Here is a 288,358-nt window from a genome sequence, read left to right as displayed (position 1 = left end):
GACGTGGCGGCCACAAGGTCTAGAAAGCTTCTGGTACGCCGGTTAGAGCCAGGGAGACGAAGCCTCATGTCCACCTAATCCCGTGTTCGATTCCAGACCATTGCTTCCAAATGTTCGGCGTCCAACCAGAGTCTTACGCCTAACTGAGGGGTTACGTGAATAAAAGGTGTGGCAGCCACAAGGTCTAGAAAACTCCTGGTACGCTTGTTAGAGACAGGTAAACGAAGCCTCACGTCCACCTGATCCCGTGTTCGATTCCAAACTTCTGCTTCCGAATGCTCGGCGTCCAACCAGTGTCGTACGCCTAACTGAAGAGTCGCGTGAGTAAAAGACGTGGCTTGCACAAGATCCAAAAATCTCCTGGTATGCCTATTAGAGACAGAGAAACGAAGCCTCAGGTCCACCTGATCCGGTTTTCGATTCCAAACCATTGATTCCAAATGTTCGGCGTCCAACCACTGCATTACGGCTAACTGAGGAGTCACCTGAATAAAATACGTAACGGCCACAAGGTATAGAAAGGTCCTGGTACGCCTGTTTCAGACAGGGAGACGAAGCCTCAAGTCCACCAGATCCCGTGTTCGATTCCACACCATTGCTTCCAAATCTTCGGCGTCCAACCAACGTCGTACGCCTAACTGGGGAGTCACGTGAATAACAGCCGTGTGCGGCCACAAGGTCTAGAAAACTTCTGCTACGCCTGTTAGAGACAGGGAGACGAATCCTCACGTCTACCTGATCCCGTGTTCGATTCCAGACCATTGCTTCCAAATGTTCGGGGTCCAACCAATGTCGTACGCCTAACAGAGTGGTCACGTGAGTAAAAGACGTGGCAGCCAGAAGGTCTAGAAAGCTTCTGCTACGCCTGTTAGAGACAGGGAGACGAAGCATCACGTATACCTGATCCCGTGTTCGATTCCAGACCATTGCTTCCAAATGTTCGGGGTCCAACCAGTTTCGTACGCCTTACTAAGCGGTCACGTTAATAAATGACGTGGCGGCCAGAAGGTCTAGAAAACTTCTGGTACACCTCTTAGGGAGACGAAGCCTCACGTCCAACTGATCCCGTGTTCGAATTCACACCATTGCTTCCAAATGTTCGGCGTCCAACCAGTGTCTTAGGAATAACTGAGGAGTTCCGTGAATAAAAGACGTGGCGGCCACAAGGTCTTGAAAGCTTCTGGTACGCCTCTTAGAGACAGAGAGACGAAGTTTCACGTGCACCTGATCCCGTGCTCGATTCCAGACCATTGCTTCCAAATGTTCGGGGTCCAACCAGTTTCGTACGCCTTACTGAGCGGTCACGTTAATAAATGACGTGGCGGCCAGAAGGTCTAGAAAACTTCTGGTACGCCTCTTAGGGAGACGAAGCCTCACGTCCAACTGATCCCGTGTTCGATTTCACACCATTGCTTCCAAATGTTCGGCGTCCAACCAGTGTCGTACGCCTAACTGGGGAGTCACGTGAATAAAAGCCTTGGCGGCCACAAGGTCTAGAAATCTTCTGGTACGCCTCTTAGAAAGAGACAGACGAATCCTCACGTCCACCTGATTTCGTGTTCGGTTCCAGACCATTGCTTCCAAATGTTCGGCCTCCAACCAGTGTCTTAGGAATAACTGAGGAGTTCCGTGAATAAAAGACGTGGCGGCCACAAGGTCTTGAAAGCTTCTGGTACGCTTCTTAGAGACAGAGAGACGAAGTTTCACGTGCACCTGATCCCGTGTTCGATTCCAGACCATTCCTTCCAAAAGTTCGGCCTCCAACCAGTGTCGTACGTCTAACTGGGAATTCAGGTGAATAAAAGACGTGGCGGCCACTAGGTCTAGAAACCTTCTGCTACGCCTGTTAGAGACAGGGAGACGAAGCTTCGCGTCCGCCTGATTGCGAGTTAGATTCCAGACCGTTGCTTCCAAATGTTCAGCGCCCAGCCAGTTTCGTACGCCTAACTGAGAAGTCACGTGAATAAAAAACGTGGCGGCCACAAGGTCTAGAAAGCTTCTGGTACGCCGGTTAGAGACAGAGAGACGAAGCCTCACGTCCAACTGATCCCATGTTCGATTCCAGACCATTGCTTCCAAATTTTCGACGTCCATCCAATGTCGTGCGCTTAACTGGGGAGTCAAGTGAATAAAAGACGTGGCGGCCATAAGGTCTAGAAAGCTTCTGGTACGCCTGTTAGAGACAGGGAGACGAAGTTTCACCTCCACCTGATCCCGTGTTCGATTCCCAACCATTGCATCCAAATGTTCCTCGTCCAACCAGTGTCTTACGCCTAACTGAGCGGTCACGTGAATAAAAGATGTGGCGGCCACAAGGTCTAGAAAGCTTCTGCTACGCCTGTTAGAGACAGGGAGACAAAGCCTCACGTCCACCTGATTGCGAGTTCGATTCCAGACCGTTGCCTCCAAACGTTAGCGCCCAGCCAATTTCGTACTCATAACTGAGGAGTCACGTGAATAAAAGACGTGGCGGCCACAAGGTCTAGAAAGCTTCTGGTACGCCGGTTAGAGTCAAAGAGACGAAGCTTCGCGTCCGCCTGATTGCGAGTTCAATTCCAGACCATTGCTTCCAAATGTTCAGCGTCCAACCAGTGTCGCACGCCTAACTGAGCGGTCACGTGAATAAAAGATGTGGCGGCCACAAGGTCTAGAAAGCTTCCGGTACGCCTGTTGGGGAGTCGAAGCTTCACGTGCAACTGATCTCGTGTTCGATTCCAGCCCATTTCTTGCAAATGTTCGGCCTGCAACCAGTGTCGTACGCCTAACTGAGGAGTCACGTGAATAAAAGACGTGTCGGCCACAAGGTCTACAAAGCTTGTGGTACGCCTGTTGGGGGGACGAAGCTTCACGTTTTACTGATCACGTGTTCGATTGCAGACCATTTCTTCCAAATGTTCGGCGTCCAACCAGTGTCGTACACCTAACTGAGGAGTTACGTGGCCCAAAGGCGTGGCGGGCCCAAGGTCAAAAAAGCTTTTGGTGCGCTTGTTACAGACAGGGAGACGAATCCTCACGTCCGCCTGATTCCGAGTTCGATTCCAGACCATTGCTTCCGAATATTCGGCGTCCAATCAGAGTAGTACGCCTAACTGAGGAGCCACCTGAATAAAGGACGGGGCGGCCACAAGGTCTAGAAAAATTCTTGTACGCCGGTTTGAGACAGGGAGACGAAGCCTCACGTCTGCCTGATTCCGAGTTTGTTTCAAGACCATTGCTTCCAAATGTTTGGCGCTTAATGAGTGTCGTACGCACTACTGAAGAGTCACGTGAATAAAAGACGTGGCGCCCACAAGGACTAGAAAGCTTCTGGTACGCCTGTTAGAGACAGGGAGACGAATCCTCACGTCCACCTTGTACTGCTACTCTTTAAGAAGTGTAGACTGCAGATACGTTGCACCACGCAGGAAAGCCACACCAGGAGAAGAAGCATTGTAACATATCAGGAATATTTGTGGTTGCAGTTATATTAAAGATGGAAAATAAAATAGTTAAAGCAACTTACGATACAAATAGATCACTCTCTATTAGCCCCATTAGGTTCAGGTCGATAACAGTTTCTGATTCTACATACGATTAAATACAGGTAAGACGCTAAAGATATATTTAAGGGATGCGTGACGTACAACTCATATTTACATTCGTCATCAGCAATCAAGTGCCTAAGGAGAATCATCATTTTACGTATACAATACACTTAATTATCATAGCTTGTTTCATATTTTTATTCATTGGTCCACTTCATCAAATATTTATATATATTATAATTAATCATCATCATCGCAGGATATATCATAAATGATCTCCTCTAACAACATGAAGCCCATCAAACATGAAATTACATTAATGGATCAAGTCAACGCATTATACAGAAGAATTAGCACCTGAGAATCGATATTACAACTGTGACTGCTATCGCTATAGGTTTGACCTAATACAAAATTAAACAGCAATTCCTGATATGATATACACCAAATGTAAGATTAAGAGAAAGGAATATACTCCATTCACGGAATTCTTATGGATTCCGGACGTTTAGATTTAGCTGGACATTATTTATATTACTACAGTACGTCCAGAAACAAAATACATATATCAAAACCCATTTTACACATATCAAAACTCTATATGCCAAAACTATTCTTCCTAACATACAAAGATCAAACTTCAATTGTCATGTAAAGAAAAAGAATAAAAATAGGCATTAATTTCAATATCAATTTTGCCAACATTACGATGGTGCAGATATATTTCATGTCATCTTTTCCTTTAGAGATTAGATTGATATCGTTGATCAAATTCAACATTAACAATAATTCATAACATTTAAAGTTCGTTAATATGAGTAATAAGGGCGCACATAGATAAAATCACATAAAATGCTGTAATGGATCAAACAGGTCCATTACAGTTTGCCCCGTCTTCAAATAAAAAAAAAATATATAATATTTTTTTAAAGCAATAAAATTGAACGAACTACCTATAGATCGATTCAACAATTTAACACAAAAAATGTATTTGCAACGTTCTTCAGTACTATGTAAACTCATTCAACCGATTCTCAACTATTCAACACTAATGTACCCTTTTTCCTACATACCCGTCGCATAGATATCATTAACAAAGAACAAACAAACTGAATTGTATTATCACAACACATTGAACACATGATTAGCAAAATGGATAGCAAGTTGAACACATTATTCAACTGCTCTCTTAGCTACCAAGTTGATCACCTCTATTCAAAAAAATAACATCACAAAATTTCTTCCGAAATTTCCAGTTCATCAGTTCTTTCATGTCAGTCCAGTTTTTCATCCATCTGAATTCACGTGCTTCTTTCTTTCTCTCTCTTTTGTATACATCTTGACGCACGTAACGAACTTTCTTGCAGGTATTCACCCAACGTACTTTCTTCTTTATTTTCTCTTTCATTCTACCTCGTTTACACCACAAAATTATCCTCTTTTTTTCTTCTTCTCTTAGGATTCATAATCATCATCATCAATTTGTTCCGTCCAGGCTTCTTCAGATACATGCAACTATATTTTGCTTGCTCAAGTCCACAAAATTTCACTTTCTTCTTCTTTCGATGCTCTACTAGTTTCATTTCTTTTCTCCTTTCCTTTGCTTTCTTATATATCTGTTTTACTTCTTTTGGTGATGCTCTTACAAGTATTTCATTTGTTTCTTTGCTGTCCAATTCTTCCACAAGTTTAGGAGCTTCATATATTTGTTTCAAAATAACATTACTATCTTCTGGTAATTTTTGAGGTAACAATTTACTGTGTTTCTGAATATCATCGAGTTCATCATCAGCAACACTATTGCCTATGCTTTCATGTTCATTCCTAGTAGCGTGTACACTTTCCGGCGACAGAATCAATCTATCTTTTTGCACTACTTCATATGATCCTCTTCGTACTTTGTGACACTGTAATAAATCCAATTGACTTGGTGCGGATTCATCTGCAATTCCTTCCATATCCAATTCTCTTCCACTTCCTTTAACTTCTTCCTGTCGCTCATATGTACAACTAGCTTCATCACAATAATCCGTAGTGATTGGCTCATCGTAACGGATGTAATCAGTCGCTGGATGTTCTTTATCTAAAGAAGGATTAAATTTTATTCCTGACTCACTGTTTTCATCTCCAGTTGAGTCCTCTTGCTCTGAAGAGAGGGTTAAACAAATTGGTTCCTCATGAGCTTTTCTTCGAGTGCATTTGGTTGGTTCTGAAGGGTTAGTTTTTGTATTAGCCAACGCAATTATCTCTCCACTTTCACTGGTATTTTCGTCCGTCCTATTAGGCATTTTATAACATTTATCTGATGATATTTCATCTTTCAAATTGACAACACTACCACGATTACTTTCAGAAATTATTTTCACTTTTTTAGGAAGATTTCTTTTACATTTCTGACAATGATTCAAATATGCTGAAGTATAACCACAAAAACAGCAAACAGCTAGTTTCCCAGGTATTACCTTAGGTTCTTCTTGAGAAACCTCCATTTGTATAATGTGCGAGGTGTCTGCAGCATTCTTCACCTGTTCCATATTTTCAGAATATTGTTTGCTGCTTACTTGATTCTTTGGAATGTTTTCACACAACTTCTTATTTTCATTTTGGGTCTGATCCTTCGAATCACAAACCTCATTTAGATTATTATTTGACTGTTGGATTAGAATCCCTAACAGCCTCTTAATAGTTTCAAAAGTTACATTAATGTCATCTAGGTCAGTGTACTTTTCTTCTTGTGGTACTTCTTTCAAAACTAATTGCGGAACACTTTCTTTTTCGCAATCGGCATTCATTTTCCCATTCTTACAACGATCACATACCCAAGCTTCTTCTTTTAAAATCAATTGTTCCAATGTTTCGTACGACATGTTTATACATTTACAGTGATAAATGCAATCACACGTGGCACATATTACAGACGCCACTATTTTGCGTCCTTCCTTAGCTGATACCGTCTTATTCATACAGCAGGCATGCGTTCTGACTTTACTCTGCTCCTTTGTGTTATCCATTATGTACATATTTTGTCCATAATCACATAATTCATCCGCTCCTGGATATCTCCTTTCTCTCAGATAATAGGTCTTGTACTCTACTGGGTCACTTCTCACTACGCCGTGCACGAAACTTCTCCACACAAGTTTCTGGATCCTAGATCAACGGTCGCCAATTTTGTACTGCTACTCTTTAAGAAGTGTAGACTGCAGATACGTTGCACCACGCAGGAAAGCCACACCAGGAGAAGAAGCATTGTAACATATCAGGAATATTTGTGGTTGCAGTTATATTAAAGATGGAAAATAAAATAGTTAAAGCAACTTACGATACAAATAGATCACTCTCTATTAGCCCCATTAGGTTCAGGTCGATAACAGTTTCTGATTCTACATACGATTAAATACAGGTAAGACGCTAAAGATATATTTAAGGGATGCGTGACGTACAACTCATATTTACATTCGTCATCAGCAATCAAGTGCCTAAGGAGAATCATCATTTTACGTATACAATACACTTAATTATCATAGCTTGTTTCATATTTTTATTCATTGGTCCACTTCATCAAATATTTATATATATTATAATTAATCATCATCATCGCAGGATATATCATAAATGATCTCCTCTAACAACATGAAGCCCATCAAACATGAAATTACATTAATGGATCAAGTCAACGCATTATACAGAAGAATTAGCACCTGAGAATCGATATTACAACTGTGACTGCTATCGCTATAGGTTTGACCTAATACAAAATTAAACAGCAATTCCTGATATGATATACACCAAATGTAAGATTAAGAGAAAGGAATATACTCCATTCACGGAATTCTTATGGATTCCGGACGTTTAGATTTAGCTGGACATTATTTATATTACTACAGTACGTCCAGAAACAAAATACATATATCAAAACCCATTTTACACATATCAAAACTCTATATGCCAAAACTATTCTTCCTAACATACAAAGATCAAACTTCAATTGTCATGTAAAGAAAAAGAATAAAAATAGGCATTAATTTCAATATCAATTTTGCCAACATTACGATGGTGCAGATATATTTCATGTCATCTTTTCCTTTAGAGATTAGATTGATATCGTTGATCAAATTCAACATTAACAATAATTCCTAACATTTAAAGTTCGTTAATATGAGTAATAAGGGCGCACATAGATAAAATCACATAAAATGCTGTAATGGATCAAACAGGTCCATTACAACCTCATCCCGTGTTCGATTCCAGATCATTGCTTCCAAATGTTCGGCGTCCAACCATTGCCGTACGCCTAACTGAGGAGTTACTTGAATAAAACACGTGGCGACCACAACGTCTAGAAAGCTTCTGGTACGCCGGTTAGATACAGGGAGACGAAGCCTCATGTCCACCTAATCCCGTGTTCGATTCCAGACCATTGCTTCCAAATGTTCGGCGTCCAACCAGAGTCTTACGCCTAACTGAGGGGTTACGTGAATAAAGGACGTGGCGGCCACAAGGTCTAGAAAGCTTCTGGTACGCCGGTTAGAGCCAGGGAGACGAAGCCTCATGTCCACCTAATCCCGTGTTCGATTCCAGACTATTGCTTCCAAATGTTCGGCGTCCAACCAGAGTCTTACGCCTAACTGAGGGGTTACGTGAATAAAGGACGTGGCGGCCACAAGGTCTAGAAAGCTTCTGGTGCCCATGTTAGGGAGACGAAGCCTCACGTAAAACTGATCCCGGGTTCGACTGCAGACCATTGCTTCCAAATGTTCGGAGTCCAACCAGTGTCGTACTCCTAACTGGGGAGTCACGTGAATAAAAGGCGTGGCAGCCACAAGGTCTAGAAAACTCCTGGTACGCTTGTTAGAGACAGGGAAACGAAGCCTCACGTCTACCTGATCCCTTGTTCGATTCCAAACTTCTGCTTCCGAATGCTCGGCGTCCAACCAGTGTCGTACGCCTAACTGAGGAGTCGCGTGAGTAAAAGACGTGGCTTGCACAAGATCTAAAAATCTCCTGGTATGCCTGTTACAGACAGAGAAACGAAGCCTCAGGTCCACCTGATCCGGTGTTCGATTCCAAACCATTGATTCCAAATGTTCGGCGTCCAACCACTGCATTACGGCTAACTGAGGAGTCACCTGAATAAAATACGTAACGGCCACAAGGTATAGAAAGCTCCTGGTACGCCTCTTTCAGACAGGGAGACGAAGCCTCAAGTCCACCAGATCCCGTGTTCGATTCCACACCATTGCTTCCAAATCTTCGGCGTCCAACCAACGTCGTACGCCTAACTGGGGAGTCACGTGAATAACAGCCGTGGCGGCAACAAGGTCTAGAAATCTTCTGGTACGCCTCTTAGAAAGAGACAGACGAATCCTCACGTCCACCTGATTTCGTGTTCGATTCCAGACCATTGCTTCCAAATGTTCGGCGTCCAACCAATGTCGTACGCCTAACAGAGTGGTCACGTGAGTAAAAGACGTGGCAGCCAGAAGGTCTAGAAAGCTTCTGCTACGCCTGTTAGAGACAGGGAGACGAAGCATCACGTCTACCTGATCCCGTGTTCGATTCCAGACCATTGCTTCCAAATGTTCGGGGTCCAACCAGTTTCGTACACCTTACTGAGCGGTCACGTTAATAAATGACGTGGCGGCCAGAAGGTCTAGAAAACTTCTGGTACGCCTCTTAGGGAGACGAAGCCTCACGTCCAACTGATCCCGTGTTCGATTTCACACCATTGCTTCGAAATGTTCGGCGTCCAACCAGTGTCGTGCGCCTAACTGGGGAGTCACGTGAATAAAAGCCGTGGCGGCCACAAGGTCTAGAAATCTTCTGGTACGCCTCTTAGAAAGAGACAGACGAATCCTCACGTCCACCTGATTTCGTGTTCGATTCCAGACCATTGCTTCCAAATGTTCGGCGTCCAACCAGTGTCTTAGGAATAACTGAGGAGTTCCGTGAATAAAAGACGTGGCGGCCACAAGGTCTTGAAAGCTTCTGGTACGCCTCTTAGAGACAGAGAGACGAAGTTTCACGTGCACCTGATCCCGTGTTCGATTCCAGACCATTGCTTCCAAATGTTCGGGGTCCAACCAGTTTCGTACGCCTTACTGAGCGGTCACGTTAATAAATGACGTGGCGGCCAGAAGGTCTAGAAAACTTCTGGTACGCCTCTTAGGGAGACGAAGCCTCACGTCCAACTGATCCCGTGTTCGATTTCACACCATTGCTTCCAAATGTTCGGCGTCCAACCAGTGTCGTACGCGTAACTGGGGAGTCACGTGAATAAAAGCTGTGGCGGCCACAGGGTCTAGAAATCTTCTAGTACGCCTCTTAGAAAGAGACAGACGAATCCTCACGTCCACCTGATTTCGTGTTCGATTCCAGACCATTGCTTCCAAATGTTCGGCGTCCAACCAGTGTCTTAGGAATAGCTGAGGAGTTCCGTGAATAAAAGACGTGGCGGCCACAAGGTCTTGAAAGCTTCTGGTACGCCTCTTAGAGACAGAGAGACGAAGTTCCACGTGCACCAGATCCCGTGTTCGATTCCAGACCATTCCTTCCAAAAGTTCGGCCTCCAACCAGTGTCGTACGTCTAACTGGGAATTCAGGTGAATAAAAGACGTGGCGCCCACAAGGTCTAGAAACCTTCTGCTACGCCTGTTAGAGACAGGGAGACGAAGCTTCGCGTCCGCCTGATTGCGAGTTAGATTCCAGACCGTTGCTTCCAAATGTTCAGCGCCCAGCCAGTTTCGTACGCCTAACTGAGAAGTCACGTGAATAAAAGACGTGGCGACCACAAGGTCTAGAAAGCTTCCGGTACGCCTGTTGGGGAGTCGAAGCTTCACGTGCAACTGATCTCGTGTTCGATTCCAGCCCTTTTCTTGCAAATGTTCGGCCTGCAACCAGTGTCGTACGCCTAACTGAGGAGTCACGTGAATAAAAGACGTGTCGGCCACAAGGTCTACAAAGCTTGTGGTACGCCTGTTGGGGAGACGAAGCTTCACGTCCTACTGATCCCGTGTTCGATTGCAGACCATTTCTTCCAAATGTTCGGCCTCCAACCAGTGTCGTACGCCTAACTGAGGAGTCACGTGAATAAAAGACGTGGCGGCCACAAGGTGTAGAAAGCATATGGTACGGCTCTTAGGGAGACGAAGCCTCACGTCCAACTGATCCCATGTTCGATTCCAGACCATTGCTTCCAAATTTTCGGCGTCCAACCAATGTCGTGCACCTAACTGAGGAGTTACGTGGCCCAAAGGCGTGGCGGGCCCAAGGTCAAGAGAGCTTTTGGTGCGCTTGTTAGAGACAGGGAGACGAATCCTCACGTCCGCCTGATTCCGAGTTTGATTCCAGACCATTGCTTCCGAATATTCGGCGTCCAATCAGAGTAGTACGCCTAACTGATGAGCCACCTGAATAAAAGACGTGACGGCCACAAGGTCTAGAAAGCTTCTTGTACGCCGGTTTGAGACAGGGAGACGAAGCCTCACGTCTGCCTGATTCCGATTTCGATTCCAGACCATTGCTTCCAATTGTTCGGCCTCTAACCAGTGTCGTTCGCCTAACTGAGGAGTCACGTGAATAAAAGATGTGGCGGCCACAGATCTAGAAAGCTTCTGGTACGCCTGTTAGAGACAGGGGGACGAAGCCTCACGTCCACCAGATTCCGTGTTCGATTCCAGAACATTGCTTCCAAATGTTCTGCGTCCAACCAGTGTAGTGCGCCTAACTAAGGGGTCTCGTGAATAAAGGACGGGGCGGCCACAAGGTCTAAAAAGCTTCTGGTACGCCTGTTAGAGACAGGGGGACGAAGCCTCACGTCCACCTGATCCCGTGTTCGATTCCAGACCATTGCTTCCAAATGTTCGGCGTCCAACCAGTGTCGTACGCCTAACTGAGCAGTCACGTGAATAAAAGACGTGGCGGCCACAAGGTCTAGAAACCTTTTGGTACGCCTGTTAGGGATAGGAAGACGCAGCCTCACGTCCGCCTGATTCTGAGTTCTATTCCAGACCATTGCTTCCAAATGTTCGGCGTCCAACCAGTGTCGTGCGCCTAACTGAGGAGTCTAGTGAATAAAAGACGGGGCGGCCACAAGGTCTAGAAAGCTTATGGTACGCCTGTTAGAGACAGGGCGACGCAGCGCGCTGATCACACGATAGCCGCTGGGCTAGACTTAGTTCAACCGGTCACGAACAGATGACATTGGAGAGGCTCAGTTCTACAAAGGACTGTTACGCCAAGTGATTCAGTTTGATATATACCGACTTGCACATCTGCAACTAAAGCGAATCCTCACACTGGACACTTTCTCAGGAAAGAATATGTAGATATCATAGGAATAAACCCTCTTTTCAACATTAGGAGTGGAATTAGGAATTTCAACATTACGAGTTTGTCCACCAAAAAGTGTACACGGCGCGCGCTGGGATCGAACCAGGAACCCCAAGCACTGGAGGTGAACGCTCTACCACTGTGCCACCGCGCCCCTTCCAACACTATCGAAATAGTCTTGTTGTCCCTGAGGTGCAGAATGTTCAGAAACTCTGAAACATGTGTTTCCTTGTTCTCGATTAAACGTATATAACGAATTTCAGATCTCCAACGTTAGGAAATCCTCATATTTAGGGATGCGCACGAGTCGAGTCGAGTTGAGATTTAAGTTTGTGTCGACCCGTCTCGAGAAAATGTCCCGAATCGTGTCGAGACTCGAAAATATGTTTATGTCTCGACTCGACTCGAATTCGAGGCAAGACGTCTCGAAATTCGAGTCGAGACAAAATATACGAGTTAAAATATACGCAAACTCTGTCAGACCATTATGACTACCTACCTAATTGTCAGTATGTCGACCTTTGGCACGGATAACAACGGAGACACGTCTTGGCATGCACGCAATGATCCTTGGTAGATCGCTTGAGAGAGTTTACACTACATATTAAGACATTCCTCATTTTGAGATTTTAAAATAGTAATAATAATAATAATAATAATAATAATAATAATAATAATAATAATAATAATAATAATAATAATAATAATAATAATAATAATAATATTAATAATAAATAGAAGTATATAGTTAACGGATCATCTCCAAGTTTCAAGAACAATATAGGAGAGTGAGAACGTTTTAAAATAGAACTGACAACATGTTTTGTTTGTAACACGGATGGTTTTAGAAAAGTGAAAACGAAAACAATCCTAGTACCAACTTTCAGTTCCGTGAAAGGTAGAAATGAAAGTGCAATGAAAGTACTATAAAAACCTTAGACAATTTAGTCAAGGTGTTCAAAAGGATCTGTCAACCATACGCCTCCTTGTGTCTAGTCGTGCTTACTCGAGACAGGATCAGTGACTTTGGAAAAGTGTTGGGTAGCTTCTGGTTGCAATGGACGCTAAAATATTGTAAGTACGCCCTCAAGAACTCTGTTAGTAACTTTAGTGAAAATCACATAAGACAGTCCTTACGTGTAAACGAGAATGTGAACCTCTCAAGATATCATGATACTATTATTCATTTTTTTAAGAACCTTGGTGATGGTTATGTTTATATACACTTTGTTATACACAATTATAATAAATTAGTTTTCTATATATCATGCCTATGAATCTAACTCTATACTACCTGCCCTATGGCAATCAATCTTAGCCAATCTCATTCAATCATATTTTTTTATTATTTCTTAATATGCACACACAGGTCACCTAATTTCCGTAAATTCCGCAGAGGGGGCGATGCGCCCTGACGTCACGTTCAATCGCATCCCAGGTGTGTTCGATTGGGTTCAGATCCGGCGAGTTGGGGGCCAGAACATCACTTGGAACTCGCTTGTGCACTCCTCGAACCACCCCATCACACTCCTGGCCTTGTGACATGGTGCATTATCTTGTCGAAAACTCCTATTACCGTTGGGAAACATTGTCGTCATGAAGGGGTGTGCGTAGTCTGCAAGCAGTGTGCGATACGCATTGGCCGTCATGGTGCCTTACTCGAGTTTCACTAGACACATGGATGCTCACGCGAATGTTCCCCTGATAATAATTAAGACGCAGTCAGCTTGTCTCCATCCCGCAGTACAGGTGCCAAGGAGCTGTTCCCTGGGAATATGACGGATTCGCACCCTCTCATCGTCATGATGAAGAAGTTATCAGGATTCATCAGACAATGCAACGCTCTGGCACTATACCAAGGTCCAGTGCCGATGGTCACGTTTTCATTTCAGTCGTATTTGCCGATATCGTGGTGTTAACATTCGCACATGAATGGGTCGTCGGCTGCGGAGGCCCATTGTTAGGAGTGTTCGGTGCACTGTGTGTTCAGACTAGTGTTGTGAAGGCCTGGGAAAAAACTGAAATTTTCGGTTAAAAAAACAGTTCTTTACAGTTTTCCCGAACTTGAAAGAAACGGAAAAATTTGGGTAAAATTGAAATTTTCGAATATTTTATTATATTACACTTTCAAAATTAAATCTATTTTTGTATTTACTACTTTAGAGTTAAGATAATTGAGTACTTATGCTTCTTGTATTAGAATTAGGAAATTTTGTGCACAACTCATCCAAACACTTCAAAGTTAGCACCGTGATAGAACGGAATTATGGCTACAAAAGAAACTAAAATATAATCCTAGTTAGCTTAATTAGTATAGGCGCATTAAAATGATCTTGAGCAATCTTATGAAGTTTCCCCTTGATGGCAGGGAAGTGTTAAAATAACAGGGCCAGAATCATTTTAGTTAATATGTTAAGTCAAACATGTATTTTATAGGGATGTCTTCCTTGTTCTATGTAAAATTTCCGGAAATTTTGAATCCATTAGAAAAAATCATTTCTCCGGAAATATTAGCAAATGCAGGAAAATATAATTTAAAAACTCTTTCTTGGCCTGATGCTAATCATCTTACTTGCTGTAACATGTCTGCAGCATATACAGTAGGAAGTCGAAAATCCGAAATAATTGGGACCACAGGTAGTTCGGATTTTCGAAAATGACCAAGAAAATGCCATTTAGGCTTACATATACTGTACGGTATGTTCTTCTATCAATACAGTGGTTATTCAGTACATACAGTAATTACAATACCGTACGAAAGGCTACTTACATTTAATGTTTCTGAAGAACTTGCTCGTATACTGAATTACACTGATCTTGTAAGTCACACTTAAAACTTATAGGCCTAAGAGAAAATAAAAAATAAAAATATGTATGACAAACAATTATGTATGAATGAACTTTTGTAAAAACACTGACTTCACACAACGTCGACGGACACACTATTGTTTGTTTATCGCTAGCGTTATATTAAGAAAAAAAAGTAAAAAGCTTCTACGGACCGTGTTCGGATTTGTGACGTTCGGATTATCGACGTCCTACTGTATACACAATGTATTTCCCTAACGGAAAAATACTTAAACAACAAGATTTAATTCTACTTTTTAGTTTTCTGATTTCTGGTAAAATTCCTCTTTATTCTTTGTATATTTTTCGGATAACTCAAAAAGAGAGATGATTTTCTTTACATATGCACACATATACTGCACAAGTGAGTAAATTTGAGCAGCGAGAAATATATTAAAGGGTTGAGTATGTTAAACTTCCGTTCGTTACTATTGCAGACTAGCAGAATACCCATTTTTCGCACGGGGAGAATACGTTTCATTTTGGACACAAAGGGCACTAAAACTGTCACCAATGAACTTATGAAGCCCCAAAACTATGAATTCGACATTAATATCCGTAATTTTCAATTATCTTTACATGTCACCATTCCCCCTCAGAGTACTAATGGGACTGAATTTGGATTTAAACGGCCGGAAGTGTCACTATTCATCTCAGCGACCCCGAAAACTAACGATTCGACACTAATATCTGTCATTTTACGCTCTCCCCTTCCTTCAAGTTGCACCTTCAAAGTGAAATAATAAAAACCATCCCGAACCTCATCTATGTTGAAAATTTTATCGAGATCGGTAAAATTTCCAAAAATTTTGAAGCCATTAATAAAAAATAATTTGTTCGGAAATATTAGCAAAATCCGGAAAATATAATTTTTAAACTATTTCTTCGTCTGATGCTAGTAATCTTACTTGCTGTAACACGTTTGCAGCATTATACAATGTATTTTGCTAACAGGAAAAATATTTAAAGCAACAGGATTTAATTTTATTTTTTTAGTTTTCGGATTTCTGGCAAAATCCTCCCTCCCTCTTTATTATTTGTATGTTTTTCGAATAACTCAAAAAGAGGTATGATCTTATTTGCACATACACATATATACCGCAAAAGTGAATAAATTTGAGCAGCGAAAAATATATTAAAGGGTTGAATATGTGAAACTTCCGTTCGTTATTATTACAGACTAGCCGAATAGCTTGCATGGGGAGAATACCTTTCATTTCGGACATAAAGGGCACCAATAAACTTATCAAGCCCCAAAACTATTAACTCGACACTAATGTTGGTAACTTTCAATTTACCTTAACCTGTTCCCGTCCCCTCTTAGGAGTACTAATAGGACAATTTGTGGATTTAAACGGCATCTTATGTTCATCTCAGGAACCCCGAAAAGTATGGAATCGACAGCCATTTTCGATCATATATATATCTATATCTATCTTCATTCTCTCTCTCTTTCTCTCTCTCTAAATATATATAAATATATATAGTATTTTTAATAATAAAGGTGCCGGTACGCTGGACCTCACGTTCACAATGGTTAAAAAGTTGGAAAGTTGGGTTGCATACCTTTCAGGGTAATAATAATAATAATAATAATAATAATAATAATAATAATAATAATAATAATAATAATAATAATAATAATAATAGTAATAATAATAATAATAATAATAATAATAATAATAATAATAATAATAATAATAATAATAATAATAATAATATAGCACAATTAGCTCCCAATGTTCAGACTTCAAACCCTACACTTTTGAGTAGAACAGCATTTTCATAAAAGATAATTGAAATATAAGCACGTACGCTACAATTTCTTCGGAAGAAAAATGAAATAATGAAATCTAAGTTTTACGTCCCATGGTTATGCTGCTTAGGCTAAAGGAGGCGGTGATAGTGGGAAATGAATGAAATGGTGGAATGAAGAAAGTGGAAGAAAACGGGAGAATCCCGAGAAAACCCACGATGTTTGTCCACCACAAAGTCCACAATGCGCTAGCTGGGATCGAACCAGGGACCCCAAGCACCGGAGGTGAACGCTCTACCACTGAGACACCACGCCCCCTATTTTTTTCAGAAGGGTCAAAGATATTCGGGGGGGTTAAAGTTCAATTTGAGAATAAATTATATTAAAATTTGTAAACTTTCTATTATCACCACTTAGTAATAACAGAATTTTATCCATAAATGTAAGGAAAATGTAATAAATGCGAAAATTTGTGAGTTACAGTATACGAGCAATTTTTATTTGAGCATGGGGGTACATCGGCTCCCTGAAGTCATTATTTTCAACTTTCTGAATTAGAATTTGCTATTTATTAATGAAATTTACTTATTATGGTGGGATTACCTCAGTAAAATCTCAGAAATTACGGAGATTATAAGCTGGGAAAATGCGCACCAAAGCTCATATGAAATACAGTAGATCATTGTTTCAAGTTGCTTCATTGAATGACGAATCATATTGATGTATTTCAAATAACAATAACGATTTGTTTAAAACCATTATTATTATGAATAATAATAATAATAATAATAATAATAATAATAATAATAATAATAATAATAATAATAATAATAATAATAATAATAATAATAATATATGGATTTTTGAACTTATTAAAACATTCGTCCACACGTGAAGCACAGTTGCACTATAGTGTATGGCTAATCAAGGATGCGTTTCCGATGCGTTACCCACCGCAGCGAACGCGACCTAGGTGGCTACTCCGTAATTTTACTTTCGCGAGAGTTATAAATCATACTGTAAGCCAGTCATACTTACTGCCACATCCTTATTCTCGTTCATGCGAATCACGAGAAATAACCCTATTGTGTTACATAGACTTTCTATGATTAGCTAATTTTTCGGAATTTTCCTGTATTTTTGTGAATTTTCTTTTGTTATACACGCACATGCTTGATAATATGAGAGTTACAATACTCTGCACAAAGCATCTTCCAAGCAGGCGTTTCTTGCTAAAATCCCTTTGCCTGGCAACACGTCTTTCCTTTTTCCCCTTCCTTTAGACATCTTTTACTGATTCCAAAACAGCAGGCAGTCTATTGTTCCGAAGCGCACCAAATACGCTCGAGTCAACATTTTCTGCGTGTTTTTATTGATTTCGCGTTTGAAGAGCATTGTGGTTAGCCATCCAGATATAAATACATAGTCAGCGTATTTCATGCGTACGCACGAGCCATAAAAACGGGTTGCAAACAAATCGAACAGCGAAGCACTTAATGTGAATCGTTCCACTCAGAAGCATCATTTCAGTTTTTTTTTTCCGGTGGGGGTGCAGAGATTCTCCACTCCATAAGAGTTTCATACATTGTATTAGTACACAATTTATTTTTTAAAAAGTTTGTGAATCTTAAACTAATGAAGGACATTGCCCCTGTTCTCCCGAAATGGCGCCCCTATTTACACACCATCCTGCCTCAAATTCCAAGTGATTTTCCAGCCTGGTACCACATAATGAAACCTATTTTGAAACATGAACATAAAAGCATGTTAGACACATTGACCACTCACAACATCTTGTATGGCTGCGCCTCCGCGATTTATGGATTTCACGCTAGGAAAACTTGGCAATATTTTATCATTATCAGTAAGAAGTGTATCAGAAACTTCGAAATATTTTATAATTTGTTCTAATTGCTTGTTTATTATTAGACTAAAATTATTACTATTATAATGAAGATCTAAATTTTCCATTTATCTAAACTTAAATCAAAAAACACCAGATGAAATATTATTACAGTCGTGTATTCAATGTTTAGTGAGAATTTCAGTTTTTGCTACTTTAGAGAATTAATATATTTCTTATAAAGAAAGATTAAAAGCAAAGGAACTAAGAAAACTCATTATTATATATATAGAAAACGGTTTTACAAACTGTTAAAACGAATACAATGAATAGATTTCGTCCTATCTAGAAATCATAACACGCTGCCACCTGTTGAACAACGGGAGAGAAATGGAAGTTAGTGTAACAAATATTTATTTTTTCTTACTAAGTGCTGTGTAAATATTTGTTGAACCAAACCAGATCAGGTTGTTGTTTCCAATTGCACACAATTTTATTCTTGTCGTAGAAAATAGAATATATATCAATCTTGAATGCGTGCAGATTAAGAATAGGAGCACAGCAAGATGTTCAAGTTCTTACAAATTTCACAAAATTCGGTCAATTTCGAAAGTACTAAATGTTTAAGTCAAACGCAATTTATATTTTTACGTCCCATGATTATGCCCTTTGGGCTAAAGAAAACGAATGACTAATGAGCGTAAATTATTTAAAAGAATTGTGGCATGAGGATAAAAAAGAAATTGGGAGAACTCCATACACACGATGCCTTTCACCACAAACTAGCATGTAGAAGGGGTTAGAACCAGGTACCTCTCGCACCAGAATGACAGTTTTACCACTGAGTTTCCGTGCCCCTACTTCAGAATAACTCTTTACTAGTAGTAACTATAATATTTTAGACCTTACTATGTTTACTTCATTTTTTTTTTTTTTTTTTTTTTTTTTAGCTTGCGAGCAACAGGAGGGAAGAAATATGGTGATCGTGAGAAGGTCGAATTCGAGATTTCAACGGATTTACACGTTTCATGGTCAATGCAAAAAAAAAAATGGTTTTTCGTTATCTTCTGTCTGTCCTTCCGGCAGTTCGTCACGATGTAAATCTGTCCACTTGGCTAGAGACCTTACCGTTCAAACGTATCCGCACCAAACTTAATGCTTTTATAAGACTCTGTAGGGTACGAATTTTCTTCGTACGCCTAAAAATAAGGGTAGTTTACTGAAGAATAAGAATTAAACTTTGCAATTTTCTCAAAAATTTCTGACGATTTCGTTCATATTTCACAAACCTGTTCCACTAACTATTCTATAATATGCCATAAGTCGTTTTTCTAGGATAAATCCAGAAGGGTTAGTTTATTCTTAGGGCTGGGTTTTGAGGATTATTTTGTCAAAAAAGAGACAGAGGCGATTTAGTTCGTATTTCGTAAATAAATATTTCATTAATAACGTAACAATATGGCATAACTCATTTGCCCTGGAGAAATTGAAAGGGGTAGCTTGTTCTTGGAGACAAGTTTTTTCTAAATAAATAAATAAATAAATAAATTTTAATAAAACACGATTTTGTTGGCATATCATCAATAACTACACAATGTGTTTATAATGTTGAGCAAGTTATTTATCACAAAAGTGTTTACAAGGGTAGTTTATTATTATTATTATTATTATTATTATTATTATTATTATTATTATTATTATTATTATTATTACTTCAAATACGACTCATGTAATTTTCTTGAAAATGAACAATTGTTTCGTAAACAACCCTGATAATGATAGTCACTGTCTTTAAGATGTCCACAAATGGAAGTTTACTTTTGGGACCAAGTTTTCATTTGAGCTGAGTTTTCCTAACAGATAATTTTGTTCGTATTTCATAAATAAATTTTTCAGTAACAACTCCATTATAACACGAATTAGTTTAAGAAACTACAGCGAGGAAGTTCAGTGCGGTGATTCGTACATGTTATTTACATACATAAAAGCGAAGTGAGAGAAATGGACTTGATAACATAATTTTTCTTTCCCTACGAATAGTTTATTGACACATGTCCCACGATTATCCATTGGAAGTTAAGGAAAACGACGATATTAATGAATTAAATGGTTTAAGTGATTAAATGAGGTAAAAGCGTTGAAAATAAAAGTGTTTATATTAAATAACATGGAATTGTCATCTTCCCTAGCGGAATTTCGGCCGGTATGGGAAGTAGCAAAATAATTTGCAGGCTTGCTGGATTCCATGTTCTTCAATATCAGATGTCGGAAACTAGTAATGTAATCACACACGTATTATTTGATAAACAAAGGTGGCAGACAATTTATGGGTAAATCCACATAGGAAAGAAAGTCCAAAAGGGGATACAGGACTTTAAATAAGGAACTCACACTTACAGGAATGTAATATGGAAATTATGCAAAAATTCTATTTTTGACTCTACCGACTTTTATCTAAATTTTACTAATTCCTATAATTTTATTTGGCATCATATTATATTTTCAGTAAATCAGTATAACAACCTTCCTGTAGGTAAAGGGGTAATAAGAGAGAAGTTTGCATATGATTTTCATAAAGAGATTTCTTTTTTCCTCCTCTGCATTCCACAGCACCCGTTGAGAAATTTAAAATTCGGCACCTATGGCTCTACGTGTGTATATTTCTCGCTGCCTGATGGAGACAAAACCCTCGCAAGAGAGCTAGTTAACCTTCTACCAGCATTTGGAAGAAGGAGGGAAAATATAAAGCATTCACAATCCAATGACAAGAATCATCACTCGTGGAAGACATGGACTCTAGTCCAAAACTGTAGGAAACTGCCAACAGACACACGCACAAATTCATCATATGACAAACTTTAAGAAAGAGCACACTTATATATTTCACACACATAGGAGAGAAGAAAGTATGGTGACCGCGAAAAACAAACTGAATTTGAGATTTCAACGAATTTAGAAGTTTTATGGCCCCTATATACCGAAAAACGGAATTTTGGATGTCCGTTCGTCCCTAGTAAAGGTGTTCACGCGTATAGAGACCAAATTTAAAACTTAAGATTATATAATATTCCCTATGAACTTTTCTCCAGTATTTCCTCTAGCCCTCAAACAGTAAAAGTAGTTTACTGATTGGTGAAAATCAAAATTTGCGATTTTCTCGAAAACGAATCTAACGATTTTGTTGATATTTCATAAATTAATATTTCATTAATAATCTTATAATATGGTCTAAGTTGTTTCTCTAGGAAAAATCCAGAAAGGGTAGTGTATTCTTGAGGCTGAGTTTTTTTTTCTGAGTCTTTTGTCAAAAATTACTCGGAAGATTTTGTTCATATGTGAACGTTTTATTCTGTTGTATCTTTCTGACTGCACAAATGCACGATTTTCATATAGTGTTGTATATTGGCTGATCGCTGTTCCTAGCACTACAAATAAAAGATTATTATTATTATTATTATTATTATTATTATTATTATTATTATTATTATTATTATTATTATTATTATTATTATTATTATTACATGGATCTTTCAAATTTTTAAAACTCTGACTTCGCGCGTGAAGCACAGTTTCGCATTAATGCGGATTTTTCTACTGACAAGGAAAGTACATGAACGTGTCATCCGGACATCTGAATCAAATCTAGTCCATTCGATAAACGTAAGGAAGATATGATCATGCACGAAAAAGTAGGTGCTATGGGCAAGTCCGTGGGGCACATTAACTCTGTTAGAATAAAGAAAATCGTAGACTCGTACTGAAATATCTATTGTATCAATACTGTTCATTGGAAAGTCATGGTTTATAGTTCATTCTCTTCAACATCAAACAAGCTTTTTAGAGGTGCTATGTATTGGGGCTCAGAACGTATTTGAACAGGGAAATTGGGGAAATGTCGGGAAAATTCCCTCCAACCCCCCCCCCTATCTACTTTGGCCCCCTATTCAGTGGCCCCGGGAAAAAGCACACAATCCAAATGTATCTTAAAAATACTATATGGGATAAGAAATGTATGTACCAAGTTTTGTTCTGATAGACGGAATAGATATGAAGGAAAAGGCTGTATACCAATACGCTATGTATATACAAAACCGAATCTATGACCTAACCTAACCTATAAAGGGAACATAGTATAAAAAATATAAATGCAGTATTATTTAAACTGATATCAAGATTTGTACCACATTTTCTGTAGACTGAAGCAAACGTTTCAATAATTATCACGCATCTTGTTGCATGATATGTGAAAAGGGAAACTGGGAATTGGTCGCAAAAATGTCTTCCAAAATTTCCCTATTGCGCAGGTGTGCGTTCTCTGAGGCGGCACTGGAGCCGGTAGGAATCAGTGTGCGAATTAGTGTATATTATAACGGGGTAGTATAATGCACATGCAGGAAATTTAACATGTGGAAGTTCAAAACTTACAGGGGATATCCGATTCTTCAGAGGGGATTTCCCCCTCATCCCTTGTGGTAAGTCGCATACTGGTAGGAGTACACAATTAAAATGAATCTTGAAAAATACTAGGAGGAATACGGATAGGAAGTATATTCTTAAAACACGGGAGAAGATATAGTGTGATACCGTAAAAACGGAATAGAGAATAAAAGAATATGAGTGGGGGCGTTAGTGAATAACGTAGGTTTATCCCAATATAACTAGCACAGTTGCTGTTTAGAACGCTTGCATCATTCTACAGAGACTGTGGTACAAATCTTGATATCAGGATAAATAGTACTTCGTTTATATTTTTTTATATTATGTTCTCTTTATAGGTCAGGTCATACGTCATAGGTGATAATCGGACGGTACAATGTCCAGGGAGTATGGAGATGCAATAGTGTTTCCATCCAAGGCGTAGAATGGTGTCCAGGGCCATCCTAGCCACTTGGGGCTTAGCGTTGTCCTGTAAAAGGAGGATTCCTTTCCGATTCAGAAGTGTTGGCTCCAGAGTTTTGAGTTTTTCTTGCACACGGCTCAACTGGTGACAGTACACAGTTGCATTGATGCTCTTACCAGCTGTAGCAGTTCCAAATTCAAGATGTTGCAAGCAGTCCACTAAACAGAGTAGGACCTTCTTCTGGTGCAGTGCTGGTTTCGGCTGTTTTGGAGCCGGTTCATGGGATGCTAACCAATGATGACGGCACCGTGGAGCTTCGTACAGGACCCACATCTCATCACATGTCAACACCCTGTCCAGAAATGGCTCCTTCCTCAGACGAGATAGTAAAGAAACACGGGTGTCTGCTCGCATTGCCTTCTGGCCCGGAGTCAAATAATGTGGGACCCATCGACCCAACTTACAGTGCTTTCCAAGTTGATGGAGGTGCTGCCGAATGGTTTCTCCACTCACACTGAATTGTAGTCCCGTTCCTCACATGTCTGGCCACTGTTCGCCTCAATTGCTTCCTGAAGATCTTCATTTTGTACATATGTTGGTCTTCCGCTACGTGGCGCGTCTTCGAGTGTTTCGTCACCGTCCTTAAACTCGTTAAACCACGGCTGCACTGTCCGCGTAGTCACGACACCCTCGTCAAAAACCTGGCATATCTTCCGCCACGCTGCAAGGGCGCTTGACCCCAGTTTGAACTCCTACAGCATGCACGCCCTTATGACGCTCTGTGGAGGTCCCATGCTCACTCTGTCCTTACTTAAATTCACGGTGTAACTGAACTGCCACAACCAGGTAGTATGTTGGATATACCCACACCAACAACTAACCTTCGCCTTATCTCCATTTGCATTCAAGTCACGGTGTGAGGGCCAATTGAACACAAACCTCCACAAAAAGCGACAGAACTTTCCTGGTTACCTTTACGCATCTTCACATATCGACAATGATGAAATGTGCTTTCTTAGTCCTGTCTGTGAAACTCTGCGTTTCAATATTTCTTTAAGTTTAGCGTCTTGTTTCCGCAGCGAGACTATATGAGACGGTCCTATAATTTTAAAGTGGAATCCAAATCACCATTATAGTTCAAATTTCAATGCTTCACCTACTGCGGACCCAAGCCCTTTACACCAAGGCACATGCAAAAGCCTCCAAACCAGGCTAAAATAGTCTAGAAAAACCTTGGGTTTAATTTTTCCATTATAAATTTAGACAAAATAACAACAAAAAATGCATTACATTCAGAGATAAATGAAATAGTTTAACCGTTCATGGAGTTCTAACACGCGTAATACTGCAAGCGAACGGCCTGACAGAGGAGTTGAGTTGATTTTGAGTTTTACGTCCCGTTCAGCAGCGAGGCTATATGAGACGTGGACCTACTGATTAACGTGGAATCCGAACCACATGAGCTCCCGCCGGGAATCGGACCCAGGCCTCCCACGCCAGGCCTGACAGAGGAATAAGCACTGTTAACTCTAACCCTCTTGCCAAATGGTAGAAAAGTTGTCAAACTATAGGAAATTAGTATTGCCTGTTCTCTCTCTTCTTCAACCTAAGTTATGAAATCGGGTACATCCTTACTTTTAAATTAAACAATTTTAAATAAGTTAGCAAGAAAAAGAAAAACTCAAAACGCATGCTTTGTACAAATAGAGTTCCTCTTTTGGGTTATTCTCTTCTTGGTATCCTGCCTTTCTTACTGCCGTTATACGATGCAAGCCCATATAATAATAATAATAATAATAATAATAATAATAATAATAATAATAATAATAAAGTATATTTGCTGTCTTTAGCTATTAAAATGCAGTTTTCTCTCAGAAAAAAAATAAAAATAAGGAAATCGGTCTTGTCCACCTCACACACCCGAGCAGTAAGGTTGAATGTGATATTATGCTAGCAGAAGGTGGGCTACGAATATTATGCTGGTGCGGACACGATATTATGCATTTGTCTTGCAGCACCACCTCTAGGACCTCACTGCGGGTGTGTGATTTAGGTATGGCATTCTCGGAATACCATACCACGGTGAACAATCCACGATTCCCGGCCTCCAAGATAGTTGGATTACAGGAGCACGCCACGACTCCCAGCCAACAAGCACTGTAATTTTTCTCGTCCATACAGTACGTGCTGGTGATTCATGAACACAGCTTTTTCAGTAGAATGTTTCCTTTTACTTCCGTTGCTAGAAGTTGAATTCCATGCCATCTAGTAGCTTCTTACTGAGCTTCTTACTGAATTAAAAAAAAAGAAATAGCGTTGTTGTTGATCGTCGCTAAGAGATGGCATCCTGTTCTTCAACAAGCGACACATTTCCTTCAGCGTGTGCATACATAAGCGTCTCGAGCGAACATAATGATAAGCGCCATTTCCGGTTAAATTGAGTTATTAAGGGGATGTCTACCCACTTGCAAGTGTTTCAGGATCCCTATAAGATAACACGTAGATATTTCTATGTGAATATTTAACAAGATATTGCACTTACCGTCTCAAAATTTTCCATGATATTTTCCAACAGCAATACCTATATGTTCATGGTTTCTGTTTTTGATTTAATGCCCCAGATCAATTTAGATTAATTATAATGTATACTTCCGTTTACACTTGGCAACGTAGAGGATAGAATTTCTCCAGGAATTGAGAGCTCTCTGCTGAACCTCCAGCCCTAATAGTCTTCACGTCACGTGGTAGTGATTTATGAGCGCTTCTGGCTAAAAACAAATGTTGTCTCTGTTTCTTCCTTTTTTTTTTTTGTCAAAAACTTGTTTTGGGCAGCTTTGTCTTCAGTTTTGTCCACTGCCTCTATCGAGATAGCAGTTATACAATGGAGATCGTTTGCAGATCTCATAGCAGATAATGTAACATTCTTTGAAGAAACTCGAAGACTGACATACGAACCGCGTGACAATTTGGGTAGGGAATCTGGAGCGTTGCAATTTTGTGTTCTGAAGTCCGCCTTATCACACAAGACGAAATGACCATAAACAAGAGACTTGTAAAGGAAGAAGGAAAATGTTCTTAGTAATTGTATCCAATTGTTTCCACATTTTTCACCTTTCCCTCCGATAGATCCCTTCGAAAAGGGAAAGAGGGGAGGGTGATTTTGTGACCCTTGAGTTTTAGAATAGTCTTGAAACGAACTGCAAAGTGCACTTATTGGAAATTCTACTGTCGTTGTGCTATAATATCTGTGTTGCAAGAAGTGTGACAAAATGAAGGAATCAAAGAGGAAAAGAATTTGGTACTCTCTCCTTCCAAAAAAGAAGTCTCGCCAAGCTAATTCATATGTGTGGTCGATCTCAGAGTATGGAGTTCAGAGACTGGATAGTTAATATTTACCATTCAGGATTACCTTACAACCAATTAAATTCCATTTTCACCTAGCTTGGGCTGGGTCAGTCGCCTGGACCCAGATCAGGCTCGTATTTATGGACATGTGTCTATTTCCGGATCACTTCGGAATTGATCCTTCGTTAATAACCATTCAAGTTCATTACTATATTTCCTGAATTATCCAGTAATCCTTTCTCCTCCAATCCTTTATCTTTCTTCATTCTTTCTCTTTTTCTTTTCTTCTCTGCCTCCCTCTGCTACTCTTCTTTCTCACTCTTCTTTTTCCTAACACTAACAAAACTGAAAAACGGTGTCTTGAAAAATTGAACTTCTCTTACAATAATAAGCAAATATACGAGGAACAAATTTACCATTATTGACGATGCGGAGGGGAGGAGATTTTCTGGACTAGGAAGGAATATGTGCGGGTGCAGAGCAGAGGTCTGCACGGGCCGGAATTTTCAGCCCGGGCCCGGCCTGTGAATTTACAATGTGAGGCCCGACCCGAGTCCAAAATATGTCTTAGCATTTAGGCCCTAGCCCGGACTGAGCTCTGTGATAATCAAATGAGCCCGAAATAAGCCCGAATTGCAGAAACTTAATTATTAATGCAAAATTGTATTTTTATTTACAGCAATTCGAGGTTTGATTTTGCAGTTGTGTTTTAAAAGTCCTCCAGAAAGAACGGTGCAATTTGTATCGTTTTACACTATATTTACAAAGTTAGGCCCGAAAAAGTCCGAGAAATATGGTTGTATGTTTAAAAATTCACAGCCCGAACCCAGGGGCGTCATTTAGGAGGACAGGGAGAGGCATTTGCCCCCTCCCGAGTTTGAGATTTATATAATTTTATCAATAGCATAGTAGTAAATCAGTAAAAAACGCGAAATTTTACATATATCAAGGGGTCTTGGCCCCCCAAGCCAAATCTGAAATGACGCTACTGCCCGAACCCCTCCCGGGCCCGAAGTGATACATTCTTTGTAGGCCCGAGCATGTGCAGACCTCTAGTGCAGAGGCGTTTCAAGTGGTTGGCGACTGCCCACGGCCTTGCATCTTGAGGGACCTCGCAAAGACCAACGAGCCTAAATCGATTTAGCACTCACTTTTGTCGATGCAACAATAGAAACAAATATGAATTCGGACTTAATTACAGAAAAACAATACGCTTCAAACTAACTTTTCATCTATTCGTATATATTAGATCGCTAGCATACGCGACAGGCGGCGAGTTTATTTCAAAATTACAATAATGAATGTGTATAAGTCTTTATCGTTGAGATGAATTGTTTTCGATAAATTTTATTATAATTAGCAATTTTTAAAAAAGGGGACAGGAAGGACTCGTAAACCTTATTCGACTTCTGTGCAGATGGTATGGTAAAAATCAATACTGGATAATGAAAGTGTAAGTGTAAAGGCTAATATGGAACAGAGAAACAAAAGAGAACTTCTTCAGAAGGGAATTGGGAGGGGAGGGGATGAGAGTACAATGCTGTGACACTTAAAATGCGTCTTGATTTGTATACTTCAACAAACTTTTCTTATTAGATTACGCAATTTCTAGTTTCTTACTCCGATTATTCAAAGTATTCAAATGTTCTCGGAGAGAGTGACCGCCCCTCCCTTTAATCCGTCCGTGGTGTCATTCAGTTTGGCTTTTCGCTACTAATTCAAAGTGCTTTCCGAAACAAGTTGTCTTGTGACAGCAGGGGGTGAAAGAAACAAACAAACCGTGAAAGGAAGAAAGAAGAGGTTTTGGGCTCTTCCAGTCCAGACCATTCTAACCACTGAGAAGTGAGAATCACAACGTGATTTTTCTGGTAAGAGTGTCCTTTTAAAAGCAGCTAACAAGCAAACAGATGGTCAGCCCTCTCCCCTCTGCAGCATACTTTTTATTCTCTGTTGCCAAACTTACTGAAGAATATATTGCAATTAATCTAACGCATGTAACGTAAATTGGAGACCGTGGTTGGATTTATATGGTTCTTGTGTATTTGTATTAAAAATTTCAAGTTATTACCTGCAATACTTTGTTAGAAATTACCATATTAAATTTTACATGTTATCAAATGGAGAGTTAGAAACCTAAGCGGAGATGGTAGAAGATCCCCTTAAGTTGAATGGATTGAGCTTGAACCATAAAACAGTATGTGGATAGTTTAATTTCAGAAATGTACCTACAGATGGCAGAGGAAGCTTGTTTAGTATGTGTAATTGTAAGTAAATTGCATGTGAGTGTTGAATCTTCTTTCCCAATCTACTGAAAAGTTACAGAATGTGACATACCATTATGTCTCCCCGAGCCGCTCGAGCGTGTGTTCTGTTCGTTTATATTGAGACACTGAGATGGAACAATTGTCTGTTATTTAGTGCTAGGATTTTGATGATCTATAAAATATTTTTAAAAGAAAGTATGCAGAAAATTATGCATTTATGGCCTAATCATTTTCGAATAAAGAGTATAGGTCAGCACATTAGACTTTCTCGCTCCCATGTCTTATATTGAATTATGCCAAGCCAACCCTGTGGATTCTTTCATGAAAAATGATCAGGGCGCTGATTTCAGTATAATTTTGGGGTAAGAGGGGGGATGGATTCAGACAAAGGGCCTACCCAAAAGTGTAAACATACCCCTTGCGTACGTTTTCATGATAAACTGATTACACTGTGTCGTTGTTAATAAAACATTTATTTATGAAATGTAAATTAAAACGCCTGAGTTGCTTATAATTGTCTAGCAAAAGCCTACCCTCAAGTATGAACTATCCCTTCTGGATTTATTTTTCAGAAAAAATGGCTTGTACCATGTTATAGGGTTTAGATTTCTGAGCTTTCGGCATCTGTGGCCATATTAGCCCATCAAGCATGATGACGTCATTCGGCCATCATACTCTCCGGAAAAAGGGAGGGAAGAAAGGAAGCGGCCTGAGGACGGTGTTTGCCTTCTGTGAATGAGGAAAACCCAGGAAAACCTCATAGCCCAGAAAAGATATGCTTTGATATCATACTAATTAAATGAAAGCTGAATTTTTCAGTATTGGTATTTCGAACTAAACCTTAAAACATACTATTCTCTTTCCAGCCTTAGAAAAAAGTAGATGTAAACAAGTCCACCTGACTACCAGTGGGTCGATGACCAGTGACTGGTTGTTGGTCTCATTGCACTAGTATCCTACCGAAATATATAACCCCTATTAAAATAATAATTTCAAATAAAGATATCTGAATTTATCCTGCATTTTGTGATAATAAACGCAATAAATATAATATTTAACAACAGATATAGCTTTATTTCAACCTCAACCTTATTTGGACATACAGTATTTACTGCGCATGCGCATGCTTTCACGCGCCTACACCAATCACTTAAAATTATTGTAGAACAGAGTTTCATGGCGACGACGTGCGACAGTAATCCATTTTCGTCTCGTGTTATAAAACACACACACCAACAAACAAAAAAAGAAAAGGAACAGGGGCAATCTCGTTTATATAAGGATTTAAGAAAATACATATTTCCAACATAGCAGTAGTCAGTGCGTTAATTATTTACCAACCAACTGTAGCCTTACACTTTGAAAATTATGTGACCACAGTAAGTAAGCAGACGATCTTGCTGTTCGTCTCTCGCTACCGAAGCACGTGTGAGCCGCGGAGTAATACATTTCGCTTTCTTTACGTCAACTTTGTCCTAAGGCTGGAAAGAGAGTAAAAATCCCCATCGAGCCCACGCCGGCTTCTCTCAAAATGGCGTCTAAAGATGGCGGCACAAAAAGTCGTTACTCTCTCACATTTGTTCCTATATCTTGAACAAATATACATGGATTTTCATCGTCTAAACGTTTTTTCGCTTTCATTTTGTTTTTCCTAATTTAAAAGTCTACGTTATAACTATAAATAAAGATCTCACGCCAAGGGAGGATAAGATTTATTGAAGTTTACGATTAACCGTTTCGAGACAGGGTACTCAAAGTGTCACTAACGGTAGTAACACTTAATTAATCCTCTCCTGTGTGAACACTAATGAAGATACTGGAATGCTTTTTTCTATCCAAAATGTTGTTAAACCACAGTTTATCCTGATGGTATTTTTTATCTGAATGTTGAATTTTCCTCTGAAATTTGAGCCCAAAGTAAAAATATTGAGATTTTTCGAGCTTCGAATTTACCTTTTAGTTTTTTTTTTTCAGTATAACTTCCTACGTTTTAGAGAGATCTACTTAGGACTTGTCAGCTATATACCTCATATAGATACCTAATTTTTTAGATCAATAGGACCAACTCACAATCAGTGTTGCGAACTAGGGAAAATAAAATTTACCTACATTTCGGTCAAAAATAGAAATTTTTGAAATTTATGTTTATAAATCTGTACCTATGTGGACGAACGTAAGTCAACTTACATAAGTCGAACATCAGTCCTTACTGAACATAAGCAAGTACAGGTCGTTACAATTGGGTAGTTAGGGGGCGTACGAAAAATTCGAATTTAGGTTCTAAACCTTCAGTTTTTCTTACTTTCCTCTTTAGCATAATCTATTTTTTTTTTTAATTACAAGCTTCGTTTCTTGGATATCGACATGATACTTGTAGGATATAGTATACGGTATTAGTTGTGTACCAAAGATTATTTTAAAATAGTTTGTGTCTGTTTAGTGGCAGTATTTACAGCCATAGAAAATTTTAATTCCCTATTATAGGGGGAAAATTCGGAAAATATTCCACTTTCCCCTCTATAGACCTAATTTCCCTCTTGTTGGCTGCATAGGAACAAAGGAACCAGTAGTTAAAAGCTTCGTCTTACGCAACATACAAAGATTCACTTGGATAATTAGGAGAAGTACAGTTGAAGTTTACAGGAGACTTTGTTCTCTAAGTGGAAAGAAAATTGTGATTTTTTAAAGGTAGAATTTTCTTTAATGACATGCTTAGTTTATTTGATATCGTCATGTTACTTCTAGGATGTATTAGAGGGATACCGACGTTTAAGATAGTTTGCGTCTGTCTAGTAGCAGTATTTTCAGCCACAGAAAATTTTAATTCCCGAACACTCGAGTTTCAGAAAACTTTTATTGCGGGCGAAAAACTGGAGAGTCAGTGAAGGACAAAAGGTAATCGAAAGAATCGAAAGTGTCGTTGATTTTGCAGCAGCATATGCCAAATATAATCATAACTGTTACAATAGCTTCTTTATTGGCGAGAAAATCAGCAAAGTTGGGAGATCTGTGGATGAAATTAGACTCCAAGCCTTCAGTACACTCATTGAACATATTGATAATAATGACGCATGTCTAGTTACTCTGACAAGCAGTTGAAGAAAAAGCTTATTCATCACTATGGAGACGGATTGGTTATAACAGAATGTCAGACTTCACATGGTAGAGAAGTAATATTCCCATTTAGAGGCTATGCCAATAAGTTGTTGCATGAAGCATGGTATCGATACACAAATAAAAAAAATAAATAAATTGGAAGAACTTCTTCAAATCGTGCAAAAAGCAGTAGAAATTATTAGAGAAAACATCCAAATTCAACCGCACAATACTGAATACTATACACCTTTGGATGAACAAACAGTAAGTTGTGATGAACTGGTTCCTAAACCTCTGAAACTTTGAACAATGTTGACAGTTCAGCAGCTAACCGTAAGCCTTCGGTGATAGCTCAGCTTATCATTTCAGGTTGTCTGCCTAGATAATTTATTTCTCTCCTGAAACTAACGATAGGTGTACACTGCCTGCGTCACTACGCATCTAGACTACTAATAGATATTTTGACTTGCCTTGGAACAAGTATCCCATACCAAGAGGTAAGACGATACGAATATTCAAGAACAAATACAGAGGAATAAACGAAAATAAGTTCATTTATTCAGTTCGCATTTGACAATGTAGATTTTAATAAAAATATACACACCTCATGAAGTAGTTGAGAAAACTAAAATTTCCAGTCACTGAAGTTCCCAAATCTGATCATGTTGCTAGTCTTTGTAAATATATATATACAAAAGGAAATTGAAATAATGTGGGAATCAAGAGTTTGATGATGAAGGATGTGTTATTACTGACATATGACAAACTTGATGTTAAAAAACCTAGTTTCTAGACAATATATGGTTAAGCACTGAATTCTTAATTGTCTCCAGCCCCTCTATAGAGTGGCTTTATGCACATCTTGATAGCAAACTCTCAGCAATTCACTGAATAAGGCACGTCTCATTGTAAAACTTACTCCACTGTTGCTGTTACAGAACATTAACGTTTTGCAAGCGGAAGGAGATGCTGATGAAATGATCTTGTCGACAGCTATTGATGTGTGTGTTACACAGCAGTCAGTTGCTATTGTTGGTACAGATACTGATTTCTTTGTATCACAAAGGCTCAAAACCAGAAAATCACCTGTACTTCGTAAAATCAAAATCTACCACAAAGGAAATTAAGTGTTACAATTTGAGATGCTTAGTAAGAAAATGGAGCCTCTTTCTGCTTCGATACATGCATTACATGCATTGACAGGCTGTGGCTCAGCATAAGTTCTTTTCAAAAAGGGCAAAAAGTCCGCTCTTAAATTGATTAAAATAGATAACGAATTGGCTCACTCTCTAACTCATTTAGTGGTAAAAATCAAGACACTGGACTTATAATGGCTACATGAGAAAAATTATTAGTGAGCCTGTACGACGATAAGAACGATGAGGATTTCCATTCGCTTCGATATTGATTAAAAAAAACTCTTGGGTGAGTGTCGTTGTTATCCACCTTTGATCTTGCGAACCTACCTCCAACGTCTGCAGCTGACAGACAACACTCACTAAGAGCATACCTTCAAGTCCAGTTTTGGTTTGGAAATAAGATCGAACTCAGAGAATGGAGTTGGTACGTAAATATGAAAAATTGGTTCCAGTATTAACAACTTTGATGAGCTTTTGAATCAAATTAGTTGTCAATGTAAAATATCTCTTCATATAGTGATTGTTCCAGAGGATGTGAATGTCGAAAAAATGGAGCGTCCTGTACTAAATTCTGCAAAAACTGCAGTAGAATGACCTGCAATAATGCTCAAGAAGTTATTGCTGATGAACCAGATGAAGTTGTCGACGATGGCTTATAATAAACTACACTTGTAGTTCCATGTAATTATGAACTATTATCTTAAATCATTTCTAATGCATCCTGCGTTATTGTAAGTACATCTATTCATAATAAGTAAATCAAATTTTCTAAATATTTGAAAAAAATGCACTTGAAATGACAATTTATTTTCTACAAGTTTGAGGTGACATTTATATTTATAAACAAAAAAGGAAAAAATACTCCATAAAAGTTCCTTTTGAAAATCTGTCTTAATTTAATAATCAACATCAAATAACCCATTTTACTTTGCGTAATTAGGCGTTTAGAAGATGGAAATTCATGTATATTTGTTCAAGTTATAGGTAGAGCTCTGCGCAAATGCGGGTATCCGCGGATATCCGCATCAGAATGGGTATTTGCGGATATATATCTCTTTTCTGTGCGGATAGCAGATAATGCGCGAATAAGTTGCGGATAATGTTCCCTACATTTTTTCCTACTTAAAAAATGCTATGAATTTTCTGATGGTGGAAAGAGCACTAAGATATGTTTGATTTGAATTAAAAGTTTTAAAACCGGTTGAAAAATAACTAAAATCAAAATACAAGTATATTTAAAGCTTTTGGCTCAGTGACAGCAAAAGGACAAAAAATGACACGAGAGAATTGTACTTTTATTGCTGTTTTCAATATTTTTAGCAGCCGATTTGTACGTGAATGACATCTCTGACCTAAACAGAGCAAAACGACAGGCCCCTTCGCTACTTTTCAAGTACCGCTATTTAGTGTATAATAATAATAATAATAATAATAATAATAATAATAATAATAATAATAATAATAATAATAATAATAATAATATAAAATGCTGCCAAAGCCCCTCTGATAAAGTTAAAAATTTTCAGACCATTGGCCTTGAAGATGAACAAATGTCTTCAAATAAAGTTTTTCTAGCCTGAGAAGTCAGGAACCAAAACCCTAATTTAAAACACCGCATCCCCCTTCACAAACTGAAAACTGGTCAGCAGAATTACCTTTGCCTTTTGTGATAAACTGGAGAAGCTCGTAGGTCACCGAAATAGTAAACAAATCACATCACGCTCATCTTTCTCTCTCTCTCTCTCACTCAAAAAAATCAATGTTTCCTTTACTGAATGCACATTTGCGACCCCACATATTTCTCTCTTCGGAGAGGTACCACGGACCTCAATGAACATTCCGAGGGATTGTAGTTTTATAACAGTATTTTTTTTCTCTCTCTCTCTCTCTTTTTTGTGTGTATGTGTATATGTATATATGTTCTGGGTCTCTGGAAAAGAAAGAGAACAACTAATGCGTTGTTTCTCCTACCCTAAATCTATCCAACAAAGCCTGGAGGCTGTAAAGAAAAGCAGTAAATTCTAAACTTCCTCCATTGCCTCTTCCCGAAATTAAAGGCATAGACTTCCTATTTGTATTCGAAGTTATTTTCACTTCTAGTTTCAGTGAAAGCATGCATTGTATTGCGTTGTTCGTCACTTTTTTGCGCCACTATTTTTTTTTATTATTAATTTATTTATTTTATTTATTTATTTAACGGCAGAGTTAAGGCTATGTTTGCCTTTTCTTACACTCAACCAACTCAAATGTATACAAGACATACATACTACAATTGATGTCAAATCCATAAAAAATACAATTACTACATTAATGCATATATACCTACACACACACATATACCCCTACACACGGATCTGCTCCCTTACATACCCCCTCCCCCATACCCTCATACTATTTATCATAAAAACAAGAAAACTATACACACAGCATAAACAGAACGATATATTTATTCTTAAAAGTATACTACCTTACATTCCCCCCTCCCCCATACCTCCCCACTAACCTAGTATTATAGATACATACCTCAAGTTTCTGTTTACAATTGGTTGCTACTGCTCAGCTTTATGAAAAAAAAGAAAAAAAAACATCATTCCCGAGATTGGTGTACATTGGCTAAGGCTATCAGATATTGCTTCAAATTTCTTTTGAATGTCGCAATTGAAGGTGAATTCCTTACATCTGGTGGAAGTATGTTCCATTCTCTAATACCAGAGATTGTGAATGAATTAGCCATTTGATTCGTATTATGACGAGGTATCGACAGCAGTGTTGATCTGCTAGAGCGAGTATCACGATTGTGGCTATCTCTAACATACTGTAGTTTATTGTGAAGATATATAGGCACACCAAATGTCAAAACTTTAAATAAAATTGTCATTGATTGATATATGTAGCGAGCTTGGATATCTAGCCAGCCCAATTCATTAAAAAATGGCGTCAAGTGATCTGAACGTTTAAGATTAAAAACATACCGAACGCATGCATTCTGGACCCTCTGTAACTTTCTTAGCGCTTCTTTATTTACGTTGCCATAAGCTCCAATGCAATAATCAACATGTGATAGTACAAGGCTTTGTACTATAGATGCCTTAATTGGATAAGGCAACGTATTTTTCAAACGGTATAGAGAGTGCAGTGCACCAAACGCCTTTTTGCATACATGATTTATATGATCCGCCCATAGAAGATTCTGATCAAATATGAGGCCCAGATTTTTCACTTTTTCATCAAAAGCTATATGTGTGCCATTTAATGTAATTTTAGGAAGTGCGGTGCTCTGCAGTCTGGAGAGGATATTTCTCGAACCTATTATGATACATTTAGATTTATTGGGATTTAGATATAAATTATTAGATTGGGCCCAGGCACTTATGCGCTCAAGGTCTAAATTTATGAGTGAGATAGTGTCGTTTATGTCTCCAAGATCTGTCGAAGTATATACTTGAACATCATCTGCATATAAGTGATATTTAAGGTGGCGAATTTGTTGAGACAAGTCATTTATGTACATAGAGAACAGAATCGGTGCTAAGACCGTTCCTTGACTAACTCCACAGTGCACAGTTGTCCATGAACTTTGATTGTCCAGAACAGAAACACGCTGATATCTGTTCTGAATGTACGAACGAAACCATTTAACCGACGTATCTGTGAAATGAAAGAGTGACTTAAGTTTTGTTAGAAGAATTTCGTGATCGACCGACTGGAATGCTTTAGTGAGATCTAAAAGTAACAGTATTGTGAGTTGTTTCTTATCTATGCTTTCTCTAATGTCATCTGTAATTTTTATAAGAGCCGTATGTGTGGAGTGTCCTTTTTTAAAGCCAGATTGATATGGACATAAGAGATCATGGGAAGTTATAAAATCAGACATTTGATTTAATACAATATGCTCCAAAACTTTCGAAATACATGGCGTCACGTTTATTGGTCTATAATCGTTCGCCGTTAGTGGTTGTGCTATTTTCTTGAGGGGATGAATGAGAAAATTTCCACTGACTAGGAAAACAACCCGAAAGTAGAGAGGAATTACATATGTCCATTAAAGGGAACAGAAAATTAATGTAGTGCAATTACTGGTGCTAGTGTCAGTTCGGGATATGTGGATGTGTTTGCGGTGCTGTGATTAATTTTTATTTCCTAGTAACGATTATTTCTATTTCACCTTTGTGTTTTGAACAAATGCTCCTTTTTTTATGGGTAGTGATAAAGTTTAAAAACTTGGTGCCGTGCTCTAAAATTACTTGATTGAGGGAATATTACCTACGTGGCATCATTTTGGTCCGATATCTGCATTTGAAGACCTTGGGTAAGTACATAGATCGTTCATTAATTTCTAATTTGTATCTGCACAGTTTATATTGCATTTTATTTATCGTAGCTGGTATTTGATCACGAGGATACTGATATAATGTATTGTTTCGTTTGATTCAGAAAACTACAAGAGATATAGCTATTTAAAATGTATTTAAGAATATTTTCGAAATCATGACTATTATAGAATATGTAAGCTGTATATATTTGATACCTCATTATCTGAGGATGCGGAGGCGAGTGCGGACAGACATGTTGCGGATACGGATAGAGATGCTGCGGGTGCGGTACGGATGCGGATGCCATATTTTGTATCCGCGCAGTCCTCTACTTATAGGAACAAATGTGAGAGAGTAACGAATTCTTGTACCGCCAGCTTTAGACGCCAGTTTGAAAGTGAAGCCGGCGTGGGATCGATGGGGACTTTTAGTATGTCTTAAGGTTTAGTTTGAAATATCGATACTAAGTAATTCAGCTTTCATTTAATTAGTCCGATACGACCCCTATATTTTGCTTATCTTTCCTGGAGCATCACTCAGGATGGTAGGATTGAAAAATATTTTACATATTTTCGACCAAGTATTACCATCAGGAATCAAACCCGGGACCGCTCACACCAAAGACGAAAACATTAGCGACTACACTACGCGAGACCGCACCATGTTATAGGGTTGCTAAATAAATGTTGATTTATAAACCATAAAGAGAAAAACGATAAAGCCGCTTTGGAGAAAGACCAATATTTGATTCTTACTCTTCAGTAAACTATCCTTGTTTTCGGAGCTAGAAAGAAAATTCAAGAAACGTTTTCTATAGAATCTTATAGAAACCTTAAATTTAAAATTTGTTTAGGATACATTGAACATTATGGCTTCTAGGTGAGTGTACGTTCAGCGGAATGACATCCAAACGAACAGACATAAAAATAGGAATCTTTAAATATTTTTGGTACGAAAATGTAAATCCATTGGAATCTCAAAATTTTACTTTCTTTTTAGCGATTATTACCGTGCTTTCTTTGTTATCATCGCTCAAAAGTAAAATTGTCCTCTAAAACGTTAAAAAAAACACCGCACAAGCTTTGTCTTGTTACATAATATGTAGTTCATTTATTAGGATTACGCCAGTAACTTGTATAACATAGTAACGTATATTAAGTCCGGTAGAGATGGACCACTTTTTAGCCTCCAATAAGTTGAATATTTGTGCATGTAGAATATGTTTTTCTGAACGAAATCCAAGAAAGGACTTTCTGTAAACATAACTAAAGTTTTTTTAGGATCAAAAAAGAGATATTTCTACCAGAAATTTGAGCTTGAAAAAATGGCTGACTGGACCATCTATTCCGTAGTACTATGGGTTACATGGACCATGCACAGTCGGACAAACCCTAAACAATAAAGAAAGAAAGAAAGAATTTGGTTCAGTTTTGTCTTTAAATGTGTTATAATAATAAAGTAGATATTAAACAGCTACCAAGTTTTTACTAAAATCTAATATTGGTCTCATATAATTTAATATTGACTAAAATAAGATAGAAAATCTAAAAATGAACATTTTTTTAACATGGAATCAAAAAAGAAACACTTGTAAATGGCAAGAATACATAAGTTTCATGATCTAAGAAGAACAATGGGTGCCCGTAGTTACATTGTACCGTAGATTGCATCTTCATTTGTATATTTGAAAGCTTTGTCACACAAATCACAAACATTCTCATATTTTCTATGTGGTCCATCTTTTCCACAATTGCAGTGGTTCAGGTGTAGAAAATTACACACATTATGGAACAGTCTGTATAAGCATTTTGGGAAGTAAGCCCCCTTCGTATGGCATAAATGGCCTTTGTCCTTTTGCCCCCACAAGCTAGGGCATTATAAAAAGTTCATATACTGGTATTTCATCTTCCATTATTATTAAACTGTCTGGAATTATGGATGCCGGTAACGTATTTAAAGAAGGTGTGTATAGTATAGTGTGAAGAGGGTAATTACACGTGAAATATGTTAGTTTCTTATGAATTACTCTTCTTAATTTGCAAATTTCTGATAAAGTATTACTTTATTCACCAACGCTCCAGTAACTTATTAGTGGCGGAATTTCATTCCAAAAGTATTCAGCTGGGGAAATTTCCCTTCAGCCCCTCCAGAATTTTTGTCGCAAACTCTCTAGCAGGCAACGAAGATGCAGTGTTTCTTGTTAAGTATACAAAACAAATACATAATACTCAGATGTATATTTCACCAGTTCACCCGAACCCGTTATTTAAAATTCTGTTTCTCGGAATATTTTCTTAAAAGCGTCCTCCGTACCTTAAATATACCACTTACGAAAAATAATTCTGTAGTACTAGTTTCGAGAATCTAGTATATTTCAGCTTTTAAACACACAATTAAGGCATCCTGCAGTTCAAAGGTCCACTCGGGAAGTGCACCGGACCCAGATACCACAAAATCTAAATAATATAATCGTGTTTCGTCTGCACCAAAGACGCACTAACGTGATTCGAAGTACCACCATATTTTCTATTTTGTCGGAAACAAAAGAAAATCTGGATACATGCCTGCTGCAGTTGAGACATATCACTTTAATCTTCTACAGCATTTGTCAATAATACAAGCATTCTGCGTGACTTAAGGCTAGTCACTGTTACTAATATTATTGAAATAAAAAATAATATTAATAATACACAAATATATAATGAAATAATTTTATATTAATATTGTTATCACTAAGTCAAAAAACTATAGTAATTACTACGTATATTACCGGTTGTTAATAGTTAGAATGACACCACTGCTTTGAGTCAACTACGATAAACAGAATACAATAAAAATCCTTGCAGATGCAAAGTACGAAACTAATCGGAAAAATACATAGTGGGTTATTCCGTACCAGTATTCACAAAAATTCTGCATACAGCAACACAACGCATAAAAATCACCAGTATGTCGATTATCACAAAATAAATCGCAAATTTTGCATAGTGCTGACGCAAAACGTTACAGAATGCGCCCACTAGTTACAATGGTATTCTCATGGAAAGAAGAGCTCCTCCGTGGCTAAGCGATTACCGTACGCGCCCGTGGCGCGGGAGACCCGGGTTCGATTCCCGGCGAGAGCTCATGTGGTTCAGATTCCACGTTAATCAGTAGGTCCACGTCTCATATAGCCTCGCTGCTGAAAAGGGACGTTAAATCCAAAATCAACTCTCATAGAAAGAAAATTATTTCCAGCTTTGTAATATTGCACGGGTCAAACAATTTCAGAATAAATAGCTTAACTTTTTGTATCATTACTCATAAGACATTGACGGCTTTGTTTAAAAAAAAAAAAGCAAAGGTGAAATAGAATTTCTAAAATACTGTTTAACGAAAAAGACAATATCCAAAGATGAAATATATAGAAAAATCGGTAGATGGTATTGAGCCGAACAAATTATGAGTGTACATTTTCATGCATAGTTTTCGAGAAAATGAGAAAAAAAATGTAAACCTAAAAATCGTTGCTATACTGTACAGCTCACAGATGAAGAGAAGAACCCTAGCAGAAGTAGTATAACGTAGGTATGGGCTCGCCAACTTTTGGCACGGGAATTTCAAATCACACCACGGAATAGCACACAGATAACTCCCCGGAGTAGCAGACGACATCTAAGTATAGACCACATCTCAGAAACCGAAAATGGACTTGACCATGTCGTTGATCTTTCCCCGCTTCCCCTGTTCTAGGGTTCTTCTCGTCATCTGTGAGCTGTACCAGATCCATGGCAGTTACTGAGGTGAAACTGATCCTAAAATGTGCCCTGATTAAGCACTTAACTGTGACACTAGCAATATAACTCTACATTATATAGTTAAGACCTTCAACATTGTTACCTGAATAGTGTGCGCGTCTTAGACGTGACAGACCCGAGTTAAATTCCTAGATGAAATAATGAGTGAAATGGTGGAGTGAAGAAAGTGTGAGGAAACGAGAGAACCCCGAGAAAACCCACGCACACTGTGTTTGTCCACCACAAAATTCGCTTGCCGCGAGCTAGGATCGAACCGGGAACCCCAAGCACCAGAGGTAAAAGCTCTACCACTGAGCCACCAAGATTTTACAAATACACCATTTTAAGCCAATATATATCAAATTTTACAGTTTTTTCATATCTCCCGAAAGGTTTAAAATATAATCTTGCTGTAAATGACATTACTATCTTTGTCTACTGAAAATTGTATACGTAATTTGATGTGATACTTATCTAAACATTTTTCCTTATTCAATTTCCTTTAACTTTGTTTCGATTTGTCCGAAATGCATCATATGATAACTGTAGTAAGCAGTGGCGAAGGTCACTATGAGGCTCTGAGGCCGGGCCTACCCTGTTTTCTACCGTATATTTTCTTTATCTTTGGTTTCTTATAAAATAAAGTAAATGCTTCAACATTTAGCTTTTTTCGCTAACAAAGTAGTAGGTTGGAAACACTCGGAGTCCCTTTCGTCTGAGCCTCACCAGCTCGCTAGACAGGTTTACGGGCAATGCTGCTCAGGGATCGAAGCTATTATCGCTTAGGATTGCACGCATTGTTGGGAAGTTGCGGAAGCTCGCCTATGGGAGTTTAGTTTTAGCGTTGAAGGCATCTTTCAACGCTAATATGTTATAAACTGATTTCCTTAATAGAGAGTAAGAAGTTTCTGTATAGAATTATGTATTTCTATTAGTGATAACTTGTTTAATTTAGGTATATACTCTCAGGAGTTATTGAGAATAGCTGTTTTTTCCCCTACATGGGGCCTGGTCCATAGTAGCTTTAGAATTTAAGTCTGATACATACAAAATATGTATAAATTTACCAAACGCTACTGTACAGGATAAAATAATTATATTTGTGTGTAATTTTAGTTGAGTTTTCCATTTCATAGAATCAGATGGATATTTACGATTTTGTTCGGGGGGTTTTGTCTGTTTCACGAGGAGCTTTGCTGACTTTATTGCTGGAAATGTGAAAATTCTGTAATATACGTATATAAAACAATAAAAAATTGTGATAAAATTTCGGTGAGTGCTTAAGCCCGGAAATCACCTCCTTAAATATGCCACTCCATAGAATACTATATTAAATATCTTGCGTTGATTCAAATAAAGTTCCTTCTGAGAATTAACATTTCTAGTTAAGTCATTATCACGCAATTTATTAATTAAATACAGTATTGTACTTACTTGAAAGTGAGACGTGCAAGTAACAAACGTTTATCCAAGAAATTTGACAGCTAACTGTTAAGAGTGTACTTTCTTTTTTCTCATTCCCTTTTCAAATATGCTGCAAATGAAAATAGTAACTGAGGAAGAAATTCTCCTCATCCTCCCTGAAAATCCCCGACAGAAGAAAATATGAACTGCATTTCAAAATCTTTATAGTCGAGCTAAATGGGAATATTAAATTAATACATATTGCGTGTTTTCCTCATGTAAATATTTGTTGAATAATAATAATAATATGAGACTACTTTCCGTCTACTTTTGCTTATATATTCATTCTTTCTTGTTAAACAAACAAAAAACTCATATGTATACATGCACATAAATTCAACTCTAACCAGTGTTGCAAATACATCTATGAGCATTCTTTAAAATGAATAGATTTGGTAGTTTTTTTTTAACTCAATAAGGAAAATAGGATTCTGGCTGTAATTTTAAACATTTTGTGATACATTATATGTTATTCGTGTTATTAGTTTGTCGGGCTTACCTACTTGTAGGATTAGGCTTCAACAGTGGTAGTAAGTGACATTAGAGATTTTAAATATGCATTACATCGTCTTACTCACTTGCGTAATTAGTGTTGTACAGCCCTAAAAATTTGTTTTTCGATGTTTGTGGTATTGTACCGCCCGTAGTTTGCAACACTGTCCGACTAGTGTAGTATTCAATTTCATGGTATTCGGACAAATTCCCCCGGACGAAATCTCCCCAAAAGAAACCGGTTAGGACAAAATCCCCCCGGACAAATTTCTCAGCGGAAGTAACTTTTAGTTAAGCCTTTGTCACTTTCTCAAGCCCTTCTGTTCAATGGGTTTATATATACTTTTAAAAAATCTCGCAGACGATAATATTTGCCGAATTTGTATCCGGAAGAAAATGGAAAATTGTTTAGGAGCAATAACATCGGACAACGCGGTGACTAAGGTTTCAAAATCCAGTAGGCATAACCATCTGCCGGATTGTACGAAGATTGAAGTAAGTCCATTTATATTTATATGTTGTTTCTTTGTAAACAGCGAATCTCTGAATAAAAGCACCCCTTCCACATTAGTGCCTATTCTTGAAACTGTATTTACACATTACCAATGATTGTGATTTTATGGTTAGTAATTCATTTCTGGCTGAGAAATTTGACTATTCATTAGTTAAGATTGTCAAAATTCAGTCGATTGAAAAGCAGCAGAAGGGTACCAATCATGTTTTTTCTTTTTATTTACCATTTGTATAATCATTTAATTGAATATGGTAATCTGATTGAAGACGATCTGTAATTTCTGTTTACTTAACTACAAGTAAATATTTTCTTTTCATTTCAAGGAACAGCACAGGATGAAAAAACGTGCCGGTTCGTCTCGTCAAGACACTGATGTATGAATGAATGAGTAGGGGGTTAATGGGGACGTCTACATCGAGGCGTACTCGAGATACTGGTGTAATATTTGAAGAAAGTGTAAGAAGGATATCTGAAGAATCCGTGGCATTGTTGCCTAAAGAGGAAAGCGTGAAACGGTTATTTAGGCGACAACGTTCTGTCGAAAACCCCCATGCACCTGATTCTTATACGAATTAGTAATTGACCCAAAGTGGACCACAACGGGGACGAAAGATTCAGAAGAATTTCCCATTTATAAATGATAATGGCCCAGAAAGTGCGAGCAAACTGTTAATTTTTTCGGAAGATATGTTTCTGCAGCTATTGCAGGAACAAGACAGATGGTGTATGGAAGGGACATTTCAAGTTGCTACCAGGGATTTCCGTTAACTTTATATTATACATGTGAACATTCGTGGAAAGTCAATTCCAACTGTATATGAATTGCTTGAAAGGAAGAATCACATGTATAATATACTTACGTCGAGCTATTTCAAAAATTATACTATTATTCTTCTTCAATAAACATCTATCTTGCACCGAAGAGAGTGATAGGGGATTTTGAGATACCGTCTTGATGAAAAGTGCGTGCTCGTAGATTAACCAAGGTAAGGTGATGGTAGGAATGCGGACGGGGAAGCAATCTGTTGTTTTTATTAATTAAGAATTTACAAGTGTAAGAAAGAAATGACAGACAGCAAGAAGACTTCCTAGTAGGAAAGGCAAATGAACTTTAAAAAATTGAAAAGTGATTTAACTTGAATGATTATGCTTTTCACTGTAATGAGTTTTAAAATAAAATGTCCCATAGTTCGAAATAAAATGTTTTGTTATGTATCTAAATACACATATCTTCACATCCCCCCCTGAGATCAAAGTCCCGAATGAAAACATTTCGGAAACAAAAAATTCACTTTTAGGTTTTTCTATTTAAAAAAAACCTAGCATCTTTGTAGTTCCAATCAGTCTTCATAATAAAAGACACAGCAGCAATTATAGTCTGGAAAGAAATCATATGGTGAAAAATGATGAGAACAGCATAAATGTTCACAACACTAACGAAGTTGATAGCAGAACAGTCAAGGCCAAATGACGTAAACACAGCAACGTTGATGTTATAAACACAGCACCACTAAGCACAAAATGTAGGTCTGGAAATCACAGGTACAATGTCCTTACACATCACATAACTGCAAAGTTCATTCAGTACAAGTAGATCATAGGAGTAGGGTAGACAGATTTATAATAGTAACATCACAAAATTTAAGGGATGCAGTCAATGACTGCCTAAAACACGTAAGATATTAGAGTAGGGACAATAATTGGATAAAATAATGGAATGAATAAAAATTGACGAAAAATCAGGGGAAAAAGCAAAAGTAATAACTAAACCGTAATCCATACGTATGTATCTATATATAGTAAATAAAACTCCAATTCCAAAAAAAATTAAGTCCATAATCAAAAGAATCATTACGCGGTAGAAGAAAAATTAATCTAGCTACCCATAGAAAGAACAGATAAAACAACACAAAAGAATGTTGATATCAGGTTTTAGAAAAACGAATTGTAGAGAATTTAGTTCCACAATGACCGACGTATTGGCAGAGCTATAGCCCTCTGCACTGGCTATTAAAACTTTAAAGAAATCAACATGACAGACTATCACCAAACACATTCCTAAATCTCTAACTAAATATGCGATAAAAGAGAAAAATATCTTTCTTCTTGTATGAAAGTAAAAGTGCGTATACCCACAGAAAAATGTGGAATCAAGTCAATTCTTCAAATATACAGAAATATATATCATATAAGCACAAAATACTAACTATTCAGTTTATAAGCTGTTAATAAAATAACCAAGAAAAAGAGTGTGTTCTACAAAGTTAATCAACAGTTCAGAGTGACTGCAAAAACAATGATATCTATATGAGTACTCCTTTTTCTCCTTCTCTTCGTTGTGATTGTTATTGCCGGCAAGACTCGGAAACACAAACAAACCAAAACGAATTCCATAATGACATGGCCAGTGTCAAAACAAAATTCGTCACCAACTTCACAGATGTTCTTAATCCATCAAATCTTCCTTTCAGAACCGTCTTCTTTTTCCTTTCTTTTAAAAAACACTTCATTGCAGAGAAACAGCTATCGCTTCTTTTCCTTCTTCCAAGGGAAAATACACAGGTAAAACATCCTGATAGAGATCCCAATTTTCCTTGTCAAAAATACACAATACAATACGGTCTACGTTGTCCAAATGATCCTCTAAAAATTTTCGTGTATGTAACAATGCAATTCTCGCAGCAGGTTCCTTAGGGAAATGAAATGCACCAGCAGCGATGCAAGGAAAAGCCACAGTTGAAAACTGACTTTTCAACACAAAATCAAATCAATTGTTGTAACAATTCTCCAGTTTTCTTGTTCGCATCTCTGGGACCACACGTCAATAATACATGATCAGCGGGGAGATTATAGCCTGGAGCAATCTTTACTTGTTCTGGTTTGAAAGAACGTATTTTCTCACAATCTTTACGAAATTCTTCTCCTGTAGCTTCTTGGATACTTCTATCTGCTCCTCCTAATGGAATAAGTAATTCATTTGTGCGGGTGACAACAGCGTCAGCTTTAATCAGGCCAATAGTTGCGGGGGGGCTAGGGCGGGCTTAGCCCCCCTAAATTTTTTGCAGCCCCCCTAACTAAAATCATAGTTCGAATTAACGGGGGATGCCGGGGAAATTCCCCTTCGGTAAAAATTTATGTCCGGCTCGTATCACATAAGTAACATAAGAAACAACATACTTTTACTTCTTCCTGTTCTTTTTGGAATTTGCAACTGAAAACATCCTTTTGCTGTGAGTCATTGGCTTTCGGTTAATATGCGAGAGATTGAAAAGACAGCATCCCTCAACAGGGGGTCGCAACTAATCACACAGGTGTATGGGTTTGTTTTGTGTATATTAGACATGGAGAGAGAGAGGAGTGGGGGATTTTGACTACGTTTTATGTCACGTGATAACGGAGTAAGAAAAGTTTCCTTTTCTGAATTGTATTTACTCTTGTTGTGTTGTTAGTTGAACATGGTTGTAATTGAAAGTTGGTCGATGCTGGTTTCTGAAGATGCACCGAAGTTCACTTGAAGAATGAGAATTGTAGTGTAGCAGCAACTTGACTATTTGTTAAATAACATAGAATAATATATCTTTAAACTAAAGATAAGTTCGATTCACTTAATCTTTCTCGGGGATAAATTATTAGATACTTTATTAAAATAATTTAATAATTGTTGCCAATCTTTGGTGCCAGAATCAAATGTTCAAGCAGATCATTAGACGTAAGCCTAATCATGCAAAGTTACTATTTTGTAAATGAATACCTTGCAATCTTCTGGTACGTAAACAAAAAATGCAGCGGACTAAACGGAGGTAGTGCAGGTTGCACTTATAGGAAAAACAGAATGTTCAATTAAAAATTGAACCTTATTAGATGATATGTATAATGCTTCATAAATTTGAAATTTCACCTTTGACTTAAAACAGGGTGCGTTGGGGAGTTTAGCGTCTCTCTTCAGCAGGGAGGCTATAAAGAAACGGGACTTATAGCTTAAAGTAACATCCAAATCACTATCGGTTTGAATCCGAGGACTCCCAGTACGGTTTGAACCCGAAACCAGACGCGCCGAAGGCGAGCGCTGTACCCATGAGGCTACGGGGTAGCCCACAAAAGTAACAATTTGTTAATGTAGTTTCATTTTGACGAAGAGATATCTTCAATAGAAATAAGTAAATAGCTCTTTAAATAATTAGTTCTTAACTTAAACATTTTAGTACCTACGGGAGCAACAGATCTCGAATTCTTATTTGTACAATGTAAAGAAGAATTTCATGTATACTTTGATATGAATTGTACTATACAAAGAAAATTTAATGAACTGTTACTCCTCTTATTAATTTCGTTTCGAGAAAGATAACTGCGCTAGAACAGGGAACTTTTTTGGAGTTATTTCTTATTTGAATGCTCGAGTACCAGATCATAACAGATTATTTTTACTTAAACATGACTTTAGTAGCAATCATCCTAAATGATTGTTGATAGTATGTTCCAAAGAGTCTAGAACAGTGGTTCTCAAACTGGAGTCCGCGGACCCCAGGGGTCCGCGTGACCTGGCTACGGGGTCCACGACGTCTAAAAATTGAAATGTGTTGTGATAAAATGGAACTCACAGCTGTTATGCAAAAAGTATTTTTTCAGTTACTAAAAAGAAAGCAATTAGAAATTATACGTTTGTAAATTTGAATATTTTCTTTACTAAATTTCTGCCCTGAAGCCGGTCAACCTTTATATAGAACTACTTCAGGTGAGAGGAATTCCTTCTTTGTTAGGGCATTTTTTCAAAAGGAGTTGTACATTAACTGCACCGTGCCGATCTTGTTTTGCTGAGTTACAAGGACATCACCAGAAACCTCGATCTGGACACAATTGTTTTAAGATTGGCAGCATCCAAAACAAGGAGACTTATACTGTGATAGTGTTGTTAGTGATTGTTCAAATGTACTACTTGTTTCTATTATAGTGTGCCAACATGAGGAGTGTACATATGCGTGTTGTGTTTGTATTTCCTAATCTTATGAAATTTTTAAATTTGTACATAGCAAAAACCCATAAACATATCATTATTTCTTTCGAACATCACCATAAAAAAAAGATCAAAATATAATTAGAAGTATAAGTGTAAAATAAAGCGCCTGATATTTAAAGAAATATGAAGTTACATATCTAAGGAGATGTAAATAATAATACAGGTAAAATGTTAATTTCACTTTTCCAATATGCATATATTTGTTTAGGCCACATGTATTTCAAAATATTGATTAAAGATTCTGAGACCCTTCTCTGTAGAATCTCTTTGAAGATAGTATTAAATCTCATTACTCTCTAGATGTTTTCAAGTTTCACAAATATTTTTTCAGTCATCAAAAATTAAAAAACGTATTTCCTGTACTAATTCTTTGGAAATTTTAATGATTGGTTCGTTCGGCCAACTATTTTTTTAACAAATATATTTTTTTATTTCCTTGAAGATGAGAAAACGGAAGAAATATTTTGTTGCATAACAAATAAAATAAAAAGGAGACACATAGTATTCTAGCTTTCAGGTACAGTTGTACTAACGCTATAGGGGAAAATTTTAATAATAATTCCTTCACGCTGTAGTTTTAGTTTTAGGAGCATAAGAAATTATTCATCATCACACACAGAGACAGACATTACATATATATATATATATATATATATATATATATATATATATATATATATATATATATATATTGTATAATGGCTGTGTCTCTCTGTGTGTGCCCACCCTAATTTACATTTAGCCCCCCCTAAATTTGGAGGCTGGCTACGGGCCTGGCTTTAATCATAGCGATATCTCCTCGAAAAACACTAATTTTCTTGTTAATTGCAGAATTGGCACCAAACTTCGGTTTCAAACCGGAACAATTCTTCCCTGTCTCAGCGCAAGTGGGTAATTGGTTGGCAACCACAACCTCAAGAAATTTCACAGACAGAATGTCTTCTTTTTTTCTATCATGTTCACCGCAGGATTAAAAGCAATTTCATAATGTTCTTATTTTTCTTTCTCTCTCTTCTGTTTCTCTTCCTGTGCTTCGGCACGGCAGGCATTCGCAGTAGCATTCTCAACAACGTCTAGTATATCCAAGTCAACGTCATCTTCTTCTCCCTCTTCCTCGTTTTCCTTCCCCTGTTTCTAGTAGTACTTCTTCAATCTTTGTACTGCAATCGAATCAACCTTGAATCTTCCTCGCACAGTCCTGAATTTAACAAAATAGGAATTTGGGTGGTCAATATCCTGAATGATTCATGGACCAAAATAACGTCCACTAAAAGCTCTGGTGGATCCTTTCTTCATGGTACTGTCCAAAACCCACACCTTGTCTCCGACTTTGAAATTGGGTTTTGAATGACGTTTGTCATAAAATTTCATTGCCGTCTTGTGTCACTGGAACCATTTATCATGGGCTTTGCCTCCTATTTCTCCAAGTTGCTGTAAACGTTCAGCATTGTCCTGGAATTGACAGGGGGTGTAAAAAATTGCTTCGTGTAGCCTTCTACCTCGGAATCCAAACAAAAGTTCAAAAGAGCTGTATCCAGAGGATAAATTGACAGTTAAATTGTGGGCTAACACAACAGATGACAGCAGTTCGACCCATTTTCCTTGATCCTTATTACACAACGCAGATTTCAGTCTCTGTTTAATGTTTCGGATGGCTATGTCAGCAGTCCCGCTAGTGTAATGACCTTGAACATTTAAAATCGAAACTTAGCTCCAATCATTGAACACAACTCCTTGAATAGGTTACTTGTAAAGCATGGACCTTTGTCTGTGACTATTTCTTTAAAAATACCGTATTTCAAAATTACATTTTCATAAAGAAAACTACTTACAGAAGACGATGTTATATCTGCTAATGAACCACAAATAGTATAACGAGTAGAAGCATCGACAACGACAATCAAATATTTGTGTCTCAAAATATAACTCGGGGAGTACACCCCTCCAATGTATACGAAAATGCGATAGAAGGGCGGCACTTGGGGATACGTTTGCAATGTACCATAAGCAGAACCAGGTTTATTTTTGCTTGTCTGACAAATTAAACATTCCTTACATTTCTGGTAGATATATTGTTTCATATTAGGGAAATACACAATTTCAATAAAAGGTCATATGTCTTAGAAAAGCCTCCGTGACTTGAACCAATGGCAGAAATATGAGCGGCTTCAAAAACTTTATAGCGTAATGAAACAGGTACAGCAACTAAAAATTTCATACCGATAGATGTGTTTTTGTTTTCTATACAAAATTTCTTCTTTAACCGTGAAATAAAATGCTTGACTTTCAATTTTAGGATTTTTCTTTTCCTTGTTTTCTAACCAATCAAAAATATCCTTATAAAACTGATCCTTCATTTGTTCATCTCTGAGAGAAGGCTCGTCACTTAGCATATTGTTACACTCAGTAACATTGGAGGAAAATACTCGAGGATCTTCTTCATTTTGTTGCTCGTCAGAAACGTCCCTGTGGACACGAGAAAAACGTGAAAGAGCATCAGCCTCTATGTTAGACAATCCAGATATATGTGTCACAGTAAAGTTATATTGTTCAATAAAACTAAGCCACCTTGCAAATTTAATTACATTTTTGTCTGTTTCAGAAACAATAAACTCTTACAATCGGCTTTCAAGAAAAAGTGACGTCCTAGTAAAAAATAACGAAAAGATCGAAAGGCATATATAATGCTCAAAAGTTCAAGTTCATAAGGATGTCTAGATTTTTCACTTTTACTTAAGCTACGGCTACAATAAGCAATAGGTGGTAACTCTGGGTCATCTGGAGAACATATAGGTTGTTTGAGCACGGCAGCGAGACCGCGCATTGATGCATCACAGAACAAGTACACAGGATGTTTCGGATTATAATGCATTAAATATGGCGATTTTATTATAAGGTCTTTAATTTTCTCAAAAGCATCTTGTTTTTGTGTCCACTTAAACGGTACGTCTTTTCTGAGAAGAGGGTTTAAAGGCTCCGCGATTTCAGAAAAATTAGGTAAGATTCGTCTTACGAAGCTACCTAATCCTAGAAAACTTTTCATATGTTTTTTCGTTTTCGGACGTTTATAATTATTAATGGAGTGTTATTTTTTCGGAAATTAGGAAGTCATCGTACGAAATATCGTGTCCCAAAATCGTTAATGAAAAATATGCCAATTTCGTTTTTTTCTGGTGCAAGTTTAAGACCACGTTCTCTAATTCGTTGAAACAACTTCTTGATGAGATTGATAACATCCTCAAAAGTGTTTCCACCCCAGAAAAAATCATCAAGGTACCCAAACATTTGTTCAGATTCTAATCCTTCCAGTGTCATTTTCACTAATCTGTTTAAACCAGCGGAACTAGTGATAAGACCCTGTGGGAGGGCTGTAAAACAAAAAGAGCCAATTCCTGGAATTGAAAAGGCAGTGACATGTTGATATTCCTCAGCGATTTTCACCTTTAAGAAACCGCTGAGTAAATCAGAGCAGCACAGGTAGCGACACTTACTAAGACGCAAAATAATGTCTTCTATTGACGGTACAGGAAAACTGTCTGGTGCAATATGGAGGTTAAGGCCCCTGGCATCCAAAATAAATCTGAAAGATCCAGACTTCTTTTTCACGAGAAGAATGAGTGGATTATAATTCGATATACACTTCCTAATGACCTTTTGTTTGAGCAAAGTATCAACCTGTTTTTTAACTTCTCCTCTTAAGTGGAAGGGAATTGGAAACTGATTGGTGTGAACTCGGACGTCATCTAGCATTTTAATTTCATGTACGTAACCGTTGGCCACTCCAAAATCATCTTCTGGCCAAGAAAAACAATCCTTTTACTCCTCTATAACAGAATAAAACATTTGCTTCTGATCGTCAGAAAGTTGAGGGTTAATGTCCACACGCTTGACGTCAAAACCAGCAGGAAAGTTTGTGTTGTCTTGTTTACTGGCTAAACCATGATTTTGAACACTATCTGAATCATTTCGGTAATGTGCATCCGGCCTAATATCAATAGCTGCACCTAAATGAAGATTTTTCTCTTTTTGTTGGTTGGGTTGACTACTCTAATTACAGGATTAACAGAATCTACTCTAGACTCATTGACAAAAATTTCAGCTTTAGAACAGATTTTCTCATTGGGTTGCAAAATATTCTTAACTCCCACTAAATCATTAATTTCACGAACAGGTACTGAAACACTAGAATTTGGTGGTAAAGTAACAGATTTCGCTGTTATGAAATACGCTTGCATTAAGTTCGCTGTTTTTTCAGAAACTGCCTATAGCATGACTCTCAGATAGCGCGTAATCAGTGGGTTTCCCAAACCTAACTATGTGAACTACGTGAATGTCCTGGTTAATAGTAACATATTGAGGAAGTAACCAATCATTCCCCAACAAAACAGAAGATGCAAATTTGTCTACAACTCTAAAATTATGTGTAAAGGAATAGCAGTCAATTTTGAACTTCAGCACAGCTAACGTGTTAGTTTCACGTCCTTTACCCGAGTTGCCACGGATGATAGTACGTCTTTTAACAAGTCTAGTGTTAGGAGGAAGAAGCTCCCTAATGCAAATTAGAAATTTGGCTACCAGAATCCAACGACGCTTTATACTCTTTATTTTCATTAGTGATTTTGATACAAGCCAGAATCCTATCCCTAACAATATTCGTAGTTATCGTGTGGGTCTTAAAAGCAGGTCTTCCACTATTCCCTGAATTATTTTCGCTATTTAAAACATTGCAATTATCACTTCCCTTGAGTTGTGCCATATTGCACACTAATGTTTTAGGTGAACAGTGTATATTATTATTCGCGTAAGACGTACTATGATTTTCTTTGCGCCTGTTCTGTTTGTTCTTAGCAATAACAGAAGTATTCGTTGCAGAGCTCATTCTATTATGCATGTTATTATTATTGTTGGCTCTCTTACATTCAGAGGAACAAAAAGAAGAAAAAGAGTTACATTTCTGTTGATGAAGCGGGATAGAATCTACAGACTGTTGATTACCGCATTCTTTCCCAGCGGATAAGATATCATGTTGCAAACCTGCAAGCATTTCTTTTCTCTCCTGTTGTTCTTCGAGAGGAAATGAAACATGAGAATTATCCCGCAATGAAACATCAGCTATCTTAGCGATAAATTCCGGTGTACTGTACTACAAGATTAGTTCTTTCGACTTAGCTTTAATAAGCGTCTTATAATTCACGATTAACTCAGATGACTGTTCTTGTAATAGAAATTCACAACGCATCAACGGATGAAAACGATTTATTGCATGTGAGCCTTAAGTACTAAGGCAATAATCCTTCAACTAGGAAATTGATTTGTTGCTGTATAGGCATAGCTTTATCGAAACTAAGTATAAAGTCTAGCTTCTCATAAATATATGTCAATAGGTTCTCCTTCTTTTTGATCTCTAGAACGAATGGTGTGTTCCGTAACCTTCTTAACTACAAAACTTCCAAATAATGTAATCATGCGTCTCTTTATGTCTACATACGACAAATTCACAAATTCGTCTGTCCCAGCTAAAGCTAAAAACCACGCCAAGGCCCCTTTCCGTAATAGATATGGAAGCAACTGTCGCTTCTTCACTGCATTGAACTCATAAATGACGCAGTAAGATTCAAAATACTAAAAAAAACGAATAACGCCTTCCCCATACTTGCCGTGAAAAAAGTGGGGCGCACAATCGAATCTAGAGACGTAAGTCGAGCTTGTGCCATAATGCTAGAATTCACCATTTTCTCTAAATGTCTAAATAGTATGGCTAAAAAGCACAGAAAACAAAATAAAAACAAATTGAGAGGGTGGAGAGAGGGTGGTAAAACAAATAGAATTTCATCAAATTCTAACGGTGGGCGGCGAACAAACTAAAACAAAATATTTGAAAATATGAGAATCTTAAAGCATCTACCACAATGTGCAGTCGCCCCTTGTCGGTCTGAGAGCTCAGATAATGCGCTTATAGACAACGTAATTGGGGATGTCAGAACCGACAAGTTGCGCCCAGGATTTTGTATGCATTGAATTTAGCAGAACGTAAGGTACGGGATCTGACCTGCGTTACGTGTAAATAAAATCAAACATATGCAAAAAGAGACAGATTGTGATGTTAGAGGGGTTGAAAGGGGTGAGAAAGGAGCAACTTTCAGGACAGGTTAACCCACTTGCACTTACTTGTAGATCTTAATGTTTCCTTCTCTATTATTCTTCCAGTGGCCTGACGTCCGTCCATCTTTCTATCTGGTTGGCTGGTCGTTCAAGTAGTTGAGAGTTAAGGGTTGGCGAAACCCGGACAGGAAAACCAACTTTACGAATACCGCAAATTCAATCAAGGTCGAAACTTATTTTTAGTAAACAATTCATCGTGGTCAACAGCTATGTAACGTTAGCTGAAATAAGATGCTCTTTAGGACAGAGCAAAGCTTAATTTATCGTAAGCTTGAAAATGAATTTTGCGTTCTATATCTTAACTCGTCTCCAATTCAATATCGACTCCCTCTTCCAAAAGTCTCGCGATCGTTTTGTTTAGCGTCCCTTCCGGGTTCATAACCTCGGTCATTAACTATATTTTCCGTCTTGATGAAAAGTGCATGCTCGTAGATTAACCAAGGTAAGGTGATGGTAGGAATGCGGACGGGGAAGGAATCTCTTGTTTTTATTAATTAAGAAATTACAAGTGTAAGAAATAAATGACAGACAGCAAGAAGACTTCCTAGTAGGAAAGGCAAATCAACTTACAAAAAATCGAAAAGTGATTTAACATTAAATGAATGATTATGCTGTAATGAGATTTAAAATAAAATGTCCCATAGTTCGAAATAAGATGTTTTGTTATGTGTCTAAATACACACATCTTCACAGTACAGGGATCGAGAGAAGGAATTCGCACAGTTCTTCAATGTGTGTGTGTGCCAATGTAAATTGACTGTTCCATACACTTGGAATTGAACATAACCCAATGCAATGGCGTCTGTTTACTGATGCCTCTAAGTTGAGTTTAAAGGCAGCGCTACTGGATAACGGCAATTAGGGGCCGTCCATACCCATTGCCCACGCAGTAGGCATGAAAGAGTCGTATCAAACTATGGATGAAGTGCTGTCTGCCATAAAATACAACTCTTTTAAGTGAAAAGTCTTACTTCCCCCACTGCACATTAAACTTGGTTTAATTTGTACATTTGTGATGGCTCTGGACAAGGAGAGTGTAACTTTCAAGTACTTAAGGGAAAAATTTTCCAACTTAAGTGAAGCAAAGGTTGCAGCAGGGATTTTTACCGGCCCTCAGATAAGGAAATTACTTCATGACTCAGGTTTTGAAAACAAAATGAACCATTATGAAGTCGCTGCATGGAATGCATTTACTGCGTTATGTGACGGTTTCCTAGGGAAATACAGGAGTCCTCTGTATGTACAGTTGGTCGATGATTTGATAGCAACCTATCAAGTTCTAGACTGTCGCATGTCATTGAAGCTACATATCCTTGATTCTCACTTGGGCTTTTTCCCTCCAAACTTGTGTGACGTGAGTGATGAACACGGAGAGCGATTCCACCAAGAAATTTCCCAAATGGAACGCCGGTACCAAGGCAGATGGGATGCTTCCATGATGGGCGACTACTGTTGGTTTCTGTGCAGGTATTCCGACACTAAATCACACAAAAGATCATCATCAGGGGTTTATTTCCAGCAGTAACAAGTAAGTGCCTCGTAAAAATAATTTCTCTAGTGTGTCTTCGCAGTTTCGGTCCAGAAAAGAATGATTTACTACTTTACTATCCCAATACATGATTCGCTGTATATAGTGAGCCTATATGGGATATGGAAATTGGCCATATTCCGTAACTCAGAAATGTGACGTGATAAAAAATTTCTATATACACCACTGAATTCAGCAACCCCAAATTAGTAAAGAACAGAAAATTTCATTCCAGTTACAAAAAAGAAGTTTCAATTTGTTGCCTAGTGTTCTATATATATATATATATATATATATATATATATATATATATATATATATATATATATATATATATATGTGTGTGTGTGTGTGTGTGTGTGTGTGTGTGTGTGTGTATGTGTTACATTTTCGTTTGGTTCTTGTAAGATAGTTTGTTTGGAAGCAGCTTCAAACTTCACAATATTATTGAGAAGTCATGCTCACCGAGAAGATCTCGTTTACAAAATTCTATGTGTGCGCCTCAGGGGCGGATCCAGAGGGGCGGTCGCCTCCCCCCCCCAGAAGAGGCACCTTTCTTATTTTATATATAAACAAAACCCATCCCAGAGTTTTGAACTCTTAAAAGTAGCTCTAAGTAACAGTATTGCAACCCACCGCCCCCTCAGAAGTCCGTCCTGGATTCGCCTCTGGTGCGCGTTAGAATCATTGGAATTGTTAGAAATTCATGTTATGGTCTGCACACGCTTCGAACAGAGAATGGAGCCAGTTGGGTATCATGTTGTGGTGCTTGTGATCAGTTTTCTAGCATCCATTTTGATATCTTGCTGTGGTCCATTGATGTCGAACTTTTCCAGGCTGGTTTGGGAGTTTGTTAAACCATTCATCTATTTTTTTTCTTGTCAGTTTATTGTTTAATTTGTAACTGGACATTACCACCAATGAATATTTATACAAATCTTTTAACTTACATTGTAGTACTGTTTCAAGTGCGTATCGAGTCTCCAAAGGTCCAATCATGTATTGGAAAAGAAAATGTGTAACAGTGTTTATCGTCAAGTAAATAGCAAACAGGTGTGTCTGTAAATGTCCTCAGAGACATAATGATGAACGCAAAAGAAAAATAAGTTTTAGAAATGATCCAACAATGGATCAAAGGGTTGCGATCTTGGCCAATAATTAGTGTTGGGGTCAGAGTCCACAAAATTTTTGAACGGCCCCTAAATCGAGTTTCTGTATTTTCTACGGAATAAATAGATCATACTGAGACCTGTGTGAAGTTGGCCCGCAAAATCGAGATAAAATTTAAAACTCTATATAGAACGATTGCCCATCGTTTGCCCACCCAAATTTTTTGTTTGCCCACAAATAGAACCTAAGTTATACGTAAAAAAACAATTTTAGGGCCAACTTCACACTGGCACAACAAAGTGTGAAAATAAAATATTGCAACATGCAAATCGATTGCCCATCGTTTGCCCATGTCTGCCCACAAACAAACAAAAAGATATAAACAAAAACTTTTTTACGCCTAATAAACTTTACAAGCAAAATAAAAGATTTGTAAATATTTATATTCTTTCTACGTAAAATATTAATTACTCATATTTCTCTATCAAAACCAACCATTTTGCGCTACATAAACGGAAAATTATGGAACGGACTATGCATCCAATAGTAACAATGACACAATCATATTACTGCATTTGTAACAATGCAAATTGCAATATTGCGGAAGCTAACTTTTTCTATATCTGTAAATACAAGAACTATCATTAAACAAACAAAAACATTTGCTGGGTAAACAAAATCATTTGCTGGACAAACTAAGGCAATCGTTCGGCAAGTCAAACAAAGCCAAACATAGGGCAATCAATATTTGTGATTAGAAACATAGCCCGCTTGAATTATCACATGTAGTCTCGAAAACGTACGATTTAAGGCTTTTCTATCGTTGGGCAAACAAAAACTAATGCTGGGCAAACATGGGGCAATCAATTTTTTTGTGATTAGAAACATAACCCGCTTAAATTTAAGCGGGCTATGTTTCTAATCACAAATATTGCCCTTGTTTGCCCAGCACTTGATTTCATTTGCCCAGCATTAGTTTTTGTTTGCCGAATGATGGAAAAGAAGCTGAAACCTAATTTCGTACGTTTTTGGGACTTAAGCGGGCTATGTTTCTAATCACAAATATTGATTGCCCTATGTTTGCCCTTGTTTGCCCTTGTTTGCCCAGTACTTGATATCGTTTGCCCAGCATTAGTTTTTGTTTGCCCTGCGATAGAAAAGCCTTAAATCGTACTTTTCGAGACTAGATGTGAAAATTTAAGCGGGCTACGTTTCTAATCACATTATTGATTGCCCTATGTTTGCCCAGCACTTGATTTCGTTTGCCCAGCATTAGTTTTAGTTTTCCCAACGATAGAAAAGCTGGAACCTAATTTCGTACGTTTTTGAGACTTAAGCGGGCTATGTTTCTAATCACAAATATTGATTGCCCTATGTTTGCCCTTGTTTTCCCAACACTTGATACCGTTTGCCCAGCATTAGTTTTTGTTTGCCCTGCGATAGAAAAGCCTTAAATCGTACGTTTTCGAGACGAGATGTGAAAATTTAAGCGGGCTATGTTTCTAATCACAAATATTGATTGCCCTATGTTTGCCCTTGTTTGCCCAGCACTTGATTTCATTTGCCCAGCATTAGTTTTTGTTTGCCCAACGATAGAAAAGAAGCTGGAACCTAATTTCGTACGTTTTTGAGACTACATGTGATAATTCAAGCGGGCTATGTTTCTAATCACAAATATTGATTGCCCTATGTTTGGCCTTGTTTGAATTGCCCAACGATTGCCTTAGTTTGTCCAGCAAGTGTTTTTGTTTGTTTAATGATAGTTCTTGTATTTACACATATAGAAAAAAGTTAGATTTCGCAATATTACAATTTGCATTGTTACAAATGCAGTAATATGATTGTGTCATTGTTACTATTGGATGCATAGTCCGTTCCATAATTTTCCGTTTATGTAGCGCAAAATGGTTGGTTTTGATAGATAAATATGAGCAATTAATATTTTATGTAGAAAGAATATAAATATTTACAAATCTTTTATTTTGCTTGTAAAGTTTATTAGGCGTAAAATAGGTTTTGTTTATATCTTTTTGTTTGTTTGTGGGCAAACAAAAAATTTTATTGGGCAAACATGGGCAAACGATGGGCAATCGATTTGCATGTTGCAATATTTTATTTTCACACTTTGTTGTGCCAGTGTGAAGTTGGCTCTAAAATTGTTTTTTACGTATAACTTAGGTTCTATTTGTGGGCAAACAAAAATTTTGGGTGGGCAAACATGGGCAATCGTTCTATATGAAGTTTTACATTTCATCTCGATTTTGCGGGCCAACTTCCAACACCTCATACTGAGTTATGCTTTTAAAATGAAAACTATTTTATATTTACTAGTTTACAGTTAAGATCATTGAGTTGATCATGTTGTTTGTAATTACTATAGGAAATTTTGTGGTAACAAACATACCGGCATGATACATCCAAACACTTTAAGCACCGTGATATAATGGAGTTATGGCTACAAAGGAAACTAAAATATAATTCTAGTTAGATTGATTAATATAGACGCATTAAAATTATCTTAAGCAATCCTACGAAGTTCCCGCTTGAAGGCAGGGAAGTATTAAAATAACGGGACCAGAATATTTTTTTAACATGATAAAATCAAATATATAATTTAAATAAATGTGTAAAATTCCGCTGCTGTGTAAAATTTCCGGAAATTTTGAACCCATTAGAAAAAAATCTTTTGTTCGGAAATATAGGCAAAACCCGGAAAAAATAGCTTAACTAACAATTAGTGAAATTTTCCTACTGCTGTTTCTTTTAAGAAGTAACTTGGTTAAAATTAACAAAACTTCACCAGGACAAAAAGCATATTAAATACTGTTTCATCCAAGAGACCTATTTGTTGCAAAAGAAAAGCTTCATGATGCTAGCGTTGTATGTAACTGTAGAAGTTCTGTAATTAATGCACATCAACGAATAAAAGACTAAAATGCTCATAAAGGAAATAAGTGCAATTTATTAATTTTCAAGAGTAATTGCAACAATTTAATTTTCGAGTGCTTATATATACACGCAATATTGAAATTTCTGAACTTACATTTTTCACGCATTCGAAAAAGAACAGTTCGATTACTAATAAAATTAACGTAATACAATTTTTTTTTCTTTCCTTAATTTTGCCAGGTTTCAGGAAAAACCGGAAAATTTTTTTTTACAAGTTCAAAATTTCAAGAAGTTTTACAACGCGTACTTTTGTTAAGAAATTCTCTGAGATTGTTGACAAAGGAACATTTAATTCGTACCCATTTTTGGCTGGTAACTGTTGACATTACAGTGTCTTGTATTACAGTTTCAATATTTTCATTTTTTGAATTGTATTGCATAATTGAAGTACAGATTTGTGAAAAACAAGCAAAATACTGAAATATGAATTGAAGCTTTCCTGACGGCGAATATTATAGAGATGTTCTCGGAATATCAGCCAGGTGAAGTCCGATAATAGAGCTGACATTTCAAGAACTGACGTCGTTCTCGTCTTCAGGGTGATTATACTGATACCAGTTCGTGTGTACTCTATATAGGAGAGGTAAGGAGAAGGGGGTTAAGAATCCGTGTCTCTGATTGGACGGTCTATAGTTTGACGCTGATCGGCCGTATTCATATATGCTTTCTTTATGACTGGTGTCCATGTCTGGCTGAGTTGAAATCATGTATCCCTGTTGATATTGTTGGGTTCTTGTAGTATGGCAAGAGATTCTTTAATTATCCTATCCTAGTGGTTTGAGCTCTTTGAAATAATTTTAGTGTCTGAAAATAAAATTCTATGTCCTTCCGTTATACTGTGTTCCGCCAAGGCTGATTTCTCTGGATAAAACAGCTTGATGTATCTCTCATGCTCCTTGCATCGTTGTTCTATTGTTCGTATTGTTTTTCCTATATAAGTTTTCCCGCATCCGCAGGGAAGGCAGTATACTCCAGGTGGATTCCCCCTCTCCTTACCTCTTCTATATATAGTACACACGAACTGGTCTCAGCATAATCGCCCTGAAGACGAGAACGACGTCAGTTCTTGAAACGTTGGGTCTATCATCAAACTTCAATTGGCTGATATCCCGAGAACATCTCTATAATAAAGCAAAATACTGTTTTGCTCCTCTTATTTTAGGTTTCAACCGAAATAAGAAATATACTTTCCAGTGATCTCTATATAATCTTGTAACACGCTCTTGAATATGCAAAATTTTCTGGAGTTGATCGAATCTTTTCCTTCTGAGAGTTAAACTATAAAACTAATGGCAAAATAAAATTATGTCATATCTCAATTCGAGGTCCTTTCTTAGGATAGATATTTTGTCCGTGTTACTCTTTAAGAGATAACATACTGCATCTACTAATTATTATTATTTATTAAATATATTGAAAGTCCTATTGAGTTGATTTTTCACATAATTCACATCTGTATTTGTATTAGTACTTTACAGTTTATTAGCTCATTCTGTTTGTGATCAGTAAGAAGAAATCATACGTATTACACATCTTAATTTAACATGCTGTGCTAAAATTAGTGATTGCTAATATTTTGACAGCATTTGATGTTGCTTACCCTCAGAGAGTAACAGTAAGGCTAATTCATTTATTTAAAAAAAAAAGAAAAACAAAAAAACTGGATATTAAGTTCTTTGTTGTAATTCTTGTAGAATAATCATTCTATTTACAGATTTATGAAATTCCTGAATACCACTTCCACTTCCAGGCTTTCAACTCTTCTCTGGAGTCTTGGCCATGGAATATAAAAGCAAGAGATGAAAAAAATATAAATAACAGGGAAAATAAAAGGAACGGACTTGCCAGGGTAGAGCAGTGCTACAGACACTGTTGCGGAAACCAAAGATTACCGTCAAATAATGGAAACGCGGGTTGCAATATGGTGGATCGATTTGCATATTCTTTTGTTTGTTGGTGAAATGTTACCAATTCTTGTTCGTAGTTTTATTGTTATGCCAACGTTGTATATACAAATTTTATAATCACTGCTTCCATTTCGTCACATAACCATACTTTGTCTAAATTTAATTTTGGTTTTGTTAGATGAGTTATAGTGATTTTTATTATGAACCAATTTTTTAAAACATTCATTTTATTTTGTGTGATGGACTTAAAGAAGTGCATTTATTTTTCATTTTTGCATTTTCTTTCATTTTAAGTTACAATAGACTGCTTATTAACGTTCAAATCTCATCCGTAGGAACTGGAGCAATAATATACTCTCATAGACATTACTTATACGTCACGATAATACTTCAGCCAGCAATTTCGTGCGTGTGCACACGAAATGAACAAAAATTTGTATGAAACGAGAGTTTCGAGAATACTTTTTACGCCTTGGTTCTAGACCTGTAGGAGGTGCTTCGTCTGAGAAGTGGGAAGAACGACGCATCATTGCTCAAGATGAATGATCATTAGCAGAACCTGCATCATAAGCTCAATTTAATTATTCGATGAGTTGAGTTGATTTTGAGTTTAACGTCCCGTTCAGCAGCGAGGCTATATGAGACGTGGACCTACTGATTAACGTGGAATCCGAACCACATGAGCTCCCGCCGGGAATCGAACCCGGGTCTCCCACGCCAAAGGCGCGTATGCTAACCGCTTAGCCACAGAGGAGCTCTAATTTAATTATTCGCGAACAATTTCTTTTATTTTTTAAATCTATATAACATTAATTATGTAGATATATGCTTATAAAGGCATAAAGTAAAGTGAAATCATATGCGTAATTTGTTTCGATATTTTCCTCGTTGTTTGTTATGTGCATAATCCGCCTATACTAGATGTTCTTTACAGTGAACTCATATTGGTGAAGTTATTGCTTTTAATGTAATTCTTAATATTGTGGTTTATTGCGATTGTTACCAAGGGAAGAGCTATGTTATGCTGAAACAAGTTGCCAAGTACGTCAGCGACCAAAGGATGAAGATGATCCAAACTATAATATGGCGGAGTCAATTTGTGCGATTTTCTTGTTCCTTGTTGGAAGGTTGCCAGCTCATTATTTTTGTTGTCATGCCAATGCTGTGAAATTATTTTAATTACCGCTTCCCATTCGTCACTCAACCATCCCTTGCCTAAATTTAATTTCGGTTTTTCAAATGAAGAAATACATTTTTAAAAAAAAGTCTCTCTACTTCATTTCTAGCTCCAAATAAAATTTTTTGAATCTTCTACCGTGTATTGCGTTTCTTTTAAATACTTCGATAAACCTGACACCGGATTTTCCTCTTTTGGATCACTAATGCTCTTTTACTCGTACTTTTCGATTTATTTTCGTTTTCCCTATATAACTCTCTGGCAACTGCATTTTATTTCGTAAACACCCGATTTTTCATTGGGATCCGTGTAATAACTCTTAAATTGGATAATGTTCTTTTCCAAAATTTTGCGGGGCTTTAAGGCTGTACGAAAACCGTATTGTGTATAGATTCTATTTAATGCAGTTGTCAATCTGGTAAAAATAGACAATCTAACCCATTTTTATCTTTTATGTCGGTTTCAGGTTTATTGGAACTTAAATTCCTTTTAACCTGATTATACCATTTAATAATGAAGCGGGATACCCATTCAAACTACCCAGCTTCGTTAGGTATTCAATCTGTCTGTAAGTCTGTTTTTAAGGAGGTAAGATGTATGGCACGCAAAAACAAATTCTTCCAAATGTGTGCTTTGGTACCTGCTCAATGTGCAGATCTATAATGAATGTACTGTGTACCGGCTGTGTCCCAAGGGGACACTGATGATCAATTTCTTGTTATGCCTTCTTATATTAAGGTCTAACAAGATATATTCGCGAAGTGTCCCCTCGAAATTCGTGTAAAATTGAGTCAAATGCAAAGTTCTCCGTGGCCCAATGTGTATTGTACTAATTTGAGCGGTCCATACCAATAATTTGCATATTTATGTCTCTTTATATATACGGAATTCAATCATACACTGCCGTAACGCTCGGACACAAAATTGCTTTAGTTTCTTTAGATGTAACTGGATATGAATGTGGGCATATGCGAAACAAATTGGATCAAGTACTGCTTTTCTGACACATGTTACACACCCCAGCCGCCATCTTGGATTCAACTTTCAGTTTTACAAATGGGAATAGGTACAAGTGATACATCAAATGCATGTACAATTTTCTCGGAAATTCATTGGTGCAGTGAGTTTCACCGTAGCTGGTACCGTTTGAAAGGTATTGTATGTTAAATCCTGCCAGGCACTTCGCGAATAGACATTGCAGAGTAATATCAGTAACACTTACGTTTTTGATGTTGACAAATCAAAACAATTTCTAACTGGAAAAATACTGCAGGTATAAACAAACCCTTTACAACATTGGTGTCATAATTCTTATTACATTTCTGTGAGTGACTGTCATTACTTCTATGTTATACTATAACAAGGAAGTATTACGGTCAAAATGTCTAATGTAAATCCAGATACGACCAGATTTGGGTGAAGACTTACCATTTCCGTATTGACGTCTATGTGTTTGTATGTATGAACGTACCGAGAATATTTCCTCAACGATAAATCACGTGAAAGATTACATATGCGTACGGGGCTCTGCACAACTTTCTATTTGGTTCAATATTCGTGAAGTGCCTCACATTATAGTCACAAATATTTCGACATACAAACGACTGTCGAATAGCAAAATATAAAGTTTTTTATTTCTTCTTTTTTATTCTTAAACAGAAGCAAGTTAGTAAATACGCCCTTAAAAACATTAATCATATATTAATACCGAAAGTTAATCCCACCAAAAAGAAAGAAAGAAAAACTTGCTACTACATGAAAGGGGAAACTTATCAGTCATTTTCGATGCTAACAGAGAAATGAAATTATTTCTAACACCTTGACTGCCACCATATCTATTGACCATTATTACCTATGCGCCACTGGTAATAGTTCAGTGCGCCGTCTTCTATTTTTTTAAATTTATTTCTATATAGCAATAACATCTATTGATTAAGACTTGGCTTTCTATGGCCTCAAAACTTCGAAAATATGCATGCATTTAAGTTCTAAAAAATGGCAAAATATGCCCTAAATTACAGGATGTTTCAAAATCCATTACCACCCTTTTTAAAATCCGTACGGATATATTTATGTTGAACTTGATGTAAGAAATATACAATAGGGCTAGGACACATCTTTTGGATAATGTTCACGGACGGCCGCCATCTTGAATTTCATTTTTTATTTCAAATAGGTGTGTCACGTGATATACGACGTTAGGCTAGAATTTCCTCAGGATGTCAAATGTGAAATCAGATTTCATGTATCTTTATTTGGTGAGAAGTTATTCCTCTTTATTTGGTGGTTATTCCTCTTTTTGTAGGTGGTCAACCATGCCGCTAACAACTGAGGAACGCATCCAGATCGTGGAGCACATCGTGTAACAGGTAAACATCATTTGTCGTTGTCCATAACTTCTCACCAAATAAAGATACATGACATCTGATTTCAGATTTGACATCCTGAGCAAATTATAGCCTAAAGTCATGTATCACATTACCCATCTATCGTTTGAATTTTTAAAAAAAATGAAATTCAAGATGGCGGCCGTCCGCGAACCATCATCTAAAAGGTGTGCTCCTAGCCCTATTGTATATTTCCTACATCAAGTTCAATATAATTACATCTGTACGAATTTCAAAAGGGGTGGTAATGGACTTTTGTAACACCCTGTATAATCTTGAAAAATGCCTTTTTGGGTGCAGAAGTGGGGGCACATATAGTCAACAGTATAATAAGATACTGATGAGAAACGTGAAACTGTACTTTATATCGGAGTCTTTCCTCCCCCCTCCGCTCTCAAGCATATGATGAAATGACGCTACTGCTAAGAACAACGCAACTTAACACTATTAGAACACTTGACTTTAGGCAGTGAAACTACACGCAGTGATGCCAGACAGTGGTCGAAGTGAGATGGTATGCGGTGGTATGCCATACCGTCTCTGGTTTCTCAGTGATAAAGATATATCGCCGCTGGTTTTTCGCAAGTGCAAATTGGACGCTAATATAACTTGAATAAATCCATTTTTATACACAGTAATTGGCGAATTGCTTTGCACGTCAAAGATTTTATTTCTTATGTAGAAATAATTTCAAAGTGGTAACATCAACATTTTTGACATGTTTTTACTATCTTCCGTTTTTAAAATGAGGTGTCTACAAAGAAATTCACCCCTTACTCCTACGCAAGAACTGATGTTGATTGTATTGATTGCAGATAATGGTTACATGGTAGAAAGAAATCACTCATGAGCCCAATCCAAACAAAAGGCAGAGTATTGAGGCGACTCGTTTAAGCTAAAATCGAAAAGAATTGTTATGAGTACACAGTAGAGACCTGCACGGGCCGAATTTTTCGGCCCGAGCCCAATCCGGCCCGAACGTACCTAGGCCCGGCCCAGCCCGGGCCCGAAAAGTTTTGGAGATTTTCGGCCCGAGCCCGGCCCGGCCCGATAAGCTTTTTAAAATTCTTGGCCCAAGCCCGGCCCGGGCCCGATAAATTTTAAAAGTTTTTGACCCGAGCCCGGCTCGATAAATTTTTTTAAAAATTAGCTCGAGCCCCAATCTTTCTCAAAATTTAGTACTAAATTTGACCTAACCCTCAGAAACATTTTCTAAACTCTGGTTCACAACCTGACGCTTGCCTTCCGAATGGTACCATTGCCTCCTAAAACTTTGCCTGTCATCGAGAGAACAAAAACTCTATTCCCTGTAACAAAAATCTAACTTAATTGATTTTTAGCATAACGTGAAGATGGCAATATTGTTTAGCGACAGGCAAAACATTCTCACCCATTCTTGTTATATTTTGAGTTCAGTGAAGGTCAAGGTCAGAGCTCAATTTACCGCATAATGCCTGCAATCCTCTATAGTGAAAGTGGAGCCGCTAAGCAACACAAACTGTAAATAGCTATTGCATTCTTTGTAACATTTTCACGGACACACTTCTTCAACGTTTGGCTTTATTCCAATTATTGTTTAACGAGAGTCAATAATTATTAAAGAATTACAATTGATCGGCCCCTTGCCCGGACCGACCTGAAGAGAAATCAGTGTCGGCCAGCCCAAGCCCGGCCCGGCCCAAAGAAATAACAGTGTCGGCCCGCCCAAGCCCGGCCCGGCCCAAATAAATAGCAGAGTCGGCCCGCCCAAGCCCGGCCCGTGCAGGTCTCTAGTACACAGGGATTTCTTTGGTCTACAATGATAAAGAAAAACATAATTGAGTCAGGTATTTAAGAGAAAAAATAAGTTTATGCAATAAAAAAGTTATTTTGCTTAAGTGTTTGGTTATTGTGTGGTGTGTCAAGAATATTAAATTGATGGAGCTAATATACCTTCATTAAAAAATATTTTTGCGTTTTCTAATAATTGGATAACAACCTTCCGGGGGTCTGGAATATCTTAGTCGGGTGGAGAGTTCGGGAGTTTGAACGCGGGGCGGGAAATTATTTAAAAAATTGTTAACATAAAAAATCGGTTTTAGAGCACTTTCGTAAATAATTCTCCATAATACAACACAACAGTTTTTTTTTCTTTAAAAAATTATTCGCAGAAAGTTAGGGCCTGAGACAAAGCCTCTCCATGTCCCACCCGTAACTACGAAAGGTTCTTCCATGGCTTTGAGTCAATATGTAAATAGAAATGCAATCTTTTAGGCAACATACCATCACTGTATTTCAATATTTAGATAACCGGTACGTCGCGTCAAGATTTTAAACATACCGCCTCTGCTTTTTTTTTCCCACTTCAAACACTGATGCCAGGTTCTATGAGAAATAAAATCTTCCAACATTTGTCAAACATTCGTCATATTCGAAAAATACCCGTACACTCAATGTAAGAAACACCACAGCCCCAATGTATTTAAAGTCTCTCCAGGATCTGAATGGAAATATTTTCCACCAATATGCAACAAAGAAAGTGACTTTGGGTATCTTTGCAGTGGAAAGGAAAACGAGAGACAGAAGCTGAGGTGCCGATTTCCCTCTTCAAAGTGATTGATGCTACACCAGTTCAACCAATTCGATCCTCTTACATTGTACAGTTTTCTTCGAATCCTGTTACACAGTGTTTCTAAGAAACAAGTTCCAAATACCCTCGTTGCCATTACTGGCAAATGCATTTCTGAGCAGTAAGTGAAATTCGCATAAAGTATTATTAAAATATATATGTCGTGTAGGAGTGCCAACTTGGAATCGAATCGTGACAATTGAAATAGAAAGATGTGAACATACTTCGGGAGGTGATTTGTGACATCAAAAGAAGAAAAAAAAAAATTCTCTTGCATGTTGTTGAATTCCGCATCGTGTACGAGTGACAGGTTCCAACTTGGAATCGAAACTCGAATCCTAACAATTGGAACGAAATAGAAAGATTTGCACAGCGTACACGACATGGAATTTTACAACATGCAAGAGGACGTTTTGTCGTCTTTTGATGTCACGAATCACCTCCCGGAGTTTGTGCACGTCTTTCAGGTTCACCCTGATGCACCTATAATTCTTCGGGACCAAATGTGACATACTAAAATACGATTAAATATGCATTTATATCAAGATAGAAACAGTATTTTCTTGTTCTCAGGGGTCAGAAATATGCTTATATTTAATTCGACATGTAAAAAGATGTCAGAATAAAAATATGACATGTCACAGAAATCCGAACCTTAATCATTATTGTGATTCTTCGCCCTACATGGCCTGTAAACTTCACTGGATCAACAACTTACATATTAAGTCAATTCTGTAAAAATGTTTATGTTCTTTCTTGACTCCAAGTTAAAAACAGTCACTGCCGGAAAAGAACTCACCATCTACTTGCGACTTATCTCAATAATAATAAGAGTTCCGTTGTGGCTTAAAAAAACACGCCTTTCGTATGGAACGTTCTAGAGAAATAAAGCATATATAATACATACGACACAGCTTACCTTGAATTAACTAACTCTATGTCCTGTGGAACCCGAAAGTTCAATGCCACATTCACAAAACCTCTGCACTGACTTCTTCCTTTGCAAACTGGATCCACTTTCTACTTTGTCTTCCTATCTCTATGAGATCGATCTTAATATTGTCTTCTCGTCTGCGCCTAGGTCTTCCTAATGGTCGATTTCCATTGGACTTCCAGTTAATACTTTAAAAGCGTTCCTTCTTTCTTCTATTCTGGCTACATAACCTACCCACCTAAGCTTCCTAGATTTGATAACCCTAAAAATGTTTGGTAAACTTTATGAAGTTCCTCGTTATGGTTTTCCCCATTCCCGTTCCTTTTGGATACGAATATTAATTTCAGGATTTTATTCTCAAATACTTTGAGTCTGATTTGCCTCGAATTAAATCAATAAAAAAACTATAAAAAAAAAACAGATACCTGTATAATTATGCATTTACTGCGCTGACACATTTGTTCGTGGTAACTCTGTATTAGCGCTAATACAAGGAAAACAGACACGATAAGTGATCTAATGATAATTCAGAAAATATTTTGCTGCTTTAGATCACCCTTATTTACTAACTAAGATGATAAAAGATCAATATAATTAATTTATGTTTTCTACAAGACGACTTACTAAGTACCATTGCTGTTTTGTAGTTAAGTTTACATCAATAAATAATAACTCAAGGAATACATCCCTCAATAAATATAATTACTTAAATAACAACAAAATAAAGAGCACTAGGGTGTGCGTATACCCCTCTTGGTAAAGAGAGGATTAAGTTAATTTGAAGATTTTATGTATCACCTACGTTCTTGATTGAACTTGAGACGCATTTTTGTTCTTGTATGAAGAATGATCAAGTCTAAGTATTACAGAAAATTTGTCAATAACATATGTTCTCTGAGTTAGTGAGTTTTTATTTTGGCTCATTTTGAGCCAAAACAATTATTTGGCCTACTACGAAATTTCTCTTAAGTACAGCCTTGCGCATAAGGTCAAACTATCAACTCACTCTTGTGTAATAGAGTTAACTTGGATATTTCCAGTTTGCTGCTAGAAAAAATTCAGTATGCTACTGTGAACTGAAAAAATGGGTGAGGCCACATATAACTGTACGCTGTGATATTTAACACCTTATAAAATATGTTGAGAAAGCAAAGTAGTGTTCAATATTCTAATAGGAAAAATGCACAGTAGTTAACGGATGAAAAAAAAAAAAACTCCAGAATAAGTGTCTTTTAGACGTTATTTCTCCCAGAATGGCTATCGTAATCCACAATCATTTGCGTTTGTTGCTCTCCACTCACCCCTTGGTCAACTCTTTCCTCACGTGGTTCACCGTATTACATATAATATATATTCTTGCATTTGCATTACATTTGCTAAGTAGGCTGTTAAGCAGAAGGCCAATTAGTTACAACTATCGAGGAGAAACGTTTAATGTTGATGCTTAGACATTTAGATGTGCTACTGTTTTGACCTTTCACAAATATTCTATGAATGCAAACTGCATATAAAACTACATTAAAAGATCACACGTTAACACTGTAAACACTGTCCACTTTCCTTCTCGAACTAGCTAGTTTTTCAGTGGTTGACCAGTTACACCAATCATCACATATATTCAGATGATGGAGCCGCCATCTAGAAGGATTTCAATGGGAATTATTACATTTCTTCAGATTACGCAATAATTTGTAGTAAGTTTTCAGTATTTCCAGTATCGATATACATATTCAGTAATTTCCTGTATTTCAAGTATCAGTGAACTCCCTGAAATATGAACTTTTTTTTTTTTTGGTTAGTTCAGACGTTTATTTCAAGCGTAAGTATTATTTTTCTTTCACATGATTGCGGCCCTTTTGTAAAGTGAAAAGTGTATATGCTAATCCAATCGATTTCTAGCGTCACCTGTCATTCTTCTATCGACTGAAGCTCCTTCGTGACTAAGCGGTTAGCGTACGCGCCTCTGGCCTGGGAGACCTGGGTTCGATTCTCGGCGGAAGCTCATGTAGTTCGGGTTCCATGTTAATCAGTAGGTGTCGTCTCATATAGCCTAGCTGCTGAAAGGGACGTTAAAATCAACTCAACTCTTCTATGGACTGATAAAACCAGTTAATTAAACTAAACAATAGCCGTTTGTTGGTGTCAGTCAAGTCAGAACTGAAACAGTTTGAAACTCCTTTCACAATAATGGCATGGCAATAACGTGTAGCAGACACTTATTTCAGCCGTGAATGACTCAAGTTAACGCTTTGCAGAGGAATTGTTTTCCTCAGCAGACTCAGTTTTCTTTCTGTGTTCCCAAAATTCGTACCAAAGACTCGCTTCAGTTGTTTCCATTTTGAAGACATGTCTGAAAACTACAAAGTTTGCTAGCAAAGGGAAGGCTATGCCCGTTGTCCATCTTATTGTCTTACTGGACATTAGTTCTACGAAGTGCAGAGCCCTCCGCTTGTCCGGAATGTGTTAAGCTCAATAAATAAATAAATATTCCACAATTTCATCACTTCTGCTCTGAACTGAAGGGTTCCAAAAGGATCCAAAACTCGTATTTTCACTTCTGAACAATAAGTCTGTTAAAGAAAGCAATGACTTATTTCATTTTTATTTCCACGTATACATGTTTTCCTTATCTCCCTTGTCTTTGATCCATTTGCTTTCTAAAAGTTTCTTCTTTCGAAAATTTAAACAAAAATTCAAAGTTTCTCTTTCAATATAATATTTGTAGGTCTTTTCAAAACGTAAGTTTCACATGTAGCTCATATCTTTGGAACCCACCAGCAGCAAATAATACGGTCATATACGTCATGCTTGGCTCATTCATTATACCCTTTATGCTAAGCGAGACGGACAGTTCATCAAAATGAATGATTATGAAGGAATTGATGGCATGAGGATGTGGAAGGAGAAACACGAGAAAAACCTTGGACAAAATGCTGTTCTTCACCATAAACTCATACTGTACCACTAAGCCACTGTGCGTCCTTAAATTCCATTAAGTCTAAAGAAGTCATTTGAACCCCTTTTATATAAACTTCTTTCAAATAACTTCCAAATTAAATAATAATGAGTGTGCGCCCAAACAACGGTACAAACGCCACCGACCAAACTGTATAGGAGGAGCAATTGAAAAAGCTAAGCTCATATTCGTTCAAACTAAGTGAAGCCTTTATTATTCATTCCAGATAAGCTGAGAGATAATCAAAACAAATTCCCCTTTTCCCAGGGTTGTGAAAAAAAAAAGCATTTTTAAAAAACAGCCTAGTGGGTTTTCTTGGGCACTGGACTTTATTAAATTTTAAATTTTAAGCTATATTCCTACTTAAAATACCATTTAAGCATTCATGTTCCATTGTACACATTAAACTTTATAAACTATAGAATTCCCTTTTGGGGCCGCGATGTCTCATTTCTGGCGCGGGTTTCTGCCAAGTGGGCTTTGTGGTGCACAAACACCGTGTATATGAATTTTCTCGAGGTTCTCCCGTTTACCCCACTTTCATCATACTACCATTATCATCGGTCTCATCATCAGTCTGTCTGGGTACATACACGTGAGACATTGACCTAAACTTAAAAATAACAAAAAAAAAAAAAAAAAAAAAAAAAAAAAAAAAAAAAAAAGTCGCACAAAGGAACTAATCAAGCTCCATCCTCATTTCGTGAGGCAAACTTTGCACCATTGACACTCGCTTATATTTCGATTTCTGGAAAGAAGCAAGTAGACAATTTTGTAAAGTAACGAAGAGGCAGGTAATTCTATAGATTGTATTTTGTCAGGGACTGCAAATTAATATAAAATTAATGTATGAATATAGTAAGTAGGTCTACCCATTCAATTCCAACTCTATCATCTCTAGCAAATTCATAATCATTTCACAACCCCGACTACCAAGAAAGCAACAACTACTCATTTAACCCTTGCATACTACCGTGGAGTCATTTAGGAACCCCAAGTGGTAAATTATATATTTGTTTCTTCTTACCAAACGAGCAAAATTAATAGTTTACATAATGCTCAATAAACAGTAAAAATTATTAATACAGTATATAGTCCCCGAAAATTACTTCATTATTGACATAATAAAGTGAGTTACATGTGAAGAAAAAAAGTTTTCTCACGTTACACTACATTATTTGAGATCTTGTCTCTTTCTTCCTTAGGTTACAGTTTGAACCAATAGATATCTTGGAACCTGCTTATATTTTTCAACAACTTGAGCATAACAAAGTGGCTAGTTTAAACTAGGGATGGCCACAAAGTTCCCGTTCCGGCGGAACCGGTTCTCGGAGATCCGGTTTTCAAAACCGGTTCCAGACCTGGATCCGAAAGCCCCCAAAGACCCGTAAAGGAGGCACAAATTTCACCTGCAAAACACTGCAAGGAGGACCACGCGCTTGTGCCCTCCCCGCCCAGACTCTCTTGTGCCCCCACAAAAAAATTGGACCAGTTTTTTTTTTTTTGTTTGTTTTTATTTTGATCCACCAGTGGGTGTTTAGCCAGTTTGCCTGTTTAACCATTGAGTTTGCCAGTTACCCAGTTTATTAGGCCAAATGAAACAAGCGGCCGCCGCCTGTCGCTTCCACCATTTCATCTAGCACACTGTTCACAACCTTCCAGCAGCTCGGGTTTAGCGTAGGGATCGTCACAAAGTTTCGGTTCCAGACCTGGATCCGAAAACCCGGTTCCAGAACCGGATCTTGAGAAAGGGTTCCAGATCTGGGTCCGAAGAACCGGTTCTAGACCTGGATCCGAAGAACCGGTTCCAGATCTGGATCCGAAGAACCGGTTCTAGACCTGGATCTGAAGAACCGGTTCCAGGCCTGGATCCGAAAAACCGGTTCCAGACCTAGATCCGAAAAACCGGTTCTTCTAGAACCGGATCCGTTCAGACCCGAAAACCGGTTCCAACAGGAACCGGTTCTGGCCATCCCTAGTTTAAACTGATAAGAATGGAAGACGTAGTTTAAAAAACAGTGGAGTTAAATCCTGTTATTTCCAGCAACAATCCCAAGATGATGACATGATTAGGGTTGTAGTTGCGCCTGTTATCTGATGATGAAGTCATCAAGCATTTCCTTTCTATTTTGGATGACGATGATGTCAGTGATGTCGAAGGTGACAGTCTGAGTTGGAGAGCAATGCAATAAAGTATTGTTCTCAAATGTTTCTTTATAAAATTTCTGTACGGAAGACCAATAATTACTTAGTTTTAATTGAGGTTGCAAAGGGACCTCATGGTATCTTTTACGCTGTATTTTCTCACGGTAATATACAAGGGTTAAATTTACTCTACTGTGCTAAAAGATGTGTTACTTATTTCACTACAGACAAATGTAACCAAGTGTCTTAACATATGTAGTCCCATTATGGAAGTTACATTTAGTTCCAAATATTCCATACGTCCGCATGGGGGGTTGATGGCGGAAATAGGAACGCGAAAATTCACGTTTATCGGACCACGACCGTGAACGTGATGGAGAGAAAACTTGTTTTATCACCTACCAGCATATCTCAAATGAACGATAGTTTTATCTACAGGTTTCTCGATACAACAGACCCTGAAATACGATATAGGAAACCAAAGTTTCGATATTTCAGTGAAAATCTCAGTTTTCTTCAAGTTGGCGCTTGTACCGTTGTTTATTACGCCCAGTGCTTCAATTGTAGACTGACTACAAAAACTGTGCTGTGTCAAAATGAAAATATTGACTAAAAAGCCCAAATTTTACTTCAGAACTGGTGACACATAGGCCCACGCACATTCTTCTGGCAATTATTTGAACTACTTCCGCATTGAATATTAGAGAGCCCGATTTTAACTGAGCAATGTTGGGCATATAGGTCACATTCTTACATTAACCTGAACTTTTCCATTTTCGGCGCTTAGCAAGGATTTCAATCTACAATTGTTGATTACAAAGTAAACAATTTCCAAATTATTGGTTTCTGCCTTAATATTGATTATTTAACAACAACAAAAAAAAAAAAGTCTACGCATTCGAAGATTATATTTTATTTTATATTTACTCTTTCTGTTTGTACAAAATCTTTAAGTTTTTCGTATAACACATACGAAAGGCCAATTAATTTATGGCAACACGTTTCTTTTTTAAAATTTCTAAAATTCAAGATAACTTTCTATTCAAATCTATATTTTTTAAAAAAAAGAACACTGAATTTTCGAACACAGTACAGATATGAAACATACGCGAAAGAAGAACCTGACGCGAATTTTCTGAAAGGAATGAAGAATGTTATAAAAACTTAGCAACAACTCAACAGAACGAAGGAAGTATTAACTTTCTCTAATCTTCTTCCTGAAACTTTTTCTTCTTCTTCTTTTTCTTTTCACCTTCTTCGGTGGGGAACTCTACGAAAGACTCTTCGAATGCTGAAGTGGACGCTCCAAACTCCATCGATTTCTTTTTCTTCTTCTTTTTACCCTCTTCCGGAATTGGAGTTTCTTCTTCTTCTTCAGCCACAAATGTCTCAACACTCTTCTTCTTTTTCTTTTTCTTCTCAGATTCTGAAAAGCAGTAACAATATCACGTTAAGGTATGCACTTAAACGCACTATATTAATTATAAAAGAGAAATATTTTCAGTCTTTATGTTACTCTAATTGATGTCGCTACCTGCCCTGCCAGCCGCTAATAGATGTTTACTTGCAGCAATTTGCTGATGTAAAACTATTATGACAATGAAAGTGCAACTTAAAAACAGTATTGTTTTAATTGTTTCATAATACGAGCCATATTTAGACTTCACCATTAACATTTGTATGATCGCATATTAGTTGGTACACAAATTAATACAGGGTGTATCAAAAAGGACTTTAGAAATTTGAAAACTCATATTGATTTATTCATATGTCTTACAGACATGGTTTTGGTGTCATTTTGTAGAAAATACATCAAATTTTGACTCACGTAGTACACTAGTTCAGAAACAAACCGCCGCAAGCGCTAGCGGCAGTTGGAGCAAAGATGGCTGCCTTTATTGGTCCCAAGCGTGCTAGCTATGTGTTTTGGTTTGAAGTAATATGATGCCTGTAGCTTCAAGAGCTTAAAGATGCTTGTAAATTGTCACGCTATGCTACTAGTTATATTAAAAGGGCAATTGGAAGGAAAATGTCATCCATTTTGTAATATTTATTAGAACCATCACCTAAGAAGATATTGATATAAAAACGAATGATATATACAGGATAATAATATATAACAAAGTAATATAGTGGAAAGAAAAGCACCAAGGGGAAGTCCTTGGTTCTCTCGTGTGTGTCCTTTAATGTTTTGTGGTCCTTCCTTCACTCAAATTAAGTCATGTAATATTCGATTACACAAAGCATACTCACAAACGTCCTGTAATGGATGCCAATCCTGGTAGCCACATCTTAGAATTTTCTGCGTTCTCAGTTCCTGCGCGACGTGAATTCGATACACCTAACTCAATATTGTCAGATGTAGGTAGAATGATCTTTTGCTTAAAACACTAGTTTTTATATTGTCACAAAACTGTATTGGAATTTAGAAAGGCACTTTGTGTGATTTTTTGATAATGAGAAAATATGTGTTTTTACTTTCTTCCAAAATAGTCACCTTGAAAGTGCTGTTTTGATTTTCTATAGATAGATTAAATTGTTATTTTTTCTTCATAAAGGAGACGTCACTGATTGTATGCACGTCTAATAATTTTTCAAACTTTTCATTGTTTAATGTTTTTTGGGAATATAATAGAAGAATCCAAGTCTGTGACAACTGTGCAACGTAATTTTCGTACAAAGTATGGTAAAGATCCTTCCAGTAGACCTACTATTTATCACATTGAACCTCTTTAGTTATAAGGTGTAAAAAAAAAACCGTGATGTATTTTGCTACAAAATGACACCAAAACTATATCTGTAAGATAAATGAATCAATCCATATAAGTTTTCGAAGTTGAAAAGTCCTTTTTGATACATCCTGTAATAATAATGTAAACAATTAAGAACTTTTAATTAAAGTACAATTTTAACTTACAGTGTACAGCGGGCCAAGGGCTTAGGCGCAACAACTACTTTCAAGTGTAAGTCCAAGTTTGTTTACCTGAGTGCTGAATCGTGGGCGTTTAGAAAGAGTTTCGATATTTTGTTGACTTTTATTTCTGTCAACACTAACGATCATGTTCTTAATCTAGAGTTAAGTCTAGAAAAAGGTAGTATAGATAAGCAATGGGACAACGTCATCAATTACACTAAATAAGAAAATGCTGTATTTTCCAATATTGCACCAAATTAGAGAATGCCTCACACAACTTCAAACTACTTCAGTGTCAATGCACACTCTGTCCAAAATGATTGTCGCATATCTATAACTGTCTTCTTTTAAGAATATAATTTGATGATGATTTTTCAGAGTACTTTTAATACTGATTACTATATGTATAATCGGGAAATGTATATTTGTGGTACACCTTGTCTCAAAAAGGTTGAGCGCATTCTTTATTGGTGTTTTGAGGCAAAAATTTTCTAAGTCCAGCTTCGGTTATCTTCGGGAAAAAGTAAGCCAGGTTCGAACCTCCAAGCCAGCCTTTGCAATCGGGAAAAAGTTTGCAGATGTGTTTTTCTTCTTTTAAATATAATAAGACTTGTTACCAAGTGTTTAAAAAAGCAACATTGATTGAAATACTTAATGATACAATATTTCGAAACCTTGAACATGCTTGTTTGTCATTTAGCTCTCTATACGTAATGGAGCATTTAAATACGTTAAATAATCTTTCCATATGTAAAAGAATGCTCAAAGTTAAGAAATAGAACATAATTATCGCCTGAGTACTAAAATAAAAGTCAAAGTAGAACAGAAACAGCGTTTGTCATGGATATGAATGTCATAATTATCTTGAGATCCGTTATACATCGCTAGAAGGTTAGTTGTAGAAGTCCTTGTGTTAGCTCATTGGTAAGCTGTCTGATTTCAAATCATAAGGTTGTGAGTTCGAATCCCATCTGGATCAATACTTTTTTTAAAATTATCTTTTTCCGCAATGCATGAAAAATTATATAAAATAATTACATTAAAATAAATAAGTTGTTTATATATAACATAATAATTGCAGGACATAGTAATTATCATGTTTAAAATATAACATCTGAGATAATTTTCACAGTAGGTCGTTATTATATATGAGAATGTTAAATACAAGTTAGGAAAATCGTTTAATAGCAATAAATAAGTTATGTAGTGTATTTATTTGCAGCTATTTGTCATACAGATTTAACTTCTCAATATTCTCATTACAGTATGTTATTTATATTCGTGAAATACAGTATATTCCTACGGATATAGAAAGTGTATAAATAGAGTATCCAAAGTCGTATCTTGCTTCAAGACACATAGCTTTTCCCGATCCCCTTAACGTCACGGGAAGAAACACAAATTCTCTTTAGAACGGAATGTCGTTACTTAGAGTCTCATTCGAATACGTTGAATATGCTTTTGTGTATTCATATCTCTCTCTCTCTCTCTCTCTCTCTCTCTCTCTCTCTCTCTCTCTCTTTCGCTTTGTTTATGTGTGTGTGTGTGTTGCAGAATATCCCAAGTTGAATACAACATTTGCAAAGTATATGAGCATCATTGTCATCGAATACCAGAAATTGAAAGTCGTGTTTCTTCAGGTTAGGTTTGCGTGTTCATGTTAGCTCACTGGTAGAGTACGGACTTGCCACTGAAGAGGTCTTAAGTTCAAAGCCTACAGCTAATTATCATTCTTTTGTTAGTAGGATTGCACAGAAATCGGATACAAGGAGTGGTTTACTTCTAGAAATATTTTCAGAAGCGTTTAGGTAGCCCTGAAAAGGGCTGTTTTCGGGAGTTAAGGCGGGGTCGTTAATATTGTGTCCAAGACCCTTCTGAATTTATTACACGCTCCATTCTTCTGGGCATGGAATCTATTACATGGGTGACAAATCTATCTCCTTCCCCTACCTCCAGCCATGCTTCGGAAACAAGATGCCACAGGTCATCCTGAGTTCTTGGTGGATCTGCCTCAGGCCAACTTTCCCTTAGAGTACGCTTCACTTCTGCTCACATATTTTCCATGAGATTGAGGTCTGCTCCACGAGGCGGCCAGTCGATTAAATCAATCTCAGGGTGCCCTGCGAACCATTCCTGAACCACACGGGAATTATGTATTGGCGACTGGTATTGCTGGAACTGAATTACACCATCAGGCTGAAACAGATGGCACCATGACATTACTGATAATGTCTAAGTACTGAGCATTGTCCAGATGTCCTTCAATTCTATGAAGCTGTCCTGCTCCGCGACTGGAAATCCAACCCCAACATAAAATAGATACATGGCCACTGCGATTGCAAGCAGCCACATATCCATGGTCATATCGGGTGCCTCTCGGACGATACACAAAACGGCGTCCCTCCTTTGATGTTGTGAATATGGATTCATCTGAGAAAACTACGTTTTCCCAATTGAGACCCACATTCGCCTGTGCAAACGCGAGACGGTAAATTTTGTGGTCGTCTGAGAGTTTTTCCTTCACGGCCACGTAACCCAGCATGACGAAGCCTTCGCAGAGCTGTATGCTTACTACCAGGAAAGAGAGAAGCTTCCCTTATCTGTCTAGACGTCCTTAGTGGGTCTAACCGGGCTTCGTTTACTAATCTCGCATCTTGGGCTTCGGTTGACACATGCGGACGACCAGGAGATCGTAAATTACCAGTCTGACCTGTAGCACCATATTTCCGAATCCATTGCCTTCCTGTAGAGGCCGGGACACCTACTCGCCTGCTAGCTGCAGTTGCAGAATAACCTTCCAACTCCCATAAAGTAATTACTGCTGTACGTCTATCCATAGTTACCAATGTTCTGAGCTGTGAGAAGAAAGCAATAGGTAAAAGCTAGTACCTGACGTGTGATTGGTTACTTGCACGACAAGCCTATTGTGGGGAACAGCGTTGCCAGATCTAGCATAATGATGCTAGATCTAGCATAATTTGCATGTCTCTAGCACCTAGCATCTTGCTTTTAGCATCCTGCCCAAATCTAGCACAATTTCAGCAAGTTATCAAAAAGCCGTAAAACCTGGAGAAGTTGGTCGTGGGAAGAAAAAGAACGGCAGAAATATATCCCCTTCCATTGATTCATACACTCGGTAAACCATACAGGCAGTCTTATTTTCCTAAGTAAGTTCGGAACGGCTTTGGGCTTTTTTTTTTTTTTTTTTTTTTTGTGGCTCCACCCAGGGTTTTCTAATCCTTTAACTCCGAGGCATGGGCGGAGCTATGGGGGCCATTCTCCCCCCAACTTTTTGACAACTTCACCATCTTTACTTCTGACTTCATGATCATATTTATTCCTGAAATGACAGCTCCGAGACCGACCAAAAATCTGCCCCCTCCCCCAGCAGACGATTCCCAACTCCGCTTATGCTGCGAAGTAATTTTCTTTCAAAATATGTAAACAAAAACTTTGCATTCATTTATACGATATATACGCCATTGAGTTTGGCAACGACTGCAGTAATTTAGTTGAGTTAAAATTTTGGTGAGTTCTATCCATGCATTCTTGCTCTCTGTGTTTTTTAAGTTACGTTATCGTATCTCAACTTTGTTTTTTTTAAACTCCTGAATTAGTAATTATGAGGATCTAGCATAATTTGACCGAATCTAGCATAAGTTCGATCAGGTTTTGGAATAATTCCGAGATGTGAGTCTGGCAACGCTGGTGGCGAACGACTTGGTCAACGACTCGCGAAAGAAATCTGAAAATGGTGCGCCGTAATAATAATAATAAAAACAGTTTTTATAAAGGAATATTAATACATACGAAAAGCTGTTTAAAGAATGAATTGTTATACTGACTTTACACGTATAAAAACATATACCATATACCAAACAGATTGAGCGATATGATTATAGCTGTTTTGAGAAGAACACTTTCGAAGTCCAACTTCGGGTGTCTTCGGAAAACAGTAAACTAAAACTGCTGGTTCGAACCTCCAAAGCCAACCTTAGTAATCGGGAAACGATGTACAGATATGTTTTTCCTTCTGTTAAATATAATAAGACATGTTGAAATGGTATTAAGTGTAGAAAAAAGTAACATTGATTGAAATACTTAATGATACAATATTTCGAGACTATGTATTCACACTCTCGTTTCGTCATTGTGATTTCCATACGGAAAAGAGCATTTACGTATGAGCTCAGTTATATTTCAGAAGCAGCTTCCGAAAAGCGGTCATGTTAGCTCAGTGGTACACCACCGAGCGTTTAAATCGTGAGTTCGATACCCGTTCAGGTGAGATTCCTTTATGATATTCTACTTTCCTCAATGCATGAAAATTATGTAAAATAGCTACATTACAATTCATCAGTTGTATATATATTTTCATATCATCAGTTGTATATATGAGTTGAATATATATATTCATATCATCAGTTGTATATATCAGTTGAATATATATATTCATATCATTTCACGACATAAGTAATTCTTATCTTTAAAATATAACATCTGAGGTATTCACAGAACGTCGGTGTGTTATGTGTGAATATTGAATACAAATTTAAAAAATCGTGTAATAGCAATAAATAAGTTATGTAATATATTTATTTGCAGCTACTTTCATCGCAGATAACTTCTCAATATTCGCATTACAGCATTTAGGTAGAGCATATCGAAAATCGGATCGTGGTTCAAGACAAAAAACTAGCTAGCCCCAAACTGTCACGTAAGAAATTCACGAATCGCAAAAGTAAAGTGAAGAGATTGAGAGCGGTAATTCCTTAATCGCTCTCTCTCACCTCTCTCTTATCTGCATCTATACATATAAAAGTGTATGTATGTATGTTCCATCATAACTCATGTATGCCTAGAGCAGGGTTTCTCAACCTGGGAGTCGCGGCCCCTAGGGGATCGCGAAGATAGGCGGAAGAGATAAATATAGTTAGAATCTAATACCAGAAATTATTTTTAAATATTATTTTTAATTTTGTTCTGATAGGCATACTTTTATTTTTTATACACACTGTAAAGAACAATAAAAAATAAGTCTACTGAACATTTTCAAAGGGTGTAGAATTTGTGTTACTATTCGGTTCAAAGTCTCTTGTCGTCGCGAATTCTGTCGAGAAATTTGAAGCTTAAAATATACAAAACGATAATCATGCCTGTTGTTCTGTATGGTTGCGAAACATGGTCGCTTACTCTGAGGGAAGAACATAGACTGAAAGTATTTGAGAACAAGATCCTTAGACGAATATTCGGACCCAAGAGGAACGGGAATGGGGAATGGCGGAAACTTTATAACGAGGAACTACATAATTTATACGGTTACCCAACATTGTTAGGGTCGTCAAGTCTAGGAGGCTTAGGTGGGCAGGTCAGGTAGCTAGAATGGAAGAAAGTAGAAACGCTTTGAAAGTCTTGACTGGAAGACCAAACGGAAAACGACCATTAGGAAGACCTAGGCGCAGATAGGAGGACAATATTAAGATGGATCTCGCTGAGATAAGAATACAAAGTAGAAACTGGATCCAATTGGCTAAGGATAGAAGTCAGTGTAGAGCTTTTGTGAACGCGGCATTGAACCTCCGGGTTCCATAGGCCATAGAGTTAGTTAGTTAGTAGAGTTGTTTAAAAATGAATTTAAACCGAAGAGGTATGATATAAAACTAATGAGAACTGTATATAGAAATACTAGAAAAATACACATGAAACAAAACCTGCACATTGAAATACAATTAAAATTAAAACCTAATGAGATACCTAAGCATGGTGTAACTTCACTAGTGCAGCAATGCCCGGTTCAATCTTCATGACGAATATTATCAAGCCGTTTTCAACTGATAAGCGATTTCTTATCTTTGTTTTAATGTTTACCATAAAAAAAAAAAAAAAAAAAAAAAAAAAACACTTTCGCACAAGTACGATATAGCAAATGGAATTATTACTTTTAAAGCAGCAATCACCAGACCAGGATATTCTTCTCTCCTCATCAGGCAGAACTTGTCCAAGTCTTCGTTACAGAAAACCAGTTGCAAAGACTTGTAGCATGATCATTCTATTATTTGGTCAAGAAGTTGTGGGCTTAGATCGGATACGTTAATGGCCTCTTCAATGAAGGAGTTTAACATCCATCTTAAACCAGCACCTTCGTCGTTGGGAATATAGATATTACAGTTACTGTATCCACTGTCAGTGCCGGGCGCCGAAAAGAGGGGCCACACATTTCGGAGGAAGTGTGTTACTCAAGTTAGGAAAGAGCATGTGCACATGTGTAAAATAGAAGGAAAAACGTAATAAAATGTGCTCAAAATTAAGGAAAGGTAGGGTTTATTTTGAAAATGTTATTGAGCTTCGTGCCAACCATGGTGGCGCTTCGTAGCTAGTCTGTCGACGTCACTCATATATACGGTGACATCGTACTATACTCTCGCTCCGGGCAATGATTTTCCATGGCACTGTTCACTATAAACAAAAAAAAAAAAAAAAAAATGGATTCTACTATTATAGAAATAGGTATGTTAAAAATCCCACACAAGCTTATTATAAAACAAATTATAAAAGGGTCGCTGGCAAGAGCGTGTGATAAAAGGGGATCGCGATAGGAATTAGATTGAGAACCACTGGCCTAGAGTAATTTTAACTACATTTCTTATAGTTTCAAAAAGAGTGCTGTCGGGTTACCTATGGTGAATGGGAGGGGAATACATATAAAAGATTGCTAGAAAATGATCGATATTAGATTCATAGTTTTCGGGGTCGCTTAGATAAATAGTGAGACTTTCAATTTCGCTTAACTCCGATTAAGCTCTCATTAGTAGGGATGGGCACGAACGACTTTTCTTTGAAACTCGACTCGACTCGAAACAGACATCTTTGAGGTCTACTCTTGGACTCAGCGCGAAAAATATCTTCCAACTCGACTCGGATTAGAGTCAAGTCGAACCAAAACGAGCCAAATCCTGTGTGTAGTCCTACCTAGACAATACATAGACAATAATTATTCTATCATCAATTATACTACTGTTACTACAAATAATAATAATAATAATAATAATAATAATAATAATAATAATAATAATAATAATAATAATTATTATTATTATTATTATTATTATTATTATTATTATTATTATTATTATTATTATTATTATTATTATTATTATTATTATGACAACACCGTGTACAAACATGAACGATAGATGGTTAGTAAAGGAATACTAAAAGCTAGTTGACTGCCGACGTCGGTAGTCATGAAGTCTACAAGACAAGGACATCGTTCATTACCCTAAGCTGTAAGCGTCGGTGGACTACAGATGGTCAACTATTAACCTCTCGCCAGAAATTGGTGGCCCCGCAGCGACGATCCGTGATGGCCCAAGTTCCATATTGAAAACTTTACTACCAGCGGCAGAGACGCGATGAAACGCCAACGAACCACAAAATTACTCTCCCAAAATATGTTAAAATGCCTATATGTGTGATTTGTTTATATTTAGGTGAAACAAAGAAACACAAAACAAATACCCCGGGGTGGACGCGAACTATCAATATTACGATTACTAGGCACGTGTTCTTCTGACTTCCCCACGGAAACGATCATAAAAAGCTTGGTTGTTGAAGGATAAATCATTGACGTCTTAATTTAGCCAATCAGACAAACCCCTACATCTCGAGTTCTAGGAGGTCATACCGTGAACCGTTTCAGATTTATTGCTTTCTGGTGGAGTACTATCCATGCGCAAAATTTGAGCATAATAGCCGACATGCATCTTCGGTGCCTCTTATCTTTAGTACAATTTTAACCAGAGATGGTGTGGGTCAATGAAAATTTGATCCACGACCCACCATGACCCACTATGACCCACCACCCAAATGACCCATTGGCCCACTCTGACCCATCAACCATCGTGATCCACTCTGACCCACCACCAACTATGAACCACTCTGAACCATTGCGACCAACTCCGACCCACCAAAACCCATCGACATCAACTCTGACCGATGACCCACGTCCTCCTCTCCATTGACTAAAGAGATTACACTTGTAATAAAACAAGACTGTGAAATTATCACTTATCGGAGTTTGAATTTCTACCGTCATTGGCTCAAGCACCTCTTTGTTACAATACTGGTGGGTCTGACCTTTACGATATATAATGGCAAAGTGTTTCTCATCTTCCGAATTAAAATGAATTTAAATTTATCATAGGTAATTATTTCTTTGTTGCCTTACAGACACATTTCAGTAGAAAATAGGGTGAAATTTAAAAGTTTCGAATCAAGGAAAAGTAGATTAACGTAAAAAAAAAAAAAAAAAAAAAAAAAAAAAAAAAAAAAAGGAGAGAGAGAGAGAGAAACTAATTTTCTATATAATTAAGCATGCCGTACTAATTGGAAATGCCCATGTAATTAAGTTTAGAATACAAATTTTATGGCCATTTTTCTCTAACTTTATGGCTTGATTGCCTTATGCTCGGAACGCTCCATATATTAAACACCAGCTTCAGCAATTATAAATAGAAAGCAGTGGGTATAAAATTAAAAAAGAACTTTAGTTTGCATTACTCAATTTTTTTCTCAACTAATATCAATCGTTTTCGATTATTTTTACAAATCAACCCACTACCAATTTCCAATATATAGAAAATGCTCCCCCGTCCCCCCGCTCATAAAAGACAATTTTAAAAAATGCCAGGGCATATTCTCTTTATTTTTAATAAAGAGTTATATGCTGAATTTCAGCTCTCAGTTGAACGGCTTGTGAGATACTAAATTTTTCGCAAAAATTCGGACTTCTACTCACCCTAAGGATATGTATTATAATGAAAGTGACACGCGTATGATAACTTCCCAGTTGGGATTGGAGCCTGATTATATACCAAACGTCAATTCATTTGACTTTGCAATTTGACCGTGATGATTACGCAGACATAGTTACTTTCAATTTTTTATGATACATATCCTTATTTCATATGTTACAGATGATTCAAAAATATTTTTTCAAGCAGTTAGCTCCTCTAGAATCTCACAGGCTGCATCCCAAAATCCAACTCCTACTATCCTATGACAATCCAAAAGTGACTGAACTTTTTTTATTAGGAACAAATGACAAAAGAAAAATGGAGATCTTGAAAGTAAAATGTAGAAAAGCTCGGTGCCCCCAATAACTCCATATTTCTCCGCCCCTTCATTCCGAACTTAAAAATAAAACTTAATTCGAATATGGTTAATTAGTGAATTTATTACAGTTAAATTCCACTCACTACATGCTACAGCTACAACTATGTAAGAAAAAATAACAACTGTGAAACATGTTCTGAATTACTATTACATTTCTTACGCTATTATTAAACATATTAGAATAGTAAAAGAGGATTGTTCGTGAAATAGTATATTTGCTCATGATTTTTAACTTTTTCATACGGAAAAAATTAAAATATTATTCAAGTTTTAAAATTTGCACTCTGCAAATATGTTGCCCTCTAGGCAATGGGACTAATGTGGACTAATGGGAAATGCTGCACTGTTAGCGGCGCTGAAAACTTATGATTCGATTCTAATATCGGTTGATTTCGATATCTTTATGTCGCTACGTAACCACCCTGGGTGCTAATGGGAGCTTAATTGGACTTGAATTGAAAGTAGAGCTATTCACCTAAGCGACCACGAAACTATGGATTCAATAATAATATCGACCCGTTTCTAGCATTTTTGATATGTATCCCGACAGTACTCTTTTTCCAGACTGTAAGAAATATAGTTAAAATTGCTCTAGATATATCAGAATTATGTTGAAACATACACATAAATCCACTTTTATATTCTGTATAAATAGAGAGAGAGTGAGCGAGCGAGCGAGCGAGAGAGGGCGACTCAAGGCATCACCACTTCCACATTGCAAAAGCATATATCAGGAATTGAATTGAAAATCTATGTAAAAACTTTCTGCTTGGCATGCTTCATAAGGACAATTCCAGTCTGCTCACGTGACCTTTGGGGTTCATGAATTTTTTTGCGAGCGTTCCGACTTTGGATTCTCTGTTTATACCCTCTGTTTATGCATCGAATAACTTTTCGAGAACATAAATGACATTCTATATTATGAATGTTGAGAATTACTCTCTACATGACAAATAGCTGCAAATAAATACACTACATGATTTATTTATTGCTATTGAACGAGTTTCTTAACTTGTATTTACATCCTCATATATAATACCGACCTACTGTGAAAATTATCTCAGATGTTATATTTTAAACATAATAATTACTATGTTCTGCAATTATTATGTTATATATAAACAACTTATGTATTTTAATGTAATTATTTTATATAATTTTTCATGCATTGCGGAAAAAGATAATTTTAAAAAAAGTATTGATTCAGATGGGATTCGAACTCACAACCTTATGATTTGAAATCCGACAGCTTATCAATGAGCTAACACAAGGACTTCTAGAAATAACCTTCTAGCGATGTATAACGGATCTCAAGATAATTATGACATTCATATCCATGACAAACGCTGTTTCTGTTCTACTTTGACTTTTATTTTAGTACTCAGGCGATAATTATGTTCTATTTCTTAACTTTGAGCATTCTTTTACATATGGAAAGATTCTTTAACGTATTTAAATGCTCCATTACGTATAGAGAGCTAAATGACAAACAAGCATGTTCAAGGTTTCGAAATATTGTATCATTAAGTATTTCAATCAATGTTGCTTTTTTAAATACTTGGTAACAAGTCTTATTATATTTAAAAGAAGAAAAACACGTCTGCAAACTTTTTCCCGATTGCAAAGGCTGGCTTGGAGGTTCGAACCTGGCTTACTTTTTCCCGAAGATACCCGAAGCTGGACTTAGAAAATTTTTGCCTCAAAACACCAATAAAGAATGCGCTCAACCTTTTTGAGACAAGGTGTACATTTCATAGAAAAAGAATTAAAAAATACGAAAATTAGGATGAATAAAACAAAATGTTGCTAAATGGACAAGAAAGTTTTATTTTCGTTTTATTGTTCTTATTTATTGTTCTTTTGACATGAAATTTGCCACATACATGTCTTTGCCCATTATACACATACTAACATTATAAAAAATACCGGGCGCATTCGTTATCACATTATATTCCTACAACAACATACTTATAGACATGCGACAATAATTTTGGACATGAGTGTACATGGAAATAGTTATTTTGTTAAACGAAGATGGCGTCCACCTTATATTCCTTGCATAGTGTTTTATATTTGAGTTATAGCAGTTCAGAAACGAACACGCTTACAAAGTTATACAAGTGATGATCTTTTCCTGCATACAGAAAAAAAATGTCGATTAAGCAGCAGCTCAATAAATAATGTTAGAATAATAACATGCTCGTCGATGTTGACAGGGATAAAGTCAACGAAATATCGCAGCTTTTTCTAAACGCCACGATGCACCACTTACACAAACGAACGGACTTCGATCGTCAATACAAAAATATGTTACATTAACCATTTCACTCCTACACAAAATAATGCTGTTACTGCACTTGGAATATATTAAGCATGATTATGGTTCAAACCTAAGATAATATTGGTTGATTCATATTTCTGTAAGTACTCAGCAGTCCAGTGACATTTCTTAGGAACGTAATGAAACAAAGCGAAGCACTCAGACTGTATAAAAGAACATGCTAAAAGACATATAAAAGAAAAGAACCTACAACTTAACGTTGAATTAAAATCAAAAAATAAATTAAATTAAACCTTTCAGTTTAACGTTCCAAAATTATGTACACTCATGTCCAAAATTATTGTCGCATGTCTATAAATATGTTGTTGTAGGAATATAATTTGATAACGAATTCGCCCGGTATTTCTTACTACAATGTTAGTATGTGTATAAGCTGCAAAGACATGGATGTGGCAAATTTCATGTCAAAAGAGCAGTAAATAAGAACAATAAAACGAAAATAAAACTTTCTTGTCCATTTAGCAACATTTTGTTTTTCTCATTCTAATTTCCGTATTTATAATTCTTTTCCCATGAAATTTACCTCAAATATACATTTCCCGATTATACACACTGAATCAGTATTAAAAGTACCCTGCAAAATCATTATCAGATTATATTCTTACAAGAGGACAGTCATAGATATGCGACAGTCATTTTGGGCATGAGTGTACGTTAGGATAAAGGAAACGTATGATTTAGGCAAGTGAATGATGATGGAAAAAATTGGTAGTATGAGAATGTGGAAGGAAACCAGAGTACCCCCGAGAAAACCCACAAACACGATGTTGCCCTTCACAAACTTACTTGGCCGGGGATCAAACCTAGAAACCAACGCACCAGAGGCAAACGCTCTACCACTGAGCCATCGTGCACCTAAATTCAAATCAGAAGAAACCCTGCCGGAAAGCCTACATATACTACGCATATAGCCACGAGAGGGTTCTTACTACGTAACACCATTGAAGATACAAAATTAACTTGAGCAATCGGGTTGAATTCCCGGTAGAAGAGCACCAAAATTTGCAAGCATTACGGTGGTTTGAATTCCATCTTAAACTGTAGGTCCGTGTCTTATATAGCCTCGATGTTGAAAAGAGACCTTAACCTTGAGGAAACAACAGTAACAATTCATATGGAACGTTTCCGCATAGGACGGAAGATGAATTAACGCTTTTACCTTTAGAAATGTACTAGTTCTGATTTCTACTTTCGTTTTTTAATACTATCGTGGAGAAACAATATGCATCATACCTTATTATTATTATTATTATTATTATTACCACTACTAGTAGTACTACTACTGCTACTACTATCACTACCACGACCAATAACAAGAAGAAATAATTTGAATTATTTGATGAAAAGATCTAACAAAAGTAATCCGCAAAAAGTTAGTTTACTTCTGGGACGGGCGCAAGAGAATAGTTTCCTTAAAACAGTCATTTTTTTAACTGGCTGGTCTGTGACGTAGGAGCCTGGTTGTATAACTTGAGAAAAGCAAAGGGGAAATCCAATGAGGAAAGGAGGGGAGAGGATGACGCAGGAGAACATGTGTTGGTAATGTACGCCCAGTCGTGGACCTACGAATAGTATGCCTCCGAAACCACCGCCTACGCTATCGGTGTTATCGTTTCATCAACGTCACGTTACCTGCCAGTTTCTTTCCCTCTCACTTACGAACTCTGTGACGTCACAGATCACTCAGTTGTAAACGACTCCCTTAAAGGAGAAAAGAGGGATTTTTTTTCTGAAAGATTTGGAGTATTTCTTACCAGGTGGGGACATCAGCTGTTGTTCCTCCTCCTCTTCTTCCTCCGGTTCTCTGTGCTTCTTCTTTTTCTTTTTCTTAGGAACGTCTGTAGGAAAAGGAAACCCAGTTACTACAAATGGTTTCGTCATATATATGAAAGAACAAAAATTCTCTCACACAGAAGTTAGTTTTTGCTACTTCTCAAAAAAATTCACGAATACTTTATTTTGAAATAATAACGTGATTTCATTTATTCCTTCTTACTCAAATTACTCCAGTTACTCTTTTAAAAATCCTTGTAGCAACAGGCAATACAGACCAGCTATTGTCATTTTAACGTGTAGTTTTAAGTGCTTTTCCGCCCACATTTTCACACAGAATATGACATGCTACCACAGAGAACTTACAGAGGGAAAACACATTCATTCATTCATTCTCTCTCTGGAAGTTATATAGACTGCAATATTTGTTGTTTGATTTTAAAATATAATATAAAAAAACTTTATACCTATTAACGTTATTGTAATGAAACTTCCCTAATATATAGTATCTTCCACGCTATCTTAACCTGAGGCCTCAACTGCGATGCACAATTAGAAAAAAAAAGTTTTTTCGCAGAATATAAATGAATTTATAAAACGTGATGGATGCGTATGAAATATAAATGCAAACTAATTCTCATACGCCATACATTTTTCACTCTTCAGATTGGTATTCTGCCATTTAGACCACATGGATACTACTACAACTTACAATATTGTGGTTGGACAGTGCAGTGTTTTTTTGTATTAATGAGCACCCGAGACTGTATCCTGAATTTGTTCCTATACGTAGAATAATCGACATTATTTTTAAACACTGATTTCTGTGTAGATGTAGATTCAGTAGAATTCAAAGAATGAAAAAGTATGACTGAATCGAAAACCGGATCAGTGTCACCAGCGTAATTTGCCAATGCAAACCATTATGTTATTCAGTTTAATATTCCACAAGTTATGTATTACTGTTTGGAATTTTCGGGTAAAACGCGTACCCTCCCGCCCGCTTGTTACCCAATGCACTTCGTTTTACCCGATCGAATGCAAGCTTAGGTCAGGACCGGTTAGCCCGTATGACCCGTTTGGCTCGTATGACCACTTAAAACCAATGAACTCGTAAGAATCCATAACGTGTTGTAACCGTTACAACCAATAGACTCATGATGAATTCGCACTACAAAATGCATGCAACAATCTGTATTATAATAATCACTTGAAACGACCGTTTTCATATTAATGACAATACATGTTGTTTTCATCCAAATATGTAACATAACGTCGACTTGTTTGTGCTTTTAAAAAAATATATCGTAATGACAAACAATTATTTATGTACTGCGATACCTCGGTTCAATATAACGCCTGCAGTACGTTACACCGTCCGCTCCCTAAACCCCACATTTGACCTCTTGAGGTCAATGTTCAGCTGTCCCCAACATAGTGTAGTCGCTAACGCTCTCGACTTTGGTGAGAGCAGTCTCGGGTTCGATTTCAGATGGGGAGACATGGTTGAAATGATGTAACAGGTTTTCTTAGTCCAGCCATCCTGAGTGAGATTTCCCTGGGTTTTCCTCATTTACACCAGGCAAATGCCGGGATGGTACCTAACAGACAGGTCCCAGACCACTTCCTTCCTTCCTCGATCCTTTCTTCCTTCCCTTTCCTCGGATAGTGAGCTCGCCGTGGGGCGTCATCCCTCGTGCATGACGAGCTAAAGCCCATAGGTGCTGGTAATGTCCAGAAATATGCATAAATCAATAAATCCATTATCCAGATCACGTGAATTATACCACAATACCTGTTTTGCTTAGGCTACTTGGAAATGAAATTAAATCTTTCAGTTTAACGTCCCACGGTTATGCCGGCTAGGCTAAAGGAGACGGTGATGATGACAGATGAATTAAATGGTGGAATGAAGAAAGTGAAAGGAAACGGGAGAACTCAGAGAAAACCCACGCACACGGTGTTTGTCCACCACCAAGTTCACTTGGCGGGAGCAGGGTTTGAACTCGGGACCCCCAAGAACACGATGTTGTCCACCACACTTACATGACCGGGGATCGAACCAGGGACCCCACGCACAAGACGTAAGCGCTCCACCACTGAGCCACCGTGCCTCCTTTCCAGATTTAAAACTACGGTGAAAATTTAATTGCAATTTAAAAGCTCCATTGTTTCGATTTAATTAATTCAAAATAAGACATAGCCGTAACCTAATATATGTAACGATTTAATCGCAACTTTAACTGTACGGTGGCAGAGCGTTTACCTCTGGTGCGTGGAGTCCCTGCTTCGATCCCCGGCAAAGTAAATTTGTGGTGGACAATATCGTGTCCATTGGTTTTATGGGGCTATTCCCGTTTCCTCCCACTTTCTCATTCCACCAATTATTCCATTATCATTCACTTGCCCAAATCATCCGTCTTCCTTAGAGTAAAGGGACATTAAATTGAATAATTTCATTTTTTAACTGCATTGTTTCAACTAACTATTTGAAAATGATATAAATGACACGAAATATGAATGTGTTTTGCTCTTTGTTACTAAGATAAGAACCGTAATCATATTCAGATTTCAGCGTTAACATTTAAACGTCCGCCAGGGATTTGAAATAAATCATAGACTCTCACACTCTCACGTTCAGGGCCCTAGTAATCCCTTAATTATCACAGAATCACGATTTATATATCATTGGAAAGTTTATGGAACACAGATTCCAACGAGGTAGTGCAATTCCCGCCATATTTGTAGAAGTAGTCCTACATGGAACCGTCCTCAAAATAAATGTAATTTACGTCAAAAAAACTAAGACTCAAAAAATTGGTCAACTGGCCCCTCCCTTCATATAAGCAAGAAGTACACATACAGGGTATTATCATGTAGTGGACTACTTAATTGCTTCACGCATCAATTTTTATAACTGTACCCCAAGGGAAAAAAATGAAGGAGTTTTACGTCCCACGGTTTTGTCGCTTAGGCTAAAGGAGACGGTGATGATGAGTAATGAATGAAATGGTGGAATGAAGAAAGTGGGAGGAAACGGGAGAACCCCGAGAAAACCCACGCACACGCTGTTTGTCCACCACAAAGTTCACTTGGCAGGAGCTGGGATCGAACCCGGGACCCGAAGCACCAGAGGTGAACGCCCTACCACTGAGCCACCGCGGCCCCTGTACCCCAAGGAAAAACGGCCCACAGAAAACCTGATGAAAAAACACGAAATTTACCCTGTTCCTTTCGCCGTGGTAGCCCCGACATACATACAATGCATTTCGACGGAAAGATTAATCCTTCAGGGACACATTGATACTAAAATTATCTTCCTAGTTTGATTAGGAGCTGAACTATCGAGCTTTAAAGCATGGACGCGGCAGTTGGTCGATGGGTATTTGAAGGTTAATATTAGTTGGTGGGGAAACTTTGAAAACAATAATAATAAAAAATTATCTTTGAAAACAACAATAATAAATAATTATCTTTGAAAGCAATAATAATGAATAATTATCTTTGAAAACAATAATAATAAAAAATTATCTTTGAAACCAATAATAATAATAATAAAAAATTATCTTTGAAAACAATAATAATAAAAAATTATCTTTGAAAACAACAATAATAAATAATTATCTTTGAAAGCAATAATAATAAATAATTATCTTTGAAAACAATAATAATAAAAAGTTATCTTTGAAAACAATAATAATAAAAAATTATATTTGAAAGCAATAATAATAAAAATTATCTTTGAAAACAACAATAATGAATAATTATCTTTGAAAGCAATAATAATAAAAATTATCTTTGAAAACAATAATAATAAAAAATTATCTTCGAAAACAATAATAATAAAAATTATCTTTGAAAACAATAATAATAAAAATTATCTTTGAAAACAACAATAATAAATAATTATCTTTGAAAGCAATAATAATAAATAGAGTCCTTAATTAAGCACAACATCAACCTAAGTGCACACCAGGCCGAAGGCTCAAGTACAATTACTTAGTGTAAAAGCGAAGTATTAATATATACCTGCTACATCTTCGTCACCCTCTTCTGGCTGCTCTTCTTCCACTTGAATATCGTGTTTCTTTTTCTTCTTCTTTTTCGGGCTTTCTTCTGAAAAGAGAAACAGACAATATTAGAATTACATTTACAAATATACCTGAAACGTACTAGCTACTGTGTATGGTTATGAAACCACTAAACACTAAAAGGCACCCAAGCTTCATGTCACACTTTCAAGTTTTCTACCATGAAAATAAATTAAATTCATAAATTCTATCTACTGCAGGGAGAGGGAGAGGAGGAGTCCACTGAATCCGCCCCCCCACACACACAAAACGTCGTAACTCAACATACATTTGTACACTTTTAATAAAAAGAAGTTAATAAAGAATTTCCTTCATTATCAATACGATGTTCACACTGGAAACATCTTATAGTCGAATTTTGCGATAAAAATAATTGTTTGGAACTAGTTCCGTGGCATTGAAATGGAATACAAAGGCTATAACTGGACTAAAATGGTTCGAACAGTGGTAAATAGGTTTCCATCAATTTGATTGTAGCCCTTATTGGAATGTTACGATGGTTACAGGCTGCTTTCCATTACGTTTTAACTTTATAAAACTGACTAACAGCGTAAACAGTCAAGCAAGGCTGCCAAAATCTTATTATTACTTGGAAAATTTTTATCGCATTTTCCTTAAACACGGAATATAAAGCAGATACTATGAGTTGGCTTTTTATTAACGCAAGAAAAAGAAATGATGTAGAGGTATAATTAAACGCCTGCAGCAACATGTAGTAGTAAATGCAGAGAAAACGAAACATATGGAAATTCGGCGAGACCGTAATACAGCATACGAGGGGCGCCCAATAAGTTACTAACCTAGACAGGAAAGGAGGGGTGGAGCACGACGCCGCCTGACACGCAGGCCAAGGCCACTGTGGGGAACCCCGCTGCGGAATTTGAGGTCAGTCGGAGAAATGCAATGGGCGTGAGCAGAGCGTTTGTATTACGCCAAGAACTTGGATTTCTTTCAGGAGGACCAGGGCAAATTCCTGGCTCAACTGGTGACAGAAGACAAAACCTGGATCCATCATTGGGATCCCGAGAGCAAGCAGTAGTCCATGCAGTGGAAACACCACGATTACCCGCCCCCGAAGAAGTTCCGCACACACACGGTCAGTGGTTTGTAGGCCATAAAAAGGACTATTTTTTGTCTGGGATTTCTTCGCTACCCACAAAGTGGGGGCGGTTCATAGACCTCCATGGGGACTACATCGAAAAACAGTGATAACCAGGTGAGCCTTCCTTCCTGTCTACGTAGATAACTTATTGGACGCCCCTCGTATTATGGATATGTTACAATATCAATTAATGTTTTCCACGAAGTGGATCCTTTCAAATGACTAGAATCAATATTAACAGATCAAAACCATATCCACAAATAAATCAAGTGTACACTGGAACCAGAAAATTGGTGTTATTATTCAGTTTGAAATCTTTTGTTTCCGCCAACTCTGTCGAAGAATTTGAAGCATAAAATATATAAAATGATAATATTACGTCTGTTGTGTTGCACGGTTACGAAACATGGTCGCTTACTTTGAGGGAAGAATGCAAACTGAAAGTATTTGAATATACAATCCTCAGGTGAATATTCGGACCCAAGAGGAATGAGAATGAGGAATGGCGGAAACTTGATAACGAGGCACTACATAATTTATATCATTCACCAAACATTGTTAGGGTCATTATGTCTAAGAGCCTGAAGTGGGCAGGTCATGTAGACCGAATGGAAGAAAGCAGGAACGTTTTCACAATTTTAACTGTAAGCCCGATCTGAGAAAGACCATAAGGAAGACCTAGGCGCAGATGAGATGAATATTAAGATGCATCTCGCACAAATAGGAATACAAAGTAGAAACTGGACACAACTGGCTAAGGACAGAAGTCAATGGAGATCTTTTGTGAATTCAGCATTGAACCACTGGATTCTATAGCCACAGACTTAGTTGGCTTCTTGTTTCAGAGAATATGATTCTATCATTTTCTTGTAAATGGAAAATGGACATGAAATATGGAGAGCTACTCACAAAATACGAACACATTAAAAGGGGTGACTGAGGTGGGGAATTCCAAGACTAAAGAGTGTTCAAACTCTCGTCAGAAGTTTGAGGTCTTCTTCAGGTTTCAAATACCTTCCATTAATTGTGTTACCAAACTTAGAAACAAGACTTCAAGTAATCATTATTACATACACAACAATTCGAATTATCTACATTTTTACCGTAAGTCTACCCTGTAGATAAACATACAAACAGTTTCGATTCAGAATCAAAGCTTGTATTGATTAGATTCTGAAAAAAAAATATACTTCATAAACTAGACAATAAACAAATATTATTGTTTTAAGAAAAAAAAGAACACTTTACTACAAAGAAATTTTTAGATACAAGTACAATCGTTCCAAAGTATATTTTTAGTATAATCTCAAGAACAGTGCTGCTATAAAATTAAAATTGTAGTTCAGAATATACAGAGATATCCAACGTTATGGAAAACCTAAAAAAAATGCTCTCATCCACTTTTTTCTTTCTTTCTTAGAACATTTGTTTATCACTGTTCTCATTACAACTCAAAATAATAACATTATTCTGGAGAGAACATGCAAAAACTCTTCACAAATAAAAGAAAATACGTTACTCAACATAAAGAATGAATGAACCTAGACTTGCTGAATTTTCTACTTCCAAAGAATTGTCTAGAATTCAATACTGCTCGAGTAAGTTCACTGCAACTCCTCAGCTTAAGACAGCAAAAGAGAAGCTAAGTGAATATAGTGACTTTTTACTGTTTTGTTAATCTTACAGAATACTTAAAAATATGTTTTCCACATAAGGTTCTTCTGAGATTTGTATAAAGAGTGGTTAAAATGAAACTTTTTTAAGTTTTACGTCCTACAGTTATGCCAGCTAGGCTAAAGGAGACGGTGATGATGAAAAATTAATGCGATGGTGGTATGAAGAAAGTAGGAGGAAACGGGAGAACCCAGAGAAAACCCACACATACGGTGTTTCTCTACCACAAAGTTCACTTGGCGCGAGCTGGGATCGAACCCGGGACCCCAAGCACGAGAGGTGAACGCTCTACCACTGAGCCACCGCGGCCCCACGGACTCAACATTGGGATAAGTGTATTGCTAGCCATGGACAACACTTTGAAGGAGATTAAATCAAATTCCATGTAAGTTGATTACTTTGTTTCTAATAGAATTATTCACCGTATTTTTTTGATCACACGTCGTAAGTTTAAAAAAAAAAAAAAATCAATCTCTTTTGGAGTAGTATCTGTAATCAATTGACGTAAGCTCCTCTAAAAGAAAAATATGAATTGGTGTTCTCAGCAGCAACGGATATGTGATGCAACTATTACAATTTTCTTCGCCGTAACTTTCTTTACAGCTTAAAACTATAACGAACAACGAAAGAAAATAGTTTCTACCTGTTACTTCCTCAGTCTGTTCCGGTTCCTCCACAATTTCTTGTTTTATTTTCTTCTTTTTCTTTTTCCACGTTTCTTCTGAAAAGAGAAACAGATTATGTCAAACTAGCCCCAAATTTATACTAAGTTACGACTGGAATAAGCCACCAACTCGTGTATAATTTTCGCTCATCATTTTATTTACAAAATCACTACCGAAATATACAAGGTAATAGAACTGAAGCTGGCCAAATAAGGAAGACAATAGACCAAATGGGAAAATTGAGATATCCTCATTCGTATCCAATTCTAGACTAAAACCAATTAGTATATGTGGGCATTTTGTTCAAGATACCAACCATAACAATTCAGGTGGAACATTTGTTGTTCAAGATACTACACAAACGATAATCCTGTTACTCTCTATTGAAAGAGAACACGGTCATTTCCGTGTGCGTTATCAACCCAGTAAGAACACAGACGAGATTGTGTGGTAGCTATAACAACACGACTGCTAAGGGTTTTATTTAAGGCAACACTAATTGATGAACAACATTACGAACTCCAAAAGGGTTCATGAAGTTAGAGAAATGTTACCTTAAAATACAACGTCGAAGGAAGGGGAGCAATTTGCAGTATTATGACCTATTTCATTTGAAGCACTACATATACAAACCTGAAATTAAATAGATATTTGCACGAATTCAACCTAGTGGAAATAGGGATTGATTCTTTCCTCTCTCTTTGGATGAACACACATGGAGGTATGGGCTCTTCAATACAAGTACGCGTATATATTAGATATAACAATAAAAGAAATACCCATGCACTGCAATATGTAATCTCTGTGAGTGATGGAGGTTCGAGTTTAGAGCCCTTTCAGCACCAAGGCTATGAGATATGGACCTAAAGAATAATATGGGACCCAAACCACAACTCAGGTTTGTTAACAATGATCAAAAGATATAGGATCCGGATATCCCGAATCCGTATAATTCTCCTTGTTTGCAACAACAGTCCGGATTTATGAATGACAGGTGCCCAAAGAGGCAGACGAAGGTTGAAGTTCTACGGACAACTAGTGAGAATGGCCCATAACAGATCCACCAAGATGATCTTGAAATACATTACAAGATTAAAGGCAACTACGAAGTGAAGATGGATATACGACTGGAATCACAGAAGGGAGAATTTATAACAGAAGAGAACTCAGGAATCAAATCGACAATTTCAAACATTTTCAGGAAAAAAAAAAAAAGATAGAAGAAGAAATTTATTGTAATTGATATACAAGTACGTACCTTGGCTACTTCTCGATATAGTCACAATGAATCTCCAGACATTTCTGGTAGCGTGGCACAAGCTTCCGTACAGCCTCTGTGTAAAAAACTGCCACTGACGTATTGTGCACTTCACTGTCATTGAAACGCTTCGATGCAAGCCACATTTTCATGAAGGGAAGAAATCGCTGGAGGCAAGGTCAGGGGTGTAACGGGGGATGATTGAATAGTTCCCATTGAAATCTTTGAATTGGGTCAACAATACCAGCAGTCGTGTGTGGACGAGCGTTGTCATAGATCACAAAAATTCCAAAGCGTATAATTCCTCTCCGCCGATTTTGGATGGCACGTCGCAGATTATTCAGTGCTTGGCAACACACACTTGCTGTAACTGTTCGTTCTGGTTCCAAAAATTACACAAGAATCACTCTCGTTTGGTCCCAAAACACGGTTGCCATGATTTTGTGAACTCATGGTGCTCCCATTGCATTGACAGCTGCTTCGACTCCCCAGTGGCGTACAATATCCATGTTCCATCCTCCGCCACTGTGTGAGAAAAGAGATAATCCCCCACCTTTTTCCCAGTGTGAAAAAAGTCACGTGCAGCTGTCATATTTTGCTTTTTGTGAGCGTCTGTCACCATTTTTGGCACCCACCTCGCACACAGTTTCTAAATTAAATAAAATGAAATCTTTTAAGTTTTACGTCCCACGGTTACGCCGGCTAGGCTAAAGGAGACGGTGATAATGAGAAATGAATGAAATGGTGGAATGAATAAAGAGGGACGAAACGGGAAAGCCATGAGAAAACCCACGCACACGGTGTTTGTTCACCACGAAGTACACTTGGTGCGAGCTGGAATCGGACCAGGGATCCCCATGCATCTGAGATAAATGCTCTACCACTAATCCACCGCGGTCCGCACATAGTTTGTCATAATTCGATGCACTGTTTCGTAGATTCTTCTGAAAACTCTTCGGTGAATTCAGTTATTGTGAACCGGATTAGATAGCACTTTCTCGTTAACGTGTTCCACAAGATCGTCCATCAGAACACTAGGGCCTTCAGCTACGCTCATCGCCATGAACATTTGAACGTCTTTTCCGAAATTCTCTGCACCATTGCCTGATCTTCCCTTCACTCATTACTTTCGGTCCATAAATAACACAATTCTCGATGGATGTCGGCTGTATCCTGTCCTTTGGCGCTCACGTTACATTTGGCGCGATTTTGTACTATGGTAGCCATTTCACCTCACTGCTTCTCGCACGTATTCAACTTCACACAACCGATTCTATCTCTGTTGCAAGCACAGAATACTAGGACATGCTTCTGTGGATGCTCAACTTCAATAGTGTTGCCAACTCCGTGTAAATAATTGTCTTTTTTTTTTTTTTTTTTAAGATGTGCCTCGTAGTAATCAGAATTATTACTCAATTGGATGAAGCTTAGCATCAGTTTTCATCACCGAAGCTATATAAGAAGTGGACTTACAGTCTGAGGCGGAATCCGACCAACCATAATGGGTTCAAATATCACGGCTCCCCTACCGTGAATGGAACATGAGATCCCGTGCAAGATCTCTAGCAGCTAGACCACCGGGTAGAGCCACTATTAGTCAACTTTAAAACCGAATTTTACACAAAGAGACAGTGGTTTTGCAGGCATCATCGAGAAATCAGAACGCACAACAATTAAAACGGGCTTACCAACAGTAACTTCGTCCATTTACTACCACACCCCTTAGCAACAATGGACCAAAAAATATACAGAAAGTAAAACCTGCTCAAACTAGCAGTCATTCGTGGAATTCATACATGGCTCGGATAGTATTTTGTTCTGCAAAGTCTATGAATCAGCTACTATTCCAGCGTCGTGACAGTTGCTAACCTATACATATTCGGGTTAATTACTCCGGAACGATTCACCAGTTAGAGATTCACGTAGACGTAACGTGATTTTTTATATCCTACAAAAAATAGTGCTCAACTTGTTTAATTTGATCCGAAGTTACAGGGGAAAATACATGGATGTACACTTTTGTTAGTACCTACAAATAAGAAGACAGAATTAAGAAAAAAAAAACTACTATACATACATTTTTAATATTGAGTTGGTGTGACTGAAATATCCGTATTACATCTAATGGGAAACACCACCTGTAACTTAACCAAGAATAATACGAGGTCACGTGTACAACAGCCTGAGACGTCCAGTCAGGGGATAGTATGTTGTTGAGCAGGATAGGGTGAAGGTGCACTAGAGAAAACATACAACTGTGACTGCTTATCCGTGAAAAACATCAACAGCACATTCGGACCAGGAGTGTTGAATAAGCCGCGTGACACCGATGATTTAACAAATTTCATGCCACTGATATAACCTTGAAACGTGAGCCCCGCGGTCACTGACCAACAGCCTCTTGTACTGAGTTCCTCAGGAACACTATGGAAGTGGATCCTTGGAAAAGGGCTCCTACAATTCCTGACGAGTTAGACATAACACCATACCAGTGTCATTTGGCAGTTCCTCACCATCGTTAAGGTAAAAAAGTTTGATTCATGGATACAACAGAAGCTGATACCTGCGAACAAGGATCGCCATCTGGATGTGTGAAGTACACTGAGCACATGGAATTTCCTGCATCAAATAGCCATTCTTAATGCAAAATCGATTGTGTTTACTTTCACTTTTCCATTCTACTTATTCTTCCATAATAATTTACTTGTATTTATAATTTGTCTTCTTTATAATACTCTTCGCAATATTATCATCATTACGTAGCCACACACACACAAATAAAAGTTCCCTGTACCGGACCCCACGGTATGGATTCGATGTGTTTTGTCACCGTATTTTGGCACACAGAATCCAAATTTCGAAACGTAAGGACGAGTAACCGTATCAATTTTGTTTTATGGTCCAAAAATGTGTATCCTCCCTATCCAAAAACGCTTCAATTTTTCGCCCATAAAAAGGAATTGACTCAAGTCAATCGTCCTGGGGTTTTGAAATTTGGATTCTGTGTAAAAAAATACATCGAATCAATTCCCTGGGGTGCATTGCACATAGCTTTTATTTTATTTATTTATTTATTTGTATGGATGTCTTACGTGTATTCTCCCTATGCAAAATCGCTAGTTTTTCGCCCATAAAAAGTGACATTGTCGATTGTCTTGGGGTTTTGAAATTTACATTTTGAGTAACAAAATACATCGAATCCATACCCTGGGTCCACTACAAATAACTTGTATTTATTTATTTGTATGAATATCTTACGTGTATTCTCCCTATGCAAAATTGCTAAAGTTTTTCGCCCATAAAAAGTGACATTGTCGATTGTCTTGGGGTTTCGAAATTTACATTTTGAGTAACAAAATACATCGAATACATACCCTGGGTCCACTACAAATAACTTTTATTTATTTATTTGTATGGATATCTTACGTGTATTCTCCCTATGCAAAATCGCTAAAGTTTTCCGCTCATAAAAAGTGACATTGTCGATTGTCTCGGGGTTTCGAAATTTACATTCTGAGTAACAAAATACATTGAATCAATACCCTGAGGTCCACTACAAATAACTTTTATTTATTTTTTATTTTTATTTATTTATTTTTTTTATTTTGTGTGTGTGTGTGCGACTGTGTTATTATTATGTATCATTTTGTATATATGCAATGTTAATTTCATATTGTAATGCCTATTGTAAAAGGAACAACAGCTTTGTTATAGGTGACACAGATAAATAAATGAATACTACGTTAGAACAAAGGGAAAGAAACATGTCTGAAAGTAGAAGATTGAAAGATACCAGTGACAAATTAAAATAATCAATCTACACAAATGACAAAAAAATAAAATACCACAAACTAATAGAACACAACACAGAAGAAACTGAAGCGAAGGCCGTCGTAAGTTAAGCATATGTCATCTCCAAGGTGTTATATCCATCAACTTCCTACACAATTAACTACATAAAATACCTTCACCAACTGACGTATCACTATCAACACCATCGTTATAGAAATCAAACAGCAAAAACGTCTTTACATCTTCTTCTAACTCTTGATTTATTTGTTTCTGTTTTATCATCACCGTTTTCTTCTTCACTTCGGATTGCCCTGGAAAGATAACTCTACATTTCGTTCCAATTCATAAACGTAGATTTCAAAGCACTGAAGAATTTAGTATATTAAAACAAAGAAACTTTCCCAAAGAAAAAGAGGAGAGCAAGAATCAACACAGAAAATAAGGAAGGAAGCACAGAACAAAATAAAGAGAAGTTAAAAACGACATAAAATAAAATCAACAAAAATAAGTCCTAACGAAAAAAGAACAATATCCATGATAGACATTTTTGGCAATTCGGATCATTGTGTGACTGTACGTTAAACACTGACATTTTTCAGTACTTAGTTTCTCAAAGCTCAACAACACTAATACTGATTATTGCTATTTCTTTTTAGAATTTTATTTCAAGACTAGTATTTTTTTTTTAATTATTTTCTCCATAGTTACAGGGAGGAAATAAGACACCAGTTTCCCTATATTTTATATGCAAAATTATATTAAAGAAACAATAAATACAGTAAGATAATAATAATAATAATAATAATAATAATAATAATAATAATAATAATAATAATAATAATAATAATAATAATAATAATAATTTAGGATTTAGATTTCTGGGCTTCTGGCATCTATGGCCATATTAGCCCGTCACGTTTAAGGGATGACGTCCCTCGGCGAGCACACTATCCGCAGAAAAGGAAGGAAGGAAAAAGAAGCGGCCTGGGACCTATATGTTAGGTACCACCCCGGCATTTGCCTCGTATGAATGAGGAAAACCTTATTCAGGATAAGTGGCCTGAAAAAGCTTTTTACACTTTTTCGACCAAGTTTTCCCACCGGAAATCGAACTCAGGACCGCTCAATAATAATAATAATAATAATAATAATAATAATAATAATAATAGAAGAAGAAGAAGAAGAATAGAAAACTACAAACTACAAAAAAGTAATAAAATACGAAAATAAGGAGAGCGAGAGAGAAGACAAATAAGCAGAAAATAGAAAGAAATAAAGAAAAAATGAAACCAGTCCGGAGAACAAAGACGAATGGATGAGAGAAAGTAAACAGAAAATTGAAGACAGAAAACACAGACAAAATATGGAAAACTTAGAGCAAATACGAACGGTAACAAGTGAGTTTCTTTCGTTTGAAATTGTGAACTGCCGTATAGACTTCCAAACTATAAAAATTCGATACTGAAACTGGTCGTACTAGATCTACGACTTCCAGATGTAATACAGGAATACACCCAGAGATGGAACCTGTTGTTCGGAGGCTGAATCCATTACTACAAAAGTCTCCTTATCTCTCAGAATTACTAAGGAGTGTATCGGAAAGTAGTTAGCAACATTGCATATATCAAGAAAGTCAGAAGAAAAGGTAAAAAGTGAAGCAAACCCACATTTTTATTAATAGAGAACCTCTATGTATCTACATGACAAAGAAAAAACAACTTACATGTCCCGTCGTAAATATGAACGTAGTTTCTGTTTAATTCCAGCCATTAACCGTTGCACAGTCACGACGGTGCATTTTCTCGATGCTGCAGGCCAGCTTCTCTTGAAGCCCGCCATGTTGCGCAATGGTTTATCATTCTTTCGGAAGTTGCGTTTGACAATTGCCCAATATCTTTCGATTGGACGGAGTTGTAGGCAGTTTGGTGGATTCATGTGTTTCCCTACAAACTCGATGTTCTGTTCATTGAGCCACCGTACTGTCGTCTTAGCATAGTGTGCTGTTGCTAAGTCGGGCCAAAACAAGGGGGGATTGCATGCCTTTTATACAATGGCAGCAGTCTTTTTTGTAGACATTCCTTTCGGTACATTTCTGCGTTTATGGTGGATTCTGCATAAAAAATACCGGAGCGCAAACCACAGGAACAGATTGCCTGCCATACCAGTACTTTTTTCCCAAATTTTTCCACATCAACGTACCTCTGTGAAGCACATACATCTCCAGCATTGCGTGCAGTATAATATTGGGGTCCCGGAAGTGTTTTTGAGTCCTCTTTTACGTACGTTTCATCGTCCATCAACACACATCGCTCTGGTGACTTTACGATGTTGTCATACAGCTTGCGGGCTCTTGTTTGTGCCGTTTGTCTCTGCTTTGGTGTTTATTTCGCACGTTTTTGCTTCTTATAGGTCTTCAAATTATGTCTGGCCTTGATACGCTGAATCATTTCCATGAACGTTCTCACTTTGGTAGCCAAATCTCGCACAGACATTGATGGATTTTGGTGTATCAACCGCACAAATTCACGGTCGAGTCCAGGGTTTCTGGGACCCTTTTTTCGCCTGGATCTCGGCATGTCTTCAAAGCTGTAATGCTCACCGAATTTTTCAATGACCGATTTCACAGTTGTGTGATGAACCTAACACTTTTTTCCTATCTGATTGTATGTTATGCCTTTGACTGTGCACCAATTGTGCAGGATTTCCCATTTTACTTCCCGTTTCACACTCGACATTTCCCATTCAACTCGGAACACAGCAACAAGTACGCACCTATTCGTTTACAAGACTTCAACTGACCAGGTGCTTCCAGGTTTTGCCGTCTATGCAGCCTCGCAAGTGCACACCGACACCCCCAATGTTGCTAACTACTTTTCGATACACTCCTTACTAGATAAGAATCAACATTGAAGAGCCGACAACTGTACTAGTGTTTTGGTACTGCAGGTTTCAGTACGAGAGGAACTGGGATGAGATCTCTTTTTGGGATCCTGAATTTGTAGGGGAAGAAATGTCTGAATACAATTATGAGATAACGAGTTTTTCCAGAGCGATTTGTTAGTTCCTAAAGAATTACACTATCTTTATATAAGTAAGTTACATCAAAATCAAATTACAATATCAAGAATTTTGAAAGTAGCCTCTGTGGAAGTTTGGTGGCTACCTCTGTTGGAGGATTTACGAATTTTATAGCCAGACGTAAAATATACCAATCGTTATCAAATGCACCATCTAAGGTTCAATTCTTGGAATGGCCCAGAACTGGAGCCCCATGATAGCGCATACAATATCGATCATTTCTTCGTGTTTTGGTATGTTTCCTTCGTTTCGATCGACTGCTTCTAGAACTGGATAACACTTGGCTGGTAGAATCCGTTTCAAGAAACAGCAGATAAGCCAGATAGAGAATTTCAAGTTCCCCGATAATGGACGGCCTTCCCAGTTTTAAAAACTCGCAAAAATACTGCACACAGAGGAGTACTAAGCATATAAGGATTCTACCTGATAACCCAACTAGCAATGGAAAAGCGCAAAGAGGGGTACAAACAATGAAGCGAGTATTCAGGGTAAAGTGAACGAAACTATTATTTTTAGTTGATTGCGAGACATAAATTACATGATATTCTACACTAATACCAGCAGCAGGGAGTTACTTTTTTTTTTTTAATAGATTTAATTTTTTTGAAGTTCAAACCGAGGATTTGATTTAATTTAGAAATTCTGAAGCAACCTGGTAGATCAAAACTGAATGGTGAGAAGAATAAGAAGTTGAAATCTTGTAAGTTTAAAAATATTACGACGTGTTCCGCGGTTAAGGTAAAAGATGACATTCGAAGTTTATCAAAGGTTCAGTTCTAAAGCAGTATCGTGAAAATGCTTTTGCAATCCTAGTACGAGGTATACATAAAGTAGTGCATAACATGTGATATTTCCAGCAACCAGTAATTTGGAGGTAGGAGGAGGGCAAGAAAAATGTATATTTTATAATTCAAAGAGCTTTATGGCGTGATAATTTTGCTCGAAACAGAAAAGAGTGAAGAGACAGTTGAATGTGAATTAATGTAGAGAGTTTAGACGGAAGTTCAGGTGGGAAACAAAGTGTTCATAGAACATCCGTATGAACTGAGAAAATATCCTAAGGGATGGAATTATGAATAACAATCATCACAATCATCAAAACAAGGGAGGTTATGGCAGAAATGTTATATTAATTTTTACTAGTCAGTTGAAAAAAAAAAAGGAGAAACCGATACTTTTCTGCAGATACTAAAAACAGATGGTGCTGAAGACGATAGCTGCATAAAAAGTTTATGCTTATAAGCTGTTGTGGCTTTAAAATATATGAAAATGATTTTCAATCAGTTCCTTGTATTTTGGTTGTGATCTCTAGAAAGTTTTGTCAGAAATAACTCACATTAGTTAAATCAACAGATTTGTTACAGCATATAACAGAGAAATGAAGTAGATGGAACCTATTCTAGCTGTACTAAATTTATATCAATAAACTGCTTCTCACTATGTGTCCTCGTTTCAACACTGCGGTAATCAGTGTTGAAACCGAAAATAGTAATTTCCACAATTTCCAGTTTGAATAAAGGAACAAAAGGTCGAGATGAAACTTATTCTTGGGAAGTTGACAGTGGCGGACGTAGCCCAAGGCCGGGGAGCTAGACCGCAATTTTTTTACTGACAAAAACAATTTAAGCTATTATTTATATATTTTTGGAAGTTTATAGCAATCTCCCTACCATACTCTGGATTCTGGCTGCCCCCTCCGCAGTTTTTACTTTTTACATCCGCCTCTGGAAGTTGAATCGATATGAAGAAGCCATTTTCCGGTATCTCTGATATCTTTTGCTCTATGGAGATAAGGAGATGAATATTGAAATAGGAATTGGTAGTGCATTTCCGCCACTTCCTGTTCCAGTAAGAAAAAAAATGAAATCAATCAGTGTAACGTCCCACGATTATGACCATTTGGTAAAGGGAGACGATGATTAAGGCAAGTGAACGATTATGGAAGAATTAGTGAATGAAAATGTACGAGGAAATGGGGGTCCTGGAGAAAACACACAAACACGATGTTGTCTACCGGAAATTTACTTGGCAGGGAATCGAACCAGGGATCCCACACACCAGAGGTAAGCGCTCTACCACTGAGCTACAGTGCCCCCTTTATTTCAGTAAAGACATAAGGGTAGAGGTATAACCTATTCCTTGGACGCTAATTCGATTCCGAAACCCCGTTTCTCCTTATCTGTTATCGTTTTTGCTCTGATAATGATCAACGCTCAAACCAAAAGTGGCTGATTTTTGCTACTTCCGATTTGATTAGGATTAGGATTTACATTTTTGGGCTTTCAACATCTAAGGCCATTTAGCCCGTCAGGTTTCATGGATGACGACCCTCGGCGAGCACACTATCCGAGGAAAGGGAAGGAAGAAAGGATTGGGGAAGGAAGGAAGCGGCCTGGGACCTATAAGTTAGGTACCGCCCCGGCATTTGCTTGGTGTGAATGAGGAAAACCCAGGAAAACCTCATTCAAGGTGGCTGCCCTGAAAAAGCGTTTTACACTTTTTCGACCGAGTGCCCCCACCGGGAATCGAACCCGGGACCGCTCGCACCGAAGGCGAGAGCGTTATACTTCCGATTTGAATAGAGGGTAACGGAAAGAGAATAAAACTATTCTTGGGACGCTGAATCGATTCCAGAAGACTGCTTCTCGCTATTTCTCACTGTTTTTGCCCTGATACGTCCTGACAGACAGACGGACATGAGTGTTCTCTAAGAAATTAAATTAAATCTCTTGAGTTTTACGTCCCACGATTATGTCTTAATGAAACAGTGGAATGAAGATAGTGAGAGGAAATAGGAGAACTCCGAGAAAATCACACACACACCCCCACGGTATTTGTCACCTACAAAGCCCACTTGGCGCGAGCTAAAATCGAACCAGGGATCCGATGCACCAGAGGTGAACGCTCTACCACTGAGCCACCGCAGCCCCACAGCCCCAGCTGTTCTCTAAGCTTTATGTACAAGATAGTTTGAAAGTTCAAGAAAAGGTCTAACGCGAAAGAGAAAGCAGAAATAAAGAAAAGAATACACAAAACTAAAAGGAAACTTGGAACATGTTATAATAGTAAATGAAAGATCCACAGTTATTAATTTCTTACGGAGAACATGACAAAATAAATAAATCACAATACCTGGTGAACCCTCAGCAACTTCCTCCTCTTGTGCTTCTGACATGCGTTTCTTTTTATGCTTCTTCTGTGATGGTTCGCCTAAAAAAAATTACATTATATAATATTCGTACACACTCATGGTACACAAAGTAACAACATTGAAACAGAATGTAACAACCTCGTAAGACCTAAAGTCGCAGCTTAACTACATCATATCCTAAAATGGTTTACCAAATAGATTTAAACTCAAATTTGTAAAAATAGCATAAATTGTATTTTTTTAAATCAAATTTTGCAGAAAAAATTAAATTTATAGAAAAATAAAAACAAAAAAAAAAAAAACTATCTGTACTCTAAGTACGCGATATTGTATCATGTTTAATTTTTTTATTCATTTTTCTACTCACCATTAATTTTTCCTTCTCTACATAAAACAGGGATTAAAGTCAATACGCTTAGCAACTTGTAAGCGCGTTATACATTTTATTCATCTCTTAGGGACAAACCAAGGCTCAATAGACACAAACTAGGCCAACTATATGATTGTTGTACAATCCGTCGTCCTGTCAACGATCCTAATTGATGATTACCAAGCTCAAAAGCGTCTATTGCTTAACAAAACTAATTGACCTAAGAAAAGCGTGGGCAGAACTGCACCTTCGATACTGAGAGTTACATCGAAAGGGCCGTTCTGTTGTTCTGGCAGTTTTAGTGATTACGTACGTTAACTTTATGAACGCTTTTCTGGACATCAACTGTTTGCAGGATAAGAACAGAATCAGGTCCTGGGCTCTGACATTTATTTCGAGAAGACAGCTTCGTCCATCCGAGGGAATTTATGCTTGATTTTGTAAATTTCTGCGTATTCGTGAACTGTACCCAAGCCTGTGTTTTGTGTAATGTTAGTCTGGAAAGTTGTCTTACCATCATCCAAAAGATTTGCCATTGCACATTAAGATGGAATAAGAGGCACCAGATAGAAGTGAACTTCAGGTTCGACGCCATCTCAACTGGTCTGTCGCTATCCTTCCTCCGGCTCTCCGTAGTGCCTTCTGCAGAGACTATCGTCGCTAGGTTTTAGACCAGCGGAATGTCGCAAACACTGCCTTCATACTCCAGAGACCCGGAATTTGTTCTCGCCCATTGGATCTAACACGGGATGTACTTGAACCTGAACCCACAAAGTAGGGGTGGTGCATATATTTCCTGAAAGCTTGAGTCAAGGTAAGATCAAAACCAGTTACCAAAATTGGGGAGGTCTCAAGCATTCCGCCTGAGGGCAGCACGTTACTCATTTTTATTAACACCTTTAAGCTTGTTTTGAAGTCCGTTGCAACCTCGAAAAATCTGCAACAGTGGGAGAAATATAAAAACAGAAAGAACATGTCGTTCATCATTTCAAAAGTATAACGTATCAAAGTATCAAAATAAATTTTCCCAGGGTACCCCGCAGGGTCCCAGACGGGGTCCAACTCAAACTTTTTAATTGGAAAGGGGGGTTTAACTTGCATATCGTATGAAAGTTGGTGTTAAATAAAAAGATAAATCAAGTCGCGACTCTCTACTATAAGCCTGTGCAAAATAGCGGTGGGTCAAAATATCAATACAATCTTCATTGCAAAGTCTATGGCCACTCGTGTGAATCGGAAACGGTGGAATACGCGTAGAAACAAAATCACGGATATGTCATTATTTCAAAAGTGTAATAATTCAAAGTAAAAAAAAAAAAAATGTTTCATGGTCCCACGCAGGGTCCCAGACGGGGTCCAACTTAAAATGTTGAATTGGAAAGGTGTTCAAATTGAGTATCGTATTAAAGCTTATGTTAGGTGAAAGAAGAGAAAACAAGTCTCGACTCTTGATGAAAAAGTCTATTGCCACTCCTACTAATCTGAAGCGGTGAGACAGGTGCAAAAGCAAAACAAAACAAGACAAAAACTAGAAAGTATCAAAGGAAACGACTCGTGCCATTTTGTAATGCTTATCAACAGTCGAGACTTATACAATGTCCATTTCTGTATCATTTAACACGAGCTTTCACATGATGTTCTTATTTACCCTCCTTGACACTTGAAACTTTTGAGTTGGACTCCGTCTGGGATCCTGCAGTTGAAACTGGGATATTTCTTTTCTCCTTTGATACATTCTAGTTTCTGTTTTGTTTTTACACCTGTCTCGCCGTTTCAGATTAATAGGAGTGGCAATAGACTTTTTCATCAAGAGTCGAGACTTGTTTCCTCTTCTTTCACTTAACATAAGCTTTCATACGATACTCAATTTGAACCCCTTCCTATTTCAACATTTTGAGTTTGACCCCGTCTGGGACCCTGCGAGGGACCCTGGAACATTTTTTGTTTTTACTTTGAATCATTATACTTTTGAAATAATGACATATCCGCGTTTTTGTTTCTACACCTATTCCACCGTTTCAGATACATACGAGTGGCCATAGACTTTGCAATAAAGATTGTGTTGATATTTTGACCCATCGCTATTTTGCACAGACTTATAGTAGAGAGTCGCGACTTAACTTCTTTTATTTAACACCAACTTTCATACGGTATGCAAGTTGACCCCCCTTTCCATTTAAAAATTTTGAGTTGGACCCCGTCTGGGACCCTGGGACAATTTATTTTACTTTGATACGTCGTTGTCATATCTGTCTCACCGTTTCAGATTTTTCGGAGTTGCAGCGGACTTTAAAACGCTTAAATTTGTTAATAAAAATGAGTTACGTGCTGCCCTCAAACGGAATGCTTGAGGCCTCCCCAATTTTGGTAACCGGTCTTGATCTTACCTTGACCCAAGCTTTCAGGAAATATATACATCACCCTCACTTTGTGGGTTCAGGTTCAAGTACAATCCCGTGTAATACAGAATTCTCCTGTACAGACACCAATGGACAATCACCATATCTATCACCATAATTGACTGATCATTACAATATGGGGATTCCTCAACAGACGTCAATACTCTTTTCATGACTGTTACAAATGACATGATAGAACAAAATGGCCTATTTACGCTTGACATTTGAAGAGTACAAGTTTATTTTAAAGTGGTGTTTCAGATTTTAAAATGTCGTTAAGATTCAGCGTTAGTGGAGGCGTAAGTTTGAAATAGCCTACTTTCTCCTACGTTTGACAATTAGACGGATTTATGATCAGTTGGAAACGCAAGATACAACATTGTTCACACTGAAATTCTGATATTGATTTTCCTAAATATCCAAGACTAAATTTTTCCTGACTCGCGACACTGTGAACACTATTATTTATTTATGGTTGCGTTTAGATTTGATTTGATTTGAGCTTAGCGTCCCTTTCAGCAGCGAGGCTATTTTTAAGACCTGGACCTACAGCTTAAAGTGGGATCCGAACCACATGAGTTCCCGTCGGGAATCGAACCCAAGTCTCTTACACCAAAGGCGGGAATGCTAACCCCCTTAGACACGAGTGAGTCTGGTTAGGATTAAAAATACAAGAAATCGTTCTTGAACGGATTGTTTATTAAACGGAAACTTGGGTTAAACGGAAATATTTCACGGTCCCATGAATTTACTTGCGAAAATCGTGTTAAATTCCCTTCATTAAACGGAAACTGGATTACACGAACAACGGAAATCAAAATACGTCTCTTAACGGAAAATTTCAAGTTTCGGAATGCAGCATTTAGAAAGTTTTAGGAATCCTACGGGAGGTTAGGTAAATTTTTAGCAAAACGGACAGTGATGGGCAAACCGAAGCAGATACGACGAATATACATTCTTTAATTGAGAATTATATAGGAAGTCTGAAAGGAGAAGAGGAGGTGGGGGAAGAAGAGAAATAAGGCACTGAGTTTGAAGGAGAATGTAGACTGAAAACTTATCAAGATTCTGTCAAAAATTTAAAGGAACTGTAACATTTACCATACTTTGAAATTACACTAGGATGCTTACTGTGGTTTCTCAGGCTAAAGTCTTTGTGGAAAGTTGAGCAAACAAGGAGCAATGTGTACACAAAACCCTCCTTGACTATTGGAAAAATTAACGTGTGTACAGTATTTTTTCTCTTCATTGTAAGTTCTGCGTGTATTAATTCGTAGTACAAGTAAATAGTGTAAATTGACTAAACGTACAGCATCTCATTTTATCTCAATATGTCTATTATTTGCATGCTCTATTGTTTTGCATAGGTCTACCTTCGTTAACCGGAAACTTATCTTTAACGCAAATTTTTGCAAGTCTCGTTCAATGCCGCTAAAGACAGGTTTTACTGTAATAATAATCGGCCTCCAACATTCCCATGACCGTCAAACGCTCTCCTTTTTATCTTACTTAAAAAAAAAAAAAAAAAAGGATAAGCTTACCTTCTTATTGCGAATACTTACTATGAGTCAAAGTTCCTGAATTTGGAATACAATAAAACATTAATACCAAACCAGGGTTCCTACTGATCTGAAGAAATCTATTTCCCTGATCTTCGGCAGGATATTCCCTGACTTTCATGACAGGTGTCGGATGATGTTGACACATAAATAAGGAATAAATAACGGCGAATATTTCTATATGAGTATGAGAACATTTATTCCATAGAGATAAATAGTAATCAATTGCTCATACGTACATTACACTTAACTCCCATAAATATGTGTTATAATGGCTGGCTAAGCTGAAATTTGTGTACAATTAATGTTAGAAAAAATCTATTTTATAAAATTTTCCTGACTTTCCCTTATTTCCAGTCTTTTTCCCTGAGCTTCCCTGACCAATAGGAACCCTGAGAACAATAATTATACACTGACGTAATATCTCGGTATTCTGAATATACTCAAACAAGTAACAAAAGTAAAGTTTAGCAGTAACACACAACAAAATTTTCAAACGTTAAATTATGTATATATTTTTGTTGTTTCTTTTTTATGGACTCCATTTTTATTTGTATCAGGATAACGTCATTTACAGTTGAAAACTATAATGAACAAAAAAAGAAAAGAAAAGAAAATAAACTAGTTCTTACCTGTTACATCTTCAGGTTCTTCGGGCTCTTCCTTAATTTCTTGCTTTATCTTCTTCTTTCCCTTTTTCCATTCTGAAAAAAAGCAAAACGGATTATCAAAACTACTTCCAAATTGAATTTCACAAAGTTTTCGAGAAATGCTATTCATTTTCACAGTACGTTATGCATCAGGTAAGCTTTGGTATGCTACTTAACGCGAGATGCGAGAAATATACACGAGAATATATCAGACTATCCTGGATGAACTGCGTACGTAGGACAACCTGGAAGGTCAAATGAGAAATATCCTAATCATTTCACAGAAACTCAACTCAAGACGAAAACTGATCGGTACTCTCAAGAGAATCGTGGTACAAGATTTATTGCTGAATGGCAATTCATTTTTTTTCTAACAGAAATATGGAGACTTTTCACATGATGATACATCTTGCAAAAATAAGACGAGACTGGTAAATCTAGCGGCAAAACTGGCAAGATTTTAGGTGCTAAGAAAGGTTGCACTCGACGCACAACATTAAGAACTGCCCCAGAAGTTCAGAAAATGGTCTTGCAAGTTACAAACTCATACAGATCTGCAAGTCACTAATATATAATCCATTATATAACAGAGAGCCCTATATGAGTCCGACATCACATGAACATTACTTTGTGAATCACGATAATTTCTCGTCACAACGACTCATTTCACTGTGCACTGTAAACAAGCAACAATTTTTGGTAACTTTAATCAAGAAGGCAGGGGTGCCAAATTCCACTATTATCACATATTTCTCTCGAACGCTTGACGTAAAGGCACGAAATTTGATAGATACTTCCACCAATTCAATACGACGCAGTACGGAATGCTTTCAATTAACTGATTGAAGCTATAGGGTGCCCTAATAAGAAACGTAAACATATGTTTGTATCTCCGAGTTTTGTTGGTTTACTAAATCATTTCCATCAGTTTTAATTCAATGCAGGAAACCGATTTGCTTTACATCTGTTTAAGTGGCTTATTCTACATAACCAATATGCTTACTGATTCGTAGTCTTTTCGCCCGTTATATAAAGGAATTTGCAGTGAAAAATTACCTTCAATAGGTGGAATTAAATTAACTATTTTAAAGGTCCTTTGAGAAATCCTAACCATATATAAAACTACATGAGCTGACATAAATTATTGAGCACTTCCTGTAGGGCTACAATGATTAGATTTGGCATGATTGTAGCTTTCCGGAACTAACTCACAAGGAAATTGCCAAAAGTGAATATTTTTAATTTTTAGGGGGTCTAAAGAGGGGATGAAAAACTTCCCCATGTTATTTAAATGGGCCTTTTTTTCTGGACCTATAATTTCATATTTTGGGTATTTAGGATTGAAATAAAAACTTGAAATTCGGTATGCTTGTACGTTTTCGTTAGCGTTGCCTAAGTGAATCACTAGAAATAAAAAATTCCAACCATAGAGTGATTTTATGGGGAACTGAAAAATCTTTCCCATGTTATTTATATGGGATGTCTTCTACACCCCAAAATGTTTAGGCACTTCCAGCAGGATTAGAATGATGAAATTTGGCATGATTGTAGTCTTCCAGGACTAATCGACAGGAAAATTGCCAAAAGTGAATATTTTTAATTTTTTAAGGGTCTAAAGGGGATTGAAGAAATTCCCATGCTATTTAAATAGGCGTTTTCTTGGGATACAAAATCTTATCTTTTAGATAGTTGAAATAGGAAAAGAAACTTGAAGTTGGTAGAATTGTGGGTTTAGGAGGTGCGAGGCAGTAGGCCGAGGAGACTCGGGGGCCTGGGGGGGGGGCGGAGCCTCCAGCTAGCCAAAGGCTAGTTCTTTATATAAAATACCGTTAATTGGGACCAACACGTACTACTAAACTAGCTACTGGATTATTATGATGTTTAAAATCCAATGTTATTTTTTTTAAAAAAATGCCTATTAGAGGTGTGTTTTTCAGAATACTCTGGGATATATTGTATTTAATAAGAAAGCAGCGGTGGATCCAGCCTCTGGTCGGGGGGCCTAGCTCCCCCAGTTTTTTGAGTGACAAAAATAATTGAAACTATTTATATATTTTTGAAAGTTTATAGGAAGCGTTGCCTTTTATTCTTCATTGATTTTTTTTTTTTTTTTTTTTAACATTAGATATAGTTTCAGTTGCAGTTTTTCTGTTATGCAATGCGTAAAACAATATTTGAGGTCTACAATGTCAACGTCCAACTTAGGCATAATATCAATCGGGAGAGAATTAAGTTGAAAACTTCTGCAGGACCCATGAAAATTTATAAACTCATGATATCTCTACCATACTCTAGGTTCTGGCTGCTCTTCCCTCCTCCCCAATATTTACCTTCTAGATCCGCCATTGCTGCAAAGTACAGATGTGAAGCAAGTTGGTTACCAACAACGCAGTAGAAACTGATGGCGATCAAGGTCTTCGAGAGGATGGAAATGATGCAGTAAACGAATGAAACCGTGAACGCACAAAGGTAGTTTACGTTTCGTAGGGAGTTATTCACCCCCCCTCCCCCTATTGAAACAAAATGCATGTGGTACACGAGGTTTATCATACACAGTACGAATACATGAAGCAAGCCGGAGAGGAAATGTGCAGTGAAAGACTGTAGCCTTGAAAATATTCAGTATCCACCTTACAACCCAGATTTAGCACTGCAGTCTTGGCAACAACACCCGTGTGGACTGGAGCATTGTTATGCAGTATGCAAGCTCAACGCACAACGGCTGATTCAAGTAACTGCCTCCAACGGACTGACGCAGCTAGACAGTTGAAACTGATACATTATTTATTCCATGGATGGCACTACATGCCGTGAACGGTTTATTACTAGGGACGCTATATTTCAGTATTAACCCAGAGTGAGTAATTCAAATCAGTGTGTTAAGTGCAGGTAACTAGGGGTACTATAGATTATGAATCGCTAGTCCTGCACCTTGGAATATTGACACCTGTCTCTAATTACATTCAAAATATTACGACAATTTAGATAATTTTAATCAACAAACTATATCTCATAATGACTTTTGCCAAAAAGGTAGCAATGTTGTGCAATTTGCACAGTTGTCAACATTCCTGTATACGTGGGTTCTGATTTTAAGTCACTTTCCCCGTTAGTGACTCCTCCTGGATACATGGATTTACGACTTTGTATTATCTACCATTTCAATATTCAGGAGAGTTTTCCACCAGACGATTTTTAAAGGAGATTACTCGAAACATCGGTCAGACATCATGTTGCTCAATCTGAAAGAGAGACATTATTACATAAATGAGGTACTCACCTAGCGGCTAGAAGAATCCAAATACAATAGATGAAATCCTTTTATGAGATACATACACTTTTATTCAATACTGAATCATATTTGACACATTTTACTACTTTATTCATATAGCGCTTTTAATATAAATTTTTACTGCAGTAATTGAAGATTTATTATTTTAAAAAAAATATTAAAGTTTGTGCGCACTTTCAATTTCTATCTTCTTGCTTGAAGTGTCCCCTAGTTAAATCTTCTACTAATCCATCACAAATCATTTATTTTTACAGTTCTTTCCCTTTCTGACGATAAAACAATGAGTCTTCTTGATGGAGAAATTGATTAGTTTTTTTTATTTATTTTTTTTATACAAAAGTTCAATTGACTTTCATCACTATTTTCTTTTTTTTTTTTTTTTTACTGTCACTCTTATAAATTTGCGGTGATTAATTTTCATCAAAAGTAATTAAAAAAAAACTAAAATATGATAGTTTAATGTAGAATATTTATCATGTCACTAACACACTTATTCGGTGATCTTGCTCTATATAATTGCAGAGTTATAACAACAGTCGTATGCATCTATCTCACATTCTCCGTTTAGTATTTCTTGCCACTTAATTTATATTGCCAGTTATTGGTTAAACAAAATATGTGTGTATTATTTTCACTGTTCACAACTACATAACTTTTCACTATACAAGTATCTGAATATCAAGTTATTGCAATCAGTTTTAACACAAAGAGCAAACTGTCAGAAATTCCTTTACGATATATTATTTACTCTGAGTGTGTTGAACAGCACAACACTTCGCCTTCTCACCACCAACTCTAGACAACCAACTAAAAACAGAAAACCACACACTCACTTTTTTTTCGACACTTGAGAACTCCCTTTTTGAAGTATCCACTGTTCCCTTAGCAAAACTGTTTCTCATGGATTTATATTTCCGCCAGGCGTTTCTCACACTTCGTCTGCCTTTTAGAGTTGGGCAAGACGAGGTCTGACAGTGCATCAAGCAACGTATCTTGAAGCTAAATCTATTGCAATCTAAATAGTACTATTTTGGAAAGAAATAACGAAAAGGTACCACGATAAGAAATAATGTTTTATTTCAGAACGGAAATTCCAAGAGCATTAGTTTAAGTTTTAGTTTTCACTTATTCATTAGTTTTCTTTTTTTTACTTCATTAGTTAAAATCCAAAAGAGAGCAGCCAAGAAGCACAGCCAGTCTCAACCAGCGGGAGGGGAGAATTCAATGGCCAACAGAAAATGTCACATAAATTACTTTCAAGAGTTGACATTGGAGAGTGGTGAGCAAGAACCACAGGGAAGGGGACAGGCTCTCGCCTTCACAGGGGGTTAACTGCTTTTCTTTTATTCTTTTCATTCTTAGTCCCTCAATATATACAGAAAAAGAACTTTTAAAAGTTTCTTTCCTCCCTTTCTGTAGGCTATACTTAGATACCTAACCAAATTATTTAATGAAGTTTTACAAATTAAAATTGATGTAAATAAATGGTGTATATTATGCGTACCCATAATAGTGTGCTGAATAATAATAATACATATAAATCAAGTACAGACATTAATATTCAATTTATTATTTATATAAATGATTAAATATGCATATTAATAGGCAAATTAAGGTTTGGAAAGGTGTGCCTTTCACAAGTGCTTCCAACGGACTGACGCAGCTACACAGTTGAAACTGATACATTATTTATTCCATTGATGGCACTATATATGCCGTGAACAGTTTATTCCTAGTGACGCTATATTTCAATGTTAACCCAGAGTGACTAATTCAAATGAGTGCCTCCAACGAACTGACGCAGCTAGACAGTTGAAAATGATACATTATTTCTTCCATAGATGGCACTACATGCCGTGAACGGTTTATTACTAGTGACGCTATATTTCAGTGTTAACCCAGAGTGAGTAATTTAAATCAGTGCCTCCAACGGACTGACGCAGCTACACAGTTGACACTGATACATTATTTATTCCATAGATGGCACTACATGCCGTGAACGGTTTATTACTAGTGACGCTATATTTCAGTGTTAACCCAGAGTGAGTAATTCAAATCAGTGCCTCCAACGGACTGACGCAGCTACACAGTTGAAACTGATACATTATTTATTCTATAGATGGCACTACATGCCGTGAACGGTTTATTACTAGTGACGCTATATTTCAGTGTTAACCCAGAGTGACTAATTCAAATGAGTGCCTCCAACGAACTGACGCAGCTACACAGTTGAAACTGATACATTATTTATTCTATAGATGGCACTACATGCCGTGAACGGTTTATTACTAGTGACGCTATATTTCAGCGTTAACCCAGAGTGAGTAATTTAAATCAGTGCCTCCAACGGACTGACGCAGCTACACAGTTGAAACTGATACATTATTTCTTCCATAGATGGCACTACATGCCGTGAACGGTTTATTACTAGTGACGCTATATTTCAGTGTTAACCCAGAGTGAGTAATTTAAATCAGTGCCTCCAACGGACTGACGCAGCTACACAGTTGAAACTGATACATTATTTATTCTATAGATGGCACTACATGCCGTGAACGGTTTATTACTAGTGACGCTATATTTCAGTGTTAACCCAGAGTGACTAATTCAAATCAGTGCCTCCAACGGACTGACGCAGCTACACAGTTGAAACTGATACATTATTTATTCTATAGATGGCACTACATGCCGTGAACGGTTTATTACTAGTGACGCTATATTTCAGTGTTAACCCAGAGTGACTAATTCAAATGAGTGCCTCCAACGAACTGACGCAGCTACACAGTTGAAACTGATACATTATTTATTCTATAGATGGCACTACATGCCGTGAACGGTTTATTACTAGTGACGCTATATTTCAGTGTTAACCCAGAGTGAGTAATTCAAATCAGTGCCTCCAACGGACTGACGCAGCTACACAGTTGAAACTGATACATTATTTATTCTATAGATGGCACTACATGCCGTGAACGGTTTATTACTAGTGACGCTATATTTCAGCGTTAACCCAGAGTGAGTAATTTAAATCAGTGCCTCCAACGGACTGACGCAGCTACACAGTTGAAACTGATACATTATTTATTCTATAGATGGCACTACATGCCGTGAACGGTTTATTACTAGTGACGCTATATTTCAGTGTTAACCCAGAGTGAGTAATTCAAATCAGTGCCTCCAACGGACTGACGCAGCTACACAGTTGAAACTGATACATTATTTATTCCATAGATGGCACTACATGCCGTGAACGGTTTATTACTAGTGACGCTATATTTCAGCGTTAACCCAGAGTGAGTAATTTAAATCAGTGCCTCCAACGGACTGACGCAGCTACACAGTTGAAACTGATACATTATTTATTCCATAGATGGCACTACATGCCGTGAACGGTTTATTACTAGTGACGCTATATTTCAGTGTTAACCCAGAGTGAGTAATTCAAATCAGTGCCTCCAACGAACTGACGCAGCTACACAGTTGAAACTGATACATTATTTATTCTATAGATGGGACTACATGTCGTGAACGGTTTGTTACTAGTGACGCTATATTTCAGTGTTAACCCAGAGTGAGTAATTCAAATCAGTGCCTCCAACGGACTGACGCAGCTAGACAGTTGAAACTGATACATTATTTATTCCATAGATGGCACTACATGCCGTGAACGGTTTATTACTAGTGACGCTATATTTCAGCGTTAACCCAGAGTGAGTAATTTAAATCAGTGCCTCCAACGGACTGACGCAGCTACACAGTTGAAACTGATACATTATTTATTCTATAGATGGCACTATATGCCGTGAACGGTTTATTACTAGTGACGCTATATTTCAGTGTTAACCCAGAGTGAGTAATTCAAATCAGTGCCTCCAACGGACTAACGCAGCAACACAGTTGAAACTGATACATTATTTATTCTATAGATGGCACTACATGCCGTGAACGGTTTATTACTAGTGACGCTATATTTCAGTGTTAACCCAAAGTGAGTAATTCAAATCAGTGCCTCCAACGGACTGACGCAGCTACACAGTTTAAACTGATACATTATTTATTCCATAGATGACACTACATGCCGTGAACGGTTTATTACTAGTGACGCTATATTTCAGTGTTAACCCAGAGTGAGTAATTTAAATCAGTGCCTCCAACGGACTGACGCAGCTACACAGTTGAAACTGATACATTATTTATTCCATAGATGGCACTACATGCCGTGAACGGTTTATTACTAGTGACGCTATATTTCAGCGTTAACCCAGAGTGAGTAATTCAAATCAGTGCCTCCAACGGACTGACGCAGCTAGACAGCTGAAACTGATACATTATTTATTCTATAGATGGCACTACATGCCGTGAACGGTTTATTACTAGTGACGCTATATTTCAGTGTTAACCCAGAGTGAGTAATTTAAATCAGTGCCTCCAACGGACTGACGCAGATACACAGTTGAAACTGATACATTATTTATTCTATAGATGGCACTACATGCCGTGAACGGTTTATTACTAGTGACGCTATATTTCAGTGTTAACCCAGAGTGAGTAATTCAAATCAGTGCCTCCAACGAACTGACGCAGTTAGACAGTTGAAACTGATACATTATTTATTCCATAGATGTTACTACATGCCGTGAACGGTTTATTACTAGTGACGCTATATTTCAGCGTTAACCTAGAGTGAGTAATTTAAATCAGTGCCTCCAACGGACTGACGCAGCTAGACAGTTGAAACTGATACATTATTTATTCTATAGATGGCACTAGATGCCGTGAACGGTTTATTACTAGTGACGCTATATTTCAGTGTTAACCCAGAGTGAGTAATTCAAATCAGTGCCTCCAACGGACTGACGCAGCTACACAGTTGAAACTGATACATTATTTATTCCATAGATGGCACTACATGCCGTGAACGGTTTATTACTAGTGACGCTATATTTCAGCGTTAACCCAGAGTGAGTAATTTAAATCAGTGCCTCCAACGGACTGACGCAGCTACACAGTTGAAACTGATACATTATTTATTCTATAGATGGCACTACATGCCGTGAACGGTTTATTACTAGTGACGCTATATTTCAGTGTTAACCCAGAGTGAGTAATTCAAATCAGTGCCTCCAACGGACTGACGCAGCTACACAGTTGAAACTGATACATTATTTATTCCATAGATGGCACTACATGCCGTGAACGGTTTATTACTAGTGACGCTATATTTCAGCGTTAACCCAGAGTGAGTAATTTAAATCAGTGCCTCCAACGGACTGACGCAGCTACACAGTTGAAACTGATACATTATTTATTCTATAGATGGCACTACATGCCGTGAACGGTTTATTACTAGTGACGCTATATTTCAGTGTTAACCCAGAGTGAGTAATTCAAATCAGTGCCTCCAACGAACTGACGCAGTTAGACAGTTGAAACTGATACATTATTTATTCCATAGATGTTACTACATGCCGTGAACGGTTTATTACTAGTGACGCTATATTTCAGTGTTAACCCAGAGTGAGTAATTTAAATCAGTGCCTCCAACGGACTGACGCAGATACACAGTTGAAACTGATACATTATTTATTCTATAGATGGCACTACATGCCGTGAACGGTTTATTACTAGTGACGCTATATTTCAGTGTTAACCCAGAGTGAGTAATTCAAATCAGTGCCTCCAACGAACTGACGCAGTTAGACAGTTGAAACTGATACATTATTTATTCCATAGATGTTACTACATGCCGTGAACGGTTTATTACTAGTGACGCTATATTTCAGCGTTAACCTAGAGTGAGTAATTTAAATCAGTGCCTCCAACGGACTGACGCAGCTAGACAGTTGAAACTGATACATTATTTATTCTATAGATGGCACTAGATGCCGTGAACGGTTTATTACTAGTGACGCTATATTTCAGTGTTAACCCAGAGTGAGTAATTCAAATCAGTGCCTCCAACGGACTGACGCAGCTACACAGTTGAAACTGATACATTATTTATTCCATAGATGGCACTACATGCCGTGAACGGTTTATTACTAGTGACGCTATATTTCAGCGTTAACCCAGAGTGAGTAATTTAAATCAGTGCCTCCAACGGACTGACGCAGCTACACAGTTGAAACTGATACATTATTTATTCTATAGATGGCACTACATGCCGTGAACGGTTTATTACTAGTGACGCTATATTTCAGTGTTAACCCAGAGTGAGTAATTCAAATCAGTGCCTCCAACGGACTGACGCAGCTACACAGTTGAAACTGATACATTATTTATTCCATAGATGGCACTACATGCCGTGAACGGTTTATTACTAGTGACGCTATATTTCAGCGTTAACCCAGAGTGACTAATTCAAATGAGTGCCTCCAACAAATTGACGCAGCTAGACAATTGAAAATGATACATTATTTATTCCATAGATGGCAGTATACGCCAAAATCGGCTTATTACTACTGGTACAATATTTCAGTGTTAGCCCGGAAAATTTCCGAAATATCTTTGTACAATGGATCACAAAATATACAGAAATTGGTTATGGCTTATAATATTATTCGATCCCGCGCATCATACACGATTTGAGTTGTATTTTGTGTAAAAACTACGAATCAACTATCACTTTACCCTTCTAACAATTGCTAACCCATATAGATTCTTTCGTCAATAAATTTGGAACGACTCAACAATTTGACAGTCACATAGAAAGGGATTCTTCATGTGATACAGAAAACAGTACGAAATTTGTTAAATTTGAATCGGACTTGTGTAAGAAAAAATGAGGAGGACATGCAATCTTGTTCGCAGCTACAAACAAAAAGAGATTCACAATTTAAAACAGCGTAAATGAACATTTCTTTTTTTAAAAATACCACTCGTTCACTTTATAAACCTTTGTTTCTAACATATTTATATATATCATAGATCATTTTAACGATAGAACTTCGTGTTAATGATTTGGATACAATCTCAGTTCGAACCCGACTGTACTGGTAGGTATCACCATCTTCAAACCTACGTATTACAGGGATTATAGTGGTCTGGTATCTTGTAAATAGTTGAAAAGTGACCAAAAAGTGACATAAATCTCATCATGCCCTCTTTTTCCTTTGTCAATTTCTCCACCTCTCTCTTTATTTGTAGTTTTTTTTTTCACTTTTTCTTCTTTTTGAGCTTCCTCCTTTCTTAGGTTTTCTAAGTATGCTTTGTAGTTACGGTACGCAGACTTAGCAGATGTAAGAAGCTTCTGAGTAAGCGAAACCAGTTCTGGCCTATTTCTGAATTTCTTCATCCCAAACATTATATTTAACTTAGCACTGAGAGTTTTCAAAGCCATGAAATATTCAAATTCATCACCTACTCTTAAGAAGAACATACAAGAAGCATAACACAATACGAACATGATGAACCACACGAACACAACGTTGAGCGGAGCGTTAACTATTACGAGCGAAAACTAAAAGACTATTATGATAGAAGGAATAATAGACACAGAAGGGTTCTCAACCCCACCTTGAGAGCTTAAGCGTCCACCAACCATCCACTGTGCTTTAGAAAGGATAAAAGCTGAAGTGAGAATAAAGCTGACTGTTTCACATGTGGCAGCAAGTACTGAAGCTTTCAGAAGAGTAATGTGTAACAAGTTTCTGCCTTTTTCTATTTATTTTTATATTTTGCTTAGAAAACTGTCAATGCAAAACATAAATCACAGGGAAAAGTCACTTTACCTCACAAAAAAGCAACTTTTAGTGACCAACTTGAAAAAAGGTAACTTTTAGTTAAAAAAGTGACTCGCTTTGAGTCCTGGTATTATATTACAAGGAAAAAAAAATGAGGAGAACCCTATACAGTAATTCATCTCCTACGAGAAGCAGTCAAAAAGTTTCCGGAAAGTTCTGCCATTTGTGGTGCAATCACAATGAATCTTATACAGTAGAGTTCTTACGTTGCTTTGATTACGAAACTGACAAGTGTGAACAGACAGTGTACGAGAAGTGTAGCTGAACGGAGAAGCGTGTGGTCATGAGTTGGCACAATGTCGCAGTTCGAGCAACGTGCAAACATCAAGTTCATGTACAAATTGGGGAAATTTGCTTTAGAGACTTTGATAGCCTTAAAAATAGTTTAGCACCATCGAATGTTTCGCCATCGTAGAAGAGATCAAAACGCGACGGTTGAACTTCGGAAGATACCAAAAGAGGACTTTCGTCTGTTTCCGGGTACGGTGATAATGCTTTAAGGAAAACTAGCTTCAAAGGTACTCGTTTCATCACCATAGAAGACGATCAAAACCAACGCGGCGCACAGTGGGGCGAAAACGCAAAAAGCTGGCCAAAAGTTAAAAAACGAAATTTAGTTATATAGGAATTTTTTTATGTAGTTGGCTAAAGTGATGTTAGAAGGGCCCGAATCCATAAATAGAATAGGGTTTTTACTTTATTCCGACTACCTGAGCCACTCTTAAGTAGAACCTTCAGCAGGTCCAATGCGTAGAGAACAATAGAAGAATTGTGACGCGTCCGTTTAAACGGTTGTAACTTTCGAACGCGTTCATAATTTTTAAATCTGTAAAGTTTTCCTATATCGTACTGGTAAGTAGAATAAATGTATGAAGTGAAAAATTAATAATAATGATATAATAATTTATAATTTGAATCGCAAATCAGGCAAAATTTTCACATTGTTTATAAATTTTATTAACTTAAAGCGTTGAAAACATTATGTGCACCCTCGTGCACCACGTTCATATTTTGTAGAATGGTAGTCTGAAAATTAATTAGTGCTGTCGACAAATACGTAGCTGCCAAAACTTGCCAATTACGAAGCGTGTTGATGTTAATTATTGTTCATTTAATGTTACAGTGACAAGCCGTTTCAGTTATCATAACCGAATCAAATACCAATAACTTGTGTCATTTAAGTAATAATACATTTCTAATAAATAAGAACGTAAGTAACAAGTAATTGTTCATCAAAATATGTGAAAAAAGTGAATGTTGTTAAAGATACATTGTGAAAATTACGAAGTATGTTGACATTCTTGTTATTCCCCCATTTTGGATCCGCCATTTTGTTTTTTCAACTTTACTTGCAGAATCGTAATCAGCAACCTCAATAACCTCTTTATACTAAATTTCATTCAATTTGAATATAGTTATCATATTTTGGCCAGCTTTTTGCGTTTTCGCACCACTGTGCGATGGTTGAACTTCGGAAGATACCGAAAGAGGACTTTCGTCTGTTTCCGGATACGGTGATGTTTTAAGGAAAACTAGCCTCAAAGGTACTCGTTTCATCACTATAGAAGACGATCAAAACCAACGCGACGGCTGAACTTCGGAAGATACCAAAAGAGGTCTTTCGTCGGTGTTTTCACCGATCATACGAGAGGTGGAATAAGTGTGTGTGTTCCAAAGGTGCCTCCTTTGAAGGTGCTTAAGTAAATATGTATTTATATTGTGGTAACAAAGAGCTACAACAAAATTCCAGGAACATTTTGACTGACCCTCGTATACTCTACAGGGAATAAGAATACGTTAGACTGAAGGAAAGAAAAACGTGTATGAAAATATCAGATTGAAAGAAACGAATGACAACTATAATAATAATAATCCAATCTACACAAATAACAAACAATAAAATAGGACGAACTAATAGAACACAAGCACAGAAGAAACTGAAGCGAAGGCCGTCGTAAGTTAAGCATACGTCATCTTCACAGTGTTATATTCATCATCTTCCTACACAATTAGTTACATAAAGAATACCTTCACCAACTAGCGTATCACTATTTACACCATCGTAATAGAAATCATACAGCAAAAACGTCTTTACATCTTCTTCTAACGCTTGACTTATTTGTTCCTGTTTTACCACCACCGCTTTCTCCTTCTCTTCGGATTGCCCTGGAAAGACAACTTAACATTTCGTTCCAATTCACAGACGTAGCTTTTAAAGCACTGAAGAATTTAGTATATTAAAACAAAGAAAGTTTCCCAAAGAAAAAGAGGAGAGCAAGAATAAACAAAGAAAATAAGAAAGGAAGGAAGTGTAAGACAAAGTAAAGAAGAAGAAAAGTAAAAACTAAATAACATGAAATAAACAAAAATAAGTCCGAACGAAAAAATAACATCCATGACGATAAACATTTTCTTGTTCTAGCACTTATGTACTGCAGAAATTGACTACAGGGAAGCTTATAATAACCAGGAGAACTTCGTCACTTACTTTAAAATTATTTAATTTGGAACAACAATGAAACGCGTCAATATACTGTACATTTGAAGCAACAACATATTTTCCCATCGGTAGGAGAAACAGGCTCAAAAACACACACGAAATCTTTGTACGTCAAATATGCACTGACACACAAAAGAATTTGTCAAACAGTGTACAACCTACAAAACATGCCATCTTTCTATTAGTGTTGTCTGGCGTAATGAGAACGAATAAAGTAAACGGCAGTATCTAACTAAAAATTAAGAAAAGAATTCCATTACAAAATGGTGTGGTTTTGTGATCTGCATGAGCAGTGACCGAATCGATCAATGAATTGGGTGTCGTTTCATCCCTGTGGTCTCAAACTGCACACAATGTGCAAAGAGATTTAAAGACATAAATATTTATCCGTAACTATTCTGTCGTACATAGTACTGAAATGTTACTTGTCAATTAAGATTCAAAATAAATGTAACTTGTTGAATTGCTGCACTTACAGATTAAGACTGTATATATAAGGAGTGTTCAAATGAAAAGGTACGAAACAGCGTACAAACCAAACCAATTAAAATAGGAAGACACCGCTTTGGGAGAACGTAGTGCGACACCTAGGGAAGAGAATGTACTGTTCACTGTGGTTGTGCGCATGCGCAGATAAAGCGAGACAGCATGCAATGGTAGCATGCGTCGTCACCTAACCCTGAAAAGTTCAAAGCTGTGCTCTCAGCAGGCACGGTGATGCTCACAGTCTTTTTCGACATCCGAGGTCCGATACTCATCGAATTACTCGAACATGGAAAAAACATTTATAGTGACGTGCCTTGTGAGACATTCGTAGCCTACGCAAGTCCATCAAGAGCAAACGTAATGGGCTGCTCACGGAGGGAGCGATTCTGCTCCATGATAACGCTCACCCACATGTCTCCCAGGTCACACAAAGTGTACTGGACAAGTTCAAGTGGGAGCAGCAGCTTGAGCATCCACCCTACAGCCCGGACATGTCTCCCTGCGACTTTTAGTTTTTGAACTCGAACGACGAACTGAAGGACACAGTGGAGGATTGGCTATTGTCACAGCCAAAGGAATTTTGGGAATAGTCCTTCGGCTTCTTGAATAGTTGTACTCAGGCCTCTGGTGATTACTCTTGAATACAGACTTCGATTATACCCACAGTGTCGCTTCGTACCTTTTCATTTGAACACCCTTCGCATATAATTATATATAATATTTATTTAATCGGATTGGAGTTTAGCGTTCCTTTCAGCACCAAAGCTATATGGACGAGACGTAAACCCAAAGTTTCATGCGGGATCCGAACACATGAGCTCCCTCCGGGAATCGAACACAGGTCTCCAGCACCCAAAGTGAGTATTATAATTATAGCCAAAAGCAACTTAACTTTATTTATTTATTTATTTCTCTCTCGCTCCCCTATATCATGGACTCACAGATATCAACATGAAACGAAATGTGTATATAGTATATATGTATAGTTTTGTAATGGTGTATTTCCAAAATATTTTTCGTCTCCTTTGGCCTGTACTGAAACACAGTAACCAGCTCAAACTGGAAGTAGGGACTGAGGGGGGACCTTCACGAATATCTACGTGAAGTATGTAACAAATGTATATAACATCATCCGTATGGAGCAAATTCTCTGAATAAGTTATGTGCATTTCTTTTTGTCTCAATTTCTTGTAAAAATATAAACCACTGAAACAAACAAAATTACGCCTTTCTTAGGTCGTACCGAAGGGGATGAGAGATTTAAAACTCTTCCCCAGAAGCTTTTATGTTAACGCAGAATAAATTTGAATTTGAACTAATTTTAAAGTATTTTTATTTAGTACGTATAATCTGTTTGTATTTTATTTTTTTTCGGTTTTAATGCCTAAATAAGCTTAATATTTGCAAGAAAAGCGAACAGAAAAGTGAAATCATACTGTACTTTGAACACTACCACAATCGAAAAAGATCCTACCTGCTGTATTGTGAGAACTGGAAGAAAATTTTGAAACTGATTTTCCTATTTCAACATTTTTCTGTAGACTTGGGAAACAGAAATAGACGTGTGTTATTATTTGCAGTAATGTACGTTCAGCTATATAACACTTGTGAACATATTAAAAAACTAGCATCAGTTTAGAGATTGTACTTGATGCACTGAGACACGATTTTCTGAATGTATTTCGAACTGCAGAAGTGAAAATGTGTTGTGTTGTGGTATACTGATTGACTCATAAATGCGTTTGCTAGTATTTATTATCTCTTCTCCATGGGTTTCAGTTATGTATTGCTAGAACGTTTGGTACATTGTTTTCAAAAATATAGCTTATACCCACACTCATACCTCCATTACATCTCTGAATTAAAGTAAATATATGCTGAACTATAGAAATATTAGGCGGGCATACTACTCCCATATACCCTCCATTACATCCGTTATAGGTTTGGAGTGTTAGATTTTCCTAAAATATTCTCTCAGTACTAGTGAGTCTAAGGTATCTTTGACACGGATGCATTTTTCGGAAGATTTCTTGCATCAAAAATCTTATTATTACCCTATTGTGTTGTGAATTTGAGCGACTGCAAACTACTGTATATCATTTAGTGCACTAACGGATTGTGAAAGTTTAGAAAAAGTTAGGAAAGACATATCATCAGCAAGTAAACTAAACTGTGTCGAAATTTCAAAGCTGACTTAAAGCAGTAAGTGGGTGACAGATTATGAAATGAAATTATCATTGTTTTGGTTTCCTTCTTGTGTAGAAGAATGGAGAAAATTAGCTAGGTCGAGTGGAAAGCGAATGAGAGGGTTTTTAGAAATGTTGGGGTGAGAAAAGAACAATTCTAGATATTGTTAAGAAGGGGAAGAGAAACTGGTTGGGACATTGCCTAAGAAGGAAATGTATCATGAGGGACGTGCTATGAAGTATTTGGCAGGAAAGAGGGGGAGGCGAAGGAGACAATTAATGGATGATACCAAAACAGAAAAATCGTATGTGAAGACGAAGAGGTTAGCATAAGACCGTGGAGTATGGAAGCTTCTCAGTTGCGGCAAGTGACCTGCCAATAATGACAGAATACCTATTATGATGACCTGATATTTGGAGGGAATTAGTAATGAACCTGAAAGGTGTACTACACTTGAGACATCTGATTGAAAAGGCAAAGAAGCATAATAACTGTATGAAACACTATGATAAATTTAACTAGTGTAAGCACCAAGGGCGTACCCACGCGAGAGGTCCAATGGGTCCGGATCCGTCCTCTCAAAACATAGTAGCTCGTCATACATTTGTACACTTTCATAAATTGTTTAGTACAAAGTGAATGGTGCAGCCTAAATTTTTTATCTTACATTTCATCTGTACCCTTTTTTTTCTTATAAAAACAATCTATCTCCTTTTTTTTATTTTGTGAGAATAGAGAGGGCATAACTTAATAATTATTTATCGTTTTTAGGGTGTAAAATTAGACCGAGTTCATCGTATATAGACGTAGTGCGTGCAGTATTGGACCCCGTTGTTCCAAACTCTGGACCCATCTCAACAAAATTTGCTCGATGTGCAGATATTTTATCAGATCTCGTCCACATTATCATTTAAATAAGTCTCATAATAATCTTACAGAAAAAAAATGTTACATCCGCTAACTTTTAATTAATTGCATCAATTTTGCGGTGATTGAACGTACTATATGTCTCCACTACGACTCGAATTCACATAATCTTGGTGTTTTCCATGGTTCGGTTAACTTCATGAACAATCTCTTGCCCTCCACATTTATATACTGACTATTGTATGTCTTTGGTGCACAACTCCTGGTTCAATTCCCGGTGGGAGAGCATCGAACACATTAATATAACCTCGTTTTTAAACCGTAAATCTCGTCCTTTATAGGATAACCTCTGACAGAGAACTAAATACAAAATAAACAGTCATTAAATGTGTTAAAATGAAATCTTTCAGTTTAACGTCCCACGATTATGTCCTTTAGGCTAAGGGAGACGATGATTAAGGCAAGTGAATGGTGATAGAAGAATTGGTGGAATGAGAAAGTGGGAGGAAACGGGAGTACCCCAAGAAAACCCACGGACACGATATTGTGCACCACAAACTTACATGCCCGAGGATCGAACCAGGGACCTCACATACCAAAGTAAGCGCTCTACCACTCAGCCACCGTGCCCTCTATGAAGTATCTTAAGAAACAACTCAAGAACACATTGACAAACCGTTCCTGATTAAAGACAACTCTGGAACTGTCATAATAGTTTGGTGCATCGCGGGAGACAATGAACTACATGAAATAAAACGGAAATTAGTGAAACTACGTAGTGCACAAACTGTATTGCACATGTAAACGGCACTACAGACATTCGGATTTAGGGTATGACATGTTCGATATGTCTGCCATCTCTGGCGATGATGTGATGCAAACGAACAGCAAAATTCTGCATGATCCGCTGAAGTGTCGGAATATCGATGCTGTCGATGACCTTCTGAATGGCAGTTTTCAGCTCGGCAATGGTTTCCGGATTATTGCTGTACACCTTGTCCTTAACACAGCCCCACAAAAATGAGTCACATGGGTTCAGATTCGGGGAATATGGCGGCCAAGCGAGTCCCCTTAAAGTGGCCTCTGGGTACCTCCGAGCCAGAATGCGGTCCCCAAAATACTCCTTCAGGAAGTCAAACACTTCATGGTCCGATGGGGTCAAGATCAGTCTTGCATGAACTACATCTGGCCGAAATCAGGGTCACTTTGGATAATGGGTATGAAATCTTTTTCCAAAACCATCACGTATCGTGCAGTAGTCACCGTTTCGTCAAGGAATATCGCACCGATTATTCCATGACTGGACATTCCACACCACATCGTCATCCGTTCAGCGTGGAGAGACTTCTGCATTGCGAAATTCGGATTCTCAGTCCCCCAAATGTACCAATTTTGCTTATTGACGAAACCATCCAAACCAAAGTGGGCTTCTCGCATGCGCATACGAATTCCCATCATGCCCTGTGGTCAGCCACACAGTTTGGCGTCATCACGCGAACCGTTCAAAAATTATGACGGTTTTCTTTCATATAGTTCATTAATTGTCACCCTGTAACAATTTAAAAGAACAGCATACCTGGCAATTCAAGTATACGAGACAGCAGATGTTTCGAGTCTTTTAAATCTCATTAATGTATTGTCGTGAAGTTGATGGTGACCTCATAGAAAGACGCTCGTGAAAATCACAGTGAATATTCCTATGTCCATTTCAGAAACTTAACGTTGCTTTATCATATTAAAGAAACAAAAAGCATTTAAAGAAATGCCAAAATCCAGTATCATCTCAGTGAATTAACTATAGTATCAAGAAAGAAAAAAATGATAATTTTAGGAATGATAAAAAAAGCAAAATATTGCTATCTTGGCCAATAATTAATTTTTTTGATCCGAATAAGTACATCATACTGAGTTAAGTGATAGTTTGGGTTCGGCTACACTACATGTAGTTCTCCAGATATATATAAAGCGTATAAGAAAATTTTTAATTGAAATATATCGGATTTTTTTGATCCTAAAACCAGACTTTAAAAAGAGTTATTGACAAATTGGCTGCCCCGAGGAACAGCAGAATCGGTTTTATATGCAAATGAAATTAAGCATTTGTTATGAATAGATACTTTTTATTATAAATAAATACGTATGTTTTTTTCATTGATTTTTATTGTTTTGCTTATTTAGAATACTGAAAGAATTCTAGAGTTAGAATTTTCTAATGACTCTGAAGTACCGAAAAATTATGGCACGAGACGCCACTGGGTGATAGTGCAAAATGTATGACATTTCTGATTTGCAGAAGGCAAATTGTTGGCGCTTATTTATGTTGTACGAGCATGACTAAAGTGGCAAGTGTGTTGGGTATGTCTCGAGGGACAGTGATGGTCTACAAAACTCATAGCAAAAACACATTGGTGAAGAGGAACCATCATCGGAAGAAAACCTTCACTCACAGATCCCGCCGAGCATTGCAGAGATGTCATGCAGAACCGTCGTGCGACTGCAGTGCACGTTACTGCGGAGCTGAGGCACCACCTCCCACAACCTCTGTCGACAATTACATTCTCCCCAGATTACATGACGTTGACATACGAGGTCGGGTTGCAAGGGTGAAACAGCTGATAAGCGACCATAAAACTTTAACACCAAGCCAATATTGCCGCGAACATGCAACACGGACCGCTCATGACTGGAAATATCTGATATCGTCGGATGAGTCATTGTTCACCTTATTTGAAATCTCAGGCAGTGTTTATGCGTGGCGCAATGTTCTGGTTTTCAGTACGTCCTGTGTTACCTTACTGGTCGCGTTACTTCCTGTGATTATGTCGCCATTTTAGAGGACCAAGTGAACCCTATGGTCCAGATGTAGTTTCCAGGCAATGATGCCAGATTACAAGAAAATAATGGGCCAATTCTCAGACAGGTGGATGTGTGGTGTGCTTTGAGGAACATTAGGATAAATTTAACACCTCTTCTGGCCCTCACAATACCCGTATCTGAACATACAAAGTTGAACATCTGCGATACGTTTTGTAGATATGAGTCCGACGCAATTTCCGCCTCCATCCTCTTTCACGCACTGGAAAAAACTATAAATATTGCACTTGCTACCACTCACGACATCTATGACTCCTTTCTACGTCGTATCAGAGCTACTCTGAGGGCGAAAGATGGTCTTGGGCGTTAGTAATCTTGTAAGCTTCATTTTTGTCAGATCTTTCCAATATATTGATATGTATTATACAGGCTGCGGAAAAATACAACCACCAAATCTGGGACATGATTCCTTATAACAAATGAAAAATCCTTTTAATGATGGAACTTGGTGCACTGAATTTGCAAACAATCTCAGTTCGAACCCGACTGTCTTGGTAGATATCAACAACTTCACACCCACATATTACAGGAAAATAGTGAGAAAAACCCTATACAATCACAGACCGTGTGAATTTGTGAGTTTTCTCGGAGTTCTCGTGTTTACTTTCACTTTTCCATTCTACTTATTCTTTTATAATCACTTGTATATACAGGGTGTTTCAAAACAACACTGACAACTTCTGGAAGGCGATTCCTGACACCAAGATAAGACAAAAAAAAGTATAGGCCAGCCTGGGTGCACAAATACTTCCTTTCGGAGTTATAGGCTGCCGAAAACATGAAAAAATGAACTTTAAAGGTCCATAGCTCCAAAAGTATGGGACTTAACATAGTGGGGTCATGACTTCACTTACGAACTAGTATATGCCCTATCCACAAATGCATGTTTCAGAATCCTATGGTACTCACGCAACAATTTTTATAGAGGGAGTTTCGCTACGGACATATAATTTGAAGCACTCACCAACTACTTCTATAAAAATTGTTGCGTAAGTACCACCGGATTCTGAAACATGCATTTGTGGATAGGGCACATACTAGTTCGTAAGTGAAGTCATGACCCCACTATGTTAAGTCCCATACTTTTGGAGCTATGGATCTTTAAAGTTCATTTTTTCATGTTTTTGGCAGCCTATAACTCCGAAAGGAAGCATTTGTGCACCCAGGATGGTCTATACATTTTGTCTTATCTTGATGTCAGGAATCACCTCCCAAACATTGACGGTGATGTTTTAAAACACATTGTATAATTCGTCTCCTTTACTCTATAGAGAACAATAATACATTAGACAGAAGAAAGAAAGAAAAAAAATATATACGAAAATATAAGTGAAAGGACCGAGTAACAATTAAAAAGAAAATCAATCTACACAAATGACAAAAAATACAACAGGACAAACTAATACAACACAAGCACAGAAGAAACTGAAGCGAAGGCCATCGCACGTTAAGCATACGTCATCTTCACGGTGTTATATCAATCGACTTCCCACACAATTAGTTACACAAATATACCTTCACAAACTGACGTGTCATATTTATCAACATCATTATGGAAATCATACAGCACAAAATACTTTTTTTCATCCTCTTCCACCTCTTGTTTTATTATCTGTTCCTCTTTTATCATCTTTGTTTTCTTCTTCTCTTCGGATTGCCCTGGAAAGACAACTCTACATTTCGCTCAAATTCAAAAACGTACATTTCAAAGTACCGAAGAATTTAGTACAGTAAAACGAAAACCCTTCCGAAAGAAAAAAGAAAAAAAGAGGAGAGCCAGAATGAACACAGAAAATAAGAAAGGACGGAAGCATAAAATAAAATGAAGAAAAGGAGAAGTAAAAAATTGCATAAAATAAGATTACCAAAATAAGTACGAACAAAAAGGACAAACAAACAAGGAGGGTAAGGTTGTATCCACGATAACCGACATTTTATGTGATGTACTCGGATGAATCATCCTTCACCTTATTTCAAATTCCACGCCATGTTTGTATGTGGCGCAATAATCTGTGCTGATGTTTACTGGTTGCGTTATTTCCCGTGATTATGTCGCCATTTTAGGGGACCAAGTGTATCCTATAATCCAGATGTTGTTTCCGGGCAATGTGCCATATAACAAGAAAATAAAGCACCCAATCACACAGCTCGAGATGTGGCATGATTTGAGGAACTTCAGGATGAATTCAACGTCCCCTCTCTCCCATCCAACACCCGGATCTGATCATACAAAATTGAACATCTGTGGTACGTTTTGTAGACATGAACCTGCCTCCATTCTGTCTCTCGGAACTGAGTGACATACTGCACAGAATGGTAAATATTACACTTTGTTACCATTCACGGCACCTATGACTCCATTTTACGTCGTATCAGAGCTATTCTGAGGGCGAAAGTTGGTCCAACATGTTAGTAATCTGGGAAGTTCCATTCCCAGATGTAATGGAGCACTATTCTGCAAGTCAAAATAAAGTGAAAAATATGTATTGAATGTGAGGAGAGTGCTAAATAGCCAGAGAGCCCTGATTTTTTGCAAAGAGTTTAGACAAATTGGTGCAACGGTGAGACAAATACCTGTATCTCAATGGGGATTATGTGGAGAGGTGAGGAAGGATCCATCTACACATGTACGTATAGTTTACAAATGTATCTTAAAAAATAAATTTTTTACAGCTTCGGGAAACTAATTGAACGACCCACATACTATCCTTATTTCCTGTTAGAGAATTATTTCAAGGTCAGTTATTTCTAGCTATTCTTCCCATATTAACCAGCGGGAAGTGACATACCATTTTCCCAATCCATTACAATCAAAATTCAATACCTAACAAAATACCAAAAGCAAATATTAAAAAAAAAAAGAAAAAAGAAAAAAAAAGCGCAACATAAATATGGAAATATTGCTTTTCTCTAGTTCATAACAAAGAAAAAAAGCAAATAAGGTGACAGGAAAGAGAAAAAATAAGCAGAAAAAATAAAGAAATAAAAGAAAAAATAAAAGTAAATACGGAAAGGAAAGAAAGAAGGATGCATCAAAGTAAGAAAATTGAAAGTAGAAAGCAAGTACAAAATAAAAAGGGAAATAATAGTAAGGGAAATAATACCTACCAAGCTATTTCCCGTACCAAGCTAAAGGGAAATAATAGTAAAACAAAAGGTATAATACGAAAGAGAAGGCAGAAATAAAAAAGATACAAAATAAAAAGGAAATAAAAAATGTGTAGCATGCGTTTCGTATGCGTAGAAACAGAGAACGAAGTACTGAGATATTAACATGGCATAGTAAATGAAAGATTCATAGTTGTTAATTTACAACGGACAAAATGGCAAAATAAATAAATAAAGAAAGAAAGAAAGAAAGAAAGAACAATACCTGGTGAACCCTCAGCGTACTCTTCCTCCTGTGCTTCTGACATGTGTTTCTTCTTATGCTTTTTCTGTGATGGTTCGCCTGAAAATATTCAGATTATGTAATATTCACATACACTCCATTGTACACAAAGCAACAATCTATATATATACGATGCTTGAGAAAAGTGTATACACACACACACTTTAAAATGAAAAAAGTTCTTATTCCGCCTGGGGGTTGAAATATGATAGTAAAATAGTGACGTCGGATCAACAGATTACAGTAGGTACAATAGGATGGCATTAGGTTTTGTAGCACCCATGCACATATGTGTATTAGAATCTGAATACTTTCCTTATGAGGCACAGAAATGTACGTAACTAGAATGCTCTTGTACACAGTAAGGAAGCAAAGTAGACATCAAATAACACACAATAATCGGGAAAAATTATTGAAGTATAATTGGTAAAAATCTCTGCATTGGTGTATGAGATGTACCCAATTTCTCGAAATTACTCTTAAAAGAAGTGCGTCTTATACGGTGAGAAATGTGGCAAGTAGAGATGCAAAAAAGCCGGCTTTTTTGAATCGATGGTTTTTTTCACATAAAAAGCCGGCTTTTTTGGGAAAAAAACGAGAATTTTGGAAATTTTGGCTTTTTTCAACTTCGTGATTTTTCTATCTAAATAGCTTTCTTATAGTATATTCTATAGTTAGATAAGAATTCCATGACCTGAATGTGATATTTCGCTCTGAAATTCACCATCAAGATGGATGGAGCACATGTTTTACGAATTAAAGCTAACATGAAGAATGTAGTATTTGAGGGTAATTTTAGAGGCTATTTAACTTTATTTTAACTTTTGAGTTATCGACATCTTTTTTGTTCTTTAGTCTGTCATCCGTGTTTCATTTCTAAGAGCTTTTAGTACTCTAGCTTCTAGCGCAAAAGTTAAACTTGCCCGTTTTTCTATTTATCCGTCAAAGCGTACGTTTTTCAATATATCCGTCAAACCGTACTTCCACATTTCTGTTATACTGTAGCTGTGAAGTGATTTAGCAATAATTTTCCGGACACAACCTTGAATACCAATTTATACAAATAATCAGTAGCGGATTTAGAAAAGTACTTTAGGAGGGGTTTTTCTGATTGTTTCGTTTCCTAAAAAGTCCTAATTTTATTTGGGAAGTGCTTGAAGTTTATGAGTACAGGCATAACTAATATTTCGTTTCGTTTATATGTTTAGCAATAATCTTCCGGATACAACTTTAAAAATCATTTTATACTGAGAATCAGTGGCGGATTTAGAAAAGTATTTTGGGAAGGGTTTCTTACTAATGTTTAGTTTTTTTAAACATTCGTAATTTTTATTTGACGGGAGCTTAAAGTTTATGAGTAAAGGCATAAATAATGGATATTTCGTTTGTTGCAGACATTCCGTAACTTTGGGGAACGGACTTCAGTCCAAAAGACCGCCCCCCTAACCTTCGCAAAACCGTCACTGCTGGTAATTAGTAATAATAACGATTTAAAAACAATAAAAAAGGAAGTCGCCCAACTCACAGTACACGCACTATTTCTACATTCACAGATGGAATGAAGAAAAGCTTTGTCAGAATGGTCGAATGCTGGTTGAATCCCGGACTTCCCGATAGAAGCGCAAAAGCTAATCACTCAGTCATGTTTGTTGTGTAGTTGTATTTAGCTTAACTTAAATATATTCCGTAGTCTTTTTTTTTTGGGGGGGGGGGGAGTTCCGTAATGATATGTTGAATCCCTCTTGTTAAAAATTCAGAAAACTTGAGGATTGGGTAAACCGTGATGGTGGTTATATAAAACTTAACTGTAGAATTTCAAGAATAGACAAAACCAAAAGCTCTAGATGTGCAGCCTTTAAGTGTATCATATAAATCTAAGTATTTCTCTTATGTTTTATTTTAATTTTATTTTGTTTCAAAAAGAGGGTATGGAATATTTTGAAGTAAAAATACTACATACTATTTTGCTAGTTATTTGTGTATTCTTTAAAAAGAAGTATTTACTTTTAGGGTTGGCTGGTTTACACCAACTTTTTTTTTAATAACTGGTTTAAACCACAAAAATAAAAAGAATGAAAAATGCGAATCGTGTGAACTTCATGGTAACGTTTCCAGATATCAAACCACCTGCAATAGTTTTATTTCCCTTTCACCTTTTAATCAAGGTGTCCCATGTTCAATTCTCGGTCGAACCACAAACCTTCTTTCATGCGTAACCCAAGTAGCGGTTCGGGTGTCAGTTTAAGCGAAAGTCTTCTCCTTGATAACCTCGGTATTTCGTAAGGATGTTAAGCCTAAATATACGAAACAAACCAAATTGTATATTTCTGCATGCCTAAATACGTGTTGTTTTATAAAGAAGCCAATATTGCTTAAATATATTGATAGAAATTGGCAAAATTTATCGATTGCCTACGTAGCTTCCAACATTAGCTTGGATTGGACTTTCAATGATATCTACGTACCGGTACTAAATTTGTAATTTAATACCTCAGTTTTAGCGTACTGATTATGGTACGTTGACCTTTAAATTTTACATGCAAAGCAATAACAGGATTTTCCCGTTATTGTCTTACATTTCAAGTAATGACGGGATTTTCCCAATGGCTAGATTAAGTTGGGGGGGGAGATTCTCAACTTAAGAAATTTACTGACCGCACTTCTTTAAGCTTATGGGAGTTCTTCCGGCATAACCCCGCTGTTGCATAATAACATCAAGGCGAAACAAACTTATTTCTGTGAATATGTAATATAAATACATAAAGCAAAAAATCTAAGTCAAAAAAGCCTGGTTTAAACCAAAAAAGCCTGGTTTAAACATCCCCCAAAAAACGGGTGTTTGGCATTTTCAAAAACAACCACGGTTCTTGCCAACTCTGCTTACTTTTGTATATAGGAGGTTAAAAAATTCTTATTATATACATTGAAATGAAATCTTTGAGTTTTACGTCCCACGGTTATGCCGGTGAGGCTAAAGGAGACGGTGATGATGAGTAATGAATGAAATGGTGGAATGAAGAAAGTGGGAGGAAACGGGAGAACCCCGAGAAAACCCACGCACATGGTGTTTGTCCACCACAAAGTTCACTTGGCGGGGGCTGGGATCGAACCCGGGACCCCAAGCACCAGAGGTGAACGCTCTACCACTGAGCCACCGCGGCCCCCATATTATATACATTGGTTAATCCTGTGGAATTCATAATGTAAATATGTGGAAGAAAAATTGTTTGAAATATTTTTTCGAAATTCATAGTTTATTTTCGATGTTTTATATTATTATCAGCATCAACCACTAATTAAATGATTTTTTGTGTTATAGAGAAGCGATACAAAGTCTGTTTTATCAATTTAAAGCAGTATTTTGAAAAAAACCCAAAATTTCCCAAGCAAAAAAGCAAAGCAGAAAAAACCGAGTTTTTTTCCAAAAAAGCCGGTTTTTTTCCGAGCCCTTGCATCTCTAGTGACAAGTAAAAATAAAATAATCAAAGGTATGTGACAGCATCAAACAAAAACGCCCGAGGGAAGGCACGGTGGTTCAGTGGTAGAATGCTTACTTCTTGTGCGTGGGGTCTCTCGTTCGATCCCCGGCCAAGTAAGCTTGTAGTGGACAACATTGTCTCTGTGGGTTTTCTCGGGGTACTCCCTTTCCTCCCAATTTCTCATTCCACCAATTCTTCCATCATTATTCACTTGCATTAATCATCATCTCCCTTAACCTACAGGGCATAATCGTGGGACATTAAACTGGAAGATTTTACTTCATTTCATTTCAAAAAAGGCCGAAGAAATTTTGATCGTTTTTGGACACACGACTCAAGTCACAGATTTTATTTTCTCTTTTTTTGGAAGATCGAAAAATCTTTGAGTTTAACGTCCCACGATTATACTGTTTTAGGCTAAGGGAGACGATGATTAAAGCAAGTGAATGATGATGGAAGAATTGAATGAGATAGTGGGAGGAAACGGTAGTACCCCGAGAAAACTAACGGATGTTTTTGTCCACCACAAACTTACTTGGGCGGGATCGAACCAGGGACCCCACACACCAGAAGTAAGCGCCTACCACTGAGCCACCGTAGCCCCACTGTTGGGAGATAGATTTTTACCTGAGATACGGTATGAGCTTGAATAGACCTTAAGCTTTTCAGACGATTTTAATGAAAAAATACACAGCATAAAATATATCCACTTTAAAAACTTAACAATTTAAAGCGCTTTTCAGTCCTTTAGACCCAAAAAATGAGATATAAACACACACGCGATTGTTCCGTTGAGGATGGCCAACAATGAAAAAACATTACCTATTTCCTATTACGTCTGATGATGAGTAACAACAGAATGGTAGGCATGGAAGTATGATACAAATAGTACAGCAGTGTGTGGTATTAAATATTTTTCTTTCCTAGACGTGTAAAGAGTTAGAATTCGATAATAATACGAATATATATACAGTAAAACCTGTCTTTAGCGGAATTGAACGGGACTCGCAGAAATTTATGTTAAAGGTAAGTTTCAGGCTAATAAAGGTACACCCATGCGCAAAAAAAAAAAAAAAAAAAAAATGCATACATATAATAGACTGAGATAAAATAAGATGCTGCTGTCCGTACCTTAGTCAATTTACGGTATTTATTTTTACTACGAATTAATACACGAAAAACTCACGATCAACAGACTTTCCGTATACTGTACTCACATCAACTTAATTTTTCCAATAGTCAAGGAGGGCTTTCTGTACACATCGCTACTTGTCTCCTTAACTTTGCACAGAAACTGTAGTCTGAGAAACCACACTACTAAGCATACCAGTGTCATTTCAACGTTAAAGCAAATGTTTCAGTTCCTTTAAACTTTAGACAGAATCTTGATAAGTCTTTAGCCTACATTCTCCTTCCAACTCAAAGCTTTTATCCTCTTCTTCCTCCACTTCTTCTTTCAGCCTTTCCGTATAATTCTCAATTAAAGCACGTATATCCGTCATGACTGATTCGATTTCAACATCACTATCTGTTTTGTTATTATCTCTCACCTCTCATAGGATATCTAAAAACTTTCTAAATGCTGCATTCCGAAACTTGAAATTTTCCGTTAAAAGACTTATTTTGATTTCCGCTGTCCATGTAATATAGTTTTCGTTTAATGAACGGAATTTAACACGATTTTCCTCAGTAAATTCATGGGACCGTGAAATATTTCCGTTTAATAAAGGGTCCGTTGAAGACAGATTTTAGTGTATTATAATATCTAAATATATAACCTCTAATAGGATGTCTAAAATCTTTCTAAATGCTGCACTCCGAAACTTGAAATTTTCCGTTAAGAGACGTATTTTGATTTCCGTTAATTCATGGGACCGTGAAATATTTCCGTTTAACACAAGTTTCCGTTTAACAAAAGGTCTGTTAAAGACAGGTTTTACTGTATAGAAGGCGTGTCCAGAAAGTAAATACAGTTTTGAAATAAAAATACTGAAACTGGTTTGTTTAAGCCAAATTTATTTTTACTTGAAAGAGCACACAAACTGTTTTTGACAGTTTCCATCAATGTTCAAACATTTGTCATAGAGGGTGGCCAACTTGTCCAAACGTTCTTCAACGAAACATCCTGCCAGTATCTGGCAAGTAGGCACCGTGTCGTCTGAACCCCAAGGCAGCGCTACTGTCGGCGCTCCGCGCTATTTTCACTGATGAATTGTCTCTTCACTGACGCCAGTACGGTTGACTTGTCGCGAGTGTACCGTATCCTGTGCTCGTTTATGTTCGTCCCCATACTGCTGGTGCCACCCAAACATTAATCCAACAGTTCGGTTGAAAACAGTTTGACCACCCGCCGTACAGCCCCGATTTGACGCCATCTGACTACCACTTGTTCTTGCACCTGAATCACGATCTCGTCGGTAAGCGTTTTGAAAGTGACGACGACGCAAAGAACGCTGTGCAGTTATGGTTGTCTACACTGGGAGGAAGTTTCTTTGAGGAAGGTTTAGTCAAGTTGATCACCCGCTCTGATAAGTGTTTGAACATTGGTGGTAACTATGTCAAAAAAAAAAAAAAAGTTTAAAATGTGCTCTTTCATGTAAAAATAAATATGGCTTGAACAAACCTGTTTTAATACTTTTTTAAACGGTACCTACTTTTCGGACACGCCTCGTATATATTTTTTAAGAAACTGTTTTATACTAACTGATTCGTTTTTCGAATTTACATTTTTACTTCACTTTTATCAATTTTATTTTAAACTTTTAATGTACAGAATGTGTTGGCAATTTACTTTATCGTGACGGGGTCATATAGCCTTACTGCTCACGTCCCCCATTTAACTTTTAATTGATTGATTGATTAATAAACATTTTGGAAGCCAATTACCATACTGGTCCAAATATGGACGATACTTTTAGTATGATCAACGTAAGAAAATATGTAAAAAATTAAAGACGACGCGAGAAGACTAAAAGCAATAAATCAGTATACAGGGTATTAATGAACTATACCGACAAACTGTAAGAGGTGATTCCTCACATAAAAATAAGAGAAAAATTTCATATGAATCTATGGCGAAAATTGCTTAGTTTCAGAGCTAGGGCTGTCCAAAATCGTGAAAAAGCCAAATTTCAACAGGCTCTATTTTGAATTCCAGAAACTGGATGGTGATCCTTATCAGAGTAAAGGAAGCCAAGTATACACAATAAAAAAGTGCATTTTTCGTCAATTCTCAATAGGTATACAGGGTATTCCCTACAGAGTGTAATTCTCAAATACGCTCTCAATAGAATTTTCAGATATACCCTGATTTCAAGGAGGGTCCAAAGTAGGCAGAAGATAAGCCTTGACAACAATGGACATCCAATGCTTCGGAGGAAAGTCGGAAGTGTTAGGAACCGGCAGCTCCGGAATAATGCGTGATATGTATTTCGTCACGGTATATTTCACGTTTTCTTCACTTATAAGCGTGCGTTTTCCCGAGCACGAGACACCGTGCTGCTGACGATCCTTAACACTTCCGACATCGCGCCAAAGATTCTGTGTTCATTGCTATCAAGGCTTATCGTTTGTCTACTTCGGCCCAATTAAAGTCAGAGCATATCCCAAAATTCGGTTGATGGCATGTCTGGGAATTTCATCCTGTATGGAATACTCTGTACAACCACTGAAAATTAATGAAATATGCATGTTTGGATTGCGTTTGCGCGACTTCCTTTACGCTAATAAGGACAACCATCCACAATCTCTGGAATTCGGAATAGAGGCTGTAGAAATTTGGCTTTTTCCCGATTTTGGACAGCCCTAGCTCTGAAACTGCACTTTTCCCCACAGGTCCATAGGAACTTTTTGACTTATTTTGATGTAAGGAATCACCTCTTACAGTTTGTCGGTATAGTTCATTAACACCCTGTATATAAAAATCAAAGTCACTGTGTTTGCGACTTAATACACTCTTGAACCACCTGACCAATCACAATCAAACTTTCAACATAGATGAGGTTCGGAAATGGGAGTGTTTTTATTTATTTGCTTTGACGATACAATGTGTGAAAGGATATATATGATCGAAAATGACCCATATTAGTGTCAAATACATAATTTCCGGGGTCGCTGAGATGAACGGTGACACTTCCGATGCCGTTTAAATCCAAATTCAGCCTACAATAGTAATATTTAATTTGTAAGACAAAACACGTCGTCTCTCAGAGCGCGCTTCAGTAATAGTGAAAACTGACTAACGGAACATATTACTGATTTTTCTTATTTTAATCCAGCGTAACGGGTAATTGATAGTAAATAAATAAATATCAAATAAAGCAAGAAAATAACTGAAAAAATAGCAATAAAAGTAAAGAAGCCAAGGTGAACTAAATTCAGAAACTCCCGGCGTGCAAAGCTGTGGAACACAGCCTCTGCTTCAGAACCGAGCCTGTCCCCTGACAGAGTTCTACAACTAAATATAGTGATCTTTATCCCTTAGATCAGTGTTTCTCGAAGTGTGGGTCGCGGGCCATTTTTTGGTGGGTCGCGAGTTTTTCCTTTTAATTGTGAGATTATTATTTTGATACAGAAATATATGTTGTGAAGTACAATTCAGAAAATAAAAACTGGAAGCGTTTGTTAATGAGGTGAAGAGTAAGTGGTTACTCAGAGCCCTGCCCTGTTGTACAGTCAGTAGAGATGCTGGGTTAGGATAGAAAGAGAGTGGGTGAGTCAAAATCTGTCACAAGGTAGGGCATCGCATCGGAAGTAGTGTTAGCTCTGCGTTACTTTTCTATGGGAACACTTTAAGACTCTTTGCTCATGCGTAGAATTTCATATGATAGTTAGAGAAAGAAATTTACGTTACACTTGCTCGATCGTCACCGACTGATATTCTCGTATCGACAGGACAACTATATTCATCTCAATATATTACAATTTACTTTGAAAGTGAGATATTTACGATAGACATAAAATAAACCAACGTGCAGTTTTATTATACGGATCCATAGAAGAAGAAGAAAAAAGTAGTAGTAGTAGTAGTAGTAGTAGTAGTACTACTACTACTACTACTACTAGGAGAAGGAAGAGGAGGAGGAGGAGAGGAACGGGTTAGAAGCCCCGCAGAGGTTGACTGGGTTCTGTTCTCGACATAAAATGGGCAAATTAAAGACTTGCCTAAATTTTTCTGTACATTTTATAATTTATGGATCCTTATAGTAAAACTACACTGAAACAAACTAAGTTTTGATTTATTAAAATTTAAATATGGAGCTCTACTTTGTAAGATTCGTGGTCGCTCGGGGTTTTCACAATATCCCCAAATAAATTTTATGTTAATCACTTATATGGACTTTATTGAACGAACTGGAATTAGATACGATTTACAAAATTTAATTGCTTTGAAATACACAAGCATTATATACAAGGCTTTCCAAGCCTAATGAAAAAAAAAAAAATGTAGGAAATCACGACGAAAAAATATAGGAGGGTTCGTGAAGCTGTGATAAACAAACATTTCAATTATTTCCTGGAACATTTTGAAGGAACATTTATGCATTTGGAACATTTTGAAAGAACAAAGAACAAATAAACTCATATAACAATATTTCTACCTATTAGAAGGAACATTTCAATTATCCAAAAGGTAGAAATTAAAAAAAAAAAAAAAAAAATAACATGGAAAGTATACCAATTGTTATATGGACATACATTCTACTCTAAATATAACTAAATGAGTAATCTCACTTCAAAATTTTATACGAGTTTCTTACTGTTTTCGTACGTAGCTCACCAGTACTAAGCAACAACCATAAATACAATCTAAAATGTGAACATTCTGCAGCTGGCATTTTTAAGGTAAGATTTGACGATTTACTTTTTGCGCTAACTGTATATTGTTTGATGTAATTATCTTTAGACAATAAACAGGAAAGAACAGAACACAGAAGAATCTCCATTCAACCACCTACAGTGAAGACCATAGGCCTCCCAAACACCCACATCCTATTTCCTTGTTATTTTCACAAGTGGAAGCAGCAATGCCACAAAAATATTGAAGGTTTCGTTAAAATGTAGGAAATATAGGAGTTTATAGGAAGAGACTGAAATATATAGGAAAAATAGGAGCAATGGAAAGTCTGCACTGTGTATTTGAATAAAGGTAGATGGGTCACAAAATACTTTTTATCATTTAATCCGGGTCGCAGTAACAGCAAGTTTGAGAACCACTGCTTTAGATGATTGGCTGCTTGACCACCAAATTTAGTAGTCCTAAACTTTCTCTGAAGTCTGAGTATTTCGGTGAGTCGGATACTCAGAAAGTGTCCACTGAACTGCAATGGAAAGTGGCATATGCGCTTATTGTTAATACAAAAATTTGTATAATAATAATAATAATAATAATAATAATAATAATAATAATAATAAACACTACCACAAAAATAGTTGAAGGCACTGCTATCGTAGGAAATTTTCACGGGAAAGGAGTTTACGTTTCAAGAACACCCTCTGTTCCATCAGTCTATAAATAATAAGCAAGTACAGTTTCCTGTTAGCTTCTAGTTACTATGGCAATTAACAAGGCACGAAGACAAGCATTAAAAATCTCCCGAGAAACAAAAACCTTGAAATTTTCTCTTGCTCACAGACGATGACAAGAACAGATGTTAAATCATAAGCACCGTTACCTGCTCCAGGTGGAGTCCTCCAGTCATCTCCTTCGCCCATCTCTTCAATTAACACCTTCTGTTCCGACTCCGACTGCGACCGCTTCCTCTTACCTTCAGCGGGAATTGTGGAATCTCCTGCTGTTGGGTACTGAAGGACTTCACTATAGAAAAGAAAGCATTAATCAAAATGAGCCGTTATATCAAGAAGTACACTCATGCCCAAAATGACTGTCGCATATCTATAACTGTCTTCTTGTAAGAATATAATTTGGTAATGGTTTTGCAGATTACTTTTAATACTGATACTATGTGTATAATCGGGAAATGTATATTTGTGGTAAATTTCATAGGAAAAGAATTATAACTACGAAAATTAGAATGAGTAAAACAAAATGTTGCTAAATGGACAAGAAAGTTTTATTTTCGTTTTATTGTTCTTATTTACTGCTCTTTTGACATGAAATTTGCCACATACATGTATTTGGCGATTATACACAGACTAATATTATAAGAAATACCGGACGAATTCGTTATCAAATTATATTCTTACAACAACATATTTACAGACATGCGACAATAATTTTGGACATGAGTGTACCTACAACCACTTTGGCCAAAAGAGCCTTGGTTCCTGTCGCCCTAAGACGCATGGTCATTGGGTTCCTACAATCATACCAATTAACCATCAAAAGAACATTTATTCTCTAATATTTATTACTACTGTATAAAAGAAGGAGAACTTTTATAATAAAAGGTGACTGGGAAAGGTCCAAAACTTCCCGTGAACCATTTTTGCTCTACTCTAAGAGACAAAATTTTATAATACAACTAGCGTAAATTATCCGCTTCGCTGGGTTAAATTAAGAAAAAATAGTAATGTTCCGTTAATCAGTCAATTTTTACTATTACTGAAGTGCTTTCTGATATTGGTCATTTTCGATAATTTTTATATATCTCCCCCTTCCCCAAGTTCCAGGGCTGAATTTTGATTTAAACAGCATTGTAAGGGAACTGTTCATCACGGCGACCCTAGAAACTATGGATTCGGCACTAATATCAAACATTTTAGATCATTATATATATACAGGGTGGTTCAGTAATGTTGGACAGCCTGAATAAATCGGAAACCAGAAGAGGTATTAGCAAGAGTGTGGTGGATCCAGATACTTGTGGAAGGGGGACGTCTTTTGAGGTACCACACAATGTTACCAGGTCAACAGTGTTGCCACCACAGTACAAAGTTGTATTTTTTTTTAAATGGAACATATAGAAGTTTATGCCATCAAAAGAATTAGTACAGAATGTGAATACCAACAAGCGAAACCGCACCTGTCAGTGTTGCCAAATAAGGAAATTTTAAAGCTTCAAAGATCAAGAAATTAAAGTGTCCGTAGAGCAAAACTAGCAAAAGGGCAAGAAAAATAATACTACGGAATGAAAAGAAATAACTGAAAGAGTAAACCAGAGAACGCACAGCATCCAGTGAGTAACAGGGTTGCCACAGCAAAGGGGAAAAAATTGAAAATTTTGAAGTTGCCATAGGAGGAAAAGTGCCCATATGACGTAATGCTGGAAACACCATATTCAGGAATCCTAATAGCGTTTGTTCGAAAGCGATATCTCTAACCGTTCCCGAGATACACCAAAGGTGTTCGGAGTTTGCAACACTGCATAATAATTCCCTCGCCCTCCGAACTACAGGAACGAGTAATGAAAATGACACGCCCAACAAAATGTAAGAACTACACGGGTCTAATCGTAAAATAGAAGGCAATGATACCTTTATGTTTACAAGAACATATGATGAAGTGTGGGATTTTCCCCGTAACTCGTATGGGACACGGAGACATCATTGTCACGCAACTTCCGTGACAATATACACATTATGGTACACAAACCAGATCAGATGTTCTTGTGATGTAGTGGTTAACGATTCGGGCTACGACGTAGGTCGTTGGTTCGATCCCATTCAGGGCTACTGTTGTTGTTCTTTCAACAAGCACTATAATTACGTTAGATAGATGCGATTTACTATGAAACGTTTTACTAACGTTCCTTGGCTTCGCGTTAGGATGTAGTCGGTTGCACACATAAGAATTCCAAATCTAGAAAGAAGAATAATTACATGGTTGTAGCAGTGAACCATGGTTTTGAATAATAATAATAATAATAATACGTTTTACTGAACGCCGGAATAGGCCAGTTATAACAATCATCAATAATGTTGTTTCAACAAGCTCGTGTCATGCTTGTTGATGGTTCTCACAACATGAAGTCTGACAAGCTGAAAGCAAGTGACTGCCAACCTTGCCAAGCTGTCATACTGAATGAATACATGTATTGATCATACTAATAGTAACAATAAATGTGTGAATCAGTGTTAGACAAAGGCAAGAGAAATGAGGTAAAACCTTCCTTGTAACATATAAGAGGAAAACTTAATCAGTTTTAAGATGAGTACGCAAGATGGCGCTTGCTGTTAGATTTTGCTACTCCTGTGCTGTTTTATGAAATTTTTACTTACAAGCTTAAATGATTTTACAAGTAGTTGACTCATTACGGAATATGAATATTATATTACCGTTTTTGTGTTGTGTTTAAATTTTTTTCACGTAAATATTATACACGCGTGAAATACAAAGATAGTTTATTTTGACGATCATTTTAAACGTTAAATATGTAGCCTAATATGTGTTATTTCTTTTTTTCTTCTTTTCTTTCCTTTATTTCTTTATTTTTGCTGAAACTTAATTTGGTTAGGTAAAATATATCTTCTTGAAAATAATCTATTTATGTTTTTGAGCTTTCATATAATCACGAATAGTTGCCTGAATCCGTTAGTGGAAAATGATAATTAATTTCACTTATTAGGGAAGGTTGTGGGGTGTTACTCTGACTTCATATTGATACTATGCTCAGTCGACTTCTTTTTACATATGAAACAATTAGGAACCGGAGAAATCCTCGATAGCAAGCTTGTTCGAATTATGAGCGTTAAAAGTTCAAAATTGAACAGATTTTGAAAAAAGTTTGAAGAAACCATTTTTGAGATACACGCTTCATTTTTAGTACTGGGGTGTTTTCTTGGGTATTCGACAGAATGGTAAGGTCAAAACGTACGCATTTTGCAAGATAACGGAAACTTATTGGGGAAGGGTTGAAGAGTAATGGCGTCTTTCAACTTGCAAATTGCATCCTATTTGGCACACAGGGTAAATAGGCTAATAAAATTTATTTGAAAGCAACTGTATTGCCATTCAAGTGTCACTTTCCCGTGTGGCCACCTAAACATTAAACAATGACATTTGTCTCCGAAACGCTTAGCTGCGGAACTAACTTCAACGGGACTCCCAACCCAGCAGGCCTCTGTGCATTGTAGCAAAAAATGAAATATTTCAGTTTAACATCCGATGATTATACCCTTTAGGCTAAGGAAGACGATGATTAAGGCAAGTGATTGGTGATGAAAGAATTGATGGAATGAGAAGAAGGGAGGAAACAGGAGTACCTCGAGAAAACCCATGGACATGATGGTATTCATTGTTGAAGACGGTGTTTTTGGGCTGGCTACCGGCCTGGTTCCATACTCACTCATTTTAAGTTTTAAAGGTTTTTTGACACCTCGTAACATTAGAAAATTGTTGTTTCCGTAACTACCGGATATGGAAGTGGAGATACAATTTTAAGAACCGGTTCCAAGAACCTGAGAAATTTTAATAACCGGTTCGGGCGAACTAGGTGAATGACACCATTAAACAAAGAAATATGCTCTGTCAACAATAAGACCATGAGCGTCCGCAGCGGAGGCAAGGGGACAATCGCTTTACCTTGCATTTTCGAAAGGTGTTTGGTTGTTTCAAAACACTTTTATCCAGAAACACACGTGAAGGCACATTATATTTGGCTACACCTACTAGAATATTTAATATAGACCTACTTAATGTAGTCCACAAAGTTATGCAATAAGCCTCAATAATAATTGTTTTGTATTATGCGTTATGTGCATCAACCTATGTCGGTCTTTTGCCCCTTCCCCGCCCTTGGAAAAATCCTGCGATTGTTTCTGGATAAAAGTGTTCTTATTCGGAACTGTTATTATCTTTAGGTGTGCATAATATCAAGTATGAACCAGTACTGAAAGATAGCGTGAAATTGTTTTGAATATATGCCACTATAAACAAGAATTAGAGAATTCATACTTGAGCTTGTTATTGTTGAAGATCATGTGATATATGAAGTACAGCAATCATGGTGCAAAAGCAAGTACTTGAAAAACACTTGGAGAATTGAAGTAGGTTAAATATACTAGCAGATTTTAATAAAATTACCTGTAAATAGCTCGGTAGACAGATCACTTCTGGCGCACGAGATCGCTTTTCGTCAGGAAGACTTTATATGTAGGACCCATAGTGTGCTTGGATTTTCTTGGTGTTTTCCCACTTCCTTCAGTTCACCATTTTGATAATCATCATCACTGCTCCTTTTAGATTCGGACTATAACCGTGGAATATTATACAAGAAAAATTCAAATAGCGCCTTCGGCACTCTAACACCCGTGCTAATCGCGTAGTTTTACTCGCTGCGGGAACTTTTGTAGAATCATTCTGACGCGTGATTACTAAAGAGTTCGACTAACATGTTTCCTGCAGTAGTCAGGCCTTTTATATGACGCTAATAATACGTCAAAACGACCCTGTATAAAGCCCTATCTCAGATTCTTCATTCCACCTGGATTGTGGAACAAATCTGTCTGTGTAAGTAAGCAACCTAGTAAAAGTTGATGATAGTTTTCATTTAATGTAGCTGTGTTTGGTTCACAATTTTAGTCATAATGATTATGCCATCTAAAGTAAAGTTGCACTCAGACATTCAACTTATAAAATACATGCTCTGGGGAACACAACTTAAAAATACCTCCACGATAATACAACTTGACAAAATACCACGCTTGAAGGAACTAAGTCCGTTTGGTTGAAAAGATCGGATTTGTGCAATGGTTTTGTATTTGTATTCTTATTCTTAATTTGCACCTTTGAGGCATCTAATTATAGGTAAATGTATAATATATCTGTTATTTGCAGAAAAAAAATTACCATAAAAGTAGTATTAGTTACCCCTAAATGCAGTTTGAGTCGAATTTTGCCCAGAAAACGCTGGAATGTTAGCCATGATATTTAAGCCCCTAAAGTAAAGCTGCTCCAAGAATTGCAACTCCCCTTACAAAATTACATTTTTGAACGTACTAAGAATGTGTTTTGTCCTATCTATCTAGGTAATGATTTTGTATTTGTACACGTATCCTTAATCTGCACTGTAGAAACATCTAGTTATAAATAAATGTATAACGTTTAATTGCCGTTTTCTGAGAAACTATTAAGATAAAAATGATATAATTTTCCTCTAAATGCAAATTGAGTTGCACTTTAATCAGAAAACGCGATGGAATTTCTAGAGATAAGTTTTACACCAAGAATTGCAACTACGCTTATAAAACACCATTTTTGAGCGTACTTAGAGTATGTTTTGTCCAAAAGATGGAATTTATGTAATGATTTTGTATATGTATATGCCCCCGCGTTTGCTCGGCCTACGGCCTCCATCTCTTAGGTATCAGCCTTTGCAACGAAGAGTGAATTTTGTGCATTTGCTCTTTATTCACATCTCCTGAATTTGGCACAGCTGGGGGCTTCGCCCCTAGATCCTTACGTTTACTAGGTCTACGGCCTCGCACCTCTTAAATCCACAATTCTACCAAATTTCAAGTTTTTTTCCTATTTCAACTATCTAAAAGATAAGATTTTTTATCCTAAGAAAACGCCCATTTAAATAACATGGGAATTTCTTCATTCCCCCTTTAGACCCCTTTAAAACTAAAAATATTCACTTTTGGCAATTTTTCTGTACTTTAGTCCCGGAAGGCTACACTCTTACGAAATTTCATCATTCTAGTCCTGCCGCAAGTCTAAACATTTTGGGGTGTAGAAGATGTCCAATATAAATAACATGGGAAAGTTTTTTCAGTTTCCCATAAAACCACTCTACATTTGGAAATTTTTGATTTTGGCGAATTACTTAGTTAACGCTACCGAAAACGTATAAGCATACCGAATTTTAAGTTTTTATTTCAATTCCAAGTACCTAAAATATGAGATTATAGGTCAAAAAAAAGGCCCTTTTAATTACATGGGGAATTTCTTCACCTCTCCTTTAGATCCCCTAAAAATTAAAAATATAAAAGGTGTTCCATATAAATAACATGGGAAAGATTTTTCAGTTCCTTATAAAACCACTCTAAAGTTGGAATTTTTTATTTTTGCCAAAAGTGAATATTTTTAATTTTTAGGGGATCTAAAGGAGAGAGTATAGTATTAGTGTACCATAATGTGTATATTGTCACGTACGTTGCGTGACAATGTCGTCTCCGTGTCCCGTACGAGTTACGGGGAAAATCCCACACTTCATCATATGTTCTTGTAAACATAAAGGTATCATTGCCTTCTATTTTACGATTAGACCCGTGTAGTTCTTACATTTTGTTGGGCGTGCCATTTTCATTATTCGTTCCTGTAGTTTGGAGGGCGAGGGAATTACTATGCAGTGTTGCAAACCCCGAACACCTTTGGTGTATCTCGGGAACGGTTAGAGATATCGCTTTCGAACAAACGCTATTAGGATTCCTGAACCTTACATAGACTTTCTATGGTGTTTCCAGCATTACGTCATATGGGCACTTTTCCTCCTATGGCAACTTCAAAATTTTCAATTTTTCCCCTTTGCTGTGGCAACCCTGTTACTCACTGGATGCTGTGCGTTATCTGGTTTACTCTTTCGGTTACTCCTTTTCATTCCGTAGTATTATTTTTCTTGCCCTTTCGCTAGTTTTGCTCTACGGACACTTTTAATTTCTTGATCTTTGAAGCTTTATAACTTCCTTATTTGGCAACACTGACAGATTCGGTTTCGCTTGTTGGTACTCACATTCTGTACTTATTCTTTTGATGGCATAAACTTCTATATGTTCCATTTAAAAAAATACAACTTTGTACTGTGGTGGCAACACTGTTGACCTGGTAACATTGTGTGGTACTTCAAAAGACGTCCCCCTTCCACAAGTATCTGGATCCACCACATTCTTGCTAATATCTCTTCTGGTTTCCGATTTATTCAGGGTTGTCCAACATTACTGAACCACCCTGTATATCCCCTCTCCCTTACCCATGTTGCGAATTCCGGCATCGGAAGCGTCACTATTTATCTCAGTGAGCCAAAAAGGAAAGGATTCGACATTGATTATGGTCATTTTGGATCATTTTTATATACCTCCTTCCTCCCCCTTCCCAAGTTGCGGTGCTGAATTTGGATTTAAACGGGGTCGGGAAATGTCACTGTTCATCTTAGCGACTCCGAAAACTATGGATTCGACACTAATATTTGTAATTTTCCATCATTTTTAAATGTCTCTCCCCTCAACTACCGTAAGTTGCACCGTCAACGTAAAATTATAAAAATCGTTTAGGCCAGAAGCTCATACATGTTGAAAATTTGATCGAGATCGGACGGTGGTCCAAGAGTTATTAAGTTTTATTCATTTTCATATATATCTCTCCCCGCCCCTCCCCCAACCCTTGGTTCTACCATCAGAGTGAAATTATACAAAAACTTTCTAGTTCCGAACCTCATCTATATTGGAAATTTGATTGAGATCGGTTGGGTGGTTTAAGAGTTATTAAATCACAGAACTAGTCTCTTATTTTTATTTATAATGATTGTTATACATCTTCCCTTCTCCTCCCCTACGCTGCTCCGTCAAAGTGAAATGACAAAACACATACCAGGCTTGAGCCTCATCTATGTTAAAAACTTGATCGAGATTGGTCGTTTGCTTCAGGAGTTATTAAGTTTTAATTCTTTTTTTTTTTTTTATATATAACTCCACCTCCTCCCCCTACCTAAGTTTTACCGTCCTAACCTCATCTATATTGAAAATCTGATCGAGATCGGTCGGGTGGTTTAAGAAATTAAGAGTCACAAACATAATCACTTTCAATTTTATAATATAGACTAGCCTTTAGTTAGCCCATTATCAGCCATTGTCCCTTTTTTGGGACGGTGCTTTTGATTAATTTTTGAAAGTGTTTGCAAAGATATTCTTTCGATATTTCACTTCCTTCCATTTGTTTAGAGTCTCTACTGTATGATACAGAAGTTACTTGCAAACTTTTAATAATACGATGGCCAAGAGATGGAGCGACATTATGTCAAATTTGCAATTTTCAACCGTGCATTTTTTTTTTTTTCATTTTTGCGTAATATTTGAACCGCATATTCAATAAAATAAAGTTTGTTCTGTGACAATATGTATCTCAAAGTAATATGATAGTCTGCTATGCAACATAAAAGCATTTAGTTAAATTTCTCATATATTTATTTCTAGCGTCCCAAAATTGGGACATTGGCTGGTTACGTAAGTATTATTTCCTATGTAAGTTATAGTTCAGTCTCGGGTGGAATATTGGTAGTTCTGAAGATTAGGTGCTGGTGGTAAGTAACGAAGGTTGCATTTTGTAGAACACTATGACATTGTATAAGCCTGCCCTCACAGTGGGTGAAATAGTGAATTTATTAGAAAAGTACGATAGTGATGAGGTCGACCACGAAGATGTGGAAGTTGCAATCATACCTCCAGAACCAGATGAATTTATCGACGAGGAAGAGATACCAGAGAACTCTTTTATTGGAAAGTGCTGTTAGTGATATGGCTGGTACCTTGGAATTGATCGACAACTCCGGTAGAATTGAGGACGGAACGATGTAACGTAGGACTGCATGACAAATGCTTTGACTCATTTCACACATAAATTGTAGAAAAACATTGTTGCTCATGGGAATTAGTGAAGTGAGTAATGTTTTATAATTTATAAAGATGGTTTTCGTGTAATCCCATATAATTTTCAAAGTATAGAGATGAACTAACAAATGCATAAATATAAGTGTACAAACTGCTGTAGGATAACAATAAAGTAATTCTGAGTTACATATATGTAAAAAGAATCAAGTGTGTAAGTGTGTATTCATTTGGAACAATTTGATAAACTCCCGAATTTCAAAGACCTTTGTGAAATGCAAATATAAAATGCTTACGTATTCTGCCATTGTCCCAAAAATGGGACGGACTGTATTTCCTGAACTATATGGGCTATCTCTATTTTAACACTAATTTTGCGTCTTTATACCTCAAACAATTATGAATAAACACATTTTAATAAATTAGCAATGATACATGAGTTTTGGCGGTTAATGGGTTAGCTGGGGGGCTCCGCCCCCAGGTCCCCCGCGTTTCCTCAGCCTACGATTTCGCATCTCTTACATATCAGCCTTTGTATCAACAGTGAATTTCGTGCATTTGTTCTTTGTATTTACTGAATTTTCTCAGCTGGGGGCTTCGCCCCCACCCCTTTGTTCGGTCTACGGCCTCGCACCCCTTAAACCCACAATTCTAACGAATTTCAAGTTTCTTTTCCTATTTCAACTATCTAAAAGATAAGATTTTGTATCCCCAAAAAACGCCTATTTAAATAACATGGGGATTTCTTCATCCCCCTTTAGACCCCTAAAAAAATAAAAATATTCACTTTTGGCAATTTTCCTATAGGTTAGTCCCGGAAGGCTACAATCATGCCAAATGTCATCATTCTAACCCTGCCACAAGTGCCTAAACATTTTGAGGTGTAGAAGACGTCCCATATAAATAACATGGGAAAGATTTTTCAGTCCTCCATAAAACCACTGTAAAAGTTGGAAATTTTTACTTTTGCTGATTTATTTAGGTAACAATAACAAAAACGTATAAGCATACCGAATTTCACGTTTGTATTCCAATTCCAGGTACCTAAAATATCAGATAAGTCCAAAAAAAGGTCCATTTAAGTAACATGGGGAATTTCTTCAAACCTCTTTTAGACCCCCTAAAAATTAAAAATATTCACTTTTGGCAATTTTCCTGTGAGTTAGTTCCGGAAAGCTACAATGATACCAAATTTCAACTTTCCATGTCAACCGGAAGTACCCATTTAATTTCTGTCAGTTCATGTAGTTTTCTATATAGTTAGGAATTACAATTTAATGGAGGGGGGGCGGGGGTAAGAATGTCCAAAGATGAAATGTGTACAAGTCGATAGATCTCGCTGCGCTAAACAAACTGATACAGATGTGTGAATCCTCATGCCTAGATTTAGACTCACAAGACACCTACAAATTGCAATAAGCTTAGCTACAACCGTACTTCGATTCAGCAATTAATGCGTCCGTGCTTCTTTAATTAATTAATGTACACATTTTCTAGCGTTGACCACTAAAGTGCAAAATGTCTTCTTACGAAGTGAATCACGTGTATTGAGTGACTCAGTTTTCCTGATCGAGACAGCAGTAAGAACCGTCGAAACAATTATGCAATAGCTTCCTGTTATGCAATTTACGTTTGTCAATTTTTCTTTAAAATGTTCATGTTCCACCATGAATGAATTTTAACTAGTATATGCATAATCTATAAGTTATAAAGTAATATGTTTGCAGCACTGACTTCAAGAGTAAGCTCTACTTCAAAATCGTTAGCTGGTAACACATAAAACTTATCAAAAACTGAAACAAACACCATTTCGTAGCAGCGGAAATGAATAAATCTATTTTCAAAGAAAGAAGGAATAACAATGTAACGCACAACATAAAAATGTTTATTAAAAGATATAACCCTTTTCCGTTCTCAATACAGGATGTGCCGAAAAGGTCCCAAAGCCGCAACCTGTCTCCTTGTAAGGTAAACTTGACAAAACTAACATTAAATTATTGTGAACTAAATCAAGATGCACGTACAAATCGATTTTAAAAATTTCATTATTTTCCTTGATAATTTTCAGGTTTCTTATTGATATAACCGAGACAGCGACGTACAACTTCCTACAGATTGCGAAGTACGACTTCGTACAGAGTGCGAAGTGCAACTTCCTGCGGAGTGCGAAGAACAACTGCCTGCGGAGTGTGAACTACAACTGCCTGCGGATTGCGAAGTACGACTTCGTACAGAGTGCGAAGTGCAACTTCCTACAGTGTGTGAAGAACAACTTCCTACAAAGTGCGAAGTACGACTTCGTACAGAGTGCGAAGTGCAACTTCCTGCGGAGTGCGAAGAACAACTGCCTGCGGAGTGTGAACTACAACTGCCTGCGGATTGCGAAGTACGACTTCGTACAGAGTGCGAAGTGCAACTTCCTACAGTGTGTGAAGAACAACTTCCTACAAAGTGCGAAGTACGACTTCGTGCAAAGTGCAACTTCCTACAGTGTGTGAAGAACAACTTCCTACGAAGTGCGAAGTACGACTTCGTACAGAGTGTGAAGTGCAACTTCCTACAGTGTGTGAAGAACAACTTCCTACAAAGTGCGAAGTACGACTTCGTACAGAGTGTGAAGTGCAACTTCCTACAGTGTGAGAACAACAACTTCCTACAAAGTGCGAAGTACGACTTCGTACAGAGTGTGAAGTGCAACTTCCTACAGTGTGTGAAGAACAACTTCCTACACAGTGCGAAGAACAACTTACTACAGAGTGCGGAAAAAAAAACAACTTCCTACAGAGTACGAAGAGAAAGCTTCCTACAGAGTGCGAAGTACAACTTCATAGAGGATGAGGAGTACAACTTCCTACGGGTAGTAATGTACGACTTTTTACAGTGCAAAATACAACCTCGTAGAGAAAACAATGTACACTTTCCTAAAAAGTGTAACGTCGAGGACGTTGTCCAATTAGGTTCGAATAATTTGTCAACACAAAAGAAATATTTGAAAGTGCTTTAACTGATAGTAAGTCGAGTATAGAGACAGCTGGCTAACCACAAAAGCTAACTATTAAATGTTGGTGTTTAGTTTGACGACCGTTGAAACGGAGAAATTTTAAAATTTTTGTTATGAATGGATGGGACAACCATGACGTGGTCTCGGTTTAATCTGTCTCTACTGGACTCCAAATAAATCTGTTAAATAAGAAACTTACAAAGTTTATGTTTTGTTTGTATCTATAAACGTTATAACGAAAGAAAAAATGTATTACTAATTTTCGCCTAAAATTCCTAAACGTTAGAAATCATCTTGCATGAACATAAATGTGAATCGTACACTGCCCTATGCTTTCTTTATCTAGCGGCAATAACTTTTGGAGTCTTGCACTTTCGGTGTCACCGGAAGTAACACAATTGCTTGGCTCATCCGTTAACAGTGAAATGGACCAAGCTGACATGTGAAATACTCATAGTCGAAAAAAGAAAGAAAGAAAAAAAAACTAACTTTTCCTGTCCAAGACTTATCTTGATCTTTGACTGTTATATAATCAGTATTTATTACGGTTTTATTGTGCCCAGTGTATTGATTTATAATACGGAAGGTACAATGTCGTTGACGCCCCGCGAAAAGTAGTGACGTTTATGGGGAGTGTCTAGCTTGGTTACTCGCGGCTCGATGAGCGCAATAGACGGTTAGGGATGATTGGCTACCCTCTTCGTGCCGGGCGGGTCCAAGCGCGGGACGTTATACCATCTGGATTATAGACGTTTGTGCATAACTTATGAATGAAAGCCCGCATACTATGTTTCACACACTTGTGTAGCTGGTATTATCAATGTCAAGTTTGACTCCGATTAGGAGAGTTCAGTTGAGCTCTTATGATCGCTAGTGGCACTTCCGATTCCGTTTAGATCCAAATTCAACCCCGCAACTTGAGAAAGGAAGGAGATATATAAAAAATGATCGAAAATGACCGATATTTGTGTCGAATCCATAGTTTTCGGGATCGCTGAGATGAACAGTGACACTTCGATGCCGTTTAAATCCAAATTCAGCCCACAATGGTAATATCTAACTTTTATTTATATAGATTACTTATTGTTTTTTTGATTTTTCATTATATTTTCTGTTTCTATCGATTTGTGTGCGCTTCAGTAATAGTAAAAACTGACTGACTAACGGAACATATTACTACTTTTTTGTTATTTTAACCCAGCGAAGCGCCTAATTGACGCTAGTTTCATCTAATGTAAAAATTAAGAATAATGCCTGTCTTTCACATTATATACATGCATAACATGTACATTAGTTAACGATTCGACTAAGACATCATGCAAAATAGTCATTGGATTGTCAAGCATACTATGTCAATTGTGAAACACGATCAATTCGGAGTGCGAAAACTTTTTTTGGTGGTTCAAACAATAAGAAGATAGGGGAACAGGATATCTTACTACTGTAGTGTTCCAAGTTCTTTCAAAGTAATCAGTTTAGACGTTATAAGAAACGTAACTTCTTTACTTACTAATGACTGTCATAGGTTATATCGTTAAATGTTATTCATTGTAGGTAGGGTTAATCTCGTAGTCATCCTTACATTGAGCAGAAATTTAAGAATATAAATAATCAATGTAAAAAACAAACGTAGCTTTCAAAGAAGTTTGTTGCCACTTCTATCTATAAGTAGATAACAGGACAATCTATGAAGTCGAAGGATGGGAATACGAGGTTGATAATTTTGAAAATTGCACCGCATATCATTTTACACGTACACCTATACCACGTTACAAGTTGAAATATGTTGTTTGAAACGCATAAACTTTAAAATCAAAGTGTTTCGTCCTCCACATTCATATCACAACTACGTAATCAAGTTTCATCCAGTGAAGAATTCAGACGTTTGTACCTGGAAAGAGGTTAAAAAAAAAAAAAAAAAAAAACGAACAGCGTACATACATGCATTTCAATTTTATATACAAGATGATTAGGTACATGCAAAAATTCTCCCTGTTCTTTGGTATGCAGATATTCGTGACAATAACACAAATTGTAATGAACTACGTATAATCGCCACAGCAATCTACGCCCTCTCTTTGGTTTGAGGTGAATCCTATGTCGATAAAGTCCAGAGTTTAAGGGCCCGAAAGTTGTTGTAAGTTTTTTTCACAACCTCGACGTCCAAGATTTTCTGAGCGAAAGAGTTCTGTAACAAGCCAAACAGGCGACAGTCTGTAGAGCTCAGTCGCGACAGTAACTGGTGGATACAACTTCCTAACTAAAGTCCATTCATTTTTGATGTGTAATGACACCAATATATGGCCTGGCGATATCGTGGTGGATGAATAGCGATTGATGAGATCTGGCCGCTTTGAACGCAATGCAGTTCGCAGTCTCTCCAGTTGTTTACTGTAGAAGGTGGTAACAATGGTTTGATTAAAATCTGGGACTTCCCAGCGAATTATTATTATTATTATTATTATTATTAAGTTTAACGACCCACGTTTATGCTATTGGCTAAAGGAGATGGTTGATTAATGAAAGTGAACAATTATAAAATTAATTTTTTTTTACGCTCTCCCACCGAGAACCAATCCCAGGTCTACGTGCCTATTTATTCATATTTCATATCCCAACCCGAATAAAATTTTCTTGGAATAAAGTTCTGCTTTGGATATCGAAGGCAGCTGTTCAGACACACGACACAGTCCTCCGACACTTTACGGTCCGGTATATAACTTACTTCTCCTCACCCCTAACAATCCATAAAAAGAATTGATCAGTTTTGTCCATAAAGCTAGGGAAAGCATCGCGCGCGACACACTTCTCGTCGAATTGCACACAGCTGTTGTGGAACTCAACGACCGAACTTTGTGGTGAAATCCAGCTCTATGGATAGTCTTTTGACTGTTTGTGTACTGTGTCCAGGTATGATGCCCGGTCATTCCGCTACGGTTGGCTTCGGGTTATTTCTCATGGCTTTGTCAAAATCCTCTTCGGAGAACACTACTGGACGTACAGACTGTGATTGAGCTTCATAGCTTCTGTCTCTGCACTGATTTTTAGAAACTATTTCCTGTTCAGCGTAAGCTCTAAACTCCAATAAATAAAATATTTGTGTCCTTCCGCTTGTCACAAATACGATTAGCTAGTGATGTATCACTCCTACTCTCCACGGGGAGGAGCAAATAATACACGTGCATTTTGAAAATAATGTCTCGTGTTGTCCAGATACTTAGGGCAGCAGCAGAAAAGAAAGAAAAAAACTTGAAAGATTAAAAAAAAAAAAAAAAAAGATTTAAATTTAGCTGGTAAGCAATTGTTGCTTAGTAAAGGTTTCCCTTGTTGGTGTTTCACCACAACACTCGCCGAACCGGGATTCATGTGAGACATCTTTCAGACTTAAAAGCAGAATACGCCTTCACAGTTGAATTGGCGCCATAATTACTGCGCATGCTTAGTGTTTATTTCTATTGTTTCATAAACCACTCTTGATGGCAGTATTATTAGATAATACGTACTATATTTTTGTCATTTATAATAATGTAGCGGTTTCATATGGAGCTTCATAGTAAAAGTAATAATCAAATCATTTGAACTATTTTGCGGAGGAGTACAAGAGTCTGTACGCCAACAGCACATCACCGAGATTTAGTTTCACGTGGCTTTGTTTGTCGCAGTTTAGAGCTTAGGCCGAACAGGGTTTAGCTACGATATATGCTAACGTCAACTATATGTACCCCATCAAGGGATGCGACAGGCTGAGGCCGAAGTACTGCCTTGATCGAATTCAAAAAGTAATTCAGTATCTGTTTCACTCTCATGCTACTCTATCCCGTAAGAGCTCCTCGTTCGCATTCACTGCCTGTTGCTGCTCTGAGGTTCCCCGATTGCATGTCCACTGAATCATGCACTGGCAGCGGAATTTGAGAGATCGGTACTCTACTACACAGCGACCTTCGAAAACGAGTAGAATTTTTGCATGCATCCAATTCTATTGATTACAAAATCATTAAAATGAACATACTAACCTTTTCGTATAGTATTTCTCAAATTTGGCTTTAGCTTTGGCTGTTCCACTGATTCGCTTCGAAGCCCCCTCTTCCAAAGCGGCTAGTCGTGCCACAAGCCTCTCTCGATGATCTATACCAAGGTCCATCGTGACATGTTCACCAAGGGCATCTACTCTCGTGGCAAGAGCTGCTTTGGCGGCCAACATACGCGACGCCTGGAAAATGTTAAGAGGATATTGTCAAAACCTAGCATCAGATTATCAATTCTTTTGTAGATTCTACATGCGAATATCAATTTGTTTGAATTATTTCAAATACTTTCTCTCCTTACAAGATCCATTGAAAAGATAGAAGGCACATGGTGCCATCTATTGGTAGAATATTCATTTCTTGACTTTAATTGAATTATTTTGAATATTTTTGCTTTCTTCAAAATGCATTGGAAGGGTAGAGGCACGTGGTGCCACCTACTGGTAATATTCAAACCTTTACACTCATCTGAATTATCCATTGCAAATTGAAAATCCAAACTATCTATTTTAGATAAAAATTAAAAAAAAAAAAAAAAGTTTCCTATATTACCTTTCCTTTATTTCGTATACTTGTCTGACTGACAATATTCGCGTGGTAGATTAGACCATACTTGGGAGTATCACGTTTTGTCTTCAAAGCTCGGAACAAAGCCTTCTCGGCTCCCAAAATTTGAACTGTAGATGCAGGGTGTTTGGCTAAGTTGATCAAGGAACCTACGGAATAAAAATAAAAAATAAGATATGTATAAAATAATAAATAATATGAGAAGTCTATAATAAATAATACAGGGTGACCCATAATTATGTATATGCTGTTTGATTGTAGTATTTGTAATTCTGGACAAAAAGTTTCGATATGGTAACACTGTGTAGCTTGAAAATGGGCATAAAGGTCACTGGACTTAGGACAGTTAGTGTATGCCCAACAGTATGGATTGGCTGAAAGGAACATTTCCGAATCGCTGTATCGGTCGACGTGAGTCTATGGAGTGGCCAGCTCGATCTCCCGATTTAATACCACTTGAATCTTTCTTATGGGGTGTTTTAAAGGACAAAGTGTGTCAACATCACATACGCAATTTGGCCTAACTACGGGAAGATATCAAAAGAGTTCCACACCAGTACTCGTCTGTCAAGCTGCTTCTGACAATGTTTTTCTTCGTCTCCAGGCATGTATCTATTTGGATGATGAATTGGTGGAGCATGTCATGGACAACAGAGACTAAAATTCTTGTAAGGAAAGGTACGAGAGTAATGCATTTGTTCAAGTTATGTTGCTAGTTTCTGTACCGCAGTCTTTGAAACATCATATGCATATTATGCACACCCTGTATAACAACTAGTGAAATGAAAAGGTGAACTGGCGTTCTAGTATTATAACAAGTGAAATTTCCTTCACATCAGGGAAATTTTAATGCTGCGTGCAACTTACTTATCTCTGTAATGAAGTTATGGTTGCTCAGTTCCTGTAGAGATGGCCTAGCCTTCCATAACATTTATTCTCTATCAACTGCCCCCCCCCCCCCCCCGCGAACAGCTTGTTGGCAAAAATACAGCACATTGTTTCGTATCAGAGCACTACATTACGATGGAATAATAGCAATAATAAATAATAAATCAGTAAAAAGAGAAGCACTAATATAAAACACAGTGTAGATAAAAGTCAATTAAGCAGAAATAATTCCTTATCAACGCTGTAAAATTGTCAAGTTCTCTATCTACCTAAAACAAAGAAAAGCTAACAACAAGAGTCTTAAAATTACATTTTAGCTTAATGTTTCTAAACGTCATTGTTGAAAAAATATCACTCAGATCTCATAAAGTTTTCACTTGCTTAATAAAGAAAGTCTAAATTAATGTGCTTAAAGAATCTGTCGATCTTAAAAGAAGACATTTCCAATTCAGATGAACTAAAATCGTGCTATTTCTTATCTTATGATTTGCTACTTTAAAACCTATATTTCGTAAAACAGTATTCACTGATATAATTATTATCTAGATTTTTTTTTTCTTTTATGCATACTTTGACATAATTTTTTCTTCTATTCGTAAGACACTCCAACAATAATAGCTATGTATGTGAATAGTAGCTCAGATTCATCTTAAAACATAGTAGTCGAATAAAAGCATTTTTTCCACAAATTCTATCTTGTTTGTCAAAGTTTTAGAAACAATGTTCCATATCACCGAACCAAATTCTAGTTTTGGACTTACCAGTAATTTATGTAAATGTGCACATGTTTTCTCTCTTTCACATACAGGTCACTGTTTAAAAATAAAACCTACTATCCTTCTGGCACCTTGTACAATATAATAATAATAATAATAATAATAATAATAATAATAATAATGAACTATTGCAATGAAATCTATAGTTTTAGTTCTGACGATTATATTCTGTACGCTAAAGGAAACGGATGACTAATGGAAGTGATATGTGAAAGAACTGGAGCAATTATAATGTGGTATTAATAGAAAACGGGAGAATCCCGAAAAAGAAAATCAACGGATATGATATTGTCCAGTACAAACTTCTATGTCCTGAGATGAAACCAAGTATTCCCGCACACCAGAGGTAAGTTCTACTATTGAGGCACCGTCCTCTCCTATGAAGTTTCTGAAATTGATATTTAACTGAGGAGGAAATACAAGCGATCTGGTAACACGCACGATAAGTTTCGTCATATTGCAGGTTATACACTTGAGCACTATCCTTTATACATCCTACGACTAATGCTCCTCAAAATATATCTTTTTTTATGTACGCGCAAATTAAAAATACTTTCTTCGCCCATCAATAACGACGGGTGATCAGAAAGTAAGGTTACAAAGCCTGCAGTGAAACGTACACTCATGTCCAAAATGACTGTAGCATATCTATAACTGTCTACTTGTAAGAATATAATTTGATAATGACTTTGAAGGGTACTTTTAATACTGTTACTATGTGTATAATTGGGAAATGTATATTTGTGCTAAATTTCATAGGAAAAGAATTATAAATACGAAAATTAGCATGAGTAAAACAAAATGTTGCTAAATGGACAAGAAAGTTTTATTTTCGTTTTATTGTTCTTATTTACTGCTCTTTCGACATGAAATTTGCCACATACGTGTCTTTGCCGATTATACACATACTAACATTATAAGAAATACCGGGCGAATTCCTTATTAAATTATATTCCTACAACATCATATTTATAGACATGCGACAGTAATTTTGGACATGAGTGTACATACACGTACATTATGTTATTTTTCGACATAGTCTCCATATCGGTTTGAGACACTTGTTGCATCATGAGATAAGTTTGAATATTCCCTCCTGGTAAAAATCCTGTCCTTGCGTGTTCAGCCACGTGGTCACGATGTATTTCACTTCCTGGTCTGAAGCAAAGCGACGCTTCCAAGGTGCACCTTCAAGTACAAGAACAGGTGAAAGTCGCTTGAAGCGAGGTCTGGGCTGTAGGAAGAGTAGTCGATGATGTTCCAGCTGTATTCAAATCTGTTGATACCGTCCTGGGCTAGCCACTGCACTCCTCGTCGGTGACATTTTCTGTACCAACCGCAAACTTTCGACACCATTCTGCGACATGCTGACGAGACATTACAGTCTCTCCGTAAACCTCTACTAGCTGCCGGTGAATTTCAGTCGTGGCTACATGTTTCGCTCACAGAAATCGAATAACTGAATGGACTTCTACGCAGGACGTTTTCCAACGAGCCGTCATTTGTGATTATGGACACTAGCGCCGTAGGTGGTGGGTGGTTGAAACTCTGCACAGTTGCCAACTCCATGTATTAAAATTACCACACACTTCTCATTCCACTATAACAGACGACACTCCAGAAATATCGGCCTTGTAACCTTAGTTTCTGATACTCCCTCGTATAGTTGGAATACAATAAAAAACACTGGTACCACACAATAATTATACGCTAAAGATACCTTTAACACTTCGATATTCTGAGTACACCCAAACATAAACAAATATAATTTGGCAAATCTCTTTTATTATCTACAACTGACAAACCTAGCCAGCAAGTGAGTAAATGGAATCACTTATTTGTACTTATACTGTGAACATAATATAAAATTATTATTACAAAATATAATAATGAAATAATAATATTAAATTAACAAGTTGACTGTACATTCAATTTTAATTATAAATACCGACTACTACAGAATTAAAGTAAAACAAAAATTCCCGTCTCTTCTGTGAAATAGTATCAATTTTCCTGACACTCGGCAAATTTTTAAGCACCTTCCTGAATTTTCCTATCTATCAAGGTCTATATGAACCCTGTCACCAGTCTCCCACAGCCTCGGAGCATAATCATGGGACCTTAAACTTCATATTAAGAAAGTTCTGCCTGTGAGTGAAATCAAGAAAAGAAGCAGCGCCTAAAAGAGACTCTCAAACTGTTGGTGCATTGAAAGTGCTTATAGCAGTTTCCTTAAGGGCACCTGCAGCTCAGTTGTAGAGCGTTGAACTCTGGGGTGTGGAACCCTGGTTCGATCCTAGCTATCGCCAAGTGAATTTAGTGATCGACAAACAGCGTTTCGTGGATTTTCCCGTGGTTCTCCCATTTTATCTCACTTTCGTCATTTCACCATTATCATCATCAACGTTTCCCTAACTTCGGTGCATAACTGTGGGATGTTAAACTCTTTTTAGAAAAGTCGTTAAATCTACAATTATGACAAAGAAATCGCCGAAAAAATTTCTGAACAAACAAATAATTTATCAAATGATTCTATTCAAATTTAGAATCCTTGCACCGAAAGTGGAAAATGTGTTCAAAAAGTAATTAGATCATCGTCATATGAGTGACTTAACCTGGTGCATAAGGCCAACGAATAAGTGGTTGAAATCGCACAGGAAAAATTCTCACAGGCGCAATCAACGAACGAAGTGTCCCATTTATCTCCTTAACAATTGGATTAAAAATTCATCAATTATTGTCTTTAAGTAACTATTTTTAATTACAGAATTTAACTCTTCTTCATAAAATATTGGCCGATATCACGGGCGTTCACAGATAGAATATGCATTATTATTTACCTGCATGGGACATCAGTCGCGCTCCAACCAGCTCACCGACAAGAATGGATAGGTTTGGTGCGATTGTCATCATTCTAGACTTAATATATTCATTAAGCTGGACGCGAAATCCTGTCCACTTGATCACCTGCAACACAAAACAGTAATAATGAAAAATAAATAAATTAGATAAATAAATAAACGATCGTACCCAAGTATAACTCAAAAGTTACTACAGAACAAAACAATAAAAGATATGGGCCACCGCACAAAACTTTCTCGCTCCAATTTTTCTTTTAAAACTAAATCACGTTATGCTGCAGTTATAACTGAAACATTTATTAGTGTAACAGGAACAAAATTAGAGCATTTTCAAAGGAAATTTATACAGTAGAAAACTACTCCCCAAAAAGTAAACTACCTCTTGTGAATATTTCGCAAGAGATAATTTCTACAACATTATCTACATATTAAAATGCTAGGTTTATATGTTTGTCTCCAATCCTTTTGACACTGAGGTCTCGAAAACCACAAGTGCCGTTTTCACTGGACGATTCCAAATTTTGTGTACATTTTCCAGTTCTCATTCAAAAACACGTGTTATTTTTCTATTCAACATTTTAGGGGCCGTTTTGAGCCCATAAAATTAATACTATTCAAGGCCGAAATTACGGTGTTAGGCAAAAAGTAAGGAAGTTACGTACGTCGGGCTGACGGACATTGCAGGCGCTTTGCTTAAATCTGAATGGTAAAACCTATAGTATGCTGATAACTTCAAAGGCCTCGAGACGCACTGAGGCGTACTCGGACGGATTTGGATTTATTAGAAAGAAAAAATATTTCCACTTGATATAGTATTCTACATACTTACTTCACCATCTATACATAGCAATTCACTTCCTTTGTGAGTCTCCTATCCTTTACTTGTGTGAGTAAGGAGACATGCACAGTGGAAAGGAGATTTATGGTCATAAGAGAACGATGCGCTGAGTAGACAGCGCAGGTTCAGTTAGTACGTTATTAATGAAATTAACAAAAAGTTGGTAATTACAAATATATCCTCCCGTGGGAAAACGAAATATTCTCCAGACGTATCGGAAGAAGCTAGTTCTGTCTTCAGTGGTAAGGTCACAAGGATAAAAGTAGATAAATATGGTATGGAAAAAGGAATACACACCACCAAATATAAGGTAAGAGACGTGCTCTAAAAACAACAAGCAGAGCACAGTGGGCGAAAGAAAAACCAGGCTGAGTTGAAAGAAAAATGAAATGAAATGTTTGAGTTTAACGTCTCACGTTCTTATATATCAGCCTTTGCATTAAGAGTGAATTTCTTGCATTTGCTCTTAACATTTCCTGAATTTGGCCCAGCTGGGGGCTTCGCCCCCTGATTCCCTCGTTTACTTAGCTTACGGCATCGCACCTCTTAAACCCACATATCATCTAAAATAATAATAATAATAATAATAATAATAATAATAATAATAATAATAATAATAATAACATTTTGTATCCCAAGAAAACGCCCAATTAAATAACATTGGAATTTCTTCATCCCCATTTTAGACCCCTTAAGAAGTAAAAATGTTAACTTTTGGCAAATTTCTTGTGAGTTAGTCCCGGAAGGCTACAATCATGCCAAATTTCATCATTCTAATTCTGCCAGAAGTGCCTAAACATTTTGGGGTGTCGAAGATGTCCCATATAAATAACATGGGAAATATTTTCCAGCTCCCATAAAACCACTCTACTGTTGGAAAGTTTTATTTTTGGTGATTTACTTAGGTAATGCTAACGAAAACGTTCAACCATACCGAATTTCAAGTTTTTATTCCAAGTACCTAAAATAATATGAGATTATAGGTCCAAAAAAAGGAACATTTAAATAACATAGGGAATTCCTTCATCTCCCCTTTAGACCCCCCCCCTAAAGTTAAAAATATTCGCCTTTGGTAATTTTCCTATGGGTTAGTCCCGGAAAGCTACAATCATGCTAAATTTCAGCTTTCCACGTCAGCCAGAAGTACCCTTTTATATTATGTCAGTTTATGTAGTTTTATATATAGTTAGGATATATGTATATATATATCCTCCGCCATCCCTACGTTGTACCATGAAAGCGAAATGATGAAAACACTCCCAAGGCCCGAACCTCATCTATGTTGAAAATTTGATCGAGATCGGTCAGGATGTTCAGGAGTTAAGTCAAAAACATAGTCACTTCCATTTTCAACGAACTTAAAAAGTTCGTTACTGAATGCTCTATGGCTGTGTGCCTGTCTGTGTTGTTTGCGATTTTTTCAATTTTGAACCCTGCATTCGATAGAGCATCAAAAACTATCAGAAAAAGTTATTACAATTTTCGCGTCACTCTTACCGTTCCCGACATATTGGCCAAAATATGGCCGACTTCCAGAGATTTAAGGAGCTATATCTTGGGAACCGTAAGTCATAGAGAGATCATATTGGTGTTGATCAATATCTAAAAGGATGGTAAATATTTTGGTACCAAACAGTAACCGGTGGACGCTGTCCAACTGGCCACTGGTTTGGTCAATGGCAACCAATTAATATCGGTGCCAAAATGTTTACTATCCTCTTAGGTATTGATTAACACCAATATTATCTCTCCGTGACTTAACGTGGCCGCGATATTGGTCAAAAATGGCCAATTCCTAGATATTTAAGGAGTCATAGCTCGGGAACCATAAGTTGTAGAAAGATGATGTTGATCAATACCGAACAGAATGGTAAATATTTGGTACCAAATAGTAACCGGTGGCCACTGTCCAACTGAACACTGGTTTGGCCAGTGGCCAGTTGTACAGTGGCCATCAATTAATATCGGTACGAAAATGTTTAACATTCTATTAGGGATTGATTAACACCAATATCATCTCTCTATGAGTTACCGTTCCCGTGATATTGGCCAAAAGATAGTTCCGATTTCGGGAGATTTCAGGAGCCACATCTCGGGAACCGTAAGTCACAGAGATCATATTAGTGTTGATCAATACCTAAGAGGATGGTGAACATTTTGGTACCAAATAATAACCGGTGGCCACTGATCAACTGCCTACTGGCCATCGTTCACCAGATATTGGCCAAAAAAGTTCGAATTTCTAAATATTTAAGCAGCTATACCTCGAGAACTGTAAGTCACAGAGAGATGATATTTTGCTAATTTTTGCGAGAAAGAGAAGAAGGTGTGGATAAAAAGATTTACTTTTACATCTAGGAACAATGAGAGTTATCCCTCCCACTCCATCTCTCCATTCTTTTTAAGTTCGTTCTGGCAATGCTCTTGGAGCATTCTCAACTAGTTATTTATATATATTACTTCCCATTAATATTTCAGACTTAAAGATCAAGTTTTTTTTTTTTTTTTTTCTGTGAAATATAATCTCAGGTACGTGTCCGCCATTATCGGCCTCACAGATACGGGCCTTGTCTAGCACATGATTAATAATAGGAGTCAACACTGTCCATAAGCGACTTAAGACAACGCGGGAGAACAAGGTCAGCCCGTTCAGAGGACAAACTCCAACGAGTGCACGACAGTGTTGATGAGGGTGTAGGAACTTCAACACGAAGACACTGTGGTCAGCTGGAGCTGAGAAGGACGTCACTTCGGCGAATTCTGAAAACTAATTTGCAACTCAATCCTTATAAAATCCAAATGGTGCAACAGTTAGCACACCCACGTGTAAACATAATGATGAATAAAAAAGCTATTCACAGCTGTAACTCCCTCGTCATTTTTGGCCTACCTTATCTAGTCCAAAAACATTTTTTTTCTTTTTTTTTTTAAAAAAAAAGAAAAGAAAAGCTGAAATCAGTTTTTGAAACTTATAACAGCTATTTTTCTAAACCAGTCCGCTTTCTATAAAAACCGATTCGGTTTTCGATCAAAATCTTTTTGCTCCTTCGTTAACTTCTTTGGAATCTACAAGAGCAAATACAGGCTTCACTGAAAATTACAAAACCATAAAAAAGGCTCCTCCCCCCCCCCCCCCCTCTGTGTATGTCAAGACGCGAAATTCCGTGTCGCGACAATAACCTCCTATCGTTGATTGTTAAAATTTAGCATCCTTCAGCACCGAAGTTATATGAGACTTGGATCTACACTTTACGGTACGAACACGAACCATCGTATGCCTTCAAATTTCAGTGCTTTTCCAAAGGGAACTGAATCAGGGAAACCGTTCACCAAAGAGAATCGAATCAGAAAAAAACGTTCAAAGGGATTCGAATAAGAGAAACCGTTGACCAAATAGAATCGCATCAGGGAAACAATTCACCAAAGGGAATTGAATCAGGGACACAGTTCACCAAAGGCGCGCGCACGCAATAGCTACTAGACGAGCGAAGAGGGGTAAAATAGGCTCTATTTTGGCTATTATGCAACAGTTCTCATGCCATTAGAGCAAAATCTTTAATAGCTGGTGACTTTCCTTTTCGTACGAATTCAGCGCCTAAAGAACAAGGCCCATCTCCAATCTTATCCTTCAGTGGCCCTACATAGCGCAGTCGCTAATGCTCTCGTCTTTGGTGCTAGTGATCCCGGATTCCATTCCCGGTGGGAACATCTTTTTGAGGCCAGTCATCTGGAGTGAGGTTTTCCTGGGTTTTCTTCATTCAAACCAGGCAAGTGCCGGGATGGTACTTAACATACAGGTCCCGGATTACTTTCTTCCTTCCCTTTCCTCGGCTAGTGTGTTCGCCGACGGACATCATCCCTAATACGTGAACAAACATGGCTATAGATGCCGAAAGTCCAGAAATCTAATTCCTAAATCCAATCTTATCTCTCTACCGGTTTCGATACTAAATCCCCATAATTTGTAAGTTTACCGTAGCTTCACAATTTCAAACGCAACTCACTTATCTTTTTTTCCAACACTGAATGAAAACATTTTTTCCCCCCTATTTCATGCTAAGCATACAGCAGACCAAGCAAACCCTACAAATCTTTAAGTTTTACGTCCCACGGTTAGCCGGCTAGGCTAAAGGGGAAGGTGATGATGAGAAATGAATCGGTGGAATGAAGAAAGTGGGAGAAAACGGGAGAACCCCGAGAAAACCCACGCACACGGTGTTTGTCCACCACAAAGTCAACTTGGCATTAGCTGGAATTGAACCAGGGAACTAAGCAAAACCTAGAGCTGAACGTATGATTTGTAAGGTGTTGAAATTCCGTTTCAACTAGTTGCCAGTAGCCTTAAAAGTCCTCCGAGTTATCTGTCAAAATTTGCTACTACAGAAATAAGAGATCTAACAAGGAGAAGGCAGACTTTGGTAAGTGAACTTCGGGGCCATTTTTTGCGAGGTTGTAGTGCACATTTAAAGAGTGAATATTACAAACTGAGAGAGCGCAATGGGCAAAAGTAAATGAGAAAAACTGTCTTCAAACGTTTTCTACTCGCCACATATACTGTTCGACGCGCAAATTTATCAAGTGACAGCGTGGCAGAGTGAGTAAAGTGTGCAACTCATATGCAAAGGGTCCCGGGTTCGATTCCCGTTTCAGTCAATCCTTTTTTCTGTTTTTTGCTTCAACTAATAAAGTAACCATTTGTAACTATAAATAAAATATTAATTCACCATATGTTTATAATGAATAAAACAATAGATTTTAAAATCACCTGTAAAATCTTTCAATGTTCCATGTTAACTAGCAACTAGCAAGAAACTTTAATCTATTCAGTAAATATACTAATATCCGAGTTACATTATGGTTACGACAGTCAACGGCACCCATTTCTCTGTAAATTTGGGGAGGCCCATTCATAAAAAAATACATGTAGCAATAAAAATACATATGAAAATACATATTCATAAAAATACATGGGGCCCACATGAGCTTGGGGGGACGGGCCACCGTCCCCCCATGATCGGCGCCCTTGACGACAGTCGTTGTGTAATAAATGTTCTTAACGCTTTGTGTCCACATCTGTTGACAGTGTGCGATTTACAAAATAGTTGAGGGGGGAAATCCCCTTTGCTAATACTGGATGTTGCTATAACCAAAGCAGATTTCCCCCCTCAAAGCAGATTGTAATTCTCACACTGTCAACAGATGTAGAAACGAAGCATCAAGAACATTTTTTACACAACGACTGTAGTAACAATAATATTTACGGGAGAGATTAAATTTTGTTCCTAGTTAACATGGATCAAAAGAATTTACAAGTGATTGAAAATTTCTTTTGTTTTATTCATTATAAACTTATGGTGAATTAATATTTTACTTATAGTTACAAATGCCTACTTTATTGGTTGAAGCAAAAGACAAGAAAAAAAAGTTTGACTCGAACGAGAATCGAACCCGGGACCCTTTGCACTTGAGTCGCTGATTCTTCTCACTCTGCCACGCCATCACTTGGTAAGTTTGCGCGTTGTACGGTATATGTGTCGAGTACAAAACTTTAAGACGGTGTTTCTCCGTCATTTTTGCCCATTGCGCTCTCCCAGTTTGTAATATTAACTCTTTAAATGTGCACTACCACCTCGCAAAAAATGACCCTGAAGTTCACTTACCAAAGTGTGCCTTTTCCTTGTAAGCTGACTGAAGATATGAACATACCTGATCGCATAAACCTCGAATAGACAAGACGTCATCTGGAGCGATCTCTGTCCCCATTGAAATTTCCGCCTCTTCTTTGACCTTCTCTTCCAAGTCTTCGGGGAGGAGATCACTTAAGTCCGTAGTTGCTGTGCCTTCTCTGTCACCTGAAACGTAAAATAAAATGAATTAACACTTTACAAGTAATATCATTTTACCCGTATGTACAGGTTTATTTTTCAAATATGTCTCACCAAATACGTATTCTAAAGCAACAATTATGATGTAGGTGCTAAGAAAAAATGGAATAGCAGGAGAGAAAGGAGGTACTTAACTAAGAAGTTTTCCTTTTCTTTCTTCTTCTTTTTTTTTCAAATAAAGGCTTTTTAAATAAGTCAAATTTTCAATTCCTTGTAACTTTGTACATGCTCATTCGAAATCCGTCGTATCATGATCATAACATTAGACACAAAAGTACTTTGTATATGCATCGCTCAGTTTTGTCTCATTTACGTTGTTACTACTCAGAGCAAACAAGAATTTAGATGTTTGTGACACTCTAGCATTCTTAATTTGCAACAATGCATGACAAATGTCGTATTATATGTTTTCCTTTTGCATGGCGAGGATAAGTCAAAAATTATTCGCAATTTTGACATAATTCTTATATCGTTCATACTGAACTCTGTCCTCATTCATTTTATTATGCTGCTGTGGTCGTGCTATGGAAATTTGATCCTAATTCCTTTGTCTTATTTTTGTTGCAGATAGATCATGGCCGCTCCATTTGAAGTTTGCAGCAAATAGGAAGAACGAGCAGTGATACGGACTTTCGGCACAATATGGGAGCAATGCCTTGCCGCAACGCATTGTCTACGAATGGATTGAAAAATTCAATTGTTACACATGTGTTACGCACGAGAAAGGAGACGGATGACTATCCACGGCCACAAACAATGACAACAATGAGCGTGCATGTGGCAAGGTTCTGTTAGAAAATCTTTAGTTTTACGTCCCACGGTTATGCCGGTTAGGCTAAAGGAGACGGTGATGATGAGTGATGAATGAAATGGTGGAATGAAGAAAGTGGGAGGAAACGGGAGAACCCCGAAAAAACCCACGCACACGGTGTTTGTCCACCACAAAGTTCACTTGGCGGGGGCTGGGATCGAACCCGGGACTCCAAGCACCAGAGGTGAACGCTCTACCACTGAGCCACCGCGGCCCTCCAAGGTTCTGTTAGACACTCCGTTGCGGCAACACACTGTTTCCGTATTGTGCCGAAGATCTTGGATGGATTGCGGCCCCTGATACACCTTCTGACCACAAAAACCGGATCACTATTCTTTGTTCCTCTTTGGTGCAAACTTCTAACGAAGTGGCCGTGATCTACCTAAGAAAGAAAAAAAAATCGAACTTTCATAGCATGACAACAGCAGAATAACAATAAAATAAACTAGGACAGAGGTCAGTATGAACAATGTAAGAAGAGTTATGTCAAAATTGCGCACAATTTTTGAATTACCTTTACATACATATATATATGAACTGTATTAATGTAACTATACATTGTTCAGCGTAAGCTCCAAACTCCGATAACAAAATATTTGTATCCTTCCGCTTGTCACAAATACGATTGGCTAGTGATGTATCACTCCTACTCCCTACGGGGAGGAGCAAATTATACATGTGCATTTTGACAATACTGTCTCGTGTTGTCCAGATACTTAGGGCAGCAGCAGAAAAGAAAGAAAAGAAACTGGAAAGATTAAAAAAAAAAAGTATTTGAATATCGCTCGTAAACAATTGTTGCTTAGTGAGTAAAGGTTTACCTTGTTGGTGTTTCACCACAACACTCGCGGAACCGGGATTCATGCCAGTCATCTTTCAGACTTTAAAAGCAGAACACCCATCCACAGTTGAGTTGGCGCCATAATTACTACGCATGCTTAGTGTTTATTTCTATTGTTTCACTAGTCACACTCGATTGCAGTATTATTAGATAATCCGTATTATATTTTTGTCATTTATAATAATATAGCAGTTTTATATGAAGCTTCACAGTAAAAGGAATAATGCAATCACACGACCTATTTTGCGAAGGAATACAAGCGTCGGTAGGACAACAGCAAATCAGCGAGATTTAGTTTCAAGTGGCTTTGTTTATCGCAGTTTAGAGCTTACGCCGAACAATGTATAGTTATGTGTCACACTTATGAAAGTGTGACTAATAACTCTTGAACCACCCGACTGATCTCGATCAAATTTTCAACATAGATGAGGTTCGGCCTGGAATGTTTTTATATCATTTCGCTTTGAAGGTGCAACTTAGGAGAGAACAAGATATATAAAAATTATCGAAAATGACCGATATTAGTGTCGAATCCATAGTTTTCGGGGTCGCTGAGATGAACAGTGACACTTTTGATTCCGTTTACATCTAATTTCAGACTTGTAACTTCGGAAAGAAAGAGAGGGGAGATACATAAAAAGAATAAGCAATATTAATGTCAAATCCTTAGTTTTCGGGGCCGCTAAGATGAACAGTGACACTTCCGATGCTGTTTAAATCCAAATTCACCCTCGCAACTTATTGGAGAGGGGAGAAATATAAAAATGATCGAAAACGACCGATATCCGAGAGCACTTCAGTAACAGCTAAATATGACTAACGGAACATATTATTAATTTTTCTTATTCTAACTCAGCGAAGCAGGTAATTGACGCTAGTATGTAATAAATAACGAGAGAAGGAGGCATTTTTTTTTATCAATATATAAAAATTACTTGAAAGTTGTCACTCTCATACGTAACAAGTCAACTATTTGAAATAAATTTTTGAACGCAGTTACCACTTGGGACGACATAGGTTTTGGTAGTAACTTCACATTGCTTGAAATCAGGGTGGATTGATTTAAATCGGTCTGATTTAAATCAAATTTCAAAATAAATTAATTTAAAGTGAAAATAAGTAAAATCCAGCCTCTGTTGTTTTATTTCAATTATAGAAGACAATCATAATACAATAAGATGCAAATGTATGTACAGCACAGTATGAAAACGAGTGTTTCATGGAGAGGATGATTAGGGAAAATCCCTATTTAACGGGTAGCGGAAGAATTCTGCTTTCTTATCTTCGTAACATAAGGTTTCTAAATCGTTAACTATTCCAACGAGAAAATCACCATGGACATTTAAGACGAAAATTCTTTTGTGTGCGCGTCTGTTTGTTTGTTCCCAAATAATCGGGGCGTATTTATAAAGGTGTCCGATTCCCTCTCCGAAACTTAAATCTATTTTAGATTTTATAACTTTAGGCGAAATTTGCGTATTTTATATGTATTTCGTGCCGCAAGCTTAGTTCCATTTTTTTAAGGTATGCCTCTGCCAAATATGAAAACTTTTGTGAAAAAAAAAAGTATCATGTTGATAAACATCGCCGTACTTTTTTTCCTTAGTGCTTAAGAAGTATTGTTTGGGATTAAAGATGCAAAATAGCCAGCTTTTTTGAATTGATGTTTTTTTTTCACATAAAAAGCCGTTTTTTTAGGGGAAAAACGAAAATTTTGGTTATTTTCATGATTTTTCTATCTAAATAGCTTTCTTATAGTATACTCTATAGTTAAACAAGATTTCATGACCTAAATGCCATATTTCCCTCTAGAATTCAACATCATGATGGATGGAGCACATATTTTATGAATTAAACATTAATTACGTAGTATTTGAGAGCAATTTTAGAGGCTATATAACTTTATTTTAACTTCTGAGTTATCGACATTTTTTCTTCTTTAGATCATTTCATTTTTAGTTATTCGTGTTTCATTTCGTAGAGCTTAGTATTCTAGTTTCTAGCACATAGTTAAACTTATGTTTTTCAATATATCCGTCAGAGCATACTTCCACATTTCTGTTATACTGTAGCTGTGTAATGATGTAGCAATAATCTTCAGGATGCAACCTTGAATACCATTTTATACAAATAATCAGTACGGATTTAGAAAAGTGTTTTCGGAGGGTTTTTTTCTTATTAATGGTTATTTTTTTTTTCTAAAAATGCCTGACTTTCATTTGAGGGGAGCTTGAAGTTTATGAGTAAAGACATAACTAAAATTTCGTTTGTTTTAGAAATTCCGTAATTTCGGAGAACAGGCTTCAGTCCGTAAGACCTCCCCATCCTAATCCCTTTCGCAAATCCGTCATTGCTGGTAATTAGTAATAACAACAATTTAAAACATAAGAAATGAAATCAGCCAGGAATCTCAGTACACGCACTATCTCTACATTCACATATGGAATTAAGAACTTTTGTCGGAATGGTCGAATGCGGGACTGAATCCCGGATTTCCCAATAGAAGCGGAAAAGCTAACCACTCACTCATGTTTGTTGTGTTTGACTTAAATGTATTTCGTAGTTTTTCTTTTCTTCAGGGAAAGTTCCGTAATGACATGTTGAATTCTTGTTAAAAATTCAGAAACCTTCAGGACTGGGTAAACCGTGATGGTGGTTATATATTCAAAATCCTTGGAAATCAAACGCTCAAATGAACAGTATTACGCATATGATCCATGAACAGAAAATTCAGTACTTTCCTGCCTCTAAACAAGCTTAAGGAACAGTCAGTGCATTACAGAATTTGGGACTTCACCGATTTTTCAGGTCCGAAGCACCTCATAGGTGGTAACAGATTATTACGTATGTAATAAATGAATAGAAAATGCATCTTCAACATTTCTGTTCCATTTCAAAGAAGTTTCTGTAGGGGTAGCAAAGGCGGAAGTAAGATGTGCATTTACAAGTTAGGTGATTTTTGAGCGTCCCATACAAAGATTGTATTTTTTTCAGTCTTTTAAAGTAATACGTTGAATTGTAATAAAACATTACATATCCATTATTTTTCATTGTTACTCTAGTACGAATGTTTATGAAAGTCTCGGAAGTCAGACATAATCAACTTATAGGCTATAACAGATTGACGAGGGAATGATATTTATTTATTTATTTATTTATTTAACAATCACCAGATGCAGCTCAGAGGCTATTTTATACTGGATATGTAACAACAACATGGAAAGGATTGGGAAAGTATCGGCCAGGGCCTGTTTTAGTAAGTACCATCCCGGCATTTGCCTGGTAGGACTGAGGTAAACACTGGAAAACCCCAGTCAGGATGGTCGGCAGCAGGAATCGAACCCATGACCTCGCGAATGCGAAGCCAACGTTGTACCACATGAGTAACTTGATATACGTAATAAACAAAGAGAAGGCTACGGCGTCGAAACTTAATTTTGTTTTGTGCGTTTGTTCAATAAATATATTATTATCTTCCCGATGTGTTATTTGTTTGAATTCACACACATAGTACAATAAATTCTGTATGTCATGTAACAGTTTTTTCTTGTTTTTGTATTTTTAATTCACAATAAAAAATATTGCTTATAATGCATATGGAATATGCTAATAATGCTTATAATGCATGGATTAATTTTTGGGATTCATAATAAAAATTAAAGTTGTCTGAAGTATGTTTTCGAAATTAATGTTTATTTTCGAGGTTTTGTATTATTATCTGCATTCACTGCTACTTAAATGAGTTTTTGTATTGTAGAAAAGCGAAACAAAACCTGCTTTATCAATTTAAAGCAGAATTTGGAAAGAAGTCCAAAATTTCCCAAGCAAAAAAGCGAAGCAGAAAAAACCGAGTTTCCCCCCTCTCCCCCAAAAAAGACGTTTTTTTCCGAACCCTTGCATCTCTATTTGGGACTGAAATAAGTTAACGACTGACAATCAATTCAAAATTCAAGCCCAATACTTGCACTTAAATGGCATAATTAACATTTAATATTAATTCCTAATGTTTTATCTTCAGTTCGTGACTTGTATTACGCGAGAAGAAAGATTTGATTTAAATAAAAAAAATCGATTTAAATCAAAAAAAGCAACAAAAATGATTTTTTTAAAAAAAATCATGATTTTTTCCACCCTGATTGAAATGCGTATTTTAAGTGGGGAAAAAGGATTAAATTGATCGCAAGAAATAACGCCATAAACGGTTTCTTACCGTGCAAAGAACGGAAGCAAAAACTTATATATGAGGTGCAATGCCGCAAAGTTGAACAAATGTGGGAGTCTGGGGGCGAAATCCTCAGCTAGCCGAAAGCCAGGAAATATATAAACTCAAAAAATGAATTACAATACTGAATGCTGTAAAATTACCTTGATAAGCAATATACCACACAGGATCCGTTTTTTTTACAACCTTTTTATTATGCAATTCCTGTTACATGTAACGTGAAATATAAGCAAGGCTAGGAATGGTGAAAGAAGAAAATACTATTTTGTGAGATCTTGAATAAAGAGTTGAGTTGATTTTGAGTTTAACGTCCCGTTCAGCAGTGAGGCTATATAAGACGTGGGCCTACTGATTAACGTGGAATCCGAACCACATGAGCTCCCGCCGGGAATTGAACCCGGGTCTCCCACGCTAAAGGCGCGTACGCTAACCGCTTAGCCGCGAAGGAGCTCACCTTGAAGAAAGAGTTGAGAAAAAGACTCATAAAATGCTTCGTGTGAAGGATTTACTGTATGGGTCAGAAACATGGGTATTACACAAAAATGATGAAAAACAACTGGAAACTTTCGAAGTGTGAGTGAGGAACACAATGGAGCGAATTAGCTGGGTCGAGCGAAAGACGAGTGAGAGGGTGTTAGAAACGGTAGGGGAGGAAAGGACAATTTTAGATATTATTAAGAGGAGGAAGAAGAACTAGCTGGGACATTGGATAAGAAGGAATTGTATCATGAGAGACGTGCTAGAGGATATGGTGGCAGGAAAGAGATGGTGGGGGCGAAGGAGACTACAATTAATGAACGATGTCAAAACAGAAAAATCGTAAGTGAAGACGAGGATGTTAGCGGAAGACCGTGGAGCATGGAAGCTTCTCAGTTGCAGTAAATGACCTGCCAATAATGGCAGAATACCTATGATGATGATAACACAAAAAGTCACTATAATTGTGGTCTGAAGACTAATACAAAGTTCTCTATGTAGTTTAGGTAAATAGGTGGCCCGGGCAGTCAAGGGAAAGATACCACAGAGCTTCAGCCAAGCTAGGTGGTAGTGGTTTAGAAATTTTTAGGGCTCTAAGAAAACAAAGACACCTTGAGGTCTAACAGAGTTTTAGGCGAGCTAAGCAGGAAAGAAAACCCCAGAGCTCCACGTAAGCTAGTGGTTGCAATTAGGTATTTTTAGAGCTCCAGGCAAGCTAAGAGAGCAGGGATAACCAGCTAACTGATGAGCCAACTGATGCCAATGTAAGTTTTAAGGCTTGTTTTTATACCCTTTTCTGGACAGCGGTATCGCGCTTTCTTTTTTTTTTTGGGGGGGGGGGGAGGAGGTCACATAATCTGATGCTGATAAAGATTTTTGTCGTCTGATTGCTTGTAGTAAGAAAACACGTGCTTTGTTTGTATGTAAGAAATACATGTCGATATTTACGAATATAAACCACGTATAAAATGTTACAATACACACTGAGCTACATGCCAGCACTACCTCTCCTAATTTCATTGTTAACCCTTTGGGGATCTTATGGTACAATTTGTACCATACGGGGTGTTTCATGGTACATTGCGTTATAACTCTCCTATTTGAGCTTTTTCGTCCGGTTTTTTTTTTTTTGTTTGTTTGTTTGTTTGTTTGTTTGTTTGTTTGTTTTTCAAGTCCAGAGGCATTGTAGAAGACATTACGGATGGTTTCACACCTTCCTGTGTCGAAACATAGGAGGTGATGACGTCATAAATCTAAAATTTATATTTTCGTGTAATACTTTTTGAGGGGGGTTTATGTAAAGTATTTTTGGCGGGCTTATTTTTAAACCTAGAAGATTGAAATTTTGCACAAACATGCAGTCCACCGAGTAGTATTTACCAGATTTTTTCTTCAGATTTCTGCGTTAAAACACGGAGGGATCCAGAGGATCAAAAAGTTGAAAAAAGGGATATTTTTACCCAAAAATTCCGTTTTTCCTCATTTTCCCGCCTTAAATACATGATGGAGACAAGTGAATGGTACCGCCTGAAAGACAGTTCCATTCTGAAGAGAATGATGTGCGACACATGGCCCTAGGGTAATTAGGGAAGTGTCAAAGAGTTTTTATCAAAATATACTTCTGTATAGGGGAATTTTGGACATTTTCGGTACTATTTTTGTGCTGGCTTATTTTTGCACCTAGAAGATTGAAATTCTGCACAAACATTCAGTCCACCGAGTAGTATTTACCAGATTTTTTTTTTTAGATGGCTACGTTCACACAGGGTCGCTCCAGGGGGGCCCAAAGTGCGAGAAAAAAAATTCCCTCCGAAATTTTCCCTTTGACATCATTTTCCCCGCTCTTGGTACATGGTATGAGCATACAAGTGGTATCATTTGAAAGCCAGCTCCATTTTGAAGAGAATGAGGTATGAACCATGATCCTAGGATAAATAGTGACGATGCAGTAGCTGCTTGACTGAAAGTCTAAAAAATAGCCCAAAAACCCCGGATCTCTTAAGGGTTAAAGAATAAAGTAACAAAAACTTACCTATAAGCTTCACCACTTTCACATACGTAAGATGATCAGTGATCAACTTCCCTAATTCTGGGAAATGCCAACCATACCATTCTCTGCATCGCATCACGTAATTATTAAGCTCTTTGTCCACGTCGTCAAGAAGTCTTATGGCCTGGATAACCATTGTGTCAATTTTGTCAGGGCTAAACTTTAACTTGTATCGGGATAAACTGAAAGAAAAGGAGGTAACCATATTAAAAATATGATAATTAAGTTACTGACCTAAGTAATTTCTAGACACTAGGTACGAGGATCATCCAGAAAATAAAGACATTTTAGTTATACAAAATGAAAAACACAATATTTATTAGAAAAGAACAATTCGGTTACACACCTGAAGCTTTCTTCATTTCTCTACATAATCACCACCTTCATTTAAACATCTCTTCTTGCATTTGTTCACGAGCTTAAGAATTCCCATGTTATACTCTTCTGCCGCCTGTTCATTACGCCAAGACTGTATTTACTATATAGAAATCATGCCCTCTTCTCCCATTAAAACGAGAAATTTTCAACAACGTTAAGCCAAGTGTTTTTTTATTATTATTATTATTTTATTTTATTTATTTATTTTTAGTGAGGAGTTTATAAGAAAGACTTTTTCTTCCTAACTTCATGGGCTCGAGAGATACTCAATTTTTCGCACAAATTATGACTCCCTCGTAGTTAGGATTCATACGAGGAGTGATTTGAAAGTAAGGTTACAAAGCCTGCAGTGCAATGAGTATGTATTATTTCATACAACGAATACAGCCAACAGATAGTACATACATTGGGTTATTTTTCGACGTAGTCGCCATATCGGTTGAGGCAATTATCGCATTGTGGGGTGAGTTTGAAGATTCCCTTCTAGTAAAAATTCTGTTCTTGCGTGTTTAGCCACCTTGTCACCGGTACTGCAGAATATCGTCTACAATGTAACGAACGCTTCCGAATGACATGCCTAATTCTGTCATGAGATACCATAAGATGATCAGCCTGTTGACCTGAATTAGCTCCTCCACGCGAGCTGTGTTCAAATCTGTTGATGCCGTGCTGGGTCGGCCACTGCGTTCCTCTTCGGTGACATTTTCTCTACCAGTCGCAAACTTTCGACACCATTCTGAGACATGCTGACGAAACATTACAGTTTCTCCGTAAATCTCCACCAGCTGCCGGTGAATTTCAGCCACGGTTACATGTTTCGTCCACAGAAATCGATTAACTGAGTTGACTTCTTTGCGAGACTAGTTTTCCAAACGAGATGCATTTTTGTATTTACCTACAACTAGCCCCGTAAGTATGGGTGGCTGAAATTCTATGGAGTTGCCAACTCCATGTATTAAAATTACCGCACACTCCCCATTACTCTGTAACAGACGAAACCCCAGTAATATCGGTCTTGCAACCTTAGTTTGTGATCGTCCTTCGTAGTTTAATCAAAATAACCTGATATAAAACCAGTTCGAGAACTATATCCAAAAATTTATTTCAAACGGTTCCTCCGTTTTCCTGTAATTTGATAACACATGACTTTCCCTTTTATATATTAAACTAGCCTTTAGCTAACAGGAGGCTCTGACCCCAGACCGCCGTGTTTGGTCAGCCTACAGCCTCGTACTCCTTAAACCCACAATTTTGCTTAATTTTAAGTTTCTTTTCCTATTTCAACTATCTAAAAGGTTAAGATTTCCTATCCCAAGGAAACGCTCATTTAAATAACATGGGAATTTCTTTATCCTCTTAGACCCCCTAAAAACAAAAAACAAAAAATATTCACTTTTGGAAATTTTCCTGTCGGTTAGTCCCGGAAGGGTAAAAACATGCCAAATTTCATCACTATTATCCTGCCGGAAGTGCCTAAACATTTTCGGGTGTAGATAATGTGCCATATAAATAACATGGGAAAGATTTAAAGACCACTCTAAAGTTAGAATTTTTTATTTTTGGTGATTTACTTGCGTAACGCTAATGAAAATGTACAAGCGTATCGAATTTGAAGTTTTTATTCCCAGTACCTAAAATATGAGATTATAACTCCAAACAAGATCCTTCTAAATAACACTGAGAATTTCTTCAGTCCCTCTTTAGACTCCCTAAAAATTAAAAATATTTTGTTTCGGTAATTTTTCTGTGTGTTAGTCCCTAAAAGCAACAATCATGCCAAATTTAATTTATAGCCCTACAGGAAGTGCCCAATAATTCTGGGGTGTAAATGGTGTCCCATATAAATAGCATGAGGAATAGTTTTCAGTTCCCCATAAAACAACTCTAAAGTTGGAAAGTTTTAGTGATTTTTGTTAAATAATCCTAGAGAAAACGTACACGCATACCGAATTCCAAGTTCTCATTCCAGTTCCTAGTACCTAAAATATGAGATTATAAGTCTAAAAAAGTGTCCCATTTAAATAACATGGGAAATTTCTTCATCTCTCTTTTAGACCCCCTAAAAACTAAAAATATTCACTTTTGGCTACTTTCCTGTTGGTTAGTCCCGAAAAGCTACAATCACACCAAATTTGAACTTCCCACGTCAACCGGAAGTAACCCTTTTATTTATGTCAATTCACAGTTTTATATATAGTTAGGATATCGCAAAAATTATTTTGAAACTCCGTAACACAACACAACATACAAAGTAACACACCAGAAGTTATTGTTTAACATAGAACAACTAAATCACATCAAAATCAGCCGAATACAGAAAAAAACAAACCTGAAAATCTTAATTGACTGAAAATTGAAAATCAACAATCAATAAATACTTTCAGTTATCCTGACCTTCTTAGGCCTTAAGATCCAACTTCTAGCCGTGAACCATGGTCCAGAATCGAATTTCAACTATAATTTAATGTATTCCTGTACCACATTGCCTCAAAATCTTTTCCACGAAAGAAATAAATTGATTTTTTACAATAAAGCTAAGTAGTTTGCTTCAAAGGAATAATTACTTCGTCTAGTTCTTTTAAAACGGTGACGTATAGTAAATTCACTGCGTCATACTGATCGCCCTCCAGTGTTCATTACTCTACTACAAAACTAGAACCGGAAAGTAAATTTACCTTTTTACCCCTTACATTGCTGTATATTGTGTATTTAATTTATCTGCGCGAGGCCACTATTTGTACACATCACAAAAGCTATATGGTGTTACCAAGATTCGATATACTAACCTACGCTGAGCCATTGTGGCTCCTATAATGAATTTTTCAACGAAATCAAATTTGAAGCTTTTACTTTCATTAACCTTTCTAAACTCACTCACTGCACGCCTCATACACAATACACGGTGAGGCAAAAATATGATAACATTAAATGGATGTTCTTTTTGTTTTTGTTTTGCAGATTAAACCATAGCGTACCGATAGTGCATTAAGGAACGAAGGAAATAGCTGCCTGGATGGAGGCTCTTCAGTCCCGAAGCATCGTACAAGAAAAACTCATGGCCTGGACCGGAGGGGATGCACCTTCGCGCCTGACAATTGGTAGGATCTACGAGAAGTTCGTAAGGACGGGGTCCGTTCAAGACGATTGCAAGGGAAATAGTGGTAGAAAGAGATCTGTCCGAACTGAAAGAGAATATCATCCTCGTTCAGGAAGCGGTGGTAGCCAGCACAACAAAGTCCTCACGCAGACTTTCTCTAGAGACTAACATTTCTCAAAACTTTACATTGTGATTTAGAAATGAAACCATACCACTTGCAGATTGTGTAGCATCTCAGAAGCGCGGACAAGCAAACACGTGTGAATGCTGCAAAAATTATCTTGGTGCGCATGGAGTCGGACACACTGTTCATGTTTTCTAACGAAGCAACACTCCACATCAGTGGTGGTGTGAAGAAACACAACTGTGCCATCTGGATGACCTGAAGCACCGCATCACTCAGCTCATCGCTAGCCCTGCCCAAATGGCCCAACAATGGACAGCACCGACAGACTCCATAAGTGCATTGAACGGGATGGGTGCTAAATTGAAATAAAAAGAAATCTTTAGTTTTACGTCCCATGGTTATGCCGGTTAGGCTAAAGGAGACGGTGATAATGAGAGATGAGTGAAATGGTGGGATGAAGAAAGTGGGAGGAAACGGGAGAACCCCGAGAAAACTCACGAGCACGGTGTTTCTCCACCACAAAGTCGAGCCACACGGTGCGAGCTGGGATCGAACCAGGGACCCCAAGCACCGGAGGTCAACGCTCTAGCACTGAGCCACCGCGCCCCCGGGTGCTAAATTGAAACCCTGAAACCAGATCATTGCCTTGTAATTTCACGTCAGTAAACCTCTATTCAATGTTAACATATTTTTGCCTCACCCTGTATTAAGTTAAAGCAAGCCTGATTTGAACAAAACATTTCAACAAAAATATATAATTAGCATTCCAACTGAAGAGGGCTAAGACCTTTAATAAGACAGATTACCACACATCAATATGGAACTATCACTGTGGTTATTCCCAACTATGAATTTCTCTTTCCCGACTTTATACTAATGTTCAAGCTAACTATACACTACCTTCCAGATTTCATCAAAACTATTTAGTACCTGTGTGACAATCCGAGGGCCATGGCAGTCATTTCCTTATGAGTGAGGCCGGATACAAGGTTGTCCAACTGGAATCTAATACAGCGCATCAATTCGTGGACGGCTGTGTTCGTAACACATGGAAGATTAAACTTGTCCTTAATTGCATTGCCCAGTTTTGCATCGGCCACCAATAGCTGCTCATGCGCCTCCTGTGCAACCAGTTTTTTCATTGCTTTCTTCAGAACCTTCGACATCTTGCCTTCAATGGCTGCCGTGGTCGCTGCAAGCGCTTCTGTTGTGTCATAGAATTTCTGAAAATGCTTCAATTTTACACTGGAAAAAGGAAAAAAAAAGAACATTAACAGAACTACTGTTTCCATATTATTATTATTATTTAATATATATATATCTGTGCCTAATCGCGAAGACTATTAACTACAACTACAGAACGTGGCAACCTTTACAGCATAATATATGAACCTACATTTATACACGTACATTGTTTCAAAAGTCCGGTCTCATAGGGGATACTGAAAAGTTGCTGATTTAGAATACACCAAGTTAAATAAGTAGAATCTAGGATCACAATTATGGCTTTCTCTTCCATTGTATATGTTCCATTCGCGAACTTCAGTTTATACACACTCACTCACATGCATATACCATTTATTCCTACCTTTAATAAAATCAATTCATTTATTTCAACGTTATTATCTACTTATTCAATTATTTATGTATTCTAAATTTGCAGCACTTCAATATTCCCGTAACACTGGACTTTTGGGATACTCAGTATATACGAAGAGCCAGGGTTGGCAAAAACCATCTTTTTTTTTTTAAAAAAAAAAAAACAGGTTTTTTTTTGTTTAAACCTTTTTGTTCAAACCAGGTTTTTTTTTTTTTTGTTGTTTAAATAATTTACTCTATGTATTTATATTAGATATGAACAGAAATGAGTTTGTTTCGTCTTGGTGGTGTTATGCAACAACAAGGTTATGCTAGAAGGGGTCACATAAGCTTAAAGCGGAATCCAAGCCGCTTCTCAACTTACATCCAAGAGAAATTGTCCATTTGGACACGGAACCGGAATTAATTGGTCACAAATGCGATTGCCGACTCACTCACAAAGGACTCCTGATAAAAATACGTTGTACTGATCTTTACATAGGCCTACCTGTTAATATAATTGTCAAGAGTCATTTCAGAAGGACAAAAAGATAAGCAGTTACACAAATAAAAACATTATACCAGAATTATATATAAATCGGGGAACTCCCGCCTTAGCCATTGGGAAAATCCTGTTATTACTTTATATGTATTTGTATGTAAAATTTTTAGGTCAACGTATCATAATCACTACGCCAGAACTGAGGTATTAAATTACAAATTTGGCATGTAGATATCATTCAATAAAATTAAAGTCAAATCCAAGTTGATGTTGGAAGCTACGTAGGCAATTCATAAATTTTGCAATTTCTATCAATATATTTAAACAACCTTACTTCTTTATAAAACAACAGGCATTGATTCAATAGAAATATACAATTTGGTTTCATTTCGTATGTTTAGGCTTAACATCCTTATGAAATACCAAGGTTACCACGGAGAAGACTTTTGCTTAAAGGGACACCTCGAATCGCTACTTGGTTTACACTTGAAGGATGGGTTGTGGTTCGATCGAGAATTGAGCACGGGACCCCTTGATTAAAAGGTGAAAAGTAGATAAACGTAATGCGGATGGTTTGATATGTGGAAACGTCACCATGAAATTCACACGATTTAAAGCTTTTTTTGGGGGGGAGGGGAGGGTTAAACCATGGTTTAAACCAGCCAACCCTGCGAAGAGCACACTTTTATTGAATTATCTTAATTAAATGCTTAATTATATGAAAAAGAATACCATCTTACTTTCAATGTTCGAACAAAATAAATGATTACCTCGAGTCATCCATGTTTCTAAGCGGCATGAAAACATGTCCCTTACTTTTCGCAACACATTTCCCAGAATGGTTGCGTGATTATAGTTTTGACGACATTCTTAACGTCAAAGATCATGGTAGTATGTGGTGAGTACCAAAATAACATGGTGTTTTGATGTAAGTTCAAAACTAATAAGTGCAGATTAATATAAGCGCACGTAAATAAGCTTGGACTTTAAAGTTTTAACTGTGCAAAATTTCAAGTGGGTTCGATTTCAATAAATTCGCCTGTGAAGGAAAGTCTTTCTCGAATGAAATGTAATATTTTAGTTTAACATCCCACGAGTATACCCTTAAGGCTAAGGGAGACGGATAATTATGGCAAGTGAATGGAAGAATTGGTGTAATGAAATGTGGGAGGAAATGGAAGTACCCCGAGAAAACTCGCGGACACAATGTTGTCCACCACAAATTTACTTGGTCGGGGATCGAACCAGGGACCCACATAAGAGGGGTAAGCGCGCCACCACTCAGCCACCGTGCCCCCCAAAGTCTTTCTCAATGTTGACCTGGAATTACGAATTTGGATTTCACCATAGAAGTGTCGAATAAAATTTTCGTCTATATCTTGTGAAAAGGGTTTCGATATTCATTGCCAGTTGAAGGATGTTTGTGGGAGACACTACTCTGCGGAATGTATTGTGTGCATGGGCGTGCATGAATTTATAAGATGTGGGGAGGGGTGGGAACGTAAAGAGGTGCCAAGGTCCGGAAGTACAATTTGCGTAACCACCGCAGAAAACTTTGTTCCTTTCAGGCCCTGGGTTAGCGCATTGGGACGATAAACCGGTGAGCCGGGTTCGATTCTCGATCCAGTCAAAATTCTCCAATTGAATTGGCGTTTGTAAAGAAACTGGTGTAATATCAAACCGGTTATTTTTGCCTATACTACAAAATAAAGTTAATGCTGTTATTGGTATTATATTCCACGGATGATGACTAAAAGAAAAAATAAATTATTAATAGTTTAACATCTCACTCTTTTACCCTATAGGTTAAAAGAAGGGGGGAGACGAAAGAACTCCTAGAAAAATAATGGACAAGGTTGTCTAACACACAGCCTGGAATCGAACCGGAGATCCCTAGTACTATGTCCCCACACTAATCACGATAATGAAATGATGACACACGCACTTGAAAACATAGGTGATGGGTCTTACACATATTAGCGAAGAACCTCAGATTATCCCACCCTTAAAAACATCTCTTTGCCATGGCCTACAAGTAATTCACCGCATATTGTATAGAGGATAGTACGTCATGACCTATCAAGTTAATTGGTTGTCCGGTTTGGAGTTTAGCGTTCTCTTCAGCACCAAGGCTATACAGGGTTTCTACAAATATCTTCGTTTTAATTTCCCTCACTTTTCCTGCCTCCTGTATAACTTTTTCCTGATTTTTTTGATCGGTCTCCTCCTCCCCTTATTTGTTTTACAGGGTGAGGCAAAAGTGAGGGTCTATATACACCTCTCATCTATATACATCCTTATAAAAGTCGAACGGTGTAAGGAATCAATGTCGTTTAGTATCGGGTGTGTATAGATGGGGGCGCAACTTATAGGAGCTGTGGCGACAACGGCGGCCATCTTGAAAACCGCAATCTTGGATTTGGGTTACGTTTTTCAAACAGGAAGGGGGTCATGTCGCACACCATTTTACACTGCCTTTTTCTGAGGAATACAACTGTGCAATCCGTTTTGCGATACTTTATCTGTGTAGGAGTTATGATCTATTAAAATTTAAAATCGCAATGAGGTGATCAATATTCTTTATCGTTGCCAGTGATCCATAATGGCACTTACACAAGAAGAACGCATTGAAATTCTGTTAATGTGTGATAGACGAAGTGCCCGAGTGATTGCTGCTGACTTCAATACCCAGCATCCTGAGAGAAATGGCATTTCACATATGACAGTTTCCAAGTTATTGGACAAATTTCGTGCAAGAGGTTCTGTGGCGGACCAGTCATGCAGTGGATGCTTGGTTACTGTCGCATTGATCCAGACCTCATTTTGCAAACTGTAACCTTTATTTTTTATTTTATTTTCAAAAACAGCCAGGTTTTTTGCCAACCCTGATGCATAAACACCAACGTCAGAGATCTGAAAAACAAACTTTAAATTACTGACTTAAAACAATCGTATAATAGTAACATAGCATTCTAATCCATCTCTATTAGAAACTGAAAGTAAATATTGAATTATGACAGAAAAAAGTGACAATCGTACATTTATATATACACAAGACAATGGTTAGCTCCAGTAAGGCAAGAATGCAACCTCTTGCAACCTGCTAGTATTGTCTAGAAAAACATACTATGTTTATCTAAAAATATCTCTCACCGCAACAGTTCTACACGGACCTGGGCCTCCCTAGCGACGGTATTGCTTTAAGGGTATTTATTTATCTTATACATTTTGGACTGGTTTCATCCAGGCTACTAGTTTTTCAAGACTGAGCCAACCTCCGGGACTTATGGTCTAGGTGAAATATTCCTACACCCACCGGGAACTGAACGAATAGACAGTTGGACAATATTCACTGAGCTACAATCCTGCCTATCTCAATTTTATCTAGTAATTTGAAACCATTATTATTTTTTAAATATGTATTTTCTAGCTACTTCAGTCCGCGTCACCCAAATTGGCGTGTGGCATCAGGATTGGCAAAAACCATGGTTTTTATTTTTAAAAAAAACCAAAAAAAAACTATTTTTTTGGTTTAAACCAGGTTTATATGGTTTAAATAATTTGGTCTATATATTCACATCATATATGGACAGAAGTAAGTTTGTTTCGCCTTGGTGTTATTATGCAACAACCGGGTTATGCTGGAAGGGGTCACATAAGCTTAAAGCGGAATAAAAACCGCTTCTCGAGTTACATCCGAGAGAAATTGTCCTCCATTTGAACTCGGAACCAGGACTAATTGGCCACAAATGCGATACGTCTGCCGACTCACTCACGAAGGAATCCTGATTAAAAAAAAAAAAAAAAAAAAAAAAAAAAAAACGTTGTACTGATCTTTACATGCTTCTTAATATAACTGTCAAGAGTCATTTCAGAAGGACAAAAAGATAAACAGTTGCACAAGTGAAACCATTACACAGAATTACATATGAACAATTTCAAAGTATTACGGAGTACAGAAGAACTAATTTAGTTCAAGTTAGTTAACAACGACTTTTATTGGTCGAAATTAAAGAAATACACCGACTTAATCTGCATATCAATAAGAAAAGTGAATAAAGATACGAATTATTTGAGTCCACTTTGGCTCAGACTCATTTATACATAAATAGATACCAAAGATACTTCTCTAAATGCCTCTCGTGAGGTCTGTATGACCTCCCCCCCACACACACACACAAAAAAAAAGTACGGCATTTTCGATGTATTTTATCAATAGTAAACATTGAAACGAAAAAATATTTAGAATTTTTCTTCGATTGCAATTACATAACAATAACAACTACAAAAAATCTCAAAATAAACATTATAAACTTATATAAAAAAAGTTGCTTTTGTAGTATAATCTTTTTGAGTAATGAGTGGGGAATTTAGGTCTGAATATAATACGGATAATATACGGGAGTAAAACGTGATAACCCACAAATGTGTGTTCATCAAGATTTTACAAACACTTACACTTTTACGAACATTTTTTTGTTTTTTGGTTTAAACCAGTTGGTTTTTTTGAAAAAACCAGCTGGTTTAAACCATGGTTTAAACCACCTTGGTTTAAACCAGCCAACCCTGTGTGGCATTACAACGATACTTGTATTTCAACATCTTTATTATATATTTATTTGTATTTGTGGGCAAAATTTATTTTTAAATTATGCACAAGCTGTTCAAGAAAGGAAGAAGAAGAATATGAAAAGAGAAATAGATGTAATTTCTTTTCTGGTTGTTATGCGATTATATTTTGTTATAATAGTGATTCGATGATGTGAGTTTAGTTGTCATAGCAACGAAAAAAAAAAAAGAATGCATAACTGAAGATCCATCTCGTGAAATCTATATGTACGATTTTTAAAGAGTGTACTTCTTTAACTTGTTTCGTACTATAATAAAAAGGTAATATCATGGATGCAGTGTATAAAATAGATTTCGATATAACAGTAGCCTTAGTTATATAAATATAGAAACTGAGGATCTTTGAATTACGTTATAGCATCAGCCAATAAGCTCGTAGTGCGCTGTTACTAAAACTTCAAGGAGGAATCCAATCATTCATAATTGTCCACAAATACGAACAATTCGTGTGGCGTGGTCTATATCAGCTTATTGTAGCTTATTTTCAGTTTCTTTATTCGTAAGATGTATGTTTGGTAAATTTCCCCTTACTATTTACACGCTTCCCTAATCAAATATCGTTTCTCTATCTTTCCAGGTTTGTAAAAACTCTGCTACATCTTAACGTGGGATCCGAAGCACATGAGATCTCACTAGGGATAGGAATTGATCAAGGTTCAAAGATATATTCCCTCTTATAAATGAAACAAAAAAACTGAACAATAACCGACTGAACTCAGAATCGAAACCCGTGTACTCGGCTTATGGTGCCGAAGCATTAATAACTACGATATCCACTACACTCATTGGTCAGAAACATATCTTCACTGTTCGAGAGGCACTCAGTCCTGTAATTTGCATGTGGAAGATACAATGTGAGGAGGAAAAAAAAATGTATCATTAATTCTCATACAATATCCTAGTACAATCTGAAAAAATTCTGCAATAATCTGTCGTGTGGGCTACGTCGATTAAACATGTAATATGATGTCTTGGTGGTAAATGACCGTAAAACCTCAGTTGTTTGTACTACTTTTTTTTTATTTATTTTTTTAATGTACCTTGTTACATATTTGTCTTTGCAAGTTACTCAGATATGAGGAAATGGGACTAGTTTGGGAATTACATGTCTGGGCTTTCGGTATCTATGGCCTTTTTAGTCCGCCACGTACGAGGGATGACGTCCCTCGACGATCACACTACTCGGAGAAGGGTGGAATGTAGGAAGCGGCCTGGGAAACATTCAGGATGGCTGGCCTGAAAAGACTTTTACACCTTACAGACAGAGTACCCCCACCGGGAATCTAACCCGGGACCGCTCGCACTAAAGGCGACAGCGTTAGCGACTACGCTATGCGGGGCTACTCGTTCAGCTAAAATAACTGAGGAATATGGAGCAATGTATCAATGTGAAATCTGTGGTACGTTTGGAGACTCCGTCAGAGGCACTTTAAAGCTTCGTCAATTATATAGAAAGAACACTGAAAGTACAACAAACTTCTTTTTCACTATTATAGCAATATCAACCACGGCGGATCATGTCACGTACGGATCAGCAGTGGCTCAATAGTAAAGTGCTTACCTCTGATGTGTGGGGGTCCCTGGTTTCATTTCGGATTGCGCCAAGTGAGTTTCGTGGTGGGCAAACACCGTGTGCGAAGGTTTTCCCGCTTTCTTCATTTATCATTTTGTTCATAATAATCAGTGCCTTGTTAATCCCGAAGAATAATCGTACGAGTGTTTTCAAGTAACAAAGGTTCAAAGAGGAGCCGGGGGGTCTGTCGGGACTGTCGTGAACGTGAAACGGGTAAGGCAGGTGTTGTGTGAAAGTTGAAGTGATCGAAAGTCAACTGAGCATGAGAAACAATAGTGTTTGGAAAATCATCACCGAAGATTTGAGCATGGGCAAAAATATTGCCACGATTGCTGAATTATCAGGAGTAATACACGCAGGTGCCAGGACATATCTCACGTCTCAAAACGGAACCAGACTTACTTCGTATCATCATTGGCGATGAAGACATGGATATTTGAGTAGATCCCAGAATCCAAGCCACATAGGTGTCAGAGGAAGTCTCCTTCGTCGTCAAGGCCGAAAAAAACAGGCAAAGTCATTCTGATCACACTCTTCGACGTAAGAAGAATCATTTACGTAAGTTCCTGCCACATGGCCAAACGGCTACTTAAGACGCCTGCAGAGATTCTGTGTTGTTTGCTTCAGTCAGTGCGTAAAAAGAGGTTGGAGATTGTGCCAGAACAAATTGTGGCTGAAACATCATGACAACGCAATAAGTCACAACGCTATCACTGTTCGGTAGTTTCTTGCCGAGAAAAACATTGTCGTCCTAGACTAAATCTTATCTGCCAAATCTTGCGTAATGTACTCTTTTAATTCTCCAAGGTAAAGGCATTGTGAAGCCGTAAACACCATTAAAACAAGGAGGACACGTAACGACGGAGCTACGGAGCATCCCAGCACAACCCTTCTGGCAGTGAACAAAAACGTGGCAGATAAGGACGGAAAGGTATGTTAGATTAAAGAGGAACTACTCTGAAGGTGCGGCATTGAAATAAACTGCCAATGCCATCATTCTGGTTATTTCTCAGACCGACTTCGTATATGACTTCACTTCCTTCTCTGAACCGACCAATTTAAATACTAACGTAAAAACGTTCTACCTAAGATGCTCATCAGAATCCCGCGTACAAATATCACAGTACTCAACATATCATTTAATAGTTAGGCTATATATATTTAAAAAAAAAAAAAAACTTTTAAAAAATGACTTCTGAAACTTGGACGACCACCTCAAATCCGTTATTCATTTCACTCAATAAAATTTCAACACTCTAATAAATTATGCAAAAATATTATACGCCTTCATTTCTGCAAAATTTAAAAATAAATAAATAAAAAAATAAAAATAAAATAAAGAAAAATGCACATGGGAGTGATGAGTACACTTGATACTGAACAAATTGTGTTGCAACTAACTCATCCATTATTATTAATGTAATTTCACGAGTACCTACCAAAAAACGTAGAAGAAAAAAAAAACTTTTTAAGGTAACATAAGACAACCTAGCGTTAATGTTTCACAGAGACTATGGCGGTTGGAGACAATGGATTTACAAACTTAGTTAACATGTTCACGAAATTACAAGTCCTGCACGCCTTTGGTGTGAGTGGTCCCGCGTTCGATTCCCGGTGGAAGCACTCGGTCGAAAACATGTAAAGGCTCTTTCAGGCTAGCCATCCTGAGTGAGGTTTTCCTTATTCACACCAGGCAAATGCCGGGATAGTACCTAACATATAGGTCAGACGCCACTTCCTTCCATCCTTTTCCTCTGATAGTGTGATTGCCGAGGGACGTCATCCCTCATACGTGACAGGTTAACATGGCCGTAGATGCCGAAAGCCCAGAAATCTAATTCCTCTAATCCTAATCCTAGTGAATGGCTAACATGGCCATAGATGCCGAAAGCCCAGAAATCTAATTTCAAATCCTAGTGACGGGCTAACATGGCCATAGATGCCGAAAGCCCAGAAATCTAACTTCTAATCCTAATCCTAGTGAATGGCTAACATGGTCATAGATATCGAAAGCCCAGAAATCAAATTCCTAATCCTAATCCTAGTGACGGGCTGACATGGCCATAGATGCCGAAAGCCCAGAAATCTAATGCTAGTTACGGGCTAACATGGCCATAGATGTTGAAGGCCCAGGAATCTAAATCCTAATCCTAGTGACGGGCTAACCTGGCCATAGATGCCGAAAGCCCAGGAATCTAATTCCTAATCCTATTCCTAGTGACGATCTAACATGGCCATAAATGCCGAAAGCCCAGAAAGCTAAAATCCTACAAGCCCTGCAAAACAAGCACCAACAAACCAAATAGGGTATAAGAAAAAAAAAAAAAAAAAAAAAGTGCGAAAAATATATTTTTAGGGTTATGTTCTAATTGTCATCAACACTTACACTTGACTAGCAGCTTCCGGTGTTTCAAAGTCCTTGTACAAGTTGTCCACTTCCCGCAACCTGTCTTCATCCAGGAGCTGAAACAATGTAAATATACGTCAATAAAATTCAACATCAATTTTTTCTCGTACATATTCTTGAAAGGATGACAAAAGTAAAAACACAACAACACGTTTACATTTTATTATTATTATCTTTCTTTCCTTTGTTTTCATAAACAATGTACAGTTCTAACGAGAATATTTTTTTACATTAGGTTCAAGAATGCTTCTCTCCCTGCATGATGTCATCACTACAGTTAAAGACGGAGAATTCCACGTTACTGATGAAATAACAAGAGATAAACGGAAAGCTTGACATTTATGTAACAAGTTATTTATAATTCGGATCACTTAATGCGAATTTAACTAATGCATTCAACCAGCTTTCTGAGGATTTTATTATACATATCAGTGGTCGAAGTGAAACGGCATGCGGTGGTATACCATACCGCCTCTGCTTTTTCAGTGATGATGGCGTACCGTCTCTGGTTTTTCAATGATTAAAACATAGAATCACTGGAAAGTAGATGCTAAATACCTTTAATAAATCGATGTTTATACACAGTAATTGACGCATAACTTTGCACGTAAAAAGGTTTTATTTCTTATGTAGAAATAATTTCTAAGTTGACAACCTCGACATTTTCGTTATCTTTTTCCTATCTTTTGTTTTTATAATGTATTCTGATGTGCCATATTAAATTGCTTTTCTGTTACTGAGTATGAGCGAATTTAGGGGTTGTCTGCTGTTAGAGGCGGACCTTCCTGGGGTTTGGAATATCCTACAGTCGAGTGGCAGGACCTGGAGTTTTCCCCACAGGAAATTGTTAATATCCTAATTCGGTTTTTGAGCATTTTCGTGTATAATTATCTATAATACAACATAAGGGAATATTTTTTTTATATTTCTTTCAAAAACTTGTTGGCGGGGATCAATGTCTTTCCATATCCCCTCCCCCGTTACTAAAGAGAAGCTCTCCAATAGTTTTCAGTCATTAATTAAAGAGAAATGCAATCTTTTAGGCAGTATACCCTCACTGCATTTCAACATTAAGATAGCCGGTATGTCGAGTCAAAATCATAATAAGACATACCACCTCTGCTTTTTTTTCACTTCGAACACTGATACACATCCCATCTGCAAGGCACACCTTGCTGGTTTTTTTTTTTTTTTTTTTTTTTTTTTTTTTTTTTTTGTATACTATATATTAGCAATAATTAGTATAATGAGAAGTACCAGGCCTGGTTTATAGTTCAGTAGTGTATGTTTTTTTTTTCTTTTTTTTTTTAATAATCTTGTATTTAACTTAGCGGAGTTATTCTATTTGGAAACTCTTCACAAGGGATCGAAGAGAGTTGCAGTTTGAAATTAATGGATTTTTTTTATCTTTCGTGAGGTAAACTCATAGTTCCCGCTACCCACAAGAACCTTCTTGATCGAGAATTACTCAAAAGCTATAAAAGTTCCGGAAAATGTCCTATAACTATTCTATCAGGCCTTGTTTCCATTTTGTACTAAAACACAACACACTGAGCAAGGGTATGTGATAATATGTTTAAAAAAAAAATCACGTAACAGTTTCGACACAATAACTATTACGTGATTTTTTTTTTAACACATTATCACATAGCCTTGCTCAGTGTGTTGTGTTTTAGCTATAAAAGAGACGGATTTTCAGGTCAGAGTTATTCTGAAAAGAACCCTCCAAAGTGATAGAGCCGCGTGGTTTTCTTGCCGTTTAGGTGTTTCTCAGAATAAGGGAAACAGTTTTTCCGCTCGAGAATATTCTTTCGGTTAGATATTATTTAACTTAGAAATATGAGTTCATATTCAAGCGAGGATAGGATCTTTAATATTAAAACGAACAATGAGTTTGTTAACTCGGATTTGAATGAGTCTTGTTTTTCTTTCGGAAAGGGATTTCGGAACGTAATTATTGTGTGGGTTTTCTGGCTTGTTTAGCATATGTGTTTTGTATTGTACCTCCAAAACTAAAGGGTTCTGTCCAGTATTTCAGGCGAAAACTTATACCAAACCAAAACTCTTGGCGTCACGGCCCATTTGTGACCTTAAGCCTGCTTTAGCGCCATCTGCTAGCGACCAACGGAACTACGTCCAACCCAGCGACAAGCACGTGGTCAGCTCGCTGCAACGCCCTGTCCCTAACAGGTACATCATGAGCTTTCTAGACCTAGTAGCCGTCACGTCTTGTTTTCACGTGTCTCCTCAGTCTGCCTCACGACGCTGGGACCAAGCGGAGTTGAGTCCAATACTCTAACCACTGGACTACTGTGTACCCTTGAAAACTTAATGTTCCGAAAGTGTTCCACATTCTCGAATGTTTTCCGAAAAACTTCTTTTGAAGTTCCAAAAAGTTCATATTAGGATTTTTAAAAAGTGCATTTTAAGATTTTATATGTTTTCAAAAAGGTTGTTTATGATTTTAGGTTTTACTGTACAGAAAAGGATGTTTTAATACGTTTGGTTATATTTTAGCACTTAGTTACTTATTGTACGCTTCGAAACTTATCTTTTAACACTATTTTAGTAAACTTTAAGTTAACCAGTCATGTACCATATAAAAACATTAATAAAGATTTCCTTACCTAGAACTGCTATTGATAGTTGAAATATGGTATAGTATAAGCAAAGCTTCTTCAAAACAACAATGAACTTATTCTATATATTTTAAATTTCCCTATATTTGAAATGTGTACAGCACAAACATCACTTTACTTTCCTAGAATCATACTAAGTGTTTCCGGTACTTTGCACGTTGCTGCATAGCACAAACAAAGGAATCACTCCACTTTCTGAAGTGGTACTGAACTACAAAATATTTTGAAAAATTATCTAACTTTTTTTTTTTTTTTTATCGAAAGATCCAACATATTTCAATCCAAAATATTTTGTGTGTCTTGTGTCTGGAGAACTACATATAGTATAGCCAAACTAGAACTATCACTTAACTTAGTATTATGTTCTTATCCCGTTTTTTTTATTTTAAAAAAAAAACTCGATTGAGGGACCATTCAAAAACTTTGTGGACCCTAATCCAAAAACTAGCTATTGGCCAAGATTACATTTTTTTATTTATTTATTTTTTTTATTTTATTATTATTATTTTTTTAATCATTTCTAAAATTCTTGTTCTGTCAAAATTCTCGTAAATGCCGAAAAAACTGCCTTCTACATTGCACGATGTAAGAGATGTATTTCATGACGGCAATTTCTTGGAGTCCGCAAAGAAAATTTTCTTGAACACTGTCTCCACGAAGCATTTGACCCACTAGCTCATAACTGCGCGAAATCATTTGTAGTTATTTACCCTTACCCAACAAAGCAACATACCACGTAGAGAAAAGCTTGTTATTGCATAGTTGAAAACTGGTTGACAGTTTGACAATAAAGGGCTACGATTGATATTGCGTGCCTTAAAAAAATAAAAAAATAAATAAATAAAAATCCAAAAGCTTTTAAAAGTTAAAAATAACAAGAACTTAGGATGTTACAGGCTCTAAAACATAACCGGAGCGAAGCTCTTCTTTACTGGACAAACGTATTCGTTTGTTCGGAATCTTTTCCGAGATGCCTGAACCAAATTTGACATTGTGATTCGAGAGCGCGTGCTGACCGTGGGTATCGCAAGAGGTCGCATGTCCCGATCGGACATACCATTGAGGAAATAATCACCGAAAAACGGGATGCCCGTGGACTTAACCTTGAAAAAGCATCTGACGAGCGAATTCTCATTGTAAACAATGGACAACAAAATTTGCAGCATTAGAAATAGAGCAAAGCTTTTTTCGTTTTGTTCTATTTCATGTCGTGTTCGTTGACGAAAACAAATGATGCACTAAACAATTCTATGAATAACCAATAAAGGTGGATCGCTTTGCTTTGTAATTAATGCATACCCAGTTTAGGACATTTCAGGTCCTATAAAATAAATATATTTTTGCTCACAGCGACTTGAAATAAAAAAAATTTAAAAAAAAAACGAAATTTCGCCATTAACTGTACAGGAATAAAATAGGATCAAACTTCAGAAACCGAATCCTATTTATTAGTTAGCTGTAAGCACCCATTATTGCCAGATCTCAATTTAAAGACTGCCACGGACAGAAAATGAACCGGTTCTTGTGAAAACGCTCCGGACAGGTTTCTATCTTTAGCATGGGTTCTTGGTGCCTGAACCGGTTCTTCTTCCATCCTTGGAGACTGTGTAAAAGGAGAGGAGGAAGAATGTCATTAAAAAATTTCTCCGCAACCATTCAATTCCTGGGTATTTATCCTCTGCAGTTATGTACGATCCCATAACCAAAAGCTAACATTGGTTGCGCACAGGCCAGATGTTCATACAAAGAGCTAAAAGCGTGCACAGATTTTGACCCCCGCCGTAATAATAATAATAATAATAATAATAATTATTATTATTATTATTATTATTATTATTATTATTATTATTATTATTCCCCACACTGGCCACCATGTGGTGTCTGGTTCGGTGTTAATGATTTATGATCGTAATTAATCATTCGATGTTAACATTACCGTAATTCGGTCAATCTGGGTTCGATGATAGCGAACCAGACAACCAGCTAAATAAATACACTTAGCATATATCATTAAATAGTTTATTCTTGATTATCGTGACAATTAGATTAGTAAACAACTTAGGGCTTTGCATGGGCAGTGTGGCTACTATCTATCTTCCTATTTCATTCGTAAAGTGTTGGATTTATAGTTTAAGCTTAAGTTAATTTAATTGGCTTTAGTTGAAGCTAAAGATCGTTCGGTTTTGTTATTAATTGCTTAACTTAGACATCTCAAGAGAAACTACTAACCTGGTTGCTGTTGAAGTACTTCGGTCTTGGTATGGAAGTGTCCAGATTATAATCACTAAGAATATACAGACTTGGATGTCGAATCGCGGGATCTTTCCGAAACGGGAGTTTAGTCGAGACTATCCTCCTCGAGCTCTATCTGCAGGGCGAAAACTACCTTCCGTATTTCTTGCAATCCTCTCAATTCCTATCGTTGCAATTACCTCGTAGGTGACTTCCTTGTAGCAAGACTTCCTTATGTCTGACTCTGAATTTTTACCATATTTCCTGGTTGCGACGTCTATAGAGTAATGTGCTTATACACGGAAGTCTGGTTTTTAAGCAATTCAAGAGATTCTTAAGTCGATGTCCTTATACACTTATACTATCTGACCTGCCAATTATTAATGTATCCACCACAATAATAATAATAATAATAATAATAATAATAAAAGCTTCTATGCTATTAGATCTTGTGAAGATTACCTACGTAACTTTCTTCATTCCCACAGTAAATACGAGTGGGGGTATTCTATTCCAAAACTATTACGTGGAAATTATGTATTTCTACAGCATATCGCACCCTCATGTAACTTAACCCTTCACCAATCTTATTCTGAATACCCAAAGTATGGTTACAGATTACGGTGCTGTCTGTCCTTTCTCATTTGTTACTGCCGACATCGGGCCTGCCGGTGAAAGACATTGATACAGAGCATAAATTTTGGGATAAATTCAGAAGATAATATCAGATATTACAGGATGATTGGGACTCCTGTATGGAAATGGCCTCATGCCATGTGTTTATTTTTGACAAGACTTGTGCTTCACATATTTTGAATTCTATTAACCATGGTTGCGTGGTTTAAACCAGCTGAAAAAAAAAAAATCGTTCTTGATGAACACACATTTGTGGGTTATCGCGTGTCACTCCCGCATATTATTCGTATTATGTTCAGACCTAAATTCCCCATTCATTACTCAGAGATCAAACTACAAACAGCAACTTTTTTTTAAATATATATATAAGTTTATGAATGTTTCTTTTGTGATGTTTTAAGTTTATTATTATTGTTATGCAATTGCAGTTAAAGAAAAATTCTAAATATTGTTTCGTTTTAATAATGTTTACTATTGATAAAATAGATCGAAATACCGTACTTTTCGGGGGGGGGGGGTCATACAAACCCCACAAGAAGCATTTACTGAAATCAGAAGAATCTTTGGTATCTATTTATGTATAAATGGGTCAGAGCCAAAGTGGACTGAAATAATTCGTATCTTTATTCACTTTTCTTACTGATACGCAAATTAAGTCGTTCTATTTTTTTTTAACTTTGACTAATAAAAAGTCGTAGTGAACTAACTTCTGTACTCTGCAATATTTTGAAATTGTCCATATGTAATTCTGTATAATGATTTCACTTGTGCAACTGTTTCTTTCTGTCCTTCTCAAATGACTTGACAATTTATCATCATATCATATTAAAAGCATGTACACATCAGTACAACGTATCAGGAGTCCTTAGTGAGTGAGTCGGCACGTATCACATTTGTGGTCAATTAGTCCCGGTTTCGAATTCAAATGGAGAACAATTTGTTTCGGATGTAAGTCGAGAAACGGTTTGGACTCCGCTTTAAGCTTATGTGATGACCCCTTCCAACATAACCCGGTTGTTGCGTAATAACACCAAATTGAAACAAACTTATTTCTGTCCATATGTGATACGAATGCATACAGCAAATCATTTAAACAAAAAAAAAAAAAGGTTTAAAAAAAAACAGGCTTAAACAAAAAAAAAAATGCTATTAACCATTTTTCCCCTATCCACATTTCTCCTCCATGTTTGAAATTCTCTTAAAATTGTTTCTAAGCTGAAGATGGAAGCAGGATCTTCCGAAATCGCTACTTAGAATATTGTTTCTTTTGCGGTGAGTACTAGCCTTTTCCTTACACTTCTTTGTAAACATTATCACAGCTCGCAAAACCTGTGATATTAGAATATTATTTAAAGTAACTTTATGAAGTAGCGCCCATATTCCCTATCTTCACGAATGTAACTTTGTAAACTTTGCTTCCATGTAATCCTTCCTAAGAAAAACAACATACAAGACTAATGTTTCGTGAATTTACTGTACTACCGTGTCACAATGACCTCTAATATCGAGCGTCCCGACCTTTGTGCCAGAGAATGACCTACATTTTAAGGCTTAGGCTAGCTTAGCGTACGGTAGTTTAGTTTCGACATCCCTGGACCTACTCCGTGGCAGTTTTGGGACGCCAGCCTCATTTGAGATAAATTGTTAAAATTATGCCAATTGTAAGTTGTCTTCGGGTTAGGTAAGGCCATAACGAAAAAACAAGGATAAGTACATACATTGCAGTACCATTCCGCTACCTAAGTCCTTACAGCCTTCCGCATATCTCACTTCCATATAGTGTACTTTTTTTCCCATTTACCTCTCAAATTACACACGAGTAAACGACTCTCATGTAACGAATGATTTGATGCAAGCGTAGTTTTGTCACACCACATTCTGGACGATTTACAGGTAAAATTCAATATTTTGTATCAGGGTTGGCTGGTTTAAACCAGCTTTTTAATTGGTTTAAACCGAAAATAAAAAGGAACGAAAAATGCTTTAAATCGTATGAACTTCATGGTGACGTTTCCACATATCAAACCATCTCCATTACTTTTATCTCCTTTTCACCTTTTAATCAAGACGTCCCATGTTCAACTCTCGGTCGAACCACAACTCTTTCCAAGTATAAAGCAAATAGCGGTTCCGATGACACTTTAAGGAAAGTCTTCTTCTTGATAACCTCGATATTACACAAGGATGTTAAGTCTGAACACACGAAACGAAACCAAATTGTATGTGTAAATGCTTGTTCTATAAAAAAGCCAAGGTTGCTTAAATATATTGATAGAAATTGGCAAAATTTATCGACTGCCTACGTAGTTTCCAACATTAGCTTGGATTGGATCATTTTAATTTTATTGAATGATATCTACATACTAAATTTGTAATTTAATACCTCAGTTTTAGTGTACTGATGATACGTTGATCTTAAAATTTCGGGACAGGACGTTTGGGCGCCGCCATTTGGGCGCGGACGTTTTGGCGCTGCCGTTTGGGCGCCGGACGTTTGGGCGCAAAGCCGTTTAGGCGCCAGACGTTTGGGCGCGAGGTACATAGTAAAAATCACAATTTACGACATATAAAGTAAGCTAGGCACTGAAAACTAAGCGCCAATCAAGATATATATACATTTCCTACACTTCTATCTTTATCTCACCTCATTTATCTGTATATTTTCTATCTCTGTCTTATTTATTCATCTAAATTAAATAGTTTAATGCGTTTGTGGCATTTGTTGCCTAACATCGTCATGGATTGATTTTTCGCTTGTTCACGATTCTTGTACTTCTGATCTAATATTTGTATTATATAAGAAAGCTAGGAAATAAAGGAATCAGACGAACTGTTAATTTTCTTAATGTTAATTAAAACATATTTATTTAATTTTTGTATTTTTTTAAAGAAAGTTAATAATTACATATTTATGAATATTAAAATTTGTTTTCTTTCGTATTACGTTTGCCAAACTCTTCTCTTCCTTAAGTTCAATAAAGAACTACCAATAAAAGATTGCAGCGTATCGCTAACACTCTCGCCTTCGGTGCGATCGGTCCCGGGTTCGATTCCCGGTGGGGGCACTCGGTCGAAAAAGTGTAACACGCTCTTTCAGGCCAGCCACCCTGAATGAGGTTTTCCTGGGTTTTCTTCATTCACACCAGGCAAATGCCGGGGTGGTACCTAATTTATAGGTCCAGGCCGCTTCCTTCCTTCCCCAATCCTTTCTTCTTTCCCTTTCCCCGGATAGTGTGCTCCCTCAAACGTGACGGGCTAAATGGCCTTAGATGCCGAGAGCCCAGAAATCTAAAAATCCTATATCCTAATCGAGTTGAGGGAAAGATATTTTGCATACATGGTGTCTAAGACATATTTTGCATACAGGATGTCTAACACATTGAGTTTAGGAACTGTAGTATGCCGTATTTCTGGTATCACTTTTTTTTATTAACATTCCAATATAAAAATCAAAACTTAACACACATTTTTTTCGTCCCTTGTAAGCATTTAATCTGCATTAAAGAAAGTGGCGAAAGAAAAAAAACAACGATTTCAAAGTGAAAATTAATAGTTAAGTGTACATATATTGGTCATTTAGCCACTAGAAATGTGTTTGACATTCACACTTATTGCGTAACTACAGCAGAAGGCCTGCTTTAAGTTTTTTAATGGAATAGGCTCACTATGTATGTAATGTAGTCAATCATATGTAGTCTGGTCGACTTACATTTGGCTTGAAAAGTTATCAAATAAAAAGCACACTTAACTTTCGTTGAAACTTAAATTTACAAAATTTAATTGTTAATTCAGTTTTTATAATTTTGAAATTCCAGTATTTCTAGTATGTAAAACAAAATCCAGTATAATTCAAGGACTTCCACTACAGTAGACACCTTGTGATATCTTGATTCGAACTTTGTACTCAGCGCCTAACATAACGACTTTTTAACTCGCGCCCAAACGTCTGGCGCCCAATTGGCTTCGCGCCCAAACGTCCAGTGCCCAAACGGCGGGGCCCAAACGTCCGCGCCCAAACGGCGGCGCCCAAACGTCACGTACCGTAAAATTTTACATGCAAAGCAACAACAAGATTTTCCCAATCGCAGAATGGTTTCACTTGTACATCTGTTTATCTTCTTGACCTTCTGAAATGACTCTTGACAGTTATATTAACAAGTATGTCAAGATCGTACGTTGGATTAATAAGTACAACTTATTTTTATCAGGAGTCCTTCGTGAGTCGGCAGACTCATCGCATTTGTGGCCAATTAGTTCCGATTTCGAGTCCAAATGGAGAACAATTTCCCTCGGATGTAAGTCGAGAAGCGGTTTGGCTTCTGCTTTAAGCTTATGTGACCCCTTCCACCATAACCTGGTTGTTGCATAATAACACTTAAGCGAAGCAAACTTATTCCTATCTACATGTAACATGAATACATAGAGCAAATTAAACCACAAAAAAAAGTTGTTTTTTTGTTTATTAAAAAAAAAAACATGTTTTTTGCCAACCTCGCTTTGCATGAAAATACATGTTTACAAGGAACAAATTTCTGCAGGCGACAGAATTAAATACAAAGGCTGGTATGGATAAAAGTGAGATTTTGTTCTTTACTCAAGATTTTGAGATTAACTTCAAGGTTGTATACATAAAATGCAAGATAATGTGACGTCATTTGAGTTTAATCTCAGACACTTGAGACAATGCTCGGAACTTCTGAATCACACTGTGACTTCTCACTTTTCGTATGCATAAAGTTAATATAATTTCAACTAGCTGAGATCAGTCTACAAATTTTGTGAACTACCTCAGTACCTATTTCACTTGTCTCTCAGTGTGTGACAGTGGATCAAAATGGCTGAATTTATGGATGTGGAGCCAAGAGGAAAAGTATGAAATGAAATCTTTGAGTTTTACGTCCCACGGTTATGCCGGTTAGGCTAAAGGAGACGGTGATTATGAGAAATGAATGAAATGGTGGAATGAAGAAAGTGGGAGGAAACGGGAGAACCCCGAGAAAACCCACGCACACGGTGTTTGTCCACCACAAAGTTCACTTGGCGGGAGCCAAGAAGAAAAGTGTACAAAGTTCGGAGAGTCCATATAGGTTTGAAAAACAAAGTGTATAATGGCTGGCATAGCATTTTCTGGGGAATTTACTGGAAACCAGATGTGGGGCTCTGAATGATGAGAAGATGCAAGTTTTCTTGCGTTATATTGGGGTCGCTGACTTTCAAACCGGCGTTGCAGAAGATGTTGGCGTTCATCAATCCACAGTATCAACAACTATATGGGAAATTATGGCAAAAATTAAGCGGAAAGATTAACAATTGATATTTTCCCTCAACCGCTTCAGAATGCGAAAATTGTATGACGTGAAAAATACACGTTTCCCGACGCTATAGAGATAGTGGACTGCACTATCTCAACAAACGAGCTGAACATGGGGGATGAATATATTAATAGAAAAGGAAGTGCAAGCATTAAAACCTATCACGTTGCACTCTCAATGGTAAATAATAAATACAAAATATATTGAAAATTTTTATCATCCCCGGTAACCCGTAACACGGTTGCATGAGTTAGTACTTCCGTTTTGTTTCCCATTTTTTTTTTTTTTTTTTTTTTAACAATATAAAATGGCTACTCAAACTTGAAACAGTATTGTGGCCCTGTAGTGCTAAGAAGTTGTTCGCCACTGTTTTATATTGCTGGAACACTAAAACGAAAGCAGCCGTAATTTAATCCAACTACAAAACAGAAAACTAAATTCTGTGCTGGATAAATTACGCTACTGATTTTAATTTTACTGACATGTTTGAACTCGCTGCACACCTGTGAATTCCTTGTTTAGAGAAGGGAAGGAAATAAACATTTCCGCCTTCATTACGTCACTTCTGTATGAAACGTCAAAGCCAACTTCACATGAGACGGAACTGCATGTCACAGTGAGAACAATCTCATTCTTATTCGTTCTTTTTATGCATACGAATTACGAGTAAGAACTCACTTGTACATTAATCTCGTTCGAGATGTGAGATTATACTCACTAGTAATTATTTTTATGCATATCACCCAAAGTAATACAGCTGTCTAGCTGTATATTAGGTTTACAACCAGGGTTGGCAAAAACCATGGGTTTTATTGAAAAAAAAAAAGTTTTTGTTTAATTTTTTTTTTTCTATTTGCTCTATGTATTTATATCACATATGGAAAGAAATAAGTTTGTTTCGCCTTGGTGTTATTATGCAACAAACGGGTTATGCTGAAAGGGGTCACAAACTTAAAGCGCAATCCAAACAGTTTCTCGACTTATATCCGAAAGAAATTATCCTCCATTTGAACTCGAAACTGGGACTAATTGGCTACAAATGCGATACGTCTGCCAACTCACTCACGAAGGACTTTTGATAAAAATACATTGTACTGATCTTACATACTTGTTAATATAGTTGTCTAATTGCCAAGAGTCATTACATAAGGACAAAAAGATAAACAATTGCACAAGTGAAACCATTACACAGAATTATATATGGACAATTTCAAAATATTGCAGAGTACAGAAGAACTAATTCTGTCCAAGTTAGTTCACTATGATACTTATTAGTCCAAGTTAAAGAAATACAACGACTTAATTCACATATCGGTAAGAAAAGTGAATAAAGATACGAATTATTTGAGTCCACTTTGGCTATGACCCATTTATACATATACCAAAGATACTTCTGATTTCAATAAATGCCTCTCGTCGAGTTTGTATGACCCATACCCCTCAAAAAAGTACGGCCTTTCAATGCATTTTATCAATAGTAAACTAAACATTATTAAAACGAAACAATATTTAGAATTTTTCTTTGATTGCAGTTGCATAACAATAACAAACTATAAAAAAATCACAAAAGGAACATTCATAAACTTATTTTTTTTTAAAAAAAAAAAGTTGCTTTTGTAGTATAATCTCTGAGTAATGAATGGGGAATTTAGGTCTGAATATAGTACGAATATTATACGGGAGTGAAACGTGATAACCCACAAACGTGTGTTCATTAAGATTTTACGAACATTTTTCGTTTTTGGTTTAAACCAGTTGGATTTTTTGAAAAAAAAAAAAAAAAAAAAAAAAAGCTGGTTTAAACCAGCCAACCCTGTATACAAGTGTAGGGTTAGTAGTGTAAAATCATATTACAAGTTCTTTACGACGGATGAAATAAGTGAGTGTATATCAAATATGACACTATCAGATACTATTTTCTACCGGCGGTGTATTTCTGTAGTGTACAGAAGCTATAATTTTGTTCACAAATGGAGCGTTACTAGTACAAACCATGACAGTGCAGTGCTATTGTATCACTGCTAAAACAAACTTCTTTCTACTATCCTCACTTGCACGCATACTACCATTATTAACACGTCTGCTTAATTCGGACGCACCCCTGCACGGGCCACACCTTGCTCTGACTCGGTTAGATAGTATTCAAGCTTTTTAGTGGCCACCTAGCACAGGTTGGTTTGTTTTTTGCACTGTAGCTCTTATGCCGTATTTATACGAAAATCGTAAAAGAATTGTAACTTTACGAAAATTGCTTCTGGTGTTCCCTTTGAATTTTATCTATGCCAAGTGAGATATTTTTTATGTCGCCCGTTGGAAAACTTTTAGGAGCCAATAAGAAGGAAATTAGTGAAAGAATTACAATTCTTCAACCATTCTTTCTAGTGGTGCGCCAAAAGTACGACTCATTTATCCTTTTTTTTTTTCTTACATACTTTTGATCCCCTCATCCAAACATAACCCCTTAACTCCCGCCCCTTAGCCACACGCCAACCTTTGTTTATTGACTCATATTTTCCACCGGAAAATAAAATAAAATAAAAAAAAAACTGACGTAAGCATAACAAGGCAAATGGGTATAGTCAACAAAATAAGATTTATAATCTATTTACAATTTGATAAGAAAAAATTAAAAAAAATAAACGCGGAACAAAATCATTCATCCAAAAATGTTGGTGGTAACCATCAAGTACACGCAATGTTTAAAGTTTTTAAGTTCACAGAATTGTTACAGTATTTAGTCATTTCTGAATTGTATTCGGGAATTAAATTGCTATTTTAATCTACCGTAACTCATCCCTTGCATCTGAATATGCACAGACAAGGCAAGCTGGTCAAGAATATAGCTGTAAAGTTAGGTGTAATTTTATAAAACGTGATGTTTGACAGCACGAATATTTCACTTGTACTGGATCTTAGTGGCAAAATTAGTAGTACGTAACAGGTTCATGAGGTATTCCGATGAAATGTTGGTGCAGCTTTATTATACGAATCCACAGATTGTAAAATGTACCGAAATATTTGGGAAAGTCGATCTATTTGCCCATTTTAAGTCGAGAACAGAACCCAACAAACCTCTGCGAGACGTCTAAGCCGTTCTTACTACTACTATTACTTACACTATGGATCCATATAGTAAAACTGCACGGAAATGTTTATATATTTGCGTAAATATATAAGAATACAAAATCATATCAACACTTAAGCCTCCAGAATACAGGTTAGGCTTATCCCTGAATGTAAATTTTCGATAGACATATTACCTTAAAAATGGCATAGCCAGCCGGAGTTTCAAACAACACCAACATGTTTTCTTCGTATTATTCACCGTAACGTTAAAATATAACACATATTAGACACACAGATAGTTTTTCAGGTACTTAAACACAAATTTCAAATTATCTTCACCCGGTACACATATTCACCACGCGGTACAGCATGAACTTAAACATGGTTTGAGAGCGCATGCGCAATATAGCAGCCTAAAGCAGACACGTTGAATACATATCCAAATTAACACATTACTCCATCGAATTCAATACGGGCAGCGACCAAAACAAACGTTGAATGATAAATTGAACGGCGCATAACAAGGCAATCTACAGCGTATATTAAGGAAGATACTTCCTTAATCTATGCTATAACTCTACGAGGGTCGTCACTGCGTATCGATATTTACAAAATTTGAGAAACGTAACACAATGCACTGCATGGAGGAAGCAATTACGACTACTATAGTGAAACCCCTCAGAAGAGAACATTAACTTTTTTTTTATGAATAGGCAGATAAATTTATGTAAAATTGAAACTCACACTCTTTTGTTGCGCCTGCCGATACCCTACTTAGTACATTTACTTCGATAAGGCGATTTACTCAGTCTTTTGGGCGATTTACTTAGATAATGCTCATGAAAACGTAGTACAAGCATACCGAATTTCAAGTTTTTTTTTTTTTTTATTCCAATTCCAAGTATTTAAAATATGAGATTATAGATAGGAGACAGGGGTTCAATTCCCGACGTGAGATCATATGGTTCGGATTCCACGTTAATCAGTAGGTCCACGTCTCATATAGCCTCGCTGCTAAAGGGAACGTTAAACTCAAAATCAACTCAACTCAACTCATGAGATTATAGGTCCAAAGAAACACCCATTTAAATAACATGAAAAATTTCTTCATCGCACCTTTGGATCCCCTAAAACTTAAAAATATTAACTTTTGGCATTTTTTTCTGTCAGTTACTCCCAAAAAGCTACAATCCTGTCAAATTTAATCATTGTAACCCTACAGGAAGTGACCAATAATTTTGGGGTGTAAAAGGTGTTCTATATAAATAACATGGAGAGGAGTTTTCAGTTCCGCATAAAACCACATCATAGTTGGAAATTTTTATTGTTAGTGATTTACTTAGGTAATGCTAACGAAAGCGTACAAGCATAACGAATTTCAAGTTTTCATTCCAATTCGAAGTACCTAAAAGATATTGTAAGTCCAAAAGTAGACCCGCTTAAATAACATGCGTTAAAAATATTCACTTTTTTGCAATTTTTGTGTTGTTAGTCTTGGAAAGCTACAATCATGCCAAATTTCAACTTTCCACGACAACCTGATGTACCCTTTTATATGTCAATTCATGTAGTTTTATATATATATATCGGGTTTCTAAAAAAAGGCGCCCACGGACAACAGAGCATCATTCTACAACTCAAAATAAAGCAAAAAATACATATATTTGTACCTTTCGAGTCCTCGTCTGGAGAGACATATTTCACTATCTTGCAACTTTGCAAATAAAGAACCATAGATTAGATCTACCAATCTATCTAATAGTTATCGATTCTTTCCAGATGGCAGCTAAATTGCTTTTATAAATTGCAAGGATGTTATAAAATAGAGGATCTGCCCACACAACAAAATCGTGAAGCCATACGTCACTGCTTCGCCACACCCAATCTGCCCACTCCGCGCCACTAAGATCGCAATGTTTCGAGCCAACAATCATGGCGGAAACGAGAGTAGCCAATCAGACGTGTCGGCTCGGACGGTGCTCAGTTTTTTTTTTTTTTTTTTTGGCTTCATTGAGTTCATATGATGAAGATACGTATGGGCAGATCCTCTATTTTATAACATCCTTGATAAATTGACACTAGCATCACTTATTAGTGTAGTAATATATTTACCTGTTTGCTATATTCGTAGAGTAATGCTAATTGTTCCAAGTTAATCTGCGACGTTGCCAGATTTTTAAATTTCGATTCCCCATAGAGACTGAAGGAAGCCCCGGAGGGCATACCATCATATAACATTTTCGTTTTAGTTTGGCCTGTAGAATAGTGCTCTTCTGTCCGTGGGCGCCCTTTTTTTAGAACACCCGAGTAAAACTGCACTATAATAATTTGCTCTCTACCACCTACGTTGAAGCAAAGTCACTCTTTCCCTAAAAGTTTTAATTTGGTTGATTTTGGCAGAGTACATTATGTTCTTCTAATTTACGATTACAGAGATAGACTTAAATTGTTACTGTACTAGTTACTGAACCTTCTCATTGTAAATAATTCTTAATTATTTCAGACACAAATTGTACAAATGCCGAATCAGATTTATTAAGAACAATTTGCTAACAAATCAGCTTCGCATTAACAGAGCTAACTAATATTGACTACCACTTTAATCTCCTATTTAATGCAATATAACTTAAACCACTACTTCCTTCGACTTTATTTCTCTAATGCAATCGAAAGTGGTAGAAATATACGACGACTTCCGGTTCAATAAATATTCCCATAGAGCGATAACGGTAATGGGAGGCTGCACACTATATTTTATATGACTTCAGTATCTAAATTATAGATTTCTTCTCAACCAAAAGTAGCGAGATATTGTAAATCTTTTTGTTCAATATTGATTCATATATGGTAATAATTGTAAGACATATCAAGAAATTCTCTTTGATATCAGTTGAGGGTCAGATGAATAGTTTCCATCTCTCACATTGTGCTTCTATTGTAGCCAGAAGGTTCAATTTTGTTCATAAATCTATTTCAATAGTGAATTCGCATAGTCAGGAAGCATACTGTGGTTTCACGACTGTGTAAAAAAAAAAAAAAAAAAAACCGTTTAAAATTGTTAGTAAGACTATCCATGGCTTTGGATTCATTATTTTAACAAAAGAAAAGAAACACTGACCAAAGCTTAAAACCCACTGTATTTTAAATTATAATTTGTAACGATTTCGATTATCTAACGTATCCTTCTTCAGACACTATTCAAATAGAAGAAAAAAGAAATAAAGTATAACAATGATTATATATATGTCTGTATTTTTATATATTGTCGATAGTGTCTGAAGAAGGATATGTCAGATATCCGAAACCGTTACAAATTATAATTTAAAATAAAGTGGGTTTTAAGCTTTGGTCAGTGTTTCTTTTCTTTTGTTAAAATTGTTATTCACGCTAAGTTAGTTTTCACGTTATCGTTCTTAAAGAAATTATAATGGTACAATTGAAGTTGTATTATGCCATTTTCGATGAAAAATAATATCTCTCCCAAAAAAGTCTCTTGGGAGCGGTTCTAGGAAGATTTGGTGTAAGAAATATCGGTGCACGAAGATTCAGTGTAAGAAAACTCGGTGCATGAAAAATCGGTGTTTAGAAAATTTGAGGTAGGGAAAACTCAGTGTGGGGAAAGTCACATGTAAGATGGATTTGGTGTTTAGAAAATTTGAGGTACGGAAAACTCGGTGTGGGGAAAGTCACGTGTAAGATGGATTCGGTGTAATACATATTGCATATTATCATTTACGTTAACTTATAAAACTTTATGTTGTGAAGAAGAAAACACCATAAAATGCACCGAATAAAATGTCATTACGTATTTCAAGGAAAAAGTATATTTTTGCATTGGGTCCAATATCTCTTGCATGTATTTTGTGGGGGATTACTATAATTTGTTTCCATCACACAGTCAATCTGACACTTTTTATTTAAAATAAACAATCACAACTATAAGTTCAGAGAATAATTATAGAGACGGAATTTATAGAAACAATTAAAAATACCTTTCATATAGTACACCATAGAACATATATGCATACTTAAAATGCAAAAATATATTGATCAAAAGTCTTAGTGGTATGGGCAATATAAAATGGGATCATTTTATCACAATAGTTGTAGAAACAGTATTGAGATAATAAGGAACAAAGGCTAAAATAATAAATAAAAATAGCATGTTCAGTAACATATTAACTATGTCTTAAAACACCTACAATATACACTATACATAACATATACTTAACTAATGCGAGATTCAGAATTATTTGTCAAAATGACAAATTGTAGGCTCAAATATTGAACAATGTTCCAAATTTCATAAGTGGTTCCAAGCAACTGCAATCTGGAAGTAGTGCATTTGTATTTCTTCTTACCATTATGGAAGTAACCTACATGTAACCGTTCAATTTGGAAGGTCGCTAACGCCTGCTCCCTTTGCAGGACAACCAGCAATCTCCATATTGGTGGACAGCAGACACCAAGGTGAGCGATGCCGAAACACGATGCCAAGAGCATTGTTTGTTTTTGGAAAACTTCTGATTGCAGAAACATTAAATGTCGATTGGTAGCGATGGTCGCCTCGCTAAATCACACGGATGGACGTCAAAAAATTATTTCTCGTCATGTAAGGGTCATGAAATGTTAAAATCTGTCGAAATTTGGAATTCGAATTATTTCACGATCACCTTTTCTTAAAATTCCTTATAGTAGTCAGTAGAAGTACATTCTACACAAAGTTTGAAGTTAAATCTAATACGCTCCTTTATCCTCAAAGTTCAGTTTCCAACGGATCCTACGGTCTACTAGAATATTTTTTCTTTACACCGAGCATTCACCACACCGAGTATTCCGTACACTAAATTTTCCGTGCACCGAATTTTCTTACACCAAGTTTTCCACACTGAATCTTGCTGCCCCCCGTGGGCGTAACCAAAGAACTACAACTCGCCTGTGGGAACTCTGTTCTACGCTAAGTTTTGCTAGTAGGCCTACCCAAGGAGTGAAGAATGAAAATTTATTTTGGAAATACAACCAGGCACTCTTCCAGAAAATTTTGTTCACAGAAAAATGTGAGAAAGCTCCAATTGGACTACTAAATAGAGTTCCCGGGAAAGGAGTGAAATAAATTCAATTACATTACCTCTGTGAGAGAGGGCGGTTGGCCTTCACTGGGAGGGTTTGACCCAGTGTTCATAGTTTGAAGGAAATTTCCCTAATCTAGGGAAATTTCATACGTAAATTTAGCGAAAAGGGAAAACGGGAATTTTTCGATAAAAAGTGAAAAATCCAGGGAAATTCTCGCTTCGACTGATTGACCAATATATTAAATAAATGCTTAAACTTCTCTTTGTCCTTCAGAATAAACCAAAAAAATAGCAATAGTTTGTGTATGTTTCGTGTTTATATAGGTGTGTGTGTGTATTCCTTCAAAGTATTAAGATTTAAACCAGTTGTTTGTTGGCTGGGTGGATTCGTGTGTATTTTTGTTTAAAAAAGTAAAGAAAAAAGTAAAAAAGTAGAAGCAGAAAGCAAATAAAACAAATGTAGTTGGCATTTCCTTTCATGTAGCTAAATTAATCTTATCACATAATTTCTATCATAGGAATTTAACTCTCAACAAACTAGGGAAAATTTGATAAGAAAAGGGAAAATTTTGTGTCAGTCGAGGGAAATTTTCTTAAGAAAACCTACTAACACTGGTTTGACCTCTCTGGAATTGTGTCTGAAAACAATACTAAGTTTTCATACAATAAGATACATATACACAAGCCACCGGGGAACGGCAATCATGGAGTGTTGACACACTATTAGTGTTACAAATACTTTAAAAAAACTTTGAAAATTGTTTTGTTCAAAACTAATACTAGTATGAAGATACGAAGTGCTCACACATTCAAAAAGTTCTAAACATATGCAACTGCCAAGATGGAGTAAATGTTTTAGTTTAGCTTGAAAGGCAGAATCTTTCTTGCTTGACTGTACGCAAGGATGTCTATCTTAACTATGATTTATTGATAGCATCACACTTCATGTAACATAGAATCCAGAATATCATCTTCACTTGTATGATCATCATAAAAATGTGCTTAAATTTATATTTTTCTATCTTCAGGTATATAAAGGATATACTTGCACTGTACACTTACATCTGCACTCTTGTGGACTCAAGATTTCATATACAGTAGAGGGGTGAATCATTAAATTAATAACCAAAAAGTTTTTAATTGCAATTTCGTTTACCGATTACTTTCAAAAGCGTTAAATTATTAATTGAATAATTTGTAAACCATAGTTCCATTAATCCAACACTAGAAACTATATCCGAAAATTCTAAATCATAACCGAACAGTTTCCAAACAGATTCTTTAAAATTAGAATTGTGAATTTTAATTTTATAAAAAAAAATCTTATATTTATAAGAGTGGGCTAAAAGCAGCCTTACACTTAGTAGGCATGCACTGTACAATACATTTATATGTACTTGTTACAATAATATTTATTCAATAGTGTTCGTGTAGGTCAATATTAATTTAACACGCAATTAACCTTTTTTAAACACATTTTATTATCGTACTCAAATTGACCTACTTCAACATCGTAACATGCTTTGAACCTTTCCATAACATTATAATACATAGTACAAGACAAAACCTTATCTGTATCAATTTCAATAAATAGTTCTGAGATGTACGTTTTAAAGTCATACATTGTGTGGGAACTTCTCTTGTAAAACTTGGTCTTTACTACATTCCAAAATAAATTCACTGGTGTTAGATTAGCTGAGACTGGTGGAAATTCAATGGTGCACCTTCTTCCGAACCATCTGTGTGGGAAGGGTTGGTTAATGGGAAGGTGCCCTATCATGGTGAAAGAATGGGATGGTTATCTGTGGTGCTAATTGTGCCATTACGACGTCACGGAGCATTTCTAGATAATTCGCCCCATCCAAAATTACATAAAAGAAAATTAGTCCAACAACACTTCGCTGGACAATGCTCCCACATTGAGATGCCAGCCTGATTCAGTTGAAAAATGATGGTAACATGAAGATTGTCATCAGCAACATCATATATATACACAGTAGTTTAACGTCCCACAGATATGTTGTTCAAGTTGAAGGAGACAGATAGTTAAGGAAAGTGAATGATTGTTACATTAAATTTTTGTGCACTGGGACCATGAACACTGAATGTACACACGCTAGCTACTAGGCCAATGGGAAGAGCCCCAATACAAGCAGTTATGCCTGTTGACCTAACTTGGCAATTTGAAGCAAGCTTCATCTGACTAGTTTATATTATCCAGAAGGTCGCTCCAAGCAGATTTAATGACGCATCAGTTGACAGAAATGCAATCGGCGATCGGCGTTGTCAAAATTAAAACCGACATATCATGAAATAGCTTAATAATATTTCTAAAACGTAGATAAAGGATACATAATACTGATTTGGAAAAATTGTATCTAAAATGTGAAACAAGTGTAAGTCTATTTTTAGCCCACTGGGAATATAAAATCTTGGTTCTGAATTTTTAAAGAACGGAAGTACGAATTCTAGTAATAGAAATTGTTCATTCTTGAAGAAACTGGATCGAACCAATGTTTAATTAAACCTTGGTTGAAAGTTGTAAAAAATGTTTAGCTCCCTATATGAGTCCCTCGTTTTCGGATCATTTATAATGTTAGACAAAATCATTATTTGAGACAAAAATGTTTGACGTATAATTATTTTAAAAGCATATCTAGATTTTAATTTATTAGTTTCAAAGATGTATATCGCTTTAAAAAGCTGTTAAAAGGATGTAGATTTAACTTCGGAAAATTAAAAAGAAAAATTATTTATTAAAAGTCGTAATTTTAAATTGAAAAATATGAAAGCTGAATTGTTTTCTTAAAAGCCGTCACTTGAAATTGAAAATGTGGAAACTTGTAATTATACCTAATTCCTTTTTTCTTAAAAGATATAGAAGAAGAAAAAATTCGAAAAGAAAATATTTAAGAGAGTAAAATTTCTAGGTTTAAAGTGAAAAACTATTTTGGAAGAAAGAGTATAAAATTTTCAAAGCGTATAGTTCCAAAAGCTTCCACTTACCATGATCCTACCACAGTTTCACTTTGTATTTCCAGACTAGACAATTTTTAGCTTCAAAAAGCGCTGAGAAAGTAACACATTAATACGAATTTGAAAATTTCCAGATTTGGAAGTTCAGTCCAAATTAACACATTATCAAAAACAAGAACTAAGGAAAATGAGAATTTTCAGTTTTCGCACTGTTACAAATGGTGTCGTCCTACTTGCGACAGTTCTATTAGCGACAGGAACTGTTAACTGTCCTATGAGCGACCGATTTGATCTGTTAACTGCCCTATGAGTCACCAATTCGTTCATACTAAGATAATGGAAGAAGATAAGGTTCTCTCTTCTTTAACATGTTTCATGCTAATGTGATTTAAAACCTAACAAAATGTACTATGAAAAATTTCGCTCCACCTGAATTTAATACGTGAGAATGCTCTCATTACATTAACAATCTTTTATACATTCTTCCTAATATTATATTTTTGAATTAATTTATATGAATACACTGACTATATCAATGGGAAAACTAACTAAATATTTAGAGTAGCTCCACCTTTGTCTATGATTCTAATATAATTAAACATTTCATGTTAAAATGATACGGAGCATAAGTTTAGATTGAATATGTTTATGGCATAAGAAAGAAATCAGAAAGAGGTAGGGGCGCCCGAAGAAAATTTGCTAGGGAGGGGCATCTCTATGGCTGCTATATCACGTCTGGTATATCTGGTATTTAATATACGTGGTTTGCTATATTACGTATACATTTTCGTGAGCCAGGGGGCGTCCCTCCCTTCTCTTCGGGCGCCCATGGAAAGAGGGTATTCACCACTTGAGGATATCAAAGAAATCTAAAAACACGGTGTATTCGAAGAAATTATTACACAAGTTACAAATTTCTCGCAGGACTTAACAGTTCGTTTAGTTATAAGGTACTATTTCAGATTTCTACACGACAAGCTTTTATGTATAAGTCAAAACAAGGGAGGAAGGCAAATTAAGCAATTAGTTTACGTTTTAGTAGCTTACAATAGGGAATAAGGTAGTTTAAAGAGTTTGTTTACCTTTTGGATTGTTTAGAGTGAACTGCATTGTAATTGGTAGAATTGGCTGAGAATAGCCAATCAGATGTAAGGGATCTCAAAAGCTGTCTTTTGTCATTGACATTTTTTTTTTCATTTTATTCACGGCGAAACTGTTACACGTTTTAAGTTTTTGAAAATATAATATATTACTGGGCTTAGTGAGTAATTAGATTTGAATCAAATTAAGTACAGAAAACAGAGCTTTTGAAGAAAGGGGATATTACAACTGGATTTTCAATAATTACATAGGAATATATTTTTAATGGAAATATCCCTGTTGTCTCGTTAAGTTATTTGATATGTTTTATGTCAAATCTAACTCAAAATTAAAATAAGTTTTATTTGCACTCACAGTAGAGGAAAAACATATTTGACGAACAGTATCACTGGCACGTACACATTTCATACCAAGGTTGTTCGGACGCTAATAACGCCAGAGGCAAACATATTTTATTAGAGAGAATCATATCATCTTCCATCATCTGAATGTAAATGAATCGGTCGCTCATGGGATAGATAACAGTTCTTGTCGCTAATAGAACTGTCGCTTCTAGAACTAATTTGCTACAAATTATAATACTTTACATTTTGGATTTGGAAGAAAAAAAATTTTATGGCCAAAATTGTAAGAAAATATATAAAGTTTCGAAACAAGCAAGAACAAAAATGTTGACAGCAATGGAAGAAATTAGTTTTGTTGCGATTTAACAAGAATGAAGTCAAATCGCATAATATTAATTTCTGAAACAAAATTTGAATTAAAAAGGTGGTGTAGTTATAATAAAAAAATTGACAAAGTTTGAAGATTTGAAAAGTTCGTTGAAATTTCAACACTTGAATTTGTCAGAATGAAATTAAAAGATGTGATAGGATATAAACAGTAAAAGGAAGATTATACTGTCTGATCATATTTTCGTAATGGTTGCATGGATTTTACCGTATTTGAGTCAAATACACTAATTGCAATATTGCAAAAAATGAGGTTAAAGTTTTTGTAAAAGTTAAGAGGCTCTTCATCAAATTAAGAATCGTAAAAAAATTGACGTCATAAGAAATATGAGAATTTATGAGCTAGAGGATGAAGAATGTACTAACTCAAAAGTGAAGATTACCAATGAGAGAAAATATCGAAGAAAAGGCCATTCCAGCGTTAGTGTAACAGAAACAGAAGTATCTATCAATTTGCTTAAGATGACACAGACTTCCAAATTCATATGACACTTTACCGTATGAATACTCTCCTGAAAAAAAAAAAAAAAAAAAAAAAAAAATAGAATAGAAAGTAATGTATTTTTGTATAAATACCATCTTGTAAGAAACAATACTCGTAGTTGTAAACATGGATATGAATGGAAAAATCTCTTTACTTTTATTTTCGCAGAACCCAAGTGCATGTGTAAAAATATATTTTGTAAAACTATTACTTTGTAATTTATCAAACATGGTCAACATAATGTTTGGTAATGTTTATTGGTACTATGAAAAATGGCAAAATACGTACACTGATATTCCACTTAAAAGTGCAATTTAATGAAAGACTGAATCGAACAAAATACTTTCTACCTGAAGATGGACTTCATCTTATTGTCATTGATGATCATATGTGTGAAATGAATATTGATATAGCAGACTTCTTTACAAAAGGGTCTCATCATAGAAACCTTAGTGTAATATTCATTACGAAAATATATTTCATCAAGGAAAAGGAAGCAGAGAAATTAGTTTTAAATGTTCTTATCTTGTTCTAATTAAAAGTGTAAGGAATAAATCACAAATTAAACACGAGTTATCAAATGAAACCTGAGGATCCATTATTTCTTGTAGAAAGTTATATCGACGTAACAAAGTCACCACATCGTAATCTATTTATTGATTTAAAACAAGAAACATTTTACGAAATTCGCTTTCAAAGAAATATATTTCTTGATGTTTATCATTACGTTTATGTATCAATCAAGTAAAAAAGAAAAAAAAATAAGTTTATTATGTGAGTTTTAAATGCGCACTTGACGTGAGAGATCCGGGTTCGATTTTCGGCGGCGATCCAAGTTAAGCTGTAGGTCTCGCTGAACAGGACACGAAACTTACATCCAATACAATAATGTGAGTTTTCATTAATATACGTTTTTTTTTTTTTTTTTTTTACTTTATCATTGTCTCCAAGAGTGAAACACGGTCTCCTTCATCCACCATATTTAAAAAAACATCACTCATGTACACACAGTTTTTTTTCTTTTTGCAAATAAAACATTCACTACACTTTTATTGTTTACAGGAATAACATACTATGTTTACACTATTATTTCAGAAATTAGTTTTTCTCCTTTCAAAGGTCTTTTAATTTTTTTTCTTTTTTTTTTCTTAAAGCAGAATTTCACTTCATCAATACTATCTAAATATTCTGTATCAGTTTCCCCACCACCAAGATTATGGTTATGCATGATCATACAGTTGATTCCGAATTTGACCAATTAATTTGTCTTTACAAAAAGCTTTCATTTCTAATTTCAATTTAAAGACCAGCGCCATCAGTAACATGTAAATTTGAAAGATCCATGCTCATTGAATCTACGAGAGTGATTCAAATGAAAACCTTAAAAGTGCTGTATTATAATAATTAGAAATATATATATATATATATATATATATATATATATATATATATATATATATATATATATATATATATATATAAATATATAAATATATATATATATACCTATCATTTTTTAACATAGTCTTGACGATCAGTGCAAATATTCCAAAGCTTCGGAAGTGTAGGAATACGACGTTTAAAAAAGGATTTTGGTTGTAACTGTAGCCACTCCTGTACCGCGGTCTTCACCTCATCATCACTTCTCGAATGCCTGCCTCCCAAAGCTTCTTTGGACGACCCAAACACATGAAAGTCACTAGGGTAGAGGTCTGATGAATAAGATGGGTGTGGGAGACATTCAAATTTCAAATCCTCGATATTCTCAACTGTCAAACGGGTAGTACATGGTCGAGCTCAGATTACCAAAAATAACTTTATATTTTACATTAATATATTTTCTACATTAAATTATTTTAAGCCTATATATTATTTTTCTGCTTGCTTTGTGACGTCCTCGATTCTAGTTTTAGAAAAATCACGTTCAAAATCACTTTACAATTAACTACATTTCTGGTGCTGCCTTCAAGGGAATAACATTATCAACTTGGAGAAAAATCATGTTCAAACAAGTCTTATCAATTCCAGTTGCCAGCAAAAGCACACAGTTTGAACTGTACAACCCCTTTGGGAGACACACTAATTACTAGCAAAGCTCGATGGTTAACCTTTTAAAATTATATCGTATATTTTTATACGATAGGGTAGTATCTTTATTATTCGATTAAAAAAGTACCAATAAAGCTTTTTACTTAGTTTTTTTGTTTATTTTCTCAAGACTGGAGACATTATAGAACACGTTACGTATGGTTTCACACATTTCTTCGTCGAGATATAGAGGGCAATGACGTCATAGCTTAAAAAAATAATTTTTATCCTATTTTTATTATTTTTTAGCGGGCTTACTTTTGCATCTATAAGACTGAAAATTTGCACACATTCAGTGCAACCTTTAGTATTTTTCAGATCTCTGTGTCACACAGGGGGGTCGAGAGGGGCAAAAAGGTAAAAAAAAAAAAAAAGATACTTTTTTAAACAAAAAATCCCTTTTTTGCGATTTCCCCACCTCAGATACATGACGGAAACATGTGAATCGTACTGCTTGAAAGGCTGTTCTATTCTGAAGAGAATGATGTACGAACCATGATCCTAGGACAAATACTGATATCTAAGGAAATTTTTACCTGAGATCCTGTTTTATGCGGGAATCTGGGGTATTGTGGGGATAATCTTAGCATATTGGTAAATATTTTTCACCTTACTTTTCAAGATAGAAGCCCAAAATTTCATACACATTTCAGTACACCATTTACTATTTTTCAGTTAATTTTGAGATTTGTTAGTTAACACAAGAGGGTCCAAAACTTAGAAAAAAGGATTTTTTTCACGAAAAATCCTTATTTCCCTCCTCGGGCACATGATAGGCTCATGTGAGTGTTACCGTTTGAAAGGCTATTCTATTCTGAAGAGAATGAGGTACAAAACATGACCTAGGATAAATAGGGATGTCTCAGGAAATTTTTATATTACATCCGGGTCTTTTGGGGTAATCTGGGGATGTTCTTAGCTCATCGGAAAATATTTTTTTACGCCCTTACTATTCAAAATAGAAGCTTGAAATTTTGTACACACATTTAGTACACCCCTTAGTATTTTTCAGTTGATTTCGAAATCTGTGCGTTAACACATTGCTCAAAATTTGAAAATAAAAATCAGAAAAAAAAATCCCGATTTCTCTCAAACTTCCCACCTCAGGAACATGACAGGGAAATGTAAATGGTGCCGTTTGAAAGTAAGTTCTATTCTAAAGAGAATGAGGTATGAACCATGATCCTAGGATAAAGAGATGATGATGTAGCAGATTGACTGGAAGTCTATAATTTACCTAAAAAGGCCACAATTTGAAAGGGTTAAACCATGACTCAGAGCCCTTGATATTCTCCATGTATTCCTTACCTCTCATCTATCCACGTGTGTTGGAGAGTCAGATCTGCGCTGTTTGCCCACTACATAGCCGGAATCATGCCGCTCATTCTCTAAAGGACAAATATTTGTGGCTTACGATTTAAGGCATTCCCTCTCAAGTGTCTGGATTCGAATTTTTTTGAGTATGTTATTTACAGAGTGGTAGCATAATTCAATTGACAGAAATGGAATTGAAATGAATTATTTATCAAGCATGTAAATTATTACAAGTTGTATTATAAGTGACAGAAGTGACTACCTAACTCAAGCGACAGAAGCGTCCTCGAACATATTAAAACCACTAATGTTACTGGACGATAATTTACCTACGAAGATACGCTACATATCCAGTCTGTTCAAATCTTTTATTCAATGAATTGCTTGTCGAGATGGAAGATTAGCGTTCGGAAAACGCTGTATTAATAACTCAATCACATCTTCGGAATTATGTTCACGTAACTATCATTTTTGAAATACACACACTAGTTCATTCTTTGGTTTACTTTACATTCATTATAAACATATTCAATTTCAACGTAAACAGGTCTTTATAAAATCAGTTCTTACAGGTATTATTCACGGATCCACGCATCTCAGTATAAAGTACGTTTACGTTAATTAGCTATTGCAACTCTAAGCAACTGCGAACTGAATAACTGCTAATGCCGAAGGTCTTATGGCCTAGGATGTATTTCTTCGTGCCAAAATCCGCAGAAATAATCAACATGAGTTAACTGTTTCTGAATAATATACTATTTACATCCCATTTTTCTATACAACGTTCTTTCATCGGAACAAAGAGTTGTTCTAATGATTCTGAGCTCATATCTAAGCTAAATATTACGGGATGTAAAATTAGAGAATTTAATAATTGTTTAAATGGGGAAGCATTTTACTTTTATTTTAAGGTGATGCTTTTACGGGATGGTTACTCTGATGTTCCATACTTTATAAAAATGAATTCAATATCAAAATAAAATTCAAGGTTCATGTCCTATGGGCTGTGAACGACAGCGGTAACTTAAGTGAATTATGGTAAAATGGTAAGTGTGAATAAAATATCTCCAGAAATCCTTTACAAGAACTCCGTACTTGTGCATTACAAGTATCCACCTCACACGTCATGTATTAGAAGCTCGTCGAAGGAAGATTCTATCACTTGTCACAACAAGCATTTGGGTATGTGATGAGATGTTCGACGATAACTGTCGAAAAACCTATTTGGTTAAACTTCAAGTGTTTTATTATTTATTTTTAACATTTCTCGCAAGTTGAGATTGCTTAAAGATTCGAGAATCTATATTAACATCCACACGAAGACTTGCAAATATACATCATGTTACAATATGATACAATTATCGTGAAATATCTCAGATTTTGTCTAAAATGGAGTATGCTTATTTGAGACTTAAGGAAACATTCTTGTTTAAAACTAAAACCAGTTTAGAATATAAAGATAAATTATCTCCATTAAACAAACTGCATGAATACTTAATGATTCTAGTAAAATATGTCATGTTTTCTTTAACACTTAGGAATCTTTCTTGTTCCAAGGTGTTAAAATTCCCCAAGGAAAAAGAATTAGTTTATCAGCTCCTTCCCGCTTCCAGACACGAAGTTGAAGTAACTAATTCCACGGTAACTTTTGTGAAAATTTTAAGTTATCATTGAAACTTATGGATCAACTGCACTGCTTGGTTGAAATAAACTATGAAAAATTAGGTGAATTCAACCCAACCTTCTGCCTTCAAAAAACACGCTTTGTTTGTTTATACTTGCAGTACACTACTACATAATATTAAATCACCAACTGAAACATGATACTTATATTCTACGATTTTACAACATTGCCTTCGCAGTACATGATCAATTTATTACATTAGTATTATTAATTAAACTACTAATTAAACCATCACCAATTTTAGACGTTACGAGACAGTCTTCTCTCGCCTTTCACCAGTTCCATACTACGAAAAATATTTTGTATTGAGCCAAAAATTACCCGTTTTCTTGAAATATTAGATTATTATCAATAGATATGTACGAGGGCTTTTCTTAAAAGTTCCGATTGTCAACAGACACAAACATAGTAAAGTTAATATCATACACTTTTGGTTATTTCCTGTGAACACATTACGCTATTTTTCTACATATTTACCCTGTTTCTTTACACATTTATCATAGTGTTCGACAAGATTTTGTATGTCTATATCGTAGAAATCACCCACCTGTGACCGAAGCCAAATTCCAACAGTTGTTCCTCATTGCTGCTATTGCTTATGTTTGTTGTTTCTGTCGCAATCCGCATGCGCGCTATCTTACAGCATACCTTTGGCACGAGGCAACATCAATTCAAGTCGTAGCTTCAATGTATATCGTTCAGTGTGGGCAGTTGAAAATGTTTCGTCAAATTTTGCTGCTCAAACTCAAGAGTTAATCGGGTCTTTTGGATGAGAGCTACTGGACCATCCACCGTACACGCCGGGCCTAACGCCGAGCGATTATCATCTTTCCCCTATCTGAAGCAGTTTCTCGCCAGTCAGCGGTTTGACACCGATGAAGAAGGAAAAACAACGGTTGAAGATTGGCTTCGGTTTCTACGACATGAGCATGCAAAAAAACGTGTTGAACGCTATCATAAAATTTTAAAGTATCATGGCAACTATGTAGAAAAATGGTTTAATGTGAACACAGAAAACAACCAAAAATGTATGACACTAGCTTTGTCTTTACCAGTTTTGTTCCTATTGGCAATCCGACCTTACTTAAAAAATTGAACTTGTATATCATCTAGTTAAAAAAAATTAATTAAAAAAAATAAAAATAAATAAATAAATAAATAAATAACAGAAACGGAAGTTTATTTCTGGTGTGAAATGCTGCTGCTTTAGGAACAGGTTTTTCAAAATACTGGATAAGTTTGATTAAAATAAGTATTCCTTTGAAATGAACATATACTGGTCTTTATTATACAGAATAAAATTCACAAATTCCTTAACTCATTTACAACATATTATATCAGTGCTAAATTTCTACAGCTGTAAAGTGCTGTAATGTACTATTTTTCTTTCTTTCTTTCTTTGTAGGTAGTAATTTGCATGGAATACATCTTAATACCTTTGCTGCAGAAATTAATCTTTGTCATATTATAATCAAGCAACGTACTTACAAATAAATAAATAATTTCTGTAATTTAAAAGTGGCAGCCGCAGTTATTTAAGCGTCCGGTCATATTTTCCGATTACAAATGAGCTCTGGCAGTCATTATACTGTGAAGTATAGTTTGGACTATGATTTTGTGTGACTGTTTCATTAACCTGCTTCCTATGCTGAAATAATTTATACAATGTTAATACACTTCAACAAAATCTTCGAACATATGTGACCATTTAGCCCGGGATGAAACTGAAACGCTGTGCACCAGATGAGAACGTTCTATTTGGAAACTAATGTATCTAATTGACAACGTTAAGTACAGAATTAATTAACGAGGTAGCAAACATTTTGTTACTCTCAAAGGATGACTTATTTAAGTGCTCTTAATCGAAATTTCATCTTCACAGTTATTACTTGCAATTTACAGATAAGATACTTGCAACTTATAAGTATTTTAAACAATGCCTACTAACCACTATAGAAATTTACCAACAGGACTGTTTGTCCATAATACATAGAAATTTACCAACACGACTGTTTGTCCATAATACATCAATATATTAATTAAACTGAAATTTTAAAAAGACATGAAGTGGAGGCACTTTCAAGCAGACAAAATGAATATTTATACGCTGCAAGTTAACATAAATTTGATAAGTTATTATAGCACAAAATATAAATTATTATAACACTCTATCTGCCATACAGTATCCTTTTATTATAATTTTTACTATTATATATGGTCTGTAATTCTCCTAAAAAAAAAAAAAAAAAAAAAAAAAAAAAAAAAAAAAAATCAATATTCCAAGAGTATCTTAAAGAAGGAGGCATATTTTCCCATCAAAGGTTAAAAAACACAAAGACTCTCCACTGCAGGAAAAAGAGCCACCAATCAGGATTACATCAGTAAAAAAATAAACTTTAAACGCTTTCGCATACACATCATCAAACAGAACAAAGTTAAAGAAGGAAGAACGGAACAGTATTTGTGAAGTACAACATTCTATACTTTACTTTGTAGAGTTGTACAACTAATTGTCACTGCTACTGTGTAAGGGAAAAACTATCTTATACATAAAATAAATTCATCTCTACAGTGCTAGTTTTATTTACTCCTAATTTCAGCAAAGAAAAAAAATAATTGCGAAATACTTAAAACTAACAAAGAAATACGGAGACAGCACGTACTCTGCCAAGATGAGATTCCTTTACCTTTCTAATTAAAACAATATATTGATTTTTGGACGCCAATAAACCGGTTTTTCACATACCGTTATTTAGGGTGAAGAGAAGCAAACTTAGTAAATATTTTGGCATGAGCTCTCGAAAGAATGTAAAACATGAACCTATGATTTCTTAATATTGTCTCTCTGAACGGTTTCTACAGAGATGGCATCAATGGAATAATTTCTACAATTGAAATAATAATTTCAGAAATAATTTATAAGTTGCTATTATTAACATCGCAGGAGATCAAAAACCATGATGATGAGAAAGTATATTTATATCACAAATGACGGTACTGAAGGATCCCTTAATTGTACACAAATAATACATTAAAGAAAAAAAACATAAAAGTATTTTAGGAGTAGCAGAGTGGTAAGGAGCTGTCTTCTCCAATTGTAGATCTGAGTTTAGACTTATCTAGATATACAGGGTGTAACGAAAATGTGTGTCTACTTTGGGAACAGATTTTTCACATCAAAAGAAGAAAAAAAAGTTCATCAAAAGAAGAAAAGAAACCACAGGTCCACATGAACTTTTTTATTATTTTGATGCGAGGAACTATTCCCAAAATATTGTGACAAATTTTTATAACACCCTGTATACTATTTTTTTCACGTGCTTCCATCATTATTATCATCATATAAATTTACTAAAGATCTTTTTTCTTTTTAGTTTTTAAAGCGAAATAAAACCATAAAAAATACCTGGATTTTGTTTCACTCACACTTTTTAACTCTTAAATTGCACACAGCAATTTCACAAACTGCATTTAAAAATAACACTAAAAATGGAACAATACCGATAACGGGTATGCCACAGAGAATTTTGCAGACTTCTTGTGTTACTAAAATTTTAAAATAAAAACCAAACTCCATCACTATAAGGTATGACAAGGTAAGTCGCGGAATCTGCACGGCGTAACATTATACTGGGCAATCACACAGTCATTCACATTTGAGTACGTTCGAACACGCGCTCGACTCCATCGCAGATGACTGGACTCAATATGTTTTGCCATGAGCAGTGTACCGAACCGAAACAAACTGCAGGAACATTTTCAACAGTATTACAGTTGTGTAGCACAAAACGCATTGGTTTACAAAGTTTGACAGCGCTAGTCTAGACAAAAATTCTTCAACAGTCGATTTCGTATATGAAATTGTCACCCATTCTACAATAATACCTGCAGTTCTCTTGTCTTGTTATTTACGGAAGTAAAAGAATGTTATTCCTAATAATACTTATTAACGCAATGCTGTAAGAACAAAACTTTTCTATGGATGAGACAAATATCAAAGAAGTTAAAGGCAAAATAACATGAAAGCAGAATTCCGCCAGTTGTATTGAATGAATGGGAAAATCGATCACGAATGAACGCAGAATAGACGAGAGTTTCGGAACACAAAATTTTCAGAAAATACTGAACGAAATAAATGGCTTCAAGGAAACTATACCATGTTGAATTTCACAATAACTATAGGGTAGTGAACGCATGAGGTACACAGAACCCTAGATACGGATACGGAAAAAGGATCATTTGCGTAGAGAAACAAGAAATGGGTTAATAATACAAAGCATAATGTGGGTAATAACAATCCAAATAGGGTTGGCTTGCTTGCAGGTAGAATTTTGTGGTGACGAAGCTTCACGTTTTTTAGGGCAGTAAATAATACATAATTTGCAACAACACATATGACAAAGTCAGTATCGCAAGCAGTGGCGTGCCTTGGGCAGGGCGAGCGGGGCGCCAAAGTAAGGGCGCACAAAATTCAGGACGAAGAAAGAAAAGAAAATATAGAGAGCGGAAAAATTACTTGGGATATTTTAGATCAACAGAAGTTCTTTCCAATCTAATATGTAATTTAACAGGGTCAGAAAATACATGTGCACATATATAAAATGGAAGGGAAAAAGTAGTAAAGAGTGCTTAAAATCAAGGAAAGGCAGGATTCATTTTTTAGAATTTTCTTACGCTTCGCGCCAATTACGGTGGTGCTTCGCGGCTGGTCTTACAATCTCATTCATATGTACGGGGGTGCCGTGGTATATTCTCGCCCCGGGCGCTGATTTCCCTCGGCACGGCACTGATTGCAAGTACACAGAAATTTAATTCCTGGGTAACAAGTAATATTAAGATTGTGTATTAGACCATGAAAATTAGTCAAATAATAACAAAGACACTGAAATGATAATGAAGCTCTGGTCTACTAGTTAGCAATTCCTTATCACGAAGTTTCTGTTGCACAGTTTTAAGAACATTTTTTATCCTAATTACTGTGTTCCGATTGAAACACCCTTAAAAAAAGAAGACCAACATTAAATTAACAATTTATACTATAAAGTGTACTTTTATGCCAAAAAAAAGTAAAATCATTCTTATAACTAAGCGATGTCTTCTTGTCGGTTTCGAAACCGGACTTAATAACTTTACCTATGTCATTATATTAGATTCTATCTTTAAAAAGTGCCCTTACAACAAATGAAGACAATTGTTCTCGCTGGTAACTACTTCATTCTTCCCCTTCTTGAGTAATCTGAGTCCAAAGTCACCAACAAATTTATACATTTTAAAACAACAATATATATATATATATATTACATAAAATATTAAATATAAGCTTTGTGACAATTTTGGAAACCAAAGTTTTCCTTGAACCAGTCCATGTTTTGCGGAAGACATTTCACTAACGAACGGAAACACAAATCACTCTTTAATAATAATAATAATAATAATAAAAATGAAAGAAAACAGCACTGTTCGTCTTCATACACAGTTCACTGGAGTGTTCCATTCACTTCACAGTCTGCGAGTTTTCAAGCCAACACCATTCACGGTAAAGGCAGTCCCAGTGTTTTTCTTACTATTTTTTCTGCTATCCTATTGAACTCTGCGCGGTCTTCCCGCCACATTTTTGCTGCGTCTACGTTCGCTCCACTCTCATCGTTCGGCTCTGCAAACAGAAAGAACATCGTTCATTAAATGAAACAAGAACATTTCCTTCTACGCTAGTACACGAAGAGCTCTGAATAATAACATGGTGGCTTATAAGTATAGTCCGACCAGTGACTTGTATGTGATACTGGCATTGGAATTTCTAATCATGCAATTAACTGGCCTATAATATATCTGACTCTTCCGCCTGAAGAGCTCATTAGCGGTTAAGCGGTTAGTGTACGCGCCTTTGGCGTGGGAGATCCAGGTTCGATTCCCGGCGGAAGCTAATGTGGTTCGGATACCACGTTAATCAATAGCTACACGTCTCATATAGCCTCGCTGCTGAACGGGACGCTAAACTCAAAATCACCTCACCTCTTCCGCCTGAAGGCAGGAAATAGTCTACCTATCCTACTGTAGTTACGCAGGGCATTAAGCTAAGCTACCTATCTTGAATTATGCTTAAGAAGTGGGATGTCAAATTATGCAAAATACTCAAACTATGCTAGTGACGTTTGTAAATGTTAACCCCATGCTGTGTACCTATGACTATGGAGATATCGATATGGGACTAACGCTAACATTTTTCGTAAACGAAATGAAATATTTCACTTTAACATCCCACGTTTTATGCCCTCTAGGCTAAGGTAGACGGATTAAGGCAAGTGAATGATGATGAAGGAATTAATTGGTGGAATGAGAATGTGCGTGGAGACAGGAGTACCCCGAGAAAACCAACGGACACGATGCTGCCTGCCGTAGATTTAATTGGCCAGGGATACAACCTGGGAATCCCACAGACCAGAGGTAACCGCTCTAACACTGAGCGAGCCATTATGCCCCCACCTTTTTTTTTTTTTTTTTTTTTTTTTTTTGTTCATGTTGACAGAGCATAAAACCACCGAGAATGATGTTACTTTTTGTTTATACCAATTCAATTGTTCATAACTTCTGTTCATACAGATGCTACGAGTTTTCCGTTTCCATGTTTTTGGTTTGAATTATCATTGCAATTTTCATTGATGATTATATATATATATATATATATATCTTTTCTTCTATTACTCATAATAAATTGCTGCATCGAGGAAACGGCGATCTGTACATGTTCGAAAAGTATCTCCTACTTTAGGTTTACCAAGATGTGGAAATTCTATACTAAGACAGTAGACTGAGGGGAAGGCTGACCAGTATTTTCCACTCGTGATTAAAAAAGAGTTCTGGCAAATTAAAAATTATGAGCTACAGTAAAGAAAAAGGTTGACAATTCACGTTAGAGATATTTCGTATACAAAGGGTTATGGAAAACTGAAAGTCAGTTGCTGGAGTAGAGGAATACGTTGAGAATTAGGACTCTTACGGACATAACTGAAATATCAATACATCCATCATCAACACGTGATTAACTATCTTACAAACACCTGTAATTCCTGTAGTTCATTTTCATGAGAGTCAAAAACACCAAATAGACTTTATTTTAAGAATCTCAATATTTGCCGCTCAGGACGGACTGTGAGTTGAACCACTTTCTCTTATTGGTACCAATTTCAGAATTTTATTTATTTATATATTTATTTTTTCCGCCATCCACGTACATGCCAGTAGAGAAAAGCGAAACTGTCATCCAATAGTGTCCTTTAACGAAAGTTGCTGTTCAAAGTGAACACGGCTGGTGTGAAGGAAGGTGATAGTTGTTGCTGCCTGGAAAATTCGTCTGTGAAACCACGAAAGCGACAAAGAAACGAAGAAAAATGTTAAGATAATGAACGTAAGCGAAAAAGGAACTTAGGGAAGAGATACACTGGACGCAAAGGTAAGAAGGTACCAGATAAAATCCGAAGTGATATGATGTGTTGCAAAAGTGAATGTTATTGGTAAATGAAGGAAACAAATGATAACAGTTTCATTTCGTTGTATAATATGGCAAATTTCAACAAGCAAAATACTTATCTATTTGAGTTAATCGTGAGATCAGAACGTCAACGCGTGTACGTCAAAGACACGAAAAATGTGAATGCCTCTCGATGCGCCAATATTTTTCATTATGTTCTCCATCTGTCATCAAGAATGGAAGTTAATGCATGCAAGCAAGCATTCTGAAACCTCCATGGCATCACTGAACGTAGAGTGTGTACCGCCCCTGGTGACTCGGGACCAGAGACTAACGATTTTCCTGCCAGAAAGTTACATTAGCCCAAAGAGGATCGTCGAGGTAAACGCCACAACTGGACGCACGCTATTTCTGAGGAAAAAACATACATTGTCCGGAATCACATTAGATCGTTCCTAAGATAACGCTGTCAGGGATTCAAACCCAAAACACTGATAGGGGCTATTTAGTTTCAGTGCAATGTATACAACAAATGTCTGAACTGTATGTGTAAGTATGTAAACAAAAAGGAAATTCTTCCAGTATAATTATACACATATCGATATGTATTCAACAGCAAATTCAACACTGCATTTAAAATGTTAAGCACTGATATCTGTAACACTCATGATTCGGTGCTACATGTAGAACTACGCCACGTGAACATTATGTACACATTCGTAAAGTTGAACCTGCCAACCAGAATTTGAGAAAATGTAAAACGATTAACAGCAGCCCAACAGTTACTGCTTCTGTCATGACGATTCTGCTGTTAGGTGTGTCTGATCAGATGTTGCTTCTCGTGGTAGTGACGAAACTGGGAGTTATCCTACGAGTAATGACGCACCTACCAGAGTACTCACAAATCTCATTTAACAGCATATAGCAATTCTTGCGTTGGATAAAACAACTCGATCATAATGGCACTCTGGCAGTATTTATTAGATCCGGATATTATTCACCCGCATGTCATCCATTATCCATCATTCGAATTTTATCCGTTATCCATCATTCGGATATTATTCTTTGTCTGTCACGCGAATATATTTCGTTATCCGCCATCCGGATATTATCCGTCATCTAGATGTCATGCGTCATTCGGATATTACTCGTTATCCATCATTCGAACATTATCCGTTATCCATCATTCGTATATTATCCGCTATTCGGATATTATTTGTTAGAGTTAAGTTCCAAAGTTGGGCGTCCGTTTCCAGCAAAATTTTTAAAATTTACAAGAAAGATATGGATAATTTGATCGTTTGTGTGCTTGATAATATATAAGTCTCGAAAAATCTGTTTGTGTGTTATATATAAGCGGTTATAAACATGGGACTATACGGCGAGCGGAGGGAACTACTTGGCGCAAGGTAACCGAACAGTTGCATTGTGGGAAAGAAACGAGGATTTATGTTATTAACATGGCGAATGTACAAGGGCAATGAACTAACAGTTTTAACATTTGTGAAGCAATACGTTGATAACGAGCAAAATCCTTTAACATTTTGTGAAGAGCACGGATTAATGAACCTAATAACAAATTGTAGAAAGTGTGCAAAGGAGATAACAGCGAAAAAACGTGGAGAAAGCGGACGCCCAACTTCGGAATAAATGCCATTTGTTATCCGTCATACGGATATTTGAGTTTTACGTCCCTCGGTTAGGCTAAAGGAGACGGTGATGATGAGAAATGAATGAAATAACGGAATGAAGAGTGGGAGAAAACCCACGCACATGATGTTTGTCCACCACAAAGTTCACTTGGCGGGGGCTGGGCTCGATTGAATCCGGACCTCAAGCAGAAGAGGTGAACGCTCTATCACTGAGCCACCGCGGCCCCCTATCATCCAGATGTTATCCATTATCCGTTATTCGGATATTATTCGTTATGCGGATGTTTTGGCCATCCCTAATTCTGGTATGTGGTCAGTATGACTGTCTACTGATTGATGACTGTATGGTCAATACAAGGTTCCTACTGATCTGGAAAAATCTATTTCCGTGAGTTTCCCTGACCTTCATGACAGGTGTCGGATGACGTTGACATATAAATAAGGAATAAATTACGGTGAATATTTATAAATGAGAACACTTATTCTATCGAGACAAATAGTAATCAGCTGCTCATATGTACAGTCCACTTACCTTCCATAAATACGATGGTTGACTAAGATGAAATTAATGTACAATTAATGTTAGAAAAATATATTTTATGAAATTTCCCTGATTTCCAGTCTTTCCCCCTGAGTTTCCCTAACCTGCACCAATTTCCCTGAGTTTTCCCTGACTAGTAGGAACCCTACAATATATAATCCCAAGTGTTCTTTGTTCTTACTTATGTATGACGAATATATTCACAAACACGGAAAACTAAAGTATTCCAGGATCCTGGAACTATTAAAATATGAGAAAGGTTTATTTACATACTCTCTAACACAAAACAAATGTTTCCTTAATTAGTAATTAAGAACACAAGACCATGACGCATACAATGCTGGCACGTATGCGGCTTGTGTCAAGGAGTTATTTGAGCGCTAATGATAAAATACTTGCCTGAGGCATGTCATAAATTAAGGAATACCTAACAATATATTTACCTGCTAACATGCTAACAACGGATAACAGGATCTTCTCAACACTTTGCACTGGACTCCACCTCTCCGCACTAGACTCATAACCCATGGGATCATCACCAGGAGCATGCAGGATTGAAATGCATACACGGCCATCAGAATAAACTGTTAAAAAAAAAATATACAAGATTAAAAAAAAATTGAAGAGTAAAATTGACAGCAATTAAGAAAAGGTCGTCGAATTGCACATAAGAAAGTAACACCTTACATAGCGCTGAAAAAAATTACTGCCTTCGGCATCCAAATTGAGAAGAAAAAAGATAAGGGAAAATTCAAATCAACATGTGAATCGGTATTTTCATTTTATTTTTTAAAAATTTTTTTTAGAAAACCTTATTTTCCTTCAAGATATATCCCACAGACAAAACCTTTCCTAAATCCATCCCATTATAGCTCTGCTTTCTCTTCAAATTAAAAAATAAGAAGAAGAAGAATAAAAAGAAGAAATGAAAATGAAACCTTTAAGTTTCACATCCCACGCATATGCCGGTTTGGCTAAAGGAGACGGTAATAATGAGAAATGAGTGAAACAGTGGAATGAAGGAAGTTGGAGGAAACGGGAGAATCCAGAAAATGAAAATGAAATCTTTAAGTTTAACGTCCCACGGTTATGCCGGTTAGACTAAAGGAGACGGTGATAATGAGAGATGAGTGAAATGGTGGAATGAAGAAAGTGGGAGAACCCCGAGAGAACCCACGAGCACGGTGTTTGTCCACACGGCGCGAGCTGGGATCGAACCAGGGACCCCAAGCACCGGAGGTGAACGCTCTACCATTGAGCCACCGCGCCCCCCTCGGGAGAATCCAGAGAAAACCCAGACACACAGTGTTTGTCCACCACAAAGTCTACTTGGCGCGAGCTAGGATTGAACCAGGGACCCCAAGCACTAGAGTTGAACGCTCTACCACTGAGCCACCGTGGCCCTCCGTTAATCAATAGGAATAGCCAGCTCCTTCATAAGGAGGTTGCGATCTCCTTTACAAAATGTAATATGGCTCACACTGCAGGTTACGAATAGTCCGTTTAATTAAAAAAAAATATTTTGCTTTCACTTTAAATAATTTTCTAAGACGTTCTGGACTGTTATTACCCTGGCGAATGTCTAAGTAGTTGCGTATAGATTGATAATATTGGTGCAAACTGATATGTCCTGGAAATCACTACGTGCAATCCTATTACCTGCTCTCCTATTATGAGCAATCGGCCGAAAATGTGTAAAATACTTTTTCAGGCCAGCAATCCTGAATGAGGTTTTCCTCATTCGCACAAAGCAAATATTTCCTCATTCGCACAAAGCAAATATTTCCTTATTCACACAAACCAAATATTTCCTCATTCGCACAAAGCAAATATTTCTTCATTCGCACAAAGCAAATATTTCATCATTCGCACAAAGCAAATATTTCCTTATTAGCACAAAGCAAATATTTCCTCATTCGCACAAAGCAAATATTTCCTCATTCGCACAAAGCAAATATTTCCTCATTCGCACAAAGCAAATATTTCCTCATTCGCACAAAGCAAATATTTCCTCATTCGCACAAAGCAAATATTTCCTCATTCGCACAAAGCAAATATTTCCTCATTCGCACAAAGCAAATATTTCCTCATTCGCACAAAGCAAATATTTCCTCATTCGCACAAAGCAAATATTTCCTCATTCGCACAAAGCAAATATTTCCTCATTCGCACAAAACAAATATTTCCTCATTCGCACAAAGCAAATACTGGCCGATGTGGTACCTAACATATAGATCCCAGGCTGCTTCCTTCCTTCCCTTTCCTCGGATAATGTAATCGCCGAGGGACGTCATCCCTCAAACGTGCCGAAAGCCCAGCAATCTAAATAATAAATCCTAATCATATTATGGGCAATCATTTCATCACGTAATTCACTCGTAGTGCCTGGGATGTTTTTATCATTTCACTCTGACGGAACAACGTAGGAGGGGGAGAAGGAGGAGATATACAAAAATCAATATAAATAAAAATAAAAGTGACTAGGTTTGACTTAATAGCTCTTGAACCATCAAACCGATCTCGATCAAATTTTCAACATGTAGATGAAGTTAGGGTCTGGGACGATTTTTATTATTTTACTTTGACGGTACAACGTAGAGGAAGGGATATATATATAGAGGGGTTGGACAAAAAAACTAAAACTTTGCAAACGTGTAAAAATCATACCTAGTATGGTATGGGGCCTCCTTTTATGTCCAAAACAGCTTGGATCCGACGTGGAATGGACGTATACAGCTCCTAAATCGTGGTGTGTGAAATTTTGTACCATTGTTCCTCCAAAACATGCTCCAGTTCCTTAAGGGATGCTGGTGGAGGGTAATGAGACCGAACACGCCTTTCTAACTCAGACCACAATGGCTCAATGATGTTCAGATCTGGTGATTGTGGGACGCAGGAGAGGTGTGATAGCTGCTGGCCATGCTCCTCAAACCATGATTTCACCGTTTTTGCAGCGTGACAGGGTGCCAAATGATCTTAGTAGATGCTATCACCATCAGGGAACAATATTTGGGCCATGGGTAGAATCTGGTTCCCCAAAATGGCCTCATACGCCTTAGCATTCATCATTCCATGCAGGGCTATGATGGGACCTGCAGAAAACCACGGTATTACTGCCCATACTGTAACAGAATCACCTCCACACTTTACAGTTGGGAGCAGACAGTCTGTATCATAGGTCTGCAACGGTGTTCTCCATACGTAAACACGACCGGTTGTTGGAAACAAGATGAAGGTCGATTCATCGGACCACATTACGCGTTCCCACTGCTCATGAGTCCACGCCTTGTGGTCCTTACACCACCGGATACGCCTCTTCGCATTTAGTGCTGTGACCAGGGGTTTGGCGATAGCGGACCTGCCATGAATTTTCATTTTATGAAGTTCCCGTCGCACTGTTTTCGATGAAACCGGGTTTTGTAGGCCGGAATTGAGTTCGGACGTAATTTTAATTGCAGTGGTCTTTTTTTTAGCTGCTACAATCCGTCTTAATGCCCTCCGGTCCCTATCTGACACGACTGTCTTTCGACCACTGTTGTGCTTTGCAGACGTCGTTTGCCCATGAATTGTGTATGCCCTCGTGACATTGGACACAGTGCCTTTCGATACCCCCACAATGTTCGCCACTGTTGCAACTGAAGCTCCAACCAGACGGGCACAAACGATCATGAATCTTTGGAAGTCTGTCAGGTCGCCCATTTTACCGCACCACTTTCACACCACGATACTCACAAGTGAACTGGTTACTGCTGACGGAAGGTCCACATGACACATTGAAAACAAAAAACGATCGGCAACTGCAACACGTGTTGTACAGTGGAGGGCCAAACTTACGTGTCCTGTATGAAGTGTTTTCAGATTTTTTGTCTATCCCCTGTATATATAAATGAAACTTAATAACTCTTCAACCACCCAACCGATCTCGTTTGAATTTTCAACATAGATGGCTTTTGTCATATTACTTTTACGATGCATCATAGGGGAGGGAGAGGGACATTTATAAATAATCGAAAATGACCAATAATAGTATCGAATCTATAGTTTTCGGGATCGCTGAGATGAACAGTGACACTTTCGACGCTGGTTAATTCTAAATTTAGCACAACTTGGGGAGGAGGAGGAAGGAGTTATACAAAAATAATCGAAAATGACCAATATTAGTGTCGAATCCATGATCTTCGGGGTAGCTGAGATGAACAGTGACTCTTCCAACGCCGTTTAAGTCTAAATTCAGCCACACCACACGGGGAAGGAAAAGGGGAGAGAAATATAAAAATCATCGAAAATGAGCGATATCAGAGAGCGCTTTAGTAATGGTAAAAAGTGACTGAGTAACGAAACATATTACTAATTTTTCTTAATTTAAGCCAGCGAAACGGGTAATTGATGCTAGTATATTATTAATTATAATACCACGTATAATACCGGTTTCCTACATTGTACAGAAATGCACCGAGAGTGGAAATTAATATCGTAGACAATACTCTTTCACATGCACTCATTTATTTTAACCGTAAAATTACCATTCTTGACCAGTGCAGTTAAAATTATGAGGGCAATGATAGGCGTAAATATTAACTGGAGGATTTAAATACAGAAATATCGGCTAGGTTTGTGAAAAAAAAAAAAAAAAAATCTCACGCAGATATGGTTGTTAAATCCAGTACGCAGAAAAATTGTCATTGTTATCATGTTCTTCGCTTGGTTGCCTGTGCTTTTACAGCCTTTTCTTTGAAACAGTCTTCGATATAATAGCACCAATAACATTAAAAGGCACTCGCAGTAATCACAATTTTTGGAAATGGTTCGAGAAATTTTTCTTGCGTGTCATTCTGATATCCGTGCGTCATACGAATATTAAAAAAAAAAAAGAAAGAAAAAAATGAGTACAAGGGACAATTTTATACCTTTAAGTAACTTAACCTAACCTACATTCGATGTACAGTCAGAAACAATATTAAGCATAGGTTAGAGGTATAAGAAATAATAGCTCCAATCTATATTTAACATTGTTTCTGACTGTACAAGAATCAACATACTTAGTGAATATTTGTTGGGGTATCTACAAAATCAACTGACATGTTTTCTGAAAGGTTTAATATTATCTGTTAAATTTCAAATGTCTGCAGAAAGTTAGGATAGAAATGATAATACTGTAGCTATTCATGCGCAAGTCTGAGCTAAATCGATAAGCACTTTCGCTTTCACCTATTTGCACATTTTTGATCACTTGTTTTGGACTGGCACCTATCAACAAGTATATAAAGCATGATTCAATACTTCCATGATCGTGAAGGGTTTCAAATTTATTCGAGACTCTTGTTCAAGTGTCTTCAACAACATTCCTTTGAAATGTAAATTTGAAGTATTGAATGGCTTTGTTCACGCTTCCTTTGACCATGTACAGTTTAACACAGACTAGTAATTGAAATGATTTTTTTTCAGTTTTACGACTCACGGTTAAGGAGTCAGTAATGATGAGAAATTAATGAAATGATGGAATGAAGAAAGTGGGAGGAAACAGGAGAACCCCGAGAAGACCCATGCACACGGTGTTTGTCCACCAAAAAGTCCACTTGGCAGATTATGTTCGAGTTTTATTCAAGTTATATGTAGTTCCACAGCCAGCATGAGCAGCATTCAGATGTTCAACTTTCGTATTTGGAATGTCTTTTTTATCTTCAACTATACAAATTATGGACCAGTACTGAAAGGCAGCAAGAAATGTGGTAAATGTTGTGAATATACGACACTACTGGCAAAATGTTAGAGAATCCACTACTGTGAGATACAATACATAATCGAGAAAAGATAGGAAAGCAAGCACGGGAAAAACACATGGAAAAATAATTGTTAGATAAACTGACGAACTTCAAGTAGCGTCTTCGGTATCCTAACCTACTTACCTCTCTTAGCTGTTGTCACTCTCATGTTCTTACGGAAATCCCTCCGCAAAAGAAGCCTAGTAAAACCGAATAATAGTTTATTTTTATTATTATTATCATTATTTTAAGTAATTTGAATCTAACTTTGCCCAAAAAACGCTCAATTTATAATCGTAATGATCGTGCCCCAGACATAAACCTTCAGCGAGGAGTGGAGTGCCGCTTATAAAATACAATTTGTGAGGGTATTAAGAAACTTTTGTCCGAAAGGCGTGATACAGGCCTAATGTAATGATCTTGTATTCATGTACCTATACTTTATTTGTACCGAAGAGGTATCTAGTTACAGAAAAACGTATATCGCTACATTGCCATTTTCTTGAGAGAAAAAAAAAGATAATTTTAGTTTCCCCTTAATAAAATGGTGATGGTGGCTTGCCCAGAGGAAATATTTTTCTAGCATTCATCAGTGGTGGAACAAGTATGTTAAACAACAATACAAAAAATTCTTCCGATACCATGGATGAGAACTTCGACGATATTCGCTCTTCTTAACGAATTATGGCTACAGGGTAGCTTCCCGAATAATCTCGAAGATTTAAATGCTTACAGCCAAATTAGATCACCTGCAACAAACAAACACTGCTAAATATTCTGTAGGTTTACCGGTAGGGGCTCATATTTACTGGAGAACGAATTTCATTTTATCACTGTATTCAACAATACAAGCGAAAGACTGATCACAATATTACTTCTCTTCGTTCTCCAACACAGGTTGAAACTCCGAAGTTCATGGTGTCCTGCGTACTTTTAATATGTCTTACCGTACGGACTTCTCCCAATTTCAGTGTAATTTTTTAATCATTTCCAGACTTTGTAAATACTATTCCCAGTAGTGCTCGCATTGCCAATCCTGATGAATTACTTGCTCCTATCACCAGTGAAGAAATTTTTACCTTCGTTTCCAAATTCCGGTAACTTCCCTTATACCTTCTACAAGAAGGTCTAGAACATTATCGGTCCCCACCTCACTTAAATATACAATGATTGGTTACGTCACTCCTCATTTCTCCAAACTGATGGTATGGTAGTACTCATTCCTAAGACCACAAAAGCGAATACACCGGACCAATTCAGATCTATTACATTTTTCAATAATGATCTCAAACTTTATCTTAAGATCTTGGCCTCCAGAATTAGCCAGTTGTGTGCCTGTATATTTAGCTCGCATCAAGCTGTCTTTCGTAAGACAAAGAATGTTTATTCCACACTTTCAACTTTGCGTGATATTATTAGTTACTTCTAAGTGTCTAACCAGAAAGCTGTAGTCTTATCCTTGGACTTTCAAAGTGTTTTTGACACTGTAGCCCATGCATATTTATTCCAGACTTTGAAATACTACAATTTTCCACCGGGACTTAATGATCTGCAATCTCTGTACTCCATAGCGACAGCGACAATTTATATCAATGGATCTGCCTCTGTTCCTTTACTCCATCGTTGAGGGCTGGGTCTCTGCTGCCCACTATTAGTCTCCTCTTTACATTAATTCTTGATTCCCTTTTATATTTTCTGACAATTGTTATCAGGAGGCATCATCTCAATTGTTCATTTCATCATCTCAACGTTCAAGCTTCACGCAGATTACGTGACAGTGAGTTTTACATTTCATCTATAATTCACTACCCTGCTGCACATTTTGGACCAAATGTTGATGGTTTAGTGCCATTCAGGTAAATTATACCAAAACGAAAATGATGGTATTTGATGATTGGTCACCTCTAGTTGAGCGTCAGTCAGGGATTTTGAATTTAGATTTCTGGGCTTTCGGCATCTATGGCCATTTAGCCCGTCACGTTTGAGGGATGACGTCCCTCGGCGAGCACACTATCTGGGAAAAGGGAAGAAAGAAAGGACTGGGAAAAGAAGGAAGCGGCCTGGGACCTGTATGTTAGGTACGACCCCAGCATTTGCCTGGTGTGAACAAGGAAAACCCAGGAAAACCTCATTCAGGATGGTTGGCCTGATTTTTTTTCAATTTTTCGAGCTAGTGCCCCTATAGGGAATCGAACCCGGAACCGCTCGCAATTGATCATCAGGTAATACATCCTATAGCAATAGTGGATCAGCTGAAGGTGTTGGACATCGCTTTTACTAAACAGCCTACTAGTCGTTATGATGCTGTGCGGAGTCAAATTTTGCATAGTTTACAACATGAAGTTGCAGCAGTGAAAGGGCGTGATTTAGATCTTATACCGGGTATTTGGTACCTAATACTTACATGTCGGCGAAGCTCTGGTATGCTGCCCATATTTATCTTTTACCAGAGTATTATCTTAGAAAAATACAACCCCCTCTTCGGATGATTTATATGGTCTGGGTTCTACTTCCATTTGCAAGAGATACATTATATTTCCCCCGCTCTGAAGATGGTTTAAATCTCATTAATTATATAGACGAAGTGGTCCATTTTTTTTAAAATTTATTACATCCTGCTTATAAACATTGTTATCTACAGGACTCTATGACGGAAAAGTGATTCAGATAATGAAACATGAACTTTAATAATCCACCACATTTACGGCTTGCACAGTCTTGTCCCAAATATGTGCGAACTATGATTATCCTTATAGCCTATATGAGCCCAAGAACTTTCCAGGTGTGTAGATCAGTTCAGGCTTTGTATTGATGTTTCCAAAGAAGAACAGGAACACCCTCATATTCCGCGGATAATTTCTCATCTTCCAACTAAGGATTGGAACCGTATCTGGCGCAATTTGCACGCCCCAGTCTTACCAGTCTACGTCCAAAATGTCTAGAAGATCCTAATACAAAATATTCTCCCTCTCTAAGAGATACTATATCGCATTAATAATTTACAGACTGACTCTTACTGCAAGTTATGTAAAGTTGCAGAGACGATCCTACATCGTTTTGTTGAATGTCACACAGTCGCTGATGTTATATTCGTCTTACAACAAACATTACAGATGGTATCCCAATAACCTATTGCGATTTTTTCTAGTGCTACATTACTCTAACCTGACTTTCACTTGAAGCCTCGGCCACGGAATGCACTTATCGTGCGGATTATATGGCATACGCTGAATTATATTTATCATAATTATCCTAGATATACCGTTCAGCATTACGAAAATTATCTTCACTACCAATAACGTAATTTTGCCAACCATAATTTATTGCACCGGTATTTTCATCATTGTGGTGCATTCTTAATCTAAGTATAAGTTCTGTCTTTCAATTTTGTTTATCCTGAATATAAAAAAGTTCCAGTTAGGTTGTCACAGTATCAAAAAATGAGATTGTCACAATGTAATGTACATTTTCTGAACCATTTTTTGAAAATACTGATGGTAATTCACTTGAACTCTCCTTGAAGAAATTAAACATGACTCACTGACAGTCTTCCATCTAAATAATGCTTCCCTATCACAGAACAGTGGCATTGAAGGGTAATACAATCGACTTCAGGAAATATTTTCGCCACTCTCTTGCTTCATATATTCCACTGCAGAATTAGAACAACACTTTCTTGCTCTTGTCTCCCACATTGTTAATAAATTCGATCTATCCCGGTTGCCTTAACATTTCTAATCTCCGATATAACTTTTTCAAACTCATCCCGAAAAATACTAAACCCTCTATTATCCTCATAGAGGGTGCGCGTGCTTCATTTTCTAATTCAACATCTAGGTCACGCGGTCTATCCCTACTCTCATACAAAATCTTCAACATATCGCTAACTACCATTCCATTCGTATTGTCTACTGCTATCGTAATACCTCCTCGTTTCCTACGAAGTTCCACAGATTTCACTTCCTTGTACATTTCCTCATATTTCCCAACTGCTTCTAATTCGTTCCCCGGCCAAGTAAGTTTGTGGTGGACAACACCGTGTTCGTGGGTTTTCTTGGCAAATACTGTGATAGTTCCTCAAGATCAGGAGTTAAGGATGAAAAAAATAATGACTTACTAAACGAAGGTTTTCCTTTAATAATATATCGGATTCTTCTTTTGGAAGAATTAATTTTTTTAAAATCTCATTTCCAGCTGCCAATTTGCTTTTTCACGAAAGATTTTACGATTAAAGTACCTTTGTAACATGTGATATTCGTACTATACGTCACATATCCTACCAAATACGCAAGAAGAATTCGGGGAGTTTTCCAATTTATTAAATGCAACTCCTTTTCGTGTTTGTGTGTGTAATTATCCAAGAGAAACTAGAGGTAGATCTGTATTAATTTCGTTCTTTTAAGTGAAGCGTTTGTACTAAATGAAAACGAAATCTTTAAGTTTTACGTCCCATAGTTATGCCATGTAGGCTAAAGGAGACGATGATGATGACAAGAAATGAAGGAAATGGTGAAATGAAGAAAGTGGGAGGAAACGGGAGAACCTCTAGAAACCCAACGCACACGCTGTTTGTCCACCACAAAATTCACTTGGCGTGAGCTGGGATCGAACCAAGGACCCCATACACCAGAGGTGAACGCTCTACCATACTGAGCCATCCTGGCCCGAAGCATTTGTAGTGTCTTTGATTCAAATTATGCTTTACAAAAACTGATTTGTGATTATCATAAGAGAAGATATTGTTTTCTTTTTTAATTCAACTTTTTTTTATTTGTGTGTTTGTATCTAAATATAGTGTTTAAAAATAAAGTATCCTTAGTACTTCCCTTTTTTCAAATGATCTGTAATTAACGGACACATGGAAAAATATATCTGACTGATTGTACTAACACGCGATTGTGTACTACAAAAACAAAGGGAATGTAGTCGCACTGCTTCTTTTTTCAGATTACAGTTGAACACCGATACAGTGAATTTGATCGAGTGTGAACAAAATTCATTATGCATGATTCTAAAATATATATTATTTCAATATTACCAGAATGCCTGTTCTTCCAACGGGGAGAATACGCTTCATTTTGGACACCAATAAACCTGGGGACACAAAAAAACTATGAATTCGACACTAATATTGGTCACTTTAAATTATTTTTACATGTCACCTTCCTCTCTTAGGAGTACTAATGGGGGCTGAATCTGGATTTAAACGGTATCGAAAGTGTCACTATTCACCTCAGCGACCCGGAAAACTATGGAATAGGCACTAACTTCGATCATTTATATGTATATACATATTTCCCACTCCTCCTCCGTAAGTTACACCGTCAAAGTGAAATGATAAAAAAAATTCCAGGTCCGAACCTCATCTGTGTTGAAAATTTGATCGAGATCGGTCGGCTGGTTCAAGAGTCATTAAGTCACAAACATAGTTACTTTTATTTTTGTTTCAATAGATTTTCTGTTCTGGAGATCTTCCCTTGATAAATACACATTTACGCCAATTCTGTACTGAGAAACACGATTGATGAAAGTATTTATAATTACATTAAAGTTATCATTGCAATCCACATTTTGAAGTACGTTTACGGAGGTGGGTTTCCTTGTGCTAGGGAAAATTCTAAGAACGCCGGTACAATTCTGAATATTTGCGCCATTGATACACCTAGCCACCTAAAATGCTGACATAATCACCGCTAATAATTCGTCCTAGGAGATATATTTCTTTGGGGTTTGCCACACATTAAACACAGCCCGTTATTGGAAACTACGAAAAAAAAAAAAAAAAAATGACTCAGCGGATCACATTATTCTCTTCCATTCACTGGAGACCTAGGTTTTTTGTTTCTCTCACCACATTTTACACTATATTCAAACGCTGAACTATAACATTTCAATACAAAGATGGAAAAATACGATATGAAGGGTAAGGGGATAAAAAGAGGGAATGTCACAAAACTGCATTTTCGAGAAAACGGCTTTTAATATTGAAAACCGCGTACAAAATGAATAGGGTTAGTCAAATCTTTTGCCCCTTTTTATCTGGTACACGGACATATCTACATCTACGCATGCATGGCATATACAGTCAAACAGTACCAAGAGTCACCAACAGATAGGAGAAAGCACCCGATAAGGCACACACATGGACATTCCTTGCTTTTTCCCCTTACACTTCATATGTACTTTTTTTTTTTTTTTTTTTAACGTAAGAACAAGTTCCAAACTTTTGAATTAAATTTAAAATACTTTCAGTGCACATACTGCAAATAGCGAATTTTTAATTAAGTAATTACCAACTTTTTCCAGCATATACGAGGACACACACCAAAAAAACCCGCCGTTTGGTTATCAACAGCATACATTCGCAGATATAGGACTTTCATTATACACATTAGGAAAGTACAATATTGCTTACTTTTCAACATATTCACCATTCAAATTGAAACATTTATCATAACGCTTTATAAGGTTTGAAATTTCTTCTGCAAAAAATCTTCCACCTGGGAATGAAGCCACCCGCTAACAGCATTGTGAAGCGTATATTGTCATTGTCGAAGTGGTGCGAGCAAGCCACTGTTTAGTGTGCTAGACAGAGTTCCTTTGTGGCTCAGCGGTTAGCGTACACGCTTTTGGCATGGGAGACCCGGGTTCGATTCCTGGTAGCTCATGTGGTTCGGATTTCATGTTAATCAGTAAGTGCACGTCTCATATAGCCTCGCTGCTGCAAGGGACGCTAAAATAAAAAAAATAAAAATAAAATCGAGTGCCTGAAGTTAGAACAGAAAGTTCAGATATCTTAAACAGACGGCCTTAAGGTGCAGTTTTGTCAATTTCCTGCACAAATTCATTGCTGACTACACATTGGCGCCCGCTTCTTGCCGCATCATGCACGTTAATTCGTCCATCTTTAAACATGCAACACCATCCACGTACGACACATTCACTGATTATGTTTGGTCCGTAAACACAACACAGTTCACGATTAATAGTAGGTGCCGTAAGTTTTCTGCACCCATGAATCGTATTACCGCACGTACTTCACGTTTGGCGGGTTTTTCTATTGGGGCATTCATTTTCAATTGTTATAGCAGACGAGTGAACTACAACACAACTTTCTCCTTCCACCGTCTGCTTGAACTACTGTACACAGCGCCACAGGACTGGCGCCGCTCTTTCCGGTCATTTCTCGCACATGCGCGAACGGAGTTTTTTTTTTATTTATTTTTTTTTATTATTATTCCATAGATATCAGTGTGACCAACCAAAAGAGCGAAAACTGGAACGTGGACAAAACTTGAGATGATATGTTTTGCTATCCTCGTATTCAATGGGTTCATAAGGTTGAAATTTGCTTTCCTGTACAACTGTACAGTCAGCGACAAAAGTTCTTTCCGTTTGATAAAATGAAATCTTTTAAGTTTTACGTCCCACGGTTATGCCGGTTAGGCTAAAGGAGACGGTGGTTATGAGAAATGAGTGAAATGAAGAAAGTGGGAGGAAACGGGAGAACCCCGAGAAAACCCACGAGTGCGGTGTTTGTCCACCACAAAGTCCACACGGCGTGAGCTGGGATCGAACTAGAAACCCCAAGCACCGGAGGTGAACGCTCTACCACTGAGCCACTGCGCCCCCCCCCCTGATGAAATTAAGTTTGTAAAATAACTTCAGAATGAAAAGGACAATTTGAGTACAGTTTTCAATAAATTAAAAAGAATGTAATTTTCTGTACGTTCCAGTTATACCACAGTTATTATGGAAATAAATTTTACCAAACGGAAAGAGCTTTTGTTGCTGACTGTACATACCATGTTTTGCCATCCTCGTATAAACTTCTCGCTATCTCCTGCTGTTTTTGTTGTAACGAGGCCCAATATTGAAACTTCAGATGGTACTACTCCTGGCTCCGATAGAGTGATAAAGTGCAGGTGTGGTGGAACTTCACAGATAAAACTTTCTCTACTTTATCTATGGCATAGTGTGGAAGTTTAAGAACCGTAGTATCACATATCTAGCTTACTTACAGTCATAGTAAGTAAGAAAGGAAATTAAATCTTTTGAGTTTTACGTCCCCCGATTAATATGCTGTGTGAGCTAAAGGAGACGGTGATGAGAAATGAATGAAATGGTGGGATGATGAAAGGTGGAGGAAACGGGAGAACCCAGAGAAAACCCACGCAGACGGTGTTTGTCCACCACAAAGTCCATTTGGCGCGAGGTGGAATCGAACCAGAGAGCCCACGCAGCAGAAGTGAACACTCTACCACTGAGTCAGAGCGGTCCCAAGTAAGACATGATGGATGTACTTACAATAAATTATTTTTCATGACGCTTTATTTTGTACCATCGAAACATAGGGAGGAAAAGAAAACTATCAGAATTTTTTTCGAATGTAGGCTCTGGAAAATACTTAGTGTAGAAAATGAACGACACTAGCTTTAAATATTACACACTTACATCGTTGTGTTGTGCACATTTGAAGCACTGTAAGTAGAATGGGACTATACGGCGAATATGAAAATTGCCAATATAGGATACTACTGAAATTCTGGTATTTATTTCCCTGTTCCCAGATTGCGAACACTATCTTTGTGGTTTAGATTAGAAAAAAATCCGCCTCCATCATCTCCATAGCCGTCCAATGCTTTCCTTTTTTATTTTTTAAAATATAGTATAAACTTACTTTCTTACTGTAAATACTTATTATGGGTCAAAATTCCGTACTTGGAATACAATAAAACACTATTACGAAAAGTAATTATACACTAATGATATGTTTAATATTATTTTGGTATTTTGAATACAGTCATAAATAAAGCTAGAAACTTTAGGTGCAAAATTTTGGTTAAAATGGTGCAAATTTTAAACATAAGTTCATAGGTTGAATAAAAAGTAGTGACAATACTGTTTTCACGTCAGACGGCTGTCTCTCTGCACTACAATAATTCCGTAGCTGATAAGGGAATGTGAGGCGATGAAGTGTGGCAAGTGGCAACAGCTTTATGTTATTCAGTCAAGAGCAGGAGTGCCGTAAAATAGATGATGAAAATGGAAGCACCATAACAATATGTTTCGGAAAGACGAACAACGTGCGCACGTGGACACGTGGGCGCAATGCATAACATTGTTTTCAGGGACTTCGTGGCGACCTTTTCGCGAAAATGAAGGAACGAACCACTACGCGGGAAGCATTGCGACACACCAGAAACCATCATTGGTGTCATATGGCGATTCCGGAAGGCACCGACAAAGATTGGCGCGTTGACGGTGTACGGCGCCTTCCACACATGTAGCACAAGATGACAGAGATGGGAGGCGATTACAATGAAAGAAAGTAACAGGTGTTCTTCTGTGCAGGTACGAATTGTAAAAATGGTGGCCCCGCGTAGCATAGTCGCCAATGCTCTCTCTTGCCTTTGGTGCGAGCGGTCCCGGGCTCGATTTTCAGTGGGGACACTCGGTCGAAAAAGTAACTGCTTTTTCAGGCCAGTCATCTTGAGTGAGGTTTTCCTGAGTTTTCCCTCATTCACACCACGCAAATGCCGGGATGATACATAACATAACGGTCCGAGGTCATTTCCTTCCTTCCCTTTCCTCGGGTAATGTGATAGCCGAGGGAGGGCATCCCTCATACGCCACGAGCTAAATGGCTACAGATGCCGACAGCTCAGAAATCTAATTCCTAATCCTGAATTATAAAAATATTGCCATTACTTTTTTTCATCCAGACCTTGTACTTATACATACAGTACCAAAGCTAATTACATCATATATACGAAGTCCAAGTTCACTGATGTATTAAAAAGAGCTTGCCTAAAACAAGACCCAGAACATAATAACATTATAAACAAGTCCAAAAAAATGTTAGACAGAATTTCAAAGAAATTCACACGTCCCGAAAACTGTTATAACAGACAGGAGTTAATATTTCAATGATTTTTCAGTGAAGCTGGTTTTTCGGTCACTCTAAGTAAGACTCGTGGCTATAGTGTTAGCGCAAGCGCTGCTGCGCCGAAGATCCGGGTAAGTTTCCCGGTGGGAGTTGGATGTTGTTACTTCTGTTTACTTTCTATTCAATAGCTCTATAGCTCTTGCCCAACGTAACTGCACTGAAGCGAAAGTAATGTGATGCCGCACACGCTCGATCTTCCTTGTTTAATTATTATAGGAATAAAACGTGGAAAAGGAGGGGAAAAAATAAAATAAAAAGTGTAAAATGGTGCAACAAAACACAGTTAGTTGTCTTCTTTGCAAGACAAGCTAATTTGGGCATCTTAATAGCACAAAGTGCATCATCTAAAATTCCTAGCTTTACTCATGAACATGGTGATGAAAGGGACGATAACCTGAAAATCAAATCAAAACTCACATTCTTAAGGCGGAAAGAACTTTTGTCGCTGAGTGCGCAATAAAATAACCTTAATTGAAATTGTACTGGACATCAGTTATGGTTCATAACATACTGAGCATTTATCAAATATTATAAAAGAGTTCGAAAGAGCATACAGTAGATTCTTCATCGTATCGACAATAGTGTCAGACATACAAGCTAAGTATAAATAGTTTATGATGTCTTCTTACATGTTAAAAATACTAGCTTTAAGACATTATATTGTTGTTATATGGTGGGTAGCTGGGTTACTATTTGATGAAGTAATCTGTATTTTTCTCTCTTTCAAGTTCAATCCAGTATACGTGAGTTGATGGAGACTATCCTTACTGAATTTATGTATCTATCTATCAATCTTCTTTTCCTATCTTCCTTTCTTTTCTACAAACTTATTTTATTTCACATATACAGACTGTTTCAAGACAACACCGACGACGTTTGGGAGGTGATTCCTGACACCAATTAAGACGAAAAGTATAGACCATTCTGGGTGCACAAATGCTTCCTTTCGGAGGTATGGACTGCCGAAAACATGAATAAAATGAACTCTAAAGGTCCATAGCTCCAACACTATGGGACTTATCGTGGTCGGGTGTTCCAACTTCACTTAGGAACTAGTGTGTGCCCTATCTAAATATCCAAGCTTCAGAATCCTGCGGTACTTCCGTAACAATTTAATTATATGCCCATAGCCAAACTCCCTCTATAAAACTTGTTGCGTGAGTACCGTAGAATTGTGAAACATGTATTTTTGGATAGCGCACACATTAATTCCTAAGTGAAGTCTTAACCCAACTACGGCAGGTTCCATTGTTTTGGAGCTATAGATTTTTAAAATTCATTTTTTCGTGTTTTCGGCAGCCTATAACTCCGAAAGGAAGCATTTGTGCACCCAGGATGGTCTATACATTTTGTCTTATCTTGATGTCAGGAATCACCTCCCAAACGTTGTCAGTGTTGTTTTGAAACACCCTGTACATAAATAATTATTTCGCAACTGTTTTCCTTCCTTTCCCATACATGTGCTGAACACAAAACATTCTACATTAATCATCTCCCTTTAGAATAAGTGCGTTTGTCTATAACGAGTTTTAACTTGTTTTCAGAGGTTAACCCGCTCAAGTTTGTAGTGAACGGTAAGTATGAATGTTTATTTCAGATTAGTGTAAATGAAATGAAAAATGAAACTTTTGAATTTAACGTCCCACGATTATGCCCGTTGGGCCAAGGGAGACGATGAGTAAGGCAAATGAACGATGGAAAAAAATCGTAAAATGGGAATGTGGGAGTAAACGAGACTCTCCCGAGAAAACCCAGGAACACGATGTTGTCCAGCACAAACTTATTTCACCGGGGATCGAACCAGAGAAAGCACGCACCAGACGTAAGCGCTCTACCACTGAGCCACGGTGCCTCCCATAGCTTAGTGTGTTGATAGAATACGTGTAGTTATCCTATATGGACTGTATGGTTCAGAGACTTGGACATTACGGAAGTGAAAGAAGAAATATTTAGAGAGCTTTGAAATCTGGTATTGGAGGAAGATGGATAAGATAAACTGGACAGACAGAGCAACAAACGAAGCGGATAGGAGAGAAGAGGACGCTTCTAGCCAGCATCCTTCGTAGGAAGGCCAATTGGATCGGACACATCTTGCGAAGAATTTGTCTTCTTCATACCGTCATAGAAGGAAAGATGGAAGGAAAGCGAGGAACAGGAAGAACATAGAACATAACTGATCAATGATCTGAAAAATAGAAGGAAATATTGGGAGTTAAGAGAGGAAGCTGAATATCGAGAAACGTGGAAGAAACATTTGCAGGCCCAAACCTTAAATCAAATATCTTCATTAGGCCCAGCACCTGCCAATAGGCACAATACTTAATAATAAGCTATACTATACATAAAGTTCAATCTAGATCTGTGCTTTGTACGACTTCAACCATTTGTCACATAATTTAAAGATTACTCTGAATATTATACAGGTGGGCTCCATACATTTCTTATCCTTCAATTTTCTAATGCAAATTTTGACGTAATTTCAAGAAAAGAATTAATTAAAACTTTCCATATTTAGTCAGTGGATACGTAAAGTTGAGAATAGATATTCCCGACTCTGTTAACTTCTTAGCACCTATATATGGTGGCCAATATCATTTTCATTAAAACTACTTAAAACAGCTTATTTTATTAGTTTACCTTTCTTTACGAAAACGCCGTTCTTCTCGGAATAGAATCCCTTTCAAATTGGCAATTTTGTTAATAACATATATAAAATAGTAAATAATATTACAATTCTTCAGGTCCTACTTTTGTTAATATCGCAAAATTCAGAGTTTATTTACATTTATAATTTCGATTTTTTTCTTTCTTCCTCTTCACGAGGTGCAATTTTATGACATTTTCGCGAACTCACAATTACACACAATGTTATTTAAACGGTAATCTGTTTGTAGATTAATAACAAGGGTATTGTTACATATTTAAAAACGAACATGTTAAATTAATAAAACTCAAGCAACTGTAGGACCACGGTGACTCAGTGGTAGAGCGCTTACCTCTGTGCGTGAGGTCCGTGCTTCAATCCCCGGCCACGTAAGTTTGCGATGGACAACATCGTGCTCATGACTTTTCACGGATACTTCCGTTTCCTCCCACTTTCTCATTCCACCAAGTCTTCCATCATCATTCACTTGCTTTAATCATAGGCGCTCTCAGCCTATAGGGCATAATCGTGGGACGTTAAATTAAAAGGTTTCAAGGATTTCATTTCATTTTCAAACAACTGTATCACATACCGCAAAACCAATGCTCAGAAATAAACTTGTGTACCAGAGGGCACTAGAAACATGTTCTACGATCTAAAGGCACATTTTATGTATGAGCATATACGCAACATTATTTACTAAGACCGGTAAAATTCGAAGGGGAGAAAGTTAAAAACGCTAACCATACGTTCCCTATTTCAAACATATTTACATGATATAGCGGGAAAGAGAAGGGAATTAAGTAAATAATGAAACAAAATTAAACTAATACAATACCCAAAACTGAAGTTATCAAGCTTTAATTTTGTAAATTGTTATATTGTTATTAATTTATATTACGTTCTAATAGAAAATAATGAAATGAAACCTTTGAGTTTAACGTCCCACGTATATGCTCTTTAGGCTACGGGAGACGATGATAAAAGCAAGTGAATGATGATGGAAGAATTGATGAAATCAATAAAGTGGGAGGAAACAGAAGTACTCCTAGAAAACCCACGGACACAATGTTGCCCATCACAAACTTACTTGGCCACGTATCGAGCCAGGGAATCCACGCTCCAGAGGTGAGCGCAGGTTCTCACAGAAAATCTGAAGATCACAAGAAAGTGTTTTCCAAACGGCAAACAAGGTGTAAGCAAAATTTGATACTAACAAATGTTTTTGTATCTCTTTTTTGATTAGTAATTGGATCAAAAGATCCGATATATTTCAGGCAAAAACTTTCTTATAGCCCTTATATCTGGAGAACTACATACAGTGTAGCCAAACCCAAACTATCACTTAACTCAGTATGATGTGCTTATTCCGTACAAAAAAGCTTGATATATGGGCCGTTCAAAAATTTTGCGGCCCTGATCCAAAAACTAATTATTCGCCAAGATCGCAATCTTTCGATCCATTTTTTGGATCATTCCTAAAATTCTTGTTTTTTCTTTCTTTCTTGCCTGCCAGTTTGAATTTAAGCAACCCATACAACACAGGACATAGCTTCCAGGCACTTTGGCAACAAAAGTGACTCCTGTGATGTTAGGTTTCATACCTTACAGATGATGGGAACAGGTGTTATGCCAGATTAAAAAATACACATAAAAAAATAACAGGCCCTGACTGAACAAGGACTATCGAGAACACAAGTATTGAATCTTGTAAAGGCATCTTTTTAACTGTAGAATCCGCTACAGGAAAACAACGGGGTACTTAAGTAAGAAAATCATTAAAAAATCTCTAAACTCAAAGAAGCACTTTTCTCTTTTCTTTCTTCCTTTCATTTCTAGATTAACAGTTTCCTGTTAAGATTTTCATTATTTTCTTCATGGCTATCTGTGTCATATGAGGGAAAGCACTGCCTGGAAGATAAGAAAATATATCTTCTGTTTACAAGTGCAAGGTATCTTTACCATAATATGTTGACAATTGCTGTTTCTAACCACAGCACAAATCCGCGTTAAGAGTTTGAACATCGTAGCAGTGTATACTGGGTAATTACAGCGCCTGCTCACCAAATACCTAACGTTTACTTCTTTAGGGGAAATAGCAATTTTGATACGTGTGATGTTGGTTCTCCTGGCGTGGAAATACTGATATGACCATTTAGGAATATGGATACAACACCCATTTCTCACTCCACGTTAATACATTATACAGAGAGCAATCTGAATTGAGACAAAGGTACTAAATTTATATTTTATTTCATAGTATTTGCTGATACTTATGACAAGCTGAAAGCAGTAGAAAATCTATTGAACGTGTAATGTTATTCGCAAGTAGAAGGGTTAGCATTGTTTATAGCTTCAAGGTCACTGATTGTACGTGTAAGTGTGCTCTTCCACTATCCTCGCTTATGCGTATACATCTCGTCGCTGACGCGCCTGTTTCCTATAGACGGACGCCCTGCTGCACTTTTGTCCTGACTGAGATATATAGCATTTGTGCTATTTAGTGGCCACCTAGCACAAGTTCGTTCATGTTTTATGCACTGTAGTTTTTATGCCATACGTCCACACCGTATTTATATAAGGCCCTCCTGAAGTCAATCTGGAAGTAGTAATGGAGCTCCTCGTTTAGTGCATACTCTGCTAAAAGAAACTGAAAGCTGTAACCTAACCTGAAAATGTAAGAAATGTGTCAAAATTTGGTAGAACTGTCTTCTCGAGTAATGCCCCATACATACATCTGCACCATTCAGAAAGTTTCAGAATAACATCAAGAAAAGTTTCAGAATAGTTTTGATTTTTTTTTTTTTTTTAAAGTGCGACTTTTCTTACTAATAATATCGAGGTATCTGTAAATATTTCAATTATAACACGAAACGTTTTCTCTTGTGATATTTCTATACCACAACGATGGATGCTATGTGATGTGATGAGATTGCTCTAGATACTTTAAGAAAACGCCGCTGAGGAAGATGGAAGTTTGCATTGAAAATTTCATCAAATAATGACAGATGTATATTAGGATTAGTTCAAATGAATAATTGTCAAACGTTAACTAAAAAAAAATCAACAGCGTACGCAAAGTGATCAGAAGTGACCAAAGATTGTTCGTGCAGTTGGTAAACTAATGAACTTTGATAAGGAATCTGTTCAGCACATTATCGTAAAAGTGAGAAAAATCTGTGCCAAGGTTGTACCAAAAAAATGTCGTAGAAAAAAAAATTGCTGTGAAAAATTGGTGTGATATGTTACAAAGCGTCCAAAATGAACCAGACTTAAATCAACATTATTGGAATCCTAATAATCTTTGACAAAACTTAACTTTATACTTACGACTTGGAGACTAAACGGCAATCCATGCACTGGAAGTGCAGTGATTACCGCAGACAGAAAAAGCACACTTGTCAAACTCAAAATTTGAGACATTGCTACTTGTATTCTTTGATATTCACGGAACTGTGATGTTTAAGTGGGCTTCTACTGGAGGAACAGTTAACCAGTACTTCTATATTGCGGTCTTGACTAAACTTTGCTTCAGAGTAACGAGAAAAGAGTGCTCGATTGTGGAAAAATGGATGGATTCTGAATCAGGACAACAAACAGGCTCATAAGGTTCTGCCTGTCAGGAGCATTTTTACGCATAGAAACATTATTGTCATAGAACAATCCCGCAATCGCGGGAACTGACACTCTGTAACTTCTTTTTCTTTACACGAGATTAAAATCAGGGCTTACGGGAACAGAAAACGACTTTCAATACTGTTACCAACAGCAGCAGCAACAAGCGCAAAAGTGAATGCCGAAAGAGACTACTTCAAATGTGATGACTATAACAGACAATAATGCAGTAAGTACAAGAACTTATGCGCCCATTACTTTTTTTTTTTTTCATTTAATTAATGCGTCTATTGTTACACCTTGTGAGATGAGACGCTGAAGTTTGTCTTTATCAGTTCATGGATCACGCATTGCTCTCAATTTCAATATCGTCCATTAATTGCAGTCTCCTTCGCCCCCTCCCTCTCTATCTAGAAAGGAGGGGCATAAAAATAAATAAATAAATAATAAAAAAAATAAGGTTTGAACATATTTCTTATTGAAGTTTTATTTTACTTATGTTCCTTTTAACCATTCTTTATGTAGTTTTGTATGATACCTACTTATTTTGATGAGAACAAGTGCATATCTAAGTAAAAAATGAATAAATAAAATAAAATAGTGTATCTATATATATAAAAGAGAACGCACAAAATCCTTTGTCCGCTCATCACGCTAATACGGCTGAACCAATTTCTTTTATTTTTGGGGGGTTGTTAGGATGTGGACCCTAGATGGTTTTTATCATATCACTTTAATTTTTAATTACCAGTGTCTTGAGATAATTGACCATTCAGGTGTCCATACGTACAAATCCTTTGTTATTAGTTCATCATAGGTATAAAAATAAACGTATTTATATGCAACCCGCATGACCCTGTGACTCGGCGGGTTAACATAACTGACAGGCGCTATAAATCACTTGAAAGCGAAAAAGTAAAAATTATCTAAGTAACAAAGTTTATTGCGTTCCGGGATGACCGCAGCGAAGCGGGGTGAACGCTGCTAGTATGGCAATAAAAACATAAATTTTAAAAATAAACAATTTGGTTATCATCAATTGAACAAAATTATTCACTAACACGCTTCTTATTTTAAAAAGAACTAAAAGATGGGTAAAATTATTCGGATGTGACGGAAGAAATTTCAACGAAGGAAATTTACAATTGCCCCCTTTTGTACGAAAAATAACAACTCGGCGGGAGTGTTCTAAAACTCTAAATTTTTCAATGAAAACAAGGGTGCTCGTACTATTTTATATTGTATCGAACACCACCATGAAAACTGAAAATCTAAAATCATTAATATTACACATTTTAATTAATGCTTGACAAAAATTAAAAACCATACTGATGTAAAATGTTCAGTTCAATACCTGTAAGTACTGAACACTCTTGGATGAGTATCTAGCAATACAGTTTGAGTGCAAGGAATGATTTTACTCAAACCGCGATTCACCTAATAATTCACAAGTATGTTTCCTTGTTAACAACCATGGAGCTTGTCCCAGAATGTATTATGGTGACTGCTCTTTACGACTATCATTCACTGTTTGTTCCTCTCTAGTTCAATAAGGTTACTGTACCATTAACTACTGAAACTGACATATGTGTATAGTAAGGAAAAGAAATCTAAAAATCAGAAAAAATATTAATACTAGGCAACTTACTATTTGGATGGAACATCTCACATGTAAACTGCATCTTTGGCGGACTGAGGGGGTAATCTGGAGGAAATATCAATTTGGCCGGAAACACACCACCCTCGAAACAAGTCCCTTCAGGTCCTCTGGAAGAGAAATCAGAAATCTGTTGGTAATATAAAGAACGCGATTTACACATACGTTACTCTATCTCAGTACATATTTGGATAAATCAAAATTATAATATGTACTCATAGTATGATCTCCACTCTATCTAATACGTATCTAAAATTACGACAGAAAATAATCCGAAATAAATAACGTTTTCCGTATATTTTTAGATGCAACAAATTTTATATACAGTGGACTCTTTTTAATTCGAAGTCCAAGGGGACAAGAATAAACTTCGAATTATCCAACAACCTTCATTTTCCCATATATAACAACAAACAAACCAAAGTACTGTGCATCAAAAACATATTCATATGGTGTAGACTTTACCTTTAAAGCAGCTTATTATTTGCGTGATCGAATACCGCAAACTAACAAACGACTCCACACAATTCAAACTACGTGTACAATGGAAAATATATTTACGTACAACACTACAACATACATTGAATAGCCCAAACAATTAAACACCAGTAACAATTTGAATATTCTGTTCTGACTTTTAAGAAGTCGTAAACCTCATTTGCTTAAATTTGATTGTTTTGTACGGTCAATAAATCTTGAATTTCATGTATTGCGTGGAATACGATATTAATAACATTTGGTTGACTTTATCAATTCTTCATCTTAAATTTTCAATCAATTCTGAAACAAGATGAGATTGGCACACATTCTCTATCTTTACTTCTTCCCCAACTTACCTTCATCTTTATCATTACATAGATTTTCTATTTATCTTTTGTATTACTCTTCCCTATGGCTGCATCTGGATAACCGAAAACACGTTAAAACTGTATTTCTCTGGTTACATCTGTCCAACATTAAAAACTTTCAACTGTATTTACTTCGAATTATCCAAAACATAGGTTCAAAAGTTCGATTTATCCACGATTTTTTACTATTGTTTTCAATACAGTTTTCAAAGAGAGTGGACTTCTGTTCGAATTATCCAGTATTTCGAATTATCCAAGTTCGAATTAACGAGACTCCACTGTATATGAACATGCAAACGGTTTCAGTATACTAAATTTAAGCTGTCTGTTTGCTAACACAACACTATGCTAATTTTGATGTAACTAGCCTTCTAGTATCAATAAAACTATTCACTCAAATCAGTTGTTTGTACTGTTTAATCTGAGCTATCCATGCTGCGCTCTTATTATTCGCAAAGAAATTAGACAAGAAGTATCTGTGAAGTGGAAAAGAAAATATTTAGGAAACTTATAGACACAAAATAAAAATATGGAGTAGGGGGAACACAAGTTCACGACTAATAACTCATATTTCAAGGCAATGTCCGAACATTTTCCAAAGCACACGAACAGAATCTGTTTCAGTGAGAATCGAATCGGAGCTCTACACTTCTAAGTGCCTGTACTACTATACACAAACTCTAAGCAGTAAAATTTCTATCAATAAAAGAAAGAAAAAAAAAGTGAACTCACTGAATTCATTTACCACGAGGTCTCCGAAACACGTGCATGCTTTCCATGCGCGTAGTCTCGGCTTCAATTCCCGGCAACGATATTTCCCTCGGATACAAAACAGAGTAAATGCTCGAAATGAAATGAAATCTTTGAGTTTTACGTCCCACGGTTATGCCGGTTAGGCTAAAGGAGACGGTGAGGATGAGAAATGAATGAAATTGTGAAATGAAGAAAGTGGAAGGAAACGGGAGAACCCCGAGAAAACCCACGAGTACGGTGTTTGTCCACCACAAAGTCTACACGGCGCGAGCTGGGATCGAACCAGGGACCCCAAGCATCGGAGGTGAACGCTCTACCACTGAGCCACTGCGCCCCCGAGTAAATGCTCGAATCTCAATTTAAACACAAGGTCCCGTCTCATATAATTCTATGTTGAAAAAAGATGGAAAACTCTTATAGTCAGTTGCACCATCCGGATTCAAATATTTGACCATGGATGATGCCACGGTCAAGTAAAAATGTTTAACCAAGTGCGTTATCGCTGGGGCTGGTTCAGCTAGCTCTTGAACACAAATCATATTTGAACGGCCAATGAATGGGGTTTGGAATCAAGTTAGACAGTGTCTGACTAGTCAAAGTTATAAAAATAATGCGTATGAGACTTGTCATTACTTAAACCGTAAAATAAATAAGTAAATAAACAAACAAAATAAAAATAGAGTGTGGTAATAATCAATAATCACTAAAAACTTTTGCATATAATCGAAACAATATACAGTGAATATTATACAACATACGAACGGCTGTGACAGCGCCCACGACAAATACCTGCCCTTAATTTTGTATTTCAAAAGTGTGAAAGTAATGCCAAGTACGGAAGTTTACTGGACCTTACTGACTATTTGCACTTTTATGACTCCATACTAACATATGCGCGTTTAAATAAACTGTAGAATAAATACAGCGTTAGGTCATATTTAGGTCTTCACTTCAGTTTCTAAAATAGCTTTACTTGACTACTTTGTCTTCACAAACACTTTTAACTAATCATGAAAACAAGCTCACACCAAGACACTTTATCCACAGTTGGTTGGCGATTTATACTTGTCACATTTTAACTGTAGCAGACGTAGTTATAAAATTTTCGATATCTTCCACTCTACAAGCTTTGCTTTTAACAGACTTAAATCTGATTTAAACCACTCGCTGAGGAAAACAATACGTTTAGCGTAAAATATATTAACGTGTAATAGTTTCGCCAATTATCCGCTTTATCTCCATCCGATAGTACTGCATTGTTGCTCTTACACTGCAAGATACTATCGATCACTTAGTGGGAAATATTCTGTACTTTTATGTTTTCCTATTCCTCTTCAACATTAAAAGCAATGGACATTTTGAGCATCATGCATTTGGCAACACATCGTCTAGAATAGAGAAAACTGTTGAACAATCTCCCACTTGGGATTAAATGCTTCTTGGCCAAATATAAACTACGAAAAGAAAGGGACACAGTTTCATGCCTTCTCAAAATTTGGAAAAAACGCTGTGGTCTGTGTGGAAGACCTAACAGAAAAATTACGATAGCATGTCCTTCTTGTAACAATTTTCCGGAAAAAAAGTTCGACAAATTAAGTAAAGCAATAAGCACAATTTGAAATAGATGCCACTGTGTGACTAATGATGACTAAATACACATCATCATCACCGCTGATACGAGTAGTGAACTACACTGTTACACAAACTACTTGTAACAGTGATGATGATGTCAGTTTAGCATCGAAACTGCTTGTGAAATACATTCTTCTGGATTATTGAGGTTAAGGAGTTTTTCTTTCTTTCTTTTTTTAACGCTTTATATATATAAGATTTGCCTTTGCTCGATTTAACTCCATCTATGAATAAGAGCAAAAGGCCGAGAGGAGGCTAAACCATTAATTTTTAACATGACTGTACATTTAGCCATCTTCACACTGGTTGCATGAAGTACAGCACACAAGCAGTTGTGGGTTAAGAAATATTAAAGTGTGTAGTTGAGGATGAAATAATGCCACCTTTGAGAGCTTTTACAATATACTCAACTTTTTAACATTTTACCATAACATATCTGAGGATATCGAAAATACGGAACAATAATGTGCAAATGACTTACTTAGCTACAATTAAATATTACTTACGTGATGAGTGCCTCCCATTCGAAAAAATTTTCTTCATTAATGGGCCCGGCAATTATCCCTTCCGGCGGGTTGAGTGTGAGTTCTTGAAATAAAACATTACATTGTGTTATACAGAAGAAGTTTCAGTACTGCAGAACAACAAAGCAACATCAAAAACATGTAAATAAAGTTTGCTTTTACATAAATACTTATGAAACTTTAGTTTTACATTCCCGTTTTTCTCCTTGAAGATAATGGTGAGGAACTCAGTGAAGAAATTTAACTTTATGTACACAGTATACAATATTTTGTAGATATACGTTTTCTCCCACATCTTATGGATTTTATCAGGGACAAGATATGGGAAACTAAAGCAAAGGAAGTAATATGAGTGGTGATAAAAATATATAAATAAAAATGAAAATCACTATGTTTGTGACGTAATAACTCTTGAACCACCAGACCAATCTTGATTAAATTTTTAATATTGATGAAATTCGAACCTGGGATGGTTTTTATCATTTCACTTTCACGGTGTGTTTGAGCCTGTGCATGGGCAATTTGTTAATTTTTTCTTTTCGTTTTTGTGTATGTGTAGTGTGAGAAAGTTTTCTTTTTTGGCAACAGATGGCCTATGCCTACCGCTCGCCCACTCCCTTTCTTGGGGGTTGTTTTTAGCGTCCTCCAGCCATAGTGAGAGAGAGACGCGACAAGAGCTTTTGTGTGTGTGAGAGTTCTTACATCCTTCGAGTGAAAAATTATCCTTCTAAAAACATTAAGAAACTTGCGAACAATTCCAAATTGAGAATAGTAGACAACTGAGTATATCATTTTACATATTTATCTGAATTTTCTGCAATGTATAGTTTTTTCATATATTTAAAATAAAAGCTTTAAAATGACAAACCGTCGTTCGGTAAGAAGCTCAAACATGGTCCTCCAGTGCCGGATGAAGCAAAAAGTGCAGCTTTGGTGAACTTTTGTGAGTGTGTTTTCTGCAGTGTGTGTGACATTCTAAAACAATGGAGAACTTAAATATTAAAAAACGTACTTTGAAAGCCAAAATTACTCGACAGGAAAAGGCAGTGAGCCTGCTGTCTCTGAACGACGCGAACGCCATATTGGTTCATGGCGGGAAGGTCAACGAGTTACAACAAGACTGTTCTCAACTTTTGGACGAAATAGCTGCAGTTTCCAACGATGAAGAATTTATTAAAGAAGAAGAGCTCGCAGAAATGGAAAGTAGACTTGTAAAACTAAGTGTGCCCTAATGGATCTCCAAGCTACAACACAATCCCCTACCAATAGTGAAACTCAAGCGTGTAGTGAAATGAAACTGCCGAAATTACAGTTGCCAACATTTAGTGGGAACTTATTCGAGTGGTTATGATTTAAGGACTTGTTTACTGCATCGGTGCATAACAACGAGAAGCTCTCGGGAGCTCAGAAGCTGCAGTACTTGAAAACAAGTCTAAATGGTGAACCCGCGCAACTAATCCAGGCTATGCAAATTACTGATACTAATTATCAGGAAGCGTGGAACATTCTGAACTCTCGCTATCAAAACAAGCGTGAAATCGTGAATTCGATTTTAAAGCGGTTAATCACACAACCGGTCATTCAGCAGGAATCGGCTACTGCATTGCGTAAATTAATCGATACAACGGTCGAGTATACGCGTTCGTTAAAAGTGATGGAGCAACCCGTAGAGCATTGGGACGCTATTCTCGTGTACCACACTACCGAAAAACTCGATAGCGAATCGCGTCGGCAGTGGGAACTAGCGCAAAAATCGAATGAGCAACCCTCATTTAAAGAATTAACGGACTTCTTGGATCATCGCGCGCGCGCGCGCTCGCAGTCTCTAGCGGCAGCAGAGGGAAGACTACGACGTCGAGTGATACAATGAGGCAACGAGAAAAGAGGCAAGCAGTGACACATCATACAGTGACCCAGAGTGAACTAAACCCCTGTGAGTTATGTAATGCTAAACACTCTCTCCATAAGTGCCCTGATTTTCAAAAACGCTCTGTAGCGGATCGTGTGTCGTTTGTGAAGAGTAAAGAGCTATGCTTCAATTGTGTACGCGGTTCTCACAAAAGTACCCAGTGTTCCTCATCTAGTCGTCGTGTGTGCCATAAGCGACACCACACATTACTTCATTATGAGCGTAGTGAGCCCCGAAGTACGTCGGTGTCACCTGACGGAGAACAAGCTGTTTCTTCACATGTTGCAGCCGAGAAAAAAACACTCCGCATGTGTTGTTATCAACAGCAATTATAAAGGTGAAAGACAGAAACGATGTTTGGCGCCCATTCCGTGCAATGCTCGATTCCGCCTCTGAGACGTCATTTGTCACAGAAAATTGTGTTCAAAAGCTGGGACTAACAAAACATAAGACGAAAATAGTGATTTCTGGAATAACGGGTGCAGGTGTGGGCACCTCTCGTGCAGTGACGGATTTAGAATTTCAAGCGGTAGGTGATGACAGCGAAACTTTCAGCACCAGAGCAGTAGTTGTGCCCAAGGTTACATCAAATCGCCCAAAGGCACCAGTTCCGGACCCAAGCTTGTGGAATCACTTAAGCGGTATCAAGCTCGCGGACCCAACGTTCAATGTGGTGGGCCCTGTGGATATATTGCTAGGTGGAGACGTGTTTCATTTATTATTGTGTAGTGGAAAACGAGTGGGACTCATTGGATCGCCCGTAGCGATAGAAACTGCTCTCGGTTGGATCGTCGCAGGGAGCATCGCTTCTACTGGACGTAGTGTTACAGTTACATCTCACCATGTCGCTTGTGAGGTTGAAATCAGTTTGCAGAGGTTTTGGGAAATAGAAGAGCTTCCGCCCCAGAAACACCTCACACTAGAGGAGAAAAGGTGCGAGCAACATTTCAAAGACACATACTACCGGGACGAACACGGAAGATTCACGGTAAGCCTACCCTTCAAGGATAGTGTAAAGACTCTCGGTGCATCTAGAGACATTGCTGTTAGAACACTTTTGCACAGTGAACGCAAGCTTGCAAAGTCACCTGCCCTACAAGAGCAATATCGGGATTTTATGCGGGAATATCTTGATCTAGGTCACATGGAGATCTTGCCAATAGGAGAGAGAAACGTTTCCCCAGAGAAGAGTTGCTACTTGCCCCACCATGCTGTGATGAAGCCAAGTAGTTCAACTACAAAATTAAGAGTCGTGTTTGACGCTAGTGCCAAAACGTCATCTGGTGTGTCATTAAATGATAAGCTTATGATCGGGCCCAAACTCCAAGATGACATATTGCCACTATTACTGCGATTTCGAGGCCACAAGATTCCCCTGTGTGCTGATATAGCGAAAATGTATCGTGCTGTGCTAGTAAACAAGGTGGACAGAGATTACACGAGAATTGTGTGGCGTGGGTCGTCGGATTTGCCCATTCAGGACTTTCGTTTACGGACGGTAACATATGGTACTGCGAGTGCGTCTTTCCTGGCGACACGCTGTCTACAACAGATGGCATAAGATGAGGGTGAGCACTTTCCCCTGGCGGCTTCAGTGGTCAAGCGGGACTTTTTTATGGATGACCTCCTTTCAGGGGCGGCTTCGGTGCCAGAAGCCATTGAGCTTCAACGACAACTGATCGAGCTACTGAGAAGAGGAGGTTTTGAATTGCGGAAGTGGTCCTCAAATGAGATTGAAGTGTTAGAGGCTATCCCAGCTCATATGCGTGAAACTAATGTGCCCTTTCGTTTTGACACTGACGACACACTTAAAACGCTTGGTGTCGAGTGGTCTCCCTCCGCGGACGAATTCGGTTTTAGAGTGCTGACGAAGCGAATTATACTGTCCGAAGTAGCAAAATTATTTGATCCACTTGGTTTGTTGTCTCCTGTAACCATTAAAGCCAAAATATTGTTGCAGACCTTGTGGAAAAACAAGTTGGACTGGGATGACGCATTTCCGGTAGAGCTTTGTGAAGTGTGGTGCAAATACTGTTGCGAGTTACCGCTATTACGCGAACTTACCGTGGAGCGCTGTATCGTACCAGTAAATACAGTCAAGTGTCAATTAATTGGTTTCTGTGATGCTTCTGAAAAGGCCTACGCTAGTGTCGCCTATTTGCGGGCAGAATGCGCAGATGGTCACGTGGAAAGCAGATTAATTGCAGCAAAAACGAAGGTTGCCCCAATAAAAACAATGACCCTACCGAGACTCGAGCTGTGTGCTGCTGTGCTTTTGGCAAGGCTACTTAGCGCTGTGTTAAAGGCTATCCTACTCAAGATAGAAGATATACTTGCCTTCAGTGACTCCACCATAGTGCTTTCGTGGTTAGCAGCTGAGCCTCACAAGTGGAAAACCTTTGTGGCAAATCGAGTCTCCGAGATACAGAGCTTAATTCCTTCGGCTCGCTGACGTCACGTAAATAGTGCAGAATACCCCGCGGACAGTGCTTCGAGGGGAATCAATCCGAGTGAATTGTTGTGTCATGACTTATGGTGGAATGGTCCTTCGTGGCTATCACAGCCAGTGCTATCCGACGATCCGGGTCCGGACTTCGACCCCCACGCTACGATGGAAGAAAGGCAAAAGTGTGTGATCGCTATGTGTACTACTATAACGGATGACATCACAAACCGTTATTCGTCATTCACGAGGTCAAGGCGTGTTTTAGCATAGTGTCTAAGATTCATCAACAATCTCAAGGCTATTCCCCAAGACAAAGTGGGCCATTAACGGCTGATGAGCTAAAAGCTTCATTGTTATGCTTAGTGAAACAAACGCAAAGTGAAGCATTTCCTAGAGAACTAGAACATTTAAAGAGCGGTAAACCCTTACCCCCCAAGAGCCCTATTTTGTGCTTAAGTCCATTTATTGACAATGACGGGATAATGAGAGTGGGAGGTCCATTACAACACGCAGAGATCGCCACAGATCACAAACATCCCATTTTAATGCCAAAGAATCATAAGTTAAGTGAACTGTTGATTCAACACGAACATGAGGCTACATTGCATGGCGGCCCTCAATTGGTAACAGCTAGCCTGAGGCAAAAGTATTGGATACTTGGAGCTAGGAATCTAGTGAGAGCGATTACGCGAAGATGTATAAAGTGTCATCGTTTTGCTTCCAAAGGAGAAAAACAAATGATGGGCTCCCTACCAGCAGCCAGAGTGAATTTTAGTCGATGTTTTCTTCAAGTAGGTGTCGATTACGCGGGCCCCATTCTTCTTAAGAACGCTTTTGGAAGGAGAGTGCCGTATAAGGCGTATATAGTTATATTTGTATGCCTCTCTACAAAGGCCATTCACTTGGAGCTTGTGTCGGATGCAACTTCTAATTGTTTCCTAGCTGCTTTTAGGCGCTTTGTCTCCCGTCGAGGGATCCCCACTGATGTCTATAGTGATTGCGGGACAAATTTCGTCGGTGCTAGCAAAGAGTTAAAACAGCTTTTAGGTTCCAGTGCGCACAGAGAGGGAAACGAAACAACTTCAGCGTATTTAAGTGAACAGGGGATATCTTGGCATTTCAGTCCCCCTCTTTCCCCGCACTTCGGTGGCTTGTGGGAAGCAGGTGTGAAAAGGATCAAACATCATTTGAAACGAGTTGTAGGCAATGTTACGTTGAGTTACGAAGAGATGTATACTGTTCTATCTCAAATCGAAGCAGTACTAAACTCTCGCCCCCTTACACCAGTATCTAGCGATCCCAATGATCTTTCCGTGTTAACACCAGCTCATTTTCTCATTGGAGATTGTTTGGTTGCCATTCCTGACAGGAATCCTTTTGAAGGCAAAATATCCAATCCTCGAAGATGGCAATTAGTTCAACAGCTGACTCGCCATTTCTGGAAACGGTGGGTGCAAGAATACTTGTCACGCCTTCAACAAAGACCTAAGTGGTTGGCTCCGCGGAAAAACGTCCAGAAGGGTGACATGGTATTGTTAAAGAAATCCTCCCTTTCCCCTCAGCAGTGGAAAATGGGAAGAATCACGGAAGTCCATGCTGGGACCGATGGACTAGTGCGAGCAGTAACAGTAAAAACAGCCTCCGGCGAACTTAAACGTTCGATTGTAAAGTTGTGTGTGCTTCCCTTTGAAGTGAATAGAAAAGCTGAGCGAAAAAAAAAAAAAAAAAAAAAAAAAAAAAAAAAAAAAAAACTTGTTCGCAATATCAACGAATGTTTGTTTACGTTGTATAAATAGTGCAAATATAAAATTCTTTGTTTGTGTTTTTTGAAATATAGCATTTCAAGGCGGGCGGTATGTTTGAGCCTGTGCATGGGCAATTTGTTAATTTTTTCTTTTCGTTTTTGTGTATGTGTAGTGTGAGAAAGTTTTCTTTTTTGGCAACAGATGGCCTATGCCTACCGCTCGCCCACTCCCTTTCTTGGGGGTTGTTTTTAGCGTCCTCCAGCCATAGTGAGAGAGAGACGCGACAAGAGCTTTTGTGTGTGTAAGAATTCTTACATCCTTCGAGTGAAAAATTATCCTTCTAAAAACATTAAGAAACTTGCGAACAATTCCAAATTGAGAATAGTAGACAACTGAGTATATCATTTTACATATTTATCTGAATTTTCTGCAATGTATAGTTTTTTCATATATTTAAAATAAAAGCTTTAAAATGACAAACCGTCGTTTGGTAAGAAGCTCAAACACGGTGCAACTTAGGAGAGGGAGGAGGTATACATAAAAATGTCCGATATCAATGACGGATCTATAGTTTTCGGGGTCGCTGAGATAAGCAATGACATTTTCGATGCAGTTTAAATCCAAATTCAGCCCTGCAGCTTGGGACAGGGCGATATATATAAAAATGACCGATATTAGTGTCAAATCCATAGTTTTCCGGGTCAGCGAGACGAACATTGAAACTTCCGATACCGTTTAAATCCAAATTCAGCCACGCAACACGAGGGGGGGGGGGGGGGAGATATAAAAATGATCGATATCAGAGAGCGCTTAAGTAATAGCATAAAGTGACTGATTAACGGAACATATTATTATTTTATCCTATTTTAACCCAGCGAAACGGGTAATTGATACAAGTAAATAAAATAAAACAAAATAAAATAAAATTTAAAAAAAAAAGAAATTTTAAAAGCTTCATGGTTTTGTCCTTTAGGTTAAAGGAGACGAGTGATTAATGATCTAAGGAGTAAGAATTTTTGAGAAAACGGCAGAAACTCGAGGAAACTAACAGATGTGATGTTGGGAAAATTAAATGAAATCCTTTAGTTTTACATCCCACGTTTTATGCCGGCTAGGCTAAAGGAAACGGTGATGATGAGAAATGAATGAAATGGTGGAATGAGGAAAGTGGGATGAAACGGGAGAACCCCAAGGAAACCCACGCACACGATGTTTGTTCACCACAAAGTTCACTTGGCAGAAGCAGGGTTTGAACCTGGGACCCCATGCACCAGAGGTGAACGCTCTACCACTAAGCCAGATGTGATGTTGGGGATTATTGGTGTTGCTGATATGTAGTTACGACATATACACATTGCCCTTTCGATGAATGATAAAATTTAAAAAGAAAAAAAGCGACGGACATTGGAACATTGTCTTTTACATGGTAAATTACATTCCGTAGAGCAGCAGGACTACCACCAATTCCTGAAACTTAAAGCTTTCCTGACAGAACAAAAATTTCAGTCAAGTAAAGATGTTACAAAAAAGTATTTAGAAAAGTTTGAAAAAACTAATTTTCGCTAACGAATCGCAAAGCTTGAGAAACGTTGCAGCTAGTGCGAGGGAAGTATGTCGAAAATTCTCCAACTTGATTAGTACAAAACCAAGTTACTTATCAAATCGCCTTCGTATGTTTACAGATAGTTCTGGATTTACGTAAATAGATCGTACAAGGGTTCTTTACGTATGTTGAATTCGTTATCATAACCTAAGATTTATCACAGACACGAATGAAACAATACTCTTAAATAATACGCTTACTGTAACGCAAAAACATAACATGCTTTATAAATAGAGCACAGATTCTTATATTAGTAACAATTCAACAATAGCTCATTTCCTAATTACTAGACATACCTTACAAGATGGCTCGCAAAGTATAATTTAGAAATTTAATATCATTTCTCTCTTCAGATGTAAATGCCGTTCGTATGAACCAACGTGTTTACTTTACATAATTTAGAGATTGACTGTATGTGATATGCAGAAACAAGACCCATAGATCACACTGTTTCTTTCTTATATAAATTTTCCAAATCTGGGCAACCCTATTCTTCATCATTACAAGTAGAAGTGCAGAAAACTTACCAAAGCACCAATCGACCGCATAATAAAGACGAAAATGAAGATTAAAATGAAAAATGTATTTTTACATATCGCGTTTATAGCCTATAGGCTAAAAGACTAGGATAACTAACGGAAGCGAATAGTTATGAAAGAACTGGTGGAATGAGAATGTGAGAGGAAACGGGAGAACCCCGAGAAAATCCACGAATTCACATGACCAGGGATCGAATATATGATAGCGTATATGATAGACACTCAACCACTGAGCTGCTATATGGAAATAAAAATAAAATCATTCAGTTTTACGCTCCACAGCTATGTCGGCTACGCTAGAACCCCGAGAAAACCCACGCACACGGTTTGTCCACCACGAAGTTCACTTGGCGCGAGCTAGGATCGAACCAGGGACCCCACGTACCAGAGGTGAACGCTCTACTGACATTATTTGTTCGGAGAAAACAAAGGGAAAGAAGAAAATACTGGACATTTAGAATCGTAACGGGTTTAACAGACATGTACCAACGCTACCCTTGATCTGTACATGCAAGGAGCTCAACTCCTGAAGCGTGAATCCACTCTGTGCCTTGTGGCCTTTGACCTCTATCCTAAAAAAGATCGGACATCAGCGCGGGAGACCAGTGTTCGATTCCCGACGGGAGCTCATGTGATTCAGATAGCTGGAAGAAATGCGAAACTCTTAATTCAATGAATTAAAAAAAAAAAAATCCATTTTCAAGCAGATAAACAAAAAAGGCCTTAGACATTTTACAAACTCTATTTATACTTCTTTGTTTCAAAGTATTGTACAAGAGTCTAGAAACTTTCTACAATATAAACTCAGGAAAGGGGAATTTGTGAAATTAATATGGAAAAAGTCCTCATGCACACAGTAATTCGTCATGCATGTGATTTTTTTTTTTAACATTACTTGCGGGCGTTAAGTCTATCCGAACCTTATAGATATTTTACTGCTAAAGACTACTTAAAATTTTTCATCAATTGTCACTTTCCCCTGCAAATACTATCATTAGTGTTAGCTATGCGAATATGGATCATTCGTGTGTTCTGCTGGTATTGTAACTACAGTGCTCACGTATTACGCACTGTACGCTCATACGCGTAAACAGGAAGGCAAATAATGCTTGGCTGCTATCTTGTTCAATAAATTTTAAATCTCTCTTCCTCTGCAAGACGTCGTATTCTGAAGATATGAATGATCAGATATGAAAGAATGAAAAGGAAACATATAGTTATCAGTTTTTCTTAAAAGTTACAATAAAGCAGGAGCTACAACATGATATACACCGATTAATAAAATTGATGTTATACTACGGTTTAAACCTTTGAAACGAAAATGAAATCTTTCAGTTCTACGTCCCACTCTTACAGCGGCTAGGCTAAAGAAGACGGTGATTATGAGAAATGAATCCAATGGTGGATTGAATAAAGTGGGACGAAACGGGAGAAACCTGAGAAATTCCTCACACAAGGTGTTTGTCCATCACAAACATTTAAACTTTGCAAAATATACTTTGGCTGTATTAGAATTTACAGCAAACACGTATCCATTCGTTCTACGTTACCGGCAATGTGTGTTCATGAGCCAAAGTAAAAATCCTTAATATACACGTACCGAAGACATGAATACACTGAAACATACATGAAAGAGCTAATAATACGGGTACTTAACCTAGGATTACTTCCAAGTTGCGGAGTAAGAACCAATACACAAGGCTGTAACGTAGCAATGGCTTAACCCTACCTACTGCGGTGATCTCGTTCCAAAAATATAAATCAAAAAACGGATGGCATTTAGAATCTCCCCATAATCCATCGATTGATCCGGAGCCGATACTGTGACTAAATGAGTCGTTGAAAACGACTTCGTTTGTTTATACCCACAGTCACTGATGCGCCTGGTTCCTACGGACGCATCTCCTTGCTAACGCTCGGGTCCCTTGCTTGGTTATACTGTTCATCCTTTTCAGTGGTTACTTAGCACAAGTTGGTTCGTGTTTTATGCACTGTAGTTTTTATGCCATAAGTCCACACTGTATTCATACTCATCACAGTTACAAATAACGATCCACAATCACTAACAAATAAGTCAGTCACTACCACGTGATTTGGGAGAGAAACTAAATAAAACACCAAAAAAACTACTGTGCCACTATTCAAACAACCAATTTCTTCACACGCACGTTAAAAGGAAAACAATAAATACATAAAAAAAATTAATATATTCCAAATTTGTAACGAACGACCACCTTACAAACTCATGAGTGCCTCGAAGCAGCGCCATCAGTTACAGTAAACGACATATATCAACATTATGTCACCTGGCAATAACAATGCATTAACCAGGAACCATTACACAACGTGGTAAACCTAGAACACAATTCTTCCTCCCCTCCTTAAGAAAAAAAAAAAGTATGTAACGTGAAATATTTGTTAACGTACGATTAAAACCTTTTCAGTGGAGTGAAACAACACAACTAACACTACTCAATCATCAACTGAAAAAATGATTTACGACTGCTTAAACGAACAATGTTATACGCACCAAAACTGAACAATACATTGAATTTCTTTTAACACGAAGAAGTACAGGAAAGACAAGTTAACTAAAACTTTGGGTAAAATATACTTAATGTAAAGATGAAATCAAAAATTTCTGTGGACAATTGAGAGGGGAGTAAGCCTCTTAACACCCTCAAAGGGGCTTAAGTTCCGTTAAGTGCTCCCGTGTTAACTGAAAATTTGCAAAATTTACCGCGAAAAACTGGTGAGTGCGGTTGTTGTAGTGTGAAAGAACAACAAAAACGTAGAAATTTGTGTTTGTTTATGTATATTGCTGACAGTGAAGAAGGACCTATTTTGCTATGGCGAAAGTCACAGTGGAAAATTTGGTTACCCCCATTGTGGATTGAGTATATTGAGAAAAAAGCGAATACTAGTGCGGGCTGTGATTTAGTTGTTTAATTTGGTTCAGTTAAGATAACAAGAACGAGGAAAAGACACGGATTAATGGATGTAAGGACGCGATATGGAGGATGTTATGGTAATGAAAAATTAAGGAACACAGGCTTTCAAATTAATGCAAGAATCAACGGTGTAGATGTTATTGGGAAAAAGCGAGAACAAAGAGAACATTTTTCAAGCATGCTCGATTGTCAATGAAAAAGGTGCTGTATTTTACTCCATAAAGAAGACATGATAAAGTGAAGCTCTATGTAAAGGGAGTGTACAAAGTAATCATAAAAGTGACGCAGAGGTGTGCCACTCATAAAGCATATCTTTTTTATGCCACATGAAATCTTTCTCCACTATCCTCATTCATGCGTATACTCCTGTCGTTGACGCGCCTGCTCCCTAAAGGCTCTTCACCGCTCAGTTCCTCCTGCCCTAAGTCGGTTACATAGCATTCGTGCTGTTCTCGACATAAGTGTAAGAGGTAGTAATAGTAGTAAAAGGAAGGGGTTAGAAGCCCCGCAAGGGTTGGTTGGGTTCTGTTCTTGACATAAGTATAAATAGTAAGTACTAGTAGGAACGGGTTAAAGCACCGCAAAAGTTGGTTGGGTTCTGTTCTCGACATAGGTATAAGCAGTGGTAGTAGTAGTAGTACTAGTAGGAACGGGTTAGAAGTCCCGCAGGAGTTGGATGGGTTCTATTCTCCACATAAGTATAAGTAGTAGTAGTAGAGTAGTAGCACTACTAGTAGTATCAGTAGCAGTAGTAGTAGTAGGAGGAGGAACGGTTTAGAAGCCCCGCAGGGCTTGCTTAGGTTCTGTTCCCGACGTAAGAAGAACTGGTAGTAGTAGTAGTAGTATGATGATGATTATGTATGTAGATCCGTATCGTTGTGCTATTTGTATTCTTGACTCCTTTTCTTGTAGGAGGAGTAACTTGGTACATTGTTGATTGCCAACATGTCATGTTACCACATTTTCATAATAAGCTACCGATAATACATATACCACAACGATATGGGATCTCGACATATCCTACAATAGCCACACCAGCGTTGTAAAATATTACCCTAGTGTACACAAATCAAGCTGAAGATCATATCACACTTAATTGTAGTCAAGAAAGTGTCCAATGAGACTGATAATCAGAATTTCAAATATAAAACTACCACAGTTCACTAAAATAGTGGAAATCGTCCTTGCACTTGCACTTTGCAATTATAATTATTTACTGTAAGAACATAGAAATAATAAACATTTATGCCACGATTGCTCAAAAATAAAGAAAATTTCATCTATGAACAGAAGAGTATCAAATAATAATGTTCGGAAAAGTATCTGTACTACTGCATATCGTATGAAATTTTTATCGTACATACAAGGGAATAGTTTTACAATCGACAAAAAGTTACATTTACATTTCTCTTTACTGAGAATGATAGAGAAAACTGGAAAAAAAAGTCGACTCCCGACTTTTTGCCCTAACTCGGAGCTGGTCTTAGCAAAAATTTTCAAAAGGAAACAATTGCAATAGAACATACTTGATGCCGAAATGCATTTAGTAATATCTAAATTTACATTTGAAGTTATACTCTGAATTGTTTGTACGTCCATTAAATTTGCACGCAATTTTAATAACTTTCACATGGTGTTTAAAACTGCAAATAAATAAAATTTTATTTCCAACTTACGCTTATATTCTGCCATCAACCTCCGTAACGCTGACCCAGCCATGTTTCACCTATCCACTGTCACTTGTCATTTGTTTGGGTTACGTTATACTTACCAAGGATGCTATAAAATAGAGGATCTGCCCATACAGCAAAATCGTGAATCCATACGTCACAGCTTCGCCACACCTCCTCTGCCCACTCCGCGCCACTAAGATCACAATGTTTCGAGCCAACAATCATGACAGAAGCGAGAGCAACCAATCAGACGTGCGGATTTAGACGATGCTCGGTTGTTTTTTGGCTTCATTGAGTTCATATGATGAAGATATATGTGGGCAGATCCTCTATTTTATAACATCCTTGATACTTACGGTTTATCATTTGTTTCTGTTTCGTTACACTTCCGGATCTTCTTCACTTATTTAATTCCTCAGGCAAGAAATGCCGATAGGTAGTAATTAAATATATTAAGCTTTATGATAAGTTAATAAAGGCATATTATGTAGTAAAGCATTAAAAGTAGATAGTGGAAAAATATAAGATGAGGAGTGTTAGCACCTCCAATGCCTTGATATAATGTGACATTTCCTTTCCCCGTCGGGAAATTTACAAGGGGCCCTATTCTCTATTAATTTCCGTCAACGCACTGCGAAAGAGTTTTTAGCATTATTTGCATTGCGTTCGGATCTCCAAATTTTGTTAAGATAGTCGAAGAAATGAGGCTTAGTACATTTTAGTAGAAATATTTGTTTCGCAATTAAATTTACACACTTCATCAATTTATAGGAGGATATGCAGGGCGCCCCAAAAGTAAATACACACCCCTGCATTGATCAAGTATAACATTCTAGCTTACAGGTTTATTTGCTTCGGCTGTTCCGACCTTAAGATACAAGTAAAAAACACATTAAGAACAAACGTATAAAGAAACTAAATCTACCTGATGGATAACAATAAGAAATGATCTGTAAAGCAATAAGTTGATCAGCACGGGACTGTACCCTACTTTTGGGCCACCCTGTACTTGGTCTGAGTCGCAATTCGGAAACTAAAAATATATTGCAAATAATTGCTGCATTATAGTTATAGTCGCAAAAGGAGCTTGGACTTCTTGCACAAGAACTCAATTAAATTTGTTCGATTTTGTAAATGTTAAGTAAATGATTAGCAGAAGGGGCCCAGAAGTACGTTAAAAAGTACCAAATTTGCAGGAGAAATGGAAGATGCAAATACTTAAACCTAACATAACCTAACCAAACCTAACCTAACCTAAACTCAACTAACCTGGACTAAAGCAAAATCCTATCATTTGTTTTTGAAAATTATGCCGAATCCCTACAGTAATGTAATCTAACATAAACTAACCTAACGCAACAGAAACTAACCTAACCTATCTAAATTAACCTAATATGAACAGAAAACTACCAAAATTGTAACTTTTTTTTTTAGAAAATAGCTGGACCCCTTCTGCTGAACATTGTCCGAAATCTTTTTAATTATGATACTTACGTATTTTGACCCCATACTCTTCATAAATTGCAAGAAATATCGACAAGCCCCCCCACAGAAAACGCATCGTGTAACGGGAAATATCTTAACAAAATGTCGATAATGGTCACCAGTGTAGTAAAATACTCTCTCATTTAAAGCTACTATTCTCTGCGGGCCTGGGTGACCTGTTCCTGCTAAATAAAACGACACGTAACACTGCTTCTTATGTTTTTCGTTTACTGTGGGCAACAAACCTTCTTTGTTGTGGAAAATATGCTTTCGGTACAAAATTATTTTTTCGATTTCAGTTGCATTTATTACAATGGAGCATATAAAATAAATACTACAAAGTAATTCCATAATACTTATATTAACGCCCAAATTTGATCTCTTCATCTACTTTTGTTGTAACAATGGCAACCTGAAACCCCGATGACACAGGATTCAGACTAACATTTTCTTCTTTTCATGAAAAATTATTTCGTTCTTTAAAGATCAATATTTAAGAGGGAGTAAGAATTATTTAAGAGATGAGATGATCACTGCTTGTAATTGCTTTTCTATATTCATGTAACAGGACTCTGTATTTTCTTTGATTTAAATTACAATCTTTGATATAGTTTAAATGTTCTTAATTTTATAGTCTATGAATTAAACAGGTTTGAAAAGATAATTTAAAATGATTAACGTTAAAATTCTTTATACAAAACATATTTTAAGTTTAAGGTATGTACTGAATAACATCTTCCTACCCTTGTGAAACTGCCCCTACCTCTCGGTACAAAGGATTTCCCAGGGGCGGATCCAGGACCGACTTCTGGGGGGGCGGTGGGTTGTCTAATGCTACTTTTAAGGGCTCCAAAGTTTTTAATAGGTTTTATTTATATATATAAAATAAGAAAGTTTCCTCTTCTGGGGGGGGGCGATCGCCCCGCCCTGGATCCGCCCCTGGGATTTCCCTATATCAATAAGGCCGCGCCTCTATTGCTTCCGAATGGGATTGCGAATGCGAATGCGAATTTCCCAGCACGTGTAAATGAATTGGAGTGCCTCGACTAGTTCCGACCTGCGAATTGCGAAAACCGACGAAAAGGTGCGAATGCGAACGATCCCAACATGCTGGGATTGTTCGTCCGAATTGATGCGAATGGAGCGTCGTCTGCAGAGAAATTGAGCGCTACGTGAGAGAAGAAAGTTCTTTTTGCGTGAAAGTAGTCGACGGTGCGAGGTGCGGAGATAAAAATGAAAATAATAATGGAAATATATGTTGATGTTTTAATAAATTGTGTTTTTTATAAAGTTCCATTGTGGATCCAAGGTCATCCAGATTACCACAAACGACACGTCGTGAACAAATTATGGGCAGATGTAAGTAAAGAACTTGGAGTAGAAGATATTTATAATTTTATTTGTTTTCTCTTTAAAATATGAAGATCTAATTAATACACGAACCGCAACTTTTTATTCAATTTATATTTCCTCTTTGTTCCTCAAATAATGATTTTACGAATACATATAATCATTAACTAATATGTTTGAAATAGCAAAAACGGGTTTTTTACTCATGGTGAAAATTTTCTTAGAAAGTTGGTTGATTTTGCAATCTCAAATTTTATTTAGTTTATTTATTTTAAAGTGAACATAGCGGTTACCACAGAAGCATAATAATAACAGGAGGGACATTTGCGACATTCACTCTATTTTGCACACAAAGGAAATTAATACAGTATTATTATTATTATTATTATTATTATTATTATTATTATTATTATTATTATTGCTCTGAAAATTTTAAGATATGAATTTTCAAGCAAAAATATTTCACATTGAAGGTTTGAAAGAGATATTACAACTTGATTCGCATTCACAAAACTTCGGATGTAGTAGAGGCACATGAATTCGCAGTTCGCATTCGCATTCGCATTCGGATGCAATGGAGGCGCGTCCTAAAAGTACTTCGTTTGTACCGGTTTGTACCGTAGTTTGTTTCGTTTGGACCGTTCCGGATTTTGAAAAATTAACGAACAAAATGGGGGACCAGATCAAGCAGGCCCTCTAATAACGAGTTAATACACCGGGTACTCATGACTTTTGTATGTCATATGAAAGTACTTGGTTAGTACTGGATTGTACCACAATGAGTTTTAGTTTCACTATAACGAATTATGAAAAATTAAGAAAACAAAATTGGGGGCCTGTGTGAACATGGCCCCCAACCACGTCGTACAAACGATTTAGGTGGCTCATTTGAGAGATTTTCGTTTTTACCGGATTGTACCGGATTTGTTTCCTTTGTACCTTCATGGATTATGAAAAATTAACGAAACAAAATGGGTACTGGATTGTACCACAATAAGAATTAGTTTAACCATAAAAAAATTTTGAAAAATTAAGAAAACAAAATTGGAAGGGGCTGTGTGAACCTGGTCCCCCAGCACGTTGTACAAACGATTTAGTTGGCTCTTTTGAAAGCTTTTCGTTTGTACCGGATCTACCGTAGTTTGCTTCGTTTATACCGTAATGCATAAGGAAAAAATAACGAAACAAAATGGGGGCAAAGATCAAGCAGGCCTACAAATCATGACTTAATACACCGGGAACAGATGACTTCTGTATATCATATGAAAGTACTTGGTTAGTACCGGATTTTACCGCAATGAGTTTTAGTTTAACCATAATAGATTATGAAAAATTATAAGAACAAATTTGGGGGACTGTGTGAACCCGCCCCCGTCCCACGTTGTATAAACGATTTATTTGGCTCATTTGAAAGATTTCCGTTTGTACCGGATTGTACCGTAGTTAGTTTCGTTCGTACCGTTCTGGATTATGAAAAATTAACGAAGCAAAATGGGGGCCCAGATCAAGCAGGCCTTCAAATCATGACTTAATACACCGGGTACACATGACTTTTGTATGTCTTATGAAAGTACTTGGTTAGTACTAGATTGTACCACAATAAGAATTAGTTTAACCATAACAAATTATGAAAAATTAAGAAAACAAAATTGGAAGGGGCTGTGTGAACCTGGCCCCCCACCACGTTGTTGGCTCAATTGAAAGATTTTCGTTTGTATCGGATCTACCGTAGTTTGCTTCGTTTATACCGTAATGCATAAGGAAAAATTAACGAAACAAAATGGGGGCCCAGATCAAGGAGGCCATCAAATCACGAATTAATAAACCGGGTACACATAACTTTTGTATGTCGTATGAAACTACTTGGTTAGTACCGGATTGTACCACAATGAGTTTTAGTTTAACCATAAAAGATTATGAAAAATTATTAGTATAAAATTGGGGGTGCTGTGTGATCCTGGCCCCCCACCACGTTGTACAAACGATTTAGTTGGCTTATTTGAAAGATTTTCGTTTGTACCGGAGTGTGCCGTAGTTTGTTTCCTTTGTACCGTTCTGGATTATGAAAAATTAACGAAACAAGATGGGGGCCCAGATCAAGCAGGCCCTCTAATGACGAATTAATACACAGGTTACACACGATTTTTGTATGTCACATGAATGTACTTGGTTAGTACCCTATTGTACCACAATGAGTTTCCGTTTAACCATAATAGATTATGCAAAATTATTAGTATAAAATTGGGGGTGCTGTGTGATCCTGGCCCCCACCACGTTGTACAAACGATTTAGTTGGCTTATTTGAAAGATTTTCGTTTGTACCGGAGTGTGCCGTAGTTTGTTTCCCTTGTACCGTTCTGGATTATGAAAAATTAACGAAACAAAATGGGGGCTCACATCAAACAGGCCCTCAAATCACGACTTAATACACCGGGTACACATGACTTTTGTATGTCATATGAAAGTACTTGGTTAGTACTGGATTGTACCACAATGAGTTTTAGTTTAGCCATAACAGATTATGATAAATTAAGAAAGAAAAATGGGGGCTGTGTGAACCTGGCCCACCACCACCTTGCACAAACGATTTAGTTGGATCGTTTGAGAGATTTCCGTTTTTACTGGATTATACCGTAGTTTGTTTTGTTTGTACCGCCGTAGATTATGTTAAATTAACGGAATAAACTGATGGCCCAAATCAAGCAAACATTCTAATCAAGTTTTAAAACAGAGGATACATATGACTTTCGAGAATTTTGAATTTCTTATGGCAGGTCAACCTGGCCCGCACATCTTAGTTTCCTTTCCAATTCGAATCAAAACGTCATCAAAAATTTGTACCCAATAGGTATCAATTTATAGCATCAATGTTAGAATTTGTACCCTCATCAAGTTCGAGAAACTTGAATTTTTTATGGCAGGTCAAACTGATCCACAAAACATTTTTTTTTCAATTCGAATGAAAACGGTACAAAAAATTCGTACCCAATATATATGCCAATTTGTACCATCAAAATAAGAATTTGTATTATTACCAGATTGTAGACGTTTGAATTTTTGTTGGCGGGTCAAGCTGGAACGCACTTCCTTTTCGTTCTAATTAGAACTAAAAATTTGTACCCAATATATACCAATTTTTACCACCAAAAATTAAAATTTCTACCTCCACAAATTCCGAGAAGTATGAATTTTTAATGGCGCGTCAGGCTCGGCTGGAGAACTTATTTTCCTTTTCAATTCGAAGCAAAAAACTACCAAAACTTGTACCCAATCCGCACCAATCTGTACCACAAAAATTAGAAATTGTACCACGAATATTTTTTGAGAAAATTGAAGTTTTGTTGGGAAGTCAATCTGGACAGTACAACTCATTTTTCTTCTCAATTCCACCTAATTCAGTACCAAAATTAGTACCCAATATATACCAATTTTTACTACCAAAATTAGAATCTGTACCACCACTAATTTCGACAAACATGCATTCTTGTTGGCGGATCAAACTGGCCCGCACAACTTATTTTTCCTTCGAATTTGAATCGAAATGGCACAAAAAAATCTGTACTCAATAAGACGTAAAAAAACATGATTATTGATTGCCATAGGGCAGGTAGTATAGTGCTTGAAAGGAGACAAATAAATTCTTAAAAGAATAATACAAAACGTGGGTTTATTGCATATTCGTACATAATATATGACCGTCACCAAAATGATAAGAGAGAAATGAATAACATTTAAAGTAAATGAGAATATGGAGAAGATAATAAATAATATTTTGATTTACACGGGGTTATATATTCTTGTTCTTATGTTAGGACTGCCATATGCATATTTAATTACAATATCAAACAGAGTTCATGGTTGCGTACTTACACTTGGCTGAAGTCCATGATCAGGCAAGGTCAATTGACAGCTGAGTCTGCACACCACTAACGCTAAGATTGTAGAACGCCACTGTAAACGATGTTGTGCGAATGCGTTTGAGTTGTGATTGTAATGTGAAGTGATGATTTTTGTAAGATTTTTAGAGTATATATATTTATTTTCCATACTTTCATTTTCTATTTCGGATTTGAGAAAATAGGATTGTTTATGAAATGGCTTATTTTCCTTTGTGAAAGTCTTCCGTGTTTATAATGTTTCTTTCTTATTTTTACTATTTTTACCAGGATGTTTTTCGCTACTTTATTTAAAATATTTCACTTTTACTTGTTTATTGTTTGGTTTCCCCGAGAGATTAATAAAATACTTCAGTTTTTAATATCACAAAAATAAAAGAATGTCTTAATCCTCGGCTCAAGAAAGGTCTTTTCGTAATCCGTTCTTTTGAACCGGTGACGTAATTAAATTTTAATATCACAAAAACACTAACACACGAAAAAAAGCACTCGTAGGTGGGGTCACTTTGGGGAAAGTGCACTGATACACAAAGGGAATCCATATGGAGGTCTAGAGACCGGCAAACTGGAATGATTTGAAGTAGTGCCGGTTGCATACCATTCAGGAGTTTGACCCAAAAAAGGTACATGTTCATCTCTTCCTTGGATTCCGCAGGAAATGGAACTGCTGGAAACAAGATTGTTGCAGTAATACTCGCGACACCCTATCGCACTCTTGATTATCCAATTTGGGGCCCCCATGGACCATAGCGAATGAATCAGGGATGCTTTGGCCCGGGATTGCGTCACCTATTGAAATTTTGTTTATGCTTATTCAGGGGCCATGCACGCTGGTGCGAATGAGTCAGAGGTACCTTGGCCCGACTATGACGTCATTGAATTGGTAGTTTTGGATTAGAGGTCATGATGATTCTTTAAAATTATTAAAAACATATTCTTGATGATTTATTACGTTATGAATTAGTACAGGTTTATGAATGCTTTTTTTAATTTTCGTTCCCTTTTATGGCATAAAATTTGGAGATTGTTATCCCTTTGATGAGATGGACTAACACTGGTGCAAATGGAATCTTTAGTTTTAGGTCCCACGATTATGCCGGTTAGGCTAAAGGAGACGGTGACGATGAGAAATGAATGAAAGTGTGGGAGAAAATTGGAGTATCCTGAGCATAATGTTTGTCCACCACAAAACTACTTTTGCGAGGTTTTGAAGCAGGGACCCCATACAGCAGAGGTGAACGCTCTACCACTGAGCCACCACGTCCCTTACTGGTGCGAATGAAGTAGAGGTATTTGGTTCGAGCTAATGTGTTTGTTTGACGCCGAGGTGACTCTATTTCACTTTTGATTATCCAATTTGGGATCCCACGTGGACCATAGCATTAATGTGAATGAGTTAGGGATGCTTTGGCCCGGGATTGCATTACCTATTGAAATTTTGCTTATGCTTACTCAGGGGCAGGGAATGCATAGGATCACTCAGGTCACATAAGATCACCTTGATTTACATCAGAAATTGAGGGGGGGGTCGTATAGGACTTCATTCCCTTTGATGAGTATAAAAATATCAATTTCGGAAGTTTTTTTTTAGCTTATCCTATTACTTTTGATGAGACATTTTCGTTATATAATAGAGTACAATGGTTTACTTTTAAATTTGGGAGTCATCGTTCCCTTTGATGAGTATTGATTTTGGAGCCTTATTACGTTATATGATTATATGGAGGCGTATTTAAATTATTCCCTTAAATTTGATAAGTACTTTGTGATCCATTTTGTTCCGCTTCAGGGGTGAACATGGATACCTTACATGTGTTGCAATCGTCCCGAGTTCGATTCTTGGTGTTAGTTTAGGAAATGTTGAATTTAACGTCCCTAGCGAAAACGATGGTGATGAGAAATGATAGGACGAAACAGGGGAAAACATGAACTTACTTGACTGAGGATTGAAGCAGGGACCTCACACATTAGAGACAAGCGCTAAGCGACCGTGCCTCATTGAGAAATATTAATTTGTTGATTACTACGTTATAGACAATGTAATGGTCCCGAGTTCGATTTGAGTTTAACGTCTCCTTGAAACGATAATGAGAAATGATAGGACGAAACAGAGGAAACATGAACTTACTTGACTGAGGATTGAAGCAGAGACCTCACACATCAGAAATAAGCGCTAAGCCACCATGCCACCTTCGGTGCGAGCAATTTCACGTATGAAAAGAACATGAACAGGTTATGTTACATTACATAATTCGGTGTGAGCAGTTTTCACACTAGGTTTATGTTTCATATAGAAAGATAGAAGGTCTGTGTTGTCATCTTTTTTACTTCGTGTACGACTTTGACCTTGAAGGAAACCTTGCTGACTCAGTGCTTACCATTGGCATTAAAACGTATAAACATAATCTTATTGTTTAGTTGACTGTATTTAGAGATGAATCAGACGTTTAGGGTTGTTGGTTCGAATCTAGTTGTGTTCGCTGTAACTCAGTGCCTGAGCAGTACTTAGCGAGATTTTCCAGTGTTGCCAACACTATCAGAATGAATCTATTCATTTAGTCGGAGCAATTTCATGACGGAAACTGATTTTTGTTTTGTACACAATTTTTTTTTCTGAAACAGAATTTTGATTGTAGATAAAAATTTTTCTAAAACAGTTTTTGTTTTGTACACAAAAAATTTCTGAAACAGAATTTAGTTTCGTACACAAAAATTTTTCTGAAAACAATTTTGTTTCGTACACAAAAAATTTTCTGAAACCAATTTTCTTTCGTACACAAAAAAATTTCTGAAACAGAATTTTATTTTGTACAAAAAAATTTTCCGAATCAGTTTTTGTTTCGTACACAAAAATTTTCTGAAACAGAATTTTATTTTGTACACAATTTTTTTTATTTCGTACACGAAAAAAGTTCTGAAACAAAAATTTAGTTTGATTTTTTTCCGTAAAACATTTTTAGAAGTTTTGTTTTACTGGTAAACTGATTCAGAAAAAAGAAATTGAAATCGTAGTACAGGAAAAGAATTTGATTTTAGGATGTGAAATAAAACACAGAGGGCCGTATGCAGAGTCATTTTCACGTATGATTAGCTCAATACTAAGGGTTTGACTAAGGTATTTTAATCAAAAGTGTATTCAGAATCTCTGATTAGCACATAGTAGAGGACTCAGTTAGTCTCACGTTACAAATTAATTTAGAGCAGCTTGGACCCTAGTCTAGCCACAGTTTAGCATGGTAAATTCTAAATTGTATTCAATATGGCGTGTGAAGTTGTGATGCGTGTATAGAGCGGGAGCTGATGCAGAACAATTAAACAAAATTATTATTGATTTTTATGGTCAAGTGCTTGAAGAATTAATAAAATTATTCAGTTGCGCTGGTGGCAAAATGTATATATATATATATATATATATATATATATATATATATATAGGTTTCCGTGAAACAAACCACTAAATTGTAAAGAAACGAGTTAGAACAATTTGCCCGTTTGTTGTGAAATAGTCTACCAGATGTTAGCAATTTGTAATGATGGTAGTGTATTCTAGAAGGTTCTGGTCATTTTTAGGCACATCTTACCTTGCAAAACTTAGAGATTTGGTTTAGGTACACTCATGTCCAAAATGATTGTCGCATATCTATAACAATCTTGTAAGAATATAATTTGATAATGATTTTGCAGGATACTTGTAATATTGACACTGTGTGTATAATCGGGAAATGTATATTTGTGATAAATTTCATAGGAAAATAATTGTAAATACGAAAATTATAATAAGTAAAAGAAAATGCTGCTAAATGGACAAGAAAGTTTTATTTTCGTTTTATTGTTTGTATTTACTGCTCTTTTGACATGAAATTTGCCACATACATGTCTTTGTTGATTAAACACATAATAACATAAGAAATACCGGGCGAATTCGTTATCGAATTATATTCCTACAACATATTTATAGACATGCAACAATAATTTTGGACATGAGTGTACATCACATTTTCCAAATGTGCAGGTGATGTTGAACACTGAACGGGTAGAGGAACAATTTCTGCAAATGACTGATGTAAATAATACAATTGACTTTAAGTTCGAAGTTTATGCCGCATGGTAACTTTAC

The 288,358-nt window shown here is 37.0% G+C and overlaps 2 protein-coding genes across 4 annotated transcripts; both read right to left on the bottom strand.

Annotated features, from left to right (window-relative positions):
* Nucleotides 1-75,318: 75,318 nt before the first annotated feature.
* On the bottom strand, nucleotides 75,319-212,545 carry LOC145674393 (nucleolar protein 58-like). Of its 2 annotated transcripts, XM_081744385.1 has the most exons (16): nucleotides 212,344-212,544; nucleotides 198,244-198,320; nucleotides 188,506-188,820; nucleotides 183,956-184,155; nucleotides 175,394-175,539; nucleotides 168,829-168,955; nucleotides 164,310-164,473; nucleotides 163,746-163,942; nucleotides 147,905-148,047; nucleotides 137,734-137,811; nucleotides 114,395-114,466; nucleotides 109,416-109,493; nucleotides 98,134-98,211; nucleotides 94,653-94,739; nucleotides 90,605-90,688; nucleotides 75,319-75,847 (listed from the first exon to the last, which is right to left on the bottom strand). In XM_081744385.1, exons 1-16 carry the CDS (start codon nucleotides 212,386-212,388, stop codon nucleotides 75,627-75,629), a joined length of 2,112 nt encoding a protein of 703 aa, XP_081600511.1. In that variant the 5' UTR covers nucleotides 212,389-212,544; the 3' UTR covers nucleotides 75,319-75,626. The 2 variants fall into 2 exon arrangements, with proteins under 2 accessions (XP_081600511.1, XP_081600513.1); XM_081744387.1 differs by lacking the exon at nucleotides 98,134-98,211 and having other exon boundaries at nucleotides 212,344-212,545.
* Nucleotides 212,546-228,858: 16,313 nt separating this feature from the next.
* Nucleotides 228,859-277,750, bottom strand: Ubc7 (ubiquitin conjugating enzyme 7). Of its 2 annotated transcripts, none has more exons than XM_081744383.1 (5): nucleotides 277,609-277,750; nucleotides 264,627-264,708; nucleotides 260,879-260,997; nucleotides 237,704-237,844; nucleotides 228,859-233,252 (listed from the first exon to the last, which is right to left on the bottom strand). In XM_081744383.1, exons 1-5 carry the CDS (start codon nucleotides 277,733-277,735, stop codon nucleotides 233,131-233,133), a joined length of 591 nt encoding a protein of 196 aa, XP_081600509.1. In that variant the 5' UTR covers nucleotides 277,736-277,750; the 3' UTR covers nucleotides 228,859-233,130. The 2 variants fall into 2 exon arrangements, with proteins under 2 accessions (XP_081600509.1, XP_081600510.1); XM_081744384.1 differs by having other exon boundaries at nucleotides 277,514-277,652.
* Nucleotides 277,751-288,358: the final 10,608 nt, after the last annotated feature.

Source organism: Thermobia domestica, chromosome 17 (assembly GCF_964235325.1).
Source record: "Thermobia domestica chromosome 17, izTheDome1.hap1.1, whole genome shotgun sequence".
Lineage (NCBI taxonomy): Eukaryota > Metazoa > Arthropoda > Insecta > Zygentoma > Lepismatidae > Thermobia > Thermobia domestica.
Note: the sequence above shows the minus strand (reverse complement) of the source record. Positions and strands in the feature narration are given on the sequence as shown.

What these genes read in the sequence shown, in the direction of transcription:
- LOC145674393 (XM_081744385.1), bottom strand. Translation starts at nt 212,388, where the DNA reads ATGTTGGTGTTGTTTGAAACTCCGGCTGGCTATGCCATTTTTAAG. An exon ending in GAAAGTGGTGAAGCTTATAG is followed by an intron (nt 175,540 to 183,955) that starts GTAAGTTTTTGT and finishes TTTACGTTTCAG; the next exon opens with GTGACAGAGAAGGCACAGCA. An exon ending in GAGGACTCCACCTGGAGCAG is followed by an intron (nt 137,812 to 147,904) that starts GTAACGGTGCTT and finishes GAATATTTTCAG; the next exon opens with GCGAACCATCACAGAAAAAG.
- Ubc7 (XM_081744383.1), bottom strand. Translation starts at nt 277,735, where the DNA reads ATGATTGTTGGCTCGAAACATTGTGATCTTAGTGGCGCGGAGTGGGCA. An exon ending in TCTATTTTATAGCATCCTTG is followed by an intron (nt 264,709 to 277,608) that starts GTAAGTATAACG and finishes TTTTATTTCAAG; the next exon opens with AACTCACACTCAACCCGCCG. An exon ending in CGTTGTTAGCATGTTAGCAG is followed by an intron (nt 233,253 to 237,703) that starts GTAAATATATTG and finishes TTCTGTTTGCAG; the next exon opens with AGCCGAACGATGAGAGTGGA.